We start from the raw sequence: 288,358 nt of genomic DNA on the forward strand, positions 1-288,358 counted from the left end.
ATTCCACGCACCCACCACTCTCTGTGTAAAGAACCTACCGCTGACATCTCCCCTAAACCTTCCTCCAATCACCTTAAAATTATGCCCCCTGGTGATAGCCCTTTCCGTCCTGGGAAAAAGTCTCTGGCTATCCACTCTATCTATGCCTCTCATCATCTTGTACACCACTATCAATTCACCTCTCATCCTTCTTCGCTCCAATGAGAAAAGCCCTAGCTCCCTCAACCTTTCTTCATAAGACATGCCCTCCAGTCCAGGCAGCATCCTGGTAAATCTCCTCTGCACCCTCTCTAAAGCTTCCACATCCTTCCTATAATGAGGCAACCAGAACTGAACACAATATTTCAAGTGTGGTCTAACCAGGGCTTTATAGAGCTGCAGCAGAACCTCGCGGCTCTTAAACTCAATCCCCCTGTTAATGAAAGCCAACACCCATACGCCTTAACAACCCTATCATCTTGGGTGGCAACTTTGAGGGATCTATGGACGTGGACCCCAAGATCCCTCTGTTCCTCCACACTGTCAAGAATCCTGTCTTTAAGCCTGTATTCTGCATTCAAATTCGACCTTCCAAAATGAATCACTTCACACTTTTCCAGGTTGAACTCCATCTGCCACTTCTCAGCCCAGCTCTGCATCCTGTCAATATCCCGTTGCAACCTACAACAGCCCTCCACACTATCCACAACTCCAGCAACCTTTGTGTCATCGGCAAACTTACTAACCCAGCCTTCCACTTCCTCATCCAAGTCATTTATAAAAATCACAAAGAGCAGAGGTCCCAGAACAGATCCCTGCGGAACACCACTGGTCACCGAGCTCCAGGCTGAATACTTTCCATCTACTACTACCCTTTGTCTTCTATGGGCCAGCCAATTCTGTATCCAGACAGCCAAATTTCCCTGTATCCCATGCCTCCTTACTTTCTGAATGAGCCTACCATGGGGAGCCTTATCAAACACCTTGCTAAAATCCATATACAACACATCCACTGATCTTCCTTCATCAATGTGTTTTGTCACATCCTCAAAGAATTCAATAAGGCTTGTGAAGCATGACCTGCCCCTCACAAAGCCATGCTGACTATCTCTAATCAAACTATGCTTTTCCAAATAATCATAAATCCTGTCTCTCAGAATCCTCTCCAACCATCTATGGTTAACTAGAAAAGTTAAAGATAGTATCAAACTTAAAGAAAAAGCATATAATTGAAGCAAAAGTGGGTGGTAGATCAGAAGATTGGACAGAACATAAAAAGCAGCAAAAGACGACAAAGATTAATAAGGAGAAAAAAATTAGAATACAAGAAAAAGCTGGCTAGAAATATAAAACAGATATAGATATTCAAAAAAGAGTTAACAAAGTGAGTGTTAGTCCTATAGAAAGTGAGTCTGGGAATTAATAAGGGAAAAATAAAGAGATGGCAGATGAACTGAACAGGTAATTTGCATCGCTCTTCACCATAGAGGATACAAGTAACATCCCAGAAATAGCTGCAAATCAGGAAATGGAAGGGAGAGAGAAACTCAAGAAAACTAGTCACCAGGGAATTAGTATTGAGCAAATTGTTGGAGCTGCGGGCTGACAAGTGCCCAGGTCCTGATGGACTTCATCCTCGGGTCTTAAAAGAAGTGGCTACTGAGACAGTTGATGCGTTGGTTTTACTTTTCCAAAATTCCCTAGATTCGGGGAAGGTTCCATTTGATTGTAAAATAGCCAATGTAATTCCTTTTTTCAAAAAGGGAGGGAAACTGAAAGCAAGAAACTACAGGCCAGTTAGCTTAACATCTGACATAGGGAAAATGTTGGAAGCGATTATTAAAGATGTTATAGCAGGGCACTTAGATAAATTCATGGTAATCAGGCAGAGTCAACATGATTTTGTGAAAGGAAAATCATGTTTAACCAATTTATTGGAGTTCTTTGAAGAAGTAACATGTGCTGTGGATAAAGAGGAACTGGTGGATGTACTGCACTTAGATTTCTAGAAGGCATTTGATAAGGTGCCACATCAAAGGTCATTGCAGAAAATAAAAGCTCATGGTGTAGGGGGTAATATTTTGGCATGGATAGAAGATTGGCTCGCTATCAGGAAACAGACAGTAGGCATAAATGGGTCATTTTCTGGCTGGCAAGATGTAACGAGTGGTGTGCTGCAGGGATCTGTGCTGGGGCCTCAACTTTTTACAGTTTATATAAATGACGGATGAAGGGACTGAAGGTATAGTTGCTAAATTTGCTGATGACACAGATAGATAAGAAAGGGAGCTGTGAAGAGGATATAAGGAGGCTACAAAGGGATATGGATAGGTTAAGTGAGTGGGCAAAGATCTGACAAACGGACTATAATGTGGGAAAATGTGAAATTGTCCATTTTGGCAGGAAGAATAAAAAAGCATCTTATCTAAATGGTGAGACACTGCAGAGCTCTGAGATGCCGAGAGATCTGGGTGTCCTAGTGCATGAATTGCAAAAGGTTAGAAGCAGGTACAGCAAGTAATTAGGAAAGCAATCAAATGTTATCATTTATTGCGAGGGGAACTGAATACAAAAGTAAGAGGTTATGCTTCAGTGATATAGAGCATTGGTAAGACCACATCTGGAGTACTGTGTACAGTATTGGTCTCCTTATTTAAGGAAGGATGTAAATGCATTGGAAGCAGTTCAGAGAAGGTTTACTAGACTAATACCTGGAATGGGCGGGTTGTCTTACGAGGAAAGATTGGACAGGCTAGGCTTGTATCCACTGGAGTTTAGAAGAGTAAGAGGCAACTTGATTGAAACATACAAGATCCTAAGGGGTCTTGACAGGGTGGATGTGGAAAGGATGTTTCTTCTTGTGGAAGAATCTAGAACTAGGGGTCATTGTTTAAAAATAAGGGGTCACCTTTTTAAGACAGAGACGAGGAGAAATTTTTTCTCTGAGGGTCTTGAGGCTTTGGAACACTCTTCCTCAAAAGGTGGTAGTATCAGAGTCTTTGAATATTTGTAAGGCTGAGGTAGATAGATTCTTGATAAGCAAAGGGGTGAAAGGTTATTGGGAGTAGGCAGGAATGTGGAGTTGAGGTTACAATTAGATCTTTTTTTTTATTCATTCATGGGATGTGGGAGTCACTGGCCAGGCCAGCATTTATTGCCCATCCCTAATTGCCCTTGCGAAGGTGGTGGTGAGCTGCCTTCTTGAACTGCTGCAGCCCATGTGGGGTAGGTACACCCACAGTGCTGTTCGGGAGTTCCAGGATTTTGACCCAGCAACAGTGAAGGAACGGCGATACAGTTCCAAGTCAGGATGGTGTGTGATTTGGAGGGAAACTTGCAGGTGGTGGTGTTCCCATGTATTTGCTGCTCTTGTCTTTCTAAATGAGGACACTAGTGCCATATATCAAGAATACTAGATTGCTGTCTTAAAGAATGAGGTAGATTTTGATCTTTGGGTAGCCACCTGATGCAGCATGCTAGCTGCCCACCCACTGGGCCAGTGAAGAGGTCCAAACAATTTTGAGCATTGGACCCCACAGACCAGGCTCCAGCAAGTTGCACACCAAAATGCGAACCCACTGCAAGCTGCCAATTGGCTAGTAGAGGAACTCTGACTGGTCTGGATACCAAACTGCAAACTGCCAATTGGCCAGTAGAGGAACTCTGACTGGTTTGGATACCAAGCCAACCAGCATGCAACTAAGCCCAGATGTGGCAGCAAAACTAAGCAGCAGTTACCCACAGTATTCTCGTTGAGTCCGGAGGAGCAGGAGTGTTCCTCCGGCACCACAAAAATTTAGGTGGGATATTGGATGTGTACATCATAGTGACTGCAAACCAACTTTGATCGTTTTTGGGGATCGGAGGGAATCTTCCAGTTATTTCTCAATGAATTAGCCTGAAGTTTTTAAAAATCTGTTTTCTTGTCTCTTCCAGATTACGTGATGGCTCGTGGGAAAGGTGTGCAAACACCGAGCAAAGTTAAATCAATTGGATGAAATTTAATAAAAATGCTGGAAGGCATAAACTGTCCTTTAACGTGCAGTGTTGGATGTCTGCATTTCTGCCAGCTACAGTGCAAATCCAGCTTCACAGTATTGAAACATGTAGGTTGAGGCATAGTGGATGGGATAGGACAGAGGGCAGACTATTGCACTTCCAGGCTTGGTGTACCACCTTTTTTTTTTTGCAAAACACCAGTACCAAAAATCTACCTTAACTGCAAAATTACACTGTCAGAAAAGTTAGTGATCACTGTTAACCAAAGGTTGAATTGCAGGTACAAACACAAATAGCCTTGTGCAATATGATGTAGTAGCAACAGCAACATGACTTTAAAGTGGTGAGTGAGGACTGAGTGCTTAAGTGTTCAGAAAAGACAGGGAAGGAAAAAAGGGAGGTGGCGTGACAATACTGGTTAGGGAAGACATTGTAATGTTGGAAATGAGACGGTGGATCCTGTCGGATGGTTCCCCAAGCAGACCGTCAAAGTCATTTGGTGGAATGCCTCATCACCAGAACTTTCAAACAAGCACCAAGATGTAGCTTGGCTGGTGGTGAGAAGGGCCCTCCCAGTCAGATCCTTCATGCACGCCCGAAGTCTCGCCCCCTCCACACAATGCCCCCGCGGTGGATGTGGTGGGGAAGAGACGGTTGCCCACCTACTCCTGGAATGTGTCTTTGCGAAGCAGGTGTGGAAAGAGATACAGTGGTTTTTGTCGAGGTTCATCCCAAGAAGCTCTGTAACACAGGAGTCTGTGCTCTACGGGCTGTTCCCAGGGACGGACACCGAGACAAACATCAACTGCTGCTGGAGGACTATCAATTCAGTGAAAGACGCCCTTTGGTCTGCCCGAAACTTGCTGGTCTTCCAGCGCAAAGAGTTGTCCACCACCGAATGTTGCAGACTGGCACATTCCAAGGTCCAGGACTACTTGCTGAGGGATGCACTAAAGCTTGGGGCAGCTGCAGCAAAGGCTCAATGGGGAAAGACCACAGTGTAAGGTCCCCCCACCAAGCTGAACTGAGGGGCTGGATCCATGAGAAACCCCTCGAACTGTATCGGGAAAATTTTGTGTGCTGTAAATGTAAAAATGTATATGACATGACAATGAAATGGAAGGGTTGTGAGGCAACTCATAATTGTATGGAAGGAAACTGATCACCTTTGCACTGTTTGTTTTTTTTGACTTGATGCTGTTTTAAACTGTTTGGGAATGTAATTTTTACAGATTTTTATGAATAAAGTATATTTTGGAAATAAAAAAAAAATTGTAATGTTGGAAATAAAAGATGTCCTTGAAGAGGCAAAGACAGAATTCATTTACAGCTGAAAAGCAAAAAAGGTAGCATCAGGCTACTAGGGGTATTCTATAGGTCTCCAAAGTGTCATGCACGGAAGGAGCCGATGAAATAAACCATGAAATGGAAGAATTATGAATTTGAAAAAAATCAACTGTTTAACAAAACCACAAGAACATGGACATTTTTACCCCACAGTCTAAATAGAGTAACATTCGTGTGACCCCTCCTGTACTGGAAATCAACAAACCTGTCTGAAAATATGAAACTCGTTAACCTAGTCTGAAATAGTTTAGGGGAGAACACCTTTGAAATTGAAAGGAGCACTATTGTATATTAATGTCTCTTATTGACACAAATGAACTAACAAAGGATCCTGGAGACAGACGAACTCACAGCCCAAACAAAAAATGAATAGGTGTGAAATAGCACTGTGTTAACAGAAGGGTACCCATTCTAACATCAATCGATAGCCATGGTCTCCACATCCTGGTCCAATGTGGAGGAGGGGAAAGGGCCACATGTCTCCTAACAGAAGCTCTAATGTGATGGATTTTTTACTTAAAAGGGTAGCCCTCTGCAAAGGGGAGATCAAGCCAACACCCTCAGAAAGCAGACCAGTCAGAGGCAGTGCAAGAGATACAGCCAAGTAAGAATTCTGAACAACTGAACAGCCATTAGGGCAGGGACATCATAAAGTGACTTTAAAACTTTCCATCTGTGAAAGTAACAACATCCACACCACCAGCTTTGTGCTGAGTTGTAACCACTAGAACTCTAGAAAACATCAACAAGTTCAAGACTACAAACACCTAGGCCTGCGTCTTTAAAAAAGACTGTCCTCCTGAGAAGATTCAACAGGTTTACCATAAACCACGTACACTTACCTCACTTTAAATTACGCACAACCCTTTTCTCTCTATCTATTGATTCTTGTGTAGGTGTGTGAGAGTGAACATGAGAGAGAGTACGGTTGCGGCCATTTCAGGAATTACATAAAAATATTTATACTTTTTTAACCTCCAAGAAAACCGGTCAATTATCTGCTTATTTGATCTTAAAAACGAGAGTCCGTAACTAACACAGGGAAGTTGGTGGCATCGTGGTAAAGTCACTGGTCTTGTAATTCAGAGGCCCAGGATCATGCCCTTGGAGAATGGGCGGCACAGTGGCGCAGTGGTTAGCACCGCAGCCTCACAGCTCCAGCGACCCGGATTCAATTCTGGGTACTGCCTGTGTGGAGTTTGCAAGTTCTCCCTGTGTCTGCGAGGGTTTCCTCCGGGTGCTCCGGTTTCCTCCCACATGCCAAAGACTTGCAGGTTGATAGGTAAATTGGCCATTAGCAATTGCCCTTAGTATAGGTAGGTGGTAAGGAAATATAGGGGGACATGTGGGGATGTGGTAGGAATATGTAATTAGTGTAGGATTAGTATAAATGGGTAGTTGATGGTCGGCACATACTCGGTGGGCCGAAGGGCCTGTTTCAGTGCTGTATTTCTAAACTAAACTAAACTCATCATTTTTAACAAAACACATTTGTGGTCAGTTGGGAGGTTAATAGTGTGAACCACCCACACCCCTTTCTACCTGCCTGTAACAAATTAGCGAGAGAAAGGTCGAGGATCAAATACGCAGGCAAATCACAGTAATATGCAAGAACTATAGAGTGGTGAAATTGGGGAGTTTAATTACCCAAATATCAAACAGGATAATGTTAGAGTAAACGGAAAGGAGGGTAAGGGATTTCTGAAATGTGCTCAGGAGAACGTCCTTGACAAGTATGTTCTCAGTCGAACAAGGAAGGAGGCATTGCTGGATCTGGTGCTGGGCAATGAAGTGGACCAAGGGTCTGTGGGAGTATACGTGGGTAAGAGGTTTAGATTAGTAATGGAGAACAGCAAGGAACAATGTAAAGGCCAACTTTTAAATTGGAAGAGGGCTAACTTCAGTGGGATGAGAAGAGATCTAACCAGGGTAAAAATGGAATCAAAGATTGACAGGAACAATAGGTGATTTTTAATGAAGTGATGTTTCAGGTACAGGCTAGGGGAACGAAAGGCAGGGGAACGAAAGGCAGGGGAACGAAAGGCAGGGGAACGAAAGGCAGGGGAACGAAAGGCAGGGGAACGAAAGGCAGGGGAACGAAAGGCAGGGGAACGAAAGGCAGGGGAACGAAAGGCAGGGGAACGAAAGGCAGGGGAACGAAAGGCAGGGGAACGAAAGGCAGGGGAACGAAAGGCAAGGGAACGAAAGGCAAGGGAACGAAAGGCAAGGGAACGAAAGGCAAGGGAACGAAAGGCATGGTTCCTTGGATGACGAGGGATATAGAGAATATGAAGAAACAAAAAAAAAAGTATCATGCATGTCAGGTGTATTCTTCAAGTGAGAACCTGGCCAAATACAATAAGTTGAGAGGGGAGGTGAAGATGAAAATATGATTGGCCAATACAGAATATGAGAATAGAATAGCAGTTACATAACAGGGAATACAAAAATGTTCTACTGGCACTTTTTTTTAAAATTTGTTTCATGGGATGTATGCGGCGCTGGTCAGGCCAGCATTTATTGCCCATGAGAAGGTGGTGCTGAGCTGCCTTCTTGAACCGCTGCAATCCATGTAATTAGCAAGCAGGTAGTAGGAGGCGGGGTGAGGTCTATTAGGGACAAAGACGGTGACATATGCTTAGAGGTGCAGGGAAAGACTAGAATGATTCATGAGTACTTTACATCGGTGCTTGCTAAGGAAGAGGATGCTGGAAAAATATCTTTAGAGGTGCAGTTCGTAGAGGTAATGGATGGGATGAAAACTGATAGGTAGCATGAACTGGAAAGGCTGGCTATGCTTAGAGCAGATAAATCGCCTGTCTCGATGGTTTGCATCCCAGGTTGCTAAAGGAAGCGGGTAGGGTGGATATAGTGAAAGGACCTGCCATAATCTTCCAATCTTCTCTGGAGACAGGGAGGTGCCAGTGGATTGGAGAGTGGCAAATGCGACACCCTTGTTCAAGTAAGTGTACAAGGCCATTCCTAGTAACTACAGGCCAGTCAGTTTAACATTGGTGGTGGGTAAAGTTTTAGAAAATATTATAAGCAAAAATTAACAGGCACTTAGAGAAGTTTCATAGAATCACAGAATGGTAACAGCAAAGGAGGCAGCCATTTGGCCCATCGTGTTTGTGCGAGTGAGTTAATTAAGGAGAGCCAGCACAAATTTGTAAAACACAGATTGTGCCTGATTAATCAAATTCAATTTTTTGATAAAAGAAATACAGTGGATGTTGTCTTTTTGGATTTTAAGAAAGTGTTTGACAAAGTACCACATAAAAGGCTGGTTAACAAAATTGTGGTTCATGGAATAGGAGGTTCAGTGCCAGCTTGGATCAAAAACTAGCTGAAAAACAGAAAACATTGAGTCATAGTAAATGGTTCTTTTTCAGAATGGAGAATGGTAGGCAGTGGATTTCCCCAAGGGTCAGTGCTAGGATCACTGCTTTTTTGATACATATAAATGACTTGGATATTGGAATACAGAGTAAAATTTCAACATTTGCCAATGATACCAAACTTGGAGGTGTGGCAAACATGAGGATTATATTAATCAACTGCAAGAGGACATGGATAGGCTAGCAGAATGGGCAGACGAGTGGCTGCGAGAGGCAATGTAGACTAATGGCACAGTTCTAAAGAGTGTGCAGGGTCACAGGGACCTGGGGGCTCACATGCATAGATCTTTGAAGGCAGAACATATTGTGAGAGTAGTTAGCAAAGCATATCGGATCTTGGACATCATAAATAAAGGTGTTGAGTATAAAAGCAGGGAAGTTATGCTGAGCCTTTAAAAGCTCTGGTTAAGCTACAAATAGAGCATTGCGTCAGGTTATGGTCACCACACTTTAGGAGGGTCCTTGAGAGGGTGCAGAGGAGATTTACCAGAACGGTCCCAGGGATGAGGGCATTTAGCATTGAGGTGTACAAGATTATGACAGGTTTAGAGAAGGTAGACAAAGAAACATTGTTCCCATTAGCTGATGGTAGGAGGACCGGGAGACACAGATTTAAAGTTTTGGGCAAGAGATACAAGGTGGACGTGAGGAAGAACTTTTCTTTTTAATGCGAGTGGTAACTGGGCGGACGGTAGCATAGTGATCATGTTATTGGACCAGTAATCCAGAGGCCTGGACTAATGCCCTGGAGACATAAGTTCAAATCCCACCTCAGCAGCTAGGGGAATTTAAATTCAATTAACTAATAAATTTGGTATAAAATGCTAGTCTCATTAATAACAATCACTGGATAATCATAAAAACTCATCTGATTCATTAATATCCTTCAAGGGAACAAATCTGCCATCCTTACCCAGTCTGGCCTATATGTCGGCCCCGTTAAGTTACCATATGGACGCCGCCGCGTAAACAAAGTTAAAGGTCCAGCACACTACAAAAAAATTGCCCTCAAAACATTTTTTGACATTCCATTCTTCAGTCCCACTACATCTGTACCTAGTATCAGAGAAAAGGCACCGTTACAGTTCTTTATGTAGTGTTCTGGTCACAACTCTTTAGGAAGTATGTGACGGTCCTTGACAGGGGTACAGAGGAGATTTACTAGAATGGTCCCAGGGATGAGCGATTTTAGCTACTAGGTTAGGCTGGAGGCGCTGGGGTTGTTCTCCTTGGAGCAAAGGAGATTGAGGGGAGATTTGAGAGATGCGTACAAGATTATGGCACGTTTAGATAAGGCAGACAAAGAAAAGCTGTTTTCATCAGCCGTACAAGGACTCAGGGACACAGATCTAAGATTATGGGCAAGAGATGCAGAGGGGATGTGAGGAAGAACTTTTTTATGACCTGGAACACTCTGCCTAAAAGAGTGGTGGAAGAGGAGACAATGAATGATTTCAAAAGGAAATTGGATGGGCACTTGACAGAAATAAACTTGCTGAGCTATGCAGATAAAGTGGGGAAATGGGACTGACTAACTTGCTCTACAGAGAGTCAGCATAGACTCGGTGGGCCGCATGGACCCCTTCTGTGCCGTTATGACTGCATGTGATTCCAGATCCACAGCAATATGGTTGACTCTTAACTGCCCTCTGCAGTGGCCTAGCAAGCCACTCAGTTGTATCAAACTGCTATTGGAAAATGCACTATGGGTGTATCTACAGCACATGGACTGCAGTGGTTCAAGAAGGCAGCTCATCTCCACCTTCTCAAGGGCAATTAGAGATGCGCAATAAATGCTGGCCTAGCCAGTGATGCTCACACCTCAAGAACAATTTTTTTTTTAATGACCTGGAACTCGCTGCCTACGAGGGTGCTAGAAGTGGAGACAATTAATGATTTCAAAAGGAAATTGGATAGCCACTTGAGGGAAATAAACTTGCAGGGCTGTGGAGATAGAGAAGGAGAATGGGACTGACTGGATTGCTTCAGAGAGAGCAGGCATGGATTCGATAGGCAGATGGCCTCTTCCTGTGCCGTAATGAGTCTATGATTCTATGGAATGTATTGCAATATCAGGCTTAAATATAATAAAACTAGAACACTGCTGTTTCCTACTATATGACACAATATTCTATACTTTGATGGAAGGCTGCATCATCCTTCTTCCTATAATGGGGCATACTAGTAATATATATACACCTTGAAGAAAAGGACAAAGAAATGTCTAAAGATCTCTTAAATGTGGTGGTTGAATTTTAAGCATTTTAACGAATTATAAATCAGTTCCTGGCTTTTCAACTAAAAGTATACACAGCCATACACAATGAGAATCAAATCAATATTCTTTAAATTCTGTTTAACTACAGACAGTTCATATACGACAATAAACACAGCATTGAGTCACTTAGTTGGCCGACAGACAAGTAAATCTGTTGACTGAAAAAAAATGTCAAAATTAAGCTTGGTTTCAGTTTGTAAATTTGGAATTGGAGCATTACTCAGAACATGGGTTGTTACATTATAACTGAACACACCTGTTGCCATCTATTACTGATGACGTACTGATCACAGATTCTATGTCTGGAAAAAGCTAATTTCTGATATGTAATGAGTAATAGATTAAAACTTAATTTACATTTTTCATACCATTAATGCCCCACAATAAATGTTTACAAGAAAGAATACATCCAGTACTCAAGGTAAAACATCTAGCTCGCTTTCTCAAAAATTACCGCACCACGGCCACAGTAGTTCATACAGTGTCTCATACATATTTGCCACTGATTGGATGCTTGTTACCAGTCAGATCTGTGTCCACCTCTCGGGAACTCCCTATGTGAATCAGATTTCCACCTTTCCCACAGCAGCAAAAAAACACCCCCAGTCAAAGCCATGAAAGTCATTCTCTGACTATAATTGTGCTGAAATTTCCCTCCTTGCCCTCTCCGTAGCCTTTAGCATTGTCAACCGCACTACGCCCCTCTCCTGTCCAGCTCAAAAGACAAAATAAAAGGAAAATTCTTGCATTTTAATCGCACCTTTCAGATTCTCAGGACATTCTAAGGAGCTTTAGAGCTAATTAAGTAGTTTTGTTAGTAATGTAGTAAACGTAGAAGCCAATTTGTGCACAGCAAGGTCCCACAAACACCAAGGAGTTAATGTGCAGATAGTTTTTTTTTTACTGATGTTGGTTTAGTAGGAATGCTCTCACTTGGTTCTACTTTCACCTACCCAATCACAATTAGAGTAGCTCTACCAATAGCTTCTCGTCCCACAGTGTCACATTAGGTTCATCCTTGGTCCCCTCTTCTTCCTTATCTGCCTACTATCCCTTGACAACATGATCATCAGACATGAGATCAGTTTTCACATGTATGCTGCTGACAGTCAGCTCTACCTCTTCAGTTCTGGACCCCTTCACTGTCTTGGAACAGTCAGACTCCATTAAATTTCATCTACCATGTATTGGCCCATTTCACTAGTCTGTCTATATCCTTCTGAAGTCTACTACTATCCTCTTCAATATTTATAACACTTGAGTTTTGTCATCTAAAAATTTTGAAATTATGCTCTTTATACGCAAATATCAAAAAGAACAGTGGTCCCAATACCGACCCCCGGATGACACCACTGTATACTTCTCTCCAATCTGTATGGCCCTCCTTCTGCACCTATTTCTTATGCTCCTGTATTCCAGCAAGAGGTTTCATATACTCCTATATTCCAATATTAACTATACTTCTAAGGTACTTCATTTGCTGTTAGGTGGTTTGGGATATCCTGGGTCAGGTGAGGCTGTGTTAATTTTATCTTCCTTTTTGAAGATAGGAATTACATTTGCTTTTCAGCAATATTCCTTTTGCTACTGAGTTTTTACGTTATACCAGTGCTGCTGCCATCACCTCCCTAGTTCATTTTGAATATCCACAGACACAATCCATTTGGACCCGGAGTCTTGCTCCCCTTAAACTTGGCTAGTTTTTCAAGAATCTCCTTTCTTTCTGTTTCAACTGTTGTAATACCCCTCTTACTTTCTACTGTTGAATTCCTCTGCTAGCCTCTTCTGTGAAAGCTTAAGCCAAATATCTAATGACATCCCTGTCATTTCAGTGCAATCTCATGCGTTTATCTTGCACATATCTTGGTGGCCCTATTCCTATCTTAATTCTACTTTTGTTACTTGCGTGCATATAAAATACAATTTCTTTTTATACCTTGGATGGTCTCATTTAATATTTCACTTCCCTCCCTTTTTTTTGCCTCTTTCCTCAGTTCATATTCCCTTGTCATTCTGTCTATTTTTATGTACATAGGACTTAGGAGCAGGAGGTAGGCCATTCAGCACTCGAACCTGCTGTGCCATTCGATAAGATCATGGCTGACCTGCTTGTGGTCTCAAAGCCACTTTCCTGTTTGGCCCCCTCCCCAATAGCCCTCGACTTCCTTGTCTATCAAAAATCTATCTAACTCAACCTTATGCATAAATTCAATGACCCAGCCTCTACTGCTTTCTAGGGAAGAGAATTCCACAGCCTAATGACCCTCGGAGAAAAAAATTCTCATCTCCATCTTAAAAGGGAGACCTCTTATTCTTAAGCTGTGTCCCCTAATTTCAGCCTCCCTCACAACAGGAAACATCCTCCCGGTATTCACTCAATCAAGTGCCCTCAGAATCTTATATATTTCAATAAGATCACCTCTCATGCTTCTAAATTTCAAAAGGTATGGGCCCAACCTGTTAAACCTTTCTTCATAAGATAAGCCCTTCAACCCCTTGGGATATACTTTTCTTTAGATTCAACTTCATCCTCACTTCTATTTATCCATAACATTCCATTCTCATCATTATAAAAAATCACCTGCTTTTACTTTTAACATTGCCTGCCAACACCCTTTCTTCAGCCCATCTGCCACCAAAACCCTCACCCCTACTTATAAACACCAGACTCAACTACACCAAAACTCTTCCTGCTGACCTCCCATACTACACCCTTCATAAACTTTAAACTCATCCAAAACTCTTCTGCCCATATCCTATCCCACACTAAGTCCTGCTGGACCATTAACCTTACCCTAGATGACCTGCATTGGCTTCTTTTTCCCCAACACCTCATACTTAAAATTCTCATCCTCATGATTAAATCCTGTCATTACTTTGTCATCACTTCCCATCGCTGTAACCTCCTCCAGAGTTATAAAGGAGAACTCCATTACCCCCACCCATTCCACCCCCTGCCAATGACTTTGCCTGAACTCTCATCTCTAAAACCCTCCTTAAAATCAACCTCTTTACTGACTGCCTCAGCCAAGCTTTTGACCCCCCCCCCAAATCACTTTCTGTGGCACAGCATCCATCCTTCCCCTTACGCCACTGTGAAGTACTTTGGGACATTTTTCTACATTAAAGATGCTCAATAAATGTGAGTTTTTCTTGTTGTTTACAACACTAGCAGTGCTTTTCCTCAAAGAAGAACCAACCTATTGAAGCCAGATTCATTACTACTTCAGTTTTACCGTAGTGCTGTCCATGATCACTACATCTGCGGCAGCACAGAATCATAAACGTTACAGCACAAGCGGCACTACAGTTCATTGTGTCTCTGCCAATGCTAGCTCTTCAACTGGAGCTGGCGCGTTCTCTAATCCCACTTTGTCATTTCCCTGTACCCTTTTATATTATCTCTCCAAATTCTTTCATTGCCTTTTAAATATTTGTTACATTCTCTACCTCGATAGCCACTTGAGTCCAAATAAATTGTTGTGAAAACATTTCTTTTAGTTTACCTCTTCACTCTTACAACTATCTTGAGTCCCTGCGCAACTCATATAACAGCTAGTGCAAACAATTTATCACTATTAATCTTACAAAGTCTTTCATAATTTGGTAATCTATATTAGCTTCCCCCTTAACTCATTTTTTTTCAGCTTTTCTTGATAATTACTATTTCCCATTCCTGGTATTCTACTAACGAATCTTCATTGTACCCTTTCCAAGACGAATATCATTTCTATAATGTGGTACCCAGAAGAACTCGCACTTATATAGCACCTTTAACCTAGAACTAATGGACAGTTTCAAATTAGAGGGTCTCCCATTTGAGACAGAGATGAGGAGGAATTTCTTCTCTCAGAGGGTTGTTAGTGTTTGGAATTCTCTTCCCCAGTGAGCAGTGGAGGCTGGGTCATTGAATATATTCAAGGCTGAGTTAGATAGATTTTTGATTGACAAGGGAGTCAAGGGTTATGGGGGGGCAGGCAGGAAAGTAGAGTTAAGGCCAGAATCAGGTCAGCCATGATCTTATTGAATGGCACAGCAGGGGGGGCCGAATGACCTACTCCTGTACCTATTTCTTATGTTCTTATGCAAAAACAATGCTCCTGTGACACACCTTGGGATACCAGACAAAAATCTGACACCAAGTCACATAAAGAGACATAGGACAGGTGACCAAAAGCTAGGTCAAAGAGTTTGGTTTTAAAGAACGACTTAAAAAGAGGGGGCTAGAGAGGGCTAGAAAAAGAATTCTAGAGCTTAGAGCAAGGTAGCTGAAGGCACAACAGCCAATGGTGCAGCAATGAAAATCGGGATGCACAATTGGAGTAGTGCACAGATCTTAGGTGGAGGTTAGAGATAGGGATTGCCACACCCAATACTTCAACTGCAGCCAAACTAACACTTGATACAAATTAGAAATCACTGTGCTTTTTAATTGAATGCCACTATATTAAAATCCTGAATCCCACCTTTCTTTTCTTAAAAGGTCATTCTCGCCCTTAAAGATTATACATCTGAAGCCTTAAATAGCTGTCCTTCACTCAAAACCTTATTAATTTCAATTCTTTTTTCAAAATGCACCCTCACCTAACTTATGTTCATTTGCTGTATCTTGCTTAGATTATTGTAATTTACCACAGTCTTTATTCTTCTTATGCCCATTTCTAAATCATTTATACAGATGTGAAATAGAACCACCCCACCCCTCTGTTCTTACAAACCCTTTATATGACACAATTTTAAGTAATTAAAACAGAAAGTACTGGAAATACTCAGCAGGTCTGGCAGCATCTGTGGAGCAAGAAACAGAGTTAATGTTTCAGGGGTTCTGATGAAAGGTCACAGACCTGAAACGTTAACTGTTTCTTTCTCCACAGATGCTGCCAGACCAGCTAAGTATTTCCAGCACTTTGTTTTTATTTCAGATTTCCAGCAACCGCAGTATTTTGCTGTTACACAATTTTAAGTGTGAGCAAACAGGAACTGAGAGACCTGGAGGTTCACATCTTTGAAGGTAGCAGGACAAGTTAATTTTTTTAAAAAGCATATGGAATCTTGGGCTTTATAAATAGCAGCAGAGAGTACAAAGGTAAGGAAGTTATGCTAAAACTTTTAAGTCACTGGTTCGAGGAGTTTTACTGGAATGGTACCAGGGACACAGGATTTCAGTTACAGACTCAAGAAACTGGGATTGCTGCTGTTTATGGGAGCTAGCTGTGTGCAAATTGGCTGCTCTGCTCAATGATTTGAGATACTTGGTCCTTAGTGTCCTTTTACGTAGAACAATCTGCATTTCCAGCAGCATGATAGTCATTGTATTGGACGAGCAACCCTAAGGTCATGAATTTCAAACCCCACCACAACAAATTATCAAATTGAATTTAATCAACATGTTAATTGCTGGACTGGCATCAGATAAATGATAATAAAAGCTGTCAGACTGTTGTACAAACCTAGCTGGTTGAACGGTATCCTTGGAGGAAGGAAATCTGCCATTTCTTATCTAGCCTAGGCTATGTGCGACTCTAGTCCCAAAATATGTGTTTGACTCAGTGCCCTCGGGACAACTAGGAGAGAAAAATAAATGCAGTCACGTTGTAAAGGCAAAAGAAACAAAATCACCCACAGTCTGGAGAAGGAGAGGTGACTTTGTTTGCATTTTTCATGGGAGAAGAGTTCTCATTTATTCATGACACCAGAAGTAGCACAATTTTGGACGTTCAAGGAGTATGAGGAAAAAAATAGTGAATGCTGGAAATGCATAAACTGTCTGTCAGTATGTGAAAGAGAAAAGACAGGTTAACGTTCCCAGTGGAACTCTGCATCAGTTCATTCTCTCTCTCTCAGAAGCTGGTGGACCTGTTGCGATTCTCCAGCACCTGCTGTGGATTCGGAGCGAGGATTGGAAACTTGCTCTGGACAGTGTCGCATGAGGCAGTTCCTATTTATCTGCAATCTAAGACTGAGCTTGTCCACAGCCTGCGACATTCCCACTCCGCACAGAGAATAGCTGAGCAGAAGCAACCATTTCACAAATACTGATTTCAACAAAGAGGAATCGAGAAAGAGGGTTTGTCACATTTGTGCTGCCAATCCGAGTGATTGTACTATTTAATCTTCCATGATAAACGTCGATAGCTTTCAGGCAGGATCGACCAGTGAAAAAACATCACAGCAACGGGGTCGGGGGGGGTATATAGATTTGTGACTATGACCATCGTTTCAAACCATTTACTGCAAGATCATGGAAAATTATTTTTTCAAAAGATTTTTTTTTCTAATTAATAGTTGCAGTATTGAATCTTACAGTACAGAAAGAGGACATTCAGTCAGTGCTGCCCAATTTAATCCACACTCCAGCTTTTACCTCACAATCCTGCAAGTTAGTTCTCTTCAAGAATTAGGAAAGTTAATAGAATGTTATTGTTTATCACGAGGGGTATTGAATACAAAAGTAAGGAGGTTATGCTTCAGCTATACAGGGCATTGGTGAGACTACATCTGGAGTAATGTGTACAGTACTGGTCTATTTAAGGAAGGATGTAAATGCGTTGGAGGCAGTACAGACAAGGTTTACTAAACTAAAACTGTCTTACGAGGAAAGATTGGACAGGCTAGGCTTATATCCACTGGAATTTAGAAGAGTGTTACCACCAGGTTGTAACAGGATTTGATTTTTAAACACACTGTGTTTTGAGCTTCCCCCTTGATGAATGCTTGTTCACCGCTTTCCAATTATAAGGCAAAGCAATGAGCTCACCAGGTTTTCTTAGGTTTAAAGAATAAAAGTGAAATTTATTAAACTCTAATTCGGTTAACGCCTACGGATAAAGGACGCGCCCAAGCTAGCATGCACATGCAATACACACATGCAAATAGGGACAGAAAAGAGAAGAAAACTAAAATAGAGAGGTTTGAGGCAGTCTCTGAAGGAGGCTTCTTGTTACTGTTTCTGTGTTTCCAGCTCGCCATAGAGTCTTTGATTGCAGGCAGATCTTACTTTTCACTGGGGCCCAGTAATCTTCTTAAACCTTGTTCACATAGGAGACTTTTCTCTCTTTGAGGTCATGTGTTGTCAATGGTTTCCGAAGCTGGTGAGAACAAGATGAGAGCAGACAGGAGAGAAGTGTTCTGAGTCCAGAAGCAAACATCTTTGAGTTTCTTTCTCTGAGCAAGTTCAAATTCAAACAGCCAGTTAGTCATGTGACTAAACAGGCCTGACCAGGTCTTCTATGTTTTGGAGAAGCAGGGACTGGGTCCTTTGTTCTAACACTATCTGCCAACATGCAAATATCTTTCCAGTCAGGGGTTTGGCAATTCCTTGTGATAGGCCCACTTTACTTCCCAGCCACCATTATAAGTTTTAATGTTCACGTGGCTAAATAATGTGTGCCTCAGTCTTCACAGGTGGGGGCCTGCATGACAAGAGTAAGAGGCGACTTGACTGAAACATATAAGATCCTGAGGGATCTTGACAGGGTGGATGTGGAAAGGAGGTTTCCCCTTGGGGGAGAATCTAGAACTAGGAGTCACTGTTTAAAAATAAGGGGTGACCCACTTAAGACAGATGAGGAGAATTTTTTCTTTCCGAGGGTCAAAAGGCAGTGGAAGCAGAGTCTTTGAATATTTTTAAGGCAGAGGTAGACAGATTCTTGATAAGCAAGGGGGTGGAAGGCTATCGGGAATAGGTGGAAATGTGGAGTCATCAGTTCAGCCATGAACTTATTGAATGGCGGAGCAGGCCCGAAGGGCCGAGTGGCCTACTCCTGCTCCTAATTTGTATGTTCATATGTTCGTAACACGCTCAAAAGCCTTTTGAAAATTCATATGGAATGCATTTCCAACACCTTTCAGGGCATGTATTCCAGATCATCATAACCCTGTACAGGAGAGCTTTTTGAAGTGCATACAGGAGAGCTTTTTGAGCCAGCATGTAGAAAGTCCTACAAGAAAAGGGGCAGTACGGGACCTAATCCCAGGGAATGAAGCCAGACAAATAGTAGAAGTGTCAGTGGGGGAGCATTTCAGGGATAGTGACCATAACTCTGCAAGATTTAAGGTAGTTATGGAAAAGGACAAAGATGAACCAGAAATAAAGGTACTGAATTGGGGGAAGGCTGATTTCAATAAGATAAAACAGGATCTGGCCAAAGTGGGCTGGGAGCAGCTACGTGTAGGAAAGTCTACATCAGATCAGTGGGAGTCATTTAAAAAGGAAATAGTGAGAGTTCAGGGCCAACATGCTCCCCTGAAGGTGAATGGTAGGACTGACAAGTCCAGGGAACCCTGGATGTCAAGGGATATAGAGGATTGGATAAGGAAAAAAAAAGGAGGCTTATGGCAGATTCAGAGGGCTGAAAACAGCAGAGGCCCTAGAGGAATATAGAAAGTGTAAGGGGGGAGGGAGGGGGTGTACTTAAAAAGGAATTAGGAAAGCGAAGAGGGGACATGAAAAAACACTGGCGGGCAAGATAAAGGAAAATCCCAAGGTGCTTTATAAGTATATTAAAAACCAAGAGGATAATCAGGGAAAGAGTAGAGCTCATTAGGGACCAAAGTGGCAATCTGTGTGAGGAGCCAGAGGATGTAGGTGAGGTTTTAAATGATTACTTTTCATGTGGGTTCACTATGGAGAAGGACAATGTAGGTGTAGAGATCAGAGAGGGGGATTGCGATATACTCGAACAAATTAGCATTGAAAAGGAGGAGATATTAGCAGTTTTAACTTTAAAATGGATAAATCCCCAGGCCCAGATGAGATGTATCCCAGGCTGTTATGTGAGGTAAGGGAGGAGATAGCACGGGCTCTGACACAAATTTTCAAATCCTCTCTGGCCACAGGAGCGGTGCCAGAGGACTGGAGGACAGTGAATGTGGCACCATTATTCAAGAAGGGTAGCAGGGATACACCAGGTAATTACAGGCTAGTGAGTCTAACATCAGTGGTAGGGAAACTATTGGAAAAAATTGAGGGACTGGATGAATCTCCACTTGGAGAGGCAGGGATTAATCAAGGATAGTCAGCATGGCTTTGTCAGGGGGAGATCATGTCTAACAAATCCGAATTTTTTGAGGAGGTGACTAGGTGTGTAGATGAGGGCAAAGCGGTTGGTGTAGTCTACATGGACGTCAGTAAGGCTTTTGATAAGGTCCCGCATAGGAGATTGATTAAGGTGAAGCTCATGGGATCCAGGACAATTTGGCAAATTGGATCCAAAATTGGCTTAGTGGCAGGAGGCAGAGGGTGATGGTCGAGGGTTGTTTTTGTGATTGGAAGCCCGTAACCAGTGGTGTACCACAGGGATCGGTGCTGGGACACTTGCTGTTCGTAGTGTACATTAATGAATTAGACGTGAATATGGGAGATACAATTAGTAAGTTTGCAGATGACATGAAAATTGGCGTTGCCGTAAATAGTGAGGAGGAAAGCCTTAGATTACAGGACGATATAGATGGGCAGAGCAGTGGCAAATGGAATTTAATCCTGAGAAATGTGAGGTGATGCATTTTGGGAGGACTAACAAGGCAAGGGAACATACAATGGATGGTAAGACCCTATGAAGTACAGAGGGACCTTGGTGTACTTAGCCATAGATCACTGAAGGCAGCAGCACAGGTAGATAAGGTGGTTAGGAAGGCATATGGGATACTTGCCTTTATTAGCCAAAGCATAGAATATAACAGCGGGGAAGTTATGATGCTGTATAAAACGCTACTTAGGCCACAGTTGGAGTACTGCTGTACAGTTCTGGTCGCCACACTATAGGAAGGATGTGATTGCACTGGAGAGGGTACAGAGAAGATTCACCAGGATGTTGCCTTGGCTGGAGCACTTCAGCTTTGGAGAGAGACAGGATAGGCTGGGGTTATTTTCTTTAGAGCAGAGAAGACTGAGGGGGGGACCTGATTGAGGTATACAAAATTATGAGGGGCACAGATAGGATAGATAGGAAGAAACTTTTTCCCTTAGGAGAGGTGTCAATAACCAGGGGACAGAGATTTAAGGTAAGGGGCAGGAAGCTTAGAGGGGATTTGAGGAAAATCTTTTCACCCAGAGGGTGGTTGGAAACTGGAACACACTGCCTGAAGGGGTGGTAGAGGCAAGAACTCTCAACATTTAAGAAATATTTAGATGAGCACTTGAAACACCATAGCATACAAGGCTATGGGCCAAGTGCTGGAAAATGGGATTAGAATGGATAGGTGCTTGATGGCCAGCACAGACACGATGGGCCGAAGGGCCTGTTTCTGTGTTGTATATCTCTATGACTCTATATCACCCATCTATGACCTCTGGTTACCAACCCACTTCCTGGGGAAACAGTTTCTTCCTACTTGTTCAGTCAAAATCCCTCAATTTTGAATACCTCTATTAGAATCATAGAACATTACAGCACAAAGGCAGGCCATTTGATCCACTGAATCTGCACTGGCTCTTTTAAAGAGCATTCCAATTAGTCACACTTCCCCTGCTCTCTCTGAATATCCCTGCACTTTTTTTCTCCTTCAACTATTTATCCAATTCCCTTTTGAAAGCTATTATTGAATCTGTTTCCACCACCCTATCAGGCAGTGCATTCCAAATCCTAACCACTCGTTGAGTAAAAAAGATTTTCCTCTAGTCATCTTTGGTTCTTTTTGCCAATCACCTTAAATGTGTGCTCTTTTGTTATCAGTCTTACATACATACGAATTAGGAGGAGTAGGCCACTCGGCCCCTCAAGCCTGCACCACCATTCAATAAGATGATGGCTGATCTGATTGTAACCTCAACTTCACATTCCTGCCTACTGCCGATAACCTTTCACCCCCTTGCTTATCAAGAATCTATCTACCTCTGCCTTAAAAATATTTAATGACTGCCTTTTGAGGAAGTGTGTTCCAAAGACTCACGACCCTCAGAAAAAATTTCTCCTCATCTCGGTCTTAAATGGGCGACCCCTTATTTTTAAACAGCGACCCCTGGTTCTAGATTCTCCCACAAGGGGACATCCACCCTGTCAAGATCCCTCAGGATCTTATATGTTTCTATTAAGTCACCTCTTATTCTTCTAAACTCCAGCAGATACAAGCCTAGCCTATCCAACCTTTCCTCATGAGACAACCCACCCATTCCAGGTATTAGGTTAGTAAACCTTCTCTGAACTGCTTCCAACACACTTACATCCTTCCTTAAATAAGGAGACCAATACTGTACACGGTACTCCAGATGTGGTCTCATCAATGCCCTGTATAACTTAAGCATAACCTCCCTACTTTTGTGTTCAATTCCTCTCGCAATAAATGATAACATTCTCGTAGCTTTTCTAATTACTTGCTGAACCTGCATACTAACCTTTTGCTATTCATGCACGAGGACACCCAGATCCCTCTGCAAACAGGTTCTCTTTATTTATTCTATCTAAACCTTTCATGATTTTAAACACCTCTATCAAATCTCCTCTTAGCCTTCTCTGCTCCAAAGGTAACTCTAATCCCTCACCCCGGAAACATTTTTAATAAATCAATTCTGTATCCTCTCCAAAGCTTTCATGCTTTCCCTAAAGTGCAGTGTCAGAATTGGACACAATGCTCTAACAGGGGCTGAACTAGTGTTTTATACAAGTTTAGCATAACTGCCCGGCTGTTGTATTTAATGATTCTATTTATAAAGCCCAATATCCCATAGACTGCTTTGTTATCCTGCGCTGCCACCTTCAAAGATTTATGCACAAAGAGCCCCAGGTTTCTCTGTTCTTGCACCCTCCCCCCACCCCCCACTTTAAATTTATACTATTTAGCTCATATATCTCTCCTCATTCTTCCCATCACCTCATATTTTTCTGTGCTGAATTTCACCTGTCATATCTATCGATTCCACCAGCCAGTCTAGGCCTGCTTAATGTTTATTACCATCGTCCTGAGTTTTAACTACACTTCCAAGTTTTGTCACCTGCAAATTTCAAAATTGTGCCCTCATTAATGTATATCAAAAACAGCAGCAGTGTAGTACTGAACCCTGGGGAACAGATGATGTTGACAAAGGACAACAGATATGAGGAAAAGGAGGTGGCAGGGATAGATCTTTGGCAGATTCCTAAGGTGACAGAAATAGATGTTCTCCCTTTATAGAATCATAGAATGGTTACAGCTCAGAAGGAGGCCATTCAGTCTCTCCATGACAGCTTTCTGTTAGAACTCAACTAGTCCCACTTCCCTGTCATTTCTCCATAGCTCTGCAAAATTTTGCACTTCAGATATTTATCCACATCTCTTTTGAATCTGCCTCAACTACGCTCTGAGGCAGAGCGTTCCAGATCCTAACCACCCGCTGCATAAAAAGTTTCCCTGATGTCACCATTGCTTCTTTTGCCAATCACATCAAATTGGTATCCTCTGGTTCTTGCCCCTTCCACTAACAGGACCAGTTTCTCCCCATCTACTCCATCCACTTCCCTCATGATTTTGAAAACCTCTATCAAATCTCCTCTTAATCGTCTCTTCCCTTCTCCAAGGAAAACAGGCCCAGCTCTGCAATTGATCCACATAATTGAAGTTCCTCATCCATGGAACCATTCACATGAATTTTTTCTGCACTTTCTTTTTTTTTAAGAACATTAGAACATTACAGCGCAGTAAAAGCCCTTCGGCCCTCGATATTGCGCCGACCTGTGAAACCATCTGACCTACACTATTCCATTTTCATCCATATGTCTATCCAATGACCACTTAAATGCCCTTAAAGTTGGCGAGTCTACTACTGTTGCAGGCAGGGCGTTCCACGCCCCTACTACTCTCTGAGTAAAGAAACTATCTCTCACATCTGTCCTATATCTATCACCCCTCAACTTAAAGCTATGTCCCCTCGTGTTTGCCATCACCATACGAGGAAAAAGACTCTCACTATCCACCCTATCTAACCCACTGATTATCTTATATGTCTCTATTAAGTCACCTCTCCTCCTCCTTCTCTCCAACGAAAACAACCTCAAGTCCCTCAGCCTTTCCTCGTAAGACCTTCCCTCCATACCAGGCAACATCCTAGTAAATCTCCTCTGCACCCTTTCCAAAGCTTCCACATCCTTCCTATAATGCAGTGACCAGAACTGCACGCAATACTCCAGGTGCGGTCTCACCAGAGTTTTGTACAGCTGCAGCATGACCTCGTGGCTCCGAAACTCGATCCCCCTACTAATAAAAGCTAACACACCTTCTTAACAGCCCTATTAACCTGGGTAGCAACTTTCAGGGATTTATGTACCTGGACACCAAGATCTCTCTGTTCATCTACACTACCAAGAATCTTCCCATTAGCCCAGTACTCTGCATTCCTGTTACTCCTTCCAAAGTGAATCACCTCACACTTTTCCGCATTAAGCTCCATTTGCCATCTCTCAGCCCAGCTCTGCAGCCTATCTATGTCCCTCTGCACCCTACAACATCCTTCGGCACTATCCACAACTCCACCGACCTTAGTGTCATCCGCAAATTTACTAACCCACCCTTCTACACCCTCTTCCAGGTCATTTATAAAAATGACAAACAGCAGTGGCCCCAAAACAGATCCTTGCGGTACACCGCTAGTAACTAAACTCCAGGATGAACATTTGCCATCAACCACCACCCTCTGTCTTCTTTCAGCTAGCCAATTTCTGATCCAAAGCTCTAAATCACCTTCAACCCCATACTTCCGTATTTTCTGCAATAGCCTACCGTGGGGAACCTTATCAAACGCCTTACTGAAATCCATATACACCACATCCACTGCTTTACCCTCATCCACCTGTTTGGTCACCTTCTCGAAAAACTCAATAAGGTTTGTGAGGCACGACCTACCCTTCACAAAACCGTGCTGACTATCGCTAATGAACTTATTCTTTTCAAGATGATTATAAATCCTGTCTCTTATAACCTTTTCCAACATTTTACCCACAACCGAAGTAAGGCTCACAGGTCTATAATTACCAGGGCTGTCTCTACTCCCCTTCTTGAACAAGGGGACAACATTTGCTATCCTCCAGTCTTCCGGCACTATTCCTATCGAAAATGACAACATAAAGATCAAGGACAAAGGCTCTGCAATCTCCTCCCTAGCTTCCCAGAGAATCCTAGGATAAATCCCATCTGGCCCAGGGGACTTATCTATTTTCACACTTTCCAAAATTGCTAACACCTCCTCCTTGTGAACCTTAATGCCTTAACATCCTTCCTAAAGTGTGGTGCCCAGAACTGGACGCAAAACTCCAGTTGAGGCCAAACCAGGGTTTTATACATGCTCATCATAATTTTCTTGCTTTTGTACTCTATGTCCCTATTTATAAAGCCCAGGATCCCTTATGCTTTACAAACTGCTTTCTCAACCTTCCCTGCCACCAATAATTTGTGCACATATATCCCCAGGTCCCTCTGATCCTGCACCCCTTTCAGAATTGTACCCTTTATTTGTATTGCCCCTCCTCATTCTTCCTATCAAAATGAATCACTTCACACTTCTACGCATTAAATTTCATCTGCCACCTGTCCGTCCATTCCACCAGCCTATGTCCTCTAAGTTTATAACTATCCTCCTCACAATTCACAATACTTCCAAGTTTTGTATTATCTGCAAATTTTGAAATTATGCCCTGTACACCCAAGTCTTGCTCATTAATATAGATCAAGAAAAGCAGTGATCCTAACAACGATCTCTGGGGAATTTCACTATTTATCTTCCTCCAGTCCGAAAAACAATTATTCACCACTATTTGTTTCCTGCCACTCAGCCAATTTTGTATCCATACTGCCACTGTCCCTTTTATTCCATGGGCTCTAACTTTGCTGAAAAGCCTGTTCTGTGGCACTTTATCAAATGCCTTTAGAAGTCCATGTACACCATGTCATCCGCATGACCCTCATGAACTCTCTGTTATCTCATCAAAAAACTCAAGTTACTTAAACACAATTTGCCCTTAACAAATTTGTGTAGCCATTCCTTAATTAATCCACATTTGTCCAAGTGACTAATTTTGTCCCAAATTATCATTTCTAAAAGCTTTCCCAACACTGAGGTTAAACTGACTGGCCTGTAGTTGCTGGGCTTATCCTTAAGCCCTTTTTTGAATACGAGTGTAACATTTACAATTCTCCAGTTCTCTGACAACACCCCTGTATCTAAGGAGAATTGGAAGATTATGGCCATTGCCTCCACAATTTCCACTCTTACTTCCCTCAGCAACCTCTCATCAACTCCTGGTGGCTTATCAACTTTAAGCAAAGTCAGCCTATCCAATACTTCCACTTTATCAATTTTTGGCCCACCTAATGTCTCAACTGCCTCTTTCACAATGACTTTGGCAGCATCTTCTTCCTTGGTGAAGAGAGATGCAAAGTACTCATTTATTATCTCAGACATGCCCTCTGCCTCAATGCAAAATCCCTTTTTGGTCCCTAATTACCCCTACTCCTCATTTTACTATTAATATGCTTATAGCAGATTTCCAGAAGGCATTTGATAAGGTGCCACATAAAAGGTTACTGCAGAAAATAAAAGCTCATGGTTTGGGGGTAACATATTGGCATGGATAGAAGATTGGTTAGCTGACAGGAAACAGAGAGTAGGCATAAATGGGTCATTTTCTGGTGGGCAAGATGTAACGAGAGGTGTGCCACAGGGATCTGTGCTGAGGCCTCAACTTTTTACAATTTATATAAATGACTTAGATGAAGGGACCAACGGTATGGTTGCTAAATTTGCTGATGACACAAAGATAGGTAGGAAGGTAACTTGTGAAGAGAACATGAGGAGGCTACAAAGGGATATAGATAGGTTAAGTGAGTGGGCAAAGATCTGACAAATGCAGTATAATGTGGGAAAGTGGGAAATTGTCCACTTTGGCAGGAAGAATAAAAAAAGCATATTATGTAAATGGTGAAAGAGCTCTGAGATGCAGAGGGATCTGGGTGTCCTAGTGCATGAATCGCAAAGGGTTAGTATGCAGGTACAGCACGTAATTAGGAAAAGTAATAGAATGTTATCGTTTATCGCGAGGGGAATTGAATACAAAAGTAGGGTTGGTATGCTTCAGCTATACAGGGCATTGGTGAGACTACATCTGGAGAACTGTGTACAGTACTGGTCTCCTTATTTAAGGAAGGATGTAAATGCTTTGGAGGCAGTAGAGGTTTACCAGACTAATATTTGGAATGGGTGGGCTGTCTTAAGAGGAAAGATTGGACAGGCTAGGCTTGTATCTGCTGGAATTTAGAAGAGTAAGAGGCGACTTGATTGAAACATGTAAGATCCTGAAGTGTCTTGACAGGGTGAATGTGGAAATGATGTTTCACCTTGTGGGAGAATCTCGAACTAGGGGTCTGTTTAAAAATAAGGGGTCACCCATTTAAGACAGAGATGAGGAGAATTTTTTTCTCTGAGGATTGTGAGTCTTTGGAATTCTCTTCCTCAAGAGGCAGTGGAAGCAGAGTCTTTGAATATTTTTTAAGGCAGAGGTAGATAGAGTCTTGATAAGCAAGGGGGTGGAAGGTTATCAGGGGAGGTGAAAATGTGGAGTAATCAGTTCAGCCATGAACTTATTGAATGACGGAGCAGACTCGAGGGTTTGAGTGGCCTACTCCTGCTCCTAATTCGTATGTTTGGATTCCCTTTTATGTTGGTTGCCAGTCTCTTCTCATACTTTGCTTCTCTCAATTCCCCTCTGAACTTTCTATATTCAGCCTGGTTCCCATTTGTATGATCAACCTGACATCTGTTGTATGTATCTTTTTCTGCTTCATCTTGCTCTCTATCTCATCATCGAGGGAGCTCTGGCTTTGTTTGTCCTACCTTTCCTGCTTGTGGGAATGTACCTCGACTGTCCCAATCTATTCCCTCTTTAAATGCAGCCCATTGTTCCTTTACAGCTTTGCCAGCCAACCTTTGATTCCAATTCACCTGGATCAGATCTGTTCTCACCCCAATGAAGTTGACCTGCCCACAATTCATTATTTTCACTCATTTCCAAAATCAGATCCAGCAGTGCCTCCTTCCTCGTTGGGCCAGAAACGTACAGATCTAGAAAATTCTCCTGAACATAATTCATAAACTCTTCCCCTTCTCTGCCCTTTACACTATCCCAATCTACATTAGGATAATTAAAGTTTCCAATTATAACTACTCTATAGTTCTTGCACCTCTCTGCAATTCCCTTGCAAATTTGTTCCTCTATATCTTTCCCACTAGATGGTGGACTATAGAATATATCCAGTAGTGTTAACGGTACTTCAATTGCTTCTTAGCTCTAATCAAATAAATTCTGTCCTTGACCCCTCTAGGATATCCTCTCTTACCAGCATTGTAATATTTTCCTTAATCAGTACTGCTACCTCACCTCCTTTCTTTTCTTCCCTATCTTTCATGAACACCTGGTTTCCAGGAATATTTAGTAGCCAGTCTGCCCTTTTTTGAGCCAATTCTCAGTTATCGCCACAACACCATATTCCCACATGGCCATCTGCGCCTGTGGCTCACCAACCTTATTTACCTCACTCCACGCATTCACATAAACAGTAAAGTTAATTTAGACCTTATTTCATTCCCTCTTACTCTGACCCCACTTAATACCATATTATTTCCTACTCCAGTGCTATCTGTCTCTTCCAATTCTCTGTGCACCTCCCTAACATTAACTCCTGGTTCCCACACCCCTTCAACTATTATTGGAGGTGCTCCGGCTCTGATTGAATAGGAAGAGCAAAACAAAGTGATAGCAGTCTCAATGGAGAACAGGTTGGGTCAAAGATGGCAGAAAGGTCAAAGAGTGATAGTGCAGCCACTGAGAAAGTCATTAATGACTTTGATCGGCCAGATTCCGACATGGAGTTGTGGAAACGATAGCACAGCTCTGAGGGGCAAAAACACATTCAAGGACTTTCTGCAGGAAAAGGAGGTTGGAACGAAGGTGATAGGTAGCCAAAGACTTAAAAAATAAAAATATCATTTACATCTTTATCTCCAGTAATGGCTCTTCCACATCCTCCTCAGCTAATCCTCATGTTACCATCAACTTTCTCTATAAAAACTGTTCTTTTACCCTCAAGTATAAAACGGCCCTACCATCTTTCTGGTCCTATCCTTTGTTTGCCTATAGTTTAGAAATACAACATCGCTTCCCCACAGGTCTCACTGCTTAATCAAAACAATCTTAATAATATTAATGGAATATCTATTTTTCTAACAGATCAAGATAATCTTTTGGTTACCTGCCCAAATGTCTCTTATGTGGTTCGGTGTCAAATCTTATCTGACAATGCTCCTGTCAAGAAGAGCCTTGAGACATTCTTATTATGTTAAAGGCAGTATGTAAGCGTTGTTGTGGATTATGTCCTCAAGTCTCTGGAGTGAAACTTGAACCCATGACCTTCTAACTCAAGAAAGACATTACAAAGACCTATTTGCATCTAAGATGAAGTTAGTATCAATTGTATAATGTTGGTAATTTGAATAGATTTTAACAGAAATGTTGCCAAAACTGATTCATGGGGTAGGCCATACTGTTATTTTTGCCATCTGCAGCATCAGGCTCCCATTTCTACAAAGGTTATCAAGCACATTTAGTACACCATCGCAAATTTCCTGACTTTCATCAATTCCCCATGTTTCAACTATAAAATACAATAGTTTACTGTGTCATGTTCAAACCGCAGCTGGAATAACCCTCAATTCAAAAACAATCCTTGATATATATGGTCAAGCTCATGAATTGTTCGCAGTGATTTTCCAAATCTAAAACCAGCCTATTCAGGAATCAGGACCCCCTCTAAATTGTCAATTGAGCCAAAAGGTTTCTTCCCATTAATGTATCCTGGAACAACAAAACCTTTACATTTATATAGGATATGGGAAAAACAGTAAGTCTTTCTTTCCAGGTTTTAGTATAACCAACATTTTCAAGCATTTCCAGGCTACTTCCAAGCAGTTTTTTTATATATGTTTATCAAACCTAATCGAGTATTGTAGAAAGTGCCAATTTGGAGGTTGAACAAGTATGCTGTATTTTCCATATCTTACGTGCCCAACAATGCACAGTGGTTAGCACCGCAGCCTCACAGCTCCAGCAACCTGGGTTCGATTCTGGGTACTGCCTGTGCGGAGTTTGCAAGTTCTCCCTGTGACCGCGTGGGTTTCCACCGGGTGCTCCGGTTTCCTCCCACAGCCAAAGACTTGCAGGCTGATAGGTAAATTGGCCATTGTAAATTGCCCCTAGTGTAGGTAGGTGGTAGGGGAATTGACGGAAGGTGGGGATGGGGTAGGAAATGGGATTAATGTAGGATTAGTATAAATGGGTGGTTGATGGTCGGCACAGACGCGGTGGGCCGAAGGGCCTGTTTCAGTGCTGTATCTCTAAATAAATAAATAAATAAAACAGTTGAGATTAAATCTTGGCCGAGTTATAAAAGTACTACACCTACTGTCCATTTTTTGATTATGGAGGGTATATTAGGATAGGTACAAGACTAACAATTTAGAAGTTATGACTTAAAATTATGACAAATTTTGAAATTAAATTTAATAAATCTACTAATCTCTGGATTGGCAATATAAAAACAATAGAACTATCAGATCACTGTAAAAAAAACTCAGCTAGTTCACTAATATCATTCAAGGAATAGAACTCCAACCCAATCTAACTTATACTCATGTCTGATTGACTCAATACCCTCTGAAGTGGCCTAGCAAATCACTCAACTAGGGAGGACCAATTCAGGCAGCCTTGCCAGTGCACATTTCCTATTCATCCCACTTCAAGAGTCACATGCAAATTTCTAGATCTAGGGACTCTAGGAACTTTACATATGAAATGTCTATAGTCTGTGAACTCTATGAATTCAGCCAATGTCTACTTTGCAGCAATTAGCCTTTATAACCTTAAATGGACACAGACATTCATTTCAGTAGAAGAATGTGTTTTACATAGTAGAAACATTCCTCTTTGGATAAAGCACCACATGTTCTGACTTTCCATGAACAGCACCACTGAGGATTTACTCATAACAGACTTCACAAAATTACATTCGTAAAGTGCAATTAACAGAAAAAGTTTTAAAAACACTTCATAGAACTGTAATGCTGAGCCAAAGGAGATAATAGGAATGGGAAAGAGGTGGGTTTTACGTAGCATCTTAAAAGATGAAAGTGGGTGCTCCAGACCTCATTACACCTTTGGCCCAAACATAGTCAAAAGAGCTGAATGCCAGAGGTGAGATGAGTGACTGCCCCAGACATCGAGGCAGCATTTGACCAAATGTGGCATCAAGGAGCCCTACCCAAATTGAAATCAATGGGAATCTGGAAAAACTCTCCACTGGTTGGACTCATGCTTAACACAAAGGAAGATGGTTGTGGTCAATGGAGGTCAATCATCTCAACCCCAGGATATCACTGCAGGGGTTCCTCGGGTAGTACCCTAGTGCCAACCATCTTCAGCTGCTTCATCAATGTCCTTCCCTCCAACATAAAGTCAGAAGTGGGGATGTTTGCTATTTTTTTTTTTGATGGGGACAGTGTAGAGGGAGCTTTACTCTGTATCTAACACCCCGTTTTTTTTTGTTTTTTTTCCCACAATGTGACCTTTATACCCCAGGCCCCTTTTATATTTTTCACATCGAGGGGGCCTTTATCCCTCAGGCCCCCTTTATGTACATATTTACAGTTTTAAAATAACTTTATTAAAACAGATAAATAAACAAAAAACTCAAATTAAAATGCCATTCGCGGCATCAACGATGCACTCCAGTCCCTGCGGTGCCCACCGGTCGCGGAAGGCCTCAAGCGTACCGGCGGACACCGCATGCTCCTTCTCCAGGGACACCCGGGCGCGAACGTAACCGCGGAAGAGGGGCAGGCAGTCGGGGAGGACGGAACCCCCGACGGCCCGCAACCTGGACCTGTGAATTGCCACCTTGGCCAGGCCCAGGAGCAGACCGACGAGGAGATCCTCCTCCTGGCCCAAGCCCCTCCGCACCGGGTGCCCAAAGATCAGGAGCGTGGGACTGAAGTGCAGCCAGAATTTGAGGAGCAGCCCCTTCAGATACTCAAAGAGGGGCTGCAACCTCGCACACTCCGTGTAAATGTGGAACACGGACTCGTCCAGGCCGCAGAAAGTACAGGAGGCCTGGGAGTCCGTGAACCTACTTAAAAGTCTATTGCACGGGACTGCTCTGTGCAGCACCCTCCATCCCAAGTCCCCGATGTAAAGGGGGAAGACTCCCGCGTAGAGACCCCTCCATCGGGGTTTCCCCTCGCCGCCAGATGGCAACGCGGACCGCCAGGGCGTGTCCGGCCGGCTGACAAGGGCGAGGAAGTGGAGAGTGTGCAGGAGCAGCCCGTACAGGAAACCCCTCCGCGCCGATTGGAATGGCACGGAGGGCATTTCCGAGAGGCGGCTCGGGTTGTGCGGGACCGGCTCCCGAGGAGGGGGGATGTTTGCTATTGATTACAGTGCTCTGTACAGTTCACAGCTCCTCAGATACTGAAGCAATACGTGACAACATGCAGCAAAACCTGGACAGCATTCAAGCTTGGACTGGTAAGTGCCAAGTAACATTTGCACCACTCAAGTGTCAGGCAATGACCATCTCCAATGAGAGAGGATCTAACCATCTCACCTTAACATTCAATGACATTACCAACACTGAATCCCCCACCAACATGCTGCGGGTTACCACTGAACCAGCCATATAAATACTGCGGCTACAAGAGCAGGTCAGAGGCTGCGTATTCTGCAGTGAGTAACTCACCTCCTGAATCTCCAAAACCTGTCTGCCATCTACAAGGTCTCACAGACCTGAAATATCAATTCTGTTTTTCTCTCCACAGATGCTGCCTGATCTGCTGAGTATTTCCAACATTTTCTGTTTCTGTGTAATATTTGGGTGAATTATTCTAACACAGTGAGACATTTTCAGAATTTGCAATAGATACAATTAGAGACAATTACTTCCCAATACCTGAATTAAAGGGTACTTTGGCTCAGTTGGCCCTCCTCCAAATCCATTCACCCCAATAAAGCTGCTGCTGAAGTATGAATTGGTAAGGTTGTCTGGTAATGTTGTGTCCATTCCCGGAACTGAAAAATAAGAGAACTTTTCTTTTAAAATTCCGAATTATTTTCAGTTGCATGAGCAAAACAGTAAAAAGTAAGCAAACTGACACAATTAATTTTAAAAAAGCTAGTGCTAGTTATTGGGATGTAGGTAACACTAGCATTTATCGCCCATCCTTAAACACAAGTCGATCTTCATTGCAATGGCTTTTACAAATCAGTACCTTGCTAAGCCACTTCGGAGTGCATTAACAGTCAATTATGTGGTGTGGGACTGTAGTCACATTTAGATCAGACTGGGTAGGAATAACAGTTTCTTCACCAGGACATAAACAAATCACTTCAGATTTTCCAAATCAGATGCCAGCCCACAAATGACCAGATTTATTGAATTCAAAATCGCAACTTGCCAGTACCACTACCACACTGCTGGACCCATCTAGACATAAGATATATGCTAAGAAAATGTTATATTGAAAGTCAGTGTGTTGGAATAAATTGCCATAATTTAACTTATGCTGTTTTGTTAATTGTTAATTGTGTATCAATTGTTTGATCATTTGCAAGTAGAGGGTGTTATTTGGGGTCTTGAGCACTTATAAGCAAACACTTACTGAGACTGGTGGAGGGTTTTGAGTGAGGAGCTACATATTTGTACTCCTTTTACTCCGTACAATAAATGTGAAACTGAGTAAAGATAGGCTCCCACATTATCCTTCCATAACAAGTTTTCTGGAGTTTGACACTATACCATTTTTTTAAAGCTACTTTCCATATTTTCTTAGAAACTGTGAAGTAGGAAAGGGATTTTGATATCCAGGTACTTAAATCACAAAAAGCTAGTGCACAGGTACAAAAATGTAATCTAAAAGCCTAATGGAATTACATAATATTCCCAGGACACAACTAGGCCATTTGGTCCAACAGGTCTTTATTGATGTTTATTCTCTACAAGAGCCTTCATCTCACCCTTTCAACATATCCTTCTATTCCTTTCTCCCTCATGTACTTGTCTAGTTTCTCCTTAAGTTCATCTATGATTTTCGCCTCAACTATTCCTTATGGTAGAGTTTTACACATTCTAATCGCTCTCTGGGTAAAGAAATTTCTCCTGAATTCACTATTGGAATTATTAGTGACTACCTTATACTCATGGCCCCGAGTTCTGGACTCACCCACAAGTGGCAACATTTTCTCTGCGTTTATCCTATCAAACCATTTCATAATCTTGAAGGTCTGTCAGGTGAATCCTCAATCTTCTCTCTCTTAGGGAAATGAACACCAGTCTGTTGAATCTTTCCTGATAGTAGTACTGAGAAGTGATATCTATCATTCTAATAAATGTATTTTGCACACTCTCGAATGCCTCCATATCGTTTTTTTATAACATGGAGACCAGAACCAAGAGTGGTCTAAACAAAATACTATACAAGTTTAACATAACTACTCTGCTTTCAATTCTATCCCTCTAGAAATACTTTACCTATAATTTCCTCACGACATGACTAACAAAAGAAAGATTGCATTAGATCAAAGGAAGTGGCTTATAAAGTCACCAGAAAAAGCAGTAAGCCCGAGGATTGGGAGCAATTTAGAATCCAGCAAAGGAGGACCAAGAAACTGATAAGGAAAAAAGGAGAATATGAATGCAGGCTAGCTCAAAACATAAAGGTGGACTGTAAAAGCTTCTTTTGATATATGAAAAGGAAAAGGACAAATGTGGGTCCAATACAGGTGGAGACAGGAGAATTTGTGCTGGAGAATGGGGAAATGGCAGAGAAACTAAACAATTACTTTGTGTGTCATCACGGAGGAAGATACAGAAAATTTCCCAGAAATACTAGGGCACCAAGGGACTTGCAAAAATGAGGAACTGAAAGAAATTAGTATCAATAAAGAGGTAGTACTCAAAAAAGTAATTGGATTAAAAGTTGATAAATCCTCTGGACCAGATGAGCTACAGCCCAGAGGATTGAAGGAGGTGCCTATACAGATAGTGGATGCATTGGTTATCTTTCAAAATTCTATAGTTTCTGGAAGGATTCTTGCAGACTGGAAAGTAGCAAATGTAACCCCACTATTTAAGAAGGAAGGAAGAGAGAAAAGGGAGAACGACAGACCTGTTAGTGTGAAGTCAGTAGTAGGGAAAATGTTAGAATCTATTGATAACTGGACACTTGGAAAATAATGATCTGATTGGGCAGAGACAACATAGATTTATGAAAGGGGGAAATCAGGTTTGACAAACCTGTTGGAGTTTTTTTGAGGATGTTACTTGTAGCATAGATAAAGGAGAACCAGTCTATGTGGCGTATTTGGATTTTCAGAAGGCTTTTGATAAGGTCCCACACAGTTGGTTAGTGAAGAAAACTAGAGCACATGGGATTGGGGGTAATATACTGCTATGGGCTGAGAATTGGTTAACAGACACAAAGAGTAGGAATAAATGGGTTATTCTCAGGATGACAGGCTGTTACTAATGGGGTTCTGCAAGGATCAGTGTTTGGGCGCCAGCTGTTCACAATCAATATAAATGATTTGGATGTGGGGACCAAATGTAATATTTCCAAATTGATGACACAAAATTAGGTGGAAATGTAAGTTGTGAGGAGGCGGCAAGGAGGCTTCAAGGGGATTTGGACAGGTTACGTGAATGGGCAAAACGTGGCAGATGGAATATAATGTGAATGTGTGTGAAGTGATCAACTTTGGTAGAAAAAACAGAAACGCAGAGTATTTCTTAAATGGTGAGAAGTTGGGAAATGTTGATGTCCAAAGGGACCTGGGTGTCCTTGTTCATGAGTCAATAATAGTTAGTATGGAGGTACAGCAACCAAGGAGGAAGGCAACTGGTATTTTAGCCTTCATTGCAAGGGGATTTAAGTACAGGAGTAAAGAAGTCTTGCTGCAATTGGAAAGAGCCTTGGTAAGACTGCACCTGAAGTATTGTGTACAGTTTTGGTCTCCTTATCTAAGGAAGGATATACCTGCCATAGAGGGAGTGCAACAGAGGTTCACCAGACGAATCCCTGGGATGGCGGTATTGTCTTATGAGAGAGTGCAGAAACTGGGCCTGTATTCTCTAGAATTTCAAAGAATGAGAAGTCATCTCATGGAAATTTACAAAATTCTTACAGGGCGTGACAGGGTAGATGTGCATAGGACGTTTCCTCTGACTGGTGAGTCTAGAACCAGGGGACAGAGTCTCAGAATAAGGGGTAGACCATTTAAGACTGAGAAGAGGAGGAATTTCTTTACTCAGAGCTTGGTGAATCTTTGGAATTCTCTACTGAGGGCTGAGGAAGCTCCATCATTGACCATGTTATAGACAGATTTCTGGATACTATTGACATCAAGGGATATGGGGATAGTGGGGAAAAATGGCATAGAGGCAGATGATCAGCCATGATCTGTTTGAACGGCAGAGCAGGCTCGATGGACCGAATAGCCTACTCCTGCCCCTAGGTTCTCAGGTCAGGAGCTGTAACTATGGTTAGGAGTATTGGCAGAAGCCCCGTTTACGAGGTGTATCCAAATGCGGGCCTTTATCTCAAGGGGTCCGGAAATCAATGGGGAGGAAGTTATGCTTCAGTTAGAGAGACTTGGTCAGACCCCACACGATATCAAGAAACGGCTGAAGGCACTGGATATTGCAAAGGCTACGGGCCCCGACAGCATTCCGGCAATAGTACTGAAAACTTGTGTTCCAGAACTAACTGCACCCCTAGACAAGCTGTTCCAGTACAGCTACAACTCTGGCATCTACATGGCAATGTGGAAAATTGCCCAGGTACGTCATGTACACAAAAAGCAGGATAAATCCAAACCGGCCAACTACCGCCCAGTCAGTCTACTCTCGATCATCAGCAAAGTGATTTAAGAGGTCGTCAACAGTGCTATCAAGAGGCTTGCTCAGCAATAACCTGCTCACTGATACTCAGTTTGGGTTTCACCGGGGCCACTCAGCTCCTGACCTCATTCCAGCCTTGGTCCACACATGGACAAAAGAGCTGAACTCCAGAGGCGAGGTGAGAGTGACTGCCCTTGAAATCAAGGCAGCATTTGACCAGGTATGGCATCAAGGAAGCCTAGCAAAACTGGAGTCAATGGGAATCAGGGGGAAAATTCTCTGCTGGTTGGAGTCATACCTAGCACAAAGGAAGATGGTTGTGGTTGTTGCAAGTCAATCATTGCAGTCCCTGGACATCACTGCAGGAGTTCCTCAGGGTAGTGTCCTAGGCCCAAACATCTTCAGCTGCTTCATCAATGACCTTCCCTCCATCATAAGGTCAGAAGTGGGATGTTCGCTGATTGTGCAATGTTCAGCACCATTCGCGACTCCTCACATACTGAAGCAGCCCATGTCCATATGCAGCAAGACCTGGACAACATCCAGGCTTGGGATGATAAGTGGCAAATAACGTTTGCGCCACACAAGTGCCGTGCAATGACCATCTCAAACAAGAGAGAATCCAACCATCTCCCCTTGACATTCAATGGCATTACCATCGCTGAATCCCCCACTATCAACATCCTGGGGGTCACCATTAACCAGAAACTGAACTGGACCAGCCACATAAGCGTTGTGACTACAAGAGCAGGTCAGAGGCTGGGAATTCTGTGGCGGGTAACTCACCTCCTTTCGCCCCAATGCCTGTCCACTATCTATAAGGCACAAGTCAGGAGTGTGATGGAGTACTCTCCACTTGCCTAGATGGGTGCAACTCAAGAAGCTCGACACCATCCAGGACAAAGCAGCCCGCTTGACTGGCACCCCATCCACCACCTTCAATATTCACTCCCTTCACCACCGACACACAGCGGTAGCAGCGTGTACTATATTTAGGATGCACTACAGCAACTCACCAAGGCTCCTTCGACAGCACTTTCTAAACCCACGACCTCTCTCACCTAGAAGGACAAAGGCAGCAAATGCATGGGACCACCACCACCTGCAAGTTCTCCTCCAAGCCACACACCATCCTGACTTGGAACTATATCGCCGTTCCTTCACTGTTGCTGCGTCGAAATCCTGCAACTCCCTTCCTAACAGCACTGTTGGTGTACCTACACCTCAAGGACTGCAATAGTTCAAGAAGGCAGTTCACTGTCATCTTCTCAACAACAATTAGGGATGGGCAATAAATGCTGGCCTAGCCAGCGACACCCACATCGCCCTGAACAAATAAAAAAAAAAGACCCCTCTTGGAGTACTGCATTCAGTTCTGGGCACTACCTCAGGAAGGATATATTCACCTTAGAGAAGCAGATTTACCATAATGCCTTTGAAAGGATTAAATTAGGACACATTGCATAACTGTATCTTATATTCCCATGTTTTGAAGGTTGAGGGGTGATCTACCTGAGGCATTTAAAACAATAAAATATTTGATAGCATCCAGAGAAGCTAGCTCCTCTGGTGGAGGAATCCAGAACAAGCAGGCACCATCTTAAAATTAGAGCTGGATTATTCAGCGTGAAATTAGGAAGCATCCTTTATATGCAAAGAATAGTGGAAATTTGGAATTTTCTCCCTCAAAAGGCTGTGGATCCTGGGCCAACTGAAATTTAAGACAGAAAACAACAATTTTTTTTTATTAGTAAGGGTATAGTGTAAATGGATCAACAGGTGGTTATTGGGAGTGGAGGTACATATTCACCATGAACAAACTGAGTAGTGGAACAAACTTGAAGGATGAATAGCCCATTCCTGTTCCTATGTTCCCGATGTCTAAACCACTTTCAATTATACTGACTTATAATCAATAACTATCATATAGCTTATTGTACTTTATTTCTGTTACCAAATAGGGCCATATGTTCTTTTAAGGCATATATTGGCTTTGCTACAATTCCTTACTGGTCACCACATGAACTCAATTAATCTAAACCCAGTTCATCAGAAAAATACTAATTTTATCCAAGCAGAAATGTGTAACTTGGTAGGGTCAGAATAAGTGGAGAACACTGAAGTGCTGTGGCTATATTAAAGTTAACTTTAAAAAGTTACTTTTCATGTAAAATTCCTCATACTTTTTTGAAAGCAGTTTTGCCCAAACACAGCCAGAGATTAAAACCAGTTCTTTTTTTTTAAAGTTGACAACCTGTTCCTCTGATTCCAGCCACTTCTGTACACCACACACCCTCTCTTCCTTCCGTGGCACCATTGAAGGTTATACCTGCAAATGTTTTTCTACTTCCTGTCCTCAAAACCGACCTCTGATTAAGCTTTTGGTTATCTCTAAACCAAGGAAAAAGTTTGGCAAAGTCTGTTTCCATCTTGCCTCTGAAATGCTTTGGGTTTTCTTTTTACATTAAAGGCATTATAAAAATGTAAGATGAAGTATTCAATCTTTGACAAAAGCAAAATACTGCAGATGTCAGAAATCTAAAATAAAAACATAAAATGCTGGAAATACTTAGCAGGTTTGACAGCATCTGTGGAGGGAGAAAGAGAGTTAAAGTTTCAGGTCGATGACCTTTCATCAGAACTGGAATGTGAACTCTTTCTCTCCACAGATGCTGCCAGACCTGCTGAGTATTTCCAGCATTTTTGTTTTTATTACTCAATCTTTGAAGTCTGTCAGATTCTTCAACTATCAAAATCCTTCTATCCATACAGCACATTTTGAACCTAACTCCTGTATTTTAATCACCGAAATAAATGTATGCGTACAATTGTGTAAAACAGTTGCACTAAAAAGCCCTACAAATAACTTGGGGTTTAGTTGTCGCTTCTGCGTCACCTAGATCCACAAGGTATGTTGTCAAAAAGTCCCTAAACCTGCTACTATAAGATATTTCGTTTTTAAAAAAACGTACATCCTATCACAAGTCACTCCTTTCCAGGACATTTTTTTTTAAATTGTAGGGATCGAGAAAAGATGATAGTGGTACTCCCAGTCCTTTTTGTATGTTTTAGACAGCGACTCTTCCGGGTCCACTTAAGCAAACCGCCGTTTCTTTTGTCGGAGTGGAAAAAAGGAAACCAAGTGTAATTGCATCGCGTAACAGTGTCTCCTGTGAACCGCGGATACCTCGGGGACTGGTTTTAATAAACGGACTGAAATATATCCACAACACACTCACTGGTGAGCAGCTGCCCGGGCTCTACCAGGCTGCCAAGCTCGCTTTTCTTGGGCCCTCCGTGTGGATATCCTCCCCCTCCGCCGCCCCCTCCACTGCCGCTAACTCCTCCGGCAGCTCCTCCTCCTCCGCCGCCGCCTACGGCTCCCGGCGCAGCCGCGGCCACCCCGACTCCAAGTCCCGGCTGGTTGTTATTGACGACAAGACCGAGGCTCGCGGAAGCGGCGCCATTGTTGGGATCCTCGTGCAGGAACTGACACTCGTCGCCGTAGAAACAGGTCTTGTCCTTGGCGTAGTAACGGCAGTACTTCACCTTGGAGCCCGCGCCCGGCAGCCCCCCGCCACCGCCGCCACTGTTCATGGCAGGCGGAGACGGGAAAAGACTGGAGAAAGCCACCTCAACGGCGGTCAGGGCGGCTACAGGCACGGCCGGGGGGCAGAGCCGCAGGTCCAGGTCCGGGTCCGGCCGCGCTGCTTCTCCCGCAATTCAAATCCGTGTGCCGAGGCGGAGAAGAACAACATTGGAAGAAAAAGGAACGGGCGGGTGCGGAAAAAACACACACACACACTCTGAAAATATACAGATAGGCCCCGGTGTATCCGTGCAAAGGTCTCCGTCAATCGATCGGGGTGGGGGAGGGCGGGTAATCGCGTTAGGCTCAGGCTCCCAGCGGTGATGTTTATTTCTGCCGGTGGTGGGAGCCGCTCCGACCGCAGCTAGAAGTTTTTTTTTCCTCCCTTTTTTTCGGCTGAAAGCGGCCTCCGCCGAGCGGCCAGCTGGCGCCTCAGTGCGCATGCGCAGCCTTAGCGCATTCTGGGCAGCGAAGGAATCAAAACAAATTTGAAGCGTCGTAGAGAGAGAGAGAGAGAGAGAGGAGGCAGGACGTCGTGTTTGGGTGTGAACTTGTTCCTCTCAGTTTTATTTTCCGCCCTACAAAACTAATGTGTGCGCCTACTGATTATATTACTATCAGAAGGTTTTTCCTTCCCAGATCAGCTTTTAATTATCACTGTTTTCAGGCATCCACACAGGAGGTAAAATTGAGATAATCCTATCAGGATTTATTTGCCATTGCTTTTTTTTAAATTTATAATCGCACTAGATGTAACTACAGTGCAGAATTCTAAGTTGGAGGGCGGGATGATACTTATGGCTGTTACTTGTTTCAAGCTCAGAAACCAAATATGTTATGGCAGATGCTGACTGTTGGCTCTCATACCGTTGCTCATAGCGGAGTACCGGCTTGGCCTTTACGTCTGCTCCAAAATTGAAGGGCAGGAAAAGACCAGCTGGTGCATCATGCCTGCCCCAAGTTGAAGTGGCTCTGAGAGAAAGCCGTGGGTGCAGATATCCTGATGGGAAGGTGGGTTAATTTGAAAATGAGAAGAACAAATTAAAAACAAAACCATGAATGAAACATCACTCAGTCTGGAAGTAGAGAATCTGCAATGGTAGGAATAAACAAAGAAAATTTACAGCACAGGAGGAGGCCATTCAGCCTATTGTGCCTGTGCCAGCCGAAAAAGAGCTATTCAACCAATTCCACTTTCTACGCTTGATCTATAGTCCTGTAGGTTACAACACTTCAAGTTACTGCATATTTTTGAAATGCCTCTACCACCCTTTCAGGCAGAGTCTTCCAGACCCGCACCATCATCTGTGTGAAAAAAGTTCACTTCAACTCCCCTCTATTCCTTCTGTCAATTACTTTAAATCTATGCCTCTTGGTTAATGGAAATAAGTCCTTCTATCCTTTGTGTTTAGGCCCTTCATAACGTTATACACCTCAATTAAATCTCTTCCAAAGTAAACGTCCCCAGCCTATTCATTCCTCATAACTAAAATTCATCATGCCTGAGAACAACCTCATGAATTTCCCTGTACTCTCTTTGGTGTGATCACACCTTTCCTATATGCAGTGATCAGAACCATATGGCCTAACTAGTGTTACAGTTCTAGCATAACCTCCCTGCTGTTATATTTTAGGCCTTGGCGAACAAAGGAAGTATCCTGTATGCCTTTTTGATCACCTTTATCTGTTCTGCTACCCTCAGGGATGTGTGGACGTGCACTCCAAGGTTCCTCTGTACCTCTACACTTCTCACAATCCGACCATTTATTGTGTATTCCCTTGCCTTGTTTTCCTTCCCCAAATGCATTACTTCACACTCCTCTGGATAAAATTCTATTTGCAACTTTTCTGCCTATCTGACCAGTCCATTGATACCTTTTTGCAGTCTCTAGTTTTCTTCCTACTATTCAGCACACAACCATGCTTAAGCATGCAAAGTCCCATCTACTGCCACACCTTCATTACCTCCTCTTCTGTTGGAGGGCAAGATCTGTTCCACAGGACATGCACGATGCTGAAATCATCACGTCATACAAAAACAAAGGCAACAGAGGAGACTGCAACATCTCACTCTTCAGTGTCACTGGGACAGTCTTTGCTCGGATTATGCTAAAAAGACTCCCAACAACTTGCAGACCGAGTGTATCCACAAGTCCTGCAGATATGGAAAGAGGTTAACTGCATACTAGGTCAAACAGCAAGCTCTACAATCTGTCCAGTGTTACTTAGGGACCGTTAACTTTTAAAAAGAAAAAGTCCCAGTACAAGAATTAAACAAAGCAGAACATTGCTACAACTTGGAAACTGAGTACCCTCGTTTGAGTGTTACTTCCACCCCAAGTCCCCTATAAGTTATAGAATCTTGGTGGTTTGTTTACTTTTAGGACCAATCCAAAGTGTACCACAGCTCTTAGGAATTCAAACAGAAAGTGCTGGAAATATTCAGCAGGTCTGGCAGCGTATGTGCAGTGAGAAACAGTTAACGTTTCAGTTCTGTTACAACCGAGGCAGGAGGTGTGGACTGTCTTTCTCTACAGGTCCACTTCTCCACAGGTCACAACATATATTTAAATGCATACCCAATTACCGATACAGCCAATTGTATACTCTATTTTTATTTCAGAATAAAATCCACCAACCAGGTATCTTTAATAAACAACAAAGCTATTAATTATTATAAAACAAGAAAAATGCAAAGCTTTAACACAGTTTGAAAGATGACAATAAATATATATATTCCCTTCTAACTAACCTTACTAACATCTGGGGGTTTGTGCCAAAGTTGGGAGAGCTGTCCCACAGACTAGTCAAGCAACAGCCTGACATAGTCGTATTCACAGAACCATACCTTACAGACAATGTCCCAGACACTGCCATCACCATCCGCGGGTATGTCCTGTCCCACTGGCAGGACACACCCAGCAGAGGTGGCTACACAGTGGTATACAGTCGAGGGGGAGTTGCCCTGGGAGTCCTCAACATCGAATCCGGACCCCATGAAGTCTCATGGGAGCAGGTCAAACATGGGCAAGGAAACCTCCTGCTGATTACCACCTACCATCCCCCCCTCAGCTGATGAATCAGCACTTCTCCATGTTGAACACCACTTGGAGGATGCACTGAGGGTAGCAAGGGCACAAAATGTACTCTGAGTGGGGGACTTCAATGTCCATAGCCAAGAGTGGCTCAGTAGCACCACTACTGACTGAGCTGGCCAAGTCCTAAAGGACATAGCTACTAGGCTGGGTCTGCGGCAGGTGATGAGGGAACCAACAAGAGGGAAAAACCTGTTTGGCATCCTCCCCAATCTGCCTGCCTCAGAAGCATCTGTCCATGACAGTATTGGTAGGAGTGACCATCGCACAGTCCTTATGGAGACCGTCCCGTCTTCACATTGAGAATACCCTCCATCGTATTCTGAGGCACTATCACTGTGCTAAATGTGATAGATTTCGAACAGATCTTGCAATGCAAAACTGGGCATCCATGAGGCACTGTGGACCATCAGCAGCAACAGAACTGTATTCAATTACAATCTGTAACCTCATGGCCTGGCATATACCCCACTCTAGCATTACCAACAAGCTGGGAGATCGACCCTGGTTCAATGAAGAATGCAGGAGGGCATGCCAGGAGCAGCACCAGGCATTCCTCAAAATGAGGTGTCAACCTGCTGAGACAACCCGGGACAACGCGTGCCAAACAGCGGAAGCAGAATGCGATAGACAGAGCTAAGCGGTCCCACAACCACCTGATCAGATCCAAGCTCTGAAGTCCTGCCACTTCCAGTCATGAATGGTGGTGGACAATTGAACAACTGACAGAAGGAGGTGGCTCCACAAATATCCCCATCCTCAATGATGGGGGAGTCCAGCACATCAGTGCTGAAGCATTTGCAACAATCTTAAGCCAGAAGTGCCGAGTGGATGATCCATCTCGGCCTGTTTTTGAAGTCCCCAGAAGTCACAGATGCCAGACTTCAACCAATTTGAATCACTCCGCGTGGTATCAAGAAACGACTGAAGGTACTGGACATTGCAAAGCCTAAGGGCCGTGACAACATTCCGGCAATAGTACTGAAGACATGTGCTCCAGAACTTGCTGCGCCCCTCGCCAAGCTGTTCCAGTACAGCTACAACACTGCCAACCACCTGACAATTTGGACAGTTGCCCACATTTGTCCTGTACACAAAAAGCAGGACAAATCCAAACCAGCCAATTACCACCTCATCCGTCTACTCTCAATCATCAGTAAAGTGATGGAAGGTGTCATCGACAGTGCTATCAAGCGGCACTTGTTTCGCAATAATCTGCTCAGTGACGCTCCGTTTGGGTTCTGCCAGGGCCACTCAGCTTTTGACCTCATTACAGCCTTGGTTCAAACATGGATAAAAGAGCTGAACTCCAGAGGTGAGGTGAGAGTAACTGCCCTTGACATCAAGGCAGCATTTGACCGAGTGTGCATCAAGGATCCCTAGCAAATCTGGAGTCAATGGGAATCGGGGAAAACTCTCTGCTGGTTGGAGTCTTACCTAGCGCAAAGGAAGATGGTTGTGGTTGTTGGAGGTCAATCATCTTAGCTCCAGGACATCACTGCAGGAGTTCCTCAGGGTAGTGTCCTAGGTGCAACCATCTTCAGCTGCTTCATCTATGACCTTCCTTCAATCTTAAGGTCAGAAGTGGGGATGTTCACTGATGATTGCATAATGTTCAGCACCATTCGTGACTCCTCAGATACTGAAACAGTCCATGTAGAAATGCAGCAAGACCTGGACAATATCCAGGCTTGGGCTGATAAGTGGCAAGTAACATTCACGTAAGGATAATCCAGGAAATTACAGGCCAGTGAGCCTTACGTCAGTGGTGGGGAAATTATTGGAGACGATTCTTCGGGACAGGATTTACTCCCATTTGGAAACAAATGAACTTATTAGTGAGAGGCAGCATGGTTTTATGAAGGGGAGGTCGCGTATCACTAACTTGATCGAGTTTTTTGAGGAAGTGACGAAGATGATTGATAAAGGAAGGGCAGTGGATGTTGTCTACGTGGACTTCAGTAAAGCCTTTGACAAGGTCCTTCATGGCAGACTGGTGCAAAAGGTGAAGTCACACGGGATCAGAGGTGAGCTGGCAAGATGGATACAGAACTGGCTCTGTCATAGAAGACAGAGGGTAGCAGTGGAAGGGTGCTTCTCTGAATGGAGGGCTGTGACCAGTGGTGTTCTGCAGGGATCAGTGCTGGGATCTTTGCTGTTTGCAGTATATATAAATGATTTGGAGGAAAATGTAACTGGTCTGATTAGTAAGTTTGCGGACGACACAAAGGTTGGTGGAGTTGCGGATAGTGATGAGGATTGTCAGAGGATACAGCAGGATATAGATCAGTTGGAGACTTGGGCGGAGAAATGGCAGATGGAGTTTAATCTGGACAAATGTGAGGTAATGCATTTTGGAAGGTCTAATACAGGTGAGAAGTATACAGTAAATGGCAGAACCCTTAGGAGTATTGACAGGCAGAGAGATCTGGGCATACAGGTCCATAGATCACTGAAAGTGGCAACGCAGGTGGATAAGGTAGTCAAGAAGGCATACGGTATGCTTGCCTTCATTGGTCGGGGCATTGAGTATAAAAATTGGCAAGTCATGCTACAGCTGAACAGAACCTTAGTTAGGCTACACTTGGAATATTGCATACAATTCTGGTCACCACACTACCAGAAGGATGTGGAGGCTTTGGAGAGGGTACAGAAGAGGTTTACCAGGATGTTGCCTGGTCTAGAGGGTATGAGCTATGAGGAGAGGTTGGATAAACTCGAATTGTTTTCACTGGAACAACAGAGGTGGAGGGGCGACATGATAGAGGTTTACAAAGTTATGAGTGGCATAGACAGAGTGGATAGTCAGAAGCTTTTTCCCAGGGTGGAAGAGTCAGTTACATGGGGACATAGGTTTAAGGTGCGAGGGGCAAAGTTTAGAGGGAATGTGCGAGGCAAGTCTTTTACACAGAGGGTGGTGAGTGCCTGGAACTTGCTGCTGGGGGAGGTGGTGGAAGCAGGTACAATAGCGATGTTTAAGAGGCATCTTGACAAATACATGAATAGGATGGGAATAGAGGGATACAGACCCAAGAAGTGCAGAAAGTTTTAGTTTAGACAGGCATCATGATTGGCGCAGGCTTGGAGGGCTGAATGGCCTGTTCCTGTGCTGTACTGTTCTTTGTTATTATTTTTTATTAGAGATACAGCACTGAAACAGGCCTTTTGGCCCACCAAGTCTGTGCTGACCAACAACCACCCATTTATACTAATCCTACATTAATCCAATATTCCCTACCACATCCCCACCATTGTTCTACCACCTACCTACACTAGGGGCAATTTACAATGGCTAATTTACCTATCAACCTGCAAGTCTTTGGCTGTGGGAGGAAACCTTTAAAATATACAAACTGTGTGGTTTTATTTTAATTAAAAAAAGTCAACAGATGAAACTCTCCGCCGAACAAAGGCGGTGGAGGGGTGCCACCACCACCTGGTAAACGGGACCTGGAACAAGCAGGGATCAGCAGCCACCAGCCTCTCAATCCGGTGCCGGGGAGGAGGGTGGGGGGAGGGGGTGGCCAACAGTTGTAATCTATCTGGAAAAACACAAGGCTGGGAATTAACAGTTCTCCATCTCCACCCGGCGGAAACCCACGCGGTTACAGGGAGAACTTGCAAACTGCACAGGCAGTACCCAGAACTGAACCCGGGTCGCTGGAGCTGTGAGGCTGCAGTGCTAACCACTGCGCCACTGTGCTGCCCCTTCTTTGTTCTTTGTTCACACGAGTGCCAGGCAATGACCATATCCAACAAGAGAGAATTTAACCAATTCCCCTTGACATTCAGTGGCATTACGATCACTGAATCCCCCACTATCAACATCCTAGAATTACCTTTGACAAGAAACTGAACTGGAGTAGCCATATAAATACCCTGGCTACAAGAGCAAGTCAGAGGCTGGGAATCCTGTGGCGACTAACTCACCTCCTGATTCCCCAAAGCCTGTCCACCATCTACAAGGCATAAGTCAGGAGTGTGATGGAATACGCTCCACTTGCCTGGATGGGTGCAGTTCCAACAACACTCAAGAAGCTCAACACCATCCAGGGCAAAGCAGCCCACTTGATTGGCACCCCATCTACAAACATTCACTCCCTTTACCACCCGATGCACAGTGGCAGCAGTGTGTACCATCTACAAGATGCTCTGCAGCAAGGCACCAAGACTGCTTCGACAGCACCTTCCAAACCTACGACCTCTACCACCTCGAAGGACAAGGGCAGCAGTTGCATGGGAACACCACCACCTGCAAGTTCCCCTCCAAGCCACACACCATCCTGACTTGGCACTATATCACCGTTCTTCACTTTTGCAGGGACAAAATCCTGGAACTCCCATTCCTAACAGCACTGTGGGTGTACTTACCCCACATGGACTGCAGCGGTTCAAGAAGGCAGCTCACCACCACCTTTTCAAGGGCAATTAGGGATGGGCAATAAATGCTGGCCTTGTCAGTGACGCCCATATTCCACGAACAAATTTTAAAAAAGAACACACACACACTGGTTAAAGGAAAAATAAAGGCGCTTTGGCCAAAGTACTTGATAATCCTTGAAGAAAAAGGTTAAGATATGGTATGTCGAGATGTCATACAGTCTGGCGTCCGAGTACACATAGATGAGTCACTGGGATCTTTTCAGAAGAAGTTCTTTCAGGAGATGTCGAGAGGATGTCTTCCAGAAGCTTCTCAGCAGAAATGCTGCTTCAGTTTCTCTATTTCTTACACTTGATTCTCAGGGATTCTCAAAGAGATGGAAAAAGACGAGCTGGTCTTCTCTTTTAGCAGGCTGACCCCCAACTGACTCATAACAGTATTCAAAATGAAACCAACTCTTGACCACCATAAATTTTGACATGTAATTTCTCTGTAAACAACTCCCATCGTCAGAAGGCACCTGCTGCTAACTTAGCTAAAGAAATGTGACTTCCAGTAAGTGATTTTAAGCAAAATCCTTCCAGTGATGTTTAAAAACAAAGTCCAGCATCTATGGAATTACTTCAGTCCTCCAAAAGAATCCATTTCCACAATTTTAAAACACGAGTCCTCGCAAAATATTAAAAAATGGAAGTACTTTCATTGCAGGTCTGCGACCTTTCATCAGTCCTCCGTTTCTCTCTCTACAGCTGCTGCCAAACCTGCAGAGTATTTCCAGCACTTTCTGTTTTTATTTCAGATTTCCAGCAGCTGCAGTATTTTGCTTTGATCTCAGGAATTCACTTCGATTTTCTTAATTTCTCAGCTGTCTTCCAAGGTTTGAGATTTCCTGGGGATTCTCCCTCCAGCTTTGGTTAAGCAAATCCTCCAGTTCACCTTAAACACCTCACAAATTCCTCCAACGATGAGCATGTGGAGAAGGCTGCTGACCAGGCATTGCATGAGAAGGGACCCATGGACCAGAGGCAAGGCGCAATGCTCAAGGAAGGCTCGGGACGCACTTATACATAAATGTTTCTTATGACCCTAACTACCTTCCAGAAACCTTCCAATAATGCCTTAGCTTTATGCAGCCCTGCTGTCAACTCCTTCATTTTGTACTCCATCACCCAGTGCTCAGGTGCATATCGCACATCGGCAAGACTGAAGCACTGACCACACACGGCTTGTCCATCACTTCCAGCCCATTGAAGGAGCTAGGCTGTAAGTGAAGTTCCAAAGATCAGCAAGAATTGAAAGGAGGTGTCACAGCAGTACAAGAACCCTTTATTACATGGCACAACAAACATGAGGCTTAACATCTACATATTGTTTTCACCTATGAACTCCAAGTTCAACTAGGTGCTCTTAAATCTGTTAACATGCTCCTATGTGGTGCTCCCCCTGCGCTTTCTGCTGAGGGCAAGGCAGACTGCTGACCTTGCTGCCCTGTGGCTCGGGATGACCTTGGTCGCCATCCTCTAGCCCTTGAGGGCCACAGCACGCTGAGGAGCCCCTGCACAGGTGCAGAACCTTCTGTTGTCATGGCTACAGAGATGCTGGTATCACTGGCAGAGGGACTGAGGTGTCCCCATGTCCATAGCTGAGTCAATAATTTTGTCAAATGTCCATGGTGCAACATGTCAGTGCCTATCCCTACGCAGACCACATACCGATTCTACTCCGCCATCTTTCGCTTGCCACTTATCAGAATTAATGGGAAAAATCATGTTGCTTTTGTTGAGACACCAATGAGGTCTAGTTCCAAGCTGGAGATCTTCAGTCTCCTGTCAGGCTCCACTTACAGCAGGTTCCTCTTCATTGTTTTCAGCCCCACGAGTGTTAAGAATCAAATCTCACAGTTGTATGTTGTTGAAAATAGCAGCGAGTGCTTCAGAGCTGCGTTGGAGAGTCCGGTTTACCCAGGCCATACACAGAGCAAAAAGTCAGTCAAACCTTTCTCGCTGAATACCAGCTTCAGTGACTTGCATTTTGGTCCAGCCTGCGGATAACTTGGAGGACCATCATGGACCACACTTTCAGAACACTATACTAGAATTCTAAGCTATTTAGTGGACCCCCAGTCCGCCCGAAACATTTGTGGCTTGAATGAGTCATGTTTCATGTGTTCACAGACTGTGAGCTGTTGCAGCCCCAATCCATTATTTGATGGGTTGTTCCTCAATGTCTGACTATACTTGAGTCCCATGCTACTGATCTTTGGCTACCCAGTGTGGAGGAAGGTGGACATGTTGGAGGACCTCTTCGTGGGTCTGCTCCTGGCCTTGGCCAAAGTGGTCATCCACAGGTCCAGGTTGAACTAGGCCCATAGGGGTGGTCGCTGAGGCTGTCTGCCTCTCCTCTATGAATTTGACCACACCTGGGTGGCCTGGAAAAGGAGCACTCGGAGTCCGCTGGTTCGCTTGAAGCCTTCCAAGACCCAGTTGGCACCAGGGTTCTGGAGTGCATAGTTGACATGGCTGGCAACATTATTATTTAATTTAAAAGCAAAATACTGCGGATGCTGGAAATCTGAAATAAACCTTCGGAAGAAGGTTCCGAAGAAGGGTCACTGACCCGAAACGTTAACTCTGCTTCTCTTTTCACAGATGCTGCCAGACCTGCTGAGTGGTTCCAGCATTTCTTGTTTTTATTATTATTTAATTTGTTAAGTTTCCTTTGTCTTTTTTAATGATTTGTGTTTCTGTTAGTTCTGCCCTTCTTAAAAGGGGTCACTTCTGTTAGATTTTTGGGTTGACGACATTGGGGCAACCTCACCCTTATGGGTATTATAATAGACATACACTAAACTGTCTTTGATTATTCAATGACCATTAATGTCACAAAAAGAAAGAACCTACATTTATTTGGTGTCTATTACATCCTCAGAACTTTTCAAATTGATTCACATTCAATAAGGTACTTTTGAAGTGCATTACTGCTCTTATGTGGTCAAGCCTAACAGACAATTTGCTCACAGCCAGATTCCACAGACAATAAATGAGACAAATGCCCAGTTATTTTGTTTTTAGTGGTATTGGTTGAGGGAGTAATGTTGGTAATGTAATTTGGAGAATGGCTATTCACAGGCTCTTTTATATGCACTTGAGGTTTGGTTTAATGTCTGATCAGAAAGACTGCACCTCTGATAATGCAGAACTCCCTCAGACTGCACTGAAGTGTTATTTTAGGTTATGTGCTGATATCCTGGATTGAGGCTTGAACTCCCAATTTCTTAACCCAGAGGCAAGATTTCAACCACCAAGCCAAGCTGACATTTGGGTCCATGTCATTCTAATGACAGAATTCATCAGAGTGTCGCTGAGAACCTGAACACAGCTCAGGAAATATAAAAGGAAGACTACCAACCTTTTGCTTTTCATATTTTTTAAGGAGCATCCTCCGCTCTGCTGGAGTGAACTGGCACCAGAGCACATTTTCTGGAAAAAAACAGAGAAGACATGGCTTTCTTTAACACATTTTATGATATGATGAAGTCAATGCCAGAGATGTATACACAGCCTTACTCCACCTACTGTGCATTATTTTAATTTTACCTCCCAGATATTTCAAGAGGAATAGTATACTGCAAAGCCTATGGGGACAGTTGGACGGTGTGCGCCCGCAATGCTGTTAGATTTGAAGTTCCAGGACTTTGATCCGCAACAATAAAGGTTCAATGATATATGTCCAAGGCAGCATGTTGTATGACTTGCAGAGGAACTTGGAGGTGATGGTGTTCCCTTGCACCTGTTGCTCTTGTTCTAGGTGGTAGAGGTTTGGGAGGTACTGCAAAAGAAACCTTTGAAACTTCCTGCAGTGTAACCTGTAGAAAGTACAAACTGCTGCCACGGTATGCTAGTCGTGTCGGGAGAGAGTTTTTAAGCTGGTGAATGGAGTGCATTTCAAGCGATCTACGTTATCCTAGATTATATCAAGCTTCTTGAGTGTTACTGCAGCTGCACCCACCCTGCCTGTAGGCAGTGAAGAGGCTTTGGGGAGACAGGAGGTAAGCCACTTGCCACAAAATATCCAGCTTTGACCTTCTCCAGTAGCCACAGCATTTATGTCGCTGGTTCAGTTGAGTTTCTGATCAGTAATGATTCAAGGATGTTGATGGATGGGGATTTGGTGATGGTAATGTCATTGAAGGTCAAAGGGAAGTGATTCGGCTCTCTGTTGTTGAGGATGGTCATTGACCCACACCAAGATGTTGTCCCGGTCTTGCTGCATGTGGGCATGCAATGCTTCATTGTCTGAGGAATTACAAATGGAGCTAAATACTGTGCAATCAGCAGCGAAACAACCCCCTTCTCACCTTATGATGGAGGTAAGGTCATTGGTGAAGCAGCTGAACATAGTTGAGCCTAGGATGATGAAGCAGCTGAACATAGTTGAGCCTAGGACGTTGACCTGAAGAACTCCTGCAGCAATATCATGGGCCTGTGATGATTGGTCTCCAACAACCACAGCTCTTGTGTGCATATTTGGACCAAGGCTGTAATGATGTCTGGAGCCAAGTCGTCCTGATGGAACCCTGGCTGAGCATCAATGAAAAGATAGGGGCAAAGCAGTGAACAGCTTTAAAATTTGATGCATTGGGAGACCAGGATCTAATGTAGATTGGAGAGCGCATTGGTGATACTTGAGCGGGCCTTGGTGCAGGATAAGGTATGGACAGCAGAATTTCGATTGAGCTGAAGTTCAAGGAAGGTGTAGGTTGGGAGACTGACTGAAAGAGCACTGGAATTGTTGAATTTGGTGGTGGCAAAGACATTAATTAAGGTTGTAGTAGAGGCAAAGGTGATGGCTATTAAGAAGTTGGAAGTCAGTGTTTTTGTGATGGAGAGAACATGGAGTCAGAAGCTCAGTTCAGGATTCGAAAGGCACAATAAGGTTGTTAACAGTCTGAATCAGCCTGAGACAGTAGCCAGGGAGTGGGATGAAATCACTAGCAAGGGTATGGAATATGTGATGGAGCCAAAGACGAGGGCTTCAGTTTTTCAAGTGTTTAACTGGAAGTATTCAGTACAAAGCAGGAGAATCTACAGTTGCCAGCTCTAGACTCAACTACTCTTAACACTTTCCTTTCTGGTCTTCTCTCTTCCACCTTCCATAAATTCCTGTCCAGAACCAAGCTGCATGCACTCACACGAAATCTCATTTGTCTGCCACAATCCTGACTGATCTACATTGGCTCCTTGTCCCCACAAAGCTTTTGGTGTAAAATCCAATGTCGGCGGTTCAGAAAATGGGCAGGAGCAGATCAGCTGCCTGCTATGCACTATGCCTGATTGACTTTAATGGAAAGGTCACTGAGATGGGTTGTATAGTGGGTGGGTAATCCTCTAACTTGTGTCCTGCAGCCCCGCCAAAGTTTAATTTTACCCCCAGTGAATCTGGAATCCTTGTCCTTAATTTTTAAATTTCTCCATGCCCTAACCCTAACCTATTTCTGCAGTTTTCTTCCAATTCTAAAAACCCTCCCCCCAAATGCTTTGTTCCTCTGACCGACCGACCTTATTTATAGCCGAGCCTTTTGCTATCTGGGACCTACTCTCTACAGTTCTCTCCCTAAACCTTTCCACTTCCCTTTTTAAAAACCTACTGAAGCTCTTTGATCATGCCTCATAATCTTACGCTGGTTCAGTGTCTATTTTTCCTGTGCCTATCAGTGAAGTGTCTTAATTTTTTTTATGCTAGAGGTGCCAAATAAATGCTTATCACTGTTGTAGAATCTGAATGAGCCAAAATGTCCTCCAGCTCAATGTCAACAAAACCAAAAGCATGTTTTCAGGTCCTGTAACATGCAACATGCCTCTGGCCCTAATTCCATGCATCTTCCCACCTGCTATTTCATGAGGTGTGTCAGCACAGCATATTGCTCACCCCAAACTGAACTTCCTCCCCACCTTCAATTCCATTACCAAGACTTTTTTCTTGCACCTGCAATATGCCCATCTCCCCCAATACTGCTGAAATCTTAGTCTGTGCCTTCATCACTTTGAGGATCAACTTCCATAAAGCTCTCCTAGCCAGCCTCACTATATCAACCCTCCACAAATTACAACCCTTCAAAATTCTACAATCTGTGTCTTGATCTCTGTTACATCCCACACTCTTCATCATTCTGTCCTTCCTAAACTCCACTGGCTTCTCATATCTCAGAAGGCTCTCATCCTCACTTTCAAATCGCTCCAAGACCTCACCCAACCATCTGTACCTTAGTGATCTCCACCTGTCTTACATAGCCACATACCCTTCATTCTTCTAACATAGGGTTAATTCCTGACCTCCACTCCCTATGCTCCATCATCAGTGGCCACGTTTTCAGCCACATTGCTCCTGTCCTCTCGAGACTCTTTTAAGATTGCTGTTCCTTGCTATTTCCATTGGCACATTTAAAAACCTCATCAAAGGCCTTATGTTCCACCATGCCTTTGCCAACTCACTCCCTTTTGTTCCTTTTCCCTCCTGTTTGGCATCCACTAGTGTTGTCAATATAAAGTGCCTTCAGATGTCTTTCTGTAGGCGAGCAACTATAGAAATCTAGTGCATTCTTATACAAAATTAGTATGATTGTGGGAGAATTTCACATTTTGACATTGCATATTGATTGGACAGTTAAGTTTGATTCCACAAAACATTCCAGTACCCTCAATATTCTTCCTTTGCTATTCATTTTCACTTATTTTATTTTTCTGGCTCTTATTTGGTATTTTGTCTAAGTCTACGTTACTGCATCTTTCATTATCTTTTCCATTTTCTCTTTCATATTCACTTCTCTATGAAACTCTGCGAGGTTTGAAGTTCTTTGTTCCTATAGTTCTTTTCTTTTCCCCCTTCTACATAGCTCAGAAGTTATGACTGAGTTTCAGTACATCATCATATCTCAGTTTCTCTGAGTTGAAGTGAAGAACACATCCCACATTTAGTGCATTTTTGATCAATCATGTGGAGGTGGTGGTGAAATTCATCTTGAATTGCAAAATAGGTGATAGCAAATAGAACCATAGAAAAGTTATGGCACAGAAAGAGGCCACTCAGCCCATCATGTCTGCGCTGGCAGAAAAAACTAGCCACCCAATCTAATCCCACCTTCCAGCACCTGGTCCGTAGCCTTGCAGGTTACAGCACTTCAGGTGTAGGTCCAGGTACCTTTTAAATGAGTTTAGGGTTTCTGCCTTCACCACCAATCTGGGCAGTGAATTCCAGTCACGCACCACCCTCTGGGTGAAAAGGTTTTCCTCATGTCCCCTCTAATCCTTTTGCCAATCACCTTAAATCTGTGCCCCCTGGTAATTGACCTCTCTGCTAGGGGAAACAGGTCCTTCCTTTCTACTGTATCTAGGCCCTTCATAATTTTGTGTAGTTCAATTAAGTCACCCCTCAGCCTCCTCCGTTATAAGGAAAACAACCCTAGCCTATCCAATCTTTCCTCATAGCTGCAACTTTCAAGCCCTGGCAACATTCTTGTAAATCTCCTCTGTACTCTCTCCAGAGCAATGATGCCCTTCCTGTAATGTGGTGACCAGAACTGTATGCAATACTCCAGCTGGGGCCTAACCAGCTTTTTATACAATTCCAACTTTACATCCCTGCTTTTGTATTCTATACCTCAACCAATAAAGGAAAGCATTCCATGTGCCTTCTTCACCACTTTATCTACTTGTCCTGCCACCTTCAGGGACCTGATGGCATGCACTCCAAGGTCTCTCACTTCCTGTACCCCTCTCAATATCCTCCCATTTATTGTGTATTCCCTTGCTTTGTTTGCCCTCCCCAAATCTCTGGATTGAATTCCATTTACCACTTTTCCGCCCACTCAACCAAACTATTCATATTGTTCTGGAGTCTACAGCTATCCTCTTCACTATCAACTACACAGCCAATTTTTATGTCATCTGCAAATTTCCCAATCATGCCTCCCACATTTAATTCCAAATCATTAATATATACCACAAACAGCAAGGGACCCAACACTGAGGCCTGTGGAATGCCACTGGAAACCGCCTTCCATACGCAAAAACATCTGTCGACCATTACCCTTTGTTTCCTGTCACTGAGCCAATTTTGGATCCAGCCTGCCACATTCTCCTGTATCGTTGGGCTTTTACCTTTCTGACCAGTCTGCCATGTGGAACCTTGTCAAATGCCTAAAATCCATGTAGACAACATCCACTGCACTACCCTCATCAATCCTCCTTGTTACTTCCTCAAAAAATTCAATTAAGTTAGTAAGACACAACCTTCCCTTAATAAATCCATGCTGACTATCCCTGATTAATCTGTGCCTTTTTAAGTGACAGTTTATTCTATCTCTAGAATTGATTCTAATAATTTGCCCACCACTGAGGTCAGACTGACCAGCCTATAATTATTTGGTTTATCCCTCGCACCATTTTTAAACAATGGCACATCATTTCCAATCATCTGGTAATTCGCTTGTATCTAGTGAAGATTTGAAGATGACCCTCAGAGCACCCGCTATATCTTCCTTGGCTTCCTTTAATAGCCTGAGATACAATCCATCCACCCCTGGTGATTTATCCACTTTCAAGGATTGGTCACTGTTTTACATTCTGTCTGATTTTATTTTCCAAGCACTGTATTAAAGACCAATGAGGTGAAATTGGTCTTGGAAAACTGTCAATAATGAATCAACAGCCCATTTTACACCCTGCTTGATTTTCTAAAGAAAATTGGTTGCACATTCACTATCGCCCATTTTGCGCTACAGCTCAAGACAAATTTAATCCCCTTGGTCTTTAAGGATGCTCCATTGTTCTATAAACAGCAGAACAGTTTTGCCAATTATCTAAGCAGTACATGCTGTACTGTTAGTGCCTGTATCATCTGTAGAGTTTATAAGCCCATTCATTCTGCTCTGCTAAATGTACTAAGCTTGTTTAGTGTGTCTGACATAATCATGTCATATGCTAGGGAACAGAAATGTTCAGAATGATGACACCTGTAATGGTTTCATTCTGCTGTTCACATGTACAGAAAAATGGGTCATTATATTCCCAATCATCATTCTATCAATCCAAGGAGAGTGCCATTAGATGAAATAAAATAAACAGAGGTCAGAATCATGCTGTTTTCCAAATATTGGGTTTGTATTACCAGCAAAATTCAAGCATGTATTGTTCCATGGAACACTGATTATCTTTGGTCTTTTTTATCGTTTAGTAGTGCTACAAAAAACCATTCTGTAAATTTGAGTTTCACACTTTAATATAGTTGCCGTTTACAGTATGGGCAGTCTTAGTATTAAATAGCTGAATGTGGTGGGCATCAACCTGAGTCAGTGAAGCCTTCTTAGGTATTTATAATTTACCTATTACCTACAGATAAAAAAATGAGCAAAATATACAGTTCAATACAAATGGGCGTATTTTAAAAAAAATCATATTATTTTACCAAGAGCGAGCATGTGTTACTATTCTTGGCTATAATTGTAAAACAAAATACTTTCGAAAAAAAATTAAAATACTGTGATGCTGGTTGTATTCCCTCAATCCATTCCCAGTACAGGCAGAGAAAACGCAGTTCCTTCAGCAATTGAGGAAGTTGTTTTAGAAAAGGAAAAGTTTTTTTTGTCAAGCCAACTGCATACACTCAAGCGAGCAACAACCACTTGCCCACCTAATTATTGAAAAGTTGTTTCTTTGCACTAATTGCTGAGGAGGCTCACTACTTGTAAATGACAGCAAAACCACTACCCCATATAGGAATGAACAAGAAGGCATCACAAGATTATGGATAATTATAAATGATGAACGCCACTTAGCCTATCTTAGTTTATCCACTCAGAAGAATCTTAAAAGTTCTTCCATTGCAGAATTAAATTAGTTCTATAATTATTCCAGGGCTTTCACCTCCACTATTCCATCCAGAAGTTCATTCCATGCACTGATCAGTCTTTGTGCAAAGAACTTCCAAATAGCAGTCCAACTTTGCCTTTTACTTGTTTGTACCTGTGGCATTGGCTCTCCCTCTTGCAATTTAATGTAAAATAATAATCTAGATTTACCTTTTTCATACCATTTACTGTCTTGTATAAGATCATCTCTCTGATACCTCTTTTCAAGCCTAAAAAAACAAGTTTTTCCTTGTAATACAGATCTCAAACATTAGGGATCAGCTCTTCTCTGCACTGTCCCCAGTGCTTGAATATTTCCCTTGTGTCTCGGTGATCAGAACTGGACACAGTAATCAAAATTTGGTCAGATGAGAAGAGCACTGTACGCTTTGATCAGGATTTTATCTGATTAAAAAGAAAGAAGAAAGACTTTCCTTTATAAAGTGCCTTTCATGACCTCAGGAAGTCCCAAAGCAGCAATTAAGTGCTTTTGAAATGTAGTCACTGTTGTAATGGCAGCCAATTTGTGCATAGCAAGGTCCCACAGACAACACATCATAATGACCAGATAATCTGTTCTTTTGGTGTTAATTGAGGGATAGGTATTGGCCAGGACACCGAGGAGAACTCCCCTGCTTTTATTTGAAATAGTACCATGGGATCTTTTATGTCTACCTGAGATGGCAGATGGGATCTCAGCCTAACATCTCAACTGAAAGAAGGCACCTCCAACAATGCGTAGTTCCCTTCAGGCTTACACTGTAGTGTCTAGGTTTTTTGCCATGTTTTTTTAAGTCCATGAAGTAGTAGTTGAACACACAACCTTCTGACTCAGAGGCAAAAGTGCTCCCACTGAACTGTGGCTGACATGATTTATATTCAACATCAGTCACTTAAGGTATCAGTAAATATACATTTTGCTTATGGTGCCTTTGCTTTTACCACCATTGCTGTACCTTTGAAAGTGCAGACAGGAACTCTGTTTTCAGCCTTGAATTTTGGGTCCCCACACCTGATCCAAAGGGAACTGTGACACCAAATTTATAGGGGCAAACAGGAGGCAAACTGATAGATTAATTCGGCTCCTAATTGCCACTGTAAAGGGGCCATATATACTCAAAATGTTGTACCATCATCCATGTAGCCTTCAATCCTGCTCTTAATCCATCCAACTGCTTTTTAAAGGAATTAGTCAATAAAGAACTGCATGCTTTTAATAGGTGTCTGACCTAGTGTGGCTTATTCAAACTTAGCTTTATTGGTTTATAAATTTTGTTTAACCTAACCTCCTCCATGGTTATGCTCATATGATATGTGTAATATTTATGGCATCTTACTACTGTATGTATCGGTTTGACACTGGTACCTGCTTAGAAGGGCACAACGCTGACAGATTTGACTCGTACTGCCATTTCCACTTTTTCTGTTTAGCAACTCTTCTGTTTGCTAGCATTCAAATGCTTCAAATGTTAACGCTAATAACACTCCTAAAGGGCAGTCAGCTGTTTTCTAACATTAAACAGTTGAAAATTTAAGTTTAAGGAATTTGTTTTAAATCAATTGTATTAGAAACTTGCTTCCAAATACAGGTGAAAGGTGCAAGTGCTGTACAAATTCTCCATTCAATGTAACAGCTGAAATGATATGAGATTATCTTAGTGACTCGGTGTTAAGCATAATTCCATCTGAGCAACTTCACTTCCCACTTAATATGGCACAATTTGCATTGGTGCAAATCTGAAACTACTTTCATTGATGAAAGCTGCCTGGTTGGTATATTTTTTCATTTAATTTCAGTATGTTTGTTAAACATCATGATGGTAGCTAGTGGTTTTGTTACTGGACTAGTAATTCAAAGCACCTGTGTATTAACCCCACTATGGCAGTTTGAGAGTGAATTCAATTTGTAAAAATAAAAAGCAGTTATCAGTAAAAGTAACTGAGTGTCATAGAAACCCAACTGGTTCACTAATGTCCTTTAGGGAAGGAAACATGTCGGTTTGGCCTGGCCTGATCTACATGTGACTCCAGTCCCATAGCGTGACTCTTAACGCCCCTCTATTCTAGCCTAGCAATGTACTCAGTTCCATCAAAACATTACCAACCATTCAAGAAGACCCACCACATCTTCTCAGGACAATATAGAATGGACAATAAATGCTGGCCTTGCTAGTGATACTTACATTCCAAGAATGAATTATTAACTTTTTTTTTCTATTTAAAGAATTACCGAGGCAGTTCAGTTTAATGGATTGACATGTTACAACACAAACTTAATGAACTGTGCTTAGGAAAGTCCCATGAAATTAAATAATTTATTGAATCTTTTATTTAGTATTTTAAAATTATCATAAAGAGGTTGGCAGAAAATTCGCTGTTTTACTGTGAATATAAAATATTCATTTTCGCTAAATGAGCGACTGTCGAGATTAGAAAATTTGTCAGGTGCGAAATAGCAGCATCAGAAATAACTAAGATTTTTATTAATATTTTCTCATTGCAAATTAATTAATAAATGAGCATTGCGGTATTGTAAAGAGGGCGGGCTAAGTTCTTTGCACGGTTCCTGTTGAGTGACGTATGAACAGGTTAAATAGAGCCCACAGTCACTTTCAGCTTTAATACTTGGTAATAGTGCATTTGTGGAGTATATGAGTATATCTTTTCATATCCTGTTTTTGATAACTTTTATGAAGTGTAGAAATACAATGTTGGAATTCATATCTGAAACAGCAAGCAAGCTCTTTATTCTGATTCTGAGTACGTATATACATCTTATACCTGTATTTAACTATGGGCTTTTAAACTTCTTTGAAAGACCAAATGTTATGTTGTGAGTAGCCGCATGAAGAGATTTGAGATGTAGATGCGATATCTTAATTGTTAATTAAATGTCTTTCAGCTGGTACTGCTAACTAGTTCGAATGCCATTCGTATATTAGTTCAAATTGCGAGAAGAGGTATCGCAAATATGAATGTAGACATTTAACGGCACGAACAGGTTTCTTTGTTTCTATTTCAATTGTGTTTCGCTGATTTATGAACCTGGCAACACTCAACCGCCAAACCCACGTGTATACACACGCAGCTCTTACGATGAGATAATTTCATTGCCACTTTATTCAAAACAAACGTTTTCGTTGCATCTAAGCCACCAGTCATAGATACCTGATTATAATTACCTCTCGGGCCATTTTTCAGACAATGTATCTCCTTTATTTGAGCTTAGAAAGTTCATTTTTCTATCCTGGTTAACAGAATCATAACCATAACAAAACTTATTCTCTTTAATGTTCACGTAGAGGAACTAACTGGTCCCAGACTTGTATTTGGAAACATATTTCTAATACTTGTCTTGTTTTATACCTGTCACATAGATTAGATTTCTTAGCCTCCGTGTCCCAGCTCGTAACAGTATAGCATTTCAGAAAATAAAAAGGTAGATCTCATGTGGCTAGTACAGAGCACAACAGGATTGGAGAATCATTTCCAACAGCAGGTGATGGAAGTCATGTACAAGTTCTCTATTCCAACTCCAAGCTTATTCGAAGGACGCACCGTTGTCTTTGATAATTGTTTTGTGAAGATGAAGGGACGTAAAAATAACGATCTTTCACATCTCCACCTTGCTGCGTTGTAAAAGTGACTGGGCATTCGCATTTACATGGGCGTTTTACTTACATGCTTGGGAAGATGTCAGATGTGCCACCGGCTAGAAGGTTGGTATATTACCTGAAGAAGTTTGGGAACCTGTACCGGCGACAAAACTGAATGGGCGGTTGGCATGCAGCCCTGCGGACATCAGTTGGGTTACGTTTAGGGTCATGTTTTCACTTCTGTATAAATTTACATATTGCATTCAATCTTAAGAAAATGTATTTCTGGAACAATATTGCCAGTAAACCTTACGTTGGATTGGATCTGAAATTTGTACGGATATCGGATACAGAATTGCTCCGTAATATCTAGACTCCAATGGAACCAGAGTTACCACTTCAGTCAATGAATAGATAAGGCGAGCAAAAATAATAGTGTGGAGAGTAGATGACAGTAGTAGCAGATTCTGTACCTTAAAAGTAACCTAAGATCTGTAGTATTCCGACAGAAGGAGCATGGTGTGAAATCCGGTGTGCAGAACAGTGTATGTGGGATTCCGTGAGTGTTTTCTAATTCAGTGGATTTTCTATCCGAGCGCTGTGTTCTTCACCTATTTTGTCTGCAATTCAAACACGTGTGACAGAAGCGGAAAGAAGACATAAACAAGCTCGAAAGTACAAGTGACACATTTTTTCCTCTGGTTCTCAAAATGTCCCTTGTTCGTGCAGTGATCCGGAAAAGAGTAAAACAAAAATGCGCAACAACACCCCCTCCCTCCCACCCACCCCCAACATTTCCCGTTGCTAATTACAGTATCTTACTCCTTTATTCGGAAGAGAAGCGAACCCTGAAATTGCGATATCGAAACCGTTCCAGAAACGCAAACATTTACCAGCCGGTGGATGAAATACAAGCATCATTTGACTTCAAATAACACGATTAATAATTACATTCGAAACACGCTGTTGGCAACGAAAACTAAACTACATATAATGGCAACGTGGCATTAGTAGCCACCATTTCCACCCCGCCCTACCATAGTCTGAGTATGTACTCCGGGTACTGGGCCAATAATATTTATTGACACCTGACCCTGATACTAACTATCATCATATATAATCACTTTACAGCTCCCGTGCGTTTTGTATGCCTTGCCACATACCACATGACATTTGCTGTGTCATGTATGCAAATCACAAAGTTAACATGCAGGGACAGCAAACAATTAGGAAAGCAAATGGTATATTAGTCTTTATTACAAAGGGATTGAAATATAAGAGTAAGGAAGCTTACGACAATTATCTCAGGCTTTGGTGAGACCACACCTGGAGTACTGCATACAGTTTTAGTCTCCTTACTAAAGGAAGGATATACTCAGAAAGAGTGCAATGTCGGTTTCCATTCCTGATTCCTGGGATGAGTGGAGATTGTGTAGACTAGGCCTATATTCTCTGGAGTTTAGAAGAATGAAAGATGATCTCATTGAAACATTTAAAATTCTTAAGGAGCTTGACAGTGCAGATGCTGAAAAAATAGTTCCCTTGGTTGCAGAGTCACTATGTATATTTGCAGTACAGGAAAAGTCACCTGACCTCTTACTCCAGCTTGTCTGCAGTAAAAGGATGTCCATTTTTTGGGATTTAGTTTAGTTCATTTTAACAGTTCATAATTTCTCCAGTTCATCTTAGTTCAGAACTGTTCATTGCGTGAGTGTGACAGGACTCTGAAGAAGAGAATTTTCATTACTCAAAGGGTTGTGAATCTTTGGAATTCTCTACGTTAGAGGGCGATGAATTTTCAGTTGTTTTTTTTTTCAAGCCAGAGATCAACAAATGTTTTGATACTCAGGAAATCAAGGGATATGGGATAGTGCAAAAATGTGGAGTTGAGGTAGATCAGTCAGGGCCATATTGAATGGTGGAGGAGGTTTGAAGGGCCATATAATCTACTCCTGTTCCTGGAGCATTATAATTCAGCTTGACACATCAAATGTTTTGTTTCACACTTATGAAACAGCAAGAAATCACAACTTATAAGACAGAGATCTGTCAAGCAGCAAGTAACAACTAAAACCACTAATGATCAGGGTAATGCTGTTTAATGTGTACATGGACTCCCAAAAATCATTTGATAAAGTGCCGCACAACAGACTCGTGAGCAAAGTTATAGTTCATGGAATAAAAGGGATAGTAGCAACATGGATACGAAATTGGCTGAGTGACAGGAAACAGTGAGTGGTGGTTAATGGATGTTTTTCGGACTGGAAGAAGGCTTGTAGTGGAGTTCTCCAGGGGTCGGTGTTAGGATTCTTGCTCTTCCTGATATATATTAATGACCTAGACCTCGGTGTACAGGGCACAATTTCAAAATTTGCAAATGATACAAAACTTGGAAACATTGTGAACTGGGGAGGATAGTGTAGAACTTCAAAAGGACATAGATAGATTGGTGAAAAGGGTGGACTGTGGCAGAAGAAATTTTATGCAGCGAAAGTGTGAAGTGATTCATTTTGGTAGGAAGAACGCAGAGCTACAATATAAAATAAAGAGTTCAATTCTAAAGGGGGTGCAGGAAAAGAGGCACCTGAGTTTATATGTGCATAAATTATTGAAGGTGGCAGGACAGGATGAGAAAGTGGTTAATAGAGCATACAGCATCCTAGGCCTCATTAATAGGGGCATAGAGTTGACCATGTGAGCTGCATGAAAGATGGCAGGATCCCCAAAGACACATTGTACAGCGAGCTCGCCACTGATATCAGACCCACCGGCCGTCCATGTCTCCACTTTAAAGACGTCTGCAAACGTGACATGAAGTCCTGTGACATTGATCACAAGTCGTGGGAGTCAGTTGCCAGCATTCGCCAGAGCTGGCGGGCAGCCATAAAGGTGGGGCTAAAGTGTGGCGAGTCGAAGAGACTTAGCAGTTGGCAGGAAAAAAGACAGAGGCGCAAGGAGAGAGCCAACTGTGTAACAGCCCCGACAAACAAATTTTTCTGCAGCACCTGTGGAAGAGCCTGTCACTCTAGAATTGGCCTTTATAGCCACTCCAGGCGCTGCTCCACACACGACTGACCACCTCCAGGTGCTTACCCATTGTGTCTCGAGACAAGGAGGCCAAAGAAGAGTACAAAAGCAAGGAAGATATGTTAAACTTGTACAGAACACTGGTTCGACCTCAACTGGAGTTATGTGTCCAGTTCTGAAAAAGGAAGAACGTGCAGGGCTACGAGGAGAAGGGAGGGAATGGCACTAGGTAAACTGCTCCTTTGGAGAACCAATGCAGACATGTCAGGCTGAATGACCTCCTTCTGTGCTGTAACAGTTCTGTAACTGTAATCATGAAATTGCAAAAAGCTATGCATGAAAAATGGTCAGTCTGCAATAGCTTCATTGCAAAGCAAACCAATCAAATTGTTCAAAATATTCTTTTGGAAATTCCAGTGGCATAAACTCTCTCCAACTGATACACAGTACTAGAAATAAGGTCTGCAACATAATGAAAATATAAAAGAAGCTAACTTTATAAAACCAAGATTACACTTACCTCTTCAATGGTATTTTCAGAGATTAACATATGCCTAACATTATGTTCTATCAGAGGCCTGTAACTTTCCGAGAAGTCCTGTGTCTATTTTACAGGTGTAAAACAGAAGCCAAAGCATTCAATATAGCGAGTGGCTTGCATGCAGACATTCCGCATTGGAAGTGGACTGTTTGCCAAACTGGTAAAGGCACATAAAGAGGCATCCAGGACCTCAACCTGAAACAGAAAATGCAAATAGGTGGCCTGGTGCTTGTTTCAGTCCGTCTTTGCCCTGAACACAGGCTGCATTCAGAAAAACATGATCAAAATGCAGCCTAAGGGATCATGCTAGAACTTAATGAATCACTGGTTCATCCTCAGCTGGGTTATTGTCGATAAATTTTTTTTTTCTTTATTGGTTTGGGGAATGTGGGTGTTGCTGGCTAGGCCAGCATTTATTGCCCATCCCTAATTGCCCTTGAGAAGGTGGTGATGAGCTGCCTTCTTGAACCGCTGCAGTCCTTGGGGTGTAGGTATACCAACAATGCTGTTAGGAAGGGAGTTCCAGGATTTTGACCCAGCAACAGTGAAGGAACGGCGATATAGTTTCAAGTCAGGATGGTGTGTGGCTAGAAGGGAACTTGCAGGTGGTGGTGTTCCCATGCATTTGCTGCCCTTGTGCTTCTAGGTGGGAGAGGTTGAGGGTTTAGAAGGTGCTGTCTAAGGAGCTTTGGTGAGTTGCTCCAGTGCATCTTATAGATGGTATACACTGCTGCCACTGTGTGTCAGTGGTGGAGGGAGTGAATGTTGAAGGTGGTGGATGGGTGCCAGTCAAGCAGTCTGCTTTGTCCTGGATGGTGTCGAGCTTCTTGAGTGTTGTTGGAGCTGCACCCATCCAGGCAAGTGGAGAGTATTCCATCACACTCCTGACTTGTGCCTTGTAGATGGTGGACAGGCTTTGGGGAGTTAGGAAGTGAGTTACCTGCTGCATAATTCTCAGCCTCTGGCCTGCTCTCATAGCCACAGCAGTTATGTGCCTTGTCCAGTTCTGTTTCTGGTCAATGGTGACCCCAGGTTGTGATAGTGGGGGATTCAGCGATGGTAATGCCATTGAATGTCAAGGGGACATGGTTAGATTCTCTCTCGTTTGAGATGGTCATTGCCTGGCACTTGTGTTGCACGAATGTTACTTGCCACTCATTAGCCCAAGCCTGGATATTATCCAGGTCTTGCTGCCTATGGACACGGGCTGCTTCAGTATCTGAGGAGTCGCGAATGGTACTGAACATTGTGCAATCATCAGCGAACATCCCCACTTCTGACCTTATGATGGAGGGAAGGTCATTGATGAAGCAGCTGAAGATGTTTGGACCTTGGACGCTCCGTTGAGAAACTCCTGCAATGTCCATGGACTGAAATGATTGACCTCCAACAAATACAACCATCTTCCTTTGCACTAGGTATGACTCCAACCACCGGAGAGTTTTCCCTCTGATTCCCATTGACCTCAGTTTTGCTCGGGCTCCTTGATGCCATACTCAGTCAAATGCTGCCTTGATGTCAAAGGCAGTCACTATCATCTCACCTCTGGAGTTCAGCTCTTTTGTCCATATGTGGACCAAAGCTGTAATGAAGTCAGGAGCTGAGTGGCCCTGGCGGAATCCAAACTGAGTGTCAGTGAGCAGGTTATTGCTGAGATGGTGCCACTTGATAGCACTGCTGACGACCCCTTCCATCACTTTGCTGATGATCGAGGGTAGACTGATAGGGTGGTAATTGGCCGGGTTGGATTTATCCTGCTTTTTGTGCACGGGACATACCTGGGCAATTTTCCACATTGACGGGTCAATGCCAGTGTTGTAGCTGTACTGGAACAGTTTGGCTAGGGGCGCGGCTAGTACTGGAGCACAAGTCTTCAGTACTAATGCCGGAATGTTGTCAGGGCCCACAGCCTTTGCAGTATCCAATGCCTTCAGCCATTTCTTGATATCACGTGCAGTGAATTGGATTGGCTGAATTCTGGGCACCACACTCCAGGAAAGGTAGAAAGGCCTTAGTAAGGGTACAGAGGAGCATCACCAGGAAGTTACCAGGGATGAGGGACTTCAGCTATAAGGAGAGGCTGGAAAAGTTTGCAGTGTTCTCCTTGCAACATAGAAGGTTAAGAGGTGACTGAATAGAGGTTTTCAAGATGATAAGAGGTTTTCAAAGAATAAATAGATAAAAACTATTATCTTTGAGTGGGTCAATAAGCAGCCATAGATTTAAAATCATTAGCAAAAGATCTAAAGGGGAGATGAGAAATATTTTCACTCGAGAGAGTTTGCAGAATCTGGAACACTCCGCCTGAAAATGTGGTGGAAGCTGATTCCATAAACAATCTGAAAAGGGAGTTGGACAGCTACTTAAGAATGAAAAACTTACAGGCTTACAGACGAAAAGCAGGATGTGGGACTAAGCACGACTGCTCTTTCAAAGAGCCAGCACAGACATGATGGATTAAATAGCCCTCTCCTGTGCTTTAAGTTTCTATGATTCTAACCAGTGGTCCTAAAAGTGGTCAATGGAAGTCACCACCAATAAGGTAAGTTCGTTAAAAGATACTTGACGTACACTGCAGTGCTGAGAACTGTTGTTGGCTCCTGCTCTGCCCACTCCCAATCACCCCACTCCCACCCAATGACGTCGCCCTCTCACAATTGGCCAGTCCCTCCTGATTATTTCCCCTCTATTGATATTCGTCCCCTCTTCTTCCAATCGTCCTTCTTCCTCCTAATTGCTTCCCTTCCCTCCTGATCACTTCCCTCATCCTGATCGCCTCCCCGCTCCTAGGAGCTATCTGAGGACTGCTGCTGGTGATGGCAGTGACCAAAAATCCCATGCCAATTCACTGGCAAGGTACCTGGGGATGCCCATCATGTGATCACAACTCATCGGTTTCATTTAAATGAGGTTTGAGACCCAATATTGGAACTGCCTTAGTCCTACCCATTTCAAGCAGGGATTATTCTCTGATGAAAGGTCATCTGTCTCCACAGATGTTGCCTGACCCACTGAGTATTTCGAGCAGTTTCTGTTTTTGTTATTTTTGGCACCCATTGACATGAACCAATTTCTTGATCTAGGTCTTTAATTAATGGTCTCTCCAATCAGTGGCAACTGTTGACATAACTTCAATTTCCAGCAAGTACTATGCAACAAATTCCTGGCATTGCACAGTCTGAATCTGAGCATGCACTCTATGAAGAAAACTCATTAAGTATGTCGCCTCAGTTCTTCATAGAAAATGGTGAAAGTGGTATTTTGGAGCGCCTGAGAAAGAATAGCCACTAATGATGATAAATATTCAGAAAGAAATTGTTTAAAAATTAAGGGATTGAAATTAGAAAGACGCCCAGCATATCAGAATCCCAGAATACTGAGAGAGGTTAAGGGGGAGATAGCAAAGGCACTAGACATACAGAAGTTGTGCCAAAATGAATTCAAGTGGGCTCAATGGATTAGCCTTTACTTTGTTATTATGGGTAAATCTCCAGTCCATAATACTTAATGGATACTTAGAAAGGCACAGGCTAAATGGGTGAGCATGGATTTGTTATGAGTAAGTTGTGCTTGACTAATTCAATTAATATTTTGAAGAAATAAGAATGATGCAATGGATGTTATATATACTTATTATCAAAAGTATTAATATATTAGTGGCTTGTGGCAAAAATCTACACACTTGCTATTAAAGGGAATTTGGCTGAATGGATAAATAGATGGCTAGGAAGGAGGGGTAAATTAATGTTTTATAGCTTGGCAGAATCTGTGCTGGGACCTCCTGTTTTCGATCTATATAAATTCTGTGGACATGCACAGTATAAATTGGGGGCAGGGTTATGTGGTGTAGGGGTGATATGACAAACTGAGGAAGAATGCAGGAGATTGCTGAATGACAGAAACATAGAGTAGAGTCATATAGCACAGAAGGAGGCCATTTGGCTAACATACCTGTGCCAGCTCTTTGATAGAGTTATCCACTTAGTCCCACTCGCTGCTTTTTCTGCATAACTGTGCAATTTTTTTCTTTTTAAGGATATATCCAAATTTCTTTCGAATGTTACTATTGAATCTGCTTCATCGCTTATCAGGCAGATTAGCAGAGTTGCAGTTCAATGCAGAGAAATGTAAAGTAGTACATTTTGGGAACAAGAATAGTGAAAAGCATATTTTCGACGGTGTTGAGGAACAGAAAGATCTAAGAGTGTCAGTACATGGATCTTTAAGGGTGGGACTGCATGAAGAATGACTAAATACAAAAAATAAGAGTTTCAGGTTTTATAAATAAGGGTACTGAACACAAAAGGAAGAAAATTATGTTGAATTTGCACAAGGAATTTGTTCGGCCACAACTGAAGCCTTGCAGGCTGTTCTGGTCACTCCATTATATGAAGGACATTTGAATCATGGAAAGGCTAGTCTAAAATGTCTCCAAAAATGAAAGTTATGGTTATGAAGAAAGACTGAAAAAGCTGGAATAAAATCAGAAAATGCTGAAAACATTCAGTGGGAGAGTGGAGAGAGAAACATAGGGTTAACAGTTCAGGTCAATGACCTATTGTCAGAACTGGAGCTTTTATTATTGGAACAGAGAATGTTAAGGGGAATATAATAGAAGTTTTCAAAATTATATAACTTTTTGATAGCTAAAATGAGCCGACTGGCCTCCTCCTGTGCTGCAATTTCTATGATTCAAGGACCACATACCAATGATGCCTAAGCCCAGGAGGCCACCACGCCCCCCACCTCCTGCCACCAGGGAAGCTAAACTCCACTTTCCTATGCAATGCTGGTAAATACCAGGTACCTACCTTCAACCTGGTACATGTTGCCTATCATCTTTCTGTGTATCTAGGGACTTAAGAAAGGTAAGGATATAAAAATTGATAACATACGTAAAGTACCATATAATCAAGGCTACTGATTTAATTTACTTGGAAAATTGGACACAGTTATAGAACTAAATCTTGAGAGCTGCACTGACAAATTCCAATGGTGGAGGGGTGGCCAGGCATTTCTTTTGCTCATGACCTTTTAGTAGTGACATCAGTTTGGGAAGAGGGGGTGCCCATGATCCCCATAAATCCTGATAAATATACAATAATGCAGCCAATGGTAAATACGCCTGCGGACGCAGGCACACATGCCATCCTGGCCTATAAGTTCGCCCACAATGCCAGATTCAAATGACATTCCCATTTGACTTGCCGGCCGACCATCAAAATAGCCATACAAGGAATTCTACAACTGTTTCATCATTATGCTTGTTGGTCTTTGACTCCTAATGGAGTAGCAAAGAACTTTCTTACAACCCACCTCATCCATTGGTTGGGTGCCAATGTGTGCAGCTACTGGTACAGGCACCAACCATAATGTTTGAATGAACCTATATCCAGATTTGGGATGAGTCATTGCAGGGACAAAGTAGCAAATGAAAGTTCCATCCTGCGTCAGTATTTTGTACTAAATACTGTTCATTACCTGCCCTATGCTACATAAGTTGTGTTGGTTTAGCGTTAAGTCTGTTAAAATGTACACTCAACAACAACAACTTTCATTTATATAGCACCTTTAACATGATAAAATTGCAGGGTGCTTCACAAGACTGTAATCAGACAAAAAAATTACACTGAGCCAGAAAAGGAGATATCAGGACAGGTGACCAAAAGCTTGGTCAAAGAGGTAAGTTTTAAGCAGTGTCTTATAGGAGGAGAGAGTCATGGCGAACCAGAAAGGTTTAGGGAGGGAATTCCTGAGCTTATGGCCTAGACAGCTGAAGTCATGGTCACCACTGGTGAGACAAAGGAAGTGGGAGGTGCTCAAGAGTCCAGAATTGGAATAATGCAGAGTTAGTTTAGTTTAGTTTAGTTTAGAGATACAGCACTGAAACAGGCCCTTCGGCCCACCGAGTCTGTGCCGAACATCAACCACCCATTTATACTAATCCTACACTAATCCCATATTCCTATCACATCCCCACCTGTCCCTATATATTTCTCTACCACCTACCTACACTAGGGGCAATTTATAATGGCCAATTAACCTATCAACCTGCAAGTCTTTGGCATGTGGGAGGAAACCGGAGCACCCGGAGGAAACCCACACAGACACAGGGAGAACTTGCAAACTCCGCACAGGCAGTACCCAGAATCGAACCCGGGTCCCTGGAGCTGTGAGGCTGCGGTGCTAACCACTGCGCCACTGTGGAGGTTTATAGGCTGGAGGAGGTTACAATGATGGATAGGAGTGAGGCCTTGAATGATTTGAACACGACGATGAGAATTTTAAAATCGAGGTGTTCGTGGACCAATAGCCACCTATTGGAGACAAAGGGAATAACATGGCAGTATTTAGTGTATTTCAGTAAACCTGCAGAGAATTGCAAGGGTTTTCAAGTTTGATCTCTGGCTCTTGCTATAACTTACCAGCGAGCTGCTAAAGGCACACTGGATCATAGGTACATGAGGTCTGCTTAAATGATTAGTGATGTTAACGTAACTCTAAAGATGATAAAATATGATTATTCATAAACAAATTCCAAATCTCGAAAATGTAAAAATATTAACTGATTCATTGTCCTCAACACAATTCTTTATCCATGAAATCAGCATTTATTTATGTAAGTTTTTTTTGTTCTTCAAAATGAGGGATGTTGGTACTGAGGTATCAAACTCTTCCCATTTCAGGCATCCAGTATTAGCTTCAAGTATTGCCAAGTCAGATACAGCATAGATAGATAGAGACAAACATTTAATCAAAAATAATCAGAGGTGCCCATACCCTGCACACAATTTCCCAATTCGCATGTATAGGTGAAAATGGTTCAGGCTTTCCAATTGACTCTTTGGGCAGGTGCCATGGGTACATCATCGATATTGCACCAGTTTGGTGCCCAACCCAAAAGTTTCCTCCTATGTTAGGAGCAAAGAAGTGAGTACTATTTAAACATGAAATTCTGGAAGGTCTTAGAGCAGTACAAACCAAATTAGAACTGACTTTACACCTAAAGACAAAATTTGGCCTTAAGGTGTCCAGCAGCAGATTTCATCTTCAGATGTAAGACTTAAGATGGTAGCTCATTTAAAGAGCACAGTAATGCTGTTACAAGTAGCCAGTGTGAAGCAAAAGCAGTGTGATAATTGAAAAGAGGTTTAGTGATGCTAAATTGCAGTAAAATCTAGAACTTACAGAGACCTGCAAAACATGGGTGGTTAAATTAGTATCTTTATTGCAACAGTACTTCTTTAAATACAGGATTTCTAGTTATTCTTTCACCAAAGGCTTTAACAGAATCAAAATTTCTCACTCTGGAAAAAAGCTACATAAAGCTGTCCATGTATAAAAACAGGTCTAAGAATGTAAATTATAGGATCACAGAATTGTTACAGTGCAGAAGGCCCATAATGTCTGCACCAGCTCTCCGAATGAGCAATTCACTTAATGCCACTCCCCGGCCTTCTCCCAGTAACCCTGCACATGCTTCATTTTCATATAACAGTCTAATTCCCTTTTGAATGCTTCAATTGAACCTGCCTCCATCACACTCTCAGGCAGCGCATTCCAGACCTTAACCACTCTGCGTGAAAAAGTTTCTCCTCATGTCACTTTTCCTTCATTTACCAATTGCTTTAAATCTGTGCCCTCTCATTCTCAATCCTTTCACAAGTGGGAACAGTTTCTGTCTATGTACTCTGTCCAGACCCCTCATGATTTTGAATACCTTTATCAAATCACCTCTCTGCTTTCACTTCTCCAAGGAAAACAGTCCCAACTTCTCCAATCTATCTTCATAACTGAAGTTTTCCATCCCTGGAACCATTCTCGTGTATCTTTTCTGCACCTTCTCCAATGCCTTCACATCTTTCCTAAAAATGTTGTCAAAGTTATGACTTATTATAGTCACAGAATATGAAAGTCTAATTGGGAACTGTTTTTCTTCTGAGTTGTAAAAGCAGGTTTACATCTGATGGGCTCAATATTATTAGAGGAAAAAGTACTCTATTTCCTTGAAATCTGCCTGTGTATAATTTCAGCATCTATCGTTAAAAAAAACAGCTCCCTAACTACCAATCTTGTTTCATAACAAAGTCCTTGTTTAGGATTCAAGTTTCATAACAACATTATAACTGCTCCTTCCTTGAGTTTGTACAATGGCATGTCCATTGGATTGGACTGTGTAGAAACTCTGGAGGGTATAGACTGTTGGCATCTTCTTAGTCTATAGAATCAACGCTGATGTATTTTTTAATTCATCTGACAGCATTTCTAAAACAATTTCATTCAGATCTAGCGAATCTTCATTTTTAGCTCAAAGAACAGCTTTTGAATAATAAATTGTATCAAATAATTGTGCCTGCTATTTTGCCACACTTAACCAATTCCATCATCTCATCCACCCGTCCCATGCCATCTCTTCCAATCCATGCTATTCCATTCTTCCCATGCCATCCCCATCCCGCTCTTGCCATCCCCATTCCTCCCATCAATCCCATCCCTCACAGAAGCACTCTCTCCGGCCACGATATCTTTGTTGTTGGACTCCCCTTACCTTCCGCTGATTTTGCTCTCACCCAACCACTTCTACCCCCCCCCCACCCCGCCAACCCTGCCACCACCACCAACTGTTGACAGCAACACGTGGATCATGCATTCCAGTCCTTCACATGCCCCACATGCCTCCACATGTGTCACCAATAGCCACGCCCCTTAAACTGACCAATCAAAGCAGTCCAGACAGACAAAAACTGAGTATTATTGTAGGTTGGGGTCCAACCCGAATCCAGAGACAAGCATTGTGATTCCTTCTAGAGTCAATAAGTTCACAATGCTTAGTGTTGATGTGGAATAATTGTTCATGAATCAAACTAATTTGTCTCGTTATAGAATGTGCAGGATTATGGTGAGAAGGCAGGGGAATGGAACTGAGGGAGTTGCTCTTTCAGAGAGCCGGTGTGGACATGATGGCCGAATGGCCTCCTTCTGCACTGTAACGATGCTGTGATTCTGTGATAGCATATACAGACTATAGTGGTGTGCACTTATTTTTTTTTAAATTGTCACTACTATTAATACAAGTATGACATTATGTAACTTAGAATTCTCCAAATTTCTGAATATGAATATTGCTTTTGAAGTTAATTTCACACTTTAGTGTGTGCATTTTTATACAGAAAGTGATCTACATAGCAAACATAGAAATTCCACAAAATTCATGCTAAGCAAGTTCATTTGGAATGTGACCCTATTTGATCGATCACATATATGCTTATATTGTACGAGTCCAGATATTTTGAATTTGTTTTGAGCTCTTGGGGTTCATGTTAGTGCGTGAGTGTATGCATGTTAAATGTGCAGCCGCTACTTGTATGGTCTTGCATTTAGTCACTAAAATTTATACATGGAGCATAACTTCAGTCCTAGTTTTAAAAGGTTTTGGTGGTTCAGACTGCTTGGGGATTTTTAAATCTTACTTGGAATTAATATAAATGATTAGAAAGTGCAGACATTTCTACCTACATTTTCTAAACAGTTAAATGTAAACTGCTGGCACAGGACTCTGCACATTGTCATGCAGACCCCCATCTGCCAAGAATGAGGCATATTAATTTTGTCATATGAACATTGATTTTAAACTAAAATAAATACAAGAAACGCTGGAAATACTCAGCAGGTATGGCAGCATCTATGGAGAGAGAAGCAGAGTTAACATTTCAGGTCAGTGACCCTTCTTCAGAACTCTTCTGAACCTGCTGGGCAACCTGTTTTTTTTTTTTGAATTGTGCCACAGAGAAAGACTCAGAAGGCTTTTGAGCTGGAACCTGTAGCAAGGAAGCCTCTCTCTCCCTCTCTCTCTCTCGCTTTCTCCCAAGCCACCGGACCCATGGAAGACACATAAACCTCAAGAGACAAAAGACTCTGACCTTGAAACAAGTTGAAGCATGTACTGGGCCCCAACGAATTGCAAGTCTGACTGGCAACCAAAGACTTCACAGCAAACTCAAAGGACAGTAAAATTTCTTTTGGGCCTCCTTATCTCGAGAGACAATGGATACGCGCCTGGAGGTGGTCAGTGGTTTGTGAAGCAGCGCCTGGAGTGGCTATAAAGGCCAATTCTGGAGTGACAGGCTCTTCCACAGGTGCTGCAGAGAAATTTGTTTGTTGGGGCTGTTGCACAGTTGGCTCTCCCCTTGCGCCTCTGTCTTTTTTACTTATAACCCGTAACTGCTGCCTTCCGTGTTGTTTCAGTCGCTGTGAGGCAACTATGGAGTGACCTCTCCATGGCGCATGCCTGGGCAAATTTATGGAGGTTGAGAGTTGCCCAGTCGTCAAAACCCCCCTCTCGGCCTTTCTGGTGGGGTCCAAAGGAGTGCAGGACACGACGTTTGGCACCAGTATGGCTGCAGGAACTGCTGGAAACATGCCAAAGGTGACACATGACCGCCTACGGGGTTCCGCTCCGGATTTTCTGTTAGGGTTTACTCCCTTAGCCTTGGTCTCTCCCGAGACGCCCACAAGGCAGTGGGGTTGTTGGGGCCCCTACACAGGTGTAGGATGGTAAAATAGAATCCCATCTATTGCCTCAAACTTTTCCCCTTTATTCTTTTCTGCTTTTCTGTCTGTATCTGCGTGTGCGTTTATCGCGTATGCAAGCTAGCGTGGTCGCGTCGCATATTCGTAGTCGGTAATTGGATTAGAGTTTAAGATGATTAAACTTCTACTTTTCTTGTTTAAAATCTAAAAAAACCTGTCTGAATTGATTTTTTTACCTTGCAATTGGAGCAGTGAACAAGGATTCACTGAGGGGAAGCTAAAAACATGGTGATTTTAAAATTAAACCCTGTTACGGTTAAACCAGGAAAAGGCTGAGCGGGAACCCCTAGACTCCTTCTCACCTGGTCGTAACAACATGCATGTAGCTGTTCATTCACATCGTTCTCTACTGGCGAGGCGAATTGTATTTTCAGCCAGGCTGTATTAATGAGGTAAAACCAAAAAGTGCTGGAAATACTCAGCAGGTATGGCAGCATCTGTGGAGAGAGAAGCAAAGTTAACGTTTCAGGTCAGTGACCTTTCATCAGAACTGGTACTGTCTAGCTGGAACTAATACTGCAGCTAAAAATTAGAGACTAGTAGTTACAGTTTAAAAGCAGAATACTGTCCGGAGGTGGTTGCACACTGAAAGACAAATCCAAACGTAAAACCGCTGTATAACTTTTTCATGAAAATGGGATTGAACTAAAGGAAAACTCAGCCTTGTCCAAATATATAATCACTAGCCCCTCCCCATGTTTTCTGAGGCTCCACTGGTGGCACTGAGCTTTGTTGCTGATGTGCACAGATTGTAAAGTTAAATGTATGTTCTCAAGTGTCCAGTTTGTTGTATGTCAAACTTTTGCAAGTTGGAATTTTTGGAGCAGAAAAGAGGCAACACCACAGGTACGTTAAACACATATTTCAATAGTAAAGTCATACAAAGTAAGTCCCACACTGAATTTCATGGCTCTGGGTAAGGATCTCACCCCAGCATACACTTTGCCTTTATAAAGGACTGTTACGGGTATTGCATGTGATAAGATAGTTGTTTAAATAAACAGAAAGGAATACCACTTCATGAATAAATAAAAACAGAAAGTGCTGGAAATACTCAGCAGGTCAGGCAGCATCTCTGGAGAGAGAAGCAGAGTTAACATTTCAGGTCTGTGACCTTTCATCAGAAAGCACTGCAGCAACTCACCAAAGCTCCTTTGACAGCACCTTCCAAACCCATGACCTCTTCCACCTAGAACAAGGCCAGCAGACACATGGGAACACCACCACCTGTAAGTTCTCCTTCAAGCCACACACCATCATGATTTGGAAATATATCACCGTTCTTTCACTGTCACTGGATCAAAATCCTGGAACTCGCTCCCTAACAGCACTGTGGGTGTACCTGCACTCAAAGGACTGCAGCAGTTCAAGAAGGCCGCTCACCACCACCTTGTCAAGGGCAATTAGGGATGGACAACAAATGTTGACCTTGCCAGCTATGCCCACATCACATGAAAGAATTAATAAAAATGCTTTATTGACCACCTTATCTACTTGTCCTGCTACACTGAGGGATCTGAGGACATGCACTACAAGATCCCTCTGTAACTCTACACTTCTCAGAATCTTACCATTTATTGTGTATTCCCTTGCCTTGGTTGTCCTCCCCAAATGCATTACCTCACACTTCTGTGGATTAAATTCCAATTGTCACTTTTCTGCCCACTTGACCAGTCCATTGATATCTTCCTGCGGTCTCTAGCTTTCTTCCTCACTATCAACCACACACCCAATTTTCGTATCATCTGCAAACTTCTTAATCATGACACCTACATTTATATATACTATAAACAGCAAGGGACCCAGTAATGAGCCCTACAAAACCCCACTGGAAACAGCCTTCCAGTCACAAAAACGCCTATGAACCATAATAATTAAAGCAAAATACTGCAGATACTGGAAATCTCAAATACAAGAAATGCTGGAAATACTCAGCAGGTCGGGCAGCATCTGTGGAGAGAGAAGCAGAGTTAACGTTTCAAATCAGTGACCCTTCATCAGAACTGGCAAAGGTTACAAATGTAATAGGTTTTAAGCAAATAAAGCGGGGGTGGACCTATTGACCATAACCCTTTGCTTCCTGCCACTGAGCCAATTTTGGATCCAATTTGCCACTTTCTCTTGGATCCCATGAGCTTTTAATTTACTGACTAGTGTGCAATGTGTGATCTTGTCAAAAGCCTTGCTAAAATCCATGTAGACTACTCTTATCAACCCTCCTTGTCACCCCCTCAGAAAATTCAGTCAAGTTAGTCAGACAGGACCTTCCCTTAACAAATCCATGTTGACTGTCTTTGATTAATCCGTTTCTTTCTAAATGACCTCTTTTGGACCAACTGGGAGGTTGTTAATAAGGGGGTACTAAGTGCTCCTTCTGATAGGCACTGTAACAAAAATCCCAAAAACTTTAAAGGAAACTTAGCTAATGTTACGATCATGTTAGGGACCGTTAACTTTTAAAAAGAATAAGTCGAATTCCCAGTTATTACTGAAAGAATTACGCCACAAGATTTCATGTTGTAAGCAAAAACAACGTTAAACAAAGCAAAACACTAATAAATTAACACTACAACTTGAGACATTTATATTTTAAATTTAACATCCTACAGAACACTCCCGTTTGACTTTTACTTCTACCCTGAGTTCCCTATCCTTTATAGGATCTTGGTGGTTTGTTCACTTCTCCTGGGACCAATCCAAAGTGTATCACAGGTCTTAGGAATTCACTTCAATTCCTTATTTTCTCAGCTGTCTTCTGAGGTATGAGATCAGCACCTGAATCTGGGCTTCTCAGCTTGGGCCTGCCTCAAAACAGAAACAGCCCTGGTTCCCAATAGCCTCTTTGCTCCTGAGTCCAACTGACTTCCATAAGCCAACTTGTTTGTCTAAAAGCCAACTTTCTGGTCTAAAAACCAACTTGCTTGTCTAAAAGCCAACTTGCTTGTCCAAAGGCCAACTCTCTTCCCTAAAAGACAACTTGCTTGTCTAAAAGATTACTTTCTTGTCTAAAAGCCTGTCTAAAAGCCAACTGACTGTCTAAAAGCCAACTGACTGACTGTGTCAGCAAGCACACAGATCAAAAATGCCAAAAGACACCCCCTGTATCATCTATCTCCATAGCAAGTGGTACATATGGAATGTCTCAGATAGCAATTTAAGTTAGTTACCTCCAACTCCAAATCTTCTCTTTGTCTGGGAAACCATATGAATAATTTAAACCCCTGATGATGGCAGCTGCAGGCACACCGTCTCCATCAAAAAGTTCGGAGAGGCTCCCATTGTTTAGGGTCTTCACACTTCCCAATATGACCTTACTTAATAAACATGGGCTATCCATTTATTTGTAAGTAGGTTTGTTTGCCAGATTCTCAAGCCAGGTGTTTTCATTTGTCTTGCATTAAAAAAAAATCAATTCCCAAATTAAAAGTTACCTCCAGAAAATTAATATAAATCATGAACCCAGTGATCGTAAAACTAATCAGACTAAAATGACATTCCCAGGGGTGATGATGCACTCCAGCCCCAACAGTCGTGGAAGGCCTGAAGCATACTGTTGGACATCATGCGCTTCCTCTCCAGGGACACCCAGGCACGGACGTAGCTGCAGAAGAGAGGCAGGCAATGGGGCTGAACAACCCCTCAACTGCCCGCTGCCTGTTGATGGCCACTTTGGCCAAGTCCAGGAGCAGTCCCACGAGGAGGTCCTCCAATCTGCCCACTGCCCTCCACATCGGGTGGCCAAAGATCAGGACTGTAGGATTGAAGTGCATCCAGAAATTGAGAAGCAGCCCTCTCAAATAATGGAAGAGGGGTTGCAACCTCTCACACTTCTCCAAGCTGCATAAATATGGCAATTTATATGGTCTCTCAGAATTTTTCCCAACAATTTACCCATCACCAAGGTCAGACTGACTGGCCTGGAATTACTTGATCTATCCCTTCTCTTTTTAGACAACAGTGCAACATTAGCCATCCTCCAGTCCTGCAGCACCATGCCTTTAGTCAGTGAGGATTGGAAGATAATGGGTCACAGCTTCTACTATTTCTTTGCATGCTTCCCTTAGCAGCCTGGGATACATTTCATCCAGGCCTGGCAATTTATCCAGTTTCAAGGATGATAAGCACCTTAATATTTCCTCCCTCATATGTTGATCTTAACCAATAGTTCACACTCCTCCTCCTTAACTACAATGTGTGCTCCGTCCCCCTCTTTTGTGAAAACCAACATAAAATGTTCATTAAGAAACATGCCCACAACTTCTGCCTCCACACAAAAGTTATCCTTGTGGTCTCTGATTAGCCCTTCTTTATTTGAAGAATTCTGCACCCTCTATACTTTTTACACTGAATTTATTCCAGTTAATAAAAGCAAAATACTGCGGATGCTGGAAATCTGAAACAAAAACAAGAAATGCTGGATTCACTCAGCAGGTCTGGCAGCATCTGTGGAAAGAGAAGCAGAGTTAACGTTTCGGGTCAGTGACCCTTCTTCGGAACTGACAAATATTAGAAAAGTCACAGATTATAAACAAGTGAGGTGGGGGTTGGGCAAGAGATAACAAAGGAGAAGGTGCAGATTGGACCAGGCCACATAGCTGACCAAAAGGTCACGGAGCAAAGGCAAACAATATGTTAATGGTGTGTTGAAAGACAAAGCATTAGTACAGATTAGGTGTGAATATACTGAATATTGAACAGCAGCAAGTGCAAACCTGAAGAAGTCATTTTTAGTTATTTTTTCTTCCTTTTTTTTACATTCCTTTTTACATTTTTTACTATCTTTTTTTGCATTTATTTCATTTCATCTTAGTTTGTTCAGTTTGCTTACCCACTGTTTTTTTCAGGTTGTTTTTCTTCAGGTTTGCACTTGCTGCTGTTCAATATTCAGTATATTCACACCTAATCTGTACTAATGCTTTGTCTTTCAACACACCATTAACATATTGTTTGCCTTTGCTCCATGACCTTTTGGTCAGCTATGTGGCCTGGTCCAATCTGCACCTTCTCCTTTGTTATCTCTTGCCCAACCCCCACCTCACTTGTTTATAATCTGTGACTTTTCTAATATTTGTCAGTTCCGAAGAAGGGTCACTGACCCGAAACGTTAACTCTGCTTCTCTTTCCACAGATGCTGCCAGACCTGCTGAGTGAATCCAGCATTTCTTGTTTTTGTTATCCCAGTTAATATTAGGCTAGTTAAAATCCCCTACTATTACTGCCTTTTTTTTCCTGTACTTCTCTGCAATTTGCTTACTTATTTGCTCTTCTATCTCCTTCTGACTTTTTGGGGTCTATACTATACTCCCAGCAGTGTGATTGTCCCTTTTGTGTTTCTCAGTTCAACCCATATAGCCTCATTTGATGCTCCTTATAGCATATCATCCCTCCTCACAGCTGTGATTGTTTCTTTAATGAAAATTGCAACCCTTCTTTTTTAATCCCCTCTCTATCCCATCAGAAAACTCTATAACCAGGAATGTTGAGCAACCATTCCTGAGCTCCTTTAAGCCACATTTCAGTAATCGCTATGATGGCTGGAATTTTACACCACCCCAGCGAGCTGGATGGTGGCGGGGGTTTGGGGGGGGGGGTGGGGCGGTGCGGTGGTGGCATAAAATGAAGCGGGGGCTCCAGGAGGCCTTCCCGACTCACTCCCATCTCCACCCCACTTTACGTAGGGTTGGGGGGGGGGGTGCAAAAAATGGGCCGCCCGCCCCAGGCCAATCAAGGCCCTTAAGTTGCCAATTAATGGCCACTTAAGGGCCTTCGCCCACCTCCATGTGGATTTTACCCATGGCAAGCAGGCATCCTGGAGCCGGGAAAGACTGCCCAGTGAAATCTGGCGGCCTCTCAGCTCCCCGGGGCTAGGCCCTGACAAAGGGGTACAGGGTGCCCGATTGAGGGCCACACCCGCTTCCCCAACCACCTCCAGAACCCAAGGCGTGCCCTTTCCCCCCAAATGAACACCCTTGTCTTTTCGGGGCCTGGCCGATTATCCCTGGCGAAGCAAACCAAATTTACCTGCACTCCTGGCTCCATATCCTCGGCTGGGCTGTATTCCCAGCAGTTGCCACTGCTCCCAGTGGCGCTGCTGGGATTAAGAGCTGCCGGCCCGATGATTGGCCGGCAGCTCAATGAGGTGGGACTTCCTCCCTCAAGCGGGTGGAAGTTCTGTCTCGGAACAATTAAAGCCAGGGGACCCATAAATTGCTGAAAGTTGAACAGCCGCAAGCTGTTCCAGTGAACATCACCGCAAGCTCAAGGAACAGCATCTCATTTACCGATTAGGCACACTACAGCCTGCCGGACTGAACATTGAGTTCAATAATTTCAGAGCATGACGGGCCCCCCATTTTACTTTTATTTTTAGTTATTTTTTTCTTTTTCCCTTTAAAAAATTTTTTTTGTGTGTTTATTTTATTTCATCTCAGTTTGTTCAGTTTGCTTACCCACTGATTTTTCATGTTTGTACTTGCGGCTGTTCAATTTTCAGTCCGTTAACACCCTTTCTGTACTAATGCTTTGTCTTTCAACACACCATTAACATATCTTTGCTCCATGACCTTCTGGTCAGCTATTCTGTGACCTTGTCCTATCTACACCTTCTCCTCTGTTATCTCTTGCCCCACCCCCACTTTACTTGCTTATAACCTTTTACATTTCTAATATTTGCCAATTCTGAAGAAGGGTCACTGACCTGAAACGTTAACTCTGCTTCTCTCTCCACAGATGCTGCCAGACCTGCTGAGTGTTTCCAGCATTTCTTGTTTTTATTTTAGATTTCCAGCATCCGCAGTATTTTGCTTTTAATTTATGGTTTCATGAATGGCATTCATGCTCTGATGCCTCTACAAAATGGGCATTATGCTTGTGTGAATCTTGACTGGGACTGTTGGCATGCTGCTTGTCTATGAGCCCATGTCGGCTGAGCCTCTTCCTGTTGTTATCTGAATAAGTACATTTCTAGCAGGGGTGGCTGGAGACTGATCAGGAACAAGAACCGGGACTGATTTTCCCCTTCCTAATCTAGGGGTACTGAGACAGATTAGCTCTCCTAAATAAATGAGTTCCAGCTACTCTTTCAAATGTCTGAAGGACCATCCTAACTGAATCATAACCGTGCACATGTAATAACCGAGAGTGACTTGAACCTGAAATCTGGAATGGAAATAGGAACAGAGATTCTGATAGTGGGTGCAAACATTATATGGCATAAATACAAAATGAAACTGCAACTTTCCATCAAGCACATGTTCTCACCAGATGGCTGCTAGTAGTAACATTCCTTTTTTTCACTAATTTTATTTAAAACGCCAAAATGAATTTTAAGCATGGAACACAAGTTTATACGCATGCCAATTTTTTTATTGCTAAAATTGGTAAAGGCAGGAATTCCAACGCTCGCTTCATCAAACTTGCTAGGTGCTAAACAAGTATTTGCTTTTTAAAAAAAAATTCCTGAACATTGAATCCTGATTTGACTTGTGTATTTTAACCTCAACAGAAATACATTTAATATCAAGCCTCTGTCCCTTTTACACATGATGCATACTTCTGGGGCTAAACAGGCAAAACAAGAAGCTCTAACCTAAAATAGATGAGAGTATTTGAAAATGATTTAATTGAAAGGCTGCAGTTGGCCTGGAGCCAGTAGCTGCTCCAGGGCCTTCTGCAGCGTAGCCCCTCAAGCAGAGGCCATAGTGCCAATATTAGTATCTCTCAATTTTGCACAGACTTGCAATTCAAGCCTTCGGCTGCAATGTTACTTTGTCAATCGACAGGCTGGTTGATGAGCTTAGCCAAAAGAGGCCAAGATAGATATTGTCCACCTTGATGTCGCTGCTGCAATAGGAATATAGGAACAGGAGTAGGCTATTCAGCGTCTCGAGCCTGTTCCCCATTCAATGGGATCATGACTGATCTGCAACCTAACTCTACATACCTGCCTTGCCCCATATCCCTTAATGCCTTTGTTTAAAAATATCCATCAGTTTCAGATTTAAAATTAACAATTGATCTAGTATCAATTGCTGTTTGCAGAAGAGAGTTCCCAAAGTGCTCCCTAATTTCACTCCTGGAAGGTCTGGCTGTAATCTTTTGACTATGAACCCTAGTCATAGATTCCCCAACCAGCAGAAATAGTTTTTCTCTATATATCCTATCTATTCCCCTTAATATCTTAAAAACTTCAATCAAATCACCCCTTAATCTTCTAAATTCCAGGGAATATAACCCGAGTTTGTGTAATCTCGCCTCATAATTTAACCCTTGGAGTCCAGGTATCATTCTGATAAATCTACACTGCACTCCCTCCAAGGCCAGTATATCCTTCCTAATGTGTGGTGCCCAGAACTGCTCACAGTATTCCAGGTGTAGTCAAACCAGGGTTTTGTATAGTTGTAGCCTGACTTCTACTCCACTGTACTTGAGACCTCTAAACATAAAGGACAGCATTCCATTAGCATTTTTGATTATTTTCTACACCTGCTCATGGCATTTTAATGATCTATGTACCAGGACCCCATTTCTCTTTGGTCATCCACTGTTTCTAGCTTTTCACCATTTAGAAAGTACTCTGCTCTATTGTTTTTAGGTCCAAAGTGAATGACTTCACATTTGCCTACTTTGAAATCCATTTGCTACAGTTTTGCCCATTCACTTAATCTAACAATATCTCTTTGCATTTTTATGCTTCCCATCTACACTGATGACAATACCACGTATCTTTGTGGCATCGGCAAACTTGGATATGTGGCTTTCTATTCCATCATCCAAGTCATTACAAAATACAGTCAATAGTTGAGGCCCCAACACAGATACTTGGGGAACACCACTTGTTGCATCCTATCAATTAGAATACCTGCCCATTATCCCTACTCTCTGTCTCCTGCGACTCAGCCTATTTCCTAATCACGTCAATAATTTGTCTTCAATTCTATGAGCTTCAACTTCAGCTAACAATCTCTAATGAGGGACTTTATCAATGGCTTTCTGTAAGTTCATATAGGTAACATCCAAAGACATACCCCTGTTCACTACTTCAGTCATCTCTGGGATAAATCCAATCGGTCAATTACTGCCCCATCATCTCAATCATGAGCAAAGTGATGGAAAGCGTCATCAACAGTGCTATCAAGCAACACTTACTCAGCAATAACCTGCTCACCAATCCTCAATTTGGTTTCCGCCATGGTCACTCGGCTCCTGACCTCATTACAGCCTTGGTGCAAACATTGACAAAAGAGCTGAGTTCAAGAGGTGAGGTGCGAATGACTGCCCTTGACATCAAGGCAGCATTTGACTGAGTGTGATATCAAGGAGCCCTAACAAAATTGAAGTCAATGGGAATTGGGGGGAAACTCTCCACTGGTCGGAGTCATACCTAGCACAAAGGAAGATGGTTGTAGTTCTTGGAGACCAAACATCTAAGTCCCAGCACATTGCTGCAGAAGTTCCTCAGGGTAGTGTCCTAGGCCCAGCTACCTTCAGCTACTTCATCAATGACCTGTCCTCCATCATAAAATCATAAGCGGCGATGTTCGCTGATGATAGCACAGTGTTCACTGTCATTTGTGACTCCTCAGTTACTGAAGCATTCCATGTCCACATGCAACAAGATCTGGACAACAATCAAGTTTGGGCTGATAAGTGACAAGTAACATTTGTGGCACACAAGTTCCAGGCAATGACCATCTCCAACAAGAGAAAATCTAACCATCTTGCCTTGACATTCAACAGTATTACCATTGCTGAATCTCCCACTATCAACATCCTGGGGGTTACCATAAAACAGAAACTGAACTGGACCAGCCATATAAATACTGTGGCTACAAGAGCAGGATAGAGGAATTCTGCGGTGGTTAACTCACCTCCTGTCTTCCCAAAGTCTGTCCACCATCTACAAGGCACAAGTCAGGAGTGTGTTGGAATACTCTCCACTTGCCTGGATGAGTGCAGCTCCAACAACACTCCAGAAGATTGACACCATCCAGGACAAAGTAGCCCACTTGGTCGATGCCCCATTCACCACCTTAAACATTCACTCCCTTCACCACCAGCGTACAGTGGCAGCAGCGTGTACCATCTACAAGATGCACTGCAGCAACTCGCCAAGCCTCCTTTGACAGCACCTTCTAAACCCGTGACCTCTACCACCTTAAAAACAAGAGCAGCATATGCATAGGAACACCACCACATGCAAGTTCCCCTCCAAGCCACTCACCATCTTGATTTGGGAATATATCGCTGTTCCTTCACTATCGCTGGGTCAAAATCCTGGAACTCCCTTCCTAACAGCATTGTGGGAGTTCCTATACCAGATGGACTGCAGAGGTGCAAGAAGGTGGCTCACCACCACCTCTCAAGGGTTATTAGGGATGGGTAACAAATGCTGGCCTTGCCAGTGGCACTCACATCCCATGAAAGAATAAAAAAATTTAGTCATCCCAATAAAGCTGGCAGTAATCAGCAAGTCCAAGTGAGAAACATGTCTTTTCTCGTTGCTGTTCTAAAGAAAACTCTGGCAGTCTTTGATTGGTGAGGCTACAAGTGACTTGCACTACGGGAGCCAGCAATCATAGAAAGTATAACGCTATCTTTTGACCTCTCTTAGCTTTAATTTGAGATTTTGTGTTAACATTTATACTGCCATTGAAAGTAAATACCAAGCCATTATCATTAGGCATTCCCATTAAAAGTGTTCTCATCTCTCGGGGCAGAAATCAGACTTCAGCCTGTTTTCCAGGCAGAAAGTGAGGGCACAAAAGTCCAATTTAGGGGGCCAATCTCCTGTCCCTGAACAGTGTCACTAACACGTCCGATGCTATGTTGATTTGTGTGCTGTAGCGGCATCTCTGGCAGCTGCCTAAAATAGGTATTTTAGTCCCCTTCAATATGCTAATAAGAGGAGGCATTGGCATAGTGCTCATGTCACTAGACTAGTAATCCAGAGCCCAGGCTAATGCTCTGGGGACATGGGTTCAAATCCCACCACAGCAGATGGTGAAATTTGAACTCAATTAATAAATCTGGAATTAAAAGCTAGTCCAATGGTGACCATGAAACCATGGTCGATTGTTGTAGAAACCCATCTGGTTCACTAATGCCCTTCAGGCAAGGAAATCTGGTGTCCTGATTGGTCTGGCCTACATGTGACACCAGACCCACAGCAATGTGGTTGACTCTTAAAATGCTCTCTGAAATGGCCTGGCAAGCCACTCAGTTCAAGGGAATTTTTAAAAAAGCCCTCATATCTGTCTGAGGACCTAGACTAGAAATTCATTTGTTGTGAGTGACCTGGTATATGAGCTAAGCAGTAGTCCTTATCAGGACTGCTGGAAAAGGCATCCAAAAAGGATAAGTTTTAATAATAGATTTACCATACCTGACTCCTTAGCACTCTTGCAGGCTACAGTTGGCCCTTTCCTGTTTACCTGCCTGCCGCTGCTGGCAAGGCGACCAGAGAGGCAAGCTACCTCTGGTAGCTCGCTCAAAATATTACCTTGTGTGCCACCCAATTTGTGCCAGAAAATGGGTGCAAATCAATTTATTCTCCCATATGAGGAGAAACTACTAAACCCAAAGGGTTGTGAATCTTTGGAATTCTCTACCTCAGAGAGTTGTGGATGCTCCATCATTGAATACATTTAAGGTTGGGATAGATAGAATTTTGGTCTTGCAGGGAATCAAGGGGTATGGGGAGTGGGCAGGAAAGTGGAATTGAAGCCCAAAATCAGCCATGATCGTATTGAATGGCGGAGCAGGCTCAATGGGCCATATGGTCTACTTCTGCTCCTATTTCTTTTTTTCTTGTGTTCATGTGTTAGGACTGCACAGAATAGACTTGGGGTTTGTCAGTCCTTAAAGTGATAATTCAGGCTTCATATGGTACCTAGTTAAACAGTTTCTTAAGTTGTCTTAATTGAATCCACTCATAGCAAGCAATATTTTAACCAGATCATTCTACTCACCAGTTCCAAACTCTGCTCAACCCTTAAAAACTTAGTTTCTGCAGGTCAAGGTAAATATTTTTCTATGAATTTCTTCTTTTTAAATTCAAATGCTTTTCAGTAGCAGTTTGTACCTGTGTCCAAACATCAATTTTGTTAGCTTTTTGCATTTGTACAATTGTTAATAATATATCAGAATTCCTATTAATATGAGCTTCACATCAACATTTCCTCAAATAAATGAAATTGGATAATAACTGATTGGCTCTAATCTTGAGATCCACTTACCACTGTCCTGATTGGTATACATTGTTATTAAAATTCCACTTAGAATTGTACTGATAATCAATTCTGCTGCTGATACCAACCAACTATAAAGCAAGCAAAGACCATATAAGCTACAGTAATAAATCTCAATATGCCATCAACTATAATATCAGAATCTATGTTCCAGTTACATAATAATTTTTTGAGGACAGAGTTCTCCAGTTTATTCTGCATGCCATGCAGATTTATGAAGTCAAAGATTGTAGTCTTGAAACTGACCGAGGATTACAAGTAAATTCAGTAGAGTCAAAACTTTGTGCATTTAGCAAACTACTTGAAATCGTGTAGTGGAGGTACATTATGGAATGGTTTTGTGTTATATGATATCATAGTAGGATGTTGTAGCTTAACAACAACTTATATTTATATACGCCATTAATATAATGTCGGCCCAAGGCACTTCACAGGAATGTTATAAGGTAAAATTAAACACAATGCCACATAAGGAGATATTGAGGCAGATCACCAAAAGCTTGGTCAAAGAGATAGGTTTTAAGGAGCGTCTTAAAGGAAGAAAGCAAGATGGAGAGGTTTAGGGATGGAATTCCAGAGCTTAGGTCCTTGGCAGCCACAGGCATGGTCACCAATGGTAGAGCAATTAAAATCAGGAATTCCTGACAGGTCAGAATTAGATGAGCATAGATATCTTTGAGGATTATGGGGCTGGAGGAGAATACAGAGATAGGGAGAGGTGAGGCCATGGAGGGATTTGAAAACAAAGAAGAGAATTTTAAAATTGTGCATTGTTTGACCGAGAACCAATGTAGTCAGCAAGCACAGGGGTGATAGGTGAACGGGACTTTATGTGAGTAAGGACACAGGCAGCAGAGTTTTGGATGACCTCAAGTTTACGGAGGATAGAAGTGGGAGGCCAGCCAGGAGTATATTGGAATAGTCAAGGCTGGAGGTAACAAAGGCATGAATGAGGGTTTCAGCAGCAGGTGAGCAGGGACAGGGGTGAAGTTTGGAAATGTTACAGAGGTGGAAATAGGCAGTCATAGTGATGGTGTGGCTATATGGTTGAAAGCTCATCTCGGGGTTACATATGACACCAAGGTTGTGAAGAGTCTGATTCAATCTCAGACAGTTGCCAGGGAGAGGGGTGGAGTCAGTATCTAGGGACTGGAGTTTGGAGCAGGGACCGAAGACAATGGCTTCAGTATTCCCAATATTTAAGTGGAGAAAATTTTTGCTCATCCAGTACCAGATGCTGGAGAAGCAGTTTGACAGTTTAACAACAGTGGAGGAGTCAAAAGAGGTGCTGATGAGGTAGAGCTGGGTACCATCAGCGTACATGTGAAAACTAACACTGCTTTTGAATTATGTTGCTGAGGGGCAGCATGTAGATGAGTCATAACTGGGGGCCAAGGATAGACCTTGGGGGACACCAGAGGCAACAGTGCGGAAGCAGGAAGAGAAGCTATTGCAAATGATATTCAGGCTACAATTAGATAGATATGAATGGAACCAGGCAAGTGCTTTTCCACCCAGCTGGAAGAGAGTGGAGAGGTGTTGGAAGAGGATGGTGAGGTCAACTATGTCAAAGGCTGCATACAAGTTGAAAAGGATGAGGAGGGATAGTTTACCTTTGTCACAGTCACATAGGATGTCATTTGTGACTTTGATAAAGCCGTTTCGATCCAGTGGCAGGGGCAGAAACCTGATTGGAAGGATTCAAACATGGAGTTCTGGGAAAGACGAGCACGGATTTGAGAGGAGGCAACATGTTCAAGGACTTTGGCGAGGGGAGGGAGGTTGGAGATGGGGCGGTAGTTTGTAACAACAGTGGGGTCAAAGGTTGTTTTTTTGTGGAGAAGGTGATGATGGCAATTTAAAGGAGAGAGGGACAACACCCAAAGCTTGAGAACTGTTATCAATATCAGCTAACATGGGAACCAGGAAGGGAAATAGGAAAATAAACCTCAATTTAATGTGTTTGACCTCATACTTGGATAGATCTTGACTTGTGCGATTGTGTAAAATGTGTGATAGTGAGTCGACAGCCCATTTTACATCTCTCCTGATTTTTATTTCCATTGGAGATTATTGGGAGCTTTTATTTGCACCTGAGAGGACAGATGTCTCTTGGTATAACTTCTCATCTGAAAGACAGCACCTCCAACAGAGAGAGAAAGAGAGGGAGACAGACAGACAGAAAGAAAGGAAGGAATAAATGGAGAAAGAAAGACACTGTTCTTCAACTAATGCCACAGAAACCTTCCACATAATGTCTCAATCAAAGAGGCTGCCTCTGATACAGCACTGCTCCTTCCTACTGCACTGCTATGGCAATCTAGATTATGTGCTTAAATCTTTGAAGTGATACTGGAGCCAATAGCCTTCTGATTCAGAGGCATGAGTCCTACCACTGAGCAAATGCTGACTTAACAGCCATGCTAACCTTTGCTTAAAGTATATAATCTCAGGGTCAAGAGAACATGCTTGGTGTATCATGTGACATTATCTTTCTCAACATTATTAATCTTGTTCTTGCAAATTTTTACATTGTGAAATTGATGAAGTTATACACTATTTACTCCTAGATTTATAAGACTTATAATAGGTGTGCTTTACATGTCTCCCCATTCAATACATCACTAGTGTTTTGCAACTCCTTCTATGCCTAATGAATCAGGTATTCCCTATTTGCATATAACTTTTGAGCCAGTTTTTCATATTGTGGGGTGAATAAGTTTCTGTGTAAGTGTATAGAGCATATAGAATGTTGGGGGAAATTTCTTTCACCAAATGAGAGAGAGAATAAAACTTTGCAAGGTATGCCTGAGGCAAAGACTTCAGCACTAATGCTTCAAGCAAAGTTACTTTCACCAGGTTACCATTATACCAGACATAGTAGAGAACCCTTAACTGTTTAACATTTAGTTTTTATGGGATCTGTCCAAGGTCCTTTAACTTGGTCAACTTTCAACTCTGCCTCCATCTCTCCCACAATTCCCAGTATGAATACCTCCAATCTGACTTCACCCTTCCCACAGCACAGAAAGGATCATAACCAAAGACACAAACAGCATTCTCTGTCATTTTCGTGAATTATCCGTCCTCATCTTCCACGACGTATCTGCAGCCTTTAGCTCTACCATCCTCCTCCTTCATTGTTTTATGGGATGCTCGGTTCCATTCTTACATATCCAAATATAGCCAAAGCATCTCCACCAGTAACACCACCTCTGAGACCCCACAAAGATTCAATGTTGACCCCTTCCTCTTCACCACCTGCATACTAACTGTCAGCTTCACATATATTTAGATGACACCCAGCCTCATCTCTCCATTGAGGCCAATCTCCAGTTGCTTGCCATTTCAACACACCACGCTGCTCTCATACCCACATCTCTGTCCTGAGCTTGCTGCAGTGTTCCAGTGAACATCAACGCAAGCTCGAGGAACAGCATCTCATTTACCGATTAGGCACACTACAGCCTGCCAGACTGCACATTGAGTTCAATAATTTCAGAGCATGACGGGCCTTCCTTTTTATTTTTAGTTATTTTTTTCTTTTTTGTTTGTTTATTTTGTTTTAGTTTGTTTCATCATTCATTTTTTTTACCATGTGCCTACCTACTGTTTTTTTCATGTTTGTGCTTTGGGCCAGGGGTGTTCATTTTTCTGTCAATTAATACCCTCTCTTCACTAACGCTTTGTCTTTCAGCAGACCATTAACATAACATTTGCCTTTGCTCCATGGCCTTCTGATCAGTTATTCTCTGTGACCCTCTGTCCTATCAACACCTTGCCTTTTGTTATCTCTTGCCCCACCCCTTCTTTATTTGCTTACATTTCTAACATTTGCCAGTTCTGATGAAGGGTCACTGACCTGAAACGTTAACTCTGCTTCTCTCTCCACAGATGTTGCCAGACTTGCTGAGTATTTCCAGCATTTCTTGTTTTTATTTCATCTCCCCATTACCTCTCTCAATCCCTCCACTGCTTATTTGCTGTCATATTGCTTGTCTGATATCCAATATTGTATGTTTTAACTTCCTATTATTAAATATTAGAAAGACCAAAGTCATCATTTGTGGAGCTTGCCACAAGCCCAGCTCACTCAACTCCCACTCCATTCTCCTTATCAGCTGTTGTCTTGGGTTGAACAAGACTGTTTGGAACTATGGCATCCTATTTAACTCAGAACTGAATTCTGATCCCATAGCCTCTCCCGCAAAAAGACTTACACCTCCATAACATCATATAGCTCCACCCTGAACTCAGCCCATTTGATTCTCAAATTCACACTTATGTCTTTGTCACCTCCAGACTTGGCTTTTCCAATGCTCTCCTGGCGAGCTACCTGTTCTGCAACTCCCAAAACTCCAGCTCATCCAAAGCTCTGCCATCCTACACCAATTCCTGTTCACCCATCACGCCATCTGTCAAGGCTCTTTATCCCTCAGTGTATCCTTGCCTTTATGTTTAAAACCTTTCCTGGCCTTAACTCTCCCAATCTCTGCAACAGCCTCCAATGCTGGAACTCCCTCCAGATTTTCTGTTTTTCTGACATCAGCCTCCTGCCCATCTGCCTTCTATTTGCCACCTGGCAACACCTATGCAGTCATATTCAGCTGGCCTCCAACACCGGAAACATCAGAGGAATGTATGATGGCATTAAGAGAGCTTTTAGGCCAACCATCAAGAAGATCGCCCCCCTCTAATCTAAATCAGGGGACACAATCACTGACCAATGCAAGCAAATGAACCGCTGGGTGGAACACTACCCAGAACTGTACTCCAGGGAGAATGTTGTCACTGAGACCGCCCTCAATGCAGCCCAGCCTCTGCCAGTCATGGATGAGCTGGATGTACAGCCAACAAAATTGGAACTCAGTGATGCCATTGATTCTCTAGCCAGCGGAAAAGCCCCTGGGAAGGACGGCATTACCCCATAAATAATCAAGAGTGCTAAGCCTGCTATACTGTCAGCACTCTACGAACTGCTTTGCCTGTGCTGGGACGAGGGAGCAGTACCACAGGACATGCGCGATGCCAATATCATCACCCTCTATAAAAACAAAGGTGACCACAGTGACTGCAACAACTACCGTGGAATCTCCCTGCTCAGCATAGTGGGGAAAGTCTTCGCTCGAGTCGCTTTAAACAGGCTCCAGAAGCTGGCCGAGCATGTCTACCCTGAGGCACAGTGTGGCTTTCGAGCAGAGAGATTGACCATTGACATGCTGTTCTCCCTTTGTCAGCTACAGGAGAAATGCCACGAACAACAGATGCCCCTCTACGTTGCTTTCATTGATCTCACCAAAGCCTTTGACCTCGTCAGCAGACGTGGTCTCTTCAGACTACTAGAAAAGATCGGCTGTCCACCAAAGCTACTAAGTATCATCACCTCATTCCATGACAATATGAAAGGCACAATTCAGCATAGCGGCGCCTTATCAGACCCCTTTCCTATCCTGAGTGGCGTGAAACAGGGCTGTGTTCTCACACCCACACTGTTTGGGATTTTCTTCTCCCTGCTGCTCTCACATGCGTTCAAGTCTTCAGAAGAAGGAATTTTTCTCCACACAAGATCAGGTGGCAGGTTGTTCAACCTTGCCCGTCTAAGAGCGAAGACCAAAGTACGGAAAGTCCTCATCAGAGAAATCCTCTTTGCTGACGATGCTGCATTAACATCTCACACTGAAGAGTGTTTGCAGAGTCTCATCAACAGGTTTGCGGCTGCCTGCAACGAATTTGGCCTAACCATCTGCCTCAAGAAAACGAACATCATGGGACAGGACGTCAGAAATGCTCCATCCATCAATATCGACGACCATGTTCTGGAAGTGGTTCAAGAGTTCACCTACCTAGGCTCAACTATCACCAGTAACCTGTCTCTCAATGCAGAAATCAACAAGCGCATGGGAAAGGCTTCCACTGCTATGTCCAGACTGGCCAAGAGAGTGTGGGAAAATGGCGCACTGACACGGAACACAAAGGTCCAAGTGTATCAACCCTGTGTCCTCAGTACCTTGCTCTTTGGCAGCAAGGCCTGGACAACGTATGTCAGCCAAGAGCGACGTCTCAATTCATTCCATCTTCGCTGCCTCTGGAGAATCCTTGGCATCAGATGGCAGGACCGTATCTCCAACACAGAAGTCCTCGAGGCGGCCAACATCCCCAGCTTATACATCCTACTGAGTCAGCGGCACTTGAGATGGCTTGGCCATGTGAGCCGCATGGAAGATGGCAGGATCCCCAAGGACACATTGTACAGCGAGCTCGCCACTGGCATCAGACCCACCGGCCGTCCATGTCTCCGCTTTAAAGACGTCTGCAAACGCGACATGAAGTCCTGTGACATTGATCACAAGTCATGGGAGTCAGTTGCCAGTGATCGCCAGAGCTGGCGGGCAGCCATAAAGACGGGGCTAAAGTGTGGCGAGTCAAAGAGACTTAGCAGTTGGCAGGAAAAGAGACAGAAGCGCAAGGGGAGAGCCAACTGTGAACAGCCCCGACAACCAATTTTTCCTGCAGCACCTGTGGAAGAGTCTGTCACTCTAGTATTGGCCTTTATAGCCACTCCAGGCGCTGCTCCACAAAGCACTGACCACCTCCAGGCGCTTACCCATTGTCTCCTGAGACAAGGAGGCCAAAGAAGCAGACCATTGATGGCAATACCTTCACCCATCAATTGTTCCACTCTCTGGAATGCCTTGTCTAAACTTGGGTAAGTTACCTATCCTCTTTTAATACCCTCCTTAAAAACTATCTCTTTGACCAAGCTTTTGTCCACCATTCCCAATTTCTCTTTCTGAGGTTCATTATCCAATTTTCTTGAACCTCCCTTCTTGCAACTTCCCGACTTCATTTAGCCCGCCACTGGCAGCTGTCCTTTTTGCTGTGTAGGCTCTAAGCTCTGGAATTTCCTTCCTAAAGTTCTCTGCCTCTTCACCTTTCCTCCTTTAAGATGCCCCTTAAAACTTACCTCTTTTACCAAATCACCTGTTCTAATGTCCCCTTCTTTGGATTGGTGTCAATTTTTGATTGATTATGCTTCTCTGAGCTACCTTAGTATGTTTTAGTACTTAAAGTTGTTTTATAAATACATACTGTATATCATTAAGTAATGTATGCCAGGAAGGGGTATGTGTGTTAGCTTCCTGAGAGCTATACTGTGGGTCTTCTTGTGTTATTGTTGGTCACTAAACTCAATGTGTTGCAAACCCAAACAATTCTGCCTGTCTGCCAGGAAGAGGCTGTCCTGTCCAGCTGGGAAGCTTTCCTACTGTTATTTTCCCAGAAGCAATTGCTGGCAAGGGACAAATGATGCCTTGAACCACCTGCTTGTTTCTGTACTTCTGCACATTGTTGTTACCTGAGGGTGATTCACTGTTGCACTCATGTAAGGTCTTTGAATCCCTTTTTGATGGCTCATAAATAAGTAAATCAGCATCCTTCTGTTCCATTCTTGCAATAATATCACAGCACTGATGTCATGTGTCAAGTCCTAACATCCTGGAACCCAGGAAGGAGTTAGGAGTGCATCTCTTCATTATCTGCCAGTGAAAAAATGTACTGCTGAGCAAGATTTGGCACTGGTGTCATTAAGGTACATTTCCAGTTTCTATTAGGAGTTACACTTCAGATCAGGATCTCCGATACCAATACCACCAAAACTCCAACTAAGATTCAAATCTGCTTGGTATTGACCAAAGATCTGTGTTATTAATGGCACCCAGCAGTGATGTTGCTCACCATCCTAGAGTAAATCTTCTAAAGGACTCTAGCTGCACAAAATTATTCTATATTTGGTGGTTCAGGGATTCCTAACTTCAGCTCCAAATTGGACTTCTCAGCAGGGAAACCTCTCTGCAGCATGATTCCCGGCACAAACTAGTCAATAGTGCTGGTTGGTATTGCTGAACCAACCAGTACCAATGGTGCAGATCAACAAATCAGGCAGTAGGGGATTCTAATCCTTTATTGCCTGTGTGGATTGTGTCTCTTGTCCACTAGCAGAGACCTGTAACCCAATTGTCAGCGGATGAACTAACTTCTGTCGATTGCTAGTCACTGTCCAGCTCGTGTCCTACTTGGGATATCCCAGAGTGAGAGAAATACACCTTCATTTTTGGCTGTGCTAAAGGTTGCTTAAAGTTCTAGACTTATCACAATTTCCTCTTCTAGTTTCATTCCCACAATGGCTCATGTACTTTGTGTGCATTCTGCAGGAAGTGAGGGAAGGAATATTCACCCTATGATGTTGAATGTGTTATTTTTGTATTGTGGGGCCAGTAAAATGCCATGCTTCCCAGCACATCTTTTATGGCTTTTGTTAGCTAGTTAACAGGGAAAAGATCCCAACACAGAGTTTAAGAATATAGCCACTATTTCTGTACAGTTGCGATCATATAAAATTTCCATTGAACATGTGTGTGGGGAAAGTACTTAAGAACAATTTTATTTTCAACAGTCACAAATGCTGCACTCCCTGTGATTTCTGAACAAACAGTAAACAAACGATCATCTCAAACTGAATATGTTTTGATCTATCTTACCAATATGGATCATCTGGAATCATCACAGGTATTAAACAAGGTAAGTCATTGTTTCTCCTGGTATGCAATTTAATTAATTTTTCTTCTTCTGTCATTTTTTCTTCCCACTGCTGAAATTGCTGACTCATTCTTCAGTACAGTCTACAGGTGCCAAAGCTGTGTAGCTCACTAAAGTGGCCATTCTTCATGTGAAAACCTACACATTGATTGTCAGTCAGCGATTAAATAATTGAGGCATCACAGCGAACCCCAATCTAGTGATCACAATGGGTACTTTCTAGTATGGATCAGTGAACATTGTTACGACCATGACGGGAGGACTGCACTGTCCTTCTCTAATTCCACTTATCCACAGGTCACAACATATATTAAAATAATCATTTGGTAGTACAGAACTTGAGTATTGCTGAAAATAGAGACATTTTGTCAAAGCTTTTCGCCTTGCACTCATCAGGACAATTCGCAAGAATACCAATGTAAGGGAAGCAACAAATTTATACCATATGAGAAGACAGTGCTGATTGGTTAGCAAGTGGACTGTGATTGGTAGATGCGTTTCCAGGCGCAATGTGTGTCCATTTTTTTTCTGTCTGCAAAGAACAGGGCCCTGTGTATTAATATATGTAGCTTCCGGTACACACATTGCGCCTACTTCAGATAAACAAAATTTAGCTTTTGGAAAAGTATCCCACTGGCCTTTCTATGCCCGATTCATCAGACTGCACCAACCCACAGGTCACTACCATTTATTGCTACCTTGAAGGGCTTAGTGAAATCTGGGGCAGACAACAAGTTCATTAATCAAAATGGCTTTCAGCCTCTCAAAAGATGCTTGGCACTATCCTGACCACACTACCTTGGCTTTCTTTTTTTGTAGCAAATCTGTCAGTGGAGCAGCTGTAATGCTAAAATTTGATAAAATTTGATTTCTCATTTAATCTTAGGGGCAAGGAATCCATCAATGCTTGTACTTTTGCTGTCCTTGACAACACTTGGCCCTGCCCTACTATATGCCCTAGGCAGGTTACCCGTGCTTTTGCAAATTCACTTTTGGCAAGGTTTATCACCAAATCAGCTGACTGTAATTTTCTGAACAGAGCTTCTAGTTGTTCCAAATGGTCCTTCTAAGTGTCACTGTATACCAGCACATCGTCAAGGTAAACCATACAGTTAGGAACATTGGCTACCACTTGGTTTATTCGTCTCTGGAAAGTAGCAGGGGCATTTTTTAGCCCGAATGGCATCACTCGGCATTGGAAAGGACTGTCTGGTGTGAAAAAGGCCCATATTTATTTAGCTCGGGGTGTTAAAAGAACCTGCCTATATATCTTTAACAAATCTATTTTTCTGTGCCTTGATCAGGGAAGATTTATTGAACATTTCCTTCAGATTATCGAAATCCCGAAAGAAAGTTTCAGATATGTGGCTGTCTGTGGTGCCAATTTGATCTCTGACAATGGAACTTGTTTAGCCATTTTTCGGTCACTACACATGAAGGAAAAATTCCTGGAACCTTTTCCTGCAACTGCTCTGTCTCTTTGACTTCACTTGGTCTTTCCTTGACTACTGGAGAAGCTACTACCTTCACTGCAGCCAAATCATTTCCCAGGAGTAGCTGAACTCTGTCTACTGGCAAACAATGGACAACTCCTATGGTTACCATTCAGACATTAGGTCACACTCCAGGTGCACCCAATACAAAGGTATGGGTATGTACTCCCCACCAATACCATTCACTAAATCCTTGGCATTTAGTGTGCTCTCTGGTGGAAATGTTATGCCTTTCCCCAGCAAAAGAGTTTGGGTGGCTCCTGGATCCCTAAGTATAACTTTGGTTTATCTGCCTCACTTGAGGAATAAAGAGTTACTTTTCCTTCTGACAAGAATTCCTTATAACTCACAGGTATCTTGTTCACGTTACCTGCACTCAACAGCGGTTTTTGTAGTTGGCCTTACAGCTGCAATAGGAGCGACAGCCTGATCAGTCGTACTCTCGGTCAGGGCCCTTTTCTCTGCATTGGCCGTGTGTACGCCAATAAGTCCCTTGAGTTTACCCCGCAACTTCCAGCATTCTGAACAAAGGTGTCCCACCTCATAGCAATGGAAACATTAAAGCTTTCGGACCTAACTTCCACCCTCAGCATCTTCCTTTCTGGCCTGAGAGGAGATCCTAGGGCGTTCCCAGCTATCCCTTCTTGTCCCCAGCTACTTGCCTTCCTTTCACCCTCCCACCTTCTATCCTTCTCGGGTTTTTTGGGGTAATGGACAAAAAGTTTGGGCTTGTGAACAAGCTCGTAATCATCAGCGATCTCAGCTGCCTGTCTGTCTGTTGAACCCTGCTAGTTCTTGACGTGGGTTCTTACTAATGGAGGGAGTGAATTTTTTAATTCTTCCAGGAGAAGTATTTCCCTAAGGGTCTCATATGTGGCCACTACCTTTAGTGCCCACATCCGATGATCAAAGTTAATTTGCTTTACCTTCTCAAATTCTATATAAGTCTGCCCAGGCTATTTCTGGAAGTTCCGAAATTTCTGCCTGTAAGCTTCAGGGACTAATTCATAAACAGCGAGAATAGCCTTTTTTGTCATGTCATTATCTGCAGAAACCTCCTCAGAAAGCATGGCATAAACTTCATGAGCTCTGCCCATCAACCTGCTTTGCATCAGAAGTGTCCAGCTTTCCTTCGGCAACGTCATCTGTCGAGCTATCTTTTCAAAAGAAGGAAAAAAATGCCTCTCTGTCCCTTTCCTCAAAAGTTGGGTGGGCTTGCCCAAATTTAAACAGCTCTCCACTGGGTCCTGGGCTGGAGTCAGCTCTTTCCTCACCAGAATTTTCACTGGAGTCAAGGCCACCCTTTTTTTTGGTTCTAACTTTTTAAATTCAAATACTCTTTCTTGCTCCCTTACTTCTTTTTCTCTCTCCTCCCTCTCTTCTCTTTCCTTTTGAAATTGTATTGAAGTTTTTCCATTTCTTTTTCCTGTTCAAGCTCAGGTTTTTTCATTTCCAATTCTCTTTCCTTTTTCTGTCTGCCTTCCTTTTCCCTTTCCAGTTCAAGCTGCTTCATCTGCAACTGAATCGTAGCTAATTCAACCAAACTACCATCTGGATTGCCTTTTCCTTCTTCCAATTTCAAATGTTGTGCTAGTACCTCAATTATGTCTGCTTTCTTAGCCCCTGGTTTTAACCCTTAACTCCAACTTTGCTGCCAATTCCTTTAGCCTAGCCTTGGTTAAGTTTTGCAAATCACTCAGGGACAAATTCTCCCTCTCCAGAAAGGTCGTGGCAACTGACAAAGTCATTCTGGTAGTGTAAACTTTACTCTAATGCACAAAAAACCTGGTGTTTTCCTTTTCCCCTTTTTAGTTATTATTACCACACTTACAATTGCACATCATCAGCTTTAGGTTATCCTGGACGAGCCTCCAATTATGTGTTACGGCCGAGATGGGAGGAGTACACTGTCTTTCCCTAGTTCCACTTCTCCACGGGTTAGAACATATATTTAAGTATTTACTGATAGGGCCAATTATATTTTTATTTCACAATAAAATCCACCAAACAGATTCCTTTAATAAGCAACAAAGTTATCAATTTATTATAAAACAAGACATATTCAGTAAAGATGCAAAGCATTAACATACAGATTAAAATATGAAAGGTCCCTTCTACCTTAGCCCAGCACACACGCACACACACACCAGTTAAAGGAAAAATAAAGAAATTTTCTCTGCAAAGATCTTTTTATAAAAAAGACAAAAAAGAATACTTTGGCCATAATACTTGCTAATTCTTGAAGGAAAAGGAGACAATATGGAATGATATCAGTTGTCGCTTTTCTGGTGTCCCAAATGTGCGTAGATGGCTGTCACTGGGATCTTTTTGGAGCAATTCTCTTCAGGCGATGTCAAGGATTAGTCTGCCAGGCTTTACAGGAGAAAAGCAGCATCAGAGGTTTCAGCTATCATACAATGGTTTCTCAAGGTTTTTCAGAGAGGTGGAGAAAGGATGAACTGGTACCTTCTCTCTTAGCAGGCTGACCCCCAACTGACTCAAAACGGTATTCAAAATGAAACCAACTCTTGACCACCATAAATCTTGACATGTAAGCCACTCTCTATCAAGAACTCCCCTAGTCACCAAGGCTCTTGTTGTTTATTTAGTTTAAGGCATGTGACATCCAGTAATGGTTTTTTAAAAATAAAGTTCAAGTCCCAATGCCCTTCCAGTGTCCCTTCTTTGAAAAAAAAAGCAAAGTGCAGCATCTATGGAATCACTTCAGTCTTCCAAATGAATCCATCTCTATAATCTTCAATCATGAGTCCTCAAAAATTATTAAAAAATAGAAGCACTACCATTCTATCAATCAGAATGCAAACACTCATTAGTTTTTGACTCTCCATCCCACGGCTTGGAGGTCAAATATAGCATCTCCACTACTGCCCAGGCTAATGCTGGCAATTTCCTCCAATTAGTGATCAAACTTTACAGGTTTATATGGTTTAGCACCAGACAAGACAATACATTTATGGACAAAACTATTAGGGTAGCTATGTAATCTTAAGATTTAGAATTAAATAATGTTGTTCATTTGAAAACATAGATGCTGCTGACTAGTGATCTTTTCAATGGATGTTATCTGAAACAATTTTTTAAAAATTACATGTTCCAAACAATAGTGAAGATTCCCACCTCACACATACATTGGCATTTTTCTCTGAAATAAAACTAATTATGGCCCAAAAAGTCTATGGTCCTTCCTGTACATTCCTGTAATGATTTTGGCGGGAATCTGTTAAAAGATCTGCAAATTCAGTCAGATACTGTTCGAATGTGGGAACTTTGCTTTGTGGTGATAGAGTTCTGCATACTGAGTTCCTGTGTTCCTGGTCCTCAGAGGGACCTGGCAAAGGGACAGCAGTCACCTGGTGAGACCAGGTGTACCTATCTGCCAAAGGGCAGAAGTGGGACCCACCTACTCCAGGCTAGGATCCTGGACAGGATGCCAAAAGCAATAATTCAATTTTTTTTACTTTTCAAATGGAACCCTTACTAAGGAGGCTGTGGGGGTTGTATAATCATAAGCACAACAGGAGAAATTTCTTGATGTACAATAATGTAAAAAAAATGGTAATGTTTTACAAGCCACTGTCTGAAGCTTAATTCAATATGACATCATAACAGTGGCAAATTAAGGGAACCATAACAGAGACCAACAGTCTTAAGTTGATAATTAAAACCTGCATTTCAGATGATATGCTGGATTAGAAATTGGCTCCAGTCCTGCAGCCAAATAAATGTAGCCCACAGTAATAGATTAGCCTGGAGGCAGGGTACTAGTGGTATCCCCCAGGACTCAGTATTAAGCCCACTACTGTTCACTGTATTTATCAATGTCCTGGACAGTGGTGTTGGAGGTAGGGTCAGTAGGTTTGCAGATGCTACTAAAATTTGTGCAAGGTTTAAGATAATAGAGGAGTATAGTCGTCTGCAAAAAGAAAGACTTGTATTTACACCTTTTACAACCACTGGACATCCCAAAGCACTTTACAGGCAATGAAGTACTCTTGAAGGGCAGTCACTGTTGTAAAGTAGGAAATGTGGCAGCCAATTTGCAAACAGCAAGCTCCCACAAAGTGCAATGTGATAATGACATGATAATCTTTTTGTGATGTTGTTTGAGGGATAGCTATTGACCAGGACACCAGAAATAATGCCCCTACTCTTCTTCATAATAGTGTCATGGAATCTTTTATGTCCACCTGAGAGGGCAGATGGATCCTCAGTTTAATGTCTCATTTAAAAGGAAGCACCTCTGACAGTACTACACTGGAATATCAACACTGAGTTTTGTACTCAAGTCCTGGAGTGGGACTTGCATCCACAACCTTCTAACCCAGAGCCCAGAGTGCTACCAACTGAGCCACAGCTGACACCAAACGTATCAAAGTATTAGGAGAATGGGACAATAATGGCAAATGACATTTAACCTAGATAAATGTAGTGTCATGCATGTAGGGAGTACCAACACAGAATATACTTATCATTTGCAGGAATGATACTGAAAGCAGTGGAGAGAGAAAAGGATTTAGGTCTTATTGTACACAGATCACTGAAGGTTCATGAACAATGCAGAGAAGCCGTATCCAAAACAGAGTATTGAAATGATATTAATAGAACTATTTGGTATAAATCAAAGGGCACCATTCTGTCACCATACAGGTTTTTGGTTAGATTGCATCTAGAGTACTGCACCCAGTTTTGGTCCCCTCATGTGGTAGGTGACGGAGTGACATTGCAAAAGATTCAAAGGAGAGCTATGAGACTGATATTTGGCTTTAAAAAACCATAGTTACTCAGATAGGCTTAAAGGGCAGTGTCTATTCACTTCACAGCAGCGTAGATTTACTGGTGACCTGCTGGAAGTATATAAAATAATACCAGGGCTGGATTGCATGCTGGTTAATTGATAGATTATTTCAGGTTGACAGATTGGAGAGGATCAGGGCACATGCTGCACAAAAGTAGGAATAGGTGAGATGTTAGGCATTCTTCTTTTCCCAGAGAGTAGACAGACTCTGAGTACCTTCAAAAGGGAACTGGAGTGGTTCTTGGCTGGGGCAGAGATCACATCATATGGAAGGTAAGTGGGTTAACAGTTAATAGAAACATGGCCAATCCTGGACTGATTTAGATTGCCTGAGGGTATCAAAATTTTCCACAGTTATCTTTTCCCTTATTGGTTCTTTTTTGCCTCTCTCAGAAAAATACAAGAATGCAGGGAAAGTGTTGTGAGGAAGTGTCTAGTGTGGGATGGCTTGTTGGACCAGATGCTCTTTTCCTGCCTGTCATTTCTGTATGTTCATATGATATTTTTAATATTATTTCATGGGATGTGGGCATCAATTGCAAGGCTAGCATTTATTGCCCATCCCTAATTGCCCTTGACAACTGAGTAGCTTGCTAGGTCATTTCAGAGGGCAGTTAAAAGTCAGCCACATTGCTGTGGGTCTGGAATCTCATGTAATCCAGTCCAGGTAAGAACAGCAGATTTCCTTCTCTAAAGGTCACAAATGAGCCAGATAGGTTTTTACAACAATCAATGATAATCTTTATGACATCATTACTGAGACTAGCTTTCAATTCCAGACTTTTTAAATTAATGAATTAAATTTCAATTCCATCAGTTGCCATGGTGGGATTTAAACCCATACCCCTAGGCCATTAGCTTGGAGTTCCGAGATTGTTAGCTCAGTGACATTACCACTATACCATCATCAGCAGCAATTAACTCCCTGTGGAGTTTGAATAGATGACAATGTACTCAACATCACAGAATATTATGGGCTGGATTTTGTTCTCATTCCGACGCAGGCTCCATGGGGGTGTCGGGTTTCGGGTTGGGGGTGGAGGTGGTGGGTGGGGGGGGCGGGGTGAGGGGGTGGGGGTGTGGAAGATTGAAGCGTTAGCGGTTTACCACGGAACCCGACATTGGGATTGCTGGGCCTAATCTGCCCGGTGGCAAGGAAGCTCCATGGCGGGCCATCCACTGCTCTGCAACAGGACCCAACTTTACATATTTAAATTATCTGTTTGCATGAATTAAAATGAAAACCGGAGCAATCTTACCTGCAGTTCTGGATCTTCAGCACGACAGGTGGAACACACACACCTTCACTTTCACATCCAGGGAAAGCTGGTGCCACCGAGGTGGGGAAGGGGGGAATCTCTGCATTTGTAATGTAGTTTGGAGGTGGGGGGGGGGTGGGGTGGGGGGTTAACGGGGTGAACTCTGCACTTTGTGCAGTTGTTGGGGGGCGAGGGTTAACTCTGCACTCAGTGCAGTTGAGGTGGAGAAGGGGTCAACTCTGCATTGGTAGTGTAGTTGGGGGGGAGGGGCAAATATGCATGTTTAGTGTAGTTGCGGGGGGCCAACAGGGGCAACTGTGCAGTTCCTTCACAGGGCTGGCAGCCCTTTAAAAAGGGAGCCAGCACTTGTGCAAAAACAGTTGACTCTGTTCAAGGCATCTCTGAGGATGCCCCCACCACATGATTGGGGGGTGGCCACCCTGCATATGATAATGAGCTGCCGGGCTCATGATCGCAGAGGCATGGCGGCATGTGGCCGAGGCTTGCCGGCTGCCATCTTTTAAGCCCAGCACCGCTCCCGGTGTGGGACCACAAGATTCAGCCCTATGAATGAAAAAACCAATTCAACCTATCTAAATTCATCCATCTATGAGAACCTATAGTTCCCTAATTGGAGCATACAGCTGTTTTCCGACCCAGGAGCATATGTTCTGCTGTCTTTAGTGTTTGAAATTCATTCTGTTTATACAAACAAATTATAAAAATAGTTTAAAAAAAATGAGGCATTTAATTTCATATCTTCATTTTATAGACATTTGCCATGGATGAAAATCATAACCAAAATCAATTCTGTTTGAACACCAACAATTCAGCAAGAAGACAATTATTGATGTATGACGCCAGTGGTATGAATTAAATTACTTGTGATCTAAAGTGATTTTTTTTTAGTACCATGTTAAATTATTTATTAATGTTTCTGTAAGACATAAACATGCTTCTTTAACTAGGGATTTTAACTAATAAAAACTTTCAGATTTCCAAAATTTGCCATTTCTTTCTTTTCTGCATATTTGATGTACAATATGACTTAGAATTTCAGGTTAATGTCAGCAAAATGGAAGTTGATGTTTCGGACACCATAGCACTGAAAGTAATCATGAACATTTCTGGGAATATATCTTGTCATTGGAACTTTAAGAACAACAGAACTCAGTGCAATGTAAACTATTGCACCATGCACAGGTATTTTTTAAAATTAAAACATGAAGTGGTATTCCTGATCTGTAATATGAACTGAACTGAATTGGCCCTTTTGTGTTAGAAAAAGATCATGATTCATAGGGACAGGAGTAAGCCATTGCGCCCCTCACTCCTGTTCCACCATTCAATTATGTCCCAACTGATATGTTCCTTATTTCCATCTACTCACCTTGGTTCTGTAACCCTTAATACCCTAGCCTAACAAAAATCTGTCAATCTCAGTTTTGAAATTTTCAATTGGCCTACCTCAGCAACTTTGTGGGAAGAGAAAATTCCCGATTTGTCCTGCCCTTTGTGTAAAGAATTCCTTTCTGACATCATCCCTGCATGACCTAGCTCTAATTTTAAGGTTATGTCCCCTTGTTCTGCAATCTCCAAGCAGAGGAAATAGTTTCTCTCTATTTACCCTATCAAATCCTTTAATCATTTAAAATACCTCAATTAGATCACCCCTTCATCTTTTATATTCAAGGGAATACAAGCCTAGTCCACGCAATCTGCCCTCATAATTTAACCTTTTTAGCCCAGGCATCATTCTGATGACTTTGCACTGCACCTCCTTGACGGCCAATGCATCCTTACTGAGGTGCAGTGCCCAGAACTGAATGCAGTGCACTAGATGCGATCTAACTAGGGCTCTGTACAATTGCAAGATAACTTCCAATCCTTTGTATTCCAGTCCTCCAAGATAAAGGCCACCATTTCATTAGCCTTTTTGATTACAAGTAAAAGACAAAAAGATACTAGTCACTGTAATGTTTGTTGTACGTATTGTACTGGGAGGAGCTGTGATGTGCCAAATAGGTGTCTTGAAAATGCTCACCCAATTGAGGTCTCAAGATCAGGCCAGGGTGGCTGCCAACGGGTGGGTCACGATTAGAGAGGGTGGGTGGTCCCGGAACAGCAGCAGATCAGCTTATTTTTGTGGGCAACAGAGAGTGCTCCTGCCCCTCTGTGGTCCAGAAAAAATAATTCAACACCTACCTTTGGTGGATCTCTCTGGTTCCATCATCTGAGGAACTGGTTGTACCCTGCAAGGTGCAAACTCTGACCACATTACGAGCAAAAATGGAATTCAAGGTCTTATTTACATCATAAGGCCTGACTATCATATTAAAAGAGGCCTATCACCTGAAATAGGTGGACGCTTTAGACTCCTGCCAGTATGTCCCTTTCAAAATAGAGCCGGCCATATTGCTAGTGTTAAAGGGCAGTAAGGCTTCCAATCCCCTTTTGAAGCTGTTAACACCCCGTTACTGCCAAGCAAATATCATGACTCCCCTTCCCATGGCTCATACATCTCATAACTCCTTTCTTGATTTTTGCAGATCTTTGCACCCACCTCCCTAATTACCCCCTGCACCCAAATTCCAGAACAATCCTTGGAACAATATCAAGTCACATAATCTCTCCCCAACTCGCTAATCTTATATCTCTTACCTACCTGCAACCAGGCACACCTTCCCTACAATTTTCCTCTGTATCTCTAGATTTACATATTTAAACAAACTTTTAACAGTAATCGAGGACACTGATTTAGTTTCCATGTAAATATGTATAAAATAATAGAATTTAAGCCTCACTATCTCTAATATGCCTGTAATAGTCTATAATAAAAATACTATTTGACACATTTTCACAATAAATCAGTGGATCTTATTGGACTTAACAGATCATGAAAAAGTATATCTGCTAGATGCACTAGCTAGTTAATTAAAAATACATGAGATTGCTTATTGAAAACAAAGCCTTAGAAGATTTTCATAATAACTACAATATCTCATGGCCATTTGGCCAGATCTTTTGTTTTACTAAGCTAATTTCCCACTATTGTGCTCCCAGTGCAGAGCAGGCCCTTCCCTCAAGAACTCAAATCAGAATATTGGACAGGAGGATAAAGCACCCACTAAGCAACCTTCCCAATGTTCCATCCATTAATTTCAATGGAAAGAAAAGCAGGTGTACATGGCAACTTCTGGACCCAAAATTCAGACACATGTTCCAAGCATACAATGCTCTGTGCCAGGAGTGCAAAAGTGGCAAATTACCTCAACTGAATCTTGGGTACATTTTGTTCGTTCTTTGAAATAACCAGTAATCCAAATACTTGACAGGAACTCTGGATAAATTTTCTAATCACTCAAAAAATCAATAAAATTTGATGAAAAAATGCAATAGCATATAAAATGATCCTCTAAAATGAAAAGGATTTAACTTATGTGAGCTTATGTAGTTTGCAAAGGCAATATTTTTTAGTTTGTAGTACATCCCAACTCACACGTAATAATCTAGTTTCTGGTTACTGTGATGATAATGTTCACATAGCTTTGCCTTCAATAATAAAGTTATTGCCTTCTAGTTTTTAATCTTGCCACTTTTGGTGGTTCATATTCAGTTGGTATGTAGTTCGTTCACTTCCCTTCATGAAGAATAAAGGGTAAGCTAGCTTTTTTAATGGAATGTCACTAATTTTCTGACTTCACCTTTTGTCCAATGAGAGGAGTGGTAATCCATTAAAGAATTATAATGCAGCAATAAAGAACAATTTCATAAATTACATTATCAGTATGAAACACTTTTATTATATTTTGATAACTTGATCTAATTCTTACTCTTCTTTACAGTCAAGTCATTATTTTCACAATTTCTCGAGTCAGAGAAAGGCATACTGGGATATACACCCTCACAATTGAAAGCGAAAACACTAACTATACAATTAGCTTTACAGTTCTTGTTAGAGGTAAGTACTGGATAAAATAAATAACAACTTTCAATTTGAGTATTGCTGAAAACAGAGACATTTTGTCGAAGCTTTTCATCTTGCACTCATCAGGACAATTCGCAAGAATACCAATGTAAGGGAAAGCAACAAAATTATACTGTATGAGAAGAGAGTGTTGATTGGTTGGCAAGTGGACTCTGATTGGTAGAGGTGTTGCCTTTTAAAGAAAACCTTTTAAACTGCTCAGATTAAATTGCTTTTATATTGAGCGCTTTCGTTGTCAACCTACTGTTTGTATTTATTTTAATCTAGATTTCCAATCAGTTTTATGTTCTTGCAGTTTTCTAACCAGTATCATATACCACTCCCTAACTGGTATAACAGAATGATCTGTGTCCTGTATGCCTCTGGCCTGAATTTTACCAGCATGTCACCAGGTAGGACGACCTGTAAGTGCTGCCGCAGAGCCCCTGTGATATTATGCGCAGGGGCTCATTTAAATGGACGTGGCGGAGCAGCTGCCCCAGATGACATAGAGGGGGCAGCCGCTGTGTCCCCGGCAACGGCATCCAGTGCCACCACGCAGGCGCCGGCGTATTTTTGAAGGGCTTGAAGCCCTTCAGTCACATTAAAATTTTTAAAGAGACACCGTTTCAATTCAATTAAAATAACATTTTATTAAAACTTTAAATCCCCTCTCCCACCCTCCCAATGCATAAATAACTAGTTTTATGTCCTACCCACCCCCCCCCCAAAAAGTGAGTTCTCACTCATGACCTTTCCCCCCAAACTTTATTCCCTTTGACCCTAAACCCATTCCCACCATCCCCACAGCCAATAAGGATTGTTTTTCCCAGTCCCCCCTCCCGCCTGATAATTTTATTCCTCCCCCCTCCCCACCAGTGTCTCGCCTCAGAATTCTATACGGAGTTCCGAAGGCACACGGGTTGTGGCCAGCGGCCGTAAAATCGGCGTGGGATGGCCACCAGCATCAGATAATTTAATTTGCATTTTAAGTAACCTCATTTCCATATTTAAACACACCGAGGTCTCGCCACCGCCGCTAATATCCGGTGGGGCCTTCTCAGCATTGTGGGTCGTGGTGGGTCGCTCCCGCAAGCATTTTACGGACCTCCCCGCCACAATCCACGATGCCGAGGGGCTGGTAAAATCCAGCCCTCTATGTCTGCTGTTTTACAATTGGCTTACAAGTGGCACAATTAAAATGTAAATGAGTTGAGTGATACATCATACTCCTCCCTCTCCCCTCTTGATGGAAAAGGAAACAAAATTGCAAATGGACATCATGATGCACAGTTGGGTATTGGCAAAGACCTTGAACCAAGTCACCTTGTATTCTTACAGCATGGGAATAAAGTGTGCTTGAAGGGGCAATTTCACAGAATGAAAGAAAGGAAAAAGATGTGATAGGGTAATGTTTTACAAAGCATCCACTCCTAGAAGCTCTATGTGTACTGCAGATTTAGCACTGTATTCTCATTATAAATTTTGTTTCTATATTGAGGATGAGAATATAGGCCAGCAGCCCCATTCTTGTCTTATTTCATTACAATGTATCAACACTCCTTTCTCCTGAACGCACATAGTATTACATAACATTTACAGCACAGAAACAAGGCCAATCAGCCCAAATGGTCCATGCCAGTGTTTATGCTCCACACAAACCTCCTCCTACTGTCCTTCGTCTAACCCTATCAACATTTCCTTCTATTTCTTTCTCCTTCATGTGTTTATCTAACCTCTCTTTAAATCATCTATGCTGGTCGCCTCAACTACTCCTTGTGGTAGCGAATTCCACGTTCTAATCACTCTCTGGGTAAAGAAGTTTCTCCTGAATTTCCTATTGGATTTAGTCTTGATTATCTTATATTTCTGGGCCCTTGTTCTGGTCTCCCCCACAAGTGGCAACATATTCTCTACATCTACCCTATCAAACCCTTTCATATTCTTAAAGTGCTCTATCAGGTCACCTTAAAGTCTTTTCTTTTCTAGACAAAAACGCCCTAGCCTGGTCAATCTTTCCTGATAGATATAACCTCTCAGTTCTAGTAACATTCTAATAAATCTTTTTTGCACCCGCTGCAGTATTTCTATATCCTTTTTATAATAAGGAGACTAGAACTGTTCACAGTACTCCAACAGTACTGTTGAGTAGAGAGGTCTAGGTGACGTCACGCTATGTTAAAAGTGCCATATAAATGTAAGTTGTTACTCTTACCATTGTTGATTTCTATATTTGTAAGTGACATTTATAATAAAATTCACTCAGCGTTGACCAGACACATTGAAGTTTTTAAAATCAGGGGCTCAATTTCAAGGCCTTATGATTGGGAGCCAAAATGTTCATAATTTGAGTGAATTGGGCACTCTCACAAACTATCATTAGTGGTAACTGTGCAGATTTCATTAATGTGAGCTGTAAATTGTTATGTGTTTCTGCTGCTCAAGTATGTTCTTCTGATAAGGTTCTGTAATTCCATTTGGCAGCTAAACCCAGGAAACCGGAAATGACTGTGCAGAAAGGGGAAAATATTATTACATTGGAATGCACAGCAGAAGGTTACCCTGCTCCTGAGCTCATTTGGGGACCTAATTGTACAAGGTATGCTTTCAACTTCCATGTTTTTAGTTATTGTCACCTCCATTTGATCTCTTTGTGGCATGCACTATATCTCAGCTTAAAAGATGGGCAGGTGGCATACTTCTGGCCTCTATTCACTCTTTAATAGGCTTCTGGGGAGGCATTTAAGAGGCTGAGCTGGGATAAGTTGCACACTGTTTTGACTTCCTCCTTCCCAAAAGGGAAATACTTGACTTCTGCAGGTTCTTGTTTTGGACTTGAGTAAATCATTCTCAAATTTAATAAGGAATTCAATTGTACTATGATCACTTTTACCCCAGAGGATCTTTTAGTATAAGATTACTAAATAACACTGCCTCATTACACAATACTCAATCTAAAATAACTTTGCCCCGAGTTGGTTCCACAACGTTTTGTTCTAGGAAGCTTTCATGAAAGCATTCTACAAACCCATCTTCCAGACTACCTTACCAATTTGACTTGTCCAGTCTCCATAAAACAAATGAAGATTAAAGCCCCCCACGATTATTATATTGCCTTTGTTACAAGCTCCAATTATTTTTTGCTTAATGTTCTATCCAGCAGTATAACTACTGTTAGGGGGCCTATAAACTATTCCCACCAGTGTTTTCTGACATGTGTTATTTCTGATCTCCACCCATACTGATTCTACTTCCTGATCTTCTGAGCCAAGATCCTTTCTTTCTATGTCATCCTTTATTATCAAGGCTACTCCTCCATTTTTATTCTGTCTGTTTTTCAAAATGTTGTGTACCCTGGAATATCTATTTCCCAGCCTTGGTCACCTTGCAACCATGTCTCTATAATGGCGATTATATCAAACACATTTATCTCTATTTGTGCCTCTAGTTCATTTATCTTGTTACGAATGTTTCATGCATTCAGATAAATAACCTTTAATTTTTTTTTCCCGCCATTCTTTGTATGAACCTTATTTGCTGGTGCACTATTACCGTTAAACTCTCTGTTCCTTCCTATCCCATTCTGTTTGTCTTCACCAAAATTGCTACACTGCTCTATTGATTTTTCTCTTTAGATTTTTAAATCTCCCTTCAGCTGACCCCTCCCCCTCCACTCTTTTAGTTTAAAACCCTATCCTTAGCCCTAGTTAAAAGATTTGCCAGGATGCTGATCCCAGCCTAGTTTAAGTGGAGCCCATTCCAACAAAACAGCTCTCTTCCCTCAGTACTGGTGCCATTGTCCCATGAATCAAAATGCCTTCTTCCCACACCACTCTTTGAGCCACGCATTTAATTCTCTAATCTGCTTGACCTTATGCTAGTTGGCACATGGCACAGGTAACAATCCAGAAACTATTACCTTTGAGGTTCTGCATTTTAATTTGGAACCTAACTCCTTGAACTCTCTCAGCAGCACAGCATTCCTACTTCTGCCTATGTTGTTGGTTCCTATGTGGACCGCGACAACTGGATCCTCCCACTTTCACTCCAAGTTGGCTGCAGAGAACAGTATCTATCCCCCTGACCATACTGCGACCTATTCCAGGTTCCTTTTCACTCCCTGACTTGAATGGGCGTCCTCCTACAGAAACTTTACTATGATGGTTTTCGGGGTCAGATAGAAAAACTTTACATGATTTAAAAGACTATGGGTAGGTTAAAAAATAGTTTAAACATCCTGGCTGTTCAATAAACTTCACTTTTGAGGGAAATTTCACAGGGCAAAAATTCTGCAATATATTTGCCAAAATTTGCTATTTTGTTAGCCATGTATATTTTATAAAATGCTGCAATAAATCTTGAAAGAATTTGATAGTTTGCTGCAGTAACAATTTATTTTGAGGTTACAGCTCTTCAGAAATGCCATCTAAATTTCCTGTTGAATCCATTGAAACCTTTGGAATGACGAGAATTAAGAAAGCGGTTTCTATAAAGGAATTCCTTCATTGTAATGTACATTGCTGTGCAAGTAATATTCTTGGATCAGAGTGTTCAAGTCTTTACACTCAAGGTAATTATAACTCAAAAGCCAACATCAGTAACAGACCTTGAAGAGTGATCTTAAATGGTAATTCCATGAAGGAATTCAGGTAATATCATAAAACATAATAGAACATGTAGTGAAATGACTACCTCTTGCTTCCTGTTGTTTTATTTAATATTTTGTGTACAATAGACTGTGACCCTAAAATTCTTCGGACTGGAGAAGCCGAAGAGCCTGATTTCTGCCAGGGGTGAATCTGGAAGTTCATACACCCTAACCTTTTACATTCTGAGAGGGAAGAGGGATGGGGGAATGGACAGATCTTCTACCCCCACCCCCACAGGACAAGTTCCTGTGATACCCTGCAAATTCTGATCTTTACACTATGAAAATGCCTCAGTAGAATTCTTGCCAACCAAGAGTCCCTTTGAAGCCTTCTGAAGACCTCAAACCTTACTTAGGTTGAGGTAATCAATCTCGGAGGGGATCAGTTAGATTGTCCAGAGGCAGAATGTCTCCATTTTTGGCGGAAGACTGACAAAAATAAAGAAATAAATTGCCTTTCTTCCTCAGACCTTTTGGGCCAAGAGAATAAACCTTAATTGTAGTTGCTGTGGGCTGCTTTGCCTTATGAAGACAGATCAGGTCAGGTGCCATTGATGCATCTTGCAAGCACTGGTCACTTGCCTCAATTGTAATAATGAATCTGTCCCTGAGATTTGGGATGGTGTAACCAGAGGAATTTTAGGATCTGTATCTTTTATTCTTCCACTTACTAAAGTCAGTAGGTGAGAAATTGTGCTCAGCAGAGAGAGAGAGAAGTGTGTCAGTGAGCATTGTGCAATCTGTTTGGGTGATGTAGCTGTCATGGTTGAATAGCTGGCAGTGTGTGCAACCTGTGAGATGTGGGTTTGAGGCTTGCAGCAGTGCTAAATGTGTGAGGATGAGATGGAGCATATGTATGTCAGTTATAAATCCTGATAGAGATTGGTGAGAGGTGTGGTAAATTGAGCAGTATCTGAGGCTAGTCGTGCACTTGTAGGCTTTTAGCATTTGAAGATTCACTGATCTTGACCACTCGTACGAGGCCATTGAACTTCTTGCGGCATTGCATCCAGGTCATTGGGCATTGACTCCTGGCATTAACCTCTATGGCTAACTGCTCCCACTGCCTTCTGAGTGTGTATCTGGAGGGCCTTTTGGCCTCCTGTGGATACAGGACATCTCTCCTACTTTACACTTTCGCCACCAAGGCCTGCAATGCAGCGTCTGAAAATCTGGGAGCTCGCTCTCTCCCAAGTCTTGCCATTATTCAATGTTTCACAGGTCAGGTTCAGTTCCTGCACCACTGCTAGGGCCTGCTTCAGCCACAATGCACCTCCGCTTTAAGCAGTGCAGGCTGGTTTAACTGGAGATGGCCACTTAGGATTTTGGCCCCCTGGCTCAGGCACCCAGCCAATCAACAGCATGGTTAGTGCTGACTGGATGTCTAAATCATTTAAAACAGTAGGCAGCATAAAGTTGGCATGCTGCCTATGTTGCAGTCAACAGCCACAGGTTAATCGTTCATCACTATCTCCATGCCTGTTTTTGGGGGCTGTTGCATTTAGTCCACTGCATCTTCTGTCCCTCCCAAAAATTCTCTACTCTTTCAGTTGACAACATCTCTACCCCACCACACCCTTGCCCATCCCAGCTGCTGTCTGAGGTTGGAACAGATTGTTTGCAACTTTGGTGTCCTACTTGACCCCAAACTGATATTCTGATTCATATCCTCTTCCTCCACTTCTGTAACATTGCCCAATTCCATCTCTACCTCAGTCCAGCTCCTACTGAAACCCTCATCCACGCCTTTGTCACCTCTAGACTCAACAGTTCCAATGCTCTCCTGGCTGGCATCTCATCCTTTATAAATTTTAGATCATCAAAAACTCCACTGCTTGGATCCTATCCCACACCAAGGCATTCTAGCCCATTGGACAAATGCTGACTGATCTTCATTGGCTCCCAGTGCCTCAAATTTAAAATTCCCATCCTTATGTTTAAATACTACCACGTCCTCATCCCTCCCCATTTCTGTAATCTCCTCTAGCCTTAACAATTCCTTGCAACCCCAAAATTCTCCGATACTCCAACTCAAGCTTCTTGTTTAGCAGCCCCCTCCCTTCCCCCCACCATTGGTGCTATGCCTTGCTGTCTGGGCCCTACACTCTATAATTCCCTGCCTAAACCCTTCCACCAGTTAAATGGTTGGATGTTGGTCAGCACAGACTCGGTGGGCCGAAGGGCCTGTTTCAGTGCTGTATCTCTAAATAAAAAAGTTGGTCGCCACAGACTCGGTGGGCCGAAGGGCCTGTTTCAGTGCTGTATCTCTAAATAAATTAAAAATAAATAAATAAATAAAACCACCTCACTTTCTTCCCATAAGACGATCCTTAAAACCACCGCTTTGATCGGCCTCTGGTCAGCCTTCCCAATCACCCTTCTTTGGTTCAGTGTGCATTTTTATTGTATCTCTGAAGTGACATGAAATGTTTTTCTACATTAAAGGTACTACATAATTGCAATTTGTTGTTTAAGTTTTTTTGGATTGACTGTTAACCATCTCTTTCTAAGATTATACCCCTTTGTTCTTGATTCCCGACTACAGGGAAGTGTCGTTCCCTACCTATCGTGTAAATTCCTCCACTATTTTGTACATTTCAATCAGATCATCCCTTAATGTGTTTTTTTTGTGGAATATAACCCAAATTTGCCCAGTCTCTCATCAAAACCAAGTCATTTCATCTCATAATATAATTGCAACATGTTTGCCTATCAAATATGCACATAGTTTTTTTTTTACAAAAATATTTTTTAATGAACAACTTGAAGAAACTTAATGATCTTTTCAACATAGTTGCTTCTTTAATCAATTCCTTTGATGGTAGGCTGTTATTTTTCTGAAGACAGAATACTAACTTAGATTTTAGAAAATATAATGGTGGATAATGTCATGAGACTTGGCATGTCACAGCCCATTGCTACATGTGAATCCTTATTGTCAAGTCTTGCATTGAGATCAAGATCTCCTTTCTACAATTTGCAGCAAAATTGTGAATGTGTCCTTTATAATTAGATTTATGGGGATGAATTTTGTCAGCTCATCACAGGTCCCAGCGGTGCCACCAGAAGTGGGTGTCATCACTGCATGTCACATGTACGGCCAGTTGATTGCGAGTAAGCGGCAGCCAGTCAATTAACATAACAGAGGTGCAGGACGGGGACAGGCTACAAGACACTGATGGCAGCATCAGATGACCAGAACGCAGGTGCTGGTGCCATCTTTAAAGTACAGCCAGCTCTGTTTTTACTGCAGTCTTTCACTGTTGCAGTGAACCTGGAGTGCTGCTGGACCCCTCTGCTGTTGCTGCAACTCTTGGACCTCTCTCTACCACTGCTGCTGCTGCTGCTGTAACTCTTGAACCCCCTCTACCACTGCTGCTGCTCCTGTAACTCCTGGAGACCTTCTTCACTTCGCCAACATGAGTCTTCCATACCTATCTCCTCTTTGGGCCTTGCATGTGGTTATGCAGGAGGATGTGCTACATGGGGACAGAGTGACTAACCAAGAGGTGGCAAGGGGGTGAGGCTTCACCACATCCTATCAGATGCATGTCTGCATCTTGGCAACAGGATGCCTTCTTTCAGAGCTCAACCCCATTACATCCCAACAAGAGTTGACATGGGGAGGAGCCATTTAGGAGACCCCATTAGGGGACAAGGGGCTGCCACTAGCATAAATGATCTGTTGCTCTTTGTGCAAAGTATAACTGTTGCTCTTTGTGCAAAGTATAACTGTGTCCCTCTTGCTGCTTGCAGGAGAAATGGGCCCATAACACCAGGGAGACATCGAGGACTGGCCGTGTGATCCCTGTTGTGCATCTTATGATGGCAGCAGAGGAGGAGGCTCTGCAGCTAGCGGGGGCCTGCGGCAGCTTTGCAATCGTGGAGGTGAGACTGGAGTGTCCACACAAGAGAGTGAGGAGATCCACATCACGCATGATTGGCATGAGGAGATCTAAACAACCTAACCCACAAATGTTTGTGTTCTCTCTTGCAGGGCACTTAGGAGGCAAGTACAGCCGCTGGAACGGGGGCCTGCCATCAACATCTGAGGAGGAGAAGGAACAGTCGGATGATGCACCATCACATCATTCCCTTGCACCTTCCACCAACGCAGATATTTCACACAGGTGGATATGTGCTCCGGCTTAGATTCAGGGTCACAAGCTGGTGATAGCACCACACACACACCTGAGCAGCTGACAAAGGCTGTGACATCCGAGGCCACTGACAGTTGGAGGACTGTGGGTGGCCAGGCCCATGCTGACCCTCAGGCTGATGATGGGCTTCTGGTGTCAACAGCACAGAACATGCTGATGCTGCAGAGAGAGGTAAGGGAACATGTGGCGGAGCTGCCAGAGGCAATCTGTGGCCATGAGCAGACGATGGAGGAGTCCATCCATGCCATGAGTACTGCCATATCTCAGGCTTGTGAGTGCATGGCTTCCTCCATCGAATGCTTGGTGACCCTCATGGGGCGCCAGATCCCACAGATGTGCGCAGACCTGCACACCATCACCTTGGCCATGAGTTCAACGCAGTAGTGGAAAGGAGAGAGAGGGACGGCGTACCTGGAGTCTTCTCCATATCTTGTGCTTCATATGTTCGATGGTCGGCAGTGAGATTCAAGTAAGCCTTGAAAGGGAGCAGGGAGGCTGACCTCCACATCTAGGGGCTTCCCTCAGAGTGCTCTGTGTGGACAGCAGCTCCAGAGCCCCTGCGCCAGTGACTGCAGCTGTAGTAACCTCATTAGATGAGGACTGGCAATCAATTAAACACAAGAACACAAGAATTGTGTCCTCTTCATGCAAGGCCTACCCCCTCTGCTATGCTAGATCGTGCAGAGTACAGCAGACCACCACAATACACGAGACCCTCTGCAGGGCATACTGCAGGGCTCCACCTGATTGATCGAGGCATCGGAATCGCATCTTCAGCAGCTCAATGGCCTGCTTGATGTTCACTTGGGTGGGCCCATGACAGGTGTTGTACCTCTCCTCTGCTGCAGTGCAAGGTTTCCTCACAGACATGAGTAGCCATGTATTCAATGGGTAGCCCTTGTCCCTGAGAATCCATCCCTGAAAGCGAGTGAGGCCCAGAAAAGCTATGGCACCTGGGACTGTCGAAGTATATAGGCATCTTGGCTGCTTCCCAAGAAGCTGGCACACACCTGCAGGATGCGCTTCCGCTGGTTGTAGACCAGTTGTATGTTGATGAAATGGAAGCCCTTCCTGTTGATGAAGGCTGCTGGCTGCTCAATGGGAGCCATGATGGCCATATGTGTGCAGTCGATGACACCTTGCACCTTGGGGGAAAATCCAACGATGGCTCTGAAGCAGATGGCCCTCTCGTGCTGACCGTTAGGGTCAGTCCAGCACCACATGCAGTCATGGTCCCCTTGAATAAGGTATTAGTCACCTTCTTGATGCAGTTGCAGGCTGCTACTTGGGAGACCCCACACATGTTCGCAATGAATCCCTGGAAAGAGCCAGACATGCAGAAGTTAATTGCATCTGTGATCTTTAGGACCACGGGTATTGGGTGTCCACCAAAGCCCATGGGTCACAGCTCCTCCTGCAGCATGGCACATAATTCAGTGATGGCCTCCCTGGAGGTCCACAGTCTTCGCTGACACTGCAACTCAGACATTTGGAGGTAGCGGAGGCCTTTGGTACACACTCTGACATGGATAAGCCCTTCTTGGCACGGCCGGCTCCTGCCGATCTTCTGTTGGAGCTTCTCAGGCGGGTCCAATCGGATCCTAGCCCTCTCTCCCTCTGAGTCACTGCTGCATGGCACCGGGGTCTACAAAGTCGGGGTGTATGAGACCCATGCCAGCTGACTTTTACCCCTCCTGTGCTCTGTCGTTGCAGAGAGGAACTTGCCTTGGCACCTTTCACTTTGCTATTCCTCTGAGTACCCGCTACTGCCCCTCACTGCCAACCCTTGCAGAGAGCCTAGCACTTGAGAGTGCACCCACCTGACCCTTGTATCCAAGAGTGAGCCCACCCTTGCAAAGAACCCAGCACTGCAGACTGACAATGGCCTCCGCTCCCTCTCTTTACTTATCCACTGCTCCCCACGGGTGCCTTTCCGCAGCGTCACTGAGGCCTTGCCTTGATACCACTATCTTTAAATGGCCGAGTATCTGAAGGCACGTGATCCCTGTGCACCGTAGACTAAATCTGAAACCCCCCCATAAAATTGTCTTCAATTCATTGCAAATGCATTCTAACTAGCTGTTCACCAATTCAAATTGCAGTCCCGCCGTTTGGTGGCAGCAAGCCACCTTGGCGCTCTCCTGCCGCTAACAAAGTGTGGAAACAACGTCACCACATCGGGTTTCTGAGCGAGCGCATCCACCCTGATTTTTCAGCTCCCCAAGCCTCTATTCCGGCACCTGCTGGCCATATAAAATCCAGTCCATGGTTTCACTACAAATGGTACACAGAGGAGCTTTTCTCCCTCAAGTCCACCACTCACAAAATACAGATGAACAAACCAATACTTAAAAAGAAAAATAAAAAGAAATCTAATTTTACTTTCCCATATATTTTATATGAATGAAATCTTGTACTTAGAATCATCTAGGAATGTGATATTAAAACCAAAGAAGCAGTTGGGCTGTGACATGCCATGTCGCATGGCAATGCTGAAAAGATCATTAAATTCCTTCAAATTGTTCCTTCAAGACAATTTTTTTTTTTTGTTAAAACCTCTGCATATTGAATAGGCAAACATGCTGTAATTATTGAATAGTGGGAACCAGACCAGCAGCACTTAAATGAGGCCTGGGAGTTAAAATACCCCTGGCCTGTAAATTGGACCAAACAGTGCATTTTGCACTTGCCCAACCTGGCAAAACCTGCTCTGTGTTAAAATCAACCCCTATATATCAGTACAGTACCTTTTGCATATAACTTTAAGAACTTCAACTTTCTATCCTGTCCATATATGTTCTGTGTTGCTACTTTAAAACAATCTTCATGCACTTCTTTATTCTGGCCTCTAGTCAGCTGCTGTAAATAGTTGACACAATGTTCACCCTTTGGGCTGAATTTTGCGGAGCCATTGGAGCTCCCAGCACCAGGCCGAAAAAATGGGGGGAGTCCTGCCTTGGCCATTTGGAGCCCCCTTTGGAGCTATCCTACGGCAACAAGCCAATTAACAGCCTGGCACCGGGATCCCCATCCCTTGAAAGACGGGGATTCCGCCTCTAGGAACTGCCGGCCAATCAGAGTGACAGCAGCTCAGTAGTATCGAAAGTGCCATCAGGAACGGTGGCCACTGCTGGTACTGAAAGAGGCCTTGGACCCAGGCCCAGCGCTGAAGCCCCGGATCTGAGGTAAGTGAGGTGGGGACATTGGGGCCAGTCCAGGGTGGGCGATGTGGGTGGGCGATCAGTACAGAGGGAGCGGGACTAGGAAGGTGAGTAGTTTTCCACTGGGGGCCCTCCGTGGGCCACAGTTTTCCCACAAAGGAGACCCCCCTCAACAAGCCAGCAGGGATGTCGCCTTGTTTTACTGCCAGTGGCGGGGGTGGGGTGGGGGTGGGGGGAGAAGGCTGTCAATAGGCCTCTTAAGGGCCTCTATTGGCCTCTGGGCTTCCCACCCCTGACAAAATTGAGGTGCGACGGGAAGGCAACCAGCCCTCAGTGCCCCACCTCCTTTTGCAATTCTATGGCAGTTCGTCCTAGTCCGTCTCCGGGGTCCCATAGAATTCAGCCCAAATTCAGTGCCAATTTTCCATACTTTTGCCGGGTATCAGGGATCATCCTCCCTCCTCAAAAAATTGTTGCTGTGCTCCATTATAGAAATTGTCATTGCAAGGATTAATTAGTATATTGAGCTTTCCACAGTTGTTTTTGAACCTAAAGGCAGACTTTGCTGCTCGACATATATGAGATTTTTGTCATAACTGCAATGGATGTAGGTGGGCGTAATGGATTAGCGAGCTGTTCCATCATCTCCCCATATCCTCTGCTCCTTCCAGGAATTTCTGTGAGAAGTAACAGGATCTTGAGGATTGTAAGGATCTATGTAATTGATAATTAATTGCATAGACTAAGGTGGTCGATGCTTGTTACAGCTAACTTGCTCCCACCCCAAGTGGCTCCCCAGTGTAGGCAGGAGTTCTGGTGGAATCTCACATACTTTAATTACCACAACCCTGGAAAAACAGCTGTAATTGGGTGGCCTCCCTGGAAAAGTTGCTGCAGGATTCTGCAAAATCCCAACCATAAAGTACAGATAATGCACATTTCACAGCTGCATCATCAAACTTTTAACTAAAAGCAAAATACTGCGGATGCTGGAAATCTGAAATAAAAACAAGAAATGCTGGAACCACTCAGCAGGTCTGGCAGCATCTGTGGAAAGAGAAGCAGAATTAACGTTGCGGGTCAGTGACCCTTCTTCGGAACTGACAAATATTAAAAATGTCACAGGTTATAAGCAAGTGAGGTGGGGATGGGGCAAGAGATAACAAAGGAGAAGGTGTAGATTGGACAAGGCCACATAGCTGACCAAAAGGTCATGGAGCAAAGGCAAACAATATGTTAATGGTGTGTTGAAAGACAAAGCATTAGTAGATGCTGCCAGACCTGCTGAGTGGTTCCAGCATTTCTTGTTTTTATTTCAGATTTCCAGCATGTACTAATGCTTTGTCTTTCAACACACCATTAACATATTGTTTGCCTTTGCTCCATGACCGTTTGGTCAGCTATGTGGCCTTGTCCAATCTACACCTCCTTTGTTATCTCTTGCCCCACCCTCACCTCACTTGCTTATAACCTGTGACATTTCTAATATTTGTCAGTTCCGAAGAAGGGTCACTGACCCGAAACGTTAACTCTGCTTCTCTTTCCACAGATGCTGCCAGACCTGCTGAGTGGTTCCAGCATATCTTGTTTTTATATCAAACTTTTAACATTTATCTTAGTTTTGCAATAGAATGTGCAGTTACAGCGAGTTAAGTTTTAAATGTTCAATTATGTTGTTATTTAGAGAAGCAAAGAGCAAAGGAAAAATTACCTGAGAGTTTGGGATGCAGGAGCATTGCTAGGTAAAGTCAAAGATAATCAAACAGCACTGTGTTGTCCTTGGCTCCTTAGCCAACCTGGCATTACAACTAAGTAATTAGATATTAGACAAATTCAAATCACAATGCAAAGCAACTTAGAGAACAGCTTTACTTCAAGGACGTAAAATGTAATATGAAAAATATTTATCATAGATGCAGTATTTGCTGTTCACTTGTTTTATACATACTTTTATTTGCGAATTACTTTAAGAGTTAAATGCAGTGCAAAAATTCCAGAAAAGAACCTCACAGACCAGCACTGAATACTTCACTCCACTGGTGCTTATAAGCACAAAGAATGTAAATGAAATACTCCAATACCAAGTTCTTTGGTTTTAAATGATCACATATTGCCTGATAAGGATTTCCTGTTACTTATTATGTTGTGGCTAATATAACAGTCATTCCATTTATGAGGGCACTATGACCCTGAAAGAAACAATAAAGTTGGTTTGCAAGGTCTTTAAATGATCATATTGCTCTAAAACTGTAAAATTATGTTATTATACTTTTAATTTTTGCATTTTCATGTTTTTTTTATTCATTCATGGGATATGGGTATTGCTGGCAAAGCCAGCATTTATTGCCCATCCTCAATTGCCTTGAGGTGAGCCACCTTCTTGAACCACTGCAATCCATGCCATGTAGGTACACCTACAGTGTTGTTAGGGAAGGAGTTGAGGATTTTAGACCGCCGACAGTGAAGGAATAGCGATATTGTTCCAAGTCAGGATGGTGTATGGCTTGGAGGGGAACTTGAAGATGGTGGTGTTCCTGTGTGATGACTGCCTTTGTTTTTCTAGATGGTAGAGGTTGCAAACTTGTAGGGTGCTGTGAAAGGACCATTGGCGAGTTGCTGCAGTACATCAAGTAGATGGTATACATGTGTGCAGGGAGGGAGTGGAGGGAGTGAATGTTTAAGGTGGTGGGATGGGGTCCCAGTCAAAGTGGGCCGCTTTGTCCTGGATTGTGCTGAGCTTCTGGAGTATTGTTGGAGTTACACTCATCCAGGAAGATACAAATTATTCCATTACACTCCTAACTTCTGCCTTGTAGATGGTACACAGGCTTTGGGGAGTCAGGAGGTGAGTTGCTCGCCTCTGACTTGCTCTTGTAGCTAAAGTATTTATATGGCTGGTCCAGTTAAGTTTCTGGTCAATGCTAACCCCCAGGATGCTGATGATGGGGGAATTGGCCATGGTAAAGCCATTGAATGTCAAGGGGAGATAATTAGATTCTCTCTTGTTGGAGATGGTCATGGCCTGGCACTTGTTTGGTGCAAATGTTACTTGCCACTTATCAGTCCAAGCCTGAATGTTGTCCAGGTCTTGCTGCATGCAGGCATGGACTGCTTCAATATCTGAGGATTTGCAAATGGCAGTGAACACTGTGCAATCATCAGTGAACGTCCCCACTTCTGACCTTAAGATGGAGGGAAGGTCATTGATGAAGTAGCTGAAGATGGTTGGGCCTAGGACACTACCCTGATGTACTCCTGCAGCAATGTGCTGGGGCTGATATGATTGACCTCAAACAACCACAACCATCTTTCGTTGTGCTAGGTATGACTCCAACTAGTGGAGAATTTTCTCCCTGATTCCCACTAACTTCAATTTTGCTAGGGATCCTTGATGCCACACTCGGTCAAATGCTGCCTTCATGTGAGCATTGGTGATATGAATCTGGTTCTTATCTATTGCAAACTGATATTATAAACATCTGATTCACTGAAAGGGTTTGATAGGGTAGACGTACAGAAGATGTTTCCACTTGTGAGATACAATAAGGGAAGGATTTTGGGTTTCGGGTCAGGAACCTGGGGTTGGAGTCAAAAAGGGGTCCTGACCCCGTACTGTGTGGGGAACAGTCACACGGCAGTGATTTTCTCGCTTTGGCCAGTTACTGGCCGGAGGACGGGCTCCATCTTGAGGCACCCCCTCCAGCAATGTTTAACTAAAAAATGGCCACAGCTGCTGATCCACCACAGAGGGAGCAGCCTGTGGATGCAGCTGTAGCCAGGTAGGCGGGGAGGGCCTCAAAGCCTGTCTGGAGCACTGACCTTCTGACTGCTGTTGAAAAACTGTGTCCAGGCAGCTGGCCTGTTCCCAACGCTGCAGGGAGGCCCACAGGGCAACTGGAAAATTCCAGTCAGCCTCTGTAATTGGCCTTAATTGGTTATTAACTTATCTTAACCTACCTTCTGCCCCAATCTCACCCTCCGGGAAAATAGCCCAGGAGTGGGATGTTACTGGCAAACCGGCATGCTGGCCGGTGCCGCAAATTTTCACTCCCGCCTGCCTCTGTACTCGCACCCAAATGGAACAAAAATTCTGCCCTAAAATTAAGGGCCATAAATATAAAATGGTCACTAATAAATCTAATAAGCAATTCAGGAGTAACATCTTTACCCAGATGGTAGTAGAATGTGGAACTCACTACCACAAGGAGTAGTTGAGGTAAATAACATAGATGCATTTAAGTGGAAGTCAAATAAGTACATGAGGGAGAAACAAAAAGAAATATACGCTAATAGAGTTAAATGAAGAGGGGTGGGAGGAGGTTTGTTGGGTGTGTAAACACTGGTATGGACCTGATGGGCTAATGGCCTTTGTCCTGTACATTCTATGTAAATAATTTAAGTAATTAGGATAAAAGATTTAAAAGAATTATAAATTCTAATGGTAAGTGAGACCACAATTTAATGTTTACGATTTATAAATTACAAGAGAATTGATTTGGTTTACACAATTAGATGAACAGCCAGATAATATAAGCAAGGACCCAGGTATCTAAAAATGCTAACTAGAGTATAGTGCAAATCCAATTTACTTGAGTTATATTTAAAATACAGTTTATTAATCTTACATTCATGGTCTCTTTTCCTGGTTCTTCACAGTAAGTTAAAATGCGATTAACTTGCAGCGTTTTGAAATCCCAGGACCTGAATGTTTCTTGTCTGTCTATAATTCAGGGCCATATCTAATTGATTTCAATACATGGTATTACATTGCTGTCCAAGAGATGCTGATTGTTGATTTGGTTACCCAATATTATTAGTCCAGAAATTATAGTAACAGAAAATGCTAGATGAATGCAGCAGATTCAAAATACCTGTAAAAGAAAAGTCAGGAACAGCCTTCAAATGTACCCTTTTTCAGAGCTTAAAACTATTATAGTAACATCCTGTCAAGATATTGTACATTTATAAACTGTATTAAGAAATTCAAAGGTAACGTGTTAACATAGCGTGTCAGTTGAATTTGTTCATTTAAGCTGGGGAACGTTGTAACTTTGGGGTGGATTTTAACTACTGGATGATTGACTGGAGGAGCATACTGGCTGGCAGTAGGCCTAGTTCATTTTAAGGGGCGGGGCTCATTACTATGCTGCCGGCAAGATGCAGGCACCAGACTGGCACCTTTCTGCAGCTCGCCAGCTCCTGATGGAGGAATGCCTGGAGGTGGAACAAGTCATGTGTTCTTGTGCTGCAAGAGCACTTGTGTTCTTGTGTTCATATCAGGAATGCAGGTCTGGTAAGGGGGTGCCCAGGGCGGCTGCACCTCTCGGCCCCACAAAAATTATTTTAACTTTATCGTTTTTGTGCTTCTTCTTGTGGCTCAGTAAAACTGGGCGGAGCATGTGCTGCAGATGGTCTGTCCATAAAATTGCAATTGGGATCTGATGTACCTCACAGGACTTTAATTTGTATATTTAAGGGGGTTACCACATCAAATAGATGCCTTTTTGACTGCCAGCAGAGGACCCCTTTGAGGTAAAGGCCGGCTCGGGTCTGCAAATGAAACCCGACCCGAGCCCAACAGAACTACATCCGACCCGAGCCCGACCCAGCCCGAGTCCTTTCATTTTTTCCTGTGCCCGACCCGACCCGACCCAACCCAACCCAACCATCAGTTAACCTAGCTTCCGTTTTTCACTTTGTTACTTAATGGCACAAGCTTAAAAAAAAACTGTAGCTGAACAACCTTTCTAGTCCAAAAAGTGCATTAACATTGAACAAAGAACAAAGAACAGTACAGCACAGGAACAGGCCATTCGGCCCTCCAAGCCTGCGCCGATCTTGATGCCTGCCTAAACTAAAACCTTCTGCACTTCGGGAGACCGTATCCCTCTATTCCCATCCTATTTATGTATTTGTCAAGATGCCTCTTAAACGTCATTATCGTACCTGCTTCCACCACCTCCCCCGGCAGCAGGTTCCAGGCACTCACCGCCCTCTGTGTAAAGAACTTGCCTCGCACATCCCCTCTAAACTTTGCCCCTCTCACCTTAAACCTATGTCCCCTAGTAACTGATTCTTCCACCCTGGGAAAAAGCGTCTGACTATCCACTCTGTCCATGCCGCTCATAACTTTGGAAACCTCTATCATGTCGCCCCTCCACCTCCGTCGTTCCAGTGAAAACAATCCGAGTTTATCCAACCTCTCCTCATAGCTAATGCCCTCCAGACCAGGCAACATCCTGGTAAACCTCTTCTGTACCCTCTCCAAAGCCTCCACGTCCTTCTGGTAGTGTGGCGACCAGAATTGCAAGCAATATTCTAAGTGTGGCCTAACTAAAGTTCCGTACAGCTGCAGCATGACTTGCCAATTTTTATACTCTATGCCCCGACCGATGAAGGCAAGCATGCCGTATGCCTTCTTGACTACCTTATCCACCTGCGTTGCCACTTTCAGTGACCTGTGGACCTGTACGCCCAGATCTCTCTGCCTGTCAATACTCCTAAGGGTTCTGCCATTTACTGTATACTTCCCACCTGCATTAGACCTTCCAAAATGCATTATCTCACATTTGTCCGGATTAAACTCCATCTGCCATTTCTCCATCCAAGTCTCCTACCGATCTATATCCTGCTGTATCCTTTGACAATCCTCATCACTATCTGCAACTCCACCAACCTTTGTGTCGTCCGCAAACCTACTAATCAGACCAGCTACATTTTCCTCCAAATCATTTATATACACTGCAAACAGCAAAGGTCCCAGCACTGATCCCTGCAGAACACCACTGGTCACATCCCACCATTCAGAAAAGCACCCTTCCACTGCTATCCTCTGTCTTCTATGACGAGCCACTTCTGTATCCATCTTGCCAACTCACCTCTGATCCCATGTGACTTCACCTTTTGTACCAGTCTGCCATGAGGGACCTTGTCAAAGGCTTTACTGAAGTCCATATAGATAACATCCACTGCCCTTCCTTCATCAATCATCTTTGTCACTTCCTCAAAAAACTCAATCAAATTAGTGAGACATGACCTCCCCTTCACAAAACCATGCTGCCTCTCGCTAATAAGTTCATTTGTTTCCAAATGGGAGTAAATCCTGTCCCGACGAATCCTCTCTAATAATTTCCCTACCACTGACATGAGGCTCACCGGCCGATAATTTCCTGAATTATCCTTGCTACCCTTCTTAAACAAAGGAACAACATTGGCTATTCTCCAGTCCTCTGGGACCTCACCTGTAGCCAATGAGGATGCAAAGATTTCTGTCAAGGCCCCAGCAATTTCTTCTCTTGCCTCCCTCTGTATTCTGGGGTAGATCCCATCAGGTCCTGGGGACTTATTTACCTTAATGCTTTGCAAGACACCCAACACCTCCTCCTTTTTGATAATGAGATGACTGAGACTATCTACACTCCCTTCCCTAGGCTCATCATCCACCAAGTCCTTCTCTTTGGTGAATACTGATGCAAAGTACTCATTTAGTACCTCGTCCATTTCCTCTGGCTCCACACATAGATTCCCTTCTCTGTCCTTGAGCGGGCCACCCCTTTCGCTAGTTACCCTCTTGCTCTTTATATACGTATAAAAAGCCTTGGGATTTTCCTTAATCCTGTTTGCCAATGACTTTTCATGACCCCTTTTAGCCCTCCTGACTCCTTGCTTAAGTTCCTTCCTACTGTCTTTAGATTCCTCAAGGTATTCATCTGTTCCCAGCCTTCCAGCCCTTACGAATGCTTCCTTTTTCTTTTTGACTCGGCTCACAATATCCCGTGTTATCCAAGGTTCCCGAAACTTGCCAAACTTATCCTTCTTCCTCACAGGAACATGCTGGTCCTGGATTCTAATCAATTGACGTTTGAAAGACTCCCACATGTCAGATGTTGATTTACCTTCAAACAGCCGTCCCCAATCTAAATTCTTCAGTTCCTGCCTAATATTGTTATAATTAGCCTTCCCCCAATTTAGCACATTCACCCGAGGACTACTCTTATCCTTATCCACAAGTACCTTAAAATTTATGGAATTATGGTCACTGTTCCCGAAATGCTCCCCTACTGAGACTTCGACCACCTGGCCTGGCTCATTCCCCAATACCAGGTCCAATACGGCCCCATCCCTAGTTGGACTATCTACATATTGTTTCAAGAAGTCCTCCTGGATGCTCCTTACAAATTCTGCCCCATCCAAGCCCCTAGCACTAAGTGAGTCCCAGTCTATATAGGGGAAGTTAAAATCACCCACCACTACAACCCTGTTACCTTTACATCTTTCCAAATTCTGTCTACATATCTGCTCCTCTACCTCCCGCTGGCTGTGGGAGGCTTGTAGAAAACCCCCAACATCGTGACTGCACCCTTCCTATTCCTGAGCTCCATCCATATTGCCTGGCTGCATGACCTCTTCGAGGTGTCCTCCCGCAGTACAGCTGTGATATTCTCCTTAACCAGTAATGCAACTCTCCCACCCCTTTTGCATCCCCCTCTATTCCGCCTGAAGCTTCTAAATCCTGGAACATTTAGCTGCCAATCCTGTCCTTCCCTCAACCAAGTCTCTGTAATAGCAACAACATCATAGTTCCAAGTACTAATCCAAGCTCTAAGTTCATCTGCCTTACCTGTTATACTTCTTGCATTGAAACAAATGCACTTCAGACCACCAGTCCCGCTGTGCTCCGCAACATCTCCGTGCCTACTCTTCCTCTCAGTCTTACTGGCCTTATTTACTGGTTCCCCCTCATTTATTTCACTTGCTGTCCTACTGCTCTGGTTCCCACCCCCCTGCCACACTAGTTTAAACCCTCCCGAGTGATACTAGCAAACCTCGCAGCCAGGATATTTGTGCCCCTCCAGTTTAGATGCAGCCCGTCCTTCTTGTGCAGGTTCCATCTGTCCCTGAAGCGATCCCAATGGTCCAGATATCTGAAACCCTCCCTTCTACACCAGCTGTTCAGCCATGTGTTTAGCTGCACTATCTTCCTATTTCTAGTCTCACTGGCATGTGGCACAGGGAGTAATCCCGAGATTACAACACTAAATGTCCTGTCTTTTAACTTTCTACCTATCTCCCTAAACTCCCCCTGCAGGACCTCGTCACTCTTCCTGCCTATGTCGTTGGTACCGACGTGACCCACAACCTCTGCCTGTTCACCCTCCCCCTTCAGAATGCCCCCTGTCTGTTCAGAGACATCCTTGACCCTGGCACCAGGGAGGCAACATACCATCCTGGAGTCTCTTTCACGTCCACAGAAGCGCCTATCTGTGCCCCTGACTATAGAGTCCCCTATAACTATTGCTCTTCTGCACTTTGTCCCTCCCTGCTGAACAACAGTGCCAGCCGTGGTGCCACTGCTCTGGCTGCTGCTGTTTTTCCCTGATAGGCCATCTCCCCCAACAGTATCCAAAACGGTATACTTGTTAGAGAGGGGGATAGCCACAGGGGATTCCTGCATTGACTGCCTGCCCCTTCTAGCGGTCACCCATCTATCTGCCTGCACCTTGGGTGTAACCACTTCTCTAAAACTCCTGTCTATGACGCTTTCTGCCACCTGCATGCTCCTAAGTGCATCCAGTTGCCGCTCCAACCGATCCATGCGGTCTGTGAGGAGCTACAACTGGGTACACGTCCTGCAGATGTAGTCGTCCGGAACGCTGGAAGCACCACGGACCTCCCACATCTCACAGGTGAAGCACTTCACCCCTCTAACTGACATTTCTAGTACTAATTAATAAATTAATTTAAAATAAATAAATACTTATTAAATCGTTACTAAATTGTTATAATTAACTATATGGTCCCTAGTGCTAGCTTCCTACTATAAATATTAAATGCTAACTAAATACAGTAATCTCCTCCCTCTGGTTTAGTTACTCTACTTATTAGTTAATTAGGGTTTTAATCAATTTTAATCAATGTTTTATTTTCAAATTCAGTAAAAATTCCCTACCAGCCAATCAGGTCACAGCTTTCCTGTGACGTCACTCAGTTTTTTTTACCAGAGGTAAGTTTTTTATACTTACCGGTCTGGAACTCCGCCCTCCGAGTCTTCTCCCAGTCAGCTGTGCTCTTTTGAAGCTCTCGGCTCCCCTCACTCTGAGGACAGGTAGGAAGTGAAAGGAGCTCCTCGCTCCCTCCTCACCGAACTTTCTCACTTACCAATCTTCTACTATAAGCACTCTAATGCAACCCAGGTCAGTACTCTCGTGCAAACAAAGTCAGCACAGTAAGATGGCTCACTTTTATACTGACTGACTCTAGCCCCTGAAAACTGGTTTAAGTCAATTCTCTAATTAACAAGGTGCAGCTGCAAGCAGAGCCTGAGGGAACCCTGTTTAAAGCTGGTCTAAAACTCACCTTCTCCAACCCCAACAGCAACTGTTAAGTTAATCTGCTAAATAAAAGACAGATTAGATTTAAGATAAAATTAACCCTTAATTATCCTCAGTTACCAAACTTCCACTTTAGTACTCTCATGCAACCCAAGTCAGCACTCCAGTGCAAAATAAAACCACTTACCAGAGGTGGTGATAGAGTGTGTCCGACCTGGCCCGACCCAAGCCCGAATGCCGGACCTGGAAGTGTGACCCGACCCGACCTGAACCCTACACATATCATCGGGTCCCAGCGGGTTTGGGTCGGGTGGCCATGCTCTACTTTGAGGATGGCAACAACATAAACAGGCCAGTGGGTTGCTCGTGGCCCATGTACTTCGGGTGGCCCAAGATTAACTCTACATCGTTTTATTTTCCATTGTAAAATGTGTTTCTTTGTTGTGTTCAGTAGCAAATATTTCCCAGTGTTTCTGCCATTTATGCAAAGATGTTAGTACATTTTTAAAATCCATTTGTCAGGACTTCTTTCAATAATTGGAGAGGTCCGTGTGTTCACTTTTTCTATTTTATCAAATATTTGCATTGAAAATGCATAAGATTTTAATTTTTTTTAAAATTAAGTAACAAATAAGATCCGTTAATAAGAAAAATATCAGAGTCAGTGCAGCGATGGTTGTAACTAATGACATTCTCAATGCTGTGATTGATACAGAATGGATTTAAAGACATGTCAGCTGCTGTGAAACACAGGTTAGATTGACTGAGCTGCCTCTGAATCCCCAGAGTTACCTCTCAGTGACTTTGGAAGAGTCCCTTTCTATTACAGGGGGTTCATCCAAAGCTTTCATATTTACTCCTCTTTCATTTAAAAAAAAAGTAAAATCACGATTGAATTATAGACACATTAATCTAGGTCACATTGTTAGTCAATCACCTTAACACATGTTACCGACAAAGAGGTTTTTATCCTCAAAACCATTTTTTTCTGGTCACAGAAGAGAATTACCATCTTTGAAGGATAATATAGTATGATACATAACATATAACTTTAATATTATTTTTCTTCAAATGACTACTGTTCAGCTCACAATTACTTTAAAGTGACCAAATGAACCTATTATAATTAGGTTAGGATTCCTGTTCATCTTACGTATATCTTTTCCCCCTAACACCTCTTACTTTCCCACCACTTCCCTCTCTGAGACCACAATCACTTTATTTTATGAAGTTACCTCTGCTATTCTGTCAATCCTGCCACCACTTCTCTTTACCGAGACTGCCTCCACTTCTCTCTCTAAGGACACCGCTGCTTCCCTTCTTGAGATCACCCCAGCTGTCTTTTGTGAGACTTCAAGCATGTTCCTCCTCAGCAGCACAGCTGCTCTCATCAGGGTCAGTGATACCTACTGCTACAATTCCATGCTGATACAACTGTAATCACAAGCTAAAAATGTATTAACAACCACAGAAAGACTGATCTTATGGACATCCACATCTCCAACACAAAAGATACTTGAAATTTATGTGTTTCAATCCAAACATTTCTATCTGAAAATTAATCAGAGAAATTTATTTCCCTGGCTGAAGCCGAATATTCTTAATTCATTTATGTGGTCTTGGGTGTTGCATAGTATATTGTAATTAAACAACCTCCATGTCATTTTATATTATTTTCCCCTCTGGATTGTAGATCTTGATGTCAAATCAGACAAAGAAAGCGCAGTCTTGAATGTTTTCCTTAAAGTTGGTGATCCATTTCTGATAAGATGTGTTGCTTCATATGAAAACTACAAATTCAGCATAGACTGGACTATTAACACAAAGGCAGGAAATACCACAGAGGTATGATCTGACAAGCAATTGCCTATTACCTTAGTGTGTAATTAAGTTTTATTTAATAAATTTCATTACAGTTCTTGTTGTTTCAACAATGATACAGGTCCTGGAAGTTGAAGAATCATTTATAACAGAATTTGAACATAGAAAGACCAGGTTCTTGTTTATTAGTTCAGTACATTTGGAAGACAGTGGATTATATACATGTGCTTCTACAAGTCATTCAAACAAGACAGTCAAATTAACAGTATTTGGTAAGTTTATGCTTCACAATTAAACATTCAATTAATTAGGGTTATGAAGTGACACAATATTTTAATTCAGTGTTGAATTTTCCAATGTGCTCACATGCAAATACAGAAATAAATATGAAACTGCTTAATCTTCCAAACAGAACAGTGGATGTAAGGTTTGTGCTAACCATATTTTTTAACTCCTGTCTTCCATTGGCACAGCATGCTTGGTATTGTTAAGGTTTTGAAATGAAGCTGACTTTTGACAGAATCTTATTCAAAATGTACTAGATATGCACATAGGATAACTGCTTAACTAGATGTATTCTCTCTAGCATAATGAAGGTTGCTTCAGTCCCAGTTATATCCTTAGCATCTAGTTAGAAACCACAAAGAAATATTTTCTATTGTATTAGAAGCAATATGGCATTGTACTTAATTTGACATTCCTTTGCACATAAGCCACATTTTCATTCAGGTTTTTGTAGCCTGCAAACAAGATGTGTGAATTAAGTTCTGGTGTAGGCTACACAACCTTTTATGGAAATTCAACTCAGTGCTCCAGGTGCATATCACAAATGCTCATAAAAACTTATAATCAAATCAGCAGTCCTATTTCCATGGTGAAGCTCTCTTACAATTTGTACCCTCTCATCCCCATCTAGTCTACATTGGAGTCCTAATTTAAATAGACTTTTCCTCCACTTACCATGCTTCCTGCTCTGAAGGCACCTAAATACTGGAATACATTTCTATAGGCGTTGGGCATCCTCTGGAACCAGGCCTAGATGATCATTCTTTTTATATAGCTGAGACAGTGGGCTGAATTTTCGTTCCCAGGTCCCGATCCTGCCGTTGGGAGGAAATGCAGATCAAGAACCCGCACATGCCGGCACCAGGGCCCAGAGGGTGATTTTTGAGGAGGTAGCCAATTAAGTGGCTGCCTCCGGGAGCCCCATCCAGTCAAGTATGGAAGGGGGCAGGGGGACTCCCGAAGTTGGAGGGCCAATGGAAAATTCCAGATAGCTTCAGACAATTATTCTCAATGGGCAATTTAATTGGCCTAATTGACTATCCGCTGCTGGCAGGCGAGTAGCCTTCAACATCCCCCACCAGCCCACAGTTGTAGCCTCCATGAAAGTTATCTCGAGGCGGGACTACAGCGGCAGACTGGCATGCCAGCCAGCAGTAAGAGATTGCCAGCTCGCCTGCCTCTGCAGCCCTTCGAAAATTCAGCCCAGGGAGTGTCAGCAGGTAATTCAATCACAGGAACGTCATGCTTTGTTTGATTATCTTTCGTGATCAGAAATATTTATAGGAACTATCCCTCAGGAAAGTAAATGGGCAGAGCCCAATCTCTGATGGGGTAGATTATATGTGGTAGAAGAAGAAGTTGCATTTCTATATCATTTTTCCAGTCATAAGGATGTGCAGAAGTCATTGAAAGTGGCAGGACAAGTTGAGAAAGCAGTTAATAAAGCATACAGTATCTGGGGCTTTATTAATAGGGGCATAGAGTACAAGAGGAAGGAAGTTATGTTGAACTTATATAAGACACTAGTTTGGCCTCAGCTGGAGTATTGTGTCCGGTTCTGGATGCCGCACTTTAGGAAAGATGTGAGGGCATTGGAGAGAGTAGAGAAAAGATTCACGAGAATGGTTCCAGGGATGAGGAACTTCGGTTATGAAGATAGATTGGAGAAGTTAGGACTGTTTTCCTTGGAGAAGAGAAGGCTGAGAGGTGATTTGACAGAGGTATTCAAAATCATGAGGGGTTTGGACAGAGTAGAATGGAGAAACTGTTCCCAATCGTGAAAGTATCGAGAACAAGAGGGCACAGATTTAAAGTAATGGGTAAGAAAAGAAAAAGTGGCATGAGGAAAAGCTTTTTTACGCATCGAGTGGTTAAGGTCTGGAATGCGCTGCCTGAGAGTGCGGTGGAGGCAGGTTCAGTCGAAGCATTTGAAAGGAAATTAGACTGTTATCTGAAAAGGAAGAATGTGCAGAGTTATGGGGAGAAGGCAGGGGAATGGCACTAATTGATTTGCTCTTTCAGAGAGCCGGTGAGGCCTCCTTCTGCGCTGTAACAATTCTCTGATTCTGTGATGTCTCAAAGTACTTCACAGCTAACAATTATCCTTTGTTGTTTTGTAGGCAAATAATTATTACACAACAAGGTCCCACAAAGAGTAATGAGATAAGTGACTAGCTAATCTGTTTTAGTGGTGTTGGTTACTGGATAAATATCTGATAGAAAAACTCAGCCTGCTCTTTTTCAAATAGTATCATAGGATCTTTTCCATTCACCTGAACAGGCAGATGGGTCCCAGTTAAACACCTTGTCTGAATGACATTTCCAACAATGCAGCTCTCCCTAAGTTCTGCACTGATGTGTCAGCCTAGACTAAAACCCACAATTTTCTGACTGAAGTGAGAGTACTACCACTGATCCAAGCTGACACACGTATATGGAGGAAGCAACTTGATGGGTCAAGTGGCTTTTCCTTGTTCTATGATTTGATTGGAGCTTAAGAAAACAGAGCACTATTCTTAACTGATATAAAGCAATAGTCACTGGATAGCGATCAGGAATGGGAATATTTAAATATTTTCCACTAACCAAATTTAGTAATCCAGGCTTGGGCAACATATCTTCCTCTAAATATCATGGTACTTATTTGGAATATTTTAATTATGTAATATTTGTTCCTAATCTTAAAAGTGAACAGGTGAATTAAATTTAATGCAGTTTGTATATATTAATAAATGTAGAGGCATTCGAAAATAAAATATGGTAATATGATAAAACATTACAGTAAATTGATGCTCTTTTTTGAACAGAGGAAGGATTTATAAATGCATCAACTACAAACACAATCCATTCTTTTGGTGAAGCGGATAACTTTTGCTTTGAAGCCAGACTGAATGCTTATCCACTTGCAAGATGCCAGTGGTATTTTTCCCAAAAAGTCTTCCCCTGTTGGCTTAAGAAATTATCTGGAAACAGGTACAGGTTTTTGAATTTACTGGATAGTTTAAAAAAATGTAATATTTTTTGCAAAAGTGTACATTTTAAGAGGCGTTTATTACAATATTCATACTATCTGTTGTGTTCTGCCCTAGGGCAGGTATTAACACAAGTATCACAGATTAGACTCTTGTGCCCTATACTGGGAAGAGTAGTTGATATAGTTTCTTGTTGTTTATCTCGCAGTTTTAATGTTCAAAATAACTTCTTCTAGGTGGGCTGTAAACAAGGCTAAAGAGACCTACCTATTCTTTAATTTAGGGGTCACCCATATTCATCTTAAGCAAGCACTTGCGCTTGACATTGACCCAGTATTTAGACCCATGTTTTAGTCTCCAGTCACAAAGACTGTTTGGAGTGGGACATGAACAATTTGCCTTCTGACTCAGGAATGCTACCATTAAGCCAAAGGCTCATTCCCATTCATGCTATAGTAATATTATATTACCTAAGAAATAAAAATTGACACATTAGACATCAAGAAAGTTAAAATGGGGTGCAGTTGAGCCTACGCATACACATGATCCAAACACAAAATTCCAAGGTACCAATTCACTTCCTATTTCCTTCAATAATAAAGAACTGCTGATGTAACTATTAAACTGGAATATAATCTGATCTAACTAAAGCATGCATCCACATGCATCCAGTATTTTAAGTTTGTCACATTAAATATCATCAGTCCACTGCCTGAGTACACCCAGGGACAGCAGAACATTTCAAATATGCTATCAAATATTTGTTTTTCATTACATTTCCTGTTGCAGTTATTTAGATTGATTCACTGACAGAGTTATTACATGAGCTGTAGTGCAAAGAGTTATCAAATGACTATTTGAATCTGGATTTAGAATTAAATGTAGTCATCTATTCCTAGAATTCTTAAGCAACCTATTTATGGGGTTGTCAAAATTTGACTGAATTTTTTTTTATATCCAATTAAAAAAGCCTTCCTTTAATAGTAGAATTTTTTGAATATTCTCTGAAACAGTTTTATAAATTGATATAATGCAGAAAATTAAAGTGTTTACAGTTCTAAGAAAATTTAGTTATTGTAAAAGACATTTCTCTAAGTTCTATACACCTACGTTATTTATTACGTCTGTTTATTTACTGCTGCACTCATGCCCTCTGGAGTACAATGTGCTGTATTTTCAGGGAAGATATTCTTTTTGGCATTTTAAAAATACGTTGACCAAGGTATCTAAAAGGGGAACATGGTCCAATTCTCAGGGTGACATGTCAGGCATGGATATTATGGGTTATGGAACCAAGGCAGGTAGAGGGAGTTAAGATACAGATCAATCATAGCAGATGAATGGCAGAACAGGCTCGAAGGGCTGAATGACCTATTACTGTTCCTATGGAATCACTTGCCTTCTCTTGATGAGCAAAAATCTTCACCAATTTTTTTTTTTAAAAAGAAAAATTTCTACCAGTGTCTTTGACACAATTACACACAACTGCCAAAAATGGGAAACACCCCATAAATACCTTGTTTAAATGTAAATAAATATGCAGTTCACAAACTCATTGGAGATAGCAAATATCTACTTTGGTACAGATAAGCACAGTATTGACTGAGGGGAGATGGTGGCGCAGTGCTAATGTTATTGGACTAGTAATCCAGAGACCTAGGCTAATACTCTGGAGACATGGGTTCAAATCCTGGTGCAATTTAAATTCAATTAATACATTCAATTAATGAATAAAAATCTGGAATTGAAAGCTAGTCTCAATAATGGTGACCATGAAACTACCATCGATTGTCATAAAAATCCATCTGGTTCACTAATGACCTTTAGGGGAGTAAATCTGCTGTCCTTACCTGGTCTGGCCTACATGTGACTCCAGACCCACAACAATGTGGTTAACTCTTAACTGCCCTCTGAAATGGCCTAGCAAGCCATTCAATTGTACAAAACCGTTACACAAAAGTTGAAAAGGAATAAAACTGAATGGAACACTCGACATCAACCTAGGCACAGGAAGTGACAATCGCAAACCTAGCCCTGTCAACCCTGCAAAGTCCTCCTTACTAACATTTCGGGGCTTGTGCCAAAATTGGGAGACCTGTCTGACAGACCAGTAAGCAACAGCCTGACATAGTCATACTCGAAGATACATACCTCATATCCAATGTCCCAGACATCACCATTCCTGGGTATGGCCTGCTTCACCGGCAGGAGAGACTCATCAGAGGTGTTGTCACAGTGGTATACAGTTGGGAGGGTGTTGCCCTAGGAGTCCTCAACATTGACTCCGGACCCCAAGAAGTCTCATGGCATCAGGCCAAACATGGGCAAGGAAACCTCCTGCGAATTACCACCTACTGCCCTCCCTCAGCTGATAAATCAGTACTGCTCCATGTTGAACACCACTTGGAAGAAGCACTGAAGGTGGCAAGGGCACAGAATGTACGCTGAGTGGGGGGCTTCAAGGTCCATCACAAAGAGTGTCTCAGTAGCATCACTACTGGCTGAGGCCTGAAGGACATGGCTGCCAAACTGGGGCTGCAGCAAGTGGTAGGGAACCAACACAAGGGAAAAACCTACTAGACCTTGTTCTCACAAATCTGCCTGGAACAGATGCATCTGTCCATGACAGTATTGGTAGGAGCGACCACCGCACAATCCCATTTTCACACTGAGGATACCATCCAACCTGTTGTGTGGCACTATCACTGTGCTAAATGGGATAGATTCAGAACCAATCTGGCAGCTCAAAACTGGGCATCCATGAGGCGCTGTGGACCATAAGCAGTAGCAGAATTATAAACAACCCCAATCTCTAACCTCCTGACCCGACTTTCCTTCACTCTACCATTACCATCAAGCCAAGAGATGAACCCTGGTTTAATGAAGAGTACAGGAGAGCATGCCAGTAGCAGCACCAGGCATACCTAAAAATGAGGTGTCAACCTGAAGCTATAACATAGGACTACATGCATGCCAAACAGTGGAAGCAGCATGCAATAGACAGAGCTAAGCAATCCCACAACCAACAGATTCATAGCTCTACAGTCTTGCCACATCCAGTCATGCATGGTGGTGGACAATTAAACAACTGACGGGAGGAGGAGGCTACACAAATATCATCAATGATGGAGGAGCCCAGCACATCAGTGCAAAAGAAAAGGCTGAAGCATTTGTGGCCATCTTCAGCCAGAAGTGCTGAGTGGATGATCATTCTCGGCTTCCTCCTGAGGTTCCCAGAATCACAGGTGCCAATCTTCAGCCAATTCGATTCACTCCACGTGATATCAAGGAACGGCTGAAGGCACTGGATACTGCAAAGGCTATGGGTCATGACAACATCCAGGCTGAAGTAGTACTGAAGATTTGTGCTGCAAAACTAGCCACGCCCCTAGACAAGCTGGTCCAGTATAGCTGCAGCAGTAGTATTGACCTGACAATGTGGAAAATATCCCAGTTATGTCCTGTCCACAAAAAGTGGGACAAATCCAATGTAGCCAATTACCACCCCAGCAGTCTATTCTCAATCATCAACAAAGTGATGGAAGGTGTCATCAACAGTGCTTTCAAGCGCCACTTAAACATCAATAACATGCTCACTGATGCTTAGTTTAGGTTCCACCAGGGCCATTCGGCTCCTGAACTCATCACAGTCTTGGTCCAATCATGGACAAAAGAGCTGAACTCAAGAGGGGAGGCCAGAGTGATTGCCCTTGATATCAAGGCAGCATTTGACTGAGTGTGGCATCAATGGGAATCAGGGGGAAAACTCTCCACTGGTTGGAGTCATACCTAGCACAAAGGAAGATGGTTGTGGTTGTTGGAGGCCAGTTATCTCATCCCTGCATGAGTTCCTCAGGATAGTGTCCTAGGCTCAACCATCTTCAGCTGCTTCATAAATGGCCTTCCCCCATCTTAAGGTCAGAAGTGGGGATGGATGTTCGCTGATTATTGTATGATGTTCGTACCATTCACATCTCTCCTCAGATACTGAAGCAGTCATGTCCACATGTAGCAAGACCTGGACAACATTCAGGCTTGGGCTGATAAGTGGCAAGTAACATTTGTGTCAAACAAGTGCCAGGCAATGACTATCTCCAACAAGAGAGAATCTAACCATCTCCTCTTGACATTCAATGGCATTATGATCGCTGAATTCCCCACCATCAACATCTTGGGGGTTACCATTGACCAGAAACTGAACTGGACCAGCCATATAAATACTGTGGCGACAAGAGCAGGTCAGAGGCTGGGAATTCTACAACAAGTAATTCACCTCCTGACTCCCCAGAGCCTGTCTACCATCTACAAGGCACAATTCAGGAGTGTAATGGAATACTCTCCACTTACTTGGATGAATGTGGCTCCAACAACAGGCAGGAAGCTCAACACCATCCAGGACAAAGCAGCCCACTTGATTGGCTCCTCATCTACCACCTTAAACATTCACTCCCTCCACCACAGATGCATGGTGGCAGCAGTGGGTACCGTATACAAGATGCACTGCAGCATTTCACCACAACTCCTTCGACAGCACCTTCCAAACCCGTGACCTCTTCCGCCTAGAAGGACAAGGTCAGCAGATGCGTGGGAAAATCACCACCTGTAAGTTTCCCTCCAAGCCACACACCATCCTGACTTGGAAATATATTGCCATTCCTTCACTGTTGCTGGATCAAAATCCTGGAACTTCCTTCCTAACAGCACTGTGGGTGTACCTGGACCAGATGGACTGCAGCAGTTGAAGGCAACTCACCACCACCTTTTCCAAGGCAATTAGGGGTGGGCAACAAGTGCTGGCCTTGCCAGCGATGTCCATATCCCATGAAATGAATAAAAAAAACTGCATGAATGCATCCACTGCAATTATGATGCTGGGATGTCCAGTTAAATAACCTCAACAATTAACTTTACTAAGCACTATATATTCCATTTAACGTGCATAAAATGTCAAGGGGGAGTGGGACTTTAACTCAATCCGCACAATGGAAGCTGGTTTCTTGATAGGCAGCTAAGCTGCCCACCTAATGCCTGTGGAGTCCTATTTCATGTATGCCAAACTGTGTCCAGTCATGGCACTGGGCCTTGATAGTGATTTTAACTTTGACCTGAGTAGAAAAGCCATTGTGGATTTCTTGCCAGGTAAAGGTCAGCATGAAGCGGATCAGGAAGCTGCAGTGAATTTCCGGGTAAGATCTTTAACTTAATGTTTTGGGATTAGGAGGAGCAGCAGTGCTCCCCCAAGCCCCACCACAAAGTTTAGGTCTCCGAGGGCTTAAACTCCCCTACCCTGGATCCTCCTACCCTACACTTACGTGAGTACTGGTGGGCAGGTCTAGGCTAACCGATTTTCTGGAGGCCAACAGCTGCCTCCAATGAGGCAGTGGACCATTGACATGTTGATGAGGCCTGGCGGTTAAAATTACCATGGCCTCATACTACTGCTGGCAGGTGAGAATCTAACTAAAATCAGCAGTACAGGCCTGCTAGCTGTTAAAAATCCCAAGGTCTCAGAGGATAGTTTTTGCTATTGTTAACCATTACCTAGTTACATAAACAGGAATATATATAATTAACACAAAAAATACAGTAACTAATTTAAAGGTGAACCGTTAATAAACTGGCATTGCAAGCAATGTCATGATGCAGAACATCAGGTGCACTGCACTGAGGTATCCCAGAATATAGGTTGATGTCAGCTGTTCAAGATACTCAATTGCACCATCAGGGAACAGCATAGAGTTGGAGGTCAGATGCTTCATGAGAGGGAGGGAGTCACCCCAAGGCATTGTCATTAACCATTTGGTTACCGAATGGCATTAACAGAGACCTGGCAACAGATTAGTTGTCTGCCTGGTTAACCAGTCTTAAGACAAAAAAAGGAGAAAATTTAAAATATCTTGCAAATCATAGTACTGTACAAAACCCAGAGTTGATTTTAGAACCAACATGAGTGATGCAGTAGAAAACAGAGGGCTGACATTTAAGGGACTGTTTGGGATGGGAACTGAGGTGGGGGGAGCATAAAATAGGGATCAGAAGTCCGACGTCATGATGTCCCTTCTGGACTTTACTGTTGGCGGCTAACATGGCAGAGTTTGCACATTCATGAGGTGGGAAACCAATTAAGGTACTTATCATCCCAATACACTGCAATTTTATTTTCCATTATGAATTTTTCTGATGGCACATGGCAACCTCAGGGCTTCAGGGCCTCACCAGGTGAAAGGAGGTGACAAGGAGATAGGAGCACAGTGTTGTCTTCAGTGGGAAGCCATTGGGTGAGACACCGTTACTTGGTCGGAAGGATGGAGGAGGGGGGGGCATCAGGAAACTGTTTGGAATGGGGGCCAAGGTGCCAGCACTGTAGGGGAGCCACTCCTATCGGGGCAGTACCACCTCATCGAATGTCCCGTGATCACATGTGCAGCATGGCTCTTTGGTACCAGATAGAACTTTGTGCCCCAGGAGATGCCTCACTCACTCTCTTAGGTAGGCGTTCCTGCCTTGGCTTCAGATATGGCGTGACCGTCTTGTTGCCCTACCAGTTCCATAGCCGCCTCGTCCATTGGGGTGAGGACATGGAGATAAATCACTCCTCTGCTGGTCTTGGCACGCTCCTTCCTATTGTGGGCTGTCTTCTCTTGCAGACACAATGATGAACAAAGTTAGTCTCCCAGCGGTGAAAAGCCCCAGACCACTGATGGTGTTGTCCAGCAGGCCATGATGGGAGCATACATATGCCTCCTGCATGCCAGCTCTCTCAAGGCAGTGTATATGGTCTAACAATGACTGACATGCACCCCTCACCGTCATGCAGCCCAGTCACATGTCCTAATGTCCTTCCCCAATGAATGTGACTGGATGGCCATTCACTTAAAAACATACGTTCCCTTACGCTGAGCCACATGCAATGCCCAAAGGGTCCAAGGTGTTTGAGTTCTCATCTTAGCAGTCCGGATGAGATCAATTTCTGCACTGGATCCATGTCCTGGGGGTGACCCCATGGCTGTTGACCTCCTCCACAACCTCTGTCCAGGCTTGCTTGTTCAGGCGGGCAGGTCTCCTCTTCCCATCCCAGGGGTAGAAGATCCCCCATCTTGCCCTTGCAGCCTGGAGGAGAACCTGCAGGGAGGCATCACGAAACCAAGGGGCACACCCGAGGTCTTCCTTAAGCCATGGCCAGTGCAGGCTTGCAATCAGCACCTTGCCTAGTATGCAGCAAAGGCAGCAGACGAGGTCCAGCTTCTATACAGGCAGCAGCCAAGATCCAAGAGGAACAGAGTGCACTCTGTTTTCCATCCGGGCAGGTGTGAATGCAAGGCTGGCGTTCCTTTAAATATGGCGCCAGCACCTGCCATTGTGTGAGGTGACAGCGCCATCGGCTGCACAACAGCCCAGAATTAGAGGAGCGCAAATATCTTGGAGGGTTGTGGGGCTGGAAGAGATTATAGAGATATGGAAGGGTGAAGCTATGGAGGGATTTGAAAGCAAGGATGAGAATTTTAAAATCAAGACTTTGCTTAACTGGGAGCCAATGTAGGTCAGAGAGCACAGGGGTGATAGGGAAACGGGAATTGGTATCTCTGACTTTAATCACTCCACCACTGGTGGCCGCACCTTCAGTTGCCTAGGCCTTAAGCGTTGGAATACCCTCCCTGCACTTCTCCATCTCCTCACCTTGCCTTCCTCCTTCATGACGCTCCTTAAAACCTACCACTTTGATCAGGCTTTTAGTCATCTGATCTAATATCTCCTTTTGTGGCTCGGTATCATACTTTGTTTTATAGTGCACTTGTAAAGCTCCTTGGGATGTTTTATTACATTAAAGGCATTCTACAAATATAAGTTTTTGTTTGTTGTTGTTGTCCCCCTTCCTTGCCTCAGGTCCTTGATTCCATGGACCCTGTGCCTCCCCTTCCTTAATTGGCCAGCAGCCGGGTGATCGCAGTCAGCCGGCTGCATTTCCCTCATGCGGCAACGGCACCCACTTCCGGTGCCACTGCGAGAGCCTCGCCTTCAATTTAAAATCCAGCTCAGAATTTCTAAAATGTTCCTTGTAAGATCAAAGAAGCCTTCACACCAATTTCAATTTAAGAATAGTATTTGGCGCATCTCTAAGTTTCTAATTTGCTTTAAGTTTGTAATTGAAGTGTTTTCTGCTAAGGATATGGTTTTTGTATATTACATAATATTTTCATTCTCATTCTTTCTACTGCTTCCTAGTTTTTCTGCATCATTTTGTGATCATGGACATAAACCAGGAATCTATGAATTCTTTGCAGAAAATGAGGATGCAGAATTTCAGACATTTTTTACATTATATATAAACAGTAAGTCAAAATTACTGAGTTAAGTGCATACACTTTGTTATTAATATGCCAGGTGTACATTTCATTTGAATTTACTTTCTATTTTGAGAAGAAAGATGTTTCAGTTATTTACCTAAGTTTCATAAAAATAATACAATAGGGAATTAGAATGTCAAAGGCCTAAGAGGAAAATGAACTGTGGAATCCAGAATACAGAATTTAACCTGACCAAACTCTATCAGTTTCTTTGGTGTAGAATGTGCCCCCAAAGTTTATACGTAAGAAATTGCCAGGCCTTTGGTCGTTGACAATATTGAGGCATTATTGTATTGATTTTTTTGGGAGTTTGTTCTCTTCTTCTGAATATATTAACCTTTGGCCCACTATTGCTCTCTGCTACCTTAGTCAGATGGCCATTTTTCAAGTATGAGTGAACAGGTTATTCTACCATGGAGGACATCACAGACAAGCTCAATCTTGTCCTTATTCAATGTTCAGATATGTGCAGTCGACAGATGACTTGGGTGGGACTTCCACCCCTCTGAGGCAAGAAGTCCCGCCTCCAAGAGCTGTCGGTCCTAGCAGCGCCACCGGCACCGGTGGCCAATGCTGGGACTGCACCCAATGAGAGGAGCAGCGATGGAGGAGGCCACGGAATTGAGGTAAGTAATATATCACTCTGTTCCTCTCTCCACAGATGCTGCCAGATCTGCTGAGTATTTCCAGCATTGTCTGCTTTTACATAAGAAATAAATCTTGTTAGCCTTCAAAACATATTGTTGTGAAGAAAATAGTTATCAAAGATTATAACCTCTTACTTTATTTTGAAAATATTAATGTTTTTGATTGCATCCATTGTAGTATCTCAATAACATTAATGCAGCAATTGTAATTTTAATGATTCAGACAGAAAGGCCTAGAAGTTCTATCACTCTGCAACCATTTTACAGGTGTAAAAAGGGTGCCGAAGGATCCAATATGGTAAGCAGGGTGCACACACTCATTCTCCTCCAGAAGTGCACTGCCTTCCATATTGAATAGGGCTCCTCTGTAAGTATCCAGGATAAGTGCCAGAATCATTTAAAAGCCTTCTTATAATATTGAGGTAAGGGTCCTACGCTTGTTGTAGGATTTTTTTGCTAACTTGGTCAGCCCTAGTGCTGTACTAACCCCTGCACCCCCGAATCATTATATTGAGCTCACAGCAACAACTTGATATGGTTCCTGTGACCAGCTGAACAGGTGCAAGCCTGTTTTCGGGTTCAATTGAATTTCTAGGCTAATGACTGCATTCAACAGGCCTTTTTTATGTTACTCACTTTTGAACAACCTGTAACATTACATGTAAGAAACTATTATATCTGGATTCAACTAGTAGAAGTATGCAGAGCCTCAATTATATCTGTGAAATTGATTTTTTTTAGCAGTTCAGGCAAACCTGATTATTTCTTCATATGGCCTCAAATAAGAGTATCTACTAAATTTGTAAACTGCACTTTCTACAGGAAAACCATCTCTAGAGCTTTCATCAGTAAAAAGTCATATTTTGTGCAAGACCACAAGCTATCCATTAGCCACAGTGACTTGGAAAAAATGCAATGGAAACTCGTAAGTAAAATAAACAAGCAACAAGATGCCATTATTGAAGTAACAGAGTAAATTCTTTCCCATTAACTATGAACAGAAGTAGTTCCAGAACCATTTACTCTCTAATAATCATCCACAATAATTAAAGCACTTTGTAACTGACCTCCACAGTCACAATCACAGATTCTGGGAACACAAATGTGAGCACAGCCTTGGCCCCCTTCCCAAATGTGTATTTGTATGTTGATGTGTGGAAATGAGACATCCATTCTATTAATGAAACAATCCAAATGTTGTAATATTGTACAATTTGGGTACACCCAATCATGAAAAATGTGTACAAAATGTGGGACACTCACAGCGGATAATGATCTGCCACACTCCTCCCACCGCCACCCTCCCCCACCCCCGCCCCAAACTTGTTGGAATAGGGAAATTCAGCATTTTAAATAAGGTTCAGTGATTGGGCTGCTACATTAATATAAACAGGATCCTCATTTTTGTAACAAGTTTGGGGCAACTAGTGCACAACATTTCAAGCACACCCAATTTAGGATTCGGTTATCTCAAATATGAGCCGGCAAAGTAAAATTCCTACGATCAATTGGAGCAGAGAGGAATATCAAGTGCATGACGTAAACCTGTCACCACAGGTATTGCATATGTGCATCATTGCAGTGTAAGACCAAAAACTAACCATGGATAGTGCCAGTACACAGGAGTAATACATGGACCACCAAAGGCCAAAATTTGTTTGTGTGTATATATTCTGTGCCCAGGTGAGTTTCCTTTTTATCTGATTACAGTTGTTTGTAAACAAGACCACGTTTTTTTTGTTTTCATGAAAAAAATGGATAGGATTGCAGAAGACAATCTTTGTAACAGTGATAAGAATCATAGAATCCATAGAATAAAAATAGAATTTAAATATTCAGTCACTGTACACCAGTGTTCGTGATCATACAGAATATCAGTCCCTTTGTATATTCAGCACACTGTTGCTATTTTCATGAAAAAAATTACATCTTTAAATCATCATTAAAAGTCTTAATTGAATTTTCAAGAGATTTTAAAAGAACCTACAAACGTTTTGGTTTCCTGCAGTCCAGATGCTTCAGAACAACTGTCCAGGTATTTTGAAGTCAAGGCCTTCTCACTGTTGCCAATTGAGCCATTTCATGAAGCACTCCAGAGTGGTACTCCCTGTTAATGTTGTCATGAAACAGTTTAACAGGGAGAGGGACCTGACTAGAAAGTCTGCGTGTTAGTAAGATTTGACATTTAAAAAAAATCATCAAAACTTCCTGAGCTTCATATTTTCTTCTAAAAAAACAAGAGTATTTTGAACAAAAAGTGTTTTCCCTAGATTTTTCTCCACCGTCAAAGAATGCAGTATTTATTTACTGAGTCACAATACTCATTATCTCCTTTGAGCTCAAAACTGGTTTGTGTCTGATGCTAAAGACTGTGAATAAGAAGGATGAGAAAAGATAATTTAGTTCATGAAGCCTGCCCCATATAAGAAGGTGCAGTCTTGTGTACTTTTAGTTCTGTTCTCCCCCTTTGGATACCAGCACCCCTCCACCCAACTCAATCACGCAACCGCCTATGAAACAGTGACAAAAATAGTGAGAGAGAATTCTAGCTAATTTAGGAAAAAACACTGAGAAATTCTTCTCTGACCTCTTAAGCATGCTCTGGAAGACTTCAGTGATTCATGAGCATCTGTTTGGTAATTCATTCCGGAGAATGAAGACTCTCCATGAAAAGAATTGCTGGCTAGCATCTAACCTAATTCTTTGATTATATGTTATGATCATATTCTCTGGTTCTTTCATCCCTATTCATCTTAAATAGTCTATTGAACCAGATAGAATCTATTTTCTTCATTATTTTAAAAAGCTAATCATATCTTTTCTAAGCCTGCATTTCTCTACTGAAGATCGTTGCAACTCCTGGTGCCTAACTTGATAGGTTCCACCCCAGGACTAGCTGTCCTTTTGCTTGCCCTCTTCTGCACCATCTCCAGGGCATCGGTATTCCCTGTCATATATGTGGATTAAACTGGAGACGGTACTCCAAAAGAGAGGAACAAATGTCCTGTACATCTAAATATAGGGCAAGAATTTGCTCACAGGTGAATGAATGGCATCCTACAATAATAAAAATCTGAAGGAATGAGACTCCACACTTGTAAAAGTTCATTTTCAGTGCCAGAGAGGTTGTTTGGCATCAAATAAGACCCAGCACACCGTTAAAATTTAATTATTTTGGAATGGACAAGGACTAACATTTTTGGGCAGGTTTGTTCGATATATATCATGTAAGTACAGGAACTTCACGAGAATTCAGCTGATTTTCTATTTAGCAAAATATCTGGCCACCAATCCCACCTGATAAAAGCTTACCCAATAATGTTCTGTACGGCACTTCATTGAAGGCTGTCTGAAAATCAGGGTATGCAACATCTACCAGACAGCTATCCTCCATTAATGTGGTTATTTCTTTAAAGAACCCTACCAGTTAGTGGGACAGGAGTCAGGACTTTTGTTTCCTAAAGCTATACTGGAATTCCCCAGCACCTGTCAGTCTCCCCAGGTGATTGTACATCCCATCCCTTATAATGTCTGTCAGCATCATCCCAATTGATGCCAAACTAACAGACCTGTAATTGCCAGAGTCTGATTTCTTCGCCTCCATTTTAAATATTGGCACCATGAGCCACCTTCCAGTCCATTGGAATGATCCCAGACCTCAAAAAGAGGCATTAACTCACATAATATATCTCCCATTTTCTTGACCACTATGGGATAAATGTTTTCTGGTGCAACAGTCCAATCAATTCCAAGTGTGTTAACTCTAGCCAAAAGTATTTCTGCATTTACCTCAATGGAATCGATTTTATGAACAGCCCTATCTGGCACCATTGGCACCTTGACGCCATTTTCAATAGAAAAATCATATGTAAAGTACCCATTTACCACTGCAGCCATATATCGGTCAGCAAACTAACGCCCTGCAAACACTATTAATGAACCTAAGTAGCCCTTAATCACATTAGGGGTAAAATTCAACTTCAAATTAGGGTTGCGAAATGGATGGTAGTTGATTGTTATTACATCCCACCCGTTTTCCCTTTCCAAGTAAAATTGGATGGTTTTTGTGGTTGGTTCCCTTTCAAATCTACCCAGTAAACCATTTGGATTTTATTTTTACCACATACCTTCATTTTTATCTGAGAAACATACATTTGGGTCAGAGGGGAATTTCCCAGATTTTTTGTTTCCAAATTGGCCTGGATTGAGCTTGTCTTTCGCCTCTCCCAGGAGATCACATGGTTTCAGGTGGGGTGTGGCATGCATATATTGTGGTACACAAGACATCACAACGATGTGGAATGGACCAGAGAATTTTTGCCTGTTCATCTTTGCTGGTATGGCCATACATAATTTCCTCATCCATAAGTACAGATTCAAAGTCAAAATTTCCACTCCTTTAATAATATCAGCACAATCTGGGCAGAGCTGTGTGAACCAGCACAAATTTACCCCTAAAACCACTTGTGCTGGAGTCTCTGTGATCTTTTAAGCTGGTTCAGTTCACTGCAGTTAGATTAGGCCCCACCCACAAAAATGGCCTGCTCCCTCCTGCCCCCATCCTCCCCCCACCCCGGTGGCATTGCAAGTTTCCGTCAGTTGCATTGGTTCGGGAAGGCTCTTCAAATTGCACACATTTTCTTAGGCGCACAGGCACTGGTAGACTCATTCTTAAAGCTTTTTCATATCTCAAAATATAATTAATTTACTAAGAAACTGACTGGTGTACACCAATGAAAGAAGTAAATGGTTCATTGTAGTTTTTCAAGTCATTTTCAGTGAATTTAAAGTCAAGTTACTCACAAGTGGAGCATTGGACACTTATTAAAAATGCTTATTTTTGTGATAAACCCATTTTTTGCTGTATTAATAAAACTGCACCTGGTTGCCACTCTTAAATACATAAGAAAACAAAACAATTATGTTCTATTCTGCTGCCTGATTGCACTGGTTCATGGAAGAGGTTAGGTTTGTGATTCTGCAAATAATATTTTTAGCGGAAACTTGAACTGTGACCCTAACCAGCGCAATTTTGAACACATTTTTGGTGCAATTTCCGTGCAAAGCAGAAACAAAGCAAAATGTACATGGGATTTGATCAAATATGGTGATGCTCTTCTGTATTGTAAACATCGTTTAGAAAGAAGAAGATGTAGTTTTTCTGAATATCTGTACAATCATAAAAAGTATTTTGATACTGTTATCCTGTTTTTTTAAATCAATGGGTAAAGCAAATTATTGCACATGTAATCTGAGGTTACCTCTGAGCACAACTGTTCTAATGTTAGCTAATTTTATCTAACTTCGCAAGACTTTACACACAATGCTGCAACAAACAAAACAAACATTGGAGATTTTGAGAATAAACATTTGATTGGATAGAAAATCCACTTAACTCAAATGATGTGTGAAATTAGTACATGTAAGATTCCATAATGCAGATTTTTAACTTGTCTTTTTTGTTGTTGTATTTAAGCTGCGCTGAAGAAGAAAATGTTACCGAAGGCATCCAGACTGAGGTGTCAGATGGAAAAGAATTTGGGTCCAAAAGTATAATGAGTATACTGAACACGAGAAAAATGGCTGGTGGGTTTTTAATAGAGTGCTGTGCAAAGAATGTCGTAGGCTCAATCTGCAAGCAAAGCTATCTTCCGAAACAAGGTAATGTCAAGTTTGTATGATTCTTGAAGCTATATTCGTGGTAACATTCTGAACTAATTATGATGCAGAAGTAAGTAGTCTGAAATAGAATGCATATGGCTGCACATGGTTGGGACTGCACTGTTTTATTTTCACACATATATAATACCCTTTTATTTATTCCAGGTACACCGTTCCCGGAGTTTATTTTCTACGTGACAGTTGGAATCTTTGTTCCAATTACATTCCTATTAATAGTCTTCATATTTTACAAATATAAAAAGGTAAGTAAGCACCTTTGCTTATGAATAATGTATATCTGAATTTAATATTTTCTGTTCATAATATGAACAAGCCAAAAAAATGTACTCAGTCTGCAAGTGATTGTTTTTCTGCCTGTACTCTGAAATGGTCGCTCAGATCACAGAGAAATGGATGAAATCTAGTTGACAGACAGTTCTGAAGGCTTGTGGGAGATATCCAGAGTGTGGCAGGATTTAGTGCGGCCATTTGGAGTGGGAATGGTGGCGTGGGGGGACAAAGAATCGTGTTGGAAGCGTCCACCCGGAAATCCAGCTTTGTGACTTCAGTTCCAATTTAGTTAACGGCGGGAAAGCACCAAGGTGGAATCTCCACCCCGACGTAATGGGAATGTATTTTAAATTGCTAAGCACTTACTTTTAATACATTTGCATCTAATTCATCACGATTCAATGGGGGGCTTGGGATTAAGTGTATGGTGGGCGACACTCACTTGCCTTTGGATGCCTAACTGTTAAAAGCTGGCAGAACTGAGGCAAGGCTTCAGTACCATGACAAATAGGCAACCATGCCCAGCACTGCATAGGGAAAGAGGCAGGTGTGGAGGCCATTGTTGGCCTGCAGTGCTGTGCACACTGCAAGAAGGGGGGTCATGTTCTCAGGTGCTCTGCAAGAGGGGTGCGGGTCCTCGGGTGCTCTGCAAGGAGGGGGCTTGCGTTTGAGTGGCTGTATCAGGTGACCAAAATGTTGGGTTGCCCATATTGCTGGATGAAAGGGTCATCTGTCAGCATGGGTGGGCACTGAGGGCTGTCAGGGAGTCTACCAGGCGAAGTAGCAAAAGCTCAGTTGCCAAGGCAGGGTCGTCTCTGCATCGACAACACTCTGTAGGCCCCCTCGTCACCTAACATGGACCCCTGTGGTCAAGAGGCAGCTATGCCTGCCCATGAAGCTCCACAACAAGAGCAACAGCAGCCAGCCATGCCAAGAATGACCCAGCTGCACCAGAGAGTGTACCAGACTCGAATCAGCTACCTCCAAATGTCCGAGCAGCATTGTCAGCGAAGAATAGGCTTCTCCAGGGAGGCTGTCACCGACTTATATGCCTTGCTGCAGGACGAGTTGCGACCTATGAGATTTGGGGGTCACCCTATGCCCATGGCATAGATCACAGTGGCACCAAACCTTTATGCATCAGGATCATTCCAAGGATCCACCGGGGACATGTGTGGGGTCTCTCAGGCAGCAGCCCAGCGCTGCATCAAGGAGATGATCACTGCCCTGTTCAAGAGGGCCGGCGACTATATGCGCTACTGAACTGGCCCTGACAGTCAGGTCAAGAGGGCCATCAGGTTCAGGGCCATCGCTGGATTTCCCCGGTGCTAGGTGTGATAGATTGCACACATGTGGCCATCAACAGACCAGCCCGTTGCCTTTATCAACGGGAAGGGCTTCCATTCAATCAACTTTCAACGAGTCTGTGACCACCAAAAGCGTTTCCTGCAGGTGTGTGCCCATTTTCTGGGCAGCAGCCACGATGCCTACATATTTCAACAGTCCCAGGTGCCACAGCTTTTCAGGCCCTCTGCTCGCCATCAGGGATAGTTTCTCGGGGACAACGGCTACCCTTTGAAGACATAGCTACTGACGCCTATGCGAAACCCTCACAATGCAGCTGAGGAGAGGTACAATACTTGCTATGGCTCCACCCGAGCGACCATCGAGCAGGCTATTGGGCAGCTGAAGATGAAGTTCCGCCGCCTAGATCAATCCGGTGGAGCCCTGCAGTATGCCCCAGCTAGGGTTTTGTGTTTTGTTGTGGTCTGCACAATCTAGCACTGCAGCAGGGCGAGGCCTTGCATGACGATGACATGACAGAACAACACTCCTCCACCAACGAGGAGGACATGGAAGAGGTGATGAGCAGGCAGCACTGGATGTTGAAGCCCTTGCACCGGAGGCCAGGCAGATTGAACGACAGGCCAAGGAGGCAAGAGACAATCTTACTTACCCACTCTAATGGCCGTTCAAAGAAAAAACAATAAAGACTGACTTCAAGGTATGCAGTCTGTCGCCTCCTTTCTATTTGTGTTCCGTGCCTAGTGCCCAGCTGAAACATGTGCCAGTGCGCATGGGAGATCATATTCAAATGAGGGCTGGACCTAGATTGGCAATCCACTTAGGGGGAAGGGCGAAGCCCTTCACAATTAAGGCATGGTAAAATAATCACTTTTACACAGTGAAGGTTAATGGCTTTAACAAAAGAACTTTATATGATGAAGCAAATGTCAAATTTCAAACACCCGTGAACCTGCAAGTGTTTCTCGGTGCTTTTCTTTATACGTTTATGAGTGCTTCTATGAGGTGTGAACCCAGCACTAGATGCTGGGTTGGAGGGAGTCTGCTGATCACACTGCCCCTTGACCATGTGATGACTTTGGTGGCCGTCCTCTGGCTGCCTGAGGCCTGGAGGGCCCCCGCTGCCTGAGGGTTTCCTGCACAGGTGCAGGACTCTCCTCAGGCGTCCTGACTGCTGGAGCTAAGCAGAGGGGCTGAGGAGCCGGTGTCCGCGCTCAGAGTGCCCTGAGGGAAGCCCCCAGCTGTGGAGGTCAGCCTCTCCTCCTTCCTTTAAAGGTTCACCAGAGAAGGACAAGGAGCAGGAGAAGACTCCAGGTGCCTCGACGTTGACTCACCTTGCCACTGCTGCATCGAGCTCATGGCCAAGGTGATGGTGTGCAGGTCTGCATGCATTTGTGGGATCAGTCTCTCCATGAGGGTCGCCAACCTCTCAATGGAGGAAACCATGAATTCACATGCCTGAGACATGGCAGCACTTATGGCATGAATGGACTGTTCCATTGTCCACTCATGGCTGCCTTACCTCTCTCTGTAACTCCAGCATACCCTGTGCTGTCAACACCAGAGGCTCGTCATCGCCCTGGGGCACAGCATGGGGCTGATCACCAACAGTCCTCTGACTGTCAGGGGCCTTGGCTGTCTCAACCTCAGCCAGCTGCTCAGGCCCATGTGCGGTGCTCTCACCAGCTGATGACCCTGATTCTAAAGCCGAGCGGAAAGCCACTGAGGTGAAAGTATCTGCTGTGGCGGAAGGCGCAGGAGAGTCATGAGACTGTGCATCCTCTGAGTGCTCCTCCTCCTCAGAGGTTAACAGCTGTCCCCCAATGGCTGCAGTCTCCTGCGGACGCTGACCTGCTTGAGAGAACACAAATGTGTGGGTTAGGCTGTAGAGATCTCAGCATGCCAACCTTATGTGATGTGGGTCTTCAGAAGTGAACTGTATGTCAATGAAAGCCAATCATCACTCTCACGTGTGGAGACTCCAGTCTCACCATCTGATATAGAGCAGGTGCCCTGGGTCCCTGCTAATTCTAATACCTCTTCCTCTGTTGTGGAGAGAGGCTGAAGATCTGGGATGCCTCCACCAGTCTGGGCTGTCTCCCTGCTGTTACGGGCCCTCTTGTCCTGTAAGTGGAAAGAGGGAGAAAGTCATATTTCACAGAGAGATCAACGTGACAGTTCTGTTAGTGGCAGCCCCTCATCCCCTACTGGGGTATTACATATAGTTCATTGCTCCTGTCTGCTCTCAGGGGAATTAATGGAGGTGAGCTGTGAATGAAGGTGGCCTGTGGCCAAGGCACAGCTATACATATGTCCGTATGAAGTGATGCCTAAGCCCCTCTGCCATTGCTGCTGTGGTGCCTCCCTCCACATGTCCCGCTTCCTCCTCCGTTGACACTTGCAGTCACTAAAAAGGAGATCACTGAGAAGGTAGCAGCCATGGGGTCACCCCTGGACATAGGTACAATGTTGCCTTTGTTCTGCCAAGATGAGTGCCCCACACCCCTCTCCTTTTTAGTGACTGCAAATGGCTATGCAGGAGGAAGCAGGAGGCACTCACCTTGGCAGAACACCTTGGACTTTGAAATTCTAGTACCTTGGCTATAGTAACAGATACAGCCGTAGTGTTTGTAACTATGCAATGAATCATGTGAGAAATAGAGTCAGCTGGCATTTGGGTGGGGATATGCAGTTGTTGTTTTCTTAGCCTGTCCTTGCAGAAAATGTTTTTTATAAAGACACAAAGGAGTAATTTTAACTTTAGCCGCTAGTGTAAAATGGATGATGTTACCTCAGCTGCCATTGTACAACTCTCCTAATTTCCATTAATTTCAATGGAAATAAAAATTGGGAAATGTGTGTAACATGTGGCTAATTTGATATTGTATATCGATTGCCAAAAGTTTAAATTACCCCCAAAGACCCCAATATTCCTCTCTATGGCAAGTGGGCACAGCACACCTGTCATGCAGCCTGAGCTACCTGGAATTGATCCTCCTTTTTTTCCTTCCTAATTACTCAGATAAGAGGATTCACAGTGGAAAACCCATGGGTACCCATTACAGTGCTCAGGGCAAATACAGTGTTTTTTAAGAGTACAAAGATTCAAGATTCTAAGCATTGGCAGAAGTGAAAAACAAACAACAACAAAATATTAAAATCCAGAAATGACCTAAAAACACCACTTCCACACCTACAATGACCTGGATGCAAGAAAGAATCCAGCAGCCTGTTTGGTGGACATAAAGGAGACAGAAGCCACAAAACAAAACTCCCACCAACTTCATTTCCTGTTATGTCATGGGCTATGTTTGAGATGGGTGGAATTTGCACTTACCGCAGACCCCATCTGAAACTGATTGCCGAGTAACTTCCAGGTGGGCACCCAGTGCTTCTGAGTGCTGCTCAGTTTTTCAGTCTTGCCAGATTTACCCTCACCACCATTATGCATCGAGCCCCTAGGAAATTCAGGACTTATGTCTATTGCTATTTCTGGGGTACAACACAGACTAAAACCATTATGGCAACTTTAACTCTTTAACTGTTAAATTATTGCACAGGCCCTACATAGCAATTGAAATGCAGTGTGTTGAGTAGTAAGTGGAACTATAGCAGTCCAAATTACAAGACAGAAATATGCTTTCAAGTAGATCTGATATTCTACCTCATTTGCTAACTAGTTAAGCTAACCATAATATATTCTGTTGTCAAGAATGTACATCAGTTGACAGATTGTCACACTGAGAAATGTATTCAAATTACTACTGAGCCTCATTCATACAATTAAATTAGTGCAGTAAAAAGGACAATCTGAGACATTCACATTGTATATAAATTACTAGATAAAAATCATCCACGCTCTGAAGGAGTCCTGAAAATTAGCTAAATCTCATCATTTCAGTTTATAATTGGTTTTTAGTTGAGATCCTTAATGGTTCTATTCATTTTGAATATCCCTTTACATATATATTCTGCATAATGCCTAATGTTAATGCAAAGATGTCAATAATTTAACATTGATATGAATAGCTCTTTAAATCCCATGCCCTGTAAATGTTACTAACTGGCTATCAAGATGATTTCTAGTTATTTGGTTTAAAAATGAAGACAACTAATCTAGTCTTGTCAGGAAGAACCCAATTTAAAAGCAATAATTATTAATAGCAATAGAAAAGTGCAGGAGCATTGCTCTTTGCTACATACAGGCTTAACAAATTCACATTCGTGCAAAAGCAAAAATTATCTCATGTATTTTAGTTATTAATTATGTATAATATTCCAAATCACTAAGGATTTGAAGATAATAATATGTATGTGATGAGAATTTCTGAAATGTTCTTATCTAATAAAAGTGGACAATTAGACAAGACAGAGACATTGCCATTTTAACACAAGACAGGCCAATTGTCCCTTCTTGCCTGCAGTGAATTTAGGTTCTCTCAAGGGCTGATTTTCCTGATTTCTTCCTAGATGAATCCCATTTTCCTGATTTATCCCATTGCCCTTTTATGTTCTTCTTTAAGCCATTATTATCTTTTTGTACACTGTAATGAATTTAGTATCGATCACCACTTGTGGCAAAGCATTCCACATTCCAAAAATCAAAACACGCCGCTTTCCTCCCAGAATGAGGGGGAAGTGGCAGTAAGTCAGATTTCTCAGAAACTGCCCAAGGGCTCATAGTAAGTGCAGGGATGGGAATTCCGGAACAGTCAGCATTTTGTGAAGAAGTAGGGGGTGGGGGTGACTGCGGGGCAGGCGGTTCTATACTTTCCTTCGCGATGCTCCTCTGGGCTCCATGAAAGAATGTTTTAAACTTACTTGGAAAGTTCATGCTGGGAAGATTGCTGCGGGTACCATGCTGACTTCTTGGCTGAGACGGCATCATGATCCTATTGATACAATGTGACCTTGATTTGCCTAAATCTGGCATCTGCTTGACTCTGACAAGCACTGGAAAATCAAGCATGCTAACATTAGAGCAGAACAGACTGGGTTCATCCACTCTATTTTAGCTGCCTGCTTTGTGTTTTCAATTTACATGCCAATGGAAATAATTTATCAGTATTTATTTTGTCTATTCTTTTTATCATTTTGAATATCTCTATCAAATTCCCCCTCAGTGTTTTAGGCCGAGAATACAGCTCTAGTTCAGCCAGCCTTACTTTACCTAGTAATTCCAGTCACTTAATACTTGCATCATCCTCTGTTGCATTTTCTCCAGGACTATTACATTGTTCCTATAATGAAGAACCCAAAACCAAACACAGTCTTCGTGATGCGGCTCTATCTTCTAGTACATTCTGCATTGTTGCCACTAACATTCGTGATAGTTTTTCAGAATTGTAAAATCATTATATAAGTGTTCTTCTATTCCACTGATTAAACTCAGATAATACTGAATGGAGTAAATTTTACAACTTAATCTTCCTGAGATTCATGCGATCAGGCCTCTGACAGTATTACTTTGTAACCAGCCACCAGTGATGTTTGAAAATAGCTCAGTCTTTTTCAACTTCCTCATCTTCCTTTCTGTGTGGAAGTGTCTTGCTTCCACTCAGCACTTCCCCTGATGACACAGCCAAAAATAGGATCCCAGGGTGAGGGAAACTGTGTGCAATCCTGCATCCTATAGTGCTATGACACAATTCATGGGAGAATCAGTACACTGTGCGCAGAACAGCTTAAGTGCACTGAACAGCTTAGGTGCGCAGACTGGCTTATTAATATTTAGTGGCTTGTGTGGCAGCTTTTAATAACATGAAATAGCTTATCTATTTGGTAGCAATACAGAGGCATAATGATTTGGAGTGTGAGAGTGGTGGGATATGAGTTTACACTTTGTGGTCCCTACACCAGTACATTCCCAGTTGTGTTACTGGAGGGGAGAGTTGAGAGCAGACTACATGTTGCTTCACATAGAAAAAGGGGAAATAAGCAAGACAGTCATCACCTGTCTGCTCTCACACATTTTCAAGTGTCTGGTTCATAGCTCCATCATCAGATAACAGAGAATAGTTCATCTGTTCCATCCTTTGCACACAGTTGCTGCTGTTGCCACATCAACCAAGAAAGAGGAAGGAAATAGAGAGCAATGTTATCCTAACCAAAATAGTTTAATGTTCTTTTCAGGGAGTACTCTTTAAAAAATGGGAAATGGGATTAGACTAGATAGCTCCAAAGTGGACCTAGCAATGGTGTCCCAGTTGTATTAAAATTTCTATGATTCTATAATCAACCATTTTTTACTTCTACAGTTTTGTTTATAATATGTTGTCTAATAACTATTGGCATATCAGAAATTTGTACATTGATTAATGTACAATCTCATTCTGGTCTTCATTTAAGCAACCTGGCTATGAAAGACAGCTCCACATGACACACATTGTTGGACCCTCTGAGAACAATTACGTTTATGTTGATTTTACCCACATTGATTATGACTTAAAATGGGAATTTCCTCGAGAAAACTTGGAACTGGGTAGGTAATCTGTTCCAAAATCAAATACAAAATAAATAATTCCATTAAAATAACATGAATGAGCCTAATGTGACAAAATAAGACAGGCTCCAGAGCAACTTTTTATACTTAATGTGTTTAAAGTGACACAATCCCTTTTTTGATATTTTACTGAAAGTGTGCAATAAAAAGCAATAACTCACCTTATCTTTCAAAAATATTAGCTATTTGAAAACATTGGCAAGACCACGTGAGAATTCAGTGCTTTCTCTTGTACACAAAATATATACAAACGCATAGCATTAAATATCAAGGACTAACAGGTCTTCCTGTTGAACTTGCACAGCAGAATAGGTAATAGCTGGATACATGAGTTTGAATGATGCAGGTCTATATTTGATCATTCTTAATCTGAAAATGATTTCGAAGAAAAAAAAGTTCAAGGAACCATCCCAATAATTCACAAGTACTAAATTTTCTTTGAAAAAGTGTTTACCTTTAAAACTGAAGTTGGCATCATCAAAAATAAAAACACAAAATGCTGGAAATATACAGCAGGTCAATTAGTATCTATAAAGAAAAACTGGCATGTTATGACATTTTAGATGTTTATTTAATTGGCGTTCAAAAATACAATCCCAATTTATTTTATTATTTCCTTTTTTATCCACAGATAAAATCCCTTATTTAATAATATTGGTCATTATACGTAGAAACTGTAGAGGAATTTGGTATTATTCTTAGTTAATTGTTGGTGCCCTACAGGGAATGTACTTGGTTCTGGTGCATTTGGAAAAGTAATGGAAGCCACAGCATATGGAATTAGTAAAGCAGATGTCCATGTCCAAGTAGCTGTGAAGATGCTGAAGGGTATGTGCAATTTATGCCACAATGTTCTAAGTAGAGTGTTTATGTTCAATGTTGTACAAATATTGCCTCACACTTGGGTAACCATGCAAATATGAATGATGCCATTTTTCAAAGATTGATAAAATTGTGTATTTGAATTAATAATGAATATCAATTTATTAAATGATTGTATTTTGGTTCATATTTATCTGTTTAAATATAACAAAGAAATAGAAACTACAAGACACAGTGACCACTGCTAATAGCATTTTGCTGGTTGCAAGTTTTTTGTTGTTCTTATACCTTATTTTCAGAATATTGTTTCGTTTAACAGAATTAGCCTTGCCAGTATGTTTTTCTGGGCAGTTATGTTTAAAGTTGAATGGGTCCTGCCACTTCTAAATGCATTTCATTCAACATAGCAGCTTTAATTTTAGCAGGTGCTTGGAAGAAGCCAGGAATAAAAGATCATTGAACTAAAACATTTAAAAAGATTGTAATATATATTCCTTCATTACAGATTAGATAAATATAATGGGCCAATCTAAAGCTTGAATTAATATGTCCAACTGATTGGATAACCCATAAATGACAAAGTTATAAATGAAGCTGAGTGTTGAAACTTTGACAATTGGAGGCTACAACAGGCAGGTAATAATGGAAGATAAAAAGCCTCATTTCTACTGAGTTCAGTGTTTTTGGGGGACACCATCCTACAGATTTAGCTATTGGAATTTTGGAAAAGATTTTTGCCTAGATCAGAGCAAATGGTAAAGTAGATATGGAATTAGCAGCATGGCACCAAATCAGCAAGGACCACATTAGACCAAATTGAAAGATACCAACACTATATAAACATCTTGACACCTACCAATTAGTAGCTGAGAAGAGGGGCTATCTAAACAAACAGCATACACTCAATCCCATTGCGCCTTAACCCATTTAAAATAAACAGATTAAAACTTTAATAAAGAAATAAACAGAAATAAACTTTAATAAAGCAGAATACAGAGGAATTTCAGAAGAATACGGTAACCAATGTGCTAAAAGAGCAATTTCATCCCATGAGTGTCACTCTTGTCAATTATCTAAGAAGGTGCATTAATTGACAGATTTACTGTCTGATGGCATATCTTCTTTCTTGAGTTATCCATGCATTATTCCTAGAAGGGCAGTGTCTGAACTAAATAAGCATCTTGAAAATCTAACTTATCTGCCTCGAAATTTGGGTGTGTCCATTCTTGATGAGGTCTAAGATACTCCTGCTACTGAACAATAGTATGCAAATGCCTGCTTCAGACATGGGTAAAGAGGCCTCTTTTTTGCCCTTACCCACTATGTTGGGCATTGCACTTCCGAACGGAACTGCACTTGCTTCCAGTCCATTATTTTAGCGCCTGGTGTCTGTGCAGTGCTAAAAGAAAGGTACTACGCAATGCATTTTCCAGACTATTGTATCCAAACTGGAGGCAAGTTGGATACAAAGCTGGAAAAGGCAAACACCACTGAGCCATTCAGATATTTATGAGGGTAAAATCAGAGGCACCAAGAAACTGTGGTTCAAGTGTCACTTATTCGTTTTCTCTTTAATGCTTTAGTAAGATTTAAATATACACAATGTGATGCCTCTTTACTTGTTTAATTTGAAGAATAACTAGTAATATGATATATTGGGTGGCATTTTACCAAGCGCTTGACGTAGGGCTCCATGGTTGGGGGCGGGGGGGGTGGGGTGGTGCCAAAAGATTGGGCCAGCAGCGGTCTGCCTTGGAGGACGACACTGGGGGGCCCTGGCCCGATCATCCCGGTAGCGGCGATGCTCCATGGCGGCACCCCGCCCATGGGCAACAGGTCCTGGATTCCAATATTTTAAGTAATGACATGCATAAATTTAAATGAACTTACCTTCAGTTTTCCAGGCCTGCTGCAATCTTTGGAGTGGCAGCCGGCACTCCCACGCCTTCAATTCCCTGTTCGGGGAAAGCCAGCATGACACTGGTGGGGAGGGGAGAGGAGTTAAGATTTTCGGTGCCGGTGGGTGCGGGGGGAACAGGGTCAAATATACGTAATGGGTGTAGGGGATGGTGGGAAGGTGTGAACCTTAAACTTTGTGCAGTCTGAGGCGGGGGGAAGGTCAGATTTAAAAGGTAAGTGTTCGAAAAGTGGAAGGGGGAGAGGGCAGAAATCAGAAATTGGCAGCCCATCTCACTGCTTAATGTTGACTACAAGATTCTGTCCAAAGTCATCGCCAATCGGGTCAAGTCTGCTCTGGAGTTGGTGATTCACCCTGACTAGAGCTGTACTGTACCCGGCAGGAAGATCTCTGATAGTCTCGCACTACTCAGGGATACGATTACCTATGTATGGGACAGGGGGATGGACACTCACCGGATCAGCTTGGACCAGGAGAAGGCTTTTGACAGGATATCGCACACCTATATGATGGATGTGCTTTCCAAAATGGGGTTTGGGGAGGGAATCTGCAATTGGATCCAACTGCTCTACACAAACATCAGTAACACAGTCTCAATCAATGGGTGGGAATCAGAAATTTGCCGATCCAACCTGGAGTCAGACAGGGCTGTCCTCTCTCCCCTGTCCTGTTTGTTTGCTGTATGAAACCTTTTGCTGAGTCCATTAGGAAAGATGCGGGCATAAGAGGGGTGGAAATCCCAGGCAGCGGAGGCACTCAGGTCAAAGCCTCCTTGTACATGGATGACGTCGCCGTCTTCTGCTCGGATCCGCTGTCCGTTTGCAGACTGATGAGCATCTGCGACCAGTTCGGACTGGCCTCGGGAGCCAAAGTAAACCACAGCAAGAGTGAGGCCATGTTCTTTGGGAACTGGGCCAACTGATCCTTTGTCCCCTTCACCGTCAGGTCAGATTACCTGTAGGTGCTGGGGAAATGGTTCGTAAAGGCCGGGGCAGGCACCAAAACCTGGAAGGCGTGAGTAGCCAGGGTACGCCATAAATTGAGCATGCGGGTGCAGCGATCTCTCTCCATTGTGGGTAAAAACCTGGTCATCAGGTGCGAAGTGCTCACGTTATTACTGTACGTGGCGCAGGTCTGGCCCATACCCCACTCCTGCGCCGTGGCGGTCACCCAAGCCATTTTCCGCTTCATCTGGAGATCCAAAATGGACCGGGTCCGGAGGGACACGATGTTCAAACCTTTGGATAAGGGCGGGAAAAATGTACCCAATGTCGCCCTCATCCTGAGGACCACCATTGTGTGCGGCTGCATCAAGCTGTGCGTAGATCCCCAGTACGAAAACACCAAGTGTTACTTTGTGCTGAGGTTCTATCTGTCCCCGGTGTTGTGAAGGATGGGTCTGGTCACATTACAGCGTAACGCGCCATCCAGTTGGACCGTGCCGTACCACCTATCATTCGTGGAAAAGTTTCTGTGGAAAAACACCTTTGACCACCAATCCATCAGGCAGTGGTCTGCACGGAATGTCCTCAAGGCCCTACGGGAAAAGGAGATGGTGGATCCTGTCGGATGCTTCCCGGCAGACTGCCAAATTCATTTGGCAGAATGCCTCATCACCAGAATTTTCATACAAGCACCAAGCTATAGCTTAGCTGGTGGTGAGGAGAGCCATCCCTGTCAGATCCTTCCTGCACGCCTGGAGCCTCAAGCCCTCCGCACGCTGCCCTCGAGGTGGCTGTGATGGGGAAGAGACAGTTGCCCACCTCCTTCTGGAATGTGCCTTTGCAAAGCAGGTGTGGAAAGAGATGCAGTGGTTTTTGTTGAGGTGCATCCCGAGCAGCTCTGTAACACAGGAGTCGGTGCTCTACGGGCTGTTCCCAGGGACGCACACTGAGATAAACATCAACTGCTGCTGGAGGACCATCAATTCGGTGAAAGATGCTCTTTGGTCTGCCCGAAACTTGCTGATCTTCCAGCGCAAAGTGTTGTCCACAACCAGGTGTTGCAAACTGGCACATTCCAAGGTCCAGGACTATGTGCTGAGGGACGCATGAAAGCTTGAGGCAGCCACTGCAAAGGCTCAATGGGGGAAGACCACTGTGTAAGGTCCTCCTGCCATAGTGAACTGAGGGGCTGGACCCTTAGGAAACCCTTCGGGTTGTATCCAGAAAATATGGGTTTGCTGTAAAATGTACATGGAATGTAAAATGGAATGGAAGGGTTGTGAGGCAACTCATTCCTGTATTGAAGAAAACTGATTTCCTTTGCACTTTTTGGAATGTCAACTTGGTGCTGTTTTGAACTGTGTTGTAATGTATTTTTTTTACAGATTTTTATGAATAAAGTATATTTTGTGGGAAAAAAGTTTTAGGGGGTAAAGGGCAAATAGTTAACGTAATTGTTATGGGGGGAGTGGGAAAGGGGCGTTAGAAATTTGTTTAATAAATTTTTGGGGGTGTACCGGCAGGGCTGGCTGCCCTTTAAAAATGGCACCAACGCCTGCGCATGGGCAGCTGACACCATTGCCGGGGACGGACAGCCCAGCCCATCCACAAGATTGGGGGGTGGGGGGGGGGGGGGGCCTCCCCGGCTATTTAAATGAGCCGCCATGTGCAGGCCGCCATTTTTTGAGCTCAGCGGTGGGTTCTTAAATTCCAGCCCATTATGTCTATTTAGTAAATTTGTAAAAGCATACAGTTTTGAAAAAAATCTGGATGTGAGTTAAAATTCTGATTTACATTATCAAGTTCAAATCCCACCATTGCAGTTTGAAGTCAGTTTCAAGAAGCTGCAAATATAAAGTTAAATAACTAAAGGTAACCAGGAAGCTGTTGAATTGTTCTAAAAACCCAACAGGTGCATTAATGTCCTTTGGTGAAGGAAAACTGCCATCCTTACCTGGTCTGGTCTATATGCGACTTCAATACCACACCACTGTGGTGACTCTTAACTGCCCTCTGAAGTGGTCCAGCAAACTACTCAATTACCATCGCTTTCTCTAGGGCTGGGCAATAAATGCTGGCCTTGCCAACAATGCCCATATCACAAGAATGAATATTAAAACTTAAACTGGTTGCACCAATAAGTTAATAGTCAGCAAGTTAACAATATCAAACAGTGCTTTGAATAATAATTTCAATTAAAGCAGCAAGGACTCATCAATATATTTTATTATTCACTTAAAAGAAAAACATGAACCTTCTGAAAAAGATGCTTTAATGTCTGAACTGAAAATGATGATTCACATGGGGCACCATGAAAACATTGTGAACCTTTTAGGAGCTTGTACTCTTTCTGGTAAGAAATTATTCCTTAAACCTTTGTTTATGTATCTTCATATCTAAATCATGCTATTTACATTTGTGTACTCAATGTTTTAATTATGTGCTATTTATAGGTCCAGTATACTTAATCTTTGAATATTGTTGCTATGGAGATCTTCTTAATTACTTAAGAAATAACCGGGAGAAATTTCATAAGACATTAACAGATGTCTTTGCACACAACAACTTTAGCTTCTATCACAATCTTTACAATGATCAACAATTCAGGTAAAATATATTTTTACCAAATTTACTACTGGTCAATATTGCTATTTTCCAGTGTCTTTTATCATTTCAATCATGTTTCTTATCAACAAATGTAAGCATGTAGAGTAGTTTTAAAAATGTTTTATTTTCAAATTCAGTGACAAATGCCATCAGACTCACTGATATATATAAATTAGATATAATTAAATTGGTTCAAAGTCACCTTGGATTCCTATTCACTAATATCCTTTAAGTGTTAGCATGGCTCAGTGTTAACACTTGCCTGAGTTGGAAGGTTTAGGTTCAATTTTAATTTCAGCACTAGCATGACATTTCGGGCTGAGAGTGTGCTGCATTGTCAGTGATGCTGTCTTTTGGATGTAGATGTTAAACCAAGACCCTTTCTGAGCATTCAGATGAACGTAAAAGGACCTATGGCCGGAATTTTACGCCGCCCCAGCAGGTCGGATGGTGGCATGGGGGCGGTGTAAAATTGAGCAGCAGGCTCCGGGAGGCCTAACCGCCCCGATTTCGCCTCCAACCAAATTTACGGAGGTCCGGCCCGGGAGTGGGGGGTGAGAAGCGGCCCACCCGCCTAGGGCCAATTAAGACCCTTAAGTGGCCACTTAACGGCCACTTAAAGGCCCTCGTCCACCTCCACGGGTATTTTACCCTTGGCAAGTGGGTGTGCCGGGGACGTGAAAGGCCGCCAAGCTATAGCTGCTGGCCTTTCCGCACCCCGGGGGGGGGCCTGGCAATCGGGCACAGGGTGCCCGATTGAGGGCCGCCCCCGCCTCCCAACCCAACCCCGAGATCCAAGATACCCCCCTCCCCCCAAACGACCACCCTAGCCTCACCAGGGTACGACCGATTCCCCTGGTGAGGCAGCCCAAACTTACCTTCAGTCCCGGCTCCTTGGTGTCCTCCTCGGTCGGCTGGGCTGCAGTCCCAGCAGTGACCACCTCTCCCAGTGGCACTGCTGAGACTAAGAGCTGCCGGCCCACTGATTGGCCGGCAGCTCACTGAGGCGGGACCTCCTCCCTCAAGTGGGTGGATGTCCCGCCTCGGGCCAATTAAAGCCTGGGGATCCATAATATACGGGACGGATTGCCAGGCTGGGCAGAAGCGGCTTCGGCACCGACATTTACGTCGGAGTCCGGCTCCCGTCCGCCCAGTGTAAAATTCCGGCCTATGTTACCATTGCAATACAGCATAGTACTTACAATTATCCCTCAGCTTATATTACCAAGACAGATAATCTTTATTTGTGGGATCTTGCTGTGTGCAAATAGGCTGCTGCATTTGACTGCAGCACGCTGTTCAAAGCAATTCATTGACTGAAGCACTTTGATATATCCTCAGGGCATGATATACATTGCATGAATTAAAGCTTTCTTTCAGTTATCAGTAAATGTAGTTTCTATTTATTGAAAATCATTCAGTCACTATTCACAAAGTTCTTGAAAAATATTTTGCAATTATAGTGAAAAGGAATAATAGTAGCCATGAAAAACATATACAAAGCATCCTTCTATAATTAGTGGAACTGAAAGAATGATTTGATCCTTGTTAACACAAACAAATCGCATAATCATGCCAACGAGATTTTTTTTTCCCAAACGTGCCCTCATTCTGGACATACAGTGGCTGATTTTCTGATCCACCGTGCCCCAGTATAAATTGGACAGTGCCCATTTTGCACAGACCTGACTTGAACTTGGTTGAACCCACCCATAGTTTTGGGTTGGCACTTTTAAATAATATTGAGTGCACAACAGCAGGACTACCACTTATGAACTGAGGTTCACAGTAATTCGGGAGAGGACAGTTGTGTGCTGCTGCAGGTTGTGAAGGCCTATAGCAGCGCAAATGCCGAGAAATGTTTTGGCATGTTTTCTGCTGTTTTCCAGCAGTCTCTACCAGCTAGTATTTTTGGTGGTCATCAGGCCAGGCATCCATTGGATGGAATCCCTGGAAAATGTTATGGGAGGCATCATGATGTTTCTGCATTGCCTTTTACCCTGGGAAATGCATGATAAGTAAAAAAGGACCGAAACCCAGTGTTATGGGTCTGCTCCTATCTGTCCTTTGCCACCAATTTTCTCCCCTCCCCCTTTCTCTCCGCGTGGCATTCACTCCATTCCACTATACCAGTCTCCATGCTGTACCTTAGCAATTGTCAATTATTCACACATGAGCCGACACTGTGAGGCTGGGGTTTTATCTTGATGAAGGGGGTCTCAACCACCGACAAGAGCCCCACATCACTCCTCTGGGGAAGACCTGCCGGATCAAGTGCCAATTAGGCACTTAAGCCGACAGCAGTGGGACTTCCTCGGGATCAAGGACCCGGGCGGCGGAGGTCCTGCCTGCTGACAGCTGTCGGCCAATAAGAGGCTGGCAGCTCTTTAACTGAGTAGCGCCATCGCAGAGATGGTGGCTGCTGCCAGTACTGGACTCACCCGAGGCCCTGGAACCGGGCCACAGGTACGTCACAATGGGAGAGGTTTCAGGGGAGGGGGTGTAGGAGGGTCGGCATCAAGGGCAGGGAAGAGGCTTTCAGCGGGCCCTCCCCCCGTTTCTGGATGCCTCGTTCAGGCACGAAAGTAGGCAAGCAACTTGCATGGGTTTGCTAGCGTGCACCCCATGTGGCAACAGGCTAATTCCAGCGGCGGATGAAGCCCTTAATTGGGCATTAATTGCCCACTTAAGGGCCTCAATTGGTGGCGGGGCAGGAAGGACATTCACAAACCTTCCCGCTCCAGGCTTAGTTTGGGTGGAGTCCACCATCCCACCCGATTATATGCTCTCCCCACCTCCAAATCTGATGCAGGGGAAAGCATAAAATTCCCTCCGATTGTCAGTGGGCAATTACACCACAGAGGTATCACAGTCAACTGATCATTTTCTCCCTCAATGTCTACCCATATGCACTTCCAACAAGGTATTCTGGATAGCGATCAGGAATGGGAACCCTGGCTTATTTTCTCCTCTCGGTCTTGAGGCACTGAGGCCAATTATAGCGTCACAGTTGCTATCTGTGCAACTCAGCTACTTATTGCCTTAACCAGCTGATGAGCATGAGAACTTTTAAATGAGTTTCGTACAAGACCATCCTTATATTCAGATTTACTGCTCAATTGTGAATTACTTACAAGCAATAATAAATGGTTATTTTGTTATCTGATATAAAATATGTAAATATTTACTTTGTATGGAAAAGCTTTTATGTGTGAAGTGTACCAATAATATTAGTATCTTCATTCTATATTTTGAACAGCTACAAAGCTAGAAATGTTCTGCAAAATAAGTCTTATGTACCAATGAATAAAAAGCCTGAAACTGGTATGTTGTCACAAGGGAGTGATTGTGATTTACTATTCTGCGAGGGTGAACTAACATGCCCATTAAATGCAGGTAAGAAGTTTGTGTGCAAGAAACAAAGGTTCATTGTTACAGTAAGTATAAATACTGAGAAGTAGAGCATATGTGATTGGCCACTCTATAGTTTCTGATCTGTTGTTTATTTGAGTACAAGAAAAAAAAACATCGTCAAGGTTAGTGCTCTTTATGCTGCAAATACAATTGCTTCATATGGCATCTGATGCAGTTCAGGAGGGAGCAACCACTATTGCTCAATGTTGTTACAAAAGTGCTTCTATATTTTTTATTAAGTGTATGTTTTTGAGGTCTTATATTTAAATTGTGAAGATGGATTCATTGGAAGGCTGAAGATTTCATAGAAGCTGGACTTTGCTTTGTTGTTGACAGTTCATTGAAATGACACTGAGATGTTGTTTAAAAACAGCCTTGCTGGAAGTCATGTGCTTTAAGCAATAAACAACAGAAACCTTGGTGACCTGGGGAAGATGTTTACAGAGAAGTGACAGGCCAAGATTTATAGGGGTTGGGAGGTTTGACTCTTGAAATATTAGGCTGGATTTTACAGCCCCCTCCCAACATCGGGGGCGGGGGGATGCTGAAAATGTCTCTGGGAGAGGCCCGCCATGGGCCTCAATACTGGGAAAACCTGGCCCGATATTGCCAGTGGTGGCAAGGCCCTTTGGCAGCCCTCCTGCCTCTTGGCAACGGGAGCAGAATTTACATATTTAAAAAATGCAAATTAACAAATTAATTACTTACCCGCTCCCGCCGTCCGTCCCGCTCCGATATTGGTGCCAGTGGCCGGCACTCGCGCGCCTACGGATCTCCATTTGCAGATCCAATGTGGGATACTGGTGGGGAGGGGGGAGCAGGTAAGTATTTCAGTGCGGGGGCTGGGTAGTTCAGGGTCAAACTAATCTGATTGGTGAAGGGGATGGTGGGAAGGGGTTGAAGTTAAAAGTTTATGAACTTTGAAGGGTGAGAGGGCAAGGAATGAATTGTATGGTTAGTGGGGGGTGGATGGGAGAGGAGCTAGAAATATTTATTTAATTTTTAAAAATAAATTTAAAATGCCTATCTCTTTAAAATTTATAATTTTAATGTGGGGCTCAAAGCCCTATAAATATCACATCGGCGCCTGCCCATCCCCTCCACGTCATCGATGGCGGGGGTGGGGGGGAACAGTCCACCCCGGCCATTTAAATGAGGCGTTGCGCTGAATATCATGGCGGCTCCGTGACGAGTGGTCCACATGGACAGACCGCCATTTTGGAAGCTCTCCACCGATTATGGCAGCAGGTTTATAAAATCTAGGCCATGATTGTTTGTTTCACTTTGGACAGTGTGTTGTGGTGTGAACTGTTTTGAAGACAGTTGGAGAAAACCAGCCAAGAAAGCAGCCACCATCAGCACCCTCCTCCATCTCTTTGAGAACTTCCTGAGAATCAAGTGTAAAAAATAGAGAAACTGATGCTGCATTTCTCCTGAAAAGTATGCCAAACTGATCCTCAACGTCGCCTGAAAAGAACTGCTCCAGAAAGATCCCAGTAACAGTTGTCTACCCGTATTTGGGATGCCAGACCAAAAGGGACAACTGACGTCTTTCCATATCTTCTCTTTTTTCTTCAAGAATTAGCAAGTATTTGGCCAAAGTATTCTTTTTGTCTTTTTTTTTGTAACCGACCTCTGCAGAGAGAATTTCTGTATTTTTTCAGTGTGTATGTGAGGGGCATTTAAAAAGGGGAACTTTCATATTTCAATCTGTGTGTTAATGCTTTGCTTCATTCCTGGTTAAATTTTGTTTTATAATAAACTGATAATTTGTTGTTTATTAAAGAAAACTCATTGGTGTATTTTATTCTGGGATAAAGAGTAGAGTATATGATTTACTACATTGGTAAATGGGTAAACATTTAAAAAATATACATTGTGACCAGTGGAGAAGTGGTACTTGAAAAGAGCTTTTGGAGGATGTACTGATATGTGAAGCAAGCTCCTTAAAGTGGTGCAGAGAACGATACCTAAAGACTATTTGGTGTAAAACAGTGACATATGCAGGTTACTTCATGAGTAATGAAGAACTTGTTATAGAGTCACAAGTGGAATATACTTTATTTACCTCCAGAAATAATTTATATTCATATGTACTGTACTTAACAAAGATTGACTTTAAATTATACTAAACTCTTACACGCTGAAGGCTAAATTGACAACATGGAAATGCTATTAAATATCAAAGCAGCTGTTATTGAGAAGGTAATTTCCACTCATTATTTTTATTGCCTTAAAATAACAAAAATGGCCTTCTGAGTATATTCATCTGGTATAATAAATTCCATTGTGAAACAATCCAAAGAGATTCCAGCTTTACATGGAATTATTCTCGATTCAATCTTTAAACAAATCATCAGAGAATATAATCTAATCTGAGGAAGTTTTACACCAGCATTGGAAAAACATCAAAAGGTTGATATTTATTTTGTAGGTCTCGATTTTGTAAAAATAAATTTACAAACTCAATCATCTAACTCCAGTCCAAATGCATGGGAAAAAGCCAATAATCTAATACTGAGTAATGCCCAAATTGATCTGTTCTCCAATGCAATGAACAGATATGATATAAAGATTCCAAAAATATAAAGTGCAGGTTATTATCTACAGAGGAGCATATAAAAGATTCCATGAATGCCAGTTATTTATAATCACACAATCAATCCATTTTTGGACCTTTCTTTATTTAGAAGTTAACTATCAGAATACCAGGAGATATGATGATGAAGACTTACATGTTCTTACATTTGAGGACCTTCTCAGCTTTTCATATCAAGTTGCCAAAGGGATGGAATTCCTCACTTCACGAAGTGTAAGCTTACTTAAAAAGCCTCTGAATCAAGTATTCAAAGCTGTAGCACTGCATTACCAAAGTAAATTGATCATTGATCTTTGTTAGTGTATTCACAGAGATCTAGCAGCTAGAAATGTATTGGTGACACATGGAAAAGTAGCAAAAATATGTGATTTTGGATTAGCCAGGGACATCATGCAAGATTCTAACTACGTCGTCAGAGGCAACGTAAGTCCATGCAAATGTTTTTTGTCCTCTCCCAAGCTGATACCCACACATACTGGGAGTAATTTAACATTTGAGGACAGTGTAAACTAGACAGTAGCAGATCGGCTATCCATTATACACCCCTTGCAACTCTCCTTTCCATTTTTTGACACTGTAAAAGAAATTTGGGAGAGTGTTTAACAGGTGACCCTATTGCCCATTTTAAACAATCAGCAAAAGTTAAAATTATCCACACTCTCTCTCTTCGCGGTTGCTGGATAGCAATCAGGAGCAGGAATCCTAACTTTCCAATCCCTAACCCAATAGTAATCACTGCTACTGTCACTGTGTCTGCTAAGATCAACTAACTCAGCATGGGTTGAAGTTTGAACCTTTTGAGCTTTCTGACTTGCTCAGCTACTCATGGTAAGATTAATGGATATATCAGGGCAAATAAATGTTTTTAATGAACTATAAAAAAAATTGCGCAAATGGTGGTAATCTGAAATAAAAGCAGAACTTGCTGGAAATGCATGGCAGGTCCATCAGTATTGTGAAAAGGAAATGTAGTTTAATGATGCTGATGTGACCCTTCATCAGTTCCCTCAAGTTCTCAAGGAGCTGAATAGGTTGCTCTTCATGCCATCCAAACTGAGGGATTATCCTATGGTTGTGCTGAACACAATTTATTTTATTACTTGTAGATGTGTGATGTTGCCTAGAGTGAGTTTTCTACTATGTGGCCTTTGCATTTCTCCCACATTCAGTCTCTCTGACGTGTCTGTGTCTGGGCTGGATTTTTAGCCCTTTCCTGCTGGGGGCAGGAGCGGAGGTGGGCAGGCATGGGGTTTCGCTCCACAGACCTGCAGCCTGATTCCCCAGCTTCATCGCGCCCCCGGGCCATTGTCCAGGGGATGGCAGCAGCGCTACCTGCCCGCAACCTAATTAAAGGCCTATTAAGACCTGTTGTCAGAAGCCGACTGGGATTTTCCAGTCGGACTCCAGGCTCCCAGAGGTGGCAGGGGACAGTTTAGCTACCTGAAGGTGGCCTTCTGGTGGCAGGCCAGGGGGCCAGTGCTCCATGCAAGCTTAGAGGCCCTCCCTGCCTGCCTGGGTGCAGCAGCAGCCGGAGGGCGCCCTGTGGAGGGCATCACATCCCTCCACTACCAACTGTGGTGGCTTGGCTGCAAAGGCCAATTTTATTTAAAGTTTGAAAAAGTTGGAGAGGGTGCTTCCAATTTGAGGAACATAGGAAATAGGAGCAGGAGTAGGTCTTTCAGCTCCTCTCCCTCAGTTACCTGCAATGGCATCCTGCTGCTGCTTTCTGGCTGAAAAGTCTCTGTTTGGCCCTTCAGATTTGAGAGTCCACCTACCATCCTTAATTGTGCGTCGTGCCCACTCTCTGGCCATTAATTGGCTGCACTGGGGAAGACCACATTGAGTAACATTTTTCCGCTCAGTGCCGGCTTCTGACCCCCATTTGAGTCTAATGGCAGGGTTCAGAAGCCCGCAGGCAAAATCCTGCTCTCTGTCTCTCCCTTTGTTACTCTCTTTCTTTCCATCTGGCTGATCTATCAGCCTCTGCACCAATCTCTGGGTTTCCTCTTGGTTTGTCAGCTTGATCATCTTATTTTTTCTGATATTGTTGTTCCCTATTCCCCTCTTTCTTTCTTTGCATTGATCTCTCTCTCTTATCCATGTAGGTGCCTCCATAATGTTTTTAATGTTTTGTCTCACTCCTGATCTACCATTATCTTTAAATGTATTCTTGCCCATTTATTTCGATGCACAAATAATATGTCATGGCAAAACAGCAGAGTATTTATATAAAAGCAGTAGAAGCTGAAGAAGGGTCACCGACCTGAAAGGTTAACTCTGCTTCTCTCTCCACAGTTGCTGCCAGACCTGCTGAGTATTTCCAGCGTTTCTTGTTTTTATTATAGCAGAGTATTTATCACAGGATTCAATGTCCCTCCCTCAGCTAACACATCTCATTTACCAAGTTATCTCATTAATGTTTGTGGAACCTGGCTGTGTTCTAACTGGACACTGTGTTTCCTTACATTATAACAGTGACTGCACTTCAAAAGTGCTTCATTGGCTCTGAGCTGCTTTGGGACATCCTGAATATGTGAAAAGCACCAAATAAATGCAAGTTCTTTCTATGTTCCTCACTGTCCAACATAGCTTTGATATTGTTCTCTCTAATGTATGCCTTTCTTTGCCTTGTTCTCATCCTTTGTCTAAACTTCCCTCTGCCCCGTGTCCCTGTGATGTCTTTCACTCATTTATCTCTCACATATTGTTTTACACCCATATGTTACTTTTTCTTTCCCCACCTCTCCCTCTGTATATTGCTCTCCTATCTTTCTACATCCTTTGAAATCCCAGTCTTCTGATCTCTCTTTTTCATCTTTCTCTCTCTCTTTCTCTTTGAAAATTTCTTCTCAACATATCTCTCCCCTGATCTTCTCCCACTAAGTCTCTCTATCTTTGATCTCTCTTCTTATGTCTTTCTTCCCCAAGGTTTCCTTCTATCTGGTCCCAGCATGTCTCTAAAAAAATTCAGTGCTTGATACAAGTGAAGGAGTAGGGCCTCAAAGTGGGGCTGGGGCAGCATGTGGCAGAATTCTTTTTTAACATTTTATGATGCCAATGAACATGGCCCAAAAGTGGGGCTGGGGCAGCCAGTGGGCAGAAGTGAGTATGGGAAAAAGAAGCAAAGTTCAGGAGGCTAAAACTAAGACAAGTAAAACGAGTTGTATGGAACCAAACCAACAGGAAGCCAAAAGTGTCTCAGATTAGTGGCTGACCCAGTACGGCAGAGAGTATGAGGGAAGCAGCCCCTAAATGACTGAGAGACAAAGCAGCAAAAAAGTTAATAAATTAAATGGCTTAGAAATAAAACCTGAAAGAAATGTTATTAAATTAAAAATGTTAACTCAGTTTTCCTGAAAAAGCTGGTGAGAAAACAAAATGGCACATGGACTTGGGCAGCCTGCGATAGTGTCACACGTGGTGGGAGGACTGAATAACAGGCATTACAGTGAAATTACTGAGAATGTTCAAAGTAAGCATTATCTTAGAGTCTAAGTTAAGATAGTGCATTTTAGGTGCAAGCTTACTAAATGTCGCAAACACATAACTAAACCATGACAACTGGTAATGGAGTGAAAAATAGAAAGCCTTAAGAATTTTAATATACTAGTTGACCTACCGTACACATGGGAAGTGAAAATCTAGTGTACTTTTCATTTAAAAGCAGGTGGGGGGGTGGGGGTCAGAGGGAAGAATATAATTGGACATAATCCAGTCTCCATTTTTAAAGTATTATACTCTCATTTATGGCAGAATAAGAAATGCATCAATGCAGTGTTCCGATACTGTACATATTTATCATGGTATGCAATTTTGTCAGTAGGAATGGTACAATGGCAAACAAGAAAAACATCCTGCACTTCCAGAAAGTCTAGGAATCTCTGGGTTATGAAACTCATAAATAATGTTCGGGAAAGCAGGACACATGCCCTGCAGTATCCAGTTTGATGCATGCAGCACTGAGAGAAATAGTGAGCAGTTCCTATTCTGTTTACCTATTACTTTCAGCATAGATTAGTGGTGTAGTACATTGGTTTACCAATACACATGACACAAACATGCATCAACAGTTTTTCATAAGGGGATTTCCAGATTTTTGCCGGACATATGAAGGAACATTTAAACGAGGTAATTTTTTTCCCTCACAGGAAAAAAATTGCAGCCCTTTCATTCCTTGGCTACTCCCACAGATCTCCTGACAGCTAATTACAGAGCAGTAGTGAGAGATCGGTTAGTATTTATACATATATTTGTTCATGTATCCAGTATGAGAAAAGACCATCATGAGACCCATACATGCTCACTCCTATCTACTAGAAGATTTCACGCCATGCAGCATTAATCCCACCTCCAGGGAGAGACAAAAAAAAGACGCCTAAAATGGGATGTCTCCGACAAACATTTCTCTCTGATTCCAGGTCAACCAGGGAAGCCTCAGGAGGCCTCAGACCCACAAATATTATCCAGAAATATCTTACTCTTGTTATCCAGATGATGTGATGGCCTTGTTTTACAGAAATCCATCTAACACCTTTTTAAAAGACTGCAAGGAATATGTTTTCACTTACTCTTCTGGAATTCAGCTCCACAGTTCCAGCATTCTCTGGAACATCCGACCTCAGTTTCCCCTTCCACAGTTTGTATGGCTGGCCTCTAGCAGACCTCAACACATCAAACACACTATCTTTTTTCATGACCGCCATGCTTTTAATAGTCCTGAATTCCTGAATCAGATCTCCTCTAAGTCTCCATCTCTCCAGGAAGTACTGAGCCATTTCATAGCTGAGTATTTTCAGTCCAGGGTTCATCTTTGTTGTCCTCTCTATACTTGCTGTTTTGGCACAAAGATCCTGTGCCTCAGAGACTTGACTTTCTGACACTTAAAGCAACCTTGGATACACTGCGAATCCATGATTCTCACATATCAGTTCAGTTTAAATTAATAACAGCTCCTAAATTGAACAGCTAAATTGAAAACATCTGAAATATATATAAACTCCAAATACAGTAAAATACATAAGTAAAAATGTCAATACATATTTTCTGATCACAACCACTGAGGCTAAACTCCACACTCTTTTGGTCTTTCACACTTCACAAGTCTCTTGAAGTTCCTGTGTATTGAAAAGAAAGGGTAGTCCAACAACTGCAGAAACTGAATTCAGAATATTTGTGTGGAAACACCTAGCTTTGTAGTGAAAAGTCGAATCCCTTTTTGCTCCATGAAACATTGAAGGCAGCAGAGGCTGTGCAAAGAAGTGTCTCATGAAAGAAAACATTGATTTTGGTGTGTGTCCCATTTGCTGCCACACTGCATCTCTCATTATACTGAGAAGAAGTAATTTAGGGTAGCCTATAATATAAGTTAATACATTTTAATTATTAACTTTTTTTTCCTCATAACATTTAGGCACGACTGCCTGTCAAGTGGATGGCACCTGAAAGCTTGTTTGAAGGCAGTTACACAACTCGTAGTGATGTCTGGTCATATGGAATCTTATTATGGGAAATATTCTCACTTGGTAATGATTAATTTTTCATGACAATCCAAATATTATCCCATGAATTCTACTTGGTTGCATTGCCTAATGTCACATTTTCAATATCTGTTCAGGTGTCAATCCATATCCTGGAATTCAAGTAGATGCAAACTTCTACAAGCTCATTCAGAGTGGATTTAAAATGGACCAGCCATTTTATGCTACTGAAGAGATGTAAGTTTTTCTATCTTCAATTTTACATAAGAATTTAAAACTCTGGTATATTTAATCTGACACATAAAATAAAATTTGTGAGCAACTTGTTTTTGATACCATGACAAAGGGGAAGAAAAGAAAGCTGAAACTGAACCCTTGAGCCAGTTTATTCTGTTGATATACACTGCTAATACACCTGCTTTTGGAGTTTCCTTCTGAAGAAAATAAGAAAAAGGTTTTAATACTTAATGTGTAATATAATGTAAATATATAATATTTAATGTCCAAATGTAATATTTCCAAGTTCACAGTTGACACAAAACTAGGTGGGAATGTGTGTTGTGAGGAAGATGCAAAGCAGCTTCAAGGGGATTTGGACAGACTTAGTGAGTGGGCAAGAACGTGGCAGATGGAATATAATGTGGAAAAATGGGAAGTTATTCACTTTGGTAGGAGGAATATCTGTGCAGAGTATGTCTTAAATGTTAAGAAATTAGAAAGTGTAAATATACAAACGGACCTGGATGTCCTTGTCAATAAGTCGCTGAAAGCTAACATGCAGGTGCAGCAAGCAATTAAGAAGGCTAATGATATGTTATCCATTATCGTAAGAGGATTTGAGTACAGGAGTAGTGAAGTCTTGCTTCAATTGTATAGAGCCTTGGTTACACTGCACCTGGAATACTGTGTGTAGTTTTGGTCCTCTTACCTTAGGAAGGATATTATTGCCATAGAGGGAGTGCAACGAAGGTTCACCAGACTTGTTCCTGGGATGGCAGGACTGTCCTATGAAGAGAGATTGGGCAAGCCAGGCCTGTATTCTCTCGAGTTTCGACTTGCAGGTTGATAGGTAAATTGGCCATTATAAATTGCCCCGAGTATAGGGAGGTGGTAGGGGAATTGAGGGAAGGTTGGGATGTAAGAGGGTAATGGGATTAATGTAGGATTAGTGTAAATGGGTGGTTGATGGTCGGCACAGACTCGGTGGGCCGAAGGGCTTGTTTCAGTGCTGTATCTCGAAATAAATAAATGAGAGATGATTTCATTGAAACCTACAAAATACTTAAGGGGCTAGACAGGGTAGATGCAGGTAAGATGTTCCCCCTGGTTGGGGAGTCTAGAACCAGGGGACACAATTTCAAAATCAGGGGGAAGCCACTTAGGACAGAGATGAGGAGAAATTTCTTTACTCAGACAGTTGTGAATCTTTGAAATTCTCTACCCCAGAGGGCTGTGGAAGCTCAGTCATTGAGTATGTTTAAAGTAGAGATTGTCAGATTTCTAAATACCAATGACATAAAGGGATATGAGAATAGTGTGGGCAAAAGGCATTGATGTGGATGATCAGCCATGATCATATTGAATGGCGGAGCAGGCTCGATGGGCTGAATGGCCTACTCCTGCTCCTATGTTCCTATGTTAACAGGCCCACTATAAGTGTTCCACAAACTGGTAGGAGGACAAGAATTCATTCCCTGATTCTGAATATGGCACGTTGTCAATCTCATGGGTTGGTGCAAAATGGAAACAAGGTTCTTCCTTACAAGAGGACATTTTGGAGGTTGAACTGTCCAGGTGACTCTAGTGTCTGATCAACAGCTGCAGTGGCAGAAGCCTACAACTAGACTGCCTGCCCATCTTTTTGGTCAGGGTCTGGTGTATACTGCAGGAGCAATCTACAAAGTGTAAAAAATTATTTTCAAATGAGAGTAATAAAAGAATAAATATTGTATTGTAATGTCTGCTGGTAACACTTTACATTTTACCGGGACCATTAATTCAGTATCCATTGATGTCACTCATGGGCAGCAATGCGCAATAGTTTTTGAAACAAACATCTTGAATTCTGGATATATTGTTAAAAGCTTTCATTGCAGTTCTGTTATTTCTTTGCAATGTATCACTGTTCCTACTTCCTAACATCTGTTTCCATATTTTCATAGATACAGTGTGATACAATCCTGCTGGGCCCTTGATCCAGGAAAAAGACTCACTTTTTCAAACCTGGTTTCTATTTTTGAAAAGCAGCTTGTAGATGCTGAAGTAGCTGTAAGTGAATATAGTCTTACGGGAACAGCTGTTAGCATAATTACAGTACTTAAATGAAGGCTTTTTGTCTCCAAATGAAAGAATGTATTTTAATAGCACTTTTTATATTCTTGGAGACATCCGAAAGCACTCCACAACCAATAGATGTTCTTTTTGAGTATAGTTGTTGTTGTTATATAAACAAACATGGTAACCAATTTGTGCACAACAAGCTCTCACATAAAGAAAATAAATCACCAGTTAATCTGTTTTAGTGATGTTGGTCGAGGGTAAATATTCATCAGGACATCAGGAGAACACCCCTGCTTTTTTTCAAATATTGCCATGGGATCTTTTATGTCCATCAGCAGAGGAAGAAAGAGGGAACCTCCAACAATGTAGCACTCTCTCAATATTTGACTGAAGTGTCAGTCTAGAATATGTGCTCAAGCCCTGCATAAGAACATAAGTTTTAGGTGCAGGAGTAGGCCATTCAGCCCCTCAAGTCTGCTCGCCAGTGGCACTTGAACACACAACCTTTTGATTCAGGTGCAAAACTGACATTATTAGGTCCAGATCTAAGAACCTGCTTTTATTAAATTATCACAATTCTCTGCCAGATGTATTTATTATGATCCATTTAATTAATTCAGTTTGAACTGGTGGTTTCTGCGGCAGCCAATTTGCACACACCAAACTCCCACAAACAGCAATGTGAAAATGACCAGATAATCTGCTGTTTGTATATTGATTGAGGGGTAAATATTAGCACGGCACCAGGGATAACTCTTTGAAATAATGCCATGGAATCTTTTGTGTTTACTTGTGAGAGCAGACGAGACCTCAGTTTAATGTCGCATCTGAAAGATGGCAGCTCCAGCTGTGCAGCACTCCCTCAGTACTGCACTGGAGTGTCAGCCTAGATTTTTGTGCTCAAGTCTCTGGAGTGGGACTTGAACGTGCAAATTTCTGTCTCAGAGGTGAAAGCGCTACCAACTGGGCCTTGGCTGGCACTTCTCGGCTCATATTTCACCCTGTTATTATTTGTTCTGTTTTTTACTTTTACAAGAGGGCCAGTTTTTGTAATATTTATAAGTTGCGAAATATTATTATCTTGTAGTTTTACAAAAATCCTTACGATGAGATTAATTCTTACACATGACATATCCATTAAAACTATATTTTTCCACTAATTTATTGTTTTATTTTGTTTTTATTCAGCTTTATCATAACTTAAAGGTGTGCAAATACAATTCAAACTATAAAAACCTCCCTATCAGTTCTCAGGAGCGCACCAGCATCCATTCTGCAAGTGCCACATCATCACTGAAGAAAAGTATTCCAAAGAATGAAGATGTCCAAATGTAATTTTTCTGGTGCATTGACCATCAAGACATAGGTGGTTTCACTGGACCCTGAATGTTTTCTTTTCACCACTAAGCTAATCAATGACTGTCTAAGCTGCTAACATAAAAAAGGTTGCAATTATTGAAATAGCTTGATTTTTCTTGTGTTGTTGTTCAGTCATTTCTGGAAGACTGGGTAACACAAATTTACATTTTCCCCTTTGTGTTATAGTGAGTATCGAAAAATGGTAGATTTTAAAATTGTACAGAAATTCAGCCATTTGCAATTAAGCCATGAAGGTTAACAGCTCAAAGGTGATGGAAATTATAATAAAAATGGGAGAAATAACGAGCCTCCTTTTTAACATGGATGATGTCGAAGCCAACAGCATATCTAATTTGTACTGTGAGTATTGAGCTAGAGGGTAGTGGATAAAATTAACAAGTCTCAAGCAACAATTGAGATTAGAAGGAATTCCCCACCCCCAGTATACTTAGAATAATGGCTCTGTGACTACCAGATCAACATTAAAAACCATCTGGTTCACTAATGTCCTTCAGGAAAGGAAATCTGCCATCCTTACCTGGTCTGGTCTATATATGACTCCAAACCCACAGCAACGTGGTTGACTCTTAACTGCCCTCTGAAATGGCCTAACACCCACTCTTGTCAAGAAGGTGGCTCACTGCCACCTTCTTAAGTGAATCGGGGATGGGCAATAAATGCTGGTTTTGCCAGCAATTCCCACTTCCCGTGAATGAATAAAACAAAAGTGAAATAGGTCCCATCTAAAGCAGGTAACACTTGAAAAAGAAGAACTGGATAAATATCTGGTTAGATGGGATGAAGGGATATAAGGATAGATACAGATAGAAATCATCAAATACTGTGTGAAATATAATGGAATATGAAATATCATTACAAAAATATGCACAGTACAAGGAAATGTCATTGGTGGTCTTAAGATATATAATGTAGGATTTAAGATTAGATGGTTTTAAGGGTTTTTGCTTGACTTACTACTGCAACAACTTGCATTTATATAGCACCTTTAGTGTAGTAAAAAAAGTCCCAAGGGGCTTCAAGAGAGCATAATCTGACAAAAATTTACACCAAGTCAAAGAAAGAGATATTAGGATAGGTGATCAAAAGTTTGGTCAAATAGGTAGATTTTAAGAAGCGTTTTGAAAGAGGAGAGATAGATGGATAGGCAGAGAAGTTTAGAAAAGAAATTCCAGAGTTTAGACACAGCCACCAATAATGGGGCAAAGGAAGCAGGAAATGCACAAGAAGGCAGAATTGGAGGAATGCAGAATTCTCAAAAGGTTTTAGGACTGAAGAAGGTTATAGATATAGGAAAGGGCAAGACTGTGGAGAGATTTGAACATGAGAATGAGAACACTACTCCGGAGCATGGAACAATTTTTCATTATCTTTCTTCAATGATTAAATTGATTGGATGAAATGCATAATTGAGAATATTGTGCATATTCTGTGGAATGGATTAGGTAAACTGTCTTATGATATATTTCATAGCCATATTTATTGTCAGCAAACCTAAGCTAAACATTTCTCACTTTACCATCAAGACTATATATTTTATAAATGCTAAAATATGTCTAATATGGAATATCAAGTCTAGCTGTCCTATAGGTTCTTATATCTGCCCAATTTGATGAAGTGTCTTCTCCCTTCCACACACAAGTCCTTAGAGGGTGGGTAAGTGACAAATCTCAGTTGCTCGCAATGTCAGCCAGCATGGATGCGATGGGCTAAATGGCTTCTTTCTGTGCTGCAACCATTCTATGGTTCTATGATTCATCTGAGTCAACCACTAGGATGTATATAAATGTGGTCCAGGGAGACTCACTCATCAAATTTCCCCTCTCCATATATGAAAAGGGCTGGCACTTGCTTGGCATTTTCTTTTATCTACATGACTGAGACCAGAAATCTATCATTTTGTGAATGAAACACAGGAATCTATGTCCTGTTATTCCAGAAATTGGTATGGCTTGGAGCTCCACCATCACATCAGATCCTTGGGTCTCCAACAGTTAACCTGTGGCATACTGTAGGATTTTATTTTGAAATCAGCCAGAAATGTGGCCTTTTAGCAGCCAAACTGCTTTGACAAGCTGATGGAATTTTTTGAAGAGGTGTCTAAAGTAGTGGCTAGGGAAATGTCTATGGATATTATTTATATGGACTTCCAGAAGGCATTTGATGAAGTCCCTCATGAAAGACTGTTAAGCTAAAGTTGAAGCTCATGGAATTGGAGGCAAATTATTGACCTGGTTAGGAAATTGGCTGAATGACTGAGGAAACAGAGAGTAGAGATAATGGGCAGGTACTCTAATTGGCAGGATGTGACCAGTGGTGCCCCTCATGGATCTGTGTTGGGGCCTTAACTATTCATCGTATTTATTAATGGGATAGATAATGGGATGAAAGCCAGGTATCCAAATGTGCTGATGATTCAAAGATAAGCGGGTTTATAAGCAGTGTAGATGGAAGCATAAAACTGCACTGAGATATAAATAGATGAAGTAATTGGGCAAAACTGTGGTAAATGTTTTGCAATGTAGGCAAATGTGAGGTCATCCATTTTGGACCTAAAAAGAATGGAGCAAGCTACTTTCTAAATTGAGAAAAGCTAGAAACAGTGGCCGTCCAAAGAGCCTTCAGGATCCAGATATGTAGATCATTAAAATGTCATGTATCGGTACAGAAAATAATCAAAAAAGGCTAATTGCATGGTAACCTTTATATCCAGAGGACTAGAATACAGGAGGGAAAAGTCATTACTTCAGCTACAGAAAGCCCTGGTTAGACCACACCTGGAATACTGTGAGCAGTTCTGGGCACCACACCTTAGGAAGGATTATATTGACCTTGGAAGGAGTGCAGCATATACCTGGACTCCGAGGGTTAAATTATGAGGAAAAATTACACAAACTGGGGTTGTGTTCCCTGGAATTTAGAAGGCTGAGCGATGATTTGATTGAAGTTTTCAAGCTATTAAGGAAAACAGATAAGGTAAACAGAGAGAAATTATTTCCGCTGGTGGGGAGGTGAGGGGGTGGGGGGGGGGAGGGGGAGGTGCGGGTGGAGGGGCAAGGACTAGGGACATAAAAATTAGAGCCAGACTTTCAGGAGTGAAATTAGGAAACACTTCTTCACACAAAGGGTGGTAGATGTTTGGAACTCTCTTCCACAAATGGGAATTGATGCTAGATCAATTGTTAATTTTAAATCTGTGATCGATACATTTTTGTTAACCAAAGATATTCAGGGATATGGGGCAAAGGCTGGTATATGGAGTTAAGTCGCAGATCAACCATGATCTATTACATGGTGGAACAGGGGGCTAAATGACCTATTCCCGTTCCTATGTTTCTATAACTTGCAGTTTAGTTGACATGTATACAAGCAGTCATTCTGAAGTATTCATCTCCAGTCTATTTGTAGCAAACAAAATTCAGCCAAGAACAGTGAGCTGTGGGGACAACAGGTTCATTCAAGTGATTACATTTAGAGCTGTTTTAATGCAATTCTCTTTAATGTGTGATCCTGGAAAAGAATGCTGCTCATTTTGCAAGCTTTCTGAGATTATACTGCAATGTTGGGAAAGGCACAATGCAAATATTTCAAACCTTTGATAATCAACATAAAACATGTTGATCAATTAAGTTTCACGACTACTTTCTCACAATGTAATTTAAAACTTTATTTTACCTTTTTAATCTCTTTCGACACTATTTACCATCCTCGAGCTAAAAGGGCAGGCAGGTAATCAGGCCTCTGCTATTGGGGAGGTAGAGCGCTCAGACTAGTTTTCCTCCTATTTTCCCATTTGCCTTGTATGGGAATACCTAGTTTTCCGTCAACACCTTTCTCTAATGACACAGCTACTACCAGAAATGCACTGTGTGAGGAATCAAGTGGGTGAAATAGCTATCTGCCATTCTAATGGCATCAATGCACATCATCACCATGCTGCTCTTCCAACAACTACCAGATTGGGAAAAAGCTATTTATATCTTCAAATGAGCATTGTATCAGTGCATCTACTCCAGCATATAGTATTTCTCAGAAGTGTGCCTAATACATGCTTTGTTACAAATAATGCATTGCTGCAACATATATCGCTATATTTATCAATATTCTTAATTTTTGGATTTATGCTTTTATATTTTTGTATTGGTTAAGATTGTATTTATATTACTGGGCTGATGATGACTTCACTGTTGTCAGGAAGCACTCAGCCATTCCAGTCATGTCTGTAGCATGTATCACCAGTGCTCATTAAGCATGCTCAGTTATAGGGTGACAGTGTGGCACAGAAATAAGTGTCGTCAAGGCAGACACAAAGAAAACATTTTGGGTTGAATATGAAATGGTCTAACTAAAAATAAGTTTTGATTATTTGAACCACCTTTACAGATCAATATTTTCCCAAGCTGGTCACTAATTTATAAATTCTGAAGGACTTTAAAAAATGGAAATGGGAAGTTGTTGCAGGTCGGGTGCCCCTCTGCAGTCGGGATTAAAAAGTATATTGCTGAGCAACATGGCAGTGCTACATGGATGGATACAAATTTATACATCTGACTCCCTTACATTAAAAATATGCACTTTTACAAAGAGCAAAAGACTATCAGGTTCAAATTGTGTGTCTCTTTATGATTGACCTAAACCCTGACTACCATCTTCCTCACCATTTACTTTAATGCTCTCCTTTCCAGTATTGTATCTTGATTCCCAGCTGCACTGTTCATTTCAGTTATCTTTCCTGGTAGCCTTGTTCCACCCGTCCTTTATCCTTAGTATTAAAAACATTCCTTTACTGCTAACTTCCTCATTTTGAACTCGGTGCCCCATTATATTTAAACTACATGGCAAGTTCTCAAGTTTTAGCAGCTGATGGAAGGATAATGCAGCATATAAACCAGATACTCTTCTGTAGAAAGGGGAAGGAAATTAGAGGGAGAACAAATATATGCTGCTTCCGTGCACCTCTTAGCAGCAGGCTAATGTGTGGCTATGAACTGGAAGCTTAGCTGCCCTTTTAGCTTTGAGTGGGTGGACATTGAAGTAGAAGAAGTGCATTATTGGAATTACATGGAGAGAAATATACATTGCAGCTGGCCTGTGCCATACTTACTCTTGGAGAGATTTATGATGTTATCACTGAGTATGCAGAGAGGAAATAGTTACTCAAACAATCGTTCCTCAGCTTGATGGGTACTCACCTTGAAAATGTAAAAGCATACTTATTTACATATTATAGCAACAAGAATGATTAGAATGCTACAGTATGATGTGTTTAATGCTATTATATCATAGAAATAACTTTTTATGACTGTATTTCCATCTTCCTACACTGTTGTGGATAATATTTATACTAATAAGGTTGATAATGAAAGCTGCATTTTTGCTAGTGTACTTCCCTTTTTATTACATTTGAATAAAATTGAAGTTAAATGTCAAATCTCTTGTCACTGTTGTAAAATGCATTTGTTTTATTCATAATCTTCAGAGAAAGTAAGCACCTCTAATGAGCTATTAGTATGCAATGAAATAGTTAGTGCATGCTCTCCCCTTGCGCCTCTGTCTTTTTTCCTGCCAACTACTAAGTCTCTTCGACTCGCCACATTTTAGCCCCGTCTTTATGGCTCTGGTTTGTCTGACCTGATCCCTCCATGAATGAGAGGGTGGATGAACAGCTTGCCCTCAGGTCACCTTTGTAGCCAGCTGTTTTTTGACACCAATGCCCCAGTAACTAGCTGCTAAGAGGCACTAGACATCATCCATGCATGACGCTCAATTGTAGTTGTCTCTTTCCCTGCTGGGTAATTTTGCATTCTCCACTTTGTGATTTCCCATTTAACGTGACTCAAGTCAGGAACCGAGCAAAGCAGGACTCAAACCTACCTGCCTTTGACAATCTCCAGCCTTAAGAAAACACTTTTTTTCAAAATAACACAGCTTTTCTATTTGCATTTAACTGTGCAAGCCCAGCGAACAGATAGGAAAAGATTCAATTGCTGGTATGAAACTACTCAGCAGTTTGATAAGGAAATAAGTTCTGAGGAAACAAACCATAAATTTATCCGCATCTTTCAAAGACAAGTCACATAGAACTGATTTAGAGCAAAATTACTTTGCACTTTAATCAGCTGACATTTATAAGATTTTTAAGGATTCGGTCTTGATACCTATTAATTACAAAAGACTCTTTATTGGTTACACAGCAGAGATTCATACAAAGTAATATATGACAGCAGCAGTTTACAGTTCTGATTGATTATTACGCATTCAGTGACTGGACAGATTAATGTGCATTGTCTTCATTGTCTTGTTCTTTAGCTGGGCTAGTGTTTGTCTTCATCAGTCAGCATTCACATCCGCTCATGTAAGCTAGATGTTTTCTTCACTAGGCAGGTGTTCGACTCATTCAGCCAGCATTTATGTCTACCTGCACAAGCTGGGCGATTTCATCTTCTCCTCTACTTCTGTATCTGACCACTCACAACCCCTCTTCATTTATACCCCAAAGTGCCAGTCATTCTACTCAATAAGTCCCATCATTTTTGTCCATGCCAGCTTAAACTGTGGTTTCTAGCTTACCCAGCAGGTTTACACATCTGAGTTCAAGTGCACGGAAGGAGAGATGGTGGCATAATGGTAATTTCACTAAACTAGAAATCCAGAGGCACCAACTAATGCCCTGGGGTCACTCCTCTCCAAACCACACACCATTCTGACTTGGAACTATATCACTGTTCCCTCACTGTCACTGGGTCAAAATCCTGGAACTCCTTTCCTAACAGCACTGTGGGTGTACCTACATTACATGGACTGCAGCAGTTCAAGAAGGCAGCTCACCACCACCATCTCAAGGGCAATTAGGGATGAGCAATAATTGCTGGCCTAGCCAGCGATGCCAGCATCCTGTGGAAGAATTTAAAAAAACATGGGTCCAAATAAAAGAAAATAGAAGCTCATGATGAGGGGGTAACATATTGACATGGATAGAAAATTGGCTAGCTAACAGGATACAGAGAATAGGCGTAAATGGGTCATTTTCTGATTGGCAGGATGTAACGAGTGGTGTGTTACTGGGATCAGTGCGGGGGATTCAAATTTTTACAATTTATATAAATGACTTGAATGAAGGGACCATAGGTATGGTTGCTAAATTTGCTGATGACACAAAGGTAGGTAGGAAAATAAGTTTTGAAGAGGACATAAAAAGGCTACAAAGGGATATAGTTAGGTTAAGTGAATGGGAAAAGATCTGGCAAATGGAGTATAATGTGGGAAAGTGGGAAATTGTCCATTTTGGCAGGAAGAATAAAAAAAGAAGCATATTATTTAAATGGTGAGAGATTGCAGAGCTCTGAGATGCAGAAGGATCTGGGTGTCCTAGAGCATGAATTGCAAAAGGTTAGTATGCAGGTACAGCACGTAATCAGGGAAGCTAATAGAATGAGAGGAATTGAATACAAAAATAGGGAGGTTATGCTTCACTTATACAGGACATTGGTGAGACCACATCCGGAGTACTGTGTACAGTATTGGTCTTCTTGTTTAAGGAAGGATGAAAATGCGTTGGAAGCAGTTCAGAGAAGGTTTACTAGACTAATACCTGGAATTGGCGGGTTGTCTTATGAGGAAAGGTTAGATAGGCTGGGCTTGAACCCACAGGAGTTTAGAAGAGTAAGAGGCGACTTGATTGAAACATATAGGATCCTGAGGGGTCTTGACAGGTTGGATGTGGAAAGGATGCTTCCCCTTGTGGGAGAATCTAGAACTAGGCATTACTTTTTAAAAATAAGGGGTCACCTATTTAAGACAGAGATGAGGAGAAATTATTTCTCTCAGAGGGTCATGAGCCTTTGTAACTCTCTTCCTCAAAAGGTGGCAGATGCAAATTATTTGAATATTTTTAAGACAAAGGTACATAGATCCTTGATAAGCAAGAGGGTGAAAGGTTATCGGGGGTAGGCGGGAATGTGGAGTTGAGGTTACAATCAGATCCGCCATGATCCTGTTGAATGGCGGTGCAGGCTTGAGGGGCCGAGTGGCCTACTCCTGCTCCTAATTTGTATGTTCGTATGTATGTTCATAAATCCCACCATGGCAGCTGGTGAAACTTACATTCAATTAATTAATAAAAATCTGGAATTGAAAGCTAGCCTCAGTAATAGGACCATAGGAAAATAGGAACAGGAGTGGGCCATTCAGCTCATCGAGTGTGCCCCACCATTCAATACGATCATGGCTGATCTTCCACTTCAATGCCTTTTTCCCACACTATCCTCATATCCCCTTATATCATTTGTATTTAGAAATCTGTCATTCTCTGCTTTAAACATACTCAATGACTGAGCTACCACAGCTCTATATGGTAGAGAATTCCAAAGATTCACAACCTTCTGAGTAAAGACATTGCTCCTCATCTCCAACCTTAGTGGCTTCCCCCTTGCTTTGAAATTGTGTCCCCTGGTTCTAGACTCCATTGTGCCATGAAACTATCATTGATTGTCGGAAAAATCTATCTGGTTCACTAATGCCTTTTAGCGAAGGAAATCTGCTGTCCTTACCTGGTCTGGCCTACATGTGACTCCAGACCCACTGCAATGTGATTGATTCTTAACTGCCCTCTGAATGGCCTAGCAAGTCATTCAGTTGTCAAGGGCAATTAGGGATGGGCAACAAATACTGGCCTTCTTGATCCTGTCCAACATCTTGCAGAGTTATTTTGTTTTCCTGCCCTCTTTGGTCTGATCCAACTGTCATCATTGTTACATTTACTAGTTTAGTTCATCAATCTTTTTTAGACTGTAGCAATTACTGAAGTGGCTCACAAGTTTCAGTTACTCATTAACCATCAGCATTTCTCTCAGACCACTAGCCTGTTAGGACAGAGAGGTCTGTGCAAACATGCAGTTTACATTTTAGAATTACTCAAATTACTGAATTGTCAAAGACAGAGGTCTATCCTTACAACAGTATATTGGTAAATGAATCAGTAAAACAACTATTAGTAAATTAATCCATGATAATCTTAGAGCTTCCTATTCACTTGTAATAAAAGAGATGTTGTATCAAGGTGCAACAATAGTGCTGAACATACTGGGAACATTGAAAAATATCTTGTATAATGGAAAAAATGGAACTTGTACGAGCGACATGACTAGGTTTTGCCACGGAGGTGGGTTAGGAGGTGGGCGTGCTGGCAATTTTGCGCAGCAGGGTGGCATGCTAGTTGCCCGATACGTTGCCTCCACCATGCAATTTTTGCGGAGGTGGTATCTCAGGGAGGAGGATTACCCACTGGGAAGAGGCGGGACATCAATTAGGCTCATTATTAAGCCAAATGGTCTATTTCCTCATATCAACATTTTTTCCAACAGGACACAGAAGCCTGGCCGGTGCCTGGAGGCAGCTTCCTTTAAATCCCCCGCGTCCCCACTCACCACCCTCCTCAGCTCCCCGCAGTCGTGCGGATCAGCGGGCTCCAGCTGCAGCTGGGTTCCATCCTGTGCCCTCCACAATGATGACCTAGTAGCTGTGGCTTCATTTATTTATAAAAATTTTATAAGTCATCAGAGGGCACCTCCATTTTGAAGTGCCCTCATGGTCCCTACATACATTGGCAGCGCCCACCTCTCATGCTGGAACTGTTGGCTGCCCACAGCCTTAGGCACTCTGATTAGCCCTCCTGCCTGCACAGCCCGCCCGCTGTCCCAAACTGTACGGGATTCCCAGTGGCAGCCTGTAAATTGGCCGCCTCCAGGAAAATCACACAGGCAGGCAGGACTCGGACACCATTGGGGACCCCACCAGAAAATTCTGCCCCATAACTTGAAAAAGGCTACAGTTGATGAAATATGGTATTGACAAAAGCAAACAAACTGGATGAAGTTGTTTAACAGCGCTTCAGTAGAAGACAGTGGAACACCTTTAACATTTTTTAACAAATTTAATGAATTTCTTCAGGAGTTCTTAGCTGAAAGATTGTTGTAACCCATAGAAAAATAATGTCAATGGTTAAAACGAGGGTCTCCACTGACCTGCCACCAATATTCTGGCGGGAGATTGGGGAAATGGCACAGAAATTCTCCCTTCTAATATTGATAATGCAGGACAAATATATTCCCAAATCCAACAACCTCGGAATAAGCAAACACAACCTGAATTAGATAAACAAGCAAATTAAGATTGAGATAAAGAGGAAAAATAGCCTGTACAAATCCTGCCAGGAGGTGGAGAAATGTCTCAATGGAGTGAATATAATGAAATGCAAAAGCACTTTAAAAGAATGGTTGGGGAGAGGGTTGACAAAAATAAATGTGGGGAAAAGCACAAGATTAAGCACAACAGTAAAAACAGTCTTTCAGCACTACACTTGCAAGAGGGCACTCAGAAGAGAGGTGAAAAACTGTATAATTTGCAAAAGGTCTTGAACTTGAGGATGAGCATAAAATAGTTAATATTCTGAATGAATACATTCTCCAATTATTCACAGCATATAAGCAATGTGCCCTCTCCAGACAAAGGTATTCCAAGTAAAGTCAATTATTTTATAATAATGAACAGCAAGTACTCGGCAAATTAATGAGTTCAAAGCCAATAAATCAAAACTGATAGATGGTATTTATCCCACAGTGCTGAAAGAGACTGGCAATGAGAGGGAATTACTGGACAATAGGGAGGTACCAGTAGAATATAAACTGTATAATACTCTGGTCAGGCAGCATATTGCAGATGTCAAGAAATAAGAAAAACATTCAAATACTGGAAGTAGTACAAAGAAAAACTACTCGGCCCCTAACAGTACTGTGGATGCACCTACACCACAAGGACTGCAGTGGTTCAAGAAGGTGGCACACCACCACCTTCTCTAGGGCAATGAGGGATGGGCAATAAATGCTGGCCTTGCCAGTGATGCCCACATCCTGCGAAAGAATAAAAAAATAACTAGGGAAAATGTAATGGAGAAACTATCAGAACAAAAGGCTGACAAGTTCCGTGGACCTGATGGCTTGCATCCTAAGGTCTAAAAAGAAGTGGCAGGTAATAGCAGGACATTTAGAAAATCTTAATGTATCAGGTGGAGTCAGCATGGTTTTGTGAAAGAGAAATTGTGTTTGACTAATTTATTAAAGTTCTTTGAGGAAGTACCAAGCAAAGTGGATAAAGGGGAACCTGTAGATATTGTGTACTTGGATTTCCAAAAGGCATTTGATAAGGTGCCACATCAAAGGTTACTGCACAAAATAAGAGCTCATACTGTAGAGGGTAACGTATTCGCATGGCTAGAGGATTGGTTAGTTAACAGGAAGCAGAGACGAGGAATAAATGGGTCATTTTCAGGTTGGCAAGCTGTAACTAGTGGAGCGCCACAGGGATCAGTGCTGGGGCCTCAACTATTTACAATCTATATCAATGACTTGGATGAAGGGACCGAATGTTTGGTCACTAAATTTGCTGATGACACAAAGATAGGTAGGAAAGTAAGTTGTCAAGAGAACATAAAGAGTCTACAATTGGATTTGGATAGGTTAAGTGAGTGGGTAAAAATTTGGCAGATGGAGAGTAATATGGGAACATGTGAGGTTGTCCACTTTGGCAGGAAGAATAAAAAAGCAGTTTATTATTTAAATGGTGGGAGATTGCAGAATTCTACAGTACAGAGGGATCTGGGTTTCCTGGTACATGAATCACAAAAATTTAGTATGCAGGTACAGCAAGTGATTAGGAAGGCAAATGGAAGGCAAAGGGAATGAAGTATAAAAGTAGGGAAGTATTGCTACAATGGTACAGGGCCTTAGTGAGACTGTATCTGGAGTGCTGTGTACAGTTTTAGCTTCCTTAGATAAGAAAGGACATAACTGCATTAGAAACAGTTCAGGGAAGGTTCACTTGACTGACTCCTGGGCTGAAGGGATTATTTTATGAGGAAAGGTTGAGCAAGTTGGGCTTATACCCATTGGAATTTACATCCTGAGGGGATTTGACAGAGTGGATGCTGAGAGAATGTTTCCCCTTGTGGAGGAATCTAGAACTAGGGAACACAGTTTAAAAATTAAGGGACTCCCATTTAAGACTGAGATGGGGAGAAACTTTTTCTCTCAGAGGGTTGTTAGTCTGTGGAATTCTCTTCCACAGAGAGCAGTGGAGGCTGGGTCATTGAATATATTCAAGGCTGAGTTAGATAGATTCTTGATTGACAGGGGAGTCAAGGGTTATGGGGGGCAGGCAGGAAAGTGAAGTTGAGGACACAATCAGATCAGCCATGATCTTATCGAATGGTGTAGCAGGCTCAAAAGGCTGAATGGCCTATTCCTGCTTCTAATTCTTGTGTTCTTGTGTTCTGCCTTTTTTTCCTTCTTTTATCTCTGTTACTCTCTACATGGTTCCAATGCACCCGACTTCAATCCCAGAAAATTGATCCTTCCCTAAACCACTTCCCTCTCTTTCCATCATAATGGGCCATTTCACCAAACCTTGTTCCGCAAACACTCATGCATTGACCACTTGCTACTGCCCCTAAATTCATGTCCCCTCTAGACTACACTTACTGTTTCTTTCTCTCATCAGGCTTGTTTTGCTAAGTTGTCTTATACATCTTCAAAACCCTTCAATAGGGCACACACTAACCCACTTCTTGCAAGAGAAGTGGCATAAAATCAAAGGTAAACTTCAAGAAAAGGAGCAGGTTACATTACAGACTCTTGAGTATGCAGCCATCAACATCATTGTCAGAGAAAGGGAATGCAGCATTAGAGAAGGCCATGTTGGAGGCCAAGCACAGGAGATCCTTGAGGCATCTTTGCTTCTATTTTGCTTTCTATTTAACTCTCTCACAGAAGCCTGCACACACAATGGCAACTTGGTGCTGCATTGTGCTGCCACTCATTTGCTACTGCTTACTCTTGATTTTATGCACTAATTCTTGTCCCTGCACCCTTTTCTAGAGTCTTATCCTGTTGCGTTAAGTTGTTCATGGGGAAAATGATGAAAGTGTTTGATCTACAATGGCACCAATCACTTGCAACCATGAACTGCAGGATGACCGATGTTACTGACAACCCCTGTGGCAGCCTGAAAGGAGTCAAAGGCAAAGTTCAGGGTTCAGTGAACTTCACTACAAAAGGCAATGCTGTGCTAGGCTGGCTGTTGGCTGCAGGTCTTACTGCAGAAGTTGACATGTCTCTGTGCCAGCCTCTCTAAAGAAGTGCAGCCTCCTTAGCCACTGCTCCTCAGAGAACTGCAGGTATGTTGTCCTCGGCCTATAAGATCTGCTCGGAGGGTAAGCATTCCTGTTAACGCAACACCTTTTATTTGGTCTCTCTGCAAGTGTAGTTCTCCTTGCTCTTTTCTCCTGTTTCTCCTTCCCCAGCTCCTTGATCTCTCACCAAAGTGGAATTGGACCCCCATAAAGAAAATAGTACATTACCTGAAGCTGCTTCAGAATTCAGAACATTGTACAGCCACTACAAACACTTTAAAATAGTCCAGGTAGCAAACAACTGCAAAGTAACAGAAGAAATAACCAAAATTTTCCAGTTTCTGGCCAGTGTTCAGCAGGAAATCTTGTCTTTTAAATTGATGGCCACCTGAAATTGGAATGGATGGCCAACCAGCAGTGAGTTAGCAAGTGAATTTGGTCCCACTGCCACCCCGTTTTCAGATCATAGCAAAATCAAAATTGCCCTAGCATGTGTCTCCTCCTCCAATTGTTCCATTAATATTTAAATTCACTCCATTGGAAAGTAAAAGCACATTGCAACTCCCCTGACTACTGATTGACATCGGGATAGAAAACTAATCACTGTGGCACTGATGCAAGGGAAAGGAGTAGCCTTGCAGGAATGGAAAAGGAGGATTCTTGAGAGATACCAGGATTGGGTGAATGATTTGTTAAATACAAACAGGTTAGAATCCGGCAATTAAAAAAGCAGAGGACAGCCAGGAACTGCAACAATAGGATGTGGTGGAGCCATGCTGACTCATAAAAGGTTGGTGTGAGCATATGAGGAAATATGAGGAGGAAAGTGAGAACACGAAGAAGGAACTCACTCAGGTTTCTGGTAACCAGCTAAACCTAGAAGAGTTGTAAGAGATTGTTCTAAGGAAGCACCTGTGTGTGATGGATAGAGTTAAACATGTTAGAAAGGAATATGGAGAAGTAAATTCTGCGCTGTATCCTTTTGCTGAAGTAAATTTCAGTGCTTATTAACAATTATACTGAAGTAATAACTTTTTTTTGTAAAGGTATGAATCCCTTTAATTTTCTCCCTTTTCCCCTGGGCTGTCCACTGGCTATGGATGAATTACCTGCCGCTTTGAGTTAGCCACCAGGAGGCAACGGACTGTGCGCTGAAGACAGCTTTCCTCGGATTTTACTGTCCATGTTGGGAAGGTGTCTGACTTCCATTTTCTGCCACCTCACAGCAGTGTGGCAGACAGAAGCCCCACAAAGGCTGGTTTTACACAGTTATGGTATTTATTTATATTCCCCAAACTCTCTTAAATTGCACAGTTGGACTGCAGTTAGCAATCAGTGAAGCCAAAATTTTGCCAAAAAGGATTCCAACTTTACAACTCACACTCACAAGTATCTTCCATCCTCTACCATTACTATGTGTGCCGCTTGCCCTTGCATGATTTCTACACAGGGACTCTGGATGTGTTGATGTCCTGAAACATAACACCATAATCCGTGCTCATTCCAACCATGCTGCTACTGTGGGGCATTGCCTCACCTTAGCCCCTGATTGGTGGAACAGCAGGCCTAATATCACCAATGAGTAGCTCTCAGGCTTCTCCATAAGCAATCCTCAAACCTGTTGAAGTTAGAATTATGTAGAATGTACAGCACAGAAACAGGCCATTTAGCCCAACTGGTCTATGCCTGTGTTTATGCTGTACACAAGCCCTCTTCCACCTTACTTTATCTAACCCTATCAACATATTCTATTCCTTTCTCCCTCATGTATTTATCTAGCTTCCCCTTAAATACAATTCGCCTCAACTACTCTTTGTGGTAGTGACTTCCACTGTTTAATCACTCTTTGGGTAAAGAAGTTTCTCCTGAACTCCCAGCTGGATTTATTAGTTACTATCATATATTGACGGTCCCTAGTTTTGATCTTCCCTACAAGTGGAAATATCTTCTCTACGTCTACCCTAACAAACCCTTCCCTAATCTTAAACATCTGTAACAGGTCACCTGTCAGTCTCTTTGTTCTCGAGAAAAGAGCCACAGTCTGTTAAATTTTTCTGATAGGGATAACTTCTCATTTCTGGTATCATGCTTGTAAATCTTTTTTGTACTTCTCCACCATCTCTAAATGATTTTTATAACATGGAGTCCAGAACTGTGAACAGTACTCTTGGTATAACCAAGGTTCTATACAGGTTTAACACAACATCTCTGTTTTTCAATTCTATCCCTCTAGAAGTGAGCTACAGTGCTTTGTTTGCTTTTATAATGGCCTTATTAACCTGCATCACGACTTTTAGTGATTTGTGTATCTGCATCCCAACTTCCCTTTGCTCCTCTACCCTAATTAAACTCTTATTTTCCAAGGAGTATGTGGCCTCTTTATTCTTCCTACCAAAATGTAGCACCTCACACTTATCTGTACTGAAATTCATTTGCCAATTTCATGCCCATTCTGTAAGTTTATTAATGTCTTTTATTTTGTCGCAGTCTTCCTCATATTAACTGTACCCCCAAATTGAGTGTCATTCAAAATTTTGAAAATTGTACTTCCGATTCCTGAGTCTAAATCATTTACGCAAATGGTGAACAGCATCGATCCTTGTGGAACAACAATTCCCACATTTTGCCAGTCTGAGTAAATACCCTTAACCCCTCGGCTTTGTTTTCTGTTTTGTAGCCAGCTTGCTGTCCATTCTGCTACTTGCCCCCTGAGTCCATATGTTCTGACCTTAGTCTACCATGAGGTATCTTATAGAAGGTCTTTTGAAAATCCAAGTATGTTACATCAACTGTATGCCCCTTGTCTACTCTTTTTGTTACTTCAGATAATTCAATAATATTGATCAACCATGAACTTTCCTTTTGAAATCCATACTGTCTAATCTTTCTTATATTTTCAAGTTTCTAGACGTTTTTCTATTGCATCCTCAAGTAGTAACTTAAATGTGGCTTTGGATACCGTTGCGACAGACCACTCAAGACAAAACTCCCAATCAAAATATATGATTCCGATTGCGGTGGGAGAATTCAGTCCCGTCCCTCCACAGATCACCGAACATATCACTTTAAACTTTCCAAATTAAAGAAAACCACAGCCGAATTGAACCATCTATTAACCCCCGAATAAGGCGAACCAAACCAGGTATCTTAAGATCAACAAACTGACAGTTTATTAGCGAAAACTAGATTCTTAAACACTACGAAGATATAAACAACATTTTAAAAAATAACAAAGTCCTTGCAGACTTACACTCCTGCTGGAGTGGAATCTTCCAATGTGGAACAGTCCAAGGTTGCTTGAAGTCCTCGCAGCCATCTGATGGGAAGAAAAGGTTCTTTAACAGTAGGACAGTCAGTAGTCTAGTTCAGCAGTTGAAGTGCTGCTCTTCTTCTTTTCCAGTTATGAATTCAGCAATTACAGTTCAGTAGTTAAAGTAATTGGTTGTTTTCTTTTAAGAAATTAATCCGGATTGACTTTTCAGAATTCTGAGAGTATAATAAATAGGGTTTAAACAGACAGATGGAGAGCTCCCCTATTTCCTTCAGTATGTGCTGGCAGACAGTCTGTGTGTCTGTGTCTCAACTGTCTCTGCAAAAGCCAGTTTTTCAACTAGTTTCAAAATTAAATGGCAACATTGTATATCCTGTCCTTGGTCTCCAAATGGCTGTATCTGGGGCAACCAAGATGCACTTTCCTTGGTAACTTCTGAGGCTGGCTTGTTCTCCCTCTCTGTATGGCTGTATCCAGGGCAACCATGATGCACTTCCACTTGGTAACTTCTGAGGCTGTCTTGACACACTGCATACTTGCCAACAAATCCCCACCAGGATCATAACAATACGATATGGGCAGCAGAGTTTTGGATGAACTGAGTGTGGAAGGTGAAAGGGTTTCCTGGGGAGCATTGGAGCAATTGAGTCTGGAGGAGACAAAGGCATGAGTGAGCTTTCAGCAGCAGAAACACTGAAGTAGGGACAGTCAGGCCATGTTATGGAGGCAGAAGTATACTTTGTGATGGAGAGGATATGAGATCAGAAGCTCAGTTTAGTTCAGCTCAGGTTGGAAAGGACACTGAGGTTATGAACATTCTGGCTGGTGTCATACAGATGGGGACAGATTTGGTGGTTAGGGTACAGTGTGTGCATCAGGGCACAAAGAGGTTGACTTTGGGCTTCCTGAAGGATAATGCAGTTCATGCAAGATTGGCTGAAGTCTCACCTCTGACTCAGATGGTTGTGGGTTCCAGTTCCATTCCACAACAAAATCTAGGCTGAAGCTTCAGTACTGCAGTACTGAGGGAGTGCTTCACTGTCAGAGGTGCCTTCTTTTGGATAAGACATTAAACTGAAGCCCTATCTGGTCCCTCAGGTGGATAGAAAAGATCATATGGCACTATTTTGAAAAGAAGCTCTCCCTAGTGTCCTGGCTAATATTTATCCCTCAACCATTTACAATCTATATAAATGACTTGGATGCAGGGATAGAAGGTACTATAGCCAAATTTTCAGATGACACTAAAATAGGTGGGACAGTAAGTTGCAATAAAGAAATAAGAAATCTACAAATAGATATGGATAGATTAGATAAGTGTGCCAAAATTTGGCAGATGGATTTTAACGTGGATAAGTGTGAGGGTATCCATTTTGGTCGGAAGAATGGAAAGGCAAATTATTATCCAAATGGAGAGAAACTTCAGAGTGCTTCAGTGCAGAGGGATCTGGGTGTCCTCGTGCATGAATCGCAGAAAACTAGCATGCAGGTACAGCAGGTGATAAGGAAGGAAAATGGAATTTTGGCATTTATTGCTAAAGGAATAGAGTATAAAAGTAGGGAAGTGTTGCTGCAACTGTACAAGGCATTGGTGAGACCGCATCTGGAGTATTGCGTATAGTTTTGGTCCCCTTACTTGAGGAAGGATGTAGTTGCATTGGAGGCAGTTCAGAGGAGGTTCACGAGATTGATTCCAGAGATGGAGGGCTTGTCTTATGAAGAGAGATTGAGCAGTTTAGGCCTTTACTCTCTGGAGTTTAGAAGAACGAGAGGAGATCTAATTGAGGTATATAAGATGATTAAGGGGATTGACAAAGTAGACATAGAGAGGATGTTTCCTCTTGTGGGGCAATCTGGAACGAGAGATCATAGTTTTAGGATAAGGGGTAGCAGATTTAAAACAGAGATGATGAGAAATTACTTCTCTCAAAGGATCATGAATCTATGGAATTCACTACCCCAAAGTGCGGTGGATGCCGGGACATTGGATAAATTTAAGGAGGAGATAGACAGATTTTTAATTAGAAATGGGTTGAAGGGTTATGGAGAACAGACAAGAAAGTGGAGTTGAGGCCAAGATGAGATCAGCCATGATCATGTTGAATGGTGGAGCAGGCTCAAGGGGCTGAATTGCCTGCTCCTGCTCCTAGTTCTTATGTTCTTATGTTCTAACCAACACCTAAACAAAACAGATTACTTGGTCATTATCACAATGCTGTTTGTGGGAGCTTGCTGTGTACATATTGGCTGCCCTGTTTCCTACATTACAACAACAACTGCACTTCAAAAATACCTCTTTGGCTGTAAAGTGCTTTGGGATACCCTGAAGTTGTGAAAGGCACTATATAAATGAAAGTCTTTCTTTTTCTTTTGGACAAGCAGTCTGATTGCACAGAAGCCACAGAGCTGGTGATGGTGATGTGGAGTTGGATGTCATTGGTGAACATGTGGAAGATGATGTTATCAAGGGGCAGCATGTTGATAAGGAAGAGGATGAAGCCAAGAATGAATCCTCAGGGAATTTCCAAATGGACAGTGGAGGGGTGGGAAGAGAAGTGTTTGCTAGAGAATATCAGTGAATGACCTTGGATGGTGTGTTTTAGTTCTGTGGGAGGGATTGAATGTTACCTCCCTCCATTGAACACAAGCCAGTGATTTTGACAATCTCTTTCCCAATGCTCCAACCTTTTCTCCTCAGCCTCATCTCCTGCAGGAGGGTCTCCAGCTCCCTCATGTCAGATTATGACCAGTTGTGGTAATTGAGTTTCTAAATTAATACTTGTGAGGGCACTTATTTTCTTCTCATACAGGAAGGGGATCAATAAAATCGCCAATATTTTTCCAAGGTCACGCACTTGTCAAGCGATGATTGTCCAAATTTCATTTTTCAATCACATACCTAAATGGAGTTAATGATTCACATTTCCAGGACTATAACGAAATGTTTTAGGGAGCAAAGGGTTCACTCCTGAAACAACAGTTCCTTGGTTTCTCTCCACAGATGCTGCCTGCCCCGCAGAGTGTTCCCAGCATTTTGTTTCAGATTTTTGATATCTGCAGCTTTTTTTGTTCTACATCTGCAAAACTGGAGGAGACTTTGCACTGGGATTCTCTGCTCTCAAGTTATAACAACAGCGGAGGAACAGTGGAAACTCTGGAGGGCCGACGTATACAACTGTTTTCACCTTCTAACTCACTTTCATTCATGATCTACATTGGCTTCCCATCCTGTAACGCCTTGATTTTAAAAATTTCATCCTTGTTTTCAAATGTTCCTATGTTTGTATCCCTCCATAGCCTCAGCCCTCTCTATCTCTGTACACTTCCACAACCCTGCAACCCTCCAAGATATCTGTGCTTCTCTAATTCTGGCCTCTTGGCAGTCATTCCTTCAGTGGTGCAGGTTCCAAGCTCTGGGATTCTCTCCCTAAACTGCTTTGCCTCTCTAACTCTCTCTCCTCCTCGAAACCACTCCTTAAACCCTACCTTCACCTGTCTCAGTATCTGCTTATGTGCTTTTGTGTCAAATCTTGTTACATTACACTTCTGTGAAGTGCCTTGCGGAATTTTATTACGGCAAAGGCACTTCATAAATACAAGTTGTTGTTATTTTTCTTGTCAATTCTCCACAATTTCCACAAATCTACCACTGACGTCATGGCAAGCGATCAGGAGATCACTGACTGGAAATTCCAGGTGACTGGGCACACACAGTGCACACTGCAAAATCTACTTGGCACTGCCCAGCGCTTCAAACTACTGCAGCAGCTCCAGCTCCCCCCACCACCCTAAAGGCCTGCTACCCGACCCAAACCTGACGGGACCCGACGACTCCGGGCTTGGTTTCGGGTCGGGCTCATCTTCCGGATCCGGCTTTCAGGCTTGGGTCGGGTCGGGCCGAGTCCAGGTCGAGCCGGGGCGGGGCGGGCTGGGCTCATACGGTAAGTATTGAAATTAAAAAACATACTTGAACTGGGAGTCTGGGACGAAACTGAGTCTGCGCAGTGAACGCATGTTGTCACCACGCATGCGCAGCAGCTTCCTGGAGGTTCCGTGTCCAAAGGTAAGTAAAAGGATGATCGGTTTGTGTCGAGTGGGGGAGCTCAGGGCAAAATCAGAGGCACTCGGGCCGTGTCGGGCTCGGGTCCACTGTGGTTCGGTCGGGCTCGGGTCGGGTTCTTTTTCCCGACCTGAGAAGGCCTTTACACCACTCACTGCCTAACATCCAATTGCCGGCGGAAGACCACACCCCATTCCCAGGAGAGCACCTATTATATAAATCAGACCCACTCCAGCATCCCCCTCAAAACCAAACAGATACAGGGGCAGGAGTTGGAGTCTGCCCAACTTTGGCAGCCTCAAGGCCGGACGGGTGTTTTTTCTACATACAGGAGCACTGACCCCGCGTTCAGTCTCACTCAGCGTAAACACCAAGAACTCTCCTCTGGACCTTTACATTCTGCTCTGTGCAACAGACGGAGAACAGTCATGGAAATGCAAGTCATTAACTCCATGAATTATGAACAATTTGTCGATGTGTTTGGGAATGTGATTGAGAAATGCCCCCTAATTGCAGCTGCAGTTTGGACACATCACCCCTTTTCAAGTGTGTGCGCCTTGGAAAAACAGATGGGAGATTTTGTAGATTCTTTATCTCGGTCAGGTAAGAAAACAACTGCACTCGCATATATTTGAAAACTCAATTTACACAAGTCAATGTCAACTTAGACGACGTTAAATGCATAGTTTAATTGTGCAAGATCTTTAGCCTTTTTTTCTTTTCTGTTTGGGGACTAAAAATAATTGTTACTGCACTAGTAATCCAGAGGCCTAAACTAATGATCCAGCAACATGCATGAGTTAAAATCCCGCCATGGCAGCTGGGGAACTTAAATTCAGTTAATTAAATAAATTTGGAATAAAAATCCAGCTTTTTTATTCTTTCATGCAATATGGGTGTCACTGGCTAGGCTAATATTTGTTGCCCATCCCTCATTGCCCTTGAGATAGTAATGGTGAGCTGCCTTCTTAACCACTGCAGTCCATCTAGTGTAGGTACACCCACAGTGCTGTTAGGGAGGCAGTTCCAGGTATTTGACTCTGCAACAGTGAAGAAACAGCATTATAGCTCCAAAGGAAAGCAGGGGAGTGGTAATGTCACTAGACCAGCAATCCAGAGACCCAGACTCTGGGGACATGGGTTCAAATCCCACCACAGCAGCTAGGACATTTAAATTCAATGAATAAATTTGGAATTAGAAAAGCTATCCTCACCAATGGTGAAACCAGTATCAATTGTTGTAAAAACCCATCTGGTTCGCTGATGTCCTTTAGGGAAGGAAATCTGCTGTCCTTACCTGGTCTGGCCTACATGTGACTCCAGACCCATCACAATGTGGTTGACTCTTAAGTGCCCTCTGAAATTCCCCATCAAACCACTCAGTTGTACCAACCGCGAGAGAAAAATCTAAAATGAATGAAACCGGATGGACCACCCGGCATTGACCGAGGCACCGGAAACAACAACAACACACCCAGCCTTGTCAACCATCAGAGCTTTCCTTACTAACATCTGGGGGCTTGTGCCAAAATTGGGAGAATTGTCCCACAGATTAGTCAAGCAACAGAATGACATAGTCATACTCATGGAATCATACCTTGCAGACGATGTCAAAGACACCACCATCACCATCCTTGGGTATGTTCTGTCTCCCCAAGGTGATGGCACAGTGGTATACAATTGGGAGAGAGGTGCCGTGGGAGTCCTCAACATTGACTTTGGACCCCATGAAGTCTCCTGGCATCAGGCAAGGAAACCTCCTGCTGATTACAACCTATTGCCCCACTCTCAGCTGATAAGTCAGTACTCCTCCATGTTGAATACCACTTGGAAGAAGCACTAAGGGTGGCAAGCACACAGAATGTACTCTGGGTGGGGGACTTCAATGTCCATCACCAAGAGTAGCTTGGTAGCACCATTATTGACCAAGCTGGCTAAAGGACATAGCTGCTAGACTGGGTCTACAGCAGGTGGTGAGAGAGCCAACGAGGAAAAAACCTACTTGACCTCGTCCTCACCAATCTACCTGTCACAGATGTATCTGTCCATGACAGTATTGGTAGAACATAAGAACTAGGAGCAGGAGTAGGCAATTCAGCCCCTTGAGCCTGCTCCGCCATTCAATATGATCATGGCTGATCTCATCTCGGCCTGAACTCCACTTTCCTGCCCGTTCTCCATAACCCTTCAACCCAACACTAATTAAAAATCTGTCTATCTCCTCCTAAATTTACTCAATGTTCCGGCACCCCTCTGGGGTAGTGAATTCCACAGACTCACGACCCTTTGAGAGAAGTAATTTCTCTTCATCTCTGTTTTAAATCTGCTACCCCTTATCCTAAAACTATGACCTCTTATTCTAGATTGCCCCACCAGAGGAAACATCCTCTCTACATCTACTTTGTCAATCCCCTTAATCATCTTAAATACCTCAATTAGATCTCCTCTCATTCTTCTAAACTCCAGAGAGTAAAGGCCTAAACTGCTCAATCTCTCTTCATAAGACAAACCCCTCATCTCTGGAATCATTCTAGTGAACCTCCTCTGAACTGCCTCCAATGCAACTATATCCCTCTGCAAAACTCCAGGTACGGTCTCACCAATGCCTTATCTGTATTGCAGCAACACTTCCCTACTTTTATACTCTACTCCTTTAGCAATAAATGCTAAAATTCCATTTGCCTTCCTTATTACCTGCTGCACCTGCATAATAGGTTTCTGCGATTCGTGCACGAGGACACCCAGATCCCTCTGCACTGAAGCACTCTGAAGTTTCTCTCCATTTAAATAATAATTTGCCTTTCTATTCCTCCGACCAAAATGGATAACCTCACACTTATCCACGTTAAACTCCATCTGCCAAATTTTGGCCCATTCACCGAAACTATTCATATCCATTTGTAAATTTCTTATTTCTTTATTGCAACTTGCTATCCCACCTATTTTAGTGTCATCTGCAAATTTGGCTATGGTACCTTCTATCCTTGCATCCAAGTCATTAATATAGATTGTAAATAGTTGGGGCCCGAGGACCGAACCCTGTGGCACCCCACTAGTTACATCCTGCCAACCAGAAAAGGACCCATTTATCCCGACTCTGCTTTCTGTTGGTTAGCCAATCCTCTATCCAAGCTAATAAATTGCCCCTAACCCCATGTGATCTTACCTTGTGTATTAGCCTTTTGTGTGGCACCTTATCAAATGACTTCTGGAAGTCCAGATATACGATCGATATATATATATATATATATATAGGAGTGACCAAAGGACGAAGTCCTGTCTTCACATTGAGGATACCCTCCATCATGATGTGTGGTACGACCACCGTGCTAAATGGGATAGATTTTGAACAGATCTTTCAACTCAAAACTGGGCATCCATGAGGACTATAAGCAGCAGCAGAATTGTAATCAACCATAATCATTAATCTCATGGCCTGGAATATCCCCCGCTCTACAATTACCATAAAGCTGGTGGATCAACCCTGGTTAAATGAAGAATGCAGGAGGACATGCCAGAAGCAGCACGAAGCATATCAAAAAACGGCGTGACAACCTGGTGAAGTTACAACACAGGACTACGTGCAAGCCGAACAGCGGAAGCAGCATGCTATAGACAGAGCTAAGCAACCCACAACCAATGGATCAGATCTAAGCTCTGCAGTCCTGCCACATCCAGTCGTGAATGGCGGTGGACAAATAAACAACTAACATGAGGAGGAAGCTCCACAAATATCCCCATCCTCAATGATGGGGCAACCCAGCACTTCAGTGCAAAAGACAAGGCTGAAACATTTGCAATTACCTTCAGCCAGAAGTGCCGAGTGGATGATCCATCTCAGCCTTCTGCTGAGGTCCCCAGCACCACAGATGCCAGTCTGATTCACTCCACATGATATCAAGAAACGGCTGAAGGCACTGGTTCCTGCAAAGGCTATGGGCCCTGACAATATTCCAGCAATAATACCAAGGACTTATGCTCCAGAACTAGCCACGCCCCTAGCCAAGCTGTTCCAGTACAGCGACAACACTTGGTTGACGAGGGATATTGAGCCTTTGTTGACGAGGGATATTGAGGGTCTGGTCAGGACAAAGAAGGAGGCAAATGTCAGGTATAGGCAGCTGGGATCAAGCGAGTCCCTCGAGGAGTATAGGGGATGTAGGACTACACTTAAGAAGGAAATTAGAAGGGCGAAAAGGGGCCATGAGATTTCCTGGGCAGATAAGATAAAGGAGAATCCTAAAAGATTCTATAAGTATATTAAGAGTAAAAGGGTAGCGAGGGAGAGAGTAGGTCCCCTTAAGGATCAGTGTGGCAATCTATGTGTGGAGCCACAGGAAATGGGCGAGGTCTTAAATGAATATTTCTCATCCGTATTTACCGTGGAGAAGGTCATGGAAGCTAGTGAGTTCAAGGGAGGGAACACCAATATCCTGGAGCATATCAACATTACAAAGGAGGCGGTGTTGGAGGTTTTGAAGTGCATTAAGGTGGATAAATCCCCAGGGCCTGACCAGGTGTATCCTAGGATGCTATGGGAAGCAAGGGAGGAGATTTCTGGGGCCCTGGCAGAGATTTTTGTATCATCGTTAGCCACGGGTGAGGTACCGGAAGACTGGAGGATAGCGAATGTTGTGCCTTTATTTAATAAGGGCAGCAGGGATAAGCGAGGGAACTACAGGCCGGTGAGCCTTACACAGTGGTGGGAAAGTTATTGGAAGGGATTCCGAGAGACAGGATTTATATGCATCTGGAAAGGCATGGTCTGATTAGGTAAAGTCAGCATGGCTTTGTGTGTGGAAATTATGTCTCACGAATTTGATTGAGTTTTTCGAGGAGGTGACCAAGAGGATTGACGAGGGCAGGGCGATGGACATTTTCGACATGGTCTTTAGCAAGGCCTTTGACAAGGTCCCGCATGGTAGGCTGATCCAAAAGGTTCGAACACATGGGATCCAGGGTGAGCTAGCTAATTGGATACAAAATTGGCTTGGTGATAGGAGGCAAAGGGTGGTAGTGGAGAGTTGTTTTTCAGATTGGAGGCCGGTGACCAGTGGTGAGCCACAGGGGTCGGTGCTGGGCCCTCTGTTGTTTGTCATATATATTAATGACTTGGATGTGAATGTAAGGGGCATGATTAATAAGTTTGCAGATGACACCAAAATTGGTGGTATAGTGGACAGTGAAGAAGGTTGTCTAAGGTTCCAACAGGATATCGATCAACTGGGAAAGTGGGCAAAGGAGTGGCAAATAGAATTTAATGCAGATAAGTGTGAAGTGATGCATTTTGGGAAGTTAAACCAGGGCAGGACATATACAGTGAATGGCAGGGCCCTTTGGAGTGTTCTTGAGCAGAGAGACCTTGGGGTGCAAGTACATAGTTCCCTGAAAGTGGCAACACAGGTAGACAGGGTGGTGAAGAAGGCATATGGCATGCTTGCCTTTATCGGCCAAGACATTGAGTACAAGAGTTGGGAAGTCATGTTACAGTTGTACATAAGGTTGGTTAGGCTGCATTTGGAGTACTGTGTGCAGTTCTGGTCGCTGCACTACAGGAAAGATGTGATTAAGCTAGAAAGGGTGCAGAAAAGATTCACAAGGATGTTGCCTGGTTTGGAGGGCTTGAGTTATAAAGAGAGATTGGATAGGCTTGGTCTGTTTTCCCTGGAGCGAAGGAGGCTGAGAGGGGACATGGTAGAGGTATATAAAATTATGAGAGGCATAGATAGGGTAGATAGCCAGAGTCTGTTTCCCATGGTAGGGGTGGCTAAAACTAGAGGGCATAGGTTTAAGGTGAGAGGGAGGAGATTTAAAGGGGATCAAAGGGGTAAATTTTTCACACAAAGAATAGTGGGTATCTGGAATGAGCTGCCTGAGGAGGTGGTGGAGGCTGGAACAGTAGCGACATTTAAGAGGCATCTGGACAGGCACTTGAATGAGCAAGGCATAGAGGGAAATGGAGTTAATGCAGGCAGGTGGGATTAGTATAGATCGGCATTATTGTTGGCATGGATGCGGTGTGCCGAAGGGCCTGTTTCTATGACTTTATGATTGGCATCTACCTGACAATGTGGAAAATTGGCTAGGTATGTCCTGTGCACAAAAAGCAGGACAAATCCAACCCAGCCAATTACTGCCCCATCAGTCTACTCTCGATCATCAGCAAAGTGGTGGAAGGTGTTGTTGACAGTGCTTTCAAACTGGTCTTACTCAGCAATAACCTGCTCATTGATGCTCAGTTTGGGTTCTGCCAGGGCCACTCAGCTCCTGATATCATTACAGCTTTGGTCCAAACATGGAGGTGAGGTGAGAATGACTGCCTTTGACATCAAGAAAGCATTTGACCGAGTATGGCATCAAGGAGCCCTAGCAAGACTGGAGTCAATAGGAATCGGGGAAAAACTCTCCACTGGTTGGAGTCATACCTAGCACAAAGGAAGATGGTTGTGTTTGTTGGAGGTCAACCATCTCAGTCCTAGGACATCACTTCAGGAGTTCCTCAGGGTAGTGTCCTAGGCCCAACCATCTTCAGCTGCTTCATCAATGACCTTCCCTCCATCATAACGGCAGAGATGGGGATGTTCGCTGATGATTGCACAATGTTCATCACCATTCGCAACTCCTCAGATACTGAAGCAATCCATGTTCATATGCAGCAAGACCTGGACAACATTCAGGCTTGGGTTGATAAGTGGCAAGTTACATTCACGCCACATAAGTGCCAGGCAATGACCATCTCCAATAAGAGAGAATCCAACCATCTCCCCTTGACATTCAATGGCATTACCATCGCTGAATCCCCCACTATCAACGTATTGGGGTTACAATTGACCAGAAACTTAACTGGACCAGCCATATAAATGCTGTGGCTACGAGAGCAGGCCAGAGACTGGGAATTCTGCAGTGAGTAGCTCACCTCTTGACTCCCCAAAGCCTGTCCACCATCTACAGGGCACAAGTCAGTAGTGTGATGGAATACTCTCCACTTGCCTGGATGAGTGCAGCTCCAACAGCACTCAAGAAGCTCGACACCATCCAGGACAAAGCAGTTCGCTTGATTGAAACCCCAACCACCGCCTTCAACATTCACCCCCACCACCACCGATGCAGAGTGGCAGCAGTGTGTACCTTCTACAAGATGCACTGGAGCAACTCACCAAGGCTCCTTTGACAGCACCTTCCAAACCCGCGACCTCTACCACCTAAAAGGACAAGGGCAGCAGATGCATGAGAACACCGCCACCTGCATGTTCCCCTCCAAGTCACACACCATCCTGACTTGGAACTATATCGCCGTTCCTTCACTGTCGCTGGGTAGCAACATGGATACGAAATTGGTTGAGTGACAGGAAACAGATAGTCATGGTTAATGGATGTTTTTCAAGCTGGAGGAAGCTTTGTAGTGGAGTTTCCCAGGGCTCAGTGTTGGGACTATTGCTTTTCCTGATATACATCAATGACTTAGACCTTGGTGTACAGGGCACAATTTCAAATTTTGCAGATGATAAAAACTTGGAAGCATTGTGACCTGTGAGGAGGATAGTATAGAACTTCTAAAGGACATAGACAAACTGGTGGAATGGGCAGACAAGTGGCAGGTGATGTTCAATGCGGAGAAATGTGAAGTGATTCATTTTGGTAGGAAGAACATGGAGAGACGATATAAAATAAAGGGTACAACTCTAAAGGGGTTGCAGGAAAAGGGACCTGGTTGTATTTGTGCATAAGTCACTGAAGTTGGCAGGGCAGCTTGAGTGAGTGGTCAGTGAAGCCTACAGTATCCTGGGCTTCATTAATAGGGGCTTAGAGTACAACAACAAGGAGCTCATGTTGAACTTTTTTAAGACACTTTTTCGGCCTCCGCTGGACCATTGCATCCAGTTCGGCACAGCAAATTTGAACAAGATGTGAAGGCATTGGAGAGAGTGCAGAAAAGATTCACAAGAATGGTTCCAGGGATGAGGAACCTCAGGTATGTGGATAGATTGGAGAAGTTGGGACTGTTTTCCTTGGAGAAGAGAAGGCTGAGAGGTGATTTGATAGAAGTATTCAAAATCATGAGAGGTTTGGACAGAATAGATAGGGAGAAACTGTTCCCACTCATGAACGGATCAAGAACGAAAGGGCACAGATTTAAGGCAGTTGGCAAAAGAAGCAATGGTGACAGGGGGATAAACATTTGCACGCAGTGAGTGGGTAGGATATGGAATGCACTGCCAGAGAATGAGATGGAGGCTGGTTCAGTCGAGGCATTCAAAGGGAATTAGATAGTTACCTGAAAAGGAAGAATGTAGAGGGTTATGGGGAGAAGTGGGAGGGGGGGAATGCCACGATGTGAATTGCTCATTCGGAGAGCCAGTGCAAACACGATGAGCCGAATGGCCTCCTTCTGTGCTGTAAGAATTCTGTGATTCTGTTAGTCAAAATCCTGGAGCTCCCTTCCTAATAGCACTGTGGGTGTACCTACCCCACATGGACTGCAATGGTTCAAGAAGGCGGCTCACCACCACCTTCTCAAGGGCAATTAGAGATGGGCAATACATGCTGGCCTGCCAGCGATGCCCACAGCTTGTGAAATACAATTTTAAAAAGTCACGATGGTGTGTAGCTTGAAAGGGTATTTGTAGGTGATGATGATGCCCTTGTCCTTCTAGATGGTAGAGATTGCGGGTTTGGAAGCTGCTGTTGAAGGTGGCTTGGCAAGTCACTGCAGTGCATTTTATATATGTTACACACTGTTGCCAATGTGTGCCGGTGGTGGAGGGAGTGAATGTTTAGAAACATAGAAAAATAGGAGCTGGAGTAGGCTATTCAGCCTTTCGATTCAATACGATCATGGCTGATCATCCAAACTCAGTACCCTCTTCCCGCTTTCTCCCTGTATCCCTTTAGCCCGAAGAACTATATCTAACTCTTTCTTGAATATATTTAATGATTTGGCCTCAACTGCTTTCCGTGATACAGAATTCCACAGGTTCACCACTCTCTGGGTGAAGAAATCCCTCCTCATCTCAGTCCTAAATTGTTTATCCCTTATCCTTAGACTGTGACCCCTGGTTCTGGATTCCCCCACCATCGGGAACATCCTTCCTGCATCTAGTCTGTCCAGTCCTGTTAGAATCTTGTAGGTTCCTATGAGATCCCCTCTCATTCTTCTAAACTCTAGCAAATACAAGCCTAAGCAACCCATCACTCTTTATATGTCAGTCCTGCCATCCCAGGAATCAGTCTGGTGAACCTTCGCTGCACTCCCTCCATAGCAAGAACATCCTTCCTCAGATAAGGAGACCAAATCTGCACACAATACTCCAGATGTGGTCTCACCAAGGCCTTGTATAATTGCAGCAAGACATCCTTGCTCCTGTACTCGAATCCTCTCGCTGTGAAGGCCAACACACCGTTTGCCTTCTTAACTGCCTGCTGCACCTGCATGCTTACTTTCAACGACTGGTGTACAAGGACACCCAGGTCTCGCTGCACCTCTCCCTTTCCCAATTTATCGCTGTTCAGATAATCTGCCTTTCTATTTTTGCCACCAAAGTGGATAACCTCACATTTATCCACATTATACTGCATTTGCCATGTATTTGTCCACTCGCTCAACCTGTCCAAATCTCACTGGAGAGTCTCTGCATCTTCCTCACAGCTCAAGGTGGTGATGGGCTGCTGATCAAGTGGGCTGCTTTGTCCTGGATGGCGTTGAGCTTCTTGAATGTTGTTGGAGCTTCACTCACAAGTATCAGTAATGATGACGATGTAACTACCGGATTGCAGTAAAACACAATTAGTTCATTATTGTTTTTTAGGGAAGGAAATCTCCTGTCCTTACCCATTCTGCTCAGCATGTGGCTCCAACCCCACAACAATGTGGTTGACTCTTACCTGCCCTCTGAAAAAGCCTAGCAAACCACTTAGCTGCACCAAATTGTTACGACAAACTATCATAGGAATAAAACTGGAAAAACTGTCCAGCATTGATCTAGGCGTTGGACTTGGACACAACAATGGCACATCCAGTTCAGCCAACCCTGCAAAGTCCTCGTCACTAATATCTGGGTACTTGTGCCAAAATTGGGAGAGGTGTTCCACAGATGAATCAAGGAGCAGCTTGACAAAGTGACATTCACAGGATCATCCCTTTCAGCCAATGTCCCAGATGCCTCTATCACCATCCCTGAGTATATTCTCTCCCACCAGCAGTGGTGAAAGTTTGAGGTGCTTTATTTTGGTTGTTTCTACACTAATTATAATCATTTCCCCCAACAAACAGTGCTTCAAATATCATTGAGGTTTCAAATTTTATGCCTTCCAACAATCTACAGAGGCAGTAATAGGACTTTTGTTTTAGAGATACAGCACTGAAACAGGCCCTTTGGCCCACCGAGTCTGTGCCGGACAACAACCACCCATTTATACTAACCCGACAGTAATCCCATATTTCCTACCACCTACCTACAATAGGGGCAATTTACAATGGCCAATTTACCTATCAACTGCAAGTCTTTTGGCTGTGGGAGAAAACCGGAGCACCCGGCGAAAACCCATGCAGTCACAGGGAGAACTTGCAAACTCCACAGAGGCAGTACCCAGAATCGAACCCGGGTCCCGAGAGCTGTGAGGCTGCGGTGCTAACCACTGCGCCACTGTGCCGCCCATTGCGTGTTCTTTGCGCCCATTCTTTGGGAATGTCCTTCTACTTCTGTTTCTTGGAGGAAGACGATGAGGGCAAGGGTTGATCTAGCAGCAAAGACCATGCCTGGCCTTCATCTGCCAGTATCCTCACAGCCACAAATACTGACTAAGACATTCAAATTCTACCTGAACCATGAACAGTGCTTGTGGAGGCTACATTTCCTTCAGTCAGTAATGCACTGGCCCAAGAGATCACTTCCATCACAGAGAGATGTCATTTATCCAACATTTCTCTATGATCAAGACATTTCAGGCTTGGAATTAAGCAATATTTCCCAATCAGATGTGCACATTCACCAAGCAAATTAGAGATGCATCATTTTCTGCAATTAACCAGTACAATGGGCTGGAATTGGCTCTGAGAGGTGAATGAACGATGCCAGTCCTTCATTAGACTTGAACTTGTCCATAAATTCTCTATGGGCTTTTACAATGAAAGTTGCTGACAACCAACCTTCCAAAAATTGCAGCACCTTCTGCAGGGCATCTGGAATCTGTGTGAACAGGGCAAGCAACTGTGTATCGTGTCAATCAATCAGATTGAAGAATTACAGCACAGTTTGACCCATGAAGTGTAAATTAGAATATGAAATTCAATGGCAAATCAGGTACAAAAAGTGAAATAAAAAGATGGAAAGAAATATTGGATTAATCTTCAACAATAATTAAAAGCTACAGGAATGAAACTCCACACCTGTTAATTTTCAGTTCCAGAGAGGTTATTTGCCAGTAGTTAAGTCTCACTACACCATTAGATGGGTGCTTACACGGGAATGAACAAGCCATTTTTTTCTGGTGAGTTTTGTTCATTTGTCTGAGCTAAGTACAGTAACTTAATGCCGTTCAATGTATTTAAATAGTGAACAAGATGGTGAGATTTTGGGAAGCTTACGGAGGACCATTGCATTTCGGACAGCAGCTTCCAGATTTCCACATTCAGCTGTGCATGTATGGTTAAATTACTTTCTGATTTCAACATAAATAATGATGAGTGCTATTAGCCTTACCATTATTTCTACCACAAAATATAGCCCTTTATTTTCATCATGGCTGTGCGGCACCATTGTCATAGGGCTACAACTTTACTGTATAATGGGATTTTCAAATGTCCAATGAGTCATACATAATACTCACATAGCCATGTGTGCCTCTTTCACAATCCCAACAATGACCTCAATAGGAAACCTTACCACTTACAGGATGTTTACTCATTTAGGACCATTGGCACGGATCACAGAGTTTAATGCCTGTTGCCCCAGCAATCAACATGACTTCTTCATTTTGAGTTAGCACATTATTTTACCCTCTTAAGACTAGAAAGACAAGTCCTGTACACCAGGGTCGTCCAACGTACAGCCTGTGGGCCAGGATCTGGCCCACCAAGGTTTCCATCCGGTCCGCGGATGTATTTCAGAGATGAGAAATTTTGCATTATCGTCTTCTTTCAGACCAGCGTTTTAAAAACAAAGAGACTCCTGACAATGCATCCGGTGCCCCGACGTCATCAGAGCGCTCCCAGCTGCACACATGCGCAGCCTACATTCTTGCCAGGACTAATTTGTGCATGTACCGAAACATCATCGCGTAGTGGAATGTCATCTTGCCCTACCTACTGGCGGGAACCCATGGGGAGCAGAAGCCGGGGGGATGGGGGGGGAGGGTGGTGGGCAGGGAGGGGGGGGGGTGGTGAGATGGGGGTGAGAGCTGGGGGGGGGGGGTGAAGCAGTGGGTGGGGTGGGGGGGGAAGAAGCAGTGGGGGGGAGAAGCAGTGGAGGGGAGAGAAGCATGGGGTAAGAGGCGGGATCGCACGGCTGATGGGGATGTAGCGGTGAGGGGCAGCGATTGAATTCATTTGTTTTTTGTGATAAATTGAGCAGCGCCATCATCTATCCTAGCACTGCCTGAAAGGTCGCAGACAGTGATGTTTCAGTACATAAAGCTGCATTTGCACATGTGCAAGTACTGCGCCACCTGGTGGTTGCATTGTCAACAAACACTGCCTTTGAAAAATCGAGTCAGATTCACAGCTGACAGCTGCTGACATCAGGAATAGCAGTTTCTGAACTTTGGACAGATTTGGGGTTTTCTGGAGGGTTCCAACTTTTTTTTAAAAGCCTGCCGGAAAACCCAAGTCTGTCCAAAGTTCAGAAACTGCTATTCCCTATGTCAGCGCCTGTCAGCTGTGAAACTGACTTGTGATTTTAAAAAAAGACTGACCAACCACAAAGCAGCTGTACTGAGCGCTCCGGCTCCCTGCAACTGTCAGAGAGAGAGAGAGGAACCAAGCGAGTGAGTGGGGGACAGAGAGAGAGAGAGAGGGACAGAGAGAGGAGGGACACAGAGAGAGAGAGTCAGGGGCTGAGAGTCAGGGGGACAGACAGAGAGAGTGAGGGGGGACAGACAGAGAGAGAGAGAGAGTGAGGGGGGACAGACAGAGAGAGAGAGAGGGGGAGAGGGGGACAGACAGAGAGAGAGGGGGGGACAGACAGAGAGAGAGAGGGGGGGACAGACAGAGAGAGAGAGAGAGGGGGACAGACAGAGAGAGAGAGTGAGGGGGGACAGACAGAGAGAGGGGAAGAGGGGGACAGAGAGAGAGAGAGAGAGAGAGGGGGACAGACAGAGAGAGAGAGAGAGAGAGGGGGACAGACAGACAGAGATAGAGAGAGAGAGAGAGAGAGAAGGGGGCAGAGAGAGAGAGAGAGAAGGGGGCAGAGAGAGAGAGAGAGAGAGAAGGACAGAGAGAGGGGGAACAGAGCGAGAGAGTCAGGGGCAGAGAGTGAGGGGGGACAGACAGAGAGAGAGAAAGGGAGCAGCGAGAGAGAGGGAGGGCAGAGAGACAGAGGGGGGCAGAGAGAGGGGGCAGACAGAGAGAGGGGGCAGAGTGAGGGGGGCAAAGAGAGAGAGGGGAACCGAGAGAGCGAGTGGGGGGAATAGAGCGGGGGAGGGGGGGCAGATAGGAAGAGGAAGCAGAGAGAGTGAGAGAGGGCAGAGAGAGCGGGGGACAGAGAGAAAAGGGGGGACAGAGAGAAGGTGGACACAGAGAGCAAGGATGACACGGGGGGAGGGGTTGAACAACACAGAGAGCGGGGACATAGACTGAGACAGAAACATACATAGAAACATAGAAAATAGGAGCAGGAGTAGGCCATTCGGCCCTTTGAGCCTGCTCCACCATTCATTATGATCATGGCTGGTCATCCAACTTTTTTTTATTCATTTACGGGATGTGGCGTCGCTGGCTCGGCCAGCCTTTATTGTCCATCTCTAATTGCCGTTGAGAAGGTGGTGGTGAGCTGCCTTCTTGAACTGCTGCAGTCCTTGAGAGGTAGGTACACCCACAGTGTTGTTAGTAAGGGAGTTCCAGGATTTCGCCAAGCAACAGTGAAGGAACGGCGATATAGTTCCAAGTCACGATGGTGTGTGACTTGGACGGGATCTTGCAGGTGGTGATGTTCCCATGCATCTGCTGCTCTTGTCCTTCGAGGTGGTAGAGGTCGGGGGTTTGGAAGGTGCTGTCTAAGGAGCCTTGGTGCGTTGCTGCAGTGCATCCTGTAGATGGTACACACTGCTGCCACTGTGCGTCGGTGGTGGAGGGAGTGAATGTTAGTGGATGGTGTGCCAATCAAGTGGCCTGCTTTGTCCTGGATGGTGTCGAGCTTCTTGAGTGTTGTTGGAGCTGCACCCATCCAGGCAAGTGGAGAGTATTCCATCACACTCCTGACTTGTGCCTTGAAGATGGTGGACAGGCTTTGGGGAGTCAGGAGGTGAGTTACTTGCCGCAGGATTCCGAGCCTCTGACCTGCTTTTGTAGCCATGGTATTTATATGGCTACTCCAGTTCAGTTTCTGGTCAATGGTAGCCCCTAGGATGTTGATAGTGGGGGATTCAGTGATGGTAATGCCATTGAATGTCAAGGGGAGATGGTTAGATTCTCTCTAGTTGGAGATGGTCATTGCCTGCCACTTGTGTGGTGCAAATGTTACTTGCCACTTATCAGCCCAAGCCTGGATATTGTCCAGGTCTTGCTGCATTTTTACCCAGACTGCTTCAGTATGTGAGGAGTCGCGAATGGTGCTGAACATTGTGCAATCATCAGTGAACATCCCCACTTCTGAACTTACAATTGAAGGAAGGTCATTGATGAAGCAGCTGAAGATGGTTGGGCCTAGGACACTAACCTGAGGAACTCCTGCAGCGATGTCCTGGAGCTCAGATGATTGACCTCCAACAACCACGGCCATCTTCCTTTGCGCTAGGTATGACTCCAACCAGCAGAGTGCTTTCCCCCTGATTCCCACTGACTCCAGTTTTGCTTGGGCTCCTTGATGCCGTACTCGGTCAAATGCTGCCTTGATGTCAAGGGCAGTCACTCTTAAGTTCAGCTCTTGAGTTCAGCTCTTTTGTCCATGATTGAACAAAGGCTGTAATGAGGTCAGGAGCTGAGTGGCCCTGGCGGAACCCAAACTGAGCATCACTGAGCAGATTATTGCTAAGCAAGTGCCGCCTGATGGCACTGTTGATGACACCTTCCATCACTTTACTGATGATTGAGAGTAGGCTGATGGGGTGGTAATTGGCCGGGCTGACTTGTCCTGCTTTTTGTGTACAGGACATACCTGGGCAATTTTCCACATTGCCGGGTAGATGCCAGTGTTGTAGCTGTACTGGAACTGCTTGGCTAGCGGTGCGGCAAGTTCTGGAGCACAGGTCTTCAGTACTATTGCCGGAATGTTGTCAGGACCCATAGCCTTTGCAGTATCCATTGCATTCAGTTGTTTCTTGATATCATGTGGAGTGAATCGAATTGGCTGAAGTCTGGTATCTGAAAGCTGGAGACTTCAGGAGGGGGCAGAGATGGATCATCAACTCAGCACTTCTGGCTGAAGATCGTTGCAAATGCTTCTGCCTTATCTTTTGCACTGATGTGCTGGGCCCCTCCATCATTGAGGATGGGGATATTAGTGGAGCCACATCCTCCAGTTAGTTGTTCAATTGTCCACCACCATTCATGACTGGATGTGGCAGGACTGCAGAGCTGATCCGTTGGTTATGGGATCGCTTAGCTCTGTCTATTGCATGCTGCAATAGTTTGGCATGCAAGTAGTCCTGGGTTGTAGCTTCACCAGGTTGACACCTCATTTTGAGGTTTGCCTGGTGCTGCTCCTGGCATGCCCTCCTGCACTTTTCATTGAACCAGGGTTGGTTTCCTGGCTTGATGGTAATGGTAGAGTGGGGGATATGCCGGACCATGAGGTTACAGATTGTGGTTGAGTACAATTCTGCTGCTGCTGATGGCCCACAGTGGCTCATGCATGCCCAGTTTTGCATTGCTAGATCTGTTCAAAATCTATCCCATTTAGCACGGTGATAGTGCCACACAACACGATGGACAGTATCCTCAATGTGAAGGCGGGACTTCGTCTCCACAAGGACTGTGCGGTGGTCACTCCTGCCAATACAGTCATGGACAGAAGCATCTGCGACAGGCAGATTGGTGAGGACAAGGTCAAGTATGTTTTTCCCTCGTGTTGGTTCCCCCACCACCTGCCGCTGACCCAGTTTAGCAGCTATGTCCTTTAGTACTCGGCCAGCTCGGTCAGTAGTGGTGCTACCGAGCCACCCTTGGTGATGGGCATTGAAGTCCCCCACCCAGAGTACATTTTGTGCCCTTGCCACCCTCAGTGCTTCCTCCAAGTGGTGTTCAACATGGAGGAGTACTGACTCATCAGCTGAGGGAGGGCGGTAGGTGGTAATCAGTAGGAGGTTACCTTGCCCATGTTTGACCTGATGCCATGAGACTTCATGGGGTCCGGAGTCGATGTTGAGGACTCCCAGGGTAACTCCCTCCCTACTGTAGACCACTGTGCCGCCACCTCTGCTGGGTCTGTCCTGCCAGTGGGACAGGACACACCCAGGGATAGTGATTGCAGTGTCTGGGACATTCATCGGCCCACGATGTTGTGCCGAACCTTTAACCTACTCTAAGATCAAACTACCTACATACCCTTCATTCTACTATCATCCATGTACCTATCCAAGAGTTGCTTAAATATCCCTAATGTATCTGCTTCTACTACCACCGCTGGCAGTGCATTCCACGCACCCACCACTCTCTGTGTAAAGAACCTACCTCTGACATCTCCCCTAAACCTTCCTCCAATCACCTTAAAATTATGCCCCCTGGTGATAGCCCTTTCCGCCCTGGGAAAAAGTCTCTGGCTATCCACTCTATCTATGTCTCTCATCATCTTGTACCCCTCTATCAAGTCACCTCTCATCCTTCTTCGCTCCAATGAGAAAAGCCCTAGCTCCCTCAACCTTTCCTCGGAAGACATGCCCTCCAGTCCAGGCAGCATCCTGGTAAATCTCCTCTGCACCCTCTCTAAAGCTTCCACATCCTTCCTATAATGAGGCAACCAGAACTGAACACAATATTCCAAGTGTGGTCTAACCAGGGCTTTATAGAGCTGCAGCATAACCTCGCGGCTCTTAAACTCAATCCCCCTGTTAATGAAAGCCAACACACCATACGCCTTCTTAACAACCCTATCAACTTGGGTGGCAACTTTGAGCGATCTATGGACATGGACCCCAAGATCCCTCTGTTCCTCCACACTACCAAGAATCCTGTCTTTAACCCTGTATTCTGCATTCAAATTCGACCTTCCAAAATGAATCACTTCACACTTATCCAAGTTGAACTCCATCTGCCACTTCTCAGCCCAGCTCTGCATCCTGTCAATGTCCCATTGCAACCTACAACAGCCCTCCACACGATCCATAACTCCAGCAACCTTCGTGTCATCGGCAAACTTGCTAACCCAGCCTTCCACTTCCTCATCCAAGTCATTTATAAAAATCACAAAGATCAGAGGTCCCAGAACAGATCCCTGTGGAACACCACTGGTCACCGAGCTCCAGGCTGAATACTTTCCATCTACTACCACCCTCTGTCTTCTATGGGCCAGCCAATTCTGTATCCAGACAGCCAACTTACCCTGTATCCCATACCTCCTTACTTTCTGAATGAGCCTACCATGGGGAACCTTATCAAACGCCTTGCTAAAAGGCATGGAAGAGACTCCTGCCCAATGAGAATTCCGGATCTAAGTCCGCTGTCATATAAGGGACAGGATGTGCTAGGGCACTTGTAGATTAGAACCACCTCTCATGACCATTGTCTTCAGTCTCCCACTGGGCCAGTCACGGAGAGGCTTCCAAGGCAACGCTGCATTTCGGCACTGAAATCAACAGCTGGGGAGAATTCCTTGGAAACTGCACCATCACATCATACCTCGGCACCTTCCACCAGCGCAGATCCACTCACCTCGGTTGGGCCACAGATCAGCGTAGAAAGGGGAACACTAGGTAAACCACAAATCACGTATAAGCAGGAGGAGGAGGGTGAGGCAGAGTCAGCTGTGGGCATGAGGGTTCACCAGGCCTTCCCGTGCCAACTCCAGTTGCCACAGTGATGCTAGTGGGCTTACTTCCCTATCCGGTTTCCTGCCACTCTCCACTGTGACATTAAACTCTTCCAGCTGCAGCAATATTTACACTGAGACACATCTGAAGCCGCAAAGCTTCATTTGCTGCCTCTGAATTAATTTAATCGGCCCTTCTCATAGTCCTCATGGCCCTCCACACTGCTCATATCTTCATAACCCCATTGTGTCCCCTCGTGGTGTTTTCCCCATCCCCAGCTTTTAAAAACTGCTCCCTGCTACTGACAAGCCTTTTAATGAGCTCTTTAATGAGCTCAACAGGCACTTAATTGAACACGGGTGCCCGACCTGTTCCTTCCCTACCAGTTGCACATCGAAAATAGCATCACATTCTCGAGACATCGGGACTCAAATTGCACTCTCTGCCATTCCTGCTCTCAGCGGGGTTTGAAAATCTGGCCCTCAGTGTCTACCCTGTCAAGCCATTCATAATCTTAAATGCTTCAATGAGATCACCTCTCATTCTTCTAAACTCCAGAGAACACAGACACAATTTACTCAGCCTCTCATCATAGGACAACACTTTCATCCCAGGAACCAATTTAGTGAACCTTCTCTCTACCGCCTCCAAGACAAGTATATCCTTCCTTAGATATGGAGAACAAAACTGTGCACAGTACTCCAGGTGTGGTCTCACCAAAGTTCTACACAATTGTAGCAAGACTTCCTGTTCTTGTACTCCAATCCCCTTGCAATAAAAGCCAACATGCCATTTGCCTTCCTAATTGCTTGGTGTGTCTGCATATTAACTTGTTGTGTTCCTTGCACAAGTACACCCAAGTCTCTCTGAATATCAACAGTTAAAAGTTTCACACCATTTAAAAAATATTCTGCTTTTCTGTTCTGACTACTGTTACAACCAGGTGAGAAAGGTCTTTTATAAGAAAAACAAGAAATGCTGGAAATACTCAGCAGGTCTGGCAGCATCTGTGGAAAGAGAAACAGAGTTAACATTTTGGGTCAGTGACCCTTCTTCGGAACCGGCAAATATTAGAAATGTCAAAGGTTATAAGCAAGTGAGGCGGGGGTGGGGCAAGAGTTAACAAAGGAGAAGGTATAGATTGGACAAGGCCACATAGCTGACCAAAAGGTCATGGAGCAAAGGCAAACAATACGTTAATGGTGTGTAGAAAGACAAAGCATTAGTACAGATTAGGTGTTCACGGACTGATGATTTTACAGCAGCAAGTACAAACATGAAAAAAAAACAGTGGGTAAGCAAACTGAAGAAACTAAAATGAAATGAAATAAACATACAAAAAAAATTGTAAAAAATGCAAAAAAAGAAAAAATAACTAAAAATAAAAGTAAAACGGGGGGCCCATCATTCTCTGAAATTATTGAACTCAATGTTCAGTCAGGCAGGCTGTAGTGTGCCTAATCGGTAAATGAAATGCTGTTCCTCGAGCTTGCGTTGATGTTCACTGGAACACTGCAGCAATCCCAGGACAGAGATGTGAGCATGAGAGCAGGGGGGAGTGTTGAAATGGCAAGCAACCGGAAGCTCAGGGTCCTGCTAGCGGACTGAGCAGAGGTGTTCCGCAAAGCGGTCACCCAGTCTGCATTTGGTTTCCCCAATGTAGAGAAGACCACATTGTGAGCAGCGAATACAGTATACTACATTGAAAGAAGTACAAGTAAATCGCTGCTTCACCTGAAAGGAGTGTTTGGGGCCTGGGATAAAGAGGAGAGAAGAGGTAAATGGGCAGGTATTACACCTCCTGCAATTGCAGGGGAAGGTGCCATGGGAAGGGGACCAGGTGGTGGGGGTAATGGAGGAGTGGACCAGGGTGTCGCGGAACAACAAAGAACAAAGAACAGTACAGCACAGGAACAGGCCATTCGGCCCTCCAAGCCTGCGCCGATCTTGATGCCTGCCTAAACTAACACCTTCTGCACTTCCGGGGCCCATATCCCTCTATTCCCTTCCTATTCATGTATTTGTCAAGATGTCTCTTAAATGTCGCTATCGCATCTGCTTCCACCACCTCCCCTGGCAGTAAATTCCAGGCACTCACCACCCTCTGTGTAAAAAACCTGCCTCGCACATCCCCTCTAAACTTTGCCCCTCGCACCTTAAACCTATGTCCCCTAGTAACTGACTCTTCCACCCTGGGAAAAAGCTTCTGACTATCCACTCTGTCCATGCCGCTCATAACTTTGTAAACCTCTATCATGTCGCCCCTCCACCTCCCTCGTTCCAGTGAAAACAATCCGAGTTTTTCCAACCTCTCCTCATAGCTAATGCCCTCCAGGCAACATCCTGGTAAACCTCCTCTGTACCCTCTCCAAGGCCTCCACGTCCTTCTGGTAGTGTGGCGACCAGAATTGCACGCAATATTCGAAGTGTGGCCTAACTAAGGTTCTGTACAGCTGCAGCATGACTTGCCAATTTTTATACTCTATGCCCCTACCGATGAAGGCAAGCATGCCGTATGCCTTCTTGACTACCTTATCCACCTGCGTTGCCACTTTCAGTGACCTGTGGACCTGTACGCCGAGATCTCTCTGCCTGTCAATACTCCTAAGGGTTCTGCCATTTACTGTATACCTCCCACCTGCATTAGACCTTCCAAAATGCATTACCTCACATTTGTCCGGATTAAACTCCATCTGCCATTTCTCCGCCCAAGTCTCCAACCGATCTATATCCTGCTGTATCCTCTGACAATCCTCATCACTATCTGCAACTCCACCAACCTTTGTGTCGTCCGCAAACTTACTGATCAGACCAGCTACATTTTCCTCCAAATCATTTATATATACTACAAACAGCAAAGGTCCCAGCACAGATCCCTGCGGAACACCACTAGTCATATTCCTCCATTCAGAAAAACACCCATCCACTGATACCCTCTGTCTTCTATGACCGAGCCAGTTCTGTATCCATCTTGCCAGCTCACCTCTGATCCTGTGTGACTTCACCTTTTGTACCAGTCTGCCATGCGGGACCTTGTCAAAGGCTTTACTAAAGTCCATATAGATAACATCCACTGCCCTTCCTTCATCAATCATCTTCGTCACTTCCTCAAAAAACTCAATCAAATTAGTAAGACACGACCTCCCCTTCACAAAACCATGCTGTCTCTCGCTAATAAGTTCATTTGTTTCCAAATGGGAGTAAATCCTGTCCCGAATAATCCTCTCTAATAGTTTCCCTGCCACTGACGTAGGCTCACTGGCCTATAATTTCCTGGATTATCCTTGCCACACTTCTTAAACAAAGGAACAACATTGGCTATTCTCCAGTCCTCTGGGACCTCACCTGTAGCCAATGAGGATGCAAAGATTTCTGTCAAGGCCCCAGCAAGGGAACGATCCCTTCGGAATGCTGACAGGTGAAGGGAGGGGAATATGCATTTGGTAGTGGCATCACGCTGGAGGTGGCGGAAATGGCGGAGGGTGATCCTTTGGATATGGAGGCTGATGGGGTGGAAAGTGAGGACAAGGGGAACCCTGTCACGGTCCTGGGAGGGAGGGGTAGGGGTGAGGGTAGAGATGCGGGAAATGGGCCGGACACGGTTGAAGGCCCTGTCAACAACAGTGGGGTGGAATCCTCGGTTGAGGAAAAAGGTCATATCAGAAGCACCGTCATGGAAGGTAGCATCATCAGAGCAGATGCATCGGAGACGGAGAAACTGGGAGAATGGAATGGAGTCCTTACAGGAGTTAGGGTGTGACGAAGTGTAGTCAAGGTAGCTGTGGGAGTCAGTGGGCTTATAATGGATATTAGTAGACAATCTATCCCCAGAGATGGAGACAGAGAAGTCGAGGAAGGGAAGGGAAGTGTCAGAGATGAACCATGTAAAGGTGAGAGAAGGGTGGAAATTGGAATCAAAGTTGACAAAGTTTTCCAGTTCGGGGCGGGAGCAGGAAACGGCACCGATACAGTCATCAATGTACCGGAAAAAGAGTTGGGGGAGGGGGCCTGAGTAGGACTGGAACAAAGAATGCTCGACATATCCCACAAAAAGACAGGCATAACTAGGACCCATGTGGGTACCCAGAGCAACACCTTTTACTTGAAGGACGTGAGTGGAGTTGAAGGAGAAGTTGTTCAATGTGAGAACAAGTTCAGCCAGGCGGAGGAACGTGATGGTGGATAGGGACTGGTTGGGCCTCTGTTCAAGGAAGAAGCGGAGAGCCCTCAAACCATCCTGGTGGGGGATGGAGGTGTAGAGTGATTGGACGTCCATAGTGAAGAGGAGGCGGTTGGGACCAGGAAACTGAAAATTATCAAAATGACGTAGGGCGTCAGAAGAGTCACGGATGTAGACGGGAAGAGACTGGACCAGAGAGTCAAGATAGGAAGAAATAAGTTCAGTGGGGCAGGAGCAGGCTGACACAAAGGGTCTGCCGGGACAGTCCCGTTTGTGGATTTTGGGATGAGGTAGAAGCGGGCTGTCCGGGGTTGCGGGACTATGAGGTTGGAAGCTGTAGAGGGAAGATCTCCAGAGGAGATGAGGTCAGTGACAATCCTTTGGACAGTGGCTTGATGTTCGGTGGTGGGGTCATGGTTCAGAGGGAGGTAGGAAGAAGTGTCTGTGAGTTGGCGTTGAGCTTCTGCAAGGTAGAGGTCGGTACGCCATACAACAACAGCACCACCCTTGTCTGCAGGTTTGATGACCATGTCGGGGTTAGACCTGAGAGAACGGAGTGCCTCAAGTTCAGAGGGGGACAGGTTAGAGTGAGTGAGGGGGGCAGAGAAATTGAGATGACCAATGTCTCGCCGACAGTGTTCAATGAAGAGATCAAGAGCGGGTAAGAGGGCAGAGGGAGGGGTCCAGGTAGAGGGAGAATTCTGGAGGCGGGTGAATGAGTCTGCTGGTCGGGGGGAAGGACTCCTGGTCAAAGAAGTGAGCCCGGAGGCGGAGGCGACGGAAGAAGAGCTCAACGTCATGCCGAGCGCGAAATGCATTGAAGTGGGGACGTAAGGGGATAAAACTGAGACCTTTGCTGAGTACAGAACGTTCAGCATCAGAGAGGGGGAGGTCAGAGGGTATAGTGAATACACGGCAAGGGGTCAGATCAGAAGGGGTGGGGTCAGAGGGAAGTGAAGCGGAAGGAGGATCTGGAGGGGCATTAATCCTCATCAGCTGCTGGAGCTTGCATTCCTTGACATCTGAAAGGAAGAAAAAAAGTTTTTTGTTAATGCGTCGGATAAGACGAAGGATGAAATGAAACTGCGGAGTAGAACAGCTTTGAGATAAGGTGAGGCGGTGCTGATGGAGAGAGAGGTTCAGTGTGTACATGTGGCGGTGCATAGCACTGAGTGTGGATCTCAGGATGCGGCGAGAATAGCAGTCCGAGGAACGTTGTATTTCTCGGAGATACCTGTAATCCTGGGTGGATTCAAAACATGCTGGGTGAAACAGCAGTTGGAATCCACGTGAAATAAGTCGGAGCCGGAGACAGTCACTGAGGAAGGAGATGTAGCTGTGAAAACGAGTTTTGGTAGACACTTTATCAAACACCAGGAGGGAAATAGAAAGCAATGAAGGTGAAAAAGGTAAAAGAGACAAATGAAAATCCCGTCGGAGAGAAGAGCAGAACTTCTTCAAGGTAGGCATTCCTGGAAGAGAAGTGGCAGTGAATTAAACACTAAAATAAAAGCAAAATACTGTGGATGCTGGAAATCTGAAATAAAAACAAGAAATGCTGGAAATACTCAGCAGGTCTGGCAGCATCTGTGGAAAGAGAAGCAGAGTTAATGTTTTGGGTCAGTGACCATTCTTCGGAACTGGCAAATATTAGAAATGTCAAAGATTATAAGCAAGTGAGGCGGGGGTGGGGCAAGAGATAACAAAGGAGAAGGTATAGATTGGACAAGGCCACATAGCTGACCAAAAGGTCATGGAGCAAAGGCAAACAATATGTTAATGGTGTGTTGAAAGACAAAGCATTAGTACAGATAGGGTGTAAACGGACTGAAGATTGAACAGCAGCAAGTACAAACATGAAACAAAAACAGTGGGTAAGCAAACTGAAGAAACTAAGATAAAATGAAATAAACATACAAAAAAAAATTGTAAAAAATGTAAAAAAGAAAAAATAACTAAAAATAAAAGTAAAATGGGGGGCCCGTCATTCTCTGAAATTATTGAACTCAATGTTCAGTCACGCAGGCTGTAGTGTGCCTAATCGGTAAATGAGATGCTGTTCCTCAAGCTTGCGTTTATGTTCACTGGAACACTACAGCAATCCCAGGACAGAGATGTGAGCATGAGAGCAGGGGGGAGTGTTGAAATGGCAAGCAACCGGAAGCTCAGGGTTCTGTTTGCAGACTGAGCGGAGGTGTTCCGCTAAGCGGTCACCCAGTCTGCGTTTGGTCTTCCCAATGTGGAGGAGACCACATTGTGAGCAGCGAATACAGTATACTACATTGAAAGAAGTACAAGTAAATCGCTGCTTCACCTGAAAGGAGTGTTTGGGGCCTGGGATAGTGAGGAGAGAGGAGGTAAATGGGCAGGTATGATTGCAGGGGAAGGTGCCATGGGAAGGGGACGAGGTGGTGGGGGTAATGGAGAAGAAAGGTCTTTTACTGTCTTCACCTGGTCTTATCGTAACAGGGTTCAATTTTAAACACACTGTGTTTTGAGCTCCCCCTTTGTTCACCAGTTTCCAATTATAAGGCAAAGAAATTAGCATAAACAGGCTTTCTTAGATTTAAAGAAGAAAAGTGAAATTTATTAAACCTTAAATTTAAACTCTAATACGGTTAACTCCTACTGATATACGCCGCGCCCATACTAGCATGCGTACACGATATGCACATGCAAATAGAGACAGAAAAGAGAAGAAAAATAAAATGGACAGGTTTGAGGCAATATCAGAAGAGTTTCTTGTTTACTGTGCTTCGAGCTCACTGTCGTCCTTTTGTAAGTAGTCTTGCTTTTCATTGGGGCCCAGTATTCTTCCCAAACCTTGTTCACTGTAGGAGACTTTTCTTTCTTGGAGTTCATGTGTCTTCAATGGTTTCCGAAGCTGGTGAGAGCGAGATGAGAGGAGTGTTCTCAGTCCAGGAGAAAACAGCTTTCTGCTTTCAAATTCCTCGCTGGAAGTTCAAATTCAAAAATCTCCAACAGTCAGTTAGTCATGTGACACAAACTGGCCCGCTCACGTCTGTTTGTGTATTCGGCCATCTTAGTAGTTAACCTGGAATGCTTGCCTTTCCACCTTCAATGTCTGGTAATCAAAAATCCATTGTGGATTAAATTGGAGTAGGGAATAGCCCGTTTGTCCTTTGAAGTACTGTCTGTTGATATGCTAATGTCTCTCTCGAGCCAAAGTCTCCCATTGTTTTTTAAAGCAAGTTCTTTCTTTACCAACAACAGTCCAAAATCAATGTTCATGTGGCAAAATTAATTTTCCTCATTCTTGGCAGGTGGGGGGCTTGCCTGACACTACCAAAATGCATAACCTTACACCTCACCACATTATAGTCCAACTACCATCTTGTTGCCCACTCACTTAACCTGCCTATACTTCTTTGCAGTCTCTTTGTGTCCTCCTCACTGCTAACATTCACATCCAGCTTTGTATCATCAGCAAACTTAGATACATTACTCTCGGTCTCTTCATCTAAGCTGGCTGGAAAAGGTATTCAAGCCCACCGAATACTTCTCCTAACTATTATATCTGCCCATTGCAACAACAGTTCTGTCCATGTCCCTCCTTTCCCAACCCACCAATACATTCACGGACAGACACTGTCATAAACAGGTTCCACATCTCTCAATTATGATGTGTTGACCAGGGTACACCCCAAAAGTCAAGAACACTGCACACATAACTATATTGCAATCAAACTTCTATTGCTAAAAGATCTATGCAGCTTTCTACTCTTTCTTCCTCTCAGGCTGCTCCCTTGATGCCTACAGTTGTGTACCTTTTCAAGCTTTCACGTCTTTCCTCAGTGCTTGCTGATGGTTGGGTATAATGTGTCTGGCTGCTGCATTCTTGCAGGGGATTTTTGGGGCTGGGGGGTCTTTGTCTCTGTACCCTGAGCATTAGAATGATCTGATACAAGTTGCATCTTGTCTGCAGACATCTGGGAATGCTGTTGGGAGGGCACATAGTAATGACCTGAAAGCAACATCATGGGACTATTTATGCCAAACAACTGATGCTGGAATTTGGCTTTAGTTGGCCAGTAATGAGAAAGATGCCTGAAAGCTTCCACATCAGATCTTTGAAGCCCTAAGAGATGCACGTATTTAGTCCCCAATCACTCAGAGTGTAGAAGAGAAAACCCTCTCCACTCTGGCATTCAAGGTATTTATAGTAACATTCACACCTTTCCTTACTTGAAGATTTGACTGTCCTTAGTCCCTCTAATGTGGAGGCCTCTGCTGTAGGTCATTGTGGGGGTTACCACGTGCTTCAGGGTGGATTGCAGGAATACATACATATTCATAATGGTGCTGTAGATGCAGGTAGCTGAATCCTCCAATGAGCCAATATCTGCAGCACATTCAAGGACAGCATCCACAATATATTTAATGACCAACAAGCATCCTTTTAAAAGCAGGACCTTAACATCCAGGTCCCAAGACTCTTCAGATAACCATGTCTGCCTCCTTATCTTGCATTTCCAACCCCTTATGTTCTGTCTCAGTCTGTGCACTCCACATAGTCTCACCAACTAACCTCCTTCCCCTGATGACTGAGTGTGGAGGAGAGATGGTGATTAGTGAACATGTGAAGAGTTGCCAGCAGACCTGGAAGGAGAGGAGCCAGGATCCTTTTGCTTGTCTTTCTCTGTTTGTTGCTTTGGCACATCTGAGTGGGTACAAAAGATTGAGAGATAAGCATGAGTAGATGAAGAAAGCATTGGCCATTTCACTTTCTGTACAAAGAAAGAGTTTGTAGTGAACATGATGACAGATTGTGTCTGTTGCAGTAGCTAAAAAGTCATGAGAAGATGAATCCATAAAAACTACAGCTGACACTTCTCCCACCTATCCTGTCCCCATTCCTCCATTATGCCTGCAGACGAGTTCCAGGGCTCACTCTCTAGAATGGGATGAGAGGCTGGAGATGGGACTCCACCATCTGTGGCTGTTCTCTGCCATTGGTCAAGGATATCTTCTTCCTTTGAGAAGAAATTGTCATATATTAATTTTATTCAATATTCTGCTTGTATCTCGTTCGAAAAACATGTCTCATCTGAAATACAGTGGTCAGTCAGCAGGTGGCGCCAAGTTCCTTTTCTATTGTCGTGGCTTGTTTCTGTATTGGGCAGTACCAAGTTCAGATTGTATGTGATCGTATTTTTTTTAAAGCACACCATTTAATTATTTGAAATTATTTCCAAAAACATGTCATATTCTACCAGAAGCCGTTTAAGTCGAAATGCATAAATCAATTAAGTTGTCCAATAGTTAACTTGCTGGGAACCAATGATGATGCTGTAAAATAACATGAGAGGCTCATTTTACTTTTAGTGTTGTTCATGGTATTACTGCTTGTGAGGCAAATAGTTAGTGGCTGTTGGTGCAGTCTGGAGGAGGCTTGAGCCCTAACTCCCATATAATAGTGATAAAACAGCACTGGTTGCTGAAAGAATTGGTAACATCTGAGGCCCACCAGCCTGGTGCAGGGGAGACGGTGACATCGGCACCTAGATTTTTTGATTGGACAGAACAGCACCTGCTGAGTCCTCCATTAATTTGCCATTCAAACTGACACTGCAGTCTGGAGATAAAACTTGAGAAAGCTTCTCCTTCCCTTGGATTGAGGCTGTGCCCCGAATCAAGCTCCAGGTGGCAGTGCAGGATTGTATTTCCTGACTCTCCTCCTGGAAACTGTCTTGTGTTCTTCCTTAACCCAGGAGATGAAAAGAAAGATCTGCTCCATAATAAAGGAAAATTGAACCCTCTGCGAATTTATCTAAATCTACAGTCCTACTCCAGTCAGAAAAGTTACTTATTCTTACTCAGTTGATGCCTAATCATGGGGAATGCACACATTTTGATTTCACTAACCAAGATGATGATCCACTCGGTCTTTAGGACCATACATTTATTTAAAGCTGTAGCAGTATTTCACATTGTTTTCAAACTCAGATCAAGAGGTTTGGATAGAAAGAGTGATATTGGATAATATACAGTGTCATTAAAGATTTCACTTATTGGATAATTTAGCAGATGCTAGTCAGACATTTTGATGAAACAATTTAACATTCTGTTATTGAAGTCCAGAGGTAGGAAAATATTTAAGACTGCTCGATGTTATATTATTTACAGGAAACCCAATATGTTATCCTAATTGGTCTATTTACTGATTTTTTTCAGCATTCACCCCCAAGATGGCTAGATGTGCATTGTTAGACAACATGCATTTTCACAAATTGCCCATTTAAGTGAGGAACATAGGAATAAAGGAACATAGGAGCAGGAGTAGGTCATTCAGCCTGTCGAGCCTGCTCCAACATTCAATTAGATCATGGCTGATCATCTACCGAAAAGTCACTTTCCTGTGCTATCCCCATATCCCTTTACGTCATTAGCATGAAGAAATCTATCATTTTCCTTGGGGATGAGAAGGCTGAGGTGATTTGATAGAGGTATTCAAAATCATGAGGGGTCTGGACAGAGTAGGTAGAGAGAAACTCTTCCCACTCATGAAAGGATCGAGAATGAGAGGGCACAGATTTAAAGTATTTGGTAAGAGAAGCAAAAGTGACATGAGGAAAAACATTTTTACGCAGCAAGTGGTTAAGGTCTGGAATGCGCTGCCTGAGAATGTGATTGGAGGCAGGCTCAATTGAAGCATTCCAAAGGGAGTTAAACAGTTATATGAAAAGGAAGAATGTGCAGGGTTATGGGGAGAAAACAGGGGAATGATACTGAGGGAATTGCTCATTGAGAGCCAGTGCGCACATGATGGGCCAAATGGCCTCCTTCTGCACTGTAATGATTCTGTGATTCTATCTATTTCTGTCTTGAATATGCTCAATGATTGAGCTTCCACAGCCCTCTGGGGTAGAGAATTCCAAAGATTCACCACCCTCTGAGTGAAGAAATTCTTCCTCATCTCAGTCTTAAATGGCCTGCTCCTTATTCTGAGAATATGTCCCCTGGTTCTAGTCTCACCAGCTAGGGGAAACATCCTATCTACATCCACCCTGTCACATCTTGTAAGAATTTTGTAAGTTTCAATGAGATCATGTCTCATTCTTCGAAACTCCACAGGATACAGGCCCAGTTTCCTAAATCTCTCCTCATAAAACAATCCAGCCATCCCAGGGATTAATAGCAAAATACTGCGGATGCTGGAAATCTGAAATAAAAACAAGAAATGCTGGAACCACTCAGCAGGTCTGGCAGCATCTGTGGAAAGAGAAGCAGAGTTAACATTTCAGGTCAGTGACCCTTCTTCGGAACTCCGGAGTTCCGAAGAAGGGTCACTGACCCGAAACGTTAACTCTGCTTCTCTTTCCACAGATGCTGCCAGACCTGCTGAGTGGTTCCAGCATTTCTTGTTTTTATCCCAGGAATTAGTCTGGTGAACCTCCGTTGCACTCTCTCTATGGCAAGCATATCCTTCCTTAGGAAAGGAGACCAAAACTGTACACAATACTACAGGTGCAGTCTTACCAAGCCTCTCTCCAATTGCAGCAAGACTTCTTTACTCCTGTACTCAAATCCCCTTGCGATGAAGGCCAACATAACATTTGCCTTCCTAATTGCTTGCTGCATCTGCATACTAGCTTTTCGTGACTCATAACCAAGGACACCCAGGTCTCTTTGGACATCAACACTTCCCAAACTCTAACCATTTAAGAAATACTGTCTTTTTGTTTTTTCTACAAAAGTGGATGATTTCACACTTATTCACGTTATATTCCATTTGCCATGTTCTTGTCCATTCACTTAGCCTGTCCAAGTTCCCTTGAAGCCTCCTTGCATCCTCCTCACAACTTACATTCCCTCCTAGTTTTGTGTCATCAGCCAATTTGGAAATCTCACATTTGGTCCCACATCCAAATCATTTATATAGATTCTGAACAGCTGTGGTCCCAGCATTAATCTTTGCGATACCCCACTAGTAACAGCCTGCCATTCTGAGAATGACCTGTAGAGTCCTACTCTCTGTTTTTTGTCTGTTAACCAATTATTAATCCATACCAGTATACTGCCCCCATCCGATGTGCTCTAATTTTGTTTACAACCTCTTGTGTGAGACCTTATCAAAAGCCTTCTGAAAATCCAAATTCAGCGCATCCACTGGTTCTCCTTTATCTATGCCACAAGTAACATCCTCAAAAAACTCCAACAGGTTTGTCAAACATGATTTCCTTTTCATAAATCAATGTTGACTCTGCCTAATCATATTATTTTCTAAGTGTCTAGTTATCACATTCTTTATGATAGATTCTAACATTTTCCCTACGATTGACATCAAATTAACAGGTCTGTAGTTCTCCATTTACTCCCTCCCTTTTTAAATATTGGGGTTACATTTGCTACTTCCCAGTCTGCATGAACCATTCCAGAATCTGTAGAACTTTGAAAGATAACCACCAATACATCCACTATCTCTAAACACTCTGGGATGCAGCTCATCTGGTCCAGGGGATTTATCAACTTTCAATCAGTTAATTTTTCGAGTACCACCTCTTTATAAATACTAATTTATTTCAGTCTCTCATTTTCACAAGTCCTTTGGTTCCCTAGTATTTTTGGGAGATTTTCTGTATCTTCCTCAGTGAAGACAGGCACAAAGTAATTGTTTAGTTTCTCTGCCATTTCCCTATTCTCCATTATAAATTCTCCTGTCTCTGCCAGTTGATGTATTTTGGCAAGTCTGTAGATGACTTCTTACAGCCACGTATCTGAACACTGTTCAATTATCAGCGAACATTCCCACTTATGGGACTGAATTTTGCAGAGCCCTTGATGTCGGGAATGGTGGCAGGGTGGGGGGGGGCATGAAGATTGCTCTGGATGAGGCCCACCACCGACCCCAATGCCAGCAGGGCCTGTCCCAATCGCAACGGAGGCTGAGAGACCTCATGACGGTGCCCCTGCCACTCAGCGACGGGACCACGATTTATATTTTAACTAAATTAACTTACCTACATTAATGATGTTCCTTTCACCTCCTGATTTGCCGCCGTGATCTTCATCCTGGCGGACTGCACTGTCCAGGGAAATCCCCGTCCAGGGAAACAAGGCGCAACACCTGTGGAGAAGGGGGAAGGAGGTAATTTTCTCAGTGTGGGGGAGGGTGAGGGGAAGTGGGGTCAAACTTACCTGATTGGTCGAGGGGGTGATGGGAAGGGGTAAAGGACAAACATTTGTGCGGGTAAGGTCAGGTACTGAAGGTAAGTATTTTTGGGGGCAGGAATGACATGTAAAGCTAATGGTGGGTGGGAGATTGGCTGGAAAGATTTTTTAATGTTTTTAAATACTTTTAAAAGCACTGCCTCTTTAAAAATTCAAACTGTCATTTAGGGCTCTAAGCCCTTTAAAAATGACACCGGCACCGGCAGAGTGACGCCAGATGCTGTTGCTGGGGATGGTTTGCCTGCATCCTCCACGTCATTGAGGGGGGGCTGTCCACCCCGGGCATGTTAATCAGCCGCCGCATTTAAGATCACGGCGGCTCTGTGGAGTGAACACCATCTTTTACAGTCGCCGCCGTACTCGGTGGCAGCCTCATAAAATCCAGCCCATGATCTTACAATGGAGGAAAGATCATTGATGAAGCAGCTGAAAATGGTTCGGACTAGGAACTCCTGCAGTAATGTCCTGGGCTTAGATATTTGGCCTGCAACAATAACAGCCATCTTCTTTTGTGCCAGGTATGACTCCAACCAGTGGTGGGTTTGCCCCCGATTCCCTTTAACTTCAATTTTGCTCCTTGATGCTGCACTTGGTTGAATGCTGCCTTGATATCAAGGGCTGTCACTCTCACCTCACCTCTTGAATTCAGTGCTTTGTCCATGTTTGGACCAAGGCTGTAATGAGGTCTGGAGCTGAGTGGCTCTGGTGGAACCCTAAACATCGGCGAGCAATTATTGCTGTGTAAGTGGTGCTCGATAGCACTGTTGACAACACCTTTGATCACTTTGCTGGTGATCGAGAGTAGACTGATGGGGCAATAGTTGCCAGATTGGATTTGTCCTGCTTTTTGTGGCTGGGAACAACCTGGGCAATTTTCCAGATGTTCCGGTAGATAGCAGTGTTGTAGCTGTACTGGAACATCTTAGCTAGGGATCCGGCTAGTTCAGGAGCACAAGTCTTCAATACAATTGCCGCAATGTTGTGAGGAACAATAATCTTTTTGCTGTATTCAGTACCTACAGTCACTTCTTGACTTATTTTTTGTTTTTTTGTGGGATGTGGGCATCGCTGGCAAGGCCAGTATTTGTTGTTCATCCTAATTACCCTTGAACTAAGTGGCTTGCTATGCCATTTCAAAGGGCAGATAAGAGTCAACCACATTGATGTGGGTCTGGAGTCACATGTAAGCCAGACCAGGTAAGGATGGCAGATTTCCTTCCCTAAAGAACATTAATGAACCAGATGGGTTTTTACGACAATCGATGATAGTTTCATGGCACCATTACTGAGACTAGCTTTTATGTCCAGATTTTAAAAAATGAATTAATTTAGTTAATTCAATTTAAATTCAACCAGCTGCCATGGTAAGATTTGAACCAATGACCCCAGGGCATTAGCCTGGACCTCTGGATTACTATTTCAGTCACATTGGGTGACTTGTGGGTGGTTGTTGGTCGGCACAGACTCAGTGGGCCGAAGGGCCTGTTTCAGTGCTGTATCTCTAAATAAAAATAAATAAATAAAATTACTACTATGCCACCACCCCAGTGATAGCACATAGAGTGAATCAAATTGGCTGAATACTGGCGTCTGTGATCCTGGGAACCTCAGGAGGATGCCGAGATGGATCATCCACTCAGCACTTCCAGCTGAAGATGATTGCAAATGCACCAGCCTCGTCTTTTGCACTGACATGCTGGGCTCCCCCATCATTGAGGATGGGGTGTTAGTGGAGCCTCCTCCTCCAGTTAGTTGCTTAATTGTCCACCACCATTCATGACAGGATGTGGTAGGACTGCAGAGCTTTGATCTGATCCATTGGTTGTGGGATCGCTTAGCTCTGTCTATTACATGCTATTTCTGCTGTTTAGCATGCATGTAGTCCTGTGTTGTAGCTTCACTAGGTTGGCACCTCATATTTAGGTATGCCTGGTGCTGCTCCTGGCATGCTTTTCTGCACTCCTCATTGAACCAGGGCTGATCCTCTGGCTTGTTGGTAATGGTAGACTGTGGGATATGCCGGGCCATGAGATTACAGTTTCTGGTTGAATACTATTCTGTTGCTGCTGATGGCCCACAGTGCCTCATGGATTCCCAGTTTTTGAGCTGCTAGATCTGTTCAGAATCTATCCCATTTAGCATGCTGGTAGTACTACACAATATGATAGACGGTGTCCACAGTGTGAAGATGGGACTTCGTCTCCAAACGGACTGTGCGGTGGTCACTCCTACAAAACTGTCATAGACAGATGCATCTGCGACAGATCGATTGGTGAGGACGAGGTCAAACAGGTTTTTCCCTCTTGTTGGTTCCCTCGCCATCTGCCGCAGACCCAATCTAGCAGCTATGTCCTTCAGGACTCAGTGGTGCTACTGAGCCACTCTTGCTGATGGGCATTGAAGACCTTCACCCAGAGTACATTCTGTGCCCTTGCTAACCTCACTGCTTCTTCCTATTGTTTTTTTTTATTCATTCATGGGATGTGGGTGTCGCTGGCCAGGCCAGCATTTGTTGCCCATCATTAATTGTCCTTGAGAAGGTGGTGGTGAGCTGCCTTCTTGAACCGCTGCAGTCCATGTGGGGTAGGTATACCCACAGTGCTGTTAGGAAGGGAGTTCCAGGATTTTGACCCAGCGACAGTGAAGGAACGGCGATATAGTTCCAAGTCAGGATGGTGTGTGATTTGGAGGGGAATTTGCAGGTGGTGGTGTTCCCATGCATTTGCTGCCCTTGTCCTTCTAGTTGGTAGAGGTCGGGGGTTTGGAAGGTGCTGCCTGAGGAGCCTTGGTGCATTGCTGCAGTGCATCTTGTAGATGGTACACACTGCTGCCACTGTGCGTCGGTGGTGGACGGAGTGAATGTTTGTAGATGGGGTGCCAATCAAGCGGGCTGCTTTGTCCTGGATGGTGTCGAGCTTCTTGAGTGTTGTTGGAGCTGCACCCATCCAGGCAAGTGGAGAGTATTCCATCACACTCCTGACTTGTGCCTTGTAGATGGTGGACAGGCTTTGGGGAGTCAGGAGGTGAGTTACTCGCCTCAGGATTCCTAGCCTCTGACCTGCTCTTGTAGCCACGGTATTCATATGGCTACTCCAGTTCAGTTTCTGGTTTTCAACATGCAGAAGTACTGATTCATCAGCCGAGGGAGGGCGGTAGATGGTAATCAGCAGGAGGTTTCCTTGCCCATATTTGACCTGATGCCATGAGAATTCACCATCCCTGGGTATGTCCGGAGTCAATGTTGTGGACTCCCAGGGCAACTCCCTCCCGACTGTATACCACTGTGCCGCCATTTCTGGGGAGTCTATCCTGCCGGTCCGATGAGACTTACCTAGGGATGGTGATGGAGGAGTCCGGGACATTGGCTGTAAGGTATGATTTGGTGAGTATAACTATGTCAGGCTATTGCTTTACTAGTCTGTGGGAGAGATCTCCCAATTTTGGCACAAGTCCCCGGATGTTAGTAAGGAAGACTTTGCCCGGTTGACTGGACAGGGTGTGCCATTCAATATCAACATCCTGGGGTTACCATTGACCAGAAACTGAACTGAACCAGCCACACAAATACTGTGGCTACAAGAGTAGGTCAAATGCTGGGAACTCTGCAGCGAGTAACTCACCTCCTGACTCCCCAAAGCCTGTCCACTATCTACAAATCACGAGTCAGGAGTGTTATGGAATACTCTCCACTTGCCTGGATGGGGCAGCTCCAACAAAACTCAAGAAGCTCGACACCATCCAGGACAAAGCAGCCTGCTTGATTGTCACCCTGTCCACTGCTGGCGCACAGTGGCAGCAGTGTGTACCAAATACAAAATGAACTGCAGCAACTCGCCAAGCCTCTTTCAACGGCCTCTTCCAATCCTGTCACCTCTACCACCTAGTAGGGCAAGGGCAACAGACACATGTGAACACCACCACCTGCAAGTTCCCCTTCAAGGCACACACGATCCATACTTGGGACTTATCATCATTCATTCACCATCGCTGGGGCAAAATCCTGGAACTCCCTAACAGCACTGTTGGTGTACCTGCACCAGATGGACTGCAGTGGTTCAAGAAGTCGGCTCACCATCACCTTCTCAAGGGCAATTAGAAATGGACAATACATGCTGGCATTGTTAGCAAGGCTTGCAACCCATGAAAAAAGATTTTAAAAATCTGGCAGTTTAGTCTCTCAATCCCTCCATTGCCTGTGATTTGTCGTGCTGCTTGTCAGATATCTAGTATTGATTGAGCAGAGATTTTCTCCAATTAAATATTAAGAGAACAATGGGTCCTCACCACAAATTTTGTTCCCTAGCTACCAACTCCATCCCTCTCCCTGGCCACCTATTGAGGCTGAACTAGACTTCACAATATTGGCATCCTATTTGACCCTAATGTGAGTTTCAGACTCCTTAATCCTCTCCATTACCAAAACCCCCTCCTTTCACCTCTGTAACATCGCCAGTCTCCGCCTCTGCCTCAGTTCATCTGTGCTGAAACCCTCATCCATGTCTTTATTACCACTAACCTAGACTTGTCCAGTGCTCCCCTTATTTTCAAATCCCTCCATGGCCTCTCCCCTCCCTATCTCTAAATCCTTTCAACCAATATTGCCCTTAAAATTTAGTTGTTGTGCATGGCCCATATTTTTCAGTGCATGGTCCCTTTTAAATTTTTTGTGGGGCTGCACATCGCACAGCTTTGCGGGCACATTGCTTGAAAACTCTGTGCTCCTCCTATTCTGGCATATTGTGCATCCACAATTTTCTTCACATTTTCCTTCATCGTGCCTTCAGCTGTCTGGGTCCTAAACTCTGGAATTGTCTTCCTAAACCTCCACTCCTCTCTACCTCTTTCTCCTCCTGTAAGAAGTTTCTTAAAACCTACTTCTCTGAACAAGCTTCTGGTCAGCTATCCTGACCTTATGTGGCTTAGTGTAAAATTTTATTTGATAAAGGCACTATATAAATGCAGGTTGTTGTTACTCTTCTCATTGTATACATGGGAACACATTGTCCAAGATAAAAAGGCTGTACTTTTACATTTCACTAATTCACAGAAATGAACTGCAGTAACAGCTTGCCTCTCTCTGTCTTGATTGATCGTTAAGATTCAATATGACCGTGTAGAGTTTAGAAATAGCACTATACGAATTATATCAGTGTCAGTGATATATGTGTTCATTTCATCAACACTACGTGTGAGAAAGGCCTAAGAATTGCGAAACGAATAAAGTTTGATACTAATTTTGAAATAAATATGTAATATTTAATACTTGCATCATGAAGCTGCCATTTTCTCTTGTATTTGTACAGGGAAAGAGGGAATCCTGCGATGTCATCCCGACCTGGCTGGGAGGGATTTGCTCAGAGGAACACTGTCACCCGAATCCCAGGGTGAGCAGAGCCAAGCCGGGTTAAACAATCTCACTCCAGGCCAGACATCCCAGCTTAGCGACTTAAATGCTTCTTACAAGAACAGATTCAACTTCCCATTTGTGATCTGTGCCAGGATGAATGACATTGACACCATCATCCAACAGCTCAGCAGCAGAATCCGCAACAGCCCGGAACACGAGCTTCAGATCAGTATCGAGGAGGTTAAAAAGATCTGCCACCTCCGTCTTTTGTATATCTCCACCCAGTTAGCCCAGGTCACCAAGCTGTAATAAGAAGGGTTATCAGAGAGATTCAAAACATCAAATACTAGGACATCAGACGTCACGCTCTGAATGGAATGTAGAATGCAGAATGTAACATCGCAAATCGAAAATAAATCATTTTAGAAATCTAATAAAGGCAGCAAAGCTAGAATCTGTTCTGTTTTGTTTAATTTCATTCAATCTTACACTGTGAAGAGAAGAAATGTATTTGCACATTATCTCTGGCACTATCCTGAATGTTAGAATACTGAGATTATTGGTGCAGATGGTTATAATTTATTGAACATAGGCCCCCTGAAGATGCCCTTGAATTTGGTCATATAATGAATTAAAGTTCGGAAATCTCAACGGAATTCCCAGAAAGCAGCGATGTGAGACTAAGCACGTCTTCACTTTGAAAGAGCCAGTTAAGGAACAATGGGCCGAATGGCTTCCTTCTGTGCTGTAAGTTTCTATGATTCTATGAAATAGAATTCCATTGAATTAGTCATTAACCTAAAGCACACAAAAAATGAAATACTGCCGATGCTGGAAATCTTTAAAAAAGGCAGAAAATGCTGGAACTACTCAGCAGGCCAGGCAGCATCTTGTGGGGAGAGAAACCAAGTTAATGTTTTAGGTCAATGACCTTTTGTCAGAACTGGCAAAGATTAAAGATATAACATGTAAGCTGCAGAAGAGAAGGTTGAGAGGATATTTGATAGAAGTGTTCAAAATCATGATGGGTCTGGACAGAGCAGACAGGGAGAATCTGTTCCCACAGGTGGAAGGATCCAGAACAATTGACAAGAGAAGCAATAGCGACATGAGGACAAACCTTTTCACACAGACAGTGGTTCACATCTGGAATGCACTGCCTAAGAGTGTAGTGGAGGCAGATTCAATCGAGCTGGCCACCTCTGAGGAGGAGGAGGAAGCCTCAGAGGGTGCACTGTCACATCATTCCCCCGCACCCTTTACCAGCAAAGATACTATCACATCGGTGGGTTTCTGTTCGCATTTACATTCAGGCATCACAGATGCATGTGAACAGCTGACGGAGGCTGTGACAGCTGACACCACTGACAGTTGGAGGACTCTGGAGGCCAGGCCCTGCTGAGCCCGAGGCTGATGGCGTGCCTCTGGAATTACTGGAAACACGGGAAATGCTGCAGCTGCAGTGAGAGGTAAGGCAGAGATGCCAAAGGCTATTTGTGCCCAGGTATGGATGATGGAGGAGTCCATCCAGGCCTTGAGTGCTGCCATGTCTCTGACTGGTGCACACGTGACTTCCCCATTGAGAGACTGACGACTTGCATCGAGAGCCTGACCCAGCAGACCACTCAATGGCTACCAGAGATGTGAGAGGACCTGCATACACGCACCTTGTCCGTGAGCTCAATGCAGCAGTGACAAGGCCAGAAGGTGACGAAGCACCTGGGAAGTACAGGTGTGCCTTGCAAGGGAGGAGTGACTGCCTCCCCCATCTAGGGACTCCTCTTAGGGTGCTCCTGGTGTGGGAAGCAACTTCTCAGTCCCTCTGCCAGTTTCGCCAGTGCCTCCATAAACCCCAATGACAGAGGAGGGTCCTGCACCTGTGCAGGAAATCTTCAGTGTGTCGGGTGCCTCCATGCCTCAGGCAGCCAGAGGACAGCCCAAGGTCTTCCCAAGCCACAGGGCAGCAAGGTCAGCAGCCTGCCTCCAGCTCAGCTGACAGGTAGGGAGTGCACCATGTAGAGCACCTGGAAAAGATTTAAGTTGCACTTAGGGGTTCACGAGTGAATGTACATTCCGATGGATAGGGTTGCATTTGTTGTCAAACAGAATAAAGAATTTACGTTATCTCCTTCCTATTGTTGATGCCTTATGGGACTTCAGTTAAACCTTTCCTCTGAAGGGACTGGAAGTGAGGGATCAAGCCGCGAACACTCAACGCTTTGGCCTTGACACTTTGCGATGTGCACCCGGGAGCTGCAGTGCAGAAGGAAGAAGGCGACAACAGGGCTGCTTAAAGGTCTTTATTGTTGCAGTTCCAGAAGGTGGTAAAGGTTATAAGAAACGTGAATGTATAATGGCTTCTCAAGACTTCCTTGTGCGTATCTCATGGCGACTTTCCTGCTGTCCCTGATTAACAACCCTCTGGGTGAAGAAGTTCCTTCTTAATTCAGTCCTAAATCTGCTCCCTCTAATCTTGAGGCTATGCCCTCTTGTCCTAGCTTCACCTGCCGGTGGAAACATCCTCTCTACTTGTATCTTATCTATTCCCTTCATGATTTTATATGTTTCTATAAGATCCCCCCTCATTCTTCTGAACTCCAATGAATATAATCCCAATCTACTCAGTCTCTCCTCATAAGCCAACCCCCTCAACTCCGGAATCAACCTAGTGAACCATGCTCCTCAACAGGGACCACAGTCTTTCTGGCAGGCTTGTCAATGCACCAAGCATTTCCGTGTGCATACCAATCAGGTTTTTTCTATATGCCACCCAATCAAAGTCCTCATCTGAGTCCTCTGCTGAGGAACTCGTGTGTGACCTTATTCTCTGGCGAGCTGGCACCTGCACTACCCTTTTCCCCACGCTGATTGCAGGCCACTCATGCCCAGTGTCTCACCACAAACAGATCATGCCTCTAAAGAACGCGTAGTATCTGAGCTGGTGGTTGCAAGTGTGAGAGCAAGTAACAGTGTTCCTTCATCATCAGTCTCTTCTTTCAATTCCACATCTTGCTCCTGCACCACTGCCTGGCCAGGTTGCAGTTCTTAGGTATCAGAGAGGAAAAAGACAGAAGGGTTGGGTTGCGGGGAGGGGAAGGAGGTGAAAGCAAGATGTTTAGACCAGTGTTGTCCAATGTTTTCACCACTTGCTACACGCGGTGAATTGGCCACAGACATGTGGTGAATTGATGCTACAATTTACCTCAATATTTTTTCCCATATTTCAAACATGGATAAGCTTGTTATCAGATAACGCCAATGCGAACCCGAGATGGGTGATGAAAAAAACCTGCCCTTTAGCAAACTGTAGCAAAGAAACAGAGAGATTGGAAGAAAATCGAGCGTAAATTTCACGGTTCTGGAAGGGAGGGGAAGGGGTGAGGGTAGAGGTGCGGGGAATGGGTCGGACACGGTTGAGGGCCCTGTCAACCACAGTGGGGGGAAATCCTCGGTTGAGGAAAAAGGTCATATCAGAAGCATCGTCATGGAAGGTAGCATCATCAGAGCAGATGCGTCGGAGACGGAGAAACTGGGAGAATGGAATGGAGTCCTTACAGCAGGTCGGGTGTGAAGAAGTGTAGTCGAGGTAGCTGTGGGAGTCGGTGGGCTTATAATGGATATTAGTAGATAACCTATCCCCAGAGATGGAGACAGAGAAGTCGAGGAAGGGAAGGGAAGTGTCAGAGATGGACCATGTAAAGGTGAGAGAAGGGTGGAAATTGGAAGCAAAGTGATAAAGTTTTCCAGTTCGGGGCGGGAGCAGGAAACGGCACCGATACAGTCATCAATGTACCGGAAAAAGAGTTGGGGGAGGGGGCCTGAGTAGGACTGGAACAAAGAATGCTCGACATATCCGACAAAAAGACAGGCATAACTAGGACCCATGCAGGTACCCATAGCGACACCTTTTACTTGAAGGAAGTGCGTGGAGTTGAAGGAGAAGTTGTTCAATGTGAGAACAAGTTCAGCCAGGCGGAGGAGGATGGTGGTTGATGGGGACTGGTTGGGCCTCTGTTCCAGGAAGAAGCGGAGAGCTTTCAAACCATCCTGGTGGGGGATGGAGGTGTAGAGCGATTGGACGTCCATAGTGAAGAGGAGGTGGTTGGGACCAGGAAACTGGAAATTGTCAAAATGACGTAGGGCGTCAGTATAGTCACGGATGTAGGTGGGAAGAGACTGGACCAGCGGAGAAAAGATAGAGTCGAGTTAGGAAGAAATAAGTTCAGTGGGGCAGGAGCAGGCTGACACAATGGGTCTGGCGGGACAGTCCCGTTTGTGGATGACATTGCCCGGTAAGACTACAAACACAATGCATAAGCAGAGAAGATGCACTTTTCACGCCGTCATATACGTTGTATGTAGATTATAAAGTTATTTCAACAACGATCGAGATCCTAACTCAATGTGTCGGTTTACTGACGCTGGTATTGTCAAAACGTTTTGGACAGATTGGGTTAAAACATTAAATAATTTGTCGCGCTGTATTTTTGAATTTGGAGAATATTTACATATATTTGTATATAGGAACCACTCAGCAGGTCTGGCAGCATCTGTGGAAAGAGAAGCAGAGTTAACGTTTCGGGTCAGTGACCCTTCTTCGGAACTGACAAATATTAAAAATGTCACAGGTTATAAGCAAGTGAGGTGGGGGTGGGGCAAGAGATAACAAAGGAGAAGGTGTAGATTGGACAAGGCCACATAGCTGACCAAAAGGTCATGGAGCAAAGGCTAACAATATGTTAACGGGGTGTAGAAAGACAAAGCATTAGTACAGAAAAGGTGTTAACGGACTGAAGATTGAAGTCCAGATTGAATATCTAGTCTTTTACTGTTGGGTGTCTCAACGTTAAACGAAAAGATCAATTTTAGACATAACCTTGATTAAGATTATGGAACTTGTAAGTAGCAATTTGGAACGGGAACACAAATAATTTTCAAAAATTCTTTCACTTCTATATTTCAATATACGAATCAACCAAAACGTTTAGTTTCTATTCAGATTTTCTGGAGAATTGTTTCCGTGTGATCTAGTGTGTTTTGATTTTTAATAATACACTCTTTGTCCAGTTAATAGTTTAATAAATGCTCTGATACTAGATGCAAAATGCCATACTCGATCCCTAGCTATCTCTGTTTGAAATAATAACATTGCAGGTGGAATCAAGCTGAAAAATCCAAAACCCTCGAAAACCTGTTAATATAAAATTAGTCATCATATGACTTATGTTAAAATGTCTGCAGGTATTTTGATCACATTCTCGCTATTTATTCAGATTATTACTAGCATTTCTGAATCTTCATTTCGAGTCCTAAGTTTTTTTCCCAATAATTTGTCAGGTTAAAATTATCGACATGTACTATTTATTCAATCAAATTCGGTCTATTTGTGTAAAATCTATTTCAGCTCAAGTAAATTAAAGCGTCCCCTTACTGAAATCATGACACCTGAGCAATATATAAATAAGACACTTCGCTGTTGTCCTGATAATCTGCAAACTTTCAATTGAAGATCTAGCATTTGACGAATTGTAATTATTGCAACTACAAGTTCACCTAGCTTCCTGTTCTATCAAAGGGAATGTGCACACTGCAAATTAATGCAATATTTCCCACTCGTTGCAGCAACACTGGCTGATAATTCACTCGCCATCAAAATCTCTGCCTCCACACCACCGCCCCCCCCCCCCCCCCACCCCATCTCTCTGCATGTACTCAGGGTCCGTCCGGCATTCTGGCATCAACCTGGGCGCTCAGAATTTCGTCAGCCCACCACAGTACCCGGACTATGCTGGTTATCATGTACCCGGGGTAAACTTGGACAATCATCCGCAATCTTCAGGATCCTGGCCTTCTCCTTATGGTCCTTCCCGGGAGAACTGGAGTGCTTACGCGGCACCGACAAACACGGTCCACGCCATCAACACTTCACCAGGGACTCTGTCTTACAACCCTACAGATTATAACACGGTTCAGACCCCGGGATCTGGTGTGATACAGCCTTTAAACAATAACCTTCTGGAACAGCATTCTCCCAACAATCAAAGACGCAACCCTTACCAATGGATGAGGAAACCAACCCAGCAGCTATCAGCAACGGGTAAGATGGTGTTTTCCGTCTTAAAACTCCCAGGCGAAAGTGATAGAGGGAGTGCTGCTTGTACTCCATTTTCATATTACTACCAGAATTGTTTCACCTTCTCCCACAGCTTAATACGTCTTGTATGCAACTACTATTACACTTCTATTGTAAAGATTCACTTGCCTCACTTGCAGCTGGTGTTACAGTTTGTTGTCTTCCTAAATTGTCCATTACTTGTTTGTAGAGAACAGCCCAGCTCTGAAAGCAAAGGCCATGGAGAGTTTTCTCCAGAATTGCCATCGTGTTTCCCATTGTAATATATTTTTATATATAAAATGTGGGAAAAAATTCTGCTTGTCTCCTCCAATCTACGTAGATAATCTTAGAAAATAGAATGATCCTTGTGCTTGTAACAACTCCACTGCCACAAACCCAGCCGCATCTTGAAAAATTGATCGCACTTTTTTTTTACAAGCACGTTATAAACTCGGATTCTCTTCAACGGAATCAGTTTAAATAATGATGGTTTTCACCTCCAAGAGGAGTCTAGTAAATTAGTTTTATTTAACAAACAGTAAATGGACAATTTGTGACCTTTATAATCCTTTGCCTAATAATAAGCGGTTTCTTAAACGCAGTCTTTCTTGTCTTTAATAGGACACCCATCAGAACTGCAAATGAGATCTTGATGTAGACAGCCTAATATATGTACCAATCATCTATTTATAGTATGTATCATACACTGTCAAACTCTCAGGAAATACCGCTCAAACAGTAATAAATGAAGAGGTGATACCTTGTCAGAATGCTTTCTCTCATGCTATCTGAAAGACATGTTCCATGTATGCATTGTGCTGCGAGGGTAAGCAGCATTCATTACAACCGGCACTTTCCCATGTGGACACTGGCTGTAATAGGCCAGCATAATAGCATCATTATTAATGTATAAATGAATGACAGTAAATTTGTAACGCAGTTTTGTGATGGCTATTTCTTCTACCTTTTTCCACCTTAATTTATGCCACAATGTTCTGAGTAGAGTTCAATGTTGTACAAATTTTGCCTCACACTTGGGTAACCATGCAAATATGAATGATGCCATTTTTCAAAATATTGATAAAATTGTGTATTTGAATTAATAATGAATATCAATTTATTAAATGATTGTATTTTGGTTCATATTTATCTGTTTAAATAAAACAAAGAAATAGAAACTACAAGACACAGTAACCACTGCTAATAACATTTTGCTGGTTACAAGTTTTTTGCTGTTCTTATACCTTATTTTCAGAATATTATTTTGTTTAACAGAATTAGCCTTGCCAGTATGTTTTTCTGGGCAGTTATGTTTAAAGTTGAATGGGTCCTGCCACTTCTAAATGCATTTCATTCAACATAGCAGCTCTAATTTTAGCAGAAGCCAGGAATAAAAGATCATTGAACTAAAACATTAAAAAAGATTGTAATATATATTCCTTCATTACAGATTAGATAAATATAATGGGCCAATCTAAAGCTTGAATTAATATGTCCAACTGATTGAATAACCCATAAATGACAAAGTTATAAATGAAGCTGAGTGTTGAAACTTTGACAATTGGAGGCTACAACAGGCAGGTAATAATGGAAGATAAAAAGCCTCATTTCTACTGAGTTCAGTGTTTTTGGGGGACACCATCCTACAGATTTAGCTATTGGAATTTTGGAAAAGATTTTTGCCTAGATCAGAGCAAATGGTAAAGTAGATATGGAATTAGCAGCATGGCACCAAATCAGCAAGGACCACATTAGACCAAATTGAAAGATACCAACCCTATATAAACATCTTGACACCTACCAATTAGTAGCTGAGAAGAGGGGATATCTAAACAAACAGCTTAGACTCAATCCCTTTGCGTCTTAACCCATTTAAAATAAACAGATTAAAACTTTAATAAAGAAATAAACAGAAATAAACTTTAATAAAGCAGAACGCAGAGGAATTTCAGAAGAATACGGTAACCAATGTGCTAAAAGAGCAATTTCATCCCATGAGTGTCACTCTTGTCAATTATCTAAGAAGGTGCATTAATCGACAGATTTACTGTCTGATGGCATATCTTCTTTCTTGAGTTATCCATGCATTATTCCTAGAGGGGCAGTGTCTGAACTAAATAAGCATCTTGAAAATCTAACTTATCTGCCTAGAAATTTGGGTGTGTCCATTCTTGGTAAGTTCTAAGATACTCCTGCTACTGAACAATAGTATGCAAATGCCTGCTTCAGACATGAGTAAAGAGGCCTCTTTTTTGCCCTTACCCACTATGTTGGGCATTGCACTTCTGAACGGAACTGCACTTGCTTCCAGTCCATTATTTTAGCGCCTGGTGTCTGTGCAGTGCTAAAAGAAAGGTACTACGCAATGCATTTTCTGGACTATTGTATCCAAACTGGAGGCAGGTTGGATACGAAGCTGGAAAAGGCAAACACCACTGAGCCATTCAGATATTTATGGGGGTAAAATCAGAGGCACCAAGAAACTGTGGTTCAAGTGTCACTTATTCGTTTTCTCTTTAAAGGTATAGTAAGATTTAAATATGCACATTGTGATGCCTATTTACTTGTTTAATTTGAAGAATAGCTAGTAATATAATATATTGGGTTGCATTTTACCAAGCGCTTGACGTAGGGCTCCATGGTTGGGGGCGGGGGGGGTGGGGTGGTGCCGAAAGATTGGGCCAGCAGCGGTCTGCCTTGGAGGACGACACTGGGGGGCCCTGGCCCGATCATCCCAGTAGCGGCGAGGCTCCATGGCGGCACCCCGCCCATGGGCAACAGGTCCTGGATTCCAATATTTTAAGTAATGACATGCATAAATTTAAATGAACTTACCTTCAGTTTTCCAGGCCTGCTGCAATCTTTGGAGTGGCAGCCGGCACTCCCACGCCTTCAATTCCCTGTTCGGGGAAAGCCAGCATGACACTGGTGGGGAGGGGAGAGGAGTTAAGATTTTCAGTGCTGGTGGAGGGTGCGTGAACAGGGTCAAATAAACGTAATGGTTGGAGGGGATGGTGGGAAGGCGTGAACTTTAAACTTTGTGCAGTCTGGGGCGGGGGGAAGGTCAGATTTAAAAGGTAAGTGTTCTACAAGTGGAAGGGGGAGAGGGCAGAAATCAGAAATTGGCAGCCCATCTCACTGCTTAATGTTGACTACAATATTCTGTCCAAAGTCATCGGCAGTCGGGTCAAGTCTGCTCTGGAGTTGGTGATTCACCCTGACTAGACCTGTACTGTACCCGGCAGGAAGATCTCTGATAGTCTCGCACTACTCAGGGATACGATTGCCTATGTATGGGACAGTGGGGTGGACACTCACCTTATCAGCTTGGACCAGGAGAAGGGTTTGACAGGATATCGCACACCTACATGATGGATGTGCTCTCTAAAATGGGGTTTGGGGAGGGAATCTGCAATTGGATCCAACTGCTCTACACAAACATCAGTAACACAGTCTCAATCAATGGGTGGGAATCAGAAAGTTTGCCGATCCAACCTGGAGTCAGACAGGGTTGTCCTCTCTCCCCTGTCTTGTTTGTTTGCTGTATCAAACCTTTTGATGAGTCCATTAGGAAAGATGCGGGAATAAGAGGTGTGACAATCCCAGGCAGCGGAGGCACTCAGGTCAAAGCCTCCCTGTACATGGATGACGTCGCCGTCTTCTGCTCGGATCCGCTGTCCGTTCGCAGACTGATGAGCATCAGCGACCAGTTCGAACTGGCCTCGGGAGCCAAAGTAAACCACAGCAAGAGTGAGGCCATGTTCTTTGGGAACTGGGCCAACTTATCCTTTGTCCCCTTCACCGTCAGGTCAGATTACCTGAAGATGCTGGGGAAATGGTTCGTAAAGGCCGGGGCAGGCACCAAAACCTGGAAGACATGAGTAGCCAGGGTACACCATTAACTGAGCATGTGGGAGCAGCGATCTCTCTCCATTGTGGGTAAAAACCTGGTCATCAGGTGCGAAGTGCTCACGTTATTACTGTACGTGGCGCAGGTCTGGCCCATACCCCACTCCTGCGCCGTGGTGGTCACCCAAGCAATTTTCCGCTTCATCTGGAGATCAAAAATGGACCGGGTCCGGAGGGACACGATGTTTAAACCTTTGGATAAGGGCGGGAAAAATGTACCCAATGTTGCCCTCATCCTGATGACCACCATCGTGTGCGGCTGCATCAAGCTGTGCGTAGAGCCCCAGTACGAAAACACCAAGTGTCACTACGTGCTGAGGTTCTATCTGTCCCCGGTGTTGCGAAGGATGGGTCTAGTCACATTACAGCCTAACGCACCATTCAGTTGGACCATTCCCCACCACCTATCCTTTGTGGAAAAGTTTCTGCGGAAAAACACCTTTGACCACCAATCCATCAGGCAGTGGTCTACACGGAATGTCCTCAAGGCCCTACGGGAAAAGGAGATGGTGAATCCTGTCGGATGGTTCCCGAGCAGACTGCCAAATTCATTTGGCAGAACGTCTCATCACCAGAACTTTCAAACAAGCACCAAGATATAGCTTAGCTGGTGGTGAGAAGAGCCCTCCCCATCAGATCCTTCCTGCACGCCTCGAGTCTCAACACTTCCGCACGTTGCCCTCGAGGTGGCTGTGATGGGGAAGAGACTGGAATGTGTCTTTGCAAAACAGGTGTGGAAAGAGATGCAGTGGTTTTTGTGGAGGTGCATCCGAAGCAGCTCTGTAACACAGGAGTCGGTGCTCTACGGGCTGTTCTTAGGGACGCACACCGAGATAAACATCAACTGCTGCTGGAGGACCATCAATTCGGTGAAAGACGCTCTTTGGTCTGCCCGAACCTTGCTGGTCTTCCAGCGCAAAGTGTTGTCCACAACCAAGTGTTGCAGACTGGCACATTCCAAGGTCCAGGACTATGTGCTGAGGGATGCACTAAAGCTTGAGGCAGCCACTGCAAAGGCTCAATGGGGAAAGACCACTGTTTAAGGTCCTCCTGCCATAGTGAACTGAGGGGCTGGACCCATAGGAAACCCCTCGGGCTGTATCCAGAAAATATGGGTTTGCTGTAAAATGTACATGGAATGTAAAATGGAATGGAAGGGTTGTGAGGCAACTCACTCCTGTTTTGAAGAACACTGATTTCCTTTGCACTTTTTGGAATGTCAACTTGGTGCTGTTTTGAACTGTGTTGTAATGTATTTTTTTTTTTACAGATTTTTATGAATAAAGTATATTTTGGGGGAAAAAGGTTTTAGGGGGTAAAGGGCAAATAGTTAACGTAATTTTTATGGGGGGAGTGGGAAAGGGGCGTTAGAAATTTGTTTAATAAATTTTGGGGGGTGGCTGCCCTTTAAAAATGGCACCAGTGCCAGCGCACGAGCAGCTGACGCCATTGCCAGGGACGGACAGCCCAGCCCCTCCACAAGATTGGGGGGTGGGGGGGGGGGCCTCCCCGGCTATTTAAATGAGCCGCCATGCACAGGCCGCCATTTTTTGAGCTCAGCGGTGGGTTCTTAAATTCCAGCCCATTATGTCTATTTAGTAAATTTGTAAAAGCATACAGTTTTGAAAGAAATCTAGATGTGAGTTAAAATTCTGATTTACATTATCAAGTTCAAATCCCACCATTGCAGTTTGAAGTCAGTTTCAAGAAGCTGCAAAAATAAAGTTATATAACTAAAGGTAACCAGGAAGCTGTTGAATTGTTCTAAAAACCCAACAGGTGCATTAATGTCCTTTGGTGAAGGAAAACTGCCATCCTTACCTGGTCTGGTCTATATGCGACTTCAATACCACACCACTGTGGTGACTCTTAACTGCCCTCTGAAGTGGTCCAGCAAACTACTCAATTACCATCACTTTCTCTAGGGCTGGGCAATAAATGCTGGCCTTGCCAACAATGCCCATGTCCCAAGAATGAATATTAAAACTTAAACTGGTTGCACCAATAAGTTAATAGTCAGCAAGTTAACAATATCAAACAGTGCTTTGAATAATAATTTCAATTAAAGCAGCAAGGACTCATCAATATATTTTATTATTCACTTAAAAGAAAAACATGAACCTTCTGAAAAAGATGCTTTAATGTCTGAACTGAAAATGATGATTCACATGGGGCACCATGAAAACATTGTGAACCTTTTAGGAGCTTGTACTCTTTCTGGTAAGAAATTATTCCTTAAACCTTTGTTTATGTATCTTCATATCTAAATCATGCTATTTACATTTGTGTACTCAATGTTTTAATTATGTGCTATTTATAGGTCCAGTATACTTAATCTTTGAATATTGTTGCTATGGAGATCTTCTTAATTACTTAAGAAATAACCGGGAGAAATTTCATAAGACATTAACAGATGTCTTTGCACACAACAACTTTAGCTTCTATCACAATCTTTACAATGATCAACAATTCAGGTAAAATATATTTTTACCAAATTTACTACTGGTCAATATTGCTATTTTCCAGTGTCTTTTATCATTTCAATTATGTTTCTTATCAACAAATGTAAGCATGTAGAGTAGTTTTAAAAATGTTTTATTTTCAAATTCAGTGACAAATGCCATCAGACTCACCGATATATATAAATTAGATATAATTAAATTGGTTCAAAGTCACCTTGGATTCCTATTCACTAATATCCTTTAAGTGTTAGCATGGCTCAGTGTTAACACTTGCCTGAGTTGGAAGGTTAAGGTTCAATTTTCATTTCAGCACTAGCATGACATTTCGGGCTGAGAGTGTGCTGCATTGTCAGTGATGCTGTCTTTTGGATGTAGATGTTAAACCAAGACCCTTTCTGCACATTCAGATGAACGTAAAAGGACCTATGGCCAGAATTTTACACCATCCCACCCGATTATATGCTCTCCCCACCTCCAAATCCAATGCAGGAGAAAGCGTAAAAGTCCCTCCGAGTGTCAGTGAGCAATTACACCACAGAGGTATCACAGTCGACTGATCATTTTCTCCCTCAATGTCTACCCATATGCACTTCCAACAAGGTATTCTGGATAGCGATCAGGAATGGGAACCCTGGCTTATTTTCTCCTCTCGGTCTTGAGGCACTGAGGCCAATTATAACGTCACAGTTGCCATCTGTACAACTCAGCTACTTATTGCCTTAACCAGCTGATGAGCATGAGAACTTTTAAATGAGTTTCGTACAAGACCATCCTTATATTCAGATTTACTGCTCAATTGTGAATTACTTACAAGCAATAATAAATGGTTATTTTGTTATCTGATATAAAATATGTAAATATTTACTTTGTATGGAAAAGCTTTTATGTGTGAAGTGTACCAATAATATTAGTATCTTCATTCTATATTTTGAACAAAGCTAGAAATGTTCTTCAAAATAAGTCTTATGTACCAATGAATAGAAAACCTGAAACTGGTATGTTGTCACAAGGGTTCATTGTTACAGTAAGTATAAATACTGAGAAGTAGAGCATATGTGATTGGCCACTCTATAGTTTCTGATCTGTTGTTTATTTGAGTACAAGAAAAAAAAACATAGTCAAGGTTAGCGCTCTTTATGCTGCAAATACAATTAGTTCATATGGCATCTCATGCAGTTCAGGAGGGAGCAACCACTATTGCTCAATGTTGTTATGAAAGTGCTTTTATATTTTTTAATAAGTGTATGTTTTTGAGGACTTATATTTAAATTGTGAAGATGGATTCATTGGAAGGCTGAAGATTTCATAGAAGCTGGACTTTGCTTTGTTGTTGACAGTTCATTGAAATGACACTGAGATGTTGCTTAAAAACAGCCTTGCTGAAAGTCATGTGCTTTAAGCAATAAACAACAGAAACCTTGGTGACCTGGGGAAGATGTTTACAGAGGAGTGACAGGCCAAGATTTATAGGGGTTGGGAGGTTTGACTCTTGAAATATTAGGCTGGATTTTACAGCCCCCTCCCAACATCGGGGTTGGTGGTTGCTGAAAATGTCTCTGGGAGAGGCCCGCCACGGGCCTCAACACTGGGAAGGCCTGGCCCAATATTGCCAGCAGTGGCAAGGCCCTGTGGCAGCCCCCCTGCCTCTTGGCAATGGGAGCAGAATTTACATATTTAAAAAATGCAAATTAACAAATTAATTACTTACCCGCTCCCGCCGTCCGTCCCGCTCCGATATTGGTGCCAGTGGCCGGCACTCACGCGCCTACGGATCTCCATTTGCAGATCCAATGTGGGATACTGGTGGGGAGGGGGGAGCAGGTAAGTATTTCAGTGCGGGGGCTGGGGAGTTCAGGGTCAAACTAATCTGATTGGTGAAGGGGGATGGTGGGAAGGGGTTGAAGTTAAAAGTCTATGAACTTTGAAGGGTGAGAGGGCAAGGAATGAATTGTATGGTTATTGGGGGATGGATGGGAGGGGAGCAAGAAATATTTATTTAATTTTTAAAAATAAATTTAAAATACCTAGCTCTTTAAAATTTTTAATTTTAATGTGGGGCTCAAAGCCCTATAAAAATCACATCGGCGCCTGCCCACCCCCTCCACGTCATCGATGGGGGGGGGGGAGGGGAACAGTCCGCCCTGGCCATTTAAATGAGGCGTTGCGCTGAATATCATGGCGGCTCCGTGACGAGTGGTCCACATGGACAGACCGCCATTTTGGAAGCTCTCCACCGATTATGGCAGCAGGTTTATAAAATCTAAGCCATGATTGTTGGTTTCACTTTGGACAGTGTGTTGTGGTGTGAACTGATTTGAAGACAGTTGGAGAAAACCTGCCAAGAAAGCAGCCACCATCAGCACCCTCTTCCATCTCTTTGAGAACTTCCTGAGAATCAAGTGTAAGAAATAGAGAAACTGATGCTGCATTTCTCCTGAAAAGTATGCCAAACTGATCCTCAACGTCGCCTGAAAAGAACTGCTCTAGAACGATCCCAGTAACAGTGGTCTACCCGTATTTGGGATGCCAGACCAAAAGGGACAACTGACGTCTTTCCATATCTTCTCTTTTTTCTTCAAGAATTAGCACGTATTTGGCCAAAGTATTCTTTTTTGTCTTTCTTTTTGTAACAGACCTCTGCAGAGAGAATTTCTGTATTTTTTCAGTGTGTATGTGAGGGGCATTTAAAAAGGGGAAATTTCATATTTCAATCTGTGTGTTAATGCTTTGCTTCATTACTGGTTAAGTTTTGTTTTATAATAAACTGATAATTTTGTTGTTTATTAAAGAAACCTCATTGGTGTATTTTATTCTGGGATAAAGAGTAGAGTATATGATTTACTACATTGGTAAATGGGTAAACATTTAAAAAATATACCTTGTGACCAGTGGAGAAGTGGTACTAGAAAAGACAGTGCACTCCTCCCGCCTCAGTCATAACAATGTGTATGTGTGATGATATACCTAAATACTGTACATATTGGATTGCAATTCAAGTATGTCAACTGGCCAGGGAGAAGCATCATATCAGACTGTTTCTTCCACAGATGAGCTTTTGGAGGATGTACTGATATGTGAAGCAAGCTCCTTAAAGTGGTGCAGAGAACGATATCTAAAGACTATTTGGTGTAAAACAGTGACATATGCAGGTTACTTCATGAGTAATGAAGAACTTGTTATAGAGTCACAAGTGGAATATACTTTATTTACCTCCAGAAATAATTTATATTCATATGTACTGTACTTAACAAAAATTTACTTTAAATTATACTAAACTCTTACACACTGAAGGCTAAATTAACAACATGGAAATGCTATTAAATATCAAAGAAGCTGCTACTGGGAAGGTAATTTCCACTCATTATTTTTATTGCCTTAAAATAACAAAAATGGCCTTCTGAGTATATTCATCTAGTATAATAAATTCCATTGTGAAACAATCCAAAGAGATTCCAGCTTTACATGGAATTATTTTCTATTCAATCTCTAAACAAATCATCAGAGAATATAATCTAATCTGAGGAAGTTTTACACTAGCATTGGAAACATTTCAAAAGGTTGATATTTATTTTGTAAATTTACAAACTCAATCATCTAACTCTAGTCCAAATGCATGGGAAAAAGCCAATAATCTAATACTGAGTAATGCCCAAATTGATCTGTTCTCCAATGCAATGAACAGATATGATATAAAGATTCCAAAAATATAAAGTGCAGGTTATTATCTACAGAGGAGCATATAAGAGATTCCATGAATGCCAGTTATTTATATTCACACAATCAATCAATTTTTGGACCTTTCTTTATTTAGAAGTTAACTATCAGAATACCAGGAGATATGATGATGAAGACTTACATGTTCTTACATTTGAGGACCTTCTCAACTTTTCATATCAAGTTGCCAAAGGGATGGAATTCCTCACTTCACGAAGTGTAAGCTTACTTAAAAAGCCTCTGAATCAAGTATTCAAAGCTGTAGCACTGCATTACCAAAGTAAATTGATCATTGATCTTTGTTAGTGTATTCACAGAGTTCTAGCAGTTAGAAATGTATTGGTGACACATGGGAAAGTAGCAAATATATGTGATTTTGGATTAGCCAGGGACATCATGCAAGATTCTAACTACGTCGTCAGAGGCAACGTAAGTCCATGCAAATGTTTTTTGTCCTCTCCCAAGCTGATACCCACACATACTGGGAGTAATTTAACATTTGACAACAGTGTAAACCAGACAGTAGCAGATCGGCTATCCATTATACACCCCTTGCAACTCTCCTTTCCATTTTTTGACACTGTAAAAGAAATTTGGGAGAGTGTTTAACAGGCCCATTTTAAACAATCAGCAAAAGTTAAAATTATCCACACTCTCTCTTCGCGGTTGCTGGATAGCAATCAGGAGCAGGAATCCTAACTTTCCAATCCCTAACCCAATAGTAATCACTGCTACTGTCACTGTGTCTGCTAAGATCAGCTAACTCAGCATGGGTTGAAGTTTGAACCTTTTGAGCTTTCTGACTTGCTCAGCTACTCATGGTAAGATTAATGGATATATCAGGGCAAATAAATGTCTTTAATGAACTATAAAAAAAATTGCACAAATGGTGGTAATCTGAAATAAAAGCAGAACTTGCTGGAAATGCATAGCAGGTCCATCAGCATTATGAAAAGGAAATGTAGTTTAATGATGCTGATGTGACCCTTCATCAGTTCCCTCAAGTTCTCAAGGAGCTGAATAGGTTGCTCTTCATGCCATCCAAACTGAGGGATTATCCTATGGTTGTGCTGAACACAATTTATTTTATTACTTGTAGATGTGTGATGTTGCCTAGAGTGAGTTTTCTACTATGTGGCCTTTGCATTTCTCCCACATTCAGTCTCTCTGATGTGTCTGTGTCTGGGCTGGATTTTTAGCCCTTTCCTGCTGGGGGCAGGAGTGGAGGTGGGCAGACATGGGGTTTCGCTCCACAGACCTGCAGCCTGGTTCCCCAGCTTCATCGCACCCCCGGGCTATTGTCCAGGGGATGGCAGCAGCGCTACCTGCCCGCAACCTAATTAAAGGCCTATTAAGACCTGTTGTCAGAAGCCGACTGGGATTTTCCAGTCGGACTCCAGGCTCCCGGAGGTGGCAGGGGACAGTTTAGCTACCTGGAGGTGGCCTTCTGGTGGCAGGCCAGGGGGCCAGTGCTCCATGCAAGCTTAGAGGCCCTCCCTGCCTGCCTGGGTGCAGCAGCAGCTGGAGGGCATCACACCCCTCCACTACCAACTGTGGTGGCCTGGCTGCAAAGGCCAATTTTATTTAAAGTTTGAAAAAGTTGGAGAGGGTGCTTCCATTTTGAGGAACATAGGAAATAGGAGCAGGAGTAGGTCTTTCAGCTCCTCTCCCTCAGTTACCTGCAATGGCATCCTGCTGCTGCTTTCTAGCTGAAAAGTCTCTGTTTGGCCCTTCAGATTTGAGAGTCCACTTACCATCCTTAGTTTTGCGTCGAGCCCACCCTCTCGCCAGTAATTGGCTGCACTGGGGAAGACCACATTGAGTGGCAGTTTTCCGCCCAGTGCCGGCTTCTGACCCCCATTTGAGTCTAATGGCAGGGTTCAGAAGCCCGCAAGCAAAATCTTGCCCTCTGTCTCTCCCTTTGTTACTCTCTTTCTTTCCATCCGGCTGATCTATCAGCCTCTGCCCCAATCGTTGGGTTTCCTCATGGTTTGTCAGCTTGATCTTCTCATTTTTTCTGATATTGTTGTTCCCTCTTCCCCTCTTTCTTTCTTTGCATTGATCTCTCTCTTATCCATGTAGTTGCCTCCATAATTTTTTTAATGTTTTGTCTCACTCCTGATCTACCATTATCTTTAAATGAGTTCTTGCCCATTTATTTCGATGCACAAATAATATGTCATGGCCAAACAGCAGAGTATTTATATAAAAGCAGTAGAAGCTGAAGAAGGGTCACTGACCTGAAAGGTTAACTCTGCTTCTCTCTCCACAGTTGCTGCCAGACCTGCTGAGTATTTCCAGCGTTTCTTGTTTTTATTATAGCAGAGTATTTATCACAGGATTCAATGTCCATCCCTCAGCTAACACATCTCATTTACCAAGTTATCTCATTAATGTTTGTGGAACCTGGCTGTGTTCTAACTGGACACTGTGTTTCCTTACATTATAACAGTGACTGCACTTCAAAAGTGCTTCATTGGCTCTGAACTGCTTTGGGACATCCTGAATATGTGAAAGGCACCAAATAAATGCAAGTTCTTTCTATGTTCCTCATTTCCCAACATATCTTTGATATTGTTCTCTCTAACGTATGCCTTTCTTTGCCTTGTTCTCATCCTTTGTCTAAACTTCCCTCTGCCCCGTGTCCCTGTGATGTCCTTCGCTCATTTATCTCTCCCATATTGTTTTACACCCATATGTTACTTTTTCTTTCCCCATCTCTCCCTCTGTATATTGCTCTCCTATCTTTCTACATCCTTCTACTTCCCAGTCTTCCTATCTCTCTTTTTAATCTTTCTCTCTCTCTTTCTCTTTGAAAATTTCTTCTCCATATATCCCTCTCCTGATCTTCTCCCACTAAGTTCCTATTCTGTTTACCTATTACTTTCAGCATAGACCAGTGGTGTAGTACATTGGTTTACCAATACACATGACACAAACATGCATCGACAGTTTATCATCAGGGAATTTCCAGATTTTTGCCAGACATATGAAGGAACATTTAAACGAGGTAATTTTTTTCCCTCACAGGAAAAAAATTGCAGCCCTTTCATTCCTTGGCTACTCCCACAGATCTCCTGACAGCTAATTACAGAGCAGTGGTGAGAGATCGGTTAGTATTTATACATATATTTGTTCATGTATCCAGTATGAGAAAAGACCATCATGAGACCCATACATGCTCACTCCTATCTACTAGAAGATTTCACGCCATGCAGCATTAATCCCACCTCCAGGGAGAGACAAAAAAAAGACGCCTAAAATGGGATGTCTCCGGCAAACATTTCTCTCTGATTCCAGGTCAATCAGGGAAGCCTCAGGAGGCCTCAGACCCACAAATATTATCCAGAAATATCTTACTCTTGTTATCCAGATGATGTGATGGCTTTGTTTTACAGAAATCCATCTAACACCTTTTTAAAAGACTGCAAGGAATATGTTTTCACTTACTCTTCTGGAATTCAGCTCCACAGTTCCAGCATTCTCTGGAACATCCGACCTCAGTTTCCCCTTCCACAGTTTGTATGGCTGGCCTCTAGCAGACCTCAACACATCAAACACACTATCTTTTTTCATGACCGCCATGCTTTTAATAGTCCTGAATCAGATCTCCTCTAAGTCTCCATCTCTCCAGGAAGTACCGAGCCATTTCATAGCTGAGTATTTTCAGTCCAGGGTTCATCTTTGTTGTCCTCTCTATACTTGCTGTTTTGGCACAAAGATCCTGTGCCTCAGAGACTTGACTTTCTGACACTTAAAGCAACCTTGGATACACTGCGAATCCATGATTCTCACATATCAGTTCAGTTTAAATTAATAACAGCTCCTAAATTGAACAGCTAAATTGAAAACATTTGAAATATATATAAATTCCAAATACAGTAAAATACATAAATAAAAATGTCAATTCTTATTTTCTGATCACAACCACTGAGGCTAAACTCCACACTCTTTTGGTCTTTCACACTTCACAAGTCTCTTGAAGTTCCTGTGTATTGAAAAGAAATGGCAGTCCAACAACTGCAGAAACTGAATTCAGAATATTTGTGTGGAAACACCTAGCTTTGTAGTGAAAAGTAGAATCCCTTTTTGCTCCATGAAACATTGAAGGCAGCAGAGGCTGTGCAAAGAAGTGTCTCATGAAAGAAAACATTGATTTTGGTGTGTGTCCCATTTGCTGCCACACTGCATCTCTCATTATACTGAGAAGAAGTAATTTAGGGTAGCCTATAATATAAGTTAATACATTTTAATTATTAACTTTTGTTTCCTCAAAACGTTTAGGCACGACTGCCTGTCAAGTGGATGGCACCTGAAAGCTTGTTTGAAGGCAGTTACACAACTCGTAGTGATGTCTGGTCATATGGAATCTTATTATGAGAAATATTCTCACTTGGTAATGATTAATTTTTCATGACAATCCAAATATTATCCCATGAATTCTACTTGGTTGCATTGCCTAATGTCACATTTTCAATATCTGTTCAGGTGTCAATCCATATCCTGGAATTCAAGTAGATGCAAACTTCTACAAGCTCATTCAGAGTGGATTTAAAATGGACCAGCCATTTTATGCTACTGAAGAGATGCAAGTTTTTCTATCTTCAATTTTACATAAGAATTTAAAACTCTGGTATATTTAATCTGACACATAAAATAAAATTTTTGAGCAACTTGTTTTTGATACCATGACAAAGGGGAAGAAAAGAAAGCTGAAACTGAACCCTTGAGCCAGTTTATTCTGTTGATATACACTGCTAATACACCTGCTTTTGGAGTTTCCTTCTGAAGAAAATAAGAAAAAGGTTTTAATACTTAATGTGTAATATAATGTAAATATATAATATTTAATGTCCAAATGTAATATTTCCAAGTTCACAGTTGACACAAAACTAGGTGGGAATGTGTGTTGTGAGGAAGATGCAAAGCGGCTTCAAGGGGATTTGGACAGACTTAGTGAGTGGGCAAGAACGTGGCAGATGGAATATAATGTGGAAAAATGGGAAGTTATTCACTTTGGTAGGAGGAATATCTGTGCAGAGTATTTCTTAAACGGTAAGAAATTAGAAAGTGTAAATGTACAAAGGGACCTGGTTGTCCTTGTCAATAAGTTGCTGAAAGCTAACATGCAGGTGCAGCAAGCAATTAAGAAGGCGAATGATATGTTATCCATTATCGTAAGAGGATTTGAGTACAGGAGTAGTGAAGTCTTGCTTCAATTGTATAGAGCCTTGGTTACACTGCACCTGGAATACTGTGTGCAGTTTTGGTCCTCTTACCTTAGGAAGGATATTATTGCCATAGAGGGAGTGCAACGAAGATTCACCAGACTTGTTCCTGGGATGGCAGGATTGTCCTATGAAGAGAGATTGGGCAAGCCAGGCCTGTATTCTCTAGAGTTTCGACTTGCAGGTTGATAGGTAAATTGGCCATTATAAATTGGCCCCTAGTATAGGGAGGTGGTAGGGGAATTGAGGGAAGGTTGGGATGTAAGAGGGTAATGGGATTAATGTAGGATTAGCAGAAATGGGTGGTTGATGGTCGGCACAGACTCGGTGGGCCGAGGGGCCTGTTTCAGTGCTGTATCTCTAAATAAATAAATGAGAGATGATTTCATTGAAACCTACAAAATACTTAAAGGGCTAGACAGGGTAGATGCAGGTAAGATGTTCCCCCTGGTTGGGGAGTCTAGAACCAGGGGACACAATTTCAAAATCAGGGGGAAGCCACTTAGGACAGAGATGAGGAGAAATTTCTTTACTCAGACAGTTGTGAATCTTTGGAATTCTCTACCCCAGAGGGCTGTGGAAGCTCAGTCATTGAGTATGTTTAAAGTAGAGATTGACAGATTTCTAAATATCAATGACATAAAGGGATATGAGAATAGTGTGGGCAAAAGGCATTGAAGTGGATGATCAGCCATGATCATATTGAATGGCGGAGCAGACTCGATGGGCTGAATGGCCTACTCCTGCTCCTATGTTCCTATGTTAACAGGCCCACTATAAGTGTTCCACAAACTGGTAGGAGGATAAGAATTCATTCCCTGATTCTGAATATGGAACGTTGTCAATCTCATGGGTTGGTGCAAAATGAAAACAAGGTTCTTACTTACTAGAGGACATTTTGGAGGTTGAACTGTCCAGGTGACTCTAGTGTCTGATCAACAGCTGCAGTGGCAGAAGCCTACAACTAGACTGCCTGCCCATCCTTTTGGTCAGGGTCTGGTGTACACTGCAGGAGCAATCTACAAAGTGTAAAAAATTATTTTCAAATGAGAGTAATAAAAGAATAAATATTGTATTGTAATGTCTGCTGGTAACACTTTACATTTTACCGGGACCATTAATTCAGTATCCATTGATGTCACTCATGGGCAGCAATGCGCAATAGTTTTTGAAACAAACATCTTGAATTCTGGATATATTGTTAAAAGCTTTCATTGCAGTTCTGTTATTTCTTTGCAATGTATCACTGTTCCTACTTCCTAACATCCATTTCCATATTTTCATAGATACAGTGTGATACAATCCTGCTGGGCCCTTGATCCAGGAAAAAGACTCACTTTTTCAAACCTGGTTTCTATTTTTGAAAAGCAGCTTGCAGATGCTGAAGTAGCTGTAAGTGAATATAGTCTTACGGGAACAGCTGTTAGCATAATTACAGTACTTAAATGAAGGCTTTTTGTCTACAAATGAAAGAATGTATTTTAATAGCACTTTTTATATTCTTGGAGACATCCGAAAGCACTCCACAACCAATGGGTGTTCTTTTTGAGTATAGTTGTTGTTGTTATATAAACAAACATGGTCACCAATTTGTGCACAACAAGCTCTCACATAAAGAAAATAAATCACCAGTTAATCTGTTTTAGTGATGTTGGTCGAGGGTAAATATTCATCAGGACATCAGGAGAACACCCCTGCTTTTTTTCAAATATTGCCATGGGATCTTTTATGTCCATCAGCAGAGGAAGAAAGAGGGAACCTCCAACAATGTAGCACTCTCTCAATACTCTACTGAAGTGTCAGTCTAGAATATGTGCTCAAGCCCTGCATAAGAACATAAGTTTTAGGTGCAGGAGTAGGCCATTCAGGCCCTCAAGTCTGCTCGCCAGTGGCACTTGAACACACAACCTTTTAATTCAGGTGCAAAACTGACATTATTAGGTCCAGATCTAAGAACCTGCTTTTATTAAATTATCACAATTCTCTGCCAGATGTATTTATTATGATCCATTTAATTAATTCAGTTTGAACTGGTGGCAGCCAATTTGCACACACCAAACTCCCACAAACAGCAATGTGAAAATGACCAGATAATCTGCTGTTTGTACATTGATTGAGGGGTAAATATTAGCAGGGCACCAGGGATAACTCTTTGAAATAATGCCATGTGATCTTTTGTGTTTACTTGCGAGAGCAGACGAGACCTCAGTTTCATGTCGCAGCACTCCCTCAGTACTGCACTGGAGTGTCAGCCCAGATTTTTGTGCTCAAGTCTCTGGAGTGGGACTTGAACGTGCAAATTTCTGTCTCAGAGGTGAAAGCGCTACCAACTGGGCCTTGGCTGGCACTTCTCGGCTCATATTTCACCCTGTTATTATTTGTTCTGTTTTTTACTTCTACAAGAGGGCCAGTTTTTGTAATATTTATAAGTTGCGAAATATTATTATCTTGTAGTTTTACAAAAATCCTTACGATGAGATTAATTCTTACACATGACATATCCATTAAAACTATATTTTTCCACTAATTTATTGTTTTATTTTGTTTTTATTCAGCTTTATCATAACTTAAAGGTGTGCAAATACAATTCAAACTATAAAAACCTCCCTATTAGTTCTCAGGAGCGCACCAGCATCCATTCTGCAAGTGCCACATCATCACTGAAGAAAAGTATTCCAAAGAATGAAGATGTCCAAATGTAATTTTTCTGGTGCATTGACCATCAAGACATAGGTGGTTTCACTGGACCCTGAATGTTTTCTTTTCACCACTAAACTAATCAATGACTGTCTAAGCTGCTAACATAAAAAAGGTTGCAATTATTGAAATAGCTTGATTTTTCTTGTGTTGTTGTTCAGTCATTTCTGGAAGACTGGGTAACACAAATTTACATTTTCCCCTTTGTGTTATAGTGAGTATCGAAAAATGGTAGATTTTAAAACTGTACAGAAATTAAGCCATTTGCAATTAAGCCATGAAGGTTAACAGCTCAAAGGTGATGGAAATTATAATAAAAATGGGAGAAATAATGAGCCTGCTTTTTAACATGGATGATGTAGAAGCCAACAGCATATCTAAATTGTACTGTGAGTATAGAGCGAGAGGGTAGTGGATAAAATTAACAAGTCTCAAGCAACAATTGAGATTAGAAGGAATTCCCCACCCCCAGTATACTTAGAATAATGGCTATGTGACTACCAGATCAACATTAAAAACCATCTGGTTCACTAATGTCCTTTCGGAAAGGAAATCTGCCATCCTTACCTGGTCTGGTCTATATATGACTCCAAACCCACAGCAATGTGGTTGACTCTTAACTGCCCTCTGAAATGGCCTAACACCCACTCTGTTGTCAAGAAGGTGGCTCACTGCCGCCTTCTTAAGGGAATCGGGGATGGGCAATAACTGCTGGTTTTGCCAGCAATTCCCACTTCCCGTGAATGAATAAAACAAAAGTGAAATAGATCCCATCTAAAGCAGGTAACACTTGAAAAAGAAGAACTGGATAAATATCTGGTTAGATGGGATGAAGGGATATAAGGATAGATACAGATAGAAATCATCAAATACTGTGTGAAATATAATGGAATATGAAATATCATTACAAAAATATGCACAGTACAAGGAAATGTCATTGGTGGTCTTAAGATATATAATGTAGGATTTAAGATTAGATGGTTTTAAGGGTTTTTGCTTGACCTACTACTGCAACAACTTGCATTTATATAGCACCTTTAGTGTAGTAAAAAAAGTCCCAAGGGGCTTCAAGAGAGCATAATCTGACAAAAATTTACACCAAGTCAAAGAAAGAGATATTAGGATAGGTGACCAAAAGTTTGGTCAAATAGGTAGATTTTAAGAAGCATTTTGAAAGAGGAGAGATAGATAGATAGGCAGAGAAGTTTAGAAAAGAAATTCCAGAGTTTAGACACAGCCACCAATAATGGGACAAAGGAAGCAGGAAATGCACAAGAGGACAGAATTGGAGGAATGCAGAATTCTCAAAAGGTTTTAGGACTGAAGAAGGTTATAGATATAGGAAGGGGCAAGACTGTGGAGAGATTTGAACATGAGAATGAGAATGAGAACACTACTCCGGAGCATGGAACAATTTTTCATTATCTTTCTTCAGTGATTAAATGGATTGGATGAAGTGCATAATTGTGAATATTGTGCATATTCTGTGGAATGGATTAGGTAAACTGTCTTATGATATATTTCATAGCTATATTTGTTGTCAGCAAACCTAAACTAAACATTTCTCACTTTACCATATAGATAATATATTTTATAAATGCTAAAATATGTCTAATATGGAATATCAAGTCTGGCTGTCCTACAGGTTCTTGTATCTGCCCAATTTGATGAAGTGTCTTCTCCCTACCACACACAAGTCCTTGGAGGGTGGGTAAGTGACAAATCTCAGTTGCTCGCAATGTCAGCCAGCATGGATGCGATGGGCTGAATGGCTTCTTTCTGTGCTGCAACCATTCTATGGTTCTATGATTCATCTGAGTCAACCACTAGGATGTATATAAATGTGGTCCAGGGAGACTCACTCATCAAATTTCCCCTCTCCATATATGAAAAGGGCTGGCACTTGCTTGGCATTTTCTTTTATCTACATGACTGAGACCAGAAACCTATCATTTTGTGAATTATACACAGGAATCTATGTCCTATTATTCCAGAAATTGGTATGGCTTGGAGCTCCACCATCACATCAGATCCTTGGGTCTCCAACAGTTAACCTGTGGCATGCTGTAGGATTTTATTTTGAAATCAGCCAGAAATGTGGCCCTTTAGCAGCCAAACTGCTTCGACAAGCTGATGGAATTTTTTGAAGAGGTGTCTAAAGTAGTGGCTAGGGAAATGTCTATGGATATTATTTATATGGACTTCCAGAAGGCATTTGATGAAGTCCCTCATGAAAGACTGTTAGCTAAAGTTGAAGCTCATAGAATTGGAGGCAAATTATTGACCTGGTTAGGAAATTGGCTGAATGACTGAGGAAACAGAGAGTAGAGATAATGGGCAGGTACTCTAATTGGCAGGATGTGACCAGTGGTGCCCCTCATGGATCTGTGTTGGGGCCTTAACTATTCATCGTATTTATTAATGGGATAGATAATGGGATGAAAGCCAGGTATCCAAATGTGCTGATGATTCAAAGATAAGCGGGTTTATAAGCAGTGTAGATGGAAGCATAAAACTGCACTGAGATATAAATAGATGAAGTAATTGGGCAAAACTGTGGTAAACGTTTTGCAATGTAGGCAAATGTGAGGTCATCCATTTTGGACCTAAAAAGAATGGAGCAAGCTACTTTCTAAATTGAGAAAAGCTAGAAACAGTGGCCGTCCAAAGAGCCTTCAGGATCCAGATATGTAGATCATTAAAATGTCATGTATCGGTACAGAAAATAATCAAAAAAGGCTAATTGCATGGTAACCTTTATATCCAGAGGACTAGAATACAGGAGGGAAAAGTCATTACTTCAGCTACAGAAAGCCCTGGTTAGACCACACCTGGAATACTGTGAGCAGTTCTGGGCACCACACCTTAGGAAAGATTATATTGACCTTGGAAGGAGTGCAGCGAAGACCTGGACTCCGAGGGTTAAATTATGAGGAAAAATTACACAAACTGGGGTTGTGTTCCCTGGAATTTAGAAGACTAAGGGATGATTTGAATGAAGTTTTCAAGCTATTAAGGAAAACAGATAAGGTAAATAGAGGGAAACTATTTCCGCTGGTTGGGAGGTGAGGGGGTGGGGGGGGCAAGGACTAGGGACATAAAAATTAGAGCCAGACTTTCAGGAGTGAAATTAGGAAACACTTCTTCACACAAAGGGTGGTAGATGTTTGGAACTCTCTTCCACAAATGGGAATTGATGCTAGATCAATTGTTAGATTTAAAATCTGTGATCGATACATTTTTGTTAACCAAAGATATTCAGGGATATGGGGCAAAGGCTGGTATATGGAGTTAAGTCGCAGATCAACCATGATCTTATTACATGGTGGAACAGGGGGCTAAATGACCTACTCCTGTTCCTATGTTTCTCTAACTTGCAGTTTAGTTGACATGTATACAAGCAGTCATTCTGAAGTATTCATCTCCAGTCTATTTGTAGCAAACAAAATTCAGCCAAGAACAGTGAGCTGTGGGGACAACAGGTTCATTCAAGTGATTACATTTAGAGCTGTTTTAATGCAATTCTCTTTAATGTGTGATCCTGGAAAAGAATGCTGCTCATTTTGCAAGCTTTCTGAGATTATACTGCAATGTTGGGTAAGGCACAATGCAAATATTTCAAGCCTTTGATAATCAACATAAAACATGTTGATCAATTAAGTTTCACGACTACTTTCTCACAATGTAATTTAAAACTTTATTTTACCTTTTTAGTCTCTTTCGACACTATTTACCATCCTAGAGCTAAAAGGGCAGGCAGGTAACCAGGCCTCTGCTACTGGGGAGGTAGAGGGCTCAGACTAGTTTTCCTCCTATTTTCCCATTTGCCTTGTATGGGAATACCTAGTTTTCAGTCAACACCTTTCTCTAATGACACAGCTACTACCAGAAATGCACTGTGTGAGGAATCAAGTGGGTGAAATAGCTATCTGCCATTCTAATGGCATCAATGCACATCATCACCATGCTGCTCTTCCAACAACTACCAGATTGGGAAAAAGCTATTTATATCTTCAAATGAGCATTGTATCAGTGCATCTACTCCAGCATATAGTATTTCTCAGAAGTGTGCCTAATACATGCTTTGTTACAAATAATGCATTGCTGCAACATATATCGCTATATTTATCAATATTCTTAATTTTTGGATTTATGCTTTTATATTTTTGTATTGGTTAAGATTGTATTTATATTACTGGGCTGATGATGACTTCACTGTTGTCAGGAAGCACTCAGCCATTCCAGTCATGTCTGTAGCATGTATCACCAGTGCTCATTAAGCATGCTCAGTTACAGGGTGACAGTGTGGCACAGAAATAAGTGTTGTCAAGGCAGACACAAAGAAAACATTTTGGGTTGAATATGAAATGGTCTAACTAAAAATAAGTTTTGATTATTTGAACCACCTTTACAGCTCAATATTCTCCCAAGCTGGTCACTAATTTATAAATTCTGAAGGACTTTAAAAAATGGAAATGGGAAGTTGTTGCAGGTCGGGTGCCCCTCTGCAGTCGGGATTAAAAAGTATATTGCTGAGCAACATGGCAGTGCTACATGGATGGATACAAATTTATACATCTGACTCCCTTACATTAAAAATATGCACTTTTACAAAGAGCAAAAGACTATCAGGTTCAAATTGTGTGTCTCTTTATGATTGACCTAAACCCTGACTACCATCTTTCTCACCATTTACTTTAATGCTCTCCTTTCCAGTATTGTATCTTGATTCCCAGCTGCACTGTTCATTTCAGTTATCTTTCCTGGTAGCCTTGTTCCACCCGTCCTTTATCCTTAGTATTAAAAACATTCCTTTACTGCTAACTTCCTCATTTTGAACTGGGTGCCCCATTATATTTGAACTACATGGCAAGTTCTCAAGTTTTAGCAGCTTATGGAAGGACAATGCAGCATATAAACCAGATACTCTTCTGTAGAAAGGGGAAGGAAATTCGAGGGAGAACAAATATATGCTGCTTCCGTGCACCTCTTAGCAGCAGGCTAATGTGTGGCTGTGAACTGGAAGCTTAGCTGCCCTTTTAGCTTTGAGTGGGTGGACATTGAAGTAGAAGAAGTGCATTATTGGAATTACATGGAGAGAAATATACATTGCAGCTGGCCTGTGCCATACTTACTCTTGGAGAGATTTATGATGTTATCACTGAGTATGCAGAGAGGAAATAGTTACTCAAACAATCGTTCCTCAGCTTGATGGGTACTCACCTTGAAAATGTAAAAGCATACTTATTTACATATTATAGCTGCAAGAATGATTAGAATGCGACAGTATGATGTGTTTAATGCTATTATATCATAGAAATAACTTTTTATGACTGTATTTCCATATTCCTACACTGTTATGGATAATATTTATACTAATAAGGTTGATAATGAAAGCTGCATTTTTGCTAGTGTACTTCCCTTTTTATTACATTTGAATAAAATTTGAAGTTAAATGTCAAATCTCTTGTCACTGTTGTAAAATGCATTTGTTTTATTCATAATCTTCAGAGAAAGTAAGCACCTCTAATGAGCCTTGAATGAGCTATTAGTATGCAATGAAATAGTTAGTGCATGTATAAATATACCTTTCCTTTTTGCTGTTATTTACATCAATACAATTTTGGCATCAATTGTTCTAAGAGTACAGTTGCAACCTGTGATATGATTTTATATTCGAGTGCCTCAGTGCTAGGCACTGCAAGTGTGCTATGTAAAGTATATGCTAGCAGACAGCGAAGCTACCATTTTGAACTAAGTATGATGGCATCAAGATACTGAAGATAAGATGAGGGCCATTTCCCTTCACTTTTCCCTTCACATATAACTTTTTCTTTTTTAAGATGCCAACTTTCTAAAAATACAGGATTCAGTGGGAATAGGATGGACAAAAGCACTTTACTTTTCATGGGGGTGTTTTCTCGATGTTTCACCCTTTTTCTGTAATTTTATATTTGGTTGTCTGACCTGATACCTCCATGACTGAGAGGGTGGATGAACAGATGGTCACCTTTGTAGCCAGCTGTTTTTTGACACCAGTGCCCAAGTAACTAGCTGCTAAGAGGCACTAGACATCACCCATGCATGACGCTCAATTATATTTGTCTCCTGTCCTGCTGGGTGATTTTGCATTCTCCACTTTCTGATTTCCCATTTAACATGACTCAAGTCAGGAACCAAGCAAAGCAGGACTCAAACCTACCTGCCTTTGACAATCTCCAGCCTTAAGAAAAGACTTTTTTAAAAAAATAACACAGCTTTTCTATTTGCATTTAACTGTGCAAGCCCAGCGAACAGATAGGAAAAGATTCAATTGCTGGTATGAAACTACTCAGCAGTTTGATAAGGAAATAAGTTCTAAGGAAACAAACCATAAATTTATCCGCATCTTTCAAAGACAAGTCACATAGAATTGATTTAGAGCAAGTTTACTTTGCACTTTAATCAGCTGACATGTATAAGATTTTTAAGGATTCGGGCTTGATACCTATTAGTTACAAAAGACTCTTTATTGGTTACACAGCAGAGATTCATAAAAAGTAATATATTACAGCAGCAGTTTACAGTTCTGATTGATTATTACGCATTCAGTGACTGGACAGATTAATGTGCATTGTCTTCATTGTCTTGTTCTTTAGCTGGGCTAGTGTTTGTCTTCGTCAGCCAGCATTCACATCCGCTCATGTAAGCTAGATGTTTTCTTCACTAGGCAGGTGTTAGACTCATTCAGCCAGCATTTATGTCTACCTGCACAAGCTGGGCGATTTCATCTTCTCCTCTACTTCTGTATCTGACCACTCAACCCCTCTTCATTTATACCCCAAAGTGCCAGTCATCCGACTCAATAAGTCCAATCATTTTTGTCCATGCCAGCTTAAACTGTGGTTTCTAGCTTACCCAGCAGGTTTACACATCTGAGTTCAAATGCACGGTAGGAGAGATGGTGGCATAATGGTAATTTCACTAAACTAGAAATCCAGAGGCACCAACTAATGCCCTGGGGACATTCCTCTCCAAACCACACACCATTCTGACTTGGAACTATATCACCGTTCCCACACTGTCACTGGGTCAAAATCCTGGAACTCCTTTCCTAACAGCACTGTGGGTGTACCTACATTACATGGACTGCAGCAGTTCAAGAAGGCAGCTCACCACCACCATCTCAAGGGCAATTAGGGATGAGCAATAATTGCTGGCCTAGCCAGCGATGCCAGCATCCTGTGGAAGAATTTAAAAAAACATGGGTCCAAATAAAAGAAAATAAAAGCTCATGATGAGGGGGTAACATATTGACATGGATAGAAAATTGGCTAGCTAACAGGATACAGAGAATAGGCGTAAATGGGTCATTTTCTGATTGGCAAGATGTAATGAGTGGTGTGTTACTGGGATCAGTGCGGGGGATTCAAATTTTTACAATTTATATAACTTGGATGAAGGGACCATAGGTATGGTTGCTAAATTTGCTGATGACACAAAGGTAGGTAGGAAAATAGGTTTTGAAGAGGACAAAAGAAGGCTACAAAGGGATATAGTTAGGTTAAGTGAATGGGCAAAGATCTGGCAAATGGAGTATAATGTGGGAAAGTGGGAAATTGTCCATTTTGGCAGGAAGAATAAAAAAAGAAGCATATTATTTAAATGGTGAGAGATTGCAGAGCTCTGAGACGCAGAAGGATCTGGGTGTCCTAGTGCATGAATTGCAAAAGGTTAGTATGCAGGTACAGCAGGTAATCAGGAAAGCGAATAGAATGAGAGGAATTGAATACAAAAATAGGGAGGTTATGCTTCACTTATACAGGACATTGGTGAGACCACATCTGGAGTACTGTGTACAGTATTGGTCCCCTTATTTAAGGAAGGATGAAAATGCGTTGGAAGCAGTTCAGAGAAGGTTTACTAGACTAATACCTGGAATTGGCGGGTTGTCTTATGAGGAAAGGTTGGACAGGCTGGGCTTGTACCCACTGGAGTTTAGAAGAGTAAGAGGCGACTTGATTGAAACATATAGGATCCTGAGGGGTCTTGACAGGGTGGATGTGGAAAGGATGCTTCCCCTTGTGGGAGAATCTAGAACTAGGGGTTACTTTTTAAAAATAAGGGGTCACCTATTTAAGACAGAGATGAGGAGAAATTTTTTCTCTCAGAGGGTCATGAGTCTTTGTAACTCTCTTCCTCAAAAGGTGGCAGATGCAAATTATTTGAATATTTTTAAGACAGAGGTACATAGATCCTTGATAAGCAAGAGAGTGAAAGGTTATTGGGGGTAGGCGGGAATGTGGAGTTGAGGTTACAATCAGACCCGCCATGATCCTGTTGAATGGCTTGAGGGGCCAAGTGGCCTACTCCTGCTCCTAATTTGTATGTTTGTAAATCCCACCATGGCAGCTGGTGGAACTTACATTCAATTAATTAATAAAAATCTGGAATTGAAAGCTAGCCTCAGTAATAGGACCATAGGAAAATAGGAACAGGAGTAGGCCATTCAGCTCATCGAGTGTGCCCCACCATTCAATACGATCATGGCTGATCTTCCACTTCAATGCCTTTTTCCCACACTATCCTCATATCCCCTTATATCATTTGTATTTAGAAATCTGTCATTCTCTGCTTTAAACATACTCAATGACTGAGCTACCACAGCTCTATATGGTAGAGAATTCCAAAGATTCACAACCTTCTGAGTAAAGACATTGCTCCTCATCTCCAACCTAAGTGGTTTCCCCCTTGTTTTGAAATTGTGTCCCCTGGTTCTAGACTCCATTGTGCCATGAAACTATCATTGATTGTCGGAAAAATCTATCTGGTTCACTAATGCCTTTTAGCGAATGAAATCTGCTGTCCTTACCTGGTCTGGCCTACATGTGACTCCAGACCCACTGCAATGTGATTGATTCTTAACTGCCCTCTGAATGGCCTAGCAAGTCATTCAGTTGTCAAGGGCAATTAGGGATGGGCAACAAATACTGGCCTTCTTGATCCTGTCCAACATCTTGCAGAGTTATTTTGTTTTCCTGCCCTCTTTGGTCTGATCCAACTGTCATCATTGTTACATTTACTAGTTTAGTTCATCAATCTTTTTTAGACTGTAGCAATTACTGAAGTGGCTCACAAGTTTCAGTTACTCATTAACCATAAGCATTTCTCTCAGACCACTAGCCTGTTCGGACAGAGAGGTCTGTGCAAACATGCAGTTTACATTTTAGAATTACTCAAATTACTGAATTGTCAAAGACAGAGGTCTATCCTTACAACAGTATATTGGTAAATGAATCAGTAAAACAACTATTAGTAAATTAATCCATGATAATCTTAGAGCTTCCTATTCACTTGTAATAAAAGAGATGTTGTATCAAGGCACAACACTAGTGCTGAACATACTGGGAACATTGAAAAGGATCTTGAATAATGGAAAAAATGGAACTTGTACGAGCTTCATGACTGGGTTTTGCCACGGAGGTGGGTTAGGAGGTGGGTGTGCTGGCAATTTTGCGCAGCAGGGTGGCATGCTAGTTGCCCGATACATTGCCTCCAACGTGCAATTTTTGCGGAGGTGGTATCTCGGGGAGGAGGGTTACCCACTGGGAAGAGGCGGGACATCAATTAGGCTCATTATTAAGCCAAATGGTCTATTTCCTCACATCAACATTTTTTCCAACAGTACACAGAAGCCTGGTCAGTCCCTGGAGGCAGCCTCCTTTAAATCCCCCGCGCTTCCACTCACCACCCCCCTCAGCTCCCCGCAGTCGTGGGGATCAGCGGGCTCCAGCTGCAGCTGGGTTCCATCCTGTGCCCTCCACAGTGATGGCCTAGTAGCTGTGGCTTCACTTATTTATAAAAATTTTATAAGTCATCAGAGGGCACCTCCATTTTGAAGTGCCCTCATGGTCCCTACATACATTGGCAGCGCCCACCTCTCATGCTGGAACTGTTGGCTGCCCACAGCCTTAGGCACTCTGATTAGCCCTCCTGCCTGCACAGCCCGCCCGCTGTCCCAAACTGTACGGGATTCCCAGTGGCAGCCTGTAAATTGGCCGCCTCCAGGAAAATCACACAGGCAGGTAGGACTCGGACACCATTGGGGACCCCACCAGAAAATTCTGCCCCATAACTTGAAAAAGGCTACAGTTGATGAAATATGGTATCGACAAAAGCAAACAAACTGGATGAAGTTGTTTAACGGTGCTTAAGTAGAAGACAGTGGAACACCTTTAACATTTTTTAACAAATTTAATGAATTTCTTCAGAAGTTCTTAGCTGAAAGATTGTTGTAACCCATAGAAAAATAATGCCAATGGTTAAAACGAGGGTCTCCACTGACCTGCCACCAATATTCTGGTGGGAGATTGGAGAAATGGCACAGAAATTCTCCCTTCTAATATTGATAATGCAGGACAAATATATTCCCAAATCCAACAACCTCGGAATAAGCAAACACAACCTGAATTAGATAAACAAGCAAATTAAGATTGAGATAAAGAGGAAAAATAGCCTGTACAAATCCTGCCAGGAGGTGGAGAAATGTCTCAATGGGGTGAATATAATGAAATGCAAAAGCACTTTAAAAGAATGGTTGGGGAGAGGGTTGACAAAAATAAATGTGGGGAAAAGCACAAGATTAAGCACAACAGTAAAAACAGTCTTTCAGCACTACACATGCAAGAGGGCACTCAGAAGAGAGGTGAAAAACTGTATAATTTGCAAAAATTCTTGAAATTGAGGATGAGCATAAAATAGTTAATATTCTGAATGAATACATTCTCCAATTATTCACAGCATATAAGCAATGTGCCCTCTCCAGACAAAGGTATTCCAAGTAAAATCAATTACTTTATAATAATGAGCTGCAAGTACTCGGCAAATTAGTTCAAAGCCAATAAATCAAAACTGATAGATGGTATTTATCCCACAGTGCTGAAAGAGACTGGCAATGAGAGGGAATTACTGGACAATAGGGAGGTACCAGTAGAATATAAACTGTATAATTCTCGGGTCAGGCAGCATATTGCAGATGTCAAGAAATAAGAAAAACATTCAAATACTGGAAGTAGTACAAAAAAAAACTACTAGGCCCCTAACAGTACTGTGGGTGCACCTACATCACAAGGACTGCAGTGTTCAAGAAGGTGGCACACCACCCCCTTCTCTAGAGCAATGAGGGATGGGCAATAAATGCTGGCCTAGCCAGTGATGCCCACATCCTGTGAAAGAATAAAAACATAACTAGGGAAAATGTAATGGAGAAACTATCAGAACAAAAGGCTGACAAGTTCCCTGGACCTGATGGCTTGCATCCTAAGGTCTAAAAAGAAGTGGCAGGTAATAGCAGGACATTTAGAAAATCTTAATGTATCAGGTGGAGTCAGCATGGTTTTGTGAAAGGGAAATTGTGTTTGACTAATTTATTAAAGTTCTTTGAGGAAGTACCAAGCAAAGTGGATAAAGGGGAACCTGTAGATATTGTGTACTTGGATTTCCAAAAGGCATTTGATAAGGTGCCACATCAAAGGTTACTGCACAAAATAAGAGCTCATACTGTAGGGGGTAACGTATTAGCATGGCTAGAGGATTGGTTAGCTAACAGGAAGCAGAGACGAGGAATAAATGGGTCATTTTCAGGTTGGCAAGCTGGATGTAGTGGAGCGCAACAGGGCTCCGTGCTGGGGCCTCAACTATTTACAATCTATATCAATGACGTGGATGAAGGGACCAAATGTTTGGTCACTAAATTTGCTGATGACACAAAGATAGGTAGGAAAGTAAGTTGTCAAGAGGACATAAAGAGTCTAGAATTGGATTTGGATAGGTTAAGTGAGTGGGCAAAAATTTGGCAGATGGAGTGTAATATGGGAACATGTGAGGTTGTCCACTTTGGCAGGAAGAATAAAAAAGCAGTTTATTATTTAAATGGTGGGAGATTGCAGAATTCTACAGTACAGAGGGATCTGGGTTTCCTGGTACATGAATCACAAAAATTTAGTATGCAGGTACAGCAAGTGATTAGGAAGGCAAATGGAAGGCAAGGGGAATGAAGTATAAAAGTAGGGAAGTATTGCTACAATGGTACAGGGCCTTAGTGAGACTGTATCTGGAGTGCTGTGTACAGTTTTAGCTTCCTTAGATAAGAAAGGACATAACTGCATTAGAAACAGTTCAGGGAAGGTTCACTTGACTGACTCCTGGGCTGAAGGGATTATTTTATGAGGAAAGGTTGAGCAAGTTGGGCTTATACCCATTGGAATTTACATCCTGAGGGGATTTGACAGAGTGGATGCTGAGAGAATGTTTCCCCTTGTGGAGGAATCTAGAACTAGGGAACACAGTTTAAAAATTAAGGGACTCCCATTTAAGACTGAGATGGGGAGAAAATTTTTCTCTCAGAGGGTTGTTAGTCTGTGGAATTCTCTTCCACAGAGAGCAGTGGAGGCTGGGTCATTGAATATATTCAAGGCTGAGTTAGATAGATTCTTGATTGACAGGGGAGTCAAGGGTTATGGGGGGCAGGCAGGAAAGTGAAGTTGAGGACACAATCAGATCAGCCATGATCTTATCGAAGGGTGGCACAGTGGCGCAGTGGTTAGCACCGCAGCCTCACAGCTCCAGGGACCCGGGTTCGATTCTGGGTACTGCCTGTGCAGAGTTTGCAAGTTCTCCCTGTGTCTGCGTGGGTTTCCTCCGGGTGCTCCGGTTTCCTCCCACATGCCAAAGACTTGCAGGTTGATAGGTTAATTGGCCATTATAAATTGCCCCTAGTATTGGTAGGTGGTAGGGAAATATATAGGGACAGGTGGGGATGTGATAGGAATATGGGATTAGTGTAGGATTAGTATAAATGGGTGGTTGATGGTCAGCACAGACTCGGTGGGCCGAAGGGCCTGTTTCAGTGCTGTATAACTAAACTAAACTAAAGGTGGAGCAGGCTCAAAAGGCCGAATAGCCCATTCCTGCTTCTAATTTTTGTGTTCTGCCGCGTTTTTTCCTCTTTTTATCTGTTACTCTCTACATGGTTCCAATGCACCCGACTTCAATCCTAGAAAATTGATCCTTCCCTAAAGCACTTCCCTCTCTTTCCATCATAATGGGCCATTTCACCAAACCTTGTTCTGCAGACACTCATGCATTGACCACTTGCCACTGCCCCTAAATTCATGTCCCCTCTAGACGACACTTACTGATTCTTTCTCTCATCATGCATGTTATGCTGAGCTGTCTTATACATCTTCAAAACCCTTCAATAGGGCACACACTAACCCACTTCTTGCAAGAGAAGCTGGCACAAAATCAAAGGTAAACTTGAAGAAAAGGAGCAGGTTACATTACAGCCATCAACATCATTGTCAGAGAAAGGGAATGCAGCATTAGAGAAGGCCATGTTGGAGGCCAAGCACAGGAGAACTTTGAGGCATCTTTGCTTCTTTTTTGCTTTCTACTTAACTCTCTCACACAAGCCTTAACACACAATGGCAACTTGGTGCTGCATTGTGCTGCCACTCATTTGCTACTGCTTACTTTTGCTTTTATACACTAATTCTTGTCCCTGCACCCTTTTCTAGAGTCTTATCCTGTTGTGTTAAGTTGTTCATGGGGAAAATGATGAAAGTGTTTGATCTACAATGGCACCAGTCACTTGCAACCATGAACTGCAGGATGACCGATGTTACTGACAATCCCTGTGGCAGCCTGAAATGAGTCAAAGGCAAAGTTCAGGGTTCCAGTGAACTTCACTACAATAGGCAATGCTGTGCTAGGCTGGCTGTTGGCTGCAGGTCTTACTGCAGAAGTTGACATATCTCTGTGCCAGCCTCTCTAAAGAAGTGCAGCCTCCTTAGCCACTGCTCCTCAGAGAACTGCAGGTATGTTGTCCTCGGCCTATAAGATCTGCTTGGAGGGTAAGCATTCCTGTTAACGCAACACCTTTTATTTGGTCTCTCTGCAAGTGTAGTTCTCCTTGCTCTTTTCTCCTGTTTCTGCTTCCCCAGCTCCTTGATCTCTCGCCAAAGTGGAATTGGACCCCCATAAAGAAAATAGTACATTACCTGAAGCTGCTTCAGAATTCAGAACATTGTACAGCTACTACAAACACTTTAAAATAGTCCAGGTAGCAAACAACTGCAAAGTAACAGAAGAAATAACCAACATTTTCCAGTTTCTGGCCAGTGTTCAGCAGGAAATCTTGTCTTTTAAATTGATGGCCACCTGAAATTGGAATGGATGGCCAACCAGCAGTGAGTTAGCAAGTGAATTTGGTCCCACTGCCACCCTGTTTTCAGATCATAGCAAAATCAAAATTGCCCTAGCATGTGTCTCCTCCTCCAATTGTTCCATTAATATTTAAATTCACTCCATTGGAAAGTAAAAGCACATTGCAACTCCCCTGACTACTGATTGACATCGGGATAGAAAACTAATCACTGTGGCACTGATGCAAGGGAAAGGAGTAGCCTTGCAGGAATGGAAAAGGAGGATTCTTGAGAGATACCAGGATTGGGTGAATAATTTGTTAAATACAAACAGGTTAGTTTCGGTGACTGCAGCGTTGATAGCAACGGAGGTGCGTGAACGGGCTTACAGCTGTGAAGTCAATTTCAGCGTAAGTTTAAAAGTGAATTCCCTTTTGTTTTCGGAGGACCAGGGGACTGCTGGGTAAGGAAAAAGGTATATATTTGTGTGGTGGCTGTACCCGAGACACTACACGTGTAGTGTCTCCCACCCACCCTCCTCCTCTAACCAAAAAAAAGGACTCTGGTGTGTTGATAAGGTAAGCTTTTTATTCAGGAAGTTCTGTCCGTTGGATTGCTAACCTAACAAGTTTTGACTTTTTGTTTTTTTGGTTTTTCAGTAGATTTGTTGGGAATTTGGAATAGTGGGAATGGAGGTTAAGGCAGTTGTATGTTCCTCCTGCAGAATGTGGGAGGTAAGGGTCGCCAAGAGTGTCCCTGCTGACTGCATCTGTGGGAAGTGCACTCAACTCCAGCTCCTCGAGAACCGCGTTAGGGAACTGGAGCTGGAGCTGGATGAACTTCGGATCATTCGGGAGGCGGAGGAGGTTATTGAGAGGAGTTATGGGGAGGTAGTCACACCTCAGGTAAAAGAAGTAGGTAGATGGGTTACCGTCAGGGGAAGGAGAGGGAACCAGCAGGCAGTGCAGGGATCCCCTGTGGCCGTTTCCCTCAACAACAGGTATACCGTTTTGGATACTGTTGCGGGGGACGACTTACCAGGGGTAAGCAATGGGGTACAGATCTCTGGCACAGAGTCTGTCCCTGTTGCTCAGAAGGGAAGGGGGAAGAGGAGCAGAACATTAGTCATTGGGGACTCCATAGTTAGGGGAACAGATAGGAGGTTCTGTGGGAACGAGAGAGACTCACGGTTGGTATGTTGCCTCCCAGGTGCCAGGGTTCGTGATGTCTCGGATCGTGTTTTTGGGATCCTTAATGGGGAGGGGGAGCAGCCCCAAGTCGTGGTCCACATAGGCACCAACGACATAGGTAGGAAGAGAGATGGGGATTTAAGACAGAAATTCAGGGAGCTAGGGTGGAAGCTTAGAGCGAGAACAAACAGAGTTGTTATCTCTGGGTTGTTGCCCGTGCCACGTGATAGCGAAGCGAGGAATAGGGAGAGAGAGGAGTTGAACACGTGGCTGCAGGGATGGTGCAGGAGGGAGGGTTTTGGTTTCCTGGATAATTGGGGCTCTTTCTGGGGTAGGTGGGACCTCTACAAACAGGATGGTCTTCACCTGAACCAGAGGGGTACCAATATCCTGGGGGGGAGGTTTGCTAGTGCTCTTCGGGGGGGTTTAAACTAATTCAGCAGGGGAATGGGAACCTAAATTGTAGTGCCAGTGTACAGGATGTTGAGAGTAGTGAGGTCAGGGATATGGTTCAAGGACGCAAGAGGGCACTGGCAAGCAAGAACCTGGTTTAAAGTGTGTCTATTTCAACGCCAGGAGCATCCGGAATAAGGTGGGTGAGCTTGCAGCATGGGTTGGTACCTGGGATCTCGATGTAGTGGCCATTTCGGAGACATGGGTAGAGCAGGGGCAGGAATGGATGTTGCAGATTCCGGGATTTAGATGTTTCAGTAAGAACAGAGAAGATGGTAAAAGAGAGGGGGGGGTGTGGCATTGTTAATCAAGGAGAGTATTACAGCGACAGAAAGGACGTTTGAGGACTCGTCTACTGAGGTAGTATGGGCTGAGGTTAGAAACAGGAGAGGTGAGGTTACCCTGTTGGGAGTCTTTTATAGACCTCCGAATAGTTCCAGAGATGTAGAGGAAAGGATAGCGAAGATGATTCTCGACAGGGGTGAGAGTAACAGGGTAGTTGTTATGGGGGACTTTAACTTTCCAAATGTCGACTGGAAATACTATAGTTCGATTACTTTAGATGGGTCAGTTTTTGTCCAGTGTGTGCAGGAGGGTTTTCTGACACAGTATGTAGACAGGCCAACCAGGGGCGATGCCACATTGGATTTGGTACTGGGAAATGAACCCGGCCAGGTGTTAGATTTAGATGTAGGTGAGCACTTTGGTGATAGTGATCACAATTCGGTTAGGTTTACCTTAGCGATGGGCAGGGACAGGTATATACCGCAGGGCAAGAATTATAACTGGGGGAAAGGAAATTATGATGCGATTAGGCAAGATTTAGGATGCGTAGGATGGGGAAGGAAACTGCAGGGGATGGGAACAATCGAAATGTGGAGCTTATTCAAGGAGCAGCTACTGCGTGTCCTTGATAAGTATGTACCTGTGAGGCAGGGAGGAAGTTGTCGTGCGAGGGAGCCGTGGTTTACTAAAGAAGTTGAAGCGCTTGTCAAGAGGAAGAAGAAGGCTTATGTTAGGATGAGACGTGAAGGCTCAGTTAGGGCGCTTGAGAGCTACAAGCTAGCCAGGAAGGATCTAAAGGGAGAGCTAAGAAGAGCAAGGAGAGGACACGAGAAGTCATTGGTGGATCGGATCAGGGAAAACCCTAAGGCTTTCTATAGGTATATCAGGAATAAAAGAATGACTAGAGTTAGATTAGGGCCAATCAAGGATAGTAGTGGGAAGTTGTGTGTGGAATCAGAGGAGATAGGGGAAGTGTTAAATGAATATTTTGCGTCAGTATTTACAGTAGAGAAAGAAAATGTTGTTGAGAATACTGAGATTCAGGCTACGAGACTAGATGGGATTGAGGTTCACAAGGAGGAGGTGTTAGCAATTTTGGAAAGTCTGAAAATAGATAAGTCCCCTGGGCCAGATGGGATTTATCCTAGGATTCTCTGGGAAGCTAGGGAGGAGATTGCAGAGCCTTTGTCCTTGATCTTTATGTCGTCATTGTCGACAGGAATAGTGCCGGAAGACTGGAGGATTGCAAATGTTGTCCCCTTGTTCAAGAAGGGGAGTAGAGACAGCCCTGGCAATTATAGACCTGTGAGCCTTACTTCGGTTGTGGGTAAAATGTTGGAAAAGGTTATAAGAGACAGGATTTATAATCATCTTGAAAAGAATAAGTACATTAGAGATAGTCAGCACGGTTTTGTGACGGGTAGGTCGTGCCTCACAAACCTTATTGAGTTTTTCGAGAAGGTGACCAAACAGGTGGATGAGGGTAAAGCAGTGGATGTGGTGTATATGGATTTCAGTAAGGCGTTTGATAAGGTTCCCCACGGTAGGCTATTGCAGAAAATACGGAAGTATGGGGTTGAAGGTGATTTAGAGCTTTGGATCAGAAATTGGCTAGCTGAAAGAAGACAGAGGGTGGTGGTTGATGGCAAATGTTCATCCTGGAGTTTAGTTACTAGTGGTGTACCGCAAGGATCTGTTTTGGGGCCACTGCTGTTTGTCATTTTTATAAATGACCTGGAAGAGGGTGTAGAAGGGTGGGTTAGTAAATTTGCAGATGACACTAAGGTCGGTGGAGTTGTGGATAGTGCTGAAGGATGTTGTAGGGTACAGGGAGACATAGATAGGCTGCAGAGCTGGGCTGAGAGATGGCAAATGGAGTTTAATGCGGAAAAGTGTGAGGTGATTCACTTTGGAAGGAGTAACAGGAATGCAGAGTACTGGGCTAATGGGAAGATTCTTGGTAGTGTAGATGAACAGAGAGATCTTGGTGTCCAGGTGCATAAATCCCTGAAGGTTGCTAACCAGGTTAATAGGGCTGTTAAGAAGGCATATGGTGTGTTAGCTTTTATTAGTAGGGGGATCGAGTTTCGGAGCCACGAGGTCATGCTGCAGCTGTACAAAACTCTGGTGAGACCGCACCTGGAGTATTGCGTGCAGTTCTGGTCACCGCATTATAGGAAGGATGTGGAAGCTATGGAAAGGGTGCAGAGGAGATTTACTAGGATGTTGCCTGGTATGGAGGGAAGGTCTTACGAGGAAAGGCTGAGGGACTTGAGGTTGTTTTCGTTGGAGAGAAGGAGGAGGAGAGGTGACTTAATAGAGACATATAAGATAATCAGAGGGTTAGATAGGGTGGATAGTGAGCGTCTTTTTCCTCGGATGGTGATGGCAAACACGAGGGGACATAGCTTCAAGTTGAGGGGTGATAGATATAGGACAGATGTGAGAGGTAGTTTCTTTACTCAGAGAGTAGTAAGGGCGTGGAACGCCCTGCCTGCAGCAGTAGTAGATTCGCCAACTTTAAGGGCATTTAAGTGGACATTGGATAGACATATGGATGAAAATGGAATAGTGTAGGTCAGATGGTTTCACAGGTCGGCGCAACATCGAGGGCCGAAGGGCCTGTACTGCGCTGTAATGTTCTAATTCTAATTCTAGAATCCGGCAATTAAAAAAGCAGAGGACAGCCAGGAACTGCAACAATAGGATGTGGTGGAGCCATGCTGACTCATAAAAGGTTGGTGTGAACATATGAGGAAATATGAGGAGGAAAGTGAGAACACGAAGAAGGAACTCACTCAGATTTCTGGTAACCAGCTAAACCTAGAAGAGTTGTAAGATATTGTTCTAAGGATGCATCTGTGTGTGATGGATAGAGTTAAACATGTTAGAAAGGAATATGGAGAAGTAAATTCTGCGCTGTATCCTTTTGCTGAAGTAAATTTCAGTGCTTATTAACAATTATACTGAAGTAATAACTTTTTTTTGTAAAGGTATGAATCCCTTTAATTTTCTCCCTTTTCCCCTGGGCTGTCCACTGGCTATGGATGAATTACCTGCCGCTTTGAGTTAGCCACCAGGAGGCAACGGACAGTGCGCTGAAGACAGCTTTCCTCTGATTTTACTGTCCATGTTGGGAAGGTGTCTGACTTCCATTTTCTGCCACCTCACAGCAGTGTGGCAGACAGAAGCCCCACATAGGCTGGTTTTACACAGTTATGGTATTTATTTATATTCCCCAAACTCTCTTAAATTGCACAGTTGGACTGCAGTTAGCAATCAGTGAAGCCAAAATTTTGCTGAAAAGGATTACAACTTTACAACTCACCCTCACAAGTATCTTCCATCCTCTGCCATTACTATGTGTGCCGCTTGCCCTTGCATGATTTCCACACAGAGACTCTGGATGTGCTGATGTCCTGAAACAAAACACCATAATCCGTGCTCATTCCAACCATGCTGCTACTGTGGGGCATTGCCTCACCTTAGCCCCTGATTCGTGGAACAGCAGGCCTAATATCACCAATGAGTAGCTCTCAGGCTTCTCCATAACCAATCCTCAAACCTGTTGAAGTTAGAATTACGTAGAATGTACAGCACAGAAACAGGCCATTTGGCCCAACTGGTCTATGCCTGTGTTTATGCTGTACACAGCCCTCTTCCACCTTACTTTATCTAACCCTATCAACATATTCTATTCCTTTCTCTCTCATGTATTTATCTAGCTTCCCCTTAAATACAATTCGCCTCAACTACTCTTTGTGGTAGTGAGTTCCACTGTTTAATCACTCTTTGGGTAAACAAGTTTCTCCTGAACTCCCTGCTGGATTTATTAGTTACTATCATATATTGACGGTCCCTAGTTCTGATCTTTCCTGCAAGTGGAAACACCTTCTCTACGTCTACCCTAACAAACCCTTCCCTAATCTTAAACATCTGCAACAGGTCACCTGTCAGTCTCTTTGTTCTAGAGAAAAGAGCCACAGTTTGTTAAATTTTTCTGATAAGTATAACTTCTCATTTCTGGTATCATGCTTGTAAATCTTTTTTGTACTTCTCCACCATCTCTAAATGATTTTTATAACATGGAGTCCAGAACTGTGAACAGTACTCTTGGTATAACCAAGGTTCTATACAGGTTTAACACAACATCTCTGTTTTTCAATTCTATCCCTCTAGAAGTGAGCTACAGTGCTTTGTTTGCTTTTATAATGGCCTTATTAACCTGCATCACGACTTTTAGTGATTTGTGTATCTGCATCCCAACTTCCCTTTGCTCCTCTACCCTAATTAAACTCTTATTTTCCAAGGAGTATGTGGCCTCTTTATTCTTCCAACCAAAATGTAGCACCTCACACTTATCTATATTGAAATTCATTTGCCAATTTCATGCCCATTCTGTAAGCTTATTAATGTCTTTTATTTTGTAGCAGTCTTCCTCACATTAACTATACCCCCAAATTGAGCGTCATTCAAAATTTTGAAAATTGTACTTCCGATTCCTGAGTCTAAATCATTTACGCAAATGGTGAACAGCATCGATCCTTGTGGAACAACAATTCCCACATTTTGCCAGTCTGAGTAAATACCCTTAACCCCTCGGCTTTGTTTTCTGTTTTGTAGCCAGCTTGCTGTCCATTCTGCTACTTGCCCCCTGAGTCCATATGTTCTGACCTTAGTCTACCATGAGGTATCTTATAGAAGGTCTTTTGAAAATCCAAGTATGTTACATCAACTGTATGCCCCTTGTCTACTCTTTTTGTTACTTCAGATAATTCAATAATATTGATCAACCATGAACTTTCCTTTTGAAATCCATACTGTCTAATCTTTCTTATATTTTCAAGTTTCTAGACGTTTTTCTATTGCATCCTCAAGTAGTAACTTAAATGTGGCTTTGGATACCGTTGCGACTGACCACTCAAGACAAAACTCCCAATCAAAATATATGATTCCGATTGCGGTGGGAGAAATGCACTGTCAATTCTGTCCCGTCCCTCCACAGTTCACCTGACATATCACTTTAAACTTTCCAAATTAAAGAAAACCACAGCCGTATTGAACCATCTATTAACCCCCGAATAAGGCGAACCAAACAAGGTATCTTTAGATCAACAAACTGACAGTTAAATAGCGAAAACTAGATTCTTAAACACTACGAAGATATAAACAACATTTAAAAAAATAACAAATTCATTGCAGATTTACGCTCCTGCTGGAGTGGAATCTTCCAATGTGGAACAGTCCAAGGTTGCTTGAAGTCCTCGCAGCCATCTGATGGGAAGAAAAGGTTCTTTAACAGTAGGCCAGTCAGTTGTCTAGTTCAGCAGTTGAAGTCCTGCTTTTTTTTTAAAGAGATACAGCACTGAAATAGGCCCTTCGGCCCACCGAGTCTGTGCCAACCAACAACCACCCATTTATACTAACCCTACAGTAACCCCATATTCCCTACCTACCCTCGGGGCAATTTACAATGGCCAATTTACCGATCACCTGCAAGTCTTCGGCTGTGGGAGGAAACTGGAGCACCCGCCGAAAACCCACACAGTCGCAGGGAGAACTTGCAAACTCCACATGGGCAGTGCCCAGAATCAAACCCGGGTCCCTGGAGCTGTGAGGCTGCGGTGCTAACCATTGCGCCACTGCGCCGCCCGTTATTCCAGCTATGAATTCAGCAATTACAGTTCAGCAGTTAAAGTAATTGATTGTTTTCTTTTAAGAAATTAATCCGGATTGACTTTTCAGAATTCTGAGAGTATAACAAATAGGGTTTAAACAGACAGATGGAGAACTCCCCTATTTCCTTCAGTATGTGCTGGCAGATAGTCTGTGTGTCTGTGTCTCAACTGTCTCTGCAAAAGCCAGTTTTTCAACTAGTTTCAAAATTAAATGGCAACATTGTATATCCTGTCCTTGGTCTCCAAATGGCTGTATCTGGGGCAACCAAGATGCACTTTCCTTGGTAACTTCTGAGGCTGGCTTGTTCTCCCTCTCTGTATGGCTGTATCCAGGGCAACCATGATGCACTTCCACTTGGTAACTTCTGAGGCTGTCTTGACACACCACATACTTGCCAACAAATCCCTACCAGGATCATAACAATACGATATGGGCAGCAGAGTTTTGGATGAACTGAGTGTGGAAGGTGAAAGGGTATCCAGGGGAGCATTGGAGCAATTGAGTCTGGAGGAGACAAAGGCACGAGTGAGCTTTCAGCAGCAGAAGCACTGAAGTAGGGACAGTCAGGCCATGTTATGGAGGCAGAAGTATACTTTGTGATGGAGAGGATATGAGATCAGAAGCTCAGTTTAGTTCAGCTCAGGTTGGAAAGGACACTGAGGTTATGAACATTCTGGCTGGTGTCATACAGATGGGGACAGATTTGGTGGTTAGGGTACAGTGTGTGCATCAGGGCACAAAGAGGTTGACTTTGGGCTTCCTGAAGGATAATGCAGTTCATGCAAGATTGGCTGAAGTCTCACCTCTGACTCAGATGGTTGTGGGTTCCAGTTCCATTCCACAACAAAATCTAGGCTGAAGCTTCAGTACTGCAGTACTGAGGGAGTGCTTCACTGTCGGAGGTGCCTTCTTTTGGATAAGACATTAAACTGAAGCCCTATCTGGTCCCTCAGGTGGATGGAAAAGATCATATGGCACTATTTTGAAAAGAAGCTCTCCCTAGTGTCCTGGCTAATATTTATCCCTCAACCATTTACAACCTATATAAATGACTTGGATACAGGGATAGAAGGTACTATAGCCAAATTTTCAGATGACAATAAAATAGGTGGGACAGTAAGTTGCAATAAAGAAATAAGAAATCTACAAATGGATATGGATAGATTAGATAAGTGTGCCAAAATTTGGCAGATGGATTTTAACGTGGATAAGTGTGAGGGTATCCATTTTGGTCAGAAGAATAGAAAGGCAAATTATTATCTAAATGGAGAGAAACTTCAGACTGCTTCGGTGCAGAGGGATCTGGGTGTCCTCGTGCATGAATCGCAGAAAACTAGCATGCAGCTACAGCAGGTGATAAGGAAGGCAAATGGAATTTTGGCATTTATTGCTAAAGGAATAGAGTATAAAAGTAGGGAAGTGTTGCTGCAACTGTACAAGGCATTGGTGGGACCGCATCTGGAGTATTGCGTATAGTTTTGGTCCCCTTACTTGAGGAAGGATGTAGTTGCATTGGAGGCAGTTCAGAGGAGGTTCACGAGATTGATTCCAGAGATGGAGGGCTTGTCTTATGAAGAGAGATTGAGCAGTTTAGGCCTTTACTCTCTGGAGTTTAGAAGAATGAGAGGAGATCTAATTGAGGTATATAAGATGATTAAGGGGATTGACAAAGAAGACATAGAGAGGATGTTTTCTCTGGTGGGGCAATCTAGAATGTGAGATCATAGTTTTAGGATAAGGGGTAGCAGATTTAAAACAGAGATGAGGAGAAATTACTTCTCTCAAAGGATCATGAATCTATGGAATTCACTACCCCAAAGTGCGGTAGATGCCGGGACATTGGGTAAATTTAAGGAGGAGATAGACAGATTTTTAATTAGAAATGGGTTGAAGGGTTATGGAGGACAGACAGGAAAGTGGAGTTGAGGCCAAGATGAGATCAGCCATGATCATGTTGAATGGTGGAGCAGGCTCAAGGGGCTGAATTGCCTGCTCCTGCTCCTAGTTCTTATGTTCTAACCAACACCTAAACAAAACAGATTACTTGGTCATTATCACAATGCTGTTTGTGGGAGCTTGCTGTGTACATATTGGCTGCCCTGTTTCCTACATTGCAACAATAACTGCACTTCAAAAATACCTCTTTGGCTGTAAAGTGCTTTGGGACACCCTGAAGTTGTGAAAGGCACTATATAAATGCAAGTCTTTTGTTTTCTTTTGGGCAAGCAGTCTGACTGCACAGAAGCCACAGAGCTGGTGATGGTGATGTGGAGTTGGATGTCATTGGTGAACATGTGGAAGATGATGTTATCAAGGGGCAGCATGTAGAAAAGGAAAAGGATGAAGCCATGAATGAATCCTCAGAGAATTTCCAAATGGACAGTGGAGGGGTGGGAAGAGAAGTGTTTGCTAGAGAATATCAGTGAATGACCTTGGATGGTGTGTTTTAGTTCTGTGGGAGGGATTGAATGTTACCTCCCTCCATTGAACACAAGCCAGTGATTTTGACAATCTCTTTCCCAATGCTCCAACCTTTTCTCCTCAGCCTCATCTCCTGCAGGAGGGTCTCCAGCTCCCTCATGTCAGATTATGACCAGTTGTGGAAATTGAGTTTCTAAATTAATACTTGTGAGGGCATTTATTTTCTTCTCATACAGGAAGGGGATCAATAAAATCGCCAATATTTTTCCAAGGTCACGCACTTGTCAAGCGATGATTGTCCAAATTTCATTTTTCAATCACATACCTAAATGGAGTTAATGATTCACATTTCCAGGACTATAACGAAATGTTTTGGAGAGCAAAGGGTTCACTCCTGAAACAACAGTTCCTTGGTTTCTCTCGACAGATGCTGCCTGCCCCGCAGAGTGTTCCCAGCATTTTGTTTCAGATATTTGATATCTGCAGCTTTTTTTGTTCTACATCTGCAAAACTGGAGGAGACTTGGCACTGGGGTTCTCTGCTCTCAAGTTATAACAACAAAGAACAAAGAACAAAGAAAATTACAGCACAGGAACAGGCCCTTCGGTCCTCCAAGCCCGCGCCGATCCAGATCCTCTATCTAAACATGACGCCTATTTTCTAAGGGTCTGTATCTCTTTACTTCCTGCCCATTCATGTATCTGTCTAGATACATCTTAAAAGACGCTTTCGTGCCCGCGTCTACCACCTCCGCTAGCAACGCGTTCCAGGCACCCACCACCCTCTGCGTAAAGAACTTTCCACGCATATCCCCCCTAAACTTTTCCCCTTTCACTTTGAACTCATGACCCCTAGTAATTGAATCCCCCACTCTGGGAAAAAGCCTCTTGCTATCCAACCTGTCTATACCTCTCATGATTTTGTACACCTCAATCAGGTCCCCCCTCAACCTCCGTCTTTCTAATGAAAATAATCCTAATCTACTCAACCTCTCTTCATAGCTAGCGCCCTCCATACCAGGCAACATCCTGGTGAACCTCCTCTGCACCCTCTCCAAAGCATCCACATCCTTTTGGTAATGTGGCGACCAGAACTGCACGCAGTATTCCAAATGTGGCCGAACCAAAGTCCTATACAACTGTAACATGACCTGCCAAATCTTGTACTCAATACCCCGTCCGATGAAGGAAAGCATGCCGTATGCCTTCTTGACCACTCTATTGACCTGCGTTGCCACCTTCAGGGAACAATGGACCTGAACACCCAAATCTCTCTGTACATCAATTTTCCCCAGGACTTTTCCATTTACTGTATAGTTCACTCTTGAATTGGATCTTCCAAAATGCATCACCTCGCATTTGCCCTGATTGAACTCCATCTGCCATTTCTCTGCCTAACTCTCCAGTCTATCTATATTCTGCTGTATTCTCTGACAGTCCCCTTCACTATCTGCCACTCCACCAATCTTAGTGTCGTCTGCAAACTTGCTAATCAGACCACCTATACTTTCCTCCAAATCATTTATGTATATCACAAACAACAGTGGTCCCAGCACGGATCCCTGTGGAACACCACTGGTCACACGTCTCCATTTTGAGAAACTCCCTTCCACTGCTACTCTCTGTCTCCTGTTGCCCAGCCAGTTCTTTATCCATCTAGCTAGTACACCTTGGACCCCATGCGCCTTCACTTTCTCCATCAGCCTACCATGGGGAACCTTATCAAACGTCTTACTGAAGTCCATGTATATGACATCTACAGCCCTTCCCTCATCAATCAACTTTGTCACTTCCTCAAAGAATTCTATTAAGTTGGTAAGACATGACCTTCCCTGCACAAAACCATGTTGCCTATCACTGATAAGCCCATTTTCTTCCAAATGGGAATAGATCCTATCCCTCAGTAACTTCTCCAGCAGCTTCCCTACCACTGACGTCAGCCTCACCGGTCTATAATTACCTGGATTATCCCTGCTACCCTTCTTAAACAAGGGGACAACATTAGCAATTCTCCAGTCCTCCGGGACCTCACCCATGTTTAAGGATGCTGCAAAGATATCTGTTAAGGCCCCAGCTATTTCCTCTCTCGCTTCCCACAGTAACCTGGGATAGATCCCATCCGGACCTGGGGACTTGTCCACCTTAATGCCTTTTAGAATACCCAACACTTCCTCCCTCCTTATGCCGACTTGACCTAGAGTAATCAAACATCTGTTCCTAACCTCAACATCCTTCATGTCCCTCTCCTCGGTGAATACCGATGCAAAGTACTCGTTTAGAATCTCACCCATTTTCTCTGACTCCACGCATAACTTTCCTCCTTTGTCCTTGAGTGGGCCAATCCTTTCTCTAGTTACCCTCTTGCTCCTTGTATATGAATAAAAGGCTTTAGGATTTTCCTTAACCCTGTTTGCTAAAGATATTTCATGACCCCTTTTAGCCCTCTTAATTCCTCGTTTCAGATTGGTCCTACATTCCCGATATTCTTTCAAAGCTTCGTCTTTCTTCAGCCACCTAGACCTTATGTATGCTTCCTTTTTCCTCTTAGCTAGTCTCACAATTTCACCTGTCATCCATGGTTCCCTAATCTTGCCATTTCTATCCTTCATTTTCACAGGAACATGTCTCTCCTGCACGCTAATGAACCTCTCTTTAAAAGCCTCCCACATATCACATGTGGATTTACCTTCAAACAGCTGCTCCCAATCTACATTCCCCAGCTCCTGCCGAATTTTGGTATAGTTGGCCTTCCCCCAATTTAGCACTCTTCCTTTAGGACCACTCTCGTCTTTGTCCATGAGTATTTTAAAGCTTACGGAATTGTGATCACCATTCCCAAAGTAGTCCCCTCCTGAAACTTCAACCACCTGGCCGGGCTCATTCCCAACACCAGGACCAGTGTGGCCCCTTCCCGAGTTGGACTATTTACATACTGCTCTCGAAAACCCTCCTGGATGCTCCTGACAAATTCTGCTCCATCTAGACCTCTAACACTAAGTGAATCCCAGTCAATGTTGGGAAAATTAAAATCTCCCATCACCACCACCCTGTTGCTCCTACATCTTTCCATAATCTGTTTACATATTTGTACCTCTATCTCAC

General features: G+C 43.0%; 4 protein-coding genes across 9 annotated transcripts in view; 3 read left to right on the forward strand and 1 right to left on the reverse strand.

Moving 5' to 3' along the window:
- The window catches only part of pan3 (poly(A) specific ribonuclease subunit PAN3), a 213,166-nt gene extending 172,219 nt beyond the window's left edge, over positions 1-40,947 (reverse strand). For both annotated transcript variants that reach the window (XM_068033549.1, XM_068033548.1), the window contains exons 1-2: positions 40,143-40,947; positions 32,959-33,077 (exon numbers count right to left, since the gene is read on the reverse strand). In XM_068033549.1, coding sequence (XP_067889650.1) covers positions 32,959-33,077; positions 40,143-40,500 — 477 coding nt within the window. In that variant the 5' untranslated portion in view covers positions 40,501-40,947. The remainder of the gene's footprint in view (positions 1-32,958; positions 33,078-40,142) is intronic.
- Positions 40,948-60,502: 19,555 nt separating this feature from the next.
- On the forward strand, positions 60,503-182,577 carry flt3 (fms related receptor tyrosine kinase 3). 5 transcript variants are annotated; one of them, XM_068033551.1, is made up of 25 exons: positions 60,503-60,632; positions 96,327-96,451; positions 104,810-104,903; positions 105,090-105,240; positions 107,883-107,998; positions 110,489-110,603; positions 112,414-112,574; positions 131,998-132,149; positions 132,247-132,397; positions 135,218-135,383; positions 143,606-143,712; positions 145,197-145,299; positions 149,851-150,035; positions 150,201-150,298; positions 157,980-158,112; positions 158,857-158,961; positions 164,060-164,170; positions 164,271-164,424; positions 167,684-167,820; positions 170,529-170,650; positions 170,738-170,860; positions 175,848-175,959; positions 176,052-176,151; positions 178,077-178,182; positions 179,383-182,577. In XM_068033551.1, the coding sequence occupies exons 1-25, from the start codon at positions 60,524-60,526 to the stop codon at positions 179,527-179,529; spliced, it is 3,183 nt and encodes a 1,060-aa protein (XP_067889652.1). In that variant the 5' UTR covers positions 60,503-60,523; the 3' UTR covers positions 179,530-182,577. The 5 variants fall into 5 exon arrangements, with proteins under 5 accessions (XP_067889652.1, XP_067889653.1, XP_067889655.1 ...); XM_068033552.1 differs by lacking the exon at positions 96,327-96,451; XM_068033554.1 differs by lacking the exons at positions 176,052-176,151; positions 178,077-178,182; positions 179,383-182,577 and adding an exon at positions 174,586-174,667 and having other exon boundaries at positions 175,848-175,923.
- A 17,871-nt stretch (positions 182,578-200,448) lies between these two features.
- On the forward strand, positions 200,449-237,375 carry LOC137370950 (2-oxo-4-hydroxy-4-carboxy-5-ureidoimidazoline decarboxylase-like). Its single transcript, XM_068032833.1, has 2 exons — positions 200,449-200,688; positions 236,878-237,375. Exons 1-2 carry the CDS (start codon positions 200,514-200,516, stop codon positions 237,228-237,230), a joined length of 528 nt encoding a protein of 175 aa, XP_067888934.1. The 5' UTR covers positions 200,449-200,513; the 3' UTR covers positions 237,231-237,375.
- Positions 237,376-250,380: 13,005 nt separating this feature from the next.
- On the forward strand, positions 250,381-261,051 carry LOC137371572 (receptor-type tyrosine-protein kinase FLT3). Its single transcript, XM_068034411.1, is given in 7 exon segments — positions 250,381-250,402; positions 253,219-253,340; positions 253,428-253,550; positions 257,406-257,517; positions 257,610-257,709; positions 259,636-259,741; positions 260,905-261,051. Coding segments are annotated over 7 exon segments (732 nt in total).
- Positions 261,052-288,358: the final 27,307 nt, after the last annotated feature.

Source organism: Heterodontus francisci, chromosome 6 (assembly GCF_036365525.1).
Source record: "Heterodontus francisci isolate sHetFra1 chromosome 6, sHetFra1.hap1, whole genome shotgun sequence".
Taxonomy (NCBI): Eukaryota; Metazoa; Chordata; class Chondrichthyes; order Heterodontiformes; family Heterodontidae; genus Heterodontus; species Heterodontus francisci.

What these genes read in the sequence shown, in the direction of transcription:
- LOC137370950 (XM_068032833.1), top strand. Translation starts at nt 200,514, where the DNA reads ATGGAAATGCAAGTCATTAACTCCATGAATTATGAACAATTTGTCGAT. An exon ending in AGATTCTTTATCTCGGTCAG is followed by an intron (nt 200,689 to 236,877) that starts GTAAGAAAACAA and finishes GTATTTGTACAG; the next exon opens with GGAAAGAGGGAATCCTGCGA.
- flt3 (XM_068033551.1), top strand. Translation starts at nt 60,524, where the DNA reads ATGAGTATATCTTTTCATATCCTGTTTTTGATAACTTTTATGAAGTGT. An exon ending in AGGCAGGAAATACCACAGAG is followed by an intron (nt 132,150 to 132,246) that starts GTATGATCTGAC and finishes ACAATGATACAG; the next exon opens with GTCCTGGAAGTTGAAGAATC. An exon ending in AGTCAAATTAACAGTATTTG is followed by an intron (nt 132,398 to 135,217) that starts GTAAGTTTATGC and finishes TTTTTTGAACAG; the next exon opens with AGGAAGGATTTATAAATGCA.